At 36.1% G+C, this 288358-nt stretch overlaps 1 protein-coding gene and 1 long non-coding RNA gene across 4 annotated transcripts; both read left to right on the forward strand.

The window, feature by feature from the left end:
- Positions 1 to 9866: 9866 nt before the first annotated feature.
- Positions 9867 to 158195, forward strand: LOC134793518 (netrin receptor UNC5C-like). Of its 3 annotated transcripts, none has more exons than XM_063765102.1 (13): positions 9867 to 9891; positions 106181 to 106263; positions 120694 to 121263; positions 128173 to 128372; positions 134807 to 134885; positions 139798 to 139971; positions 140413 to 140463; positions 144438 to 144590; positions 153315 to 153452; positions 154316 to 154463; positions 154957 to 155078; positions 155409 to 155642; positions 156066 to 158195. In XM_063765102.1, exons 2-13 carry the CDS (start codon positions 106200 to 106202, stop codon positions 157232 to 157234), a joined length of 3102 nt encoding a protein of 1033 aa, XP_063621172.1. In that variant the 5' UTR covers positions 9867 to 9891; positions 106181 to 106199; the 3' UTR covers positions 157235 to 158195. The 3 variants fall into 3 exon arrangements, with proteins under 3 accessions (XP_063621172.1, XP_063621171.1, XP_063621174.1); XM_063765101.1 differs by lacking the exon at positions 9867 to 9891 and adding an exon at positions 86064 to 86365; XM_063765104.1 differs by lacking the exons at positions 9867 to 9891; positions 140413 to 140463 and adding an exon at positions 86064 to 86365.
- A 110137-nt stretch (positions 158196 to 268332) lies between these two features.
- LOC134793989 (uncharacterized) lies at positions 268333 to 270107 on the forward strand. The gene is made up of 3 exons (XR_010144610.1): positions 268333 to 268655; positions 269638 to 269731; positions 269811 to 270107. It is a non-coding gene; the product is annotated as an uncharacterized LOC134793989 (long non-coding RNA).
- Positions 270108 to 288358: the final 18251 nt, after the last annotated feature.

Raw genomic sequence — 288358 nt, forward strand, 5'->3', positions numbered from 1 at the left:
AGATAAGTCTGCAACGAGCTTGTTAGCACACGCAGTGCACGTCATATTTTCATAGAAGTTTGATGTTTAAAATAACACTTGCACTACGTGTGCTAACAAAATCGCAGACTTATCTTGGTCTAACTCTTTAACTATTGCGGATAGAAAAAAAAAACAAATTTTCCTTTATTTTCAGTTGTACGAGTATATCGTTACCCCGGGCATATCACACGGTACAATTTTGTGTAAAATAGCTAGTAATAAGGCCGAGGGATCAACAAGAAGAATTTAAAATTGTAATTTTAAACTAACTCACAATGCATCTCCCTCGTACTGACATTGGTGCAAGTGAGATGCACTGCATTTGAGTTGACGCGGTCGCTATCGTTTAAGGCCGCGTAAAACTCACCGTGAGGGTACTATTGAATAGATTTATAAAATCCGATAAGTACACCTATATATATATTCGCCGATATCGTATTTTACTTTGTAGATTGTTTTTTTAAAGTATCTCGAATTTCAGTATCTGGAAAAATTAAACCCGCTGCCGGAGAGAAAAACCGATAAATACAACAAAAATAAAACACAATACAAACCCAAACAATTATTCCAGTCTCCCCCACCCCACCATTTTCTGATTCCCTCAAAACACAGGCAACCCGAACGGATCAAATTATACCTTGTTTATAAGGGACGGGTTGACAATGCAAATAGCAGCTTTGTGTACAACCACGTCTTAATGTGTGTTTAATGTATTAATGAGTAAAGTCTTGGGACAGTAATTGTTCAAGGGTAATTCTCCGTGTTGGGGAAGCCTTATTTGTTGTTAGTTTATAGGAAAATGCTCAGCATTGGCGTTGTTTCTACACCTATAGCTATAAGGTAGAATCTCCAGAAAAGTTGGTAGGCTGGTATAAAAAAATAATTGTTAGAAAGTATCGAAGAGGATGAAGTCTTGTATAGAATATGTCTTTAACCTGCATATAATTTGTATTTTAGGTAATAAAATACTTAGTGGTTTTCTATATTTTTTATTATAACAAATAATTATGAACAAATATCAAGTAGGTAGGGGGAAGCGGGGCAGCTTGGTACACCTTTTTTTGAAATCGATTTTAGGCCCCAAAATGAACTCAAAATACATTTTTTTTGTACTTAATAGATGACAAATTTACTAAGGTATACAAAGTATATATTTTTTTGTTAAATTTATGGCTAGTAAAAGAGATATATGGATTTTAACAAAAAATGGGATTTGTTCAATTGTGCCCCACCTGCAGGGTACTTTGATACATTACATGGGACACTTTGATACATCATTTTGGGGTACTTTGGCACGTGAATCAAAGTGCCCCGTAAGTGTTTCAAACTGCCCCCCAGAGCACACTTTACAGATCAACTCAGTTAGCCTTCGAGCAACACGGAAGGGAGGCGGCATTCGCACTATTTCCCCTCTGCCGAGGTACAAGATTAGCGCGTCAATCTAATCTAGCGCGGGTAATAAAACTAGTTGCGCTTGGATTTTTCACTAGACCGAGTCCAGACGCGCGCGTGAACACTGCTGCACAAAAATGCCTGTTTGCTCGGTTTTTTGTTATAAAAAGAGGTCGGGGACATCAAATTTACAAAAAGAAAGTTGTACATTTCACATGTAATATTTTTTTTTACATATCATACGTTTAATTACATTCAAACACAATTATTATATTTTAGTCTCATGTAATTGTTGGATTTATCGATTTTGCTCGCTCAGTACAAATTGCGGATCAGTCGAGCGACAAATCCGACGTCTCATCTCTCAGAATACAATAACATACTTCAACGAAAATGTGTTAGTGTGCGTGTTGTGACACTTGTCACTCGTCTGTACACAAAAAGAGATCGAGGTTTGCAAGATTTGTCTTTGACGTGTGTCATTTTCTATGTATTTGTGTCGTCATTACAGATTGGATTTTGTATGTAAGTGTGTGAGAAGTGCGACTGTGTGCACCTTTCCCCCCGCGAAAAATGGCAGAAAGATTTGTACGGTGAGATATCGCTTGGGCCCCTCCCTTCCGATGTGTCGGAAGCCGGTGTTGCTCGAAGCAGTTAGCTGACCAGTAGTAAACTTATTAAAGATTATAAAACGTCTATTAAGTGCGGTGCTATTAGAACATACTACAGTTATTAAGCAGCAGTTGCACTAACAGTACAAAAAACAACTTTTAATGAAATCAGTGTCAGTTTTTGACAAAAAGCTACTTTGGTTGTTTTAACTTTTCTTTGTCAATTTTCTTTCTCTTTGTACCTACGTTCGCACTATTCATTAAACATATATTTAAAAAAAAATTCGCAACAAAAAACTGGCAGGGGCACTTAGATACACTAGAGGGGCACTTTGATATGTTCAAAACTGCCCCAATCTTTATTGTACCAAAGTACCCCAATGGTCAAATAAATTAAAAATAATTTATTAAAAATATACTATTAAGTATTACTTTGAAATAATAAGCTAACCCTATTACTGAATAAACGTACTAAGCGCTCATTATGATGTTCATCCGGTAAAGTCTAAAATTTCGCACCACTACTCGATAAAAAAATCATAATTTATTTACTATGAGACCGCGGAAACACGTTTTCACGCACCAAGCGGCAACGGCTGTCAGGAGAGATGTACCGAAGCTTGTACCTCACTCACACATACAAAGCTACGTTTTAGTGTTGCAGAAGGTGAACATAAGTTTTTAGTTAAGGAATTAGTGTGGGTGTTCAAAACTGCCCCTTGTGCCTATCTACCCCGCTTCCCCCTACTTGTTTATTCTCTTGATTCATTACGATATTACTTATATGGCCGTATATTTTTTGCCGTTTTATTTAGACGCATCCAGACAAACGACGAAAAATAAGTTTCGTCACGTTTCTTATTTTAAATAACCTTTGAAAGTAAGTAAGTAATTATTTAATCACGATTTTCCTTAAACAGGCAAGTTTTATTAATATGATAGACGGACGTCTGCTATACGTTACTACTGTGTGGTCACTTTCAAAGATTAACTGCCACAGAAACGACAGGTCATCGCTATTCACAAAAACAGACGGAATTATGTTTAAAGGACGCAGTTTTTTATACATGCATATAATAATGGCAATCGTATTATTTATAATGTAAATTGAGTGTATGAAGATATTTTCTTTAGTCTTAAATTTCTGAGGTTGGGTCCGAACTGAAGAAGCAAACATGAAAACGTAACGCGACACAACAGCACCAAAATTATCTCACACTGGCACTCATTTTATATAATCCCTTAAATTACTGTTCCAATTATAAACTTTTGGGTCATCGGTTGCATCAATCACCTAGTCGAAAGTTGTAGGAGATAATAACTTGATGACTATACCTGTTTGCAAACATATTTTGGCTCTCAGCTAGGATACAACACGACACCACATAAAAAAAACTAAAAACACTGGAATAGAGACTAGAGAATGCCATTTTTTTAAATAGGTATCTAAATAGTAATCACCCCAACAATTTTATTGGATTCTACATTGCAGTTACTCTTTGCTCTGATGCCGGTTTGTTTGAAGTCCCGGGCGGCGCGTGCGGACTACGAACATTCGTTATGAATTTAAAATTCTAAACCGAATGCATTTGATGTATCATAATAATACCCTTCATTTAAAATACTAATAATATTGAGATTTAGGTAATATATAATTAATATAAAACACACGAGATATTTATTATCTATAGAACATACCTTCAACATTTTACGAATAGAAAATAAATTGACATTCTACTTTTTATTCTTAACTAACGTCTGTTTATAAATAGAAACAAAAGAACACGTTTTTCCCATAAAACACGAGATCACTCCCCGTAAAGACGGTATCATTTAGAATGATTGCGGGGCTAATAGTCGATGACAATGGTAAATGCCCCTCGCACCCCATGCGGGTCACACTTGAGGTGACAGTGTTGCCTCATTTCGACTATTCTTTACTTCTTGTTTATTTATTTTAGAAAATAGAGCTACAACGATAAAGCAACACTAATCACGAAGGTCCTTTTCTTGTTCGTTATCTGTACACATTAATTAATGTTTACATCATCTTTTACCATCATCTGTATTAAGTGTGATCCTGTTTTTGAATATTTAGCATTAAGTGCCATCAAGTAAAGCTATGTGTTAAAAAAGTAAAATAAATCGCGGTTTGTTTTTGTGGATTTTCACCAAATACTTATTGGTTTTTTGATAGCTTATCAAAAAACCAATAAGTAGTTGACTATGAACTGAGATATGAAACCTAAAGTTATTATTATTTATATTATTTATTATGAGCCCATATTGTCCCACTGTTGGGCAAAGGCCTCTCTCTTATTCTTCCACGTATCCCTATCCGCAGAAGTCTACCACCAGTCTCTGTCAGAAGCGTCAAGCTCGTCCCGCCATCTCCGACGAGGTCTACCGTGACGCCTTACAATTTGTGGTACCCAACGGGTGGCTGTTTTGGCCCACAGGTCTTCTGGCATACGGCTGACGTGTCCTGCCCAATCCCATTTGAGCTTGGCGGCAGTTTCAGCCACATCAGTTATTCCAGTTTTGGAACGTAGTATTGTATTTTTAATGCGATCGGTTAATTTCACGCTCAGAATACTACGTTCCATGGCTCGCTGACAAACCTTGAGTTTGAATTTCTGAGCCTTTGTCAAAGACCAAGTCTGTGCTCCATAGGTAAGGATGGGGAGAATGCACATGTCCATGAGTTCTCTTTTAAGTGATATAGGTAGGTTTCCCTTCATGTGCTCCTTCATGGACCAAAAGCTCCTCCAGGCATTCTCGGTCCGTCTTGCGACTTCTTTGTCTTGCCGTGCCTGGAAGGAGACAATTTGGCCCAGGTATATATACTCATGGACTTATCCTACTTCTCTCCCGTCCACTTCTACTGATATTGGTGCACTATTGGTCATGAGCTTGGTCTTTGACATGTTCATTGATAATCCAACCTCAAGGCTTGCCCTGCTTAGGTCCTGCAGCATGACGCGGAGCTCCGTGGCTGTAGATGAGAACAGGACAATGTCATCGGCGAAACGCAGATTGGTTAACTGCTTTCCGCCGACGTCAATTCCTTTGTGTTCCCATCCTGCCGCCAGCTTCCTGAACACCTGTTCAAGGGTGCTGTTGAATAACTTGGGTGACAGGGGATCGCCTTGCTTGACGCCTTTGTTTATGTTGAAAGACGGTCCAGTAGACTGTAATTTGATACAGGCGGTGCTGGAGGTAAAGATGTTGCTGATAAGGTGTACATATGTGGAATCTATGCCTTGGTTCTGGAGTGCGGAAAATATGGATGTGTGGGTTATACTGTCAAAAGCTTTACTATAGTCTACAAAGGCCAAATAAAGAGGGATGCGAAATTCATGGTACTTTTCAATGATCTGGTGTTTTTCCCTTGCGTTCGTCGAATAAATTGTAAGAAAACAATGACGACATAATTAAATATTGTACACAAATTAAAATGCATATATAATTTTATGAAAAAAATAAAGCATGGTCCTGGCAACATTGTCGTATGCAGATTCAACATGCGTCTCATAACATGATCATTCATTTTATTAAGCCTTATCATTAACACAATAAAAGGCAATTACTGTCATTGTTATTTACAATTATGTTTTTTTATCAATACACGACCAGCTTGACACTTGATTGATTGATAGGATGGGGAAATATGCCCCAGTTTGTTGAACGTCTTAATGCTGATAATACCTTTGTTATTAATGAATAGTTCGGATAACATCTCTTTGGAAAGAATAAGAGGCAAAGGTAGTTGATGTTCAATGAATGTAATAAAGTAGGCTTAGCCTGGCATTATTTACTATTCCTGATAAATAAGTTAGATTTTATGATCACGAGTATAAAGAACAAGGTTTTCTCAGAAACAAGCAAAAACATTGTAACAATCGCATTTGGTCAATTAATCATATGTCGATATTGCGAACAAGGCTGGCAAATTCTTACTTATTCGATGACATGCATGCCATTCCTTATAAGTATATATTTTTCTGTTAATCCTGTCCAGTCTTGTGAGCAACTTTGTACTTACCTAAAAATTACCAAAAATATTTGCTCAAGAGGATTCATAATATAAATTAACTATATCTGCATTATCTGCAACCTAATATGCAGTTACCTAATAGGTAGTTACTTTATCGGTAAGTACCAACTTGCCAACTTACTTATCTAGACACTTCTTCTTCATACTTCATCAGACAGCTTTATATACGATGTGCCTGTTCTATCATAAATATAACGATCAATTACATGCCTTTCCTCTATCAACAAGGCATTACGAACACAAACTGATACAAGATAGCGGAATGCATCGTAAATCTCTCGCTCAATTATAAATGATATACAAACGTAGTTCCATAGTCTACGAGATGTTTAGAGCAATTGGATTGTCAGTGGATATCGACCGATGTTTATCAGGATTGGAGAATGGTACAATAAAACTAAGACTTACATTCAAGTGTTTGTTTAGACTACGTTGTATTTATTGGATCATTTAATTCTGAAGTGCTTGCAGACCAACTAACGAGTTACATAATGTAACACAAACGTGTAAATTCAAATGTTTCTAAAAGGTATTGGGGATTACGGAGACCAATACACACCACTTTCGCTTCATTTACTTTAAACTCCTTGAATATTTTTAAATAATTGGTATGTATTTACTTAATTACTTACCTACCACCACTAATAATATAACAGGCAAAGAAATGTGGACATCAGTACGACATAAGCGATGTATTAAAACAGCCTATGGTTAAGGGTCTCGCGGTTATTATAATTATTTGGGAACACGTTTGATGTAACTTAGCGTAGCCCATAAGTCAGTGGAAACCACATACTGTGACAGTATAATAATGCGTTAGATACATTTTTTGTCAGTTTACATTCGATAACGTGATTTCGCGGTCAGTAACTCCAACTAGTACCGAAACGTATTCAGTTTTTGTCCGCCCCGTTTCTAACGAGTGCTTACAAGTTTTTATGGTTAAATTTTTAGAGTCCCCCTATATTATTTGTGGTTCTTAGTACTGGTGGTTCAGTTCTGTAAGCAGTAGACCCCGATATCTCCTATGGCTCCTCCATTTAGAAAAAAAATCCAAAAATAATCTATAAAAAAGCCTTTAATTATCGAACCTGCTCACAATATTATTTATGATTCATTAATTCAAGAGAATCGATTGAAAAATGTGACCTGCAGAGGATCTGCTGAGGAGGATGAGGGGGACAGGAAGGATACGGAAGCATTTTGCCCAAACTGACACGTAGAACTCAAGTTTATCATACGAGCAATCTTTGATTATAATTAAAAACAGACTGTTTAGCGCTTTTGACCCTAAGTTTAGTTATTATAAGACTCGGCTACCACGAGTTGGCATTTGTCATTTACGTTAGCGACTGCGTAAACTCGATCGCAATCTCTCTCTATCGCACCAATGCATCAGAGCGAGAGAAATGATGAATGATTACTCAGTCGCTAACGTAAACGTCTAGTGTCAACTCGTGGTATGGCTACTTAAAACAATTACCTATTTGTTTGGCTTAGCCCTCAACTCACACTACTAATAGCTACGAGTATAAGGATTTGTGTGTTGTAGTATCTTTTAGATTTTCGTAACATTTTTTCTTTTAACTGAAATTTCCAGCCTTTCCAGTTAAAAATCGGTGACACTAAATGTCAAACTTTTAAAAATGTCCAACTTAGAGTAACAAAAGCGATAAGGGATACATAAATATTGATCTTCAATGACGGTTACAGAACACTGAGTTTTATTTGATTCACGCTTGACCACACTGTTTTTATCATTCTAATGATTTTTCCTGTAACATTACAAAGGGCTTTTTAGAAAGTAGCCATTTATTCACATTTATGGAACAGGTGTTTTTTTCTGAGACAAAAAATATAATTGAGTTTAGTAAGACCGATGCGCGATCTTATCAAAAATAATCATTCAATTGAATGCGGATTACGAAACTCAACATCTAGCCTCTTTTTCTAATGGAAATAATATTTTTTACCGAATAACTCATTTTTTACAAAGTCTACCGATCGGTAGCCAAATAATAATCTTTCCAGACCTCACGACTCGCTCTCTCAACTATCCGTGACATTTCTTTATAAATTACTCAACAAGTACGAATGGGAGTGCTGTATTAGCTACTTTAACCCTACTTTTAGCAACTGAAATGGCTTCCTACGGGAGTTCGCGACTCTTTGGAGAGCGGCGAAGCATTAAATAACGGGCGATAAAGACCGCCATTCAGGACTCAAAAGAATCGTTGGGCAAATAACGAATAAAATGAGCCTGCTGGATAAGGCTGCCATTCATTACGCAGCCAACTAAATTAGTTCTTTTGTGGCAAATGTCACAAAGGTACGGATCCTCTATTATTAGCTTTTTTATATCAGTAAATGAGTATTGGACATTAATATTGACACATAATACATTAATGGACAAAAGTACATACGAGTATAATTTTATAATGCAGAAAACGGACTACTACTAGATTTACTTAACAAAGAGAATACTGCTAATAAAGTACTCTCAAGATATTTTTCAGTTAGTTTTTTTCTGCATGTTCAGTATATCATCGCCATTACCATGTTTCCCGACGATAATATTGACACTTGTCATGAGCAGTAAACTGCATTTAAGTAACTTTTACAACCCCACTTATATATATTCGCAATGAATGCCCTTCTTTGTACATTTCAAGCGTCGGTGCCATTCAGTGGTAGCAAGTACCTTGTTTATTTACTCGTCTGAAGGCTGAGAGTCTGAGAGGTGTCTGAATAATGTTTGCAGTACATGGTATGTTTGGCTTGGATTTTTGGCAATGTTACTTGTAGCATGATATAGTGCAAATAAAATAATTGTTACCTCTGCATTTTAACTTTCTATAAGCCAAAATCCTTTATTTACTTACAATACTAAACGATCGGTAATACCGTACAGTATACCTTAAATTCAATGAAAAAGATATCTGCATTAATTAATATAAAATTATATTTCAGCATGAAGAATTGTAGAATTTTTTAGGCGGGCTATTTTCTTAATGTCAGTAATCTCAATCTCCAATCAGCGAACACTGAGAGACCATTAGTCTAAGTGCCTTATTTATCTACAAAGACATTAATTTGTAGTCAATAATGATTTTGTGATATTGGTTCCATATTATGATTATATTCTACCGGAGAAATTTAGCATATCCATGAGAGGACTATAACTTAATGCTTTCGTGTTTCCATTACGTTACAGTACTTAAATTCCAATTAAAGTGCTTTATCCTATAATCGTTAACTAGTTAACAGACCAATATGATTTCTGCAGCTAGGTGATTATTGCTGTAGTAAAATTTATATAGAGACATTATAAGCACGTGAGTATGTACTTAAATATTAGCCTGAATGCACGCTTGTTTGCCACCGACGTTGTCTCAAAATATAGTGGATTATTAAATGTGTAGGTATCTTTTTCAAGATTAGATCAAAGTTGTTGATTTCATGCACTGTACAGATATTTACAAAGCGTGAACCTGCCGAAGTGTGAATTCAAGTGTCCCATCAAAGGTTACGGACGATACCTGATTTCAATCTTAGTATAAGTATAGGGTTTATAACTCTAACTCCTTAAAGGCTCGCGCATGCGTTAGTGATGCAAAGTCGCCGTACTCACTACCTTTAGAAGATCAGTCGTCTTTCAACTGTTCCGCTCTGGGCACGTTCGCGATTCGAACCCAACTTGCAACTCGTACGTGACAAGTGTTGTGAAATTCTGTACATTGAAGTCGTATAAAGGTCATATTAACGTAGTGAGTGTGGTTAATAATTCGAGGATTAATTTGACTGGTGAATGTAAGTTTTTTGTCTTCTTCGCTATTAGAGTTTGTTGACTCTGATAATATTGGCAGCGATTCAATGTCCTTGACTTGGCAGATTGCAGGTTTGGGTCCCGGCTTGTAAACACACGGCTAATATGGCTTTGTTTTCACGACTGTTGTAACGATTCAAAATAAAATCGGTAATGTTACCTATGAGCTGCTTTTTGATGTTACTTTAAGTATGTATAGGTACATTTATGTATAAGTATTTATTATTTGTATGCTGGATTCTTTGCTTAACACGAAGATAAGGACCTACTTAAGTACCTACAACATGTTGGTTATTTTGGAGAACTTTAATGTTGATGACAGAAAAACTACAACTAAATTAAACTCTTCCCTAAACAATAGCTGGGTTCTTTGATACCTAAACAATTAAATATTTAATGCTCCCTTTATTTTAATTTACTCATCACTAAAACGCAGAATAGTGGTATAAAAGGAAATTACTGCCGTACAACCTTTATGTGACCAGTTTATCTTCACGCCATAAACATTTAGGTCGGTCTGGTCACACATTAACACCCAAGCCCTATGCGCATGAGGCATTGTTCTATGCTACGGTAATTAGGATTGGCATTTAAGTGTAATCGATATACTTAGTTACGATACTGTGATTACATCTCAAGTTTACATTGGTAGTATTTAAATACATAGGTACGAATCTTGTTTATTATTTTATATTTATGATTGAAAATTTTATTTACAGCAACAGAATCAAACAGTAGACAAAAAATAAAGAAGAAATATATTCTTAGGTACAAGGGCCCGTTTGCTAAGGGGGGAAGGGGTATTCAGACGTGGTAATTACCAGTAAAAATCATAAGTTGTTATAATATAAAATAGCTTAATATGATGATATTGAAATGGTATTTAGTAAAAAAAAGTAGGAAAACCTCAACATTACGTTGAAAAGCCGCGTGCGGCCGCCAGCGGCGGAACCCTGATATACCTAAATACTGCAATGCATACTTACTTATATTAATTTATGCATAATAGATGTCTATTAAATTAAAAAAACTATAATGCATTAAGTCGACCTGTTTATAAAGCGTATGACTGCAAGGTAAATTGCTTTTCACAAACATCCTGAAGGTTTAATTGTTTTATGTTGTGTACAGCAATATTTTTCTATTTAATTTACCGCCAGCTTCATAGCTTCTAGTAACAAATAATGTTTGTAGCTTGGGCCTTTTCTAATTGTCTTTGTAAAGCGTTGTGTAACAATAATGTCTGGAACTTTACTACAAGTTGTAAAACTTATAGTAAATTATGAAATAATACTCATAATTTATAAACGTTTTATTATGGTTATAAAGTTTGCAGTGAATAATGAAACACATTGTCATTGTATGCTTTCTAAAGACAATGCTTTAGTCATAGTAACATCCGTTTTGCAGTAAATACGTTTATGAAAATAGGTAGCTTACATACATCTATAGTAGGTAGATAGTTTAAGCAATATATGTATGTAAAGAAAGAGCGGTAACAGTTATCAGTTATCTTATCAAAACGCGAGTTATTTCATAGTCGACATCTAGCGTCAAGTAGCGGAATTTATCAATACTGCTAGTTGACAATAGATATCGCGGGAACGAAAACTCTAATGCTCAACTATTTTCGGCTAATAATAACCGGATTAACTAGTCTATTTTTAACTCCTGCTTATAATATTAGTTGTAAATTGTTTTAGTAGTACATTTTCCGTCAGTAGCGACACTTGTGACATCATCTGGAGTCAAGTAGGGGTACTGATATTTCCACTACTTGCCGTTAGATGTCGACTACGAAATAACTCGCGTTTGAGTAAGAAAACTGATGTATGGAGTTACCACTCTTTCTTCACTTATGGCTCTCTAAGGTTTAAGCAAACATTTATTTTGTTTTGCACGATTATTGCTTACACTCTATCAGATATTAAGTAATTCTTACAGCGGCGGTATCATGGTCGCAGTTTTATCACTTGTCATGTCACTTCACACTTACATACTTTCGCACTTACATACTTGTTAGAACGTGACAGGCATGATGACAGATGATAAAAAAACCGACCATCTTAGCCCTATAGAACTATTTACGAGTCGTCATCATAGGCCTTTTCGTCTATAGCAGACGATTTATGGTGTAACACCGGAGAAACACCGTTTTCGGTGGCTGAATAGACCGATGCGAGACCGACATGGTCTACCACAGGTCTGACAAGAGAAGTTTGCGGAGAGTGCGGAAACCGGTACTGAGACACTTTGTCGTCGTCTTTGCCTCTTGTCAGCGAGTGCGGCGAACCAGGTCTCATCACAAAACTCGCGACCCTCCACAACACGTTTGCGTCATTCCGTCCGCTGCGCTGCCGTCCGTCCGTATTTACGAGTAAGCTTTAATTAATTTAATTAGTGGCTTTAAATACATACTTAAAATCATAATCTGGTTTAAAAAAAAATCAGTTTGACAAAGACTTATTGACCAAAGGACGTTATTTATGTGATAGGTTCCCAGTTTTATTCCCGAGTTATGGATGTTTTTATTTTTTGTATCTGTTATATGTATACCTATGCCCTCGTCTATTAGGTACCTACAACACAAACTTTATTGATTTTACTCTACTTGATTAGGTCGATTTTTGTAAGATATCATATAGTTATCAATATTCCTAAAATGCATTAATATCTAACTATAAATAGGAACGAAGTTTTAAAAATAGGTTGGTACCTATTTTATTTCTAGATTATCTTAAAGGGTGACATTGGGGGCGTGTGTGTGAAATAATAATATTAATTTATTATTTCTCACACACGCATATTGATTTCAGTACGATTAAACCTTTAAACACTAAACCAAAAATATAATAGAACTCATAAACAGACATTTAGGCCGAGCCCTACTATATAAGAAGATTCATTGCTCTTGTTAAATTTGTTCAAAAGTTATGCGAAGACAAACAAAAAATATAGGCAGCGTTCCGTTATTTTTAGAGGTCGTTAGGGAAGTCGTTATATACGACCATTTATTGCACAACACGTTTTGTTTTGCTCTCCTACTTTAGTAAAACAATTTCACCCTATTTTTGTCCACTTTTGAATACCTATGCACTATTTATTATTGCCTACATTATAACCTAATCTGCATCTTAACATCGAAATGTTAAGGACCTACTAAAAAATAAAAATATTTTTTTACAAGCTTTTATTTAGTTTCACCTGACCGTTGTCTGTCTGTCTGTAATCAAATCTTGCAAGTTAAATTTGATCCACTTCCCGGTTTCCGATTGAGCTGAAATTTTGCATGCATGTATAAATCGGATGACAATGCAATATTATGGTACCATCGAGCTGATCTGATGATGGAGACAGGAGGTGGCCGTAGGAACTCTGTGATGAAACAACGCAACCTAATTGTGTTAGGGGTTTTTAGAATTATCTAGATGAGTATTAGTTGTCTGTCGTAAGAAAAGTACAGTCAGCGATAAAAGCTTGTACCAAAAATGAAATTTTCGCCTAAAACTTATTTATGTATTTGGATTTACAAACCATAACAAACAATTTGGCGAGCGTGTAACGTGTAACGGAACCCTCTTTTTAATACATAATCGGATCTGCCCAATTTTGTTGCATCATCTGACTATCATCACGTTTCTTGCGTACCTAGAAAAACTTTGCCCGCGGCAAATCAATGTATATCTTTCGCAACCTCGCTGACCACTTTAACCTATTGCTTAGCTTTGAACCATATGACGCATATGTAAGGTTTATTTTACAAAAGACTAGAAGAACAATGTATAGAGCTTTAACACTTTGTTATCAAAATGTGAGACAAAGGCACATAAATGAGCGGTTACCGATCTTGTTAATTGTTACATGAGGATATTGTACCTTAAAGTTATGTTGGACGCAAATTATAATCTTCAAAGCGTAATGACTTTGAAGTTTAGTATCCAAGAATATTATACGCGACTTAGGTAATAATATATTATCGTATTTCAATCATTGGCCGTGATATAGACACGTGTAATAAAGCACACGAAAAAAATATAATGGGCCTCTTAAATAAGAAGCAAACAGTACTAAGTCACTACCGGGATTCGAACCCAAAACGATCACTACCAAACAGGTTAACCCTTCGTATGCCTTTGTCAAAATTTGGCTACTGAATTAATAACCTTGAAATTGTATATTACCATCATTACCTACAGTCCAAATTGTGTGGTACGTATACTGACTGGACAAGGCATACTTGAAAGGTTAAGGCATTCTATTGTAGTATGGCTATATCATTTTGGGTCACAACACAACTGCATTGCATTGTCTAAAAATAGAAATGTTTTTTCTTTCATTTTGAAGCATTTTAAGCGGTTACTTGAAACCGCTAGTCCATGTAGCGAATAGAATAAAGTTAAAGCGGTCGGCTCGTTTGCACAAAAGAAACATCGTGTCGACTATTAACATGCAAGGCACATAGAGCATCGAACTCTGATCAATAAACGCAGTTCTAACTCCAGTTATATCAATACGAGGAAACTTAAAAAGCGTCCATGTTGCAAATGACCCGAAAATAATAATATTGTACATAGACAATATTTGTGCATTTCGTTGCTCGCTTTAGGCCCTAAATAAAAGAAAAAGGTTTCAAAACTCGGTTCTGTGGTGACAGCACATGATAGTGTGGTGGTAACACATGATTAGTATACATGCACAGTTAAAAGCACAACCCTTACTTTTTGTAGACGGCTATGTGTAAATATACGTGCGTCTTTATATACAGGGTGTTTGGTACATCCTTTACCAAATTGAAATGACGGGTAGGTAGTCATTTGCTGTCTTCTCATTCCTACATTTGTTTTGGCCTACCTGCCATTTTAAATTACTTAATTGGCAAACGATTTCAAGCACCACACACCCATAAACACATGAGATAGAGCTACATTCGAACTTTAAAATCTTCGCTTGCTTTAATATGTAGACATTTTCGAAGTGTAACATGCGCTTATCCATAGGTATAAAAATAGGAGCAAAATGCACTGCCAATAAGAAATCGAATAATTTTTTTTTTTAATTTGGTGTTCGAATACAGCTCTGTAGTCCTTGTTGCTCGGGGCAACCTCTAAACGGTCTAACGAGCCATTACGTCATATAGCAGTGCTATAAGAGCTAGTTCACGAGCTACGGCTAATTGTGGTTAAAGTAGGGCAATGCTTTGGAGCTGTTAATGGGCCAGAGGAAACTCTGATATCGGGCTATTAAACATAGTGCAAAACAACTTGAATTGTTATTATTATAAGTAACTATTGTTTTCGCGGTTTTATAATATCCTTATTATGTTAACAGATTGTTCACATCTCTCTCTTCCTTATCGTCACAGTCTTGTCATAGTGGTTGTAATTGTTGACACAGGTAGGTAGGTATAATGGGTGTAACCAACGTACGCAAACGTAATATATTACGTAGGTGTACCTATACGACCATAGGTACCTATATTTATAAACATTTATAAATGTGATAGCCTTATGCAGCAGCTGTAAAATTTAGGCAAAACATTTAACTTTATCTCCAATTACAATCTGGCCAATATTATTGAATGCAAGACCAATGTCAAATATCCAGCATAGCTTAAATGTCGTATTTTGAAATGAAAACCGAATTATAGAAATCACAGATAAAAATGTCTTATGATTTGCCTTCCTATTCCCAATATCTCGTCGGTATGATTTCCCTGGCTTATTTCTGAAGATTTTATTGTACCTAATATGAATCTTATTCAATGGTACCAGCGCCGCTTACATTTTCTATATAAGTTATGGTCACATACGAGTTTGCAAAACTCATTCCTTGTGATGTCTGAACTAATCCAATTTCGCTCCATATAAATAATTTATGCACGAGCTACTTCTGAACTTAAGCTATAAATGTTTGTCATATTTGAACTGTATGGAGAGGTAACAGATAGACAGACAGTACATTCGCATCTCTAATATTAGTGGGAAAAGGGATAGGAGGGACATTCACTCACGTGGTCCGTACCTTCTACACTTTAAATAACTCATAAAATTTGCATCTTTATGAAGATTGTTGGAAGACTGTATTATTTTCCGGTAGCCAATTACTATTAATGAGTCAGATGCCAAAGAATGCCCACCCAGAAGCTAAGCATTCATTTAAGCACAGCTAATTTGAATAACATTTGCAAATGACAGCATGTTAATAAAATTCTCTAATGCATATCAGTAGCTGTAACAATCGAGCGCATTGACCCCTAGACGTGAGTTTAATAACTATGCACAACGCAATCGAAACAACTATATATTAGCCATTGGAACCAAACGCATATCCAGCTACACAAGAGCCCTTAGCCGCCCCGTCATATCTCCCGTTAAAGGTAAGAACTGTCTTAATGAGAGGGGCGAGGAAGACCGGAAAGAACTGGCTAGTTAGAATACCCATGGAGGAATGGTCGATTTAACATTTCCGAACGACGATTCGTAGAAACTTATAGATTCGAGATGCGTTGGACTGCAAGTAATGTGGATTCTTGTGTTTCTAGAAATAAGAATGGTTAAGTTTTCTGTAACGATTTTTATTAGGTACTTATACATATTATTCATTATTCGGAGAATAGTGTTAAAAGCTTTAGCTAAGGATTATTTAGCAAAACAGGTGTAGGTATCATTTATAACAAAAAATTTGGTATCTATTTCATCTTCAAAAATTTTATGTAGTACCTACTTCCATCAGTAGCCTCGCTGGTGTCTCGATTAGTAGCTGTACTCAGTATTATTTTGATAACATGGCATGTAATCAATTTATTTTCATAACGATGACATAGTAATAAAAGTACGTAGGTAACTATAGTTCTACAAATAAAAGTCATCTTAATGCTCTTGCTCATTTTCATTGAAACATATTAATAAAATGATGAAAAAAAAATTGGATCTTGTAATTTCTGTGGTCTAGGCACAGTAGCGCCACGACATTATCTCACGCGCGAGACAGACTACCCATCTTTTACTAAATGCATTAATAAGAGAGTGACGGGCAGTCTAACTCACGGGCGAGATACTGTCGAGGCGCTCTTGTGCTAAACCTACTGCATATAGCTTAAGTCAAACGATAATTATGTATGATGATGGGGATGACGCTGTATTCTTATTATTCCTCATTAAGAACAGCAGTAGAATATTCACAAGACACAATTACAATGAGAAACAATTATGTATTAAGATAAATAATATAGACAGGAAGCAAACCTGCTCATAAAGCTGTCTAATGAAGTCACACTTAAAATGAGACAATCAAGCATCGTTGAAAAACACTACTTTACCAACAAAGCACTATTTAGTGCAAATTTAAGGACTTGATAAGAGAGTAACGGCTTGTTTGACACACACTGACGATAAAGGAGCCAGAGGTCGCCGATAAAATATGTACAAGTAGGTATCGTCCGGTGCCCTGGGTATTATTACATTTTACTTAACCTTTCGTATGCTTATACAATATGTTGGCTGTTCAAATCATGAACGTATTATTGACAAGCTTAAGTTAAAAGTAGGGATGCACTGATCAGTGCTAAAATGTACCAAGGGTTAATGTTACGTACTATAATCAATTTCAAATCATCTGTTAAGTACATTTAGAAGCTAGAATAGATTACAGACGTAATTAGTAGATCGAATAAAAAAACTATGGTAAAAGTTTAATATTGCGGAAACGAATCTCTAAGCTTACGGGTACAACCTACATAAAGTGACGTGGCGTGTTCTTATGTGGACATCTAAAATATTTTGAGTCACCTCTACCTACTAGTAATTAGCTAGTGTAGGTATTGATCTTAATTTTAATTTTTTTACACTTTCTACTTAACCCGTTAGTAGGTAGGTACTTAACATAATAACACTTTTATATGTCTTATCACTGGACCGTTTAACCTCAAACGTTATGTGAGAACGGTTTTTAAATGCACCGCATTCACATTTTTATCTCTAAAAGGTGAACATCCAGTGACTATAATTGCGATGAACACTTAAGCCAATTGATATGAGGCTTTCAGATGCATAATATACGTATTATAACTGCTTTTGTTAAACATTACGCAACAAAGGATCAAGTCTCTAGTGTCATGATCTTTAGGACAAAAACTCATGAATATAATTTGGATTTTAATTTCTGATGAACATAAAACCAAGCTAACATTATAATAATAGCACGGGAATAAGGATATTCCATTATATACGTGTTGATGACATTTCTGACGGAAATCGACTACAATACTCCTATTGCGAAATAGTTCATGTTTAACATTAGAACAAATTATTACAACATAATTTCTGATATGACTAATTCTCGTTCCAATTACGTCAACGACATAATTGTCTTTGACGTAATTATCTATTCAGGAATAATACATCATTGAAGAAATGGTAATTGTTATTCTATTTATCAGCATAGCAATATTTATGGATTTATGCTTTTACAATACGAACAAGGAATTAGAAGTAATAGCATAGAAAAGAGATAGTTAGGTGTAACGTCGATATGTGAACATGTGACACATAGTGCCGATAGGTGAGCAATTCCCAAAAAGTTTGTACATTTCGATCACATCTTAGATTTCTATAAAAATTGGTATGCTGGTAGAGTATACGAAGCTGAACAACTTCCACCACATTTCCCAAAATGTCCCAGAAAGTTTCTAAGAAATCGATCGAAATGTACAAACTTTTTGAGAATTGCTCAGGTACGGATAATATTTTCTTTGATTTTAATTATTGTAGTCTTTTTTGTGTATGAAAGGTTAAGTAGAATACTTAAATGATGACTGTGCAAGTGTTTTAAAACAACCGCTACCGCTATGCTGGGACAACAGACAGTACTGAAGATTGTAAAAGGGTAAAATCCAGGCGACCCTCATAAAAGCTATTATTACCTTTATGTTATTATTTATTATTTACAACCTTTGGCAAAATATTTGAGTTAAATGGATGTCATGTATTTAAGATAGGTATATCTGGAAGCTTCAAGCACGCTATCCCCTAAAGTTTCTAAACTATAAAGACTAAACAACCACTTTAAACTATAAACTCGCAATTCTGTATAAATCAATGCCATGAAACTTTGGACGTTTGACGTAGAACTGTTAACTGTAGTCATTATACTGTTAAATTGTCAACTGGCTGTCATGACTTGCGAACAACTGAAGTTTGGCCAACTAACTACAGCTTAGCGGGTCGTTAGTTGACTTGCGTCATACAATACACAAATCGAATGGGAACTTTGCTCAGAAAGTTACTAGTTAGTGTAGTGCTATCGATGTCTTTGTTTCATCAAAAAGCAGAATTTTACTTAACAAGTTTTTAGGTTTTACCGAGGTACAATAAAATGCGCTTTGAGAAAAGAGTGTCGGCGCGATTCGGGAAATGAATTAGAGATTCACTAAATATGAAATAGTAAAGATATGTGACGTTCCACGGCAAAAGGTACCATTGCCCCGGCTGAATATTTGGAGCGGCGTTAATAATAGCGTAGGCGCCAGCCGCCATAAAGAACCTTTTGCCGTCGAACGTCACATATCTTTACTATTTCATATCTAGTGAATCTCTAATTCATTTCCCGAATCGCGCCGTACGCAGATTTTTAAAAGGGTCTGCAACGTGCATTCAACACCCCTCGAGTTGCAGGCATCAGGCGCCGTATGCTTGTTTTACAACGACGTGATATAAAAAATACGTTATTTTTACTAGGTTTTGACAGGCTTTTGTCTGTAATCTGGGCACTCTTTTAAAAACTTCAAAACGATTTGTTTCTCAGTTTTTAGGGAAAGGCAGGGCAGTTACGATATAAATGTTTATATGTTAGAAATGTGGGTAATGTAACGATTTACTATAGGATCTCTCGTTAGTAAATTTATGTGGTTAGGCCAACTCTTTTTCTAGTACGTATACCAGCAGCAACCTCCTTTTTTCTAAATACCGATTTTGTTCACAAAGGCGTTTTTCCATAATTAGTTAAACGGCTAATTTAATTAGGCCACCGCACTGTTAAAGAAATTAATTTCGCTACAATCCCGGTCTAGTTGAAGGCACCAAGGGATCGCTAATCTGACAGTAACAAAGCCCAGCACTGGCCAGGCGGACTTATTAACGTGCCCCTGTCACTCCTCCGAGTAACTTTCAATTAGGACCCTGCCCCAGATTAGACGCCGCAAAGTATACGTTAATCTTGCAAACGACTATACATTGCCGGATCATTTGGGCGCCGGGCGCGTCAATGGCAATAAAAGGATTACTGAATGCGAGCATTGTAATGCTAACGCTAATTGGGAATTAGCGATTCCGTATGTAGAATATTTGCTATCCTAGAATTCAAAGAATAGGTTTCAGTTTTGTCCACTGGTAAAAACAATCACGGATTAAAGTTGACTGACGGAAAAATAGTTTGTTCATGTTAAGTCAGCAATTAGAATTAAATGCATACTAAATATTCATTTTTACCAATTCTGATATTCTTAACTGATTATGCACGTGTTTCAATTTACTTGGCCGTACCTGTTGCTTCTGACATGTTCTGAGTAAAAGTAAATTCAACAGCTCGCTTCAGGAGACGAGACTGCTTGTCTAGTTTAGCATTCAAAACTGACCAAACACGTCAAACACGTTTCTACGAACCATCTTATCGAGTGAAGATCAAACAATCGATTCTTTAGCTCAGACCAATATTTGTGGACAAAAAATCGATTTAAAAGGAACCGGGTGACGAGGATGTGATTTGAATAAATATCGACTACAGTTACTCGGAATAGATTGTTGACTTTTATCCAGGAATGAGCTGTCAGGCTTTTATTTGGTAACTGGAATTATCAACGATAGTTTTTATGTTTATTGAAAAAAGTCTGCAACACAAATATCTGTTCCATGCTAATATATACCCATGTGTACCCGTTGTTTTTTGTTTTAAATTAATTATTGACTATTGTATATGTATCACTAATTATTACATTGTAAATGCCTATCGACGATATTCAGTTAAAAAATCGTCACACATTCCTATATTTGCCATTATGGCTCGTAAACCTTTTAATTGCTTTTTCACCACACCAGCTCAGAAAGGCTTACTTTGCACTTCAAAAACTGATAGCAAAGTTGCATTTTATTCACATGTGAGGCAAAGTAATCAAATGCAAATTTTGAGTTGTTTTCTTATGTTTGCTGGTAGAATTGACTTTTAAATGATGATTTTGGATGATAAATATTTAAAAACATTTATTTGGATTTGATTTGGTTTGATTTTGTTTGATATTTTACATTAAATATTTGCTTCGGTTTGGTGTGGTGAAAAATGTTGTGTTTCACTCGGAGGCAAATTTTGTTTAACCCTCGTGCTTTGAAACCCTCGCAACGCTCAAGATTCCATTTTCGAACCACTCGCTACGCTCGTGGTTCAACTTTGGGATCTTTCGCTTGCTCGGGTATCAATATTAGCACGAGCGGTTAAACAACAACTTTGCCCCCTTGTAAAACAAATAACTATTATATAGACGAATAAAAAACCACAATGCATGATAAGTATTTGCCAAAAGTTTATTAGGTACCAATTATGTTGTGCAATATATCAAGATTGAGAAGATTATTAACGCAAGAAGGAATAACGGAAAAGTTTCTCCATAGCTACCTATGCAAGATTGATCTCCACTGGCTAATTCGTTAAGTACAGCTGAGAAAGTAAGATTAGGATCGGCACTTTATTTATTAACCTTAATAATTTAAAAGGTGTTGTTTTAGATATTATCTTTATCTTGATAAAGCTTATAGTTCTATCCCCACTAATGCTTTTAAAAATGTGTTAAGTAACCAAAGAGTAGGTGAAATAATATACATTCAATATCTTTATAGATAGGTTATCAGTCGTAAACCAACCACAAGAAAATGATACTGAGATGAATACCTTCAACACAGCACATCCTAAACCACAGGTCTCAAGTACTTCGGTTTCCGTGTCTATTTTGATTAGAGCCACGTACATTATATTATCTGACAACCGATTTAGTAACCCATTTTCTAACAGAGCTCAACATTGCTACTCGGATCTCCACAACATGGCATGAGCGAGTCCTTTAGATTATTCTGATAATATATTATTCGGTCTCTAATGCATGATGTGGAGAAACATATAATTTTATGCCGAATGAATGGTACGTATGAGATGGTTGAACGCTATGAAGAGATCGGTTGGCGGCAGTTGGCACCATGCTGTCCAATGGCTTATTTATGACCGCACAAAATGGAGACAAATAACATTTGGTCACAATTTTCAGCAATGTGGGAACGTCAAAGAAGAACTTTTGAACGTAGCATTTTTCATTGAAGAAATGTCACTTTTGACACTGACAAATCCGTATCATATCGGAAACAGATCGAATAACTAATTATCGAATGGGCCTGTAAATCTTCTTTTAAATGTCAAAATTTTTTAATGACATTTCTTTGATAAAACATGAACTAAAATAAACTATTTCTATACAATCTTTAGACACATAATCTTTACTCAGGCAACAGGTGTAACCTATATTCACACCCATTCTGCTGTCATATCTCAGCTCACACAAACCATTTAACTACAACGCGAAACAAATGCTTAGCACCATTTTTTAAATAAACTTATCATGACCTAAATTGATCCCATTTTCACATTTTAGTAGGCAGTTAAAAATATTGTTACTTTGAGTTGATGACCGATTTATATAGGGGAGACCGAGGTGAGTCGTGACAGAGGAGAGTTGTGACATCGTTGATTTTTTGGAATCTATTAACTAAAAACAAGGTTGCAATAGCGCGCGTTTGTTAGTTCAAGTTACGAGCTAACAAACGCACAGTGATGCGAGCGGGTGGATTTCATCACCAAAAATTTCACCATACAAAAAAATATTTGTTTTTAATGTTTAATTTAACACGATTCTAGCTGGGTAAAGTAATAGGGGGCTGTATATTGAGGATATTTATGGTATTTATACAATCATTTGTGGCTTATATTTGAAGTTATCGCTTTCGGAAAATAAAAACGCAAGATGGTGATGACAATCATGGTATGGTAATGACTCTTTTATAGACGGTAATGACACTGCATGTACGGTAATGACGATTTGGGAACTAATTTATATATGTATTAAAAACGTATTAAAAAACAAAAACTTTTTTTAATTGTAAGGCTTTAGAACTTTAATAAACATTACAAATAACATGTTTTTGAACATAAGACTAGCTACATAAATTATTTTTAGAAAATTATAAAAAATACATTTTATTCATATAAACAAATATATAACAAGTATTTTTATTGTATAATTTTAAATAATTTATATTCCGAAATAGGCAATTTATGTATTCATTTATTTTTTTGGGTTTTTTCAATGTTAAATCATATTAACAATATTGTACTCTTATTATCAGTTTAAACCCGCATCTTCTTTTATCTACTGCATAATTTGGTATTTATATCATATTATAAAATTGCTGGCTTACCAGTGAGCTTAATTTTTATGGTATATTACTTTTTTTTTGATAATTTGATTCATTGCATAAGTTTGTATTTTTGTTGTTTTATAAATTAACTTTAATATATGTTGCTTGTTTAAATACTTTGTTTTAACACGACTAACATGCAATTACAGACTCTAAGTTGCACGATTTACATTATTAGATAATAAAAAATAAACATTTGTATGTTCTAAGTTCTAAGTGACCTAAATTTTGCCTACTTCAGTCAAAATGTTATTTAAAACTAACCATCCTCTTGTGTGAAAAAAATAGTCATATCTTCTTCTACATTTATTCTACATTTATAAGGTAGACATTATATAGTGTTAGAAGACATAGAGAACGTTTTTCAAACATACAGCTTAATTTCATAATGAATTATAGCAAAATAACTAGAAAAGTTTCTGAGAACCGTCATCACCATACACATGAAATCATCACCGGTCGTCATTTTTTCCCGGTGATGATGGGTATGGTGTTGACGATTTGAGAGTTTCTTGTTTTTATTTCTAGAATAGGAATAATAGTAGTTAATGTCTATGCTACACAATAAACTTCATGTAGTTTGCCATTCATTTCAATAATTATTTCTAATATATCATTTGTAACTTTTTTAAACCAAAGCATAACGGTGATGATGCTCTGTTGTGACAAACTACGTTTTACAAATTTGTTCGTAATATTTGTCACGATTCAATGATGTGACTTTATAGTGAAATCATTTTTGGCATTCTATATTAAAGTGAAAAATAGGGCAAGGACCTTTAGCGGTATTTCGTTGTTCATACACGGAGATAAGCTCACATTGACATTACCATGACGGTGTTGACGAATATTCGTGACAAAATTTTAAATATTTTTAAATGTACTTTCTCGGTGAAGGAATTATTGCATATTTTCCCATGTGTTAAACAACAACATGGAAAAGATATAAGTAAAAGAAAAATCGCAATCGTACGATAGGTATGCTATAATTTTCACTGCAAACAATAAGGTTCAGATTTTTCCGGTAGACGGTGATGATTTTAGACACATAAAACATTTTATATAAAAAAAACTATTAAGTTATTGGAGATGGTAATTGAAGGAACATGAAGATAATAGTTCTTAAAAACATATAAAAAAGTTGCAACTCGCACAACCTACTAGTTTTTTTTATAAAGACCGAACCATAAGTTTTCGCAGGATTTTGAAATCCACCCGAGCTCGCTAACAGTCATTTTATTCCAAAAAATCGACAATGTACAAGATATAAAAGGTGGTCACTAATAATAGTGTAGTGAACGAAGCAAGTTGTTGTATGGAGACCCATGCATTAATTCCTCAGTCGATGAAATTTTGCTCGGCCAAGTGCGAGTCTGACTCGCGTTTCTAGGGTTCCGTACATAATTCCGACTCACGCTTGACTGCACATTTCTAATAGGTTTTCCTGTCATCTATAGGTAAAGAACTATTTAGTGTATTTTTTTCAAAATTTTAGACCCAGTAGTTTGAGATACAGGGTAGAATGGTCATTTTTTGGTTATTTGTATTTTCTTAAATAACTTCGAACCTATGTATTTTTAAATTATAAAAAAATATGTCCATCTTTGGGTTACTAATTTACATATGTGTACCAAATTTCAACTTAATTGGTCCAGTAATTTCCGAGAAAATAGGCTGTGACAAACAGATAGACAGACGCACGAGTGATCCTATAAGGCGGCGGTCGGCAACCTGCGGCCCGCGGGCCGCATGCGGCTCGTGAAACTGTCACTTGCGGCCTGTGAGCCTCTCTGGCTATGTAATATTGAGAAACGACAATGTCTGATAAAGTCATAAATATTAACAAAGTGCGGCCCGCGTCAACCTACTCATCGTTAACTACGCTACTAAAACTACGCAAAAAAAAGGTTGCCGACCGCTGCTATAAGGGTTCCGTTTTTTCGTTTTGAGGCACGGAACACAAAAACACTCCTAAGTTAGGTGTTTATACGTAAAAATACAAATCTGTTTACATATTTAACCGAGTAATTCCTACGTCCAAATTTTTTTGCCAAATAAGTTATTGGTATTTCTGATGATATTTTTTTTGATATTTCATATATTGTTGCAATAAGTTACATGAATATTTCCGGTGAAGACGAAAGTTTGAACGGAGCATTTTTCCGTAAAAATATTAACGATTTAAGACTTCAGGTATTTACTTAAATACTATTATTATTATTCTTTGGATATTTATACAATACTTTTTATTAATTGATACTTTATCATATTGTAATTTTTTTTCTGGCAGAGGAATTACTGCGGGGTCCACTACCTTTATTTACTACACTATAATATCAATACGGTGGTGACAGTGTATAGTTGAATTATCGAGAAGATGGAATTGCATTTGTAGTGGTTGTATGCTGATAGTACAAGAAAATAGAAAATTCAAATATAGAATGCCTGTAAACAAACAATACTACTACATATGCAATTCCACGCTCTCGATGATTCAACTATACTAAATATGTGTAACAAAATATAATGTACTGCAAGTACCTTACATTACCTATATTATCAATTAAAATATGGCACTGTTCTATCTAACTATGCCTTGCACTCAGATAAGGTCTAATAGCTAGCTATATTGTCTGTCTGTAATTTAAATCCTCCTAAACACCAGTGTATACTTATATTTAGTAATATGTTTATGTATTGTAGTCCTTATATCTAACTGAATTATTTGTCAAATGCAAATGTTTCTGGTGTGCTACTGAACTTTTGATATCATATTAAAATATCCACGATTGTTCTTCCGCTCACGGCTGCGATCAAAGTCGCAGGTGCGGCATGTTTATGCCTTTTTTTATATCTCCTGCGAACCGTACTGAAATAATAAATCGTACTCTATGTTTCACTTGCCCGTATTCTTTTGAAATGTTTACAGAGATATCAACTTTATTTTTATGACGATACGATACTTTTTTTAAAGATTTATATTAAGTTTGATACGGGGTTGCTAAATTTATTTTCTGAAATATTGGTAAAGACGAATGAAATATCAACGGATATTCATGGAGGATTTTAAAAACATTAAAAGCCAATGGCCTGGCAATGATAAACGCGAGTTTTTCAAACCTTAAGTCTGGAGGATGATAGATGTATTTTTCAAGAGCAGTCGCGTCTCGGAAAATAGATATTATTTTCTTAGTGCCTACCGATTACTGGTTCTTGAATTTTGATAGAAAATTACTTTTTCACCTCAGCAGCTCGAACAAGGGTACTTTACATCTTAAAAACAGTGAGCAAAATGCGATTTTGCTCACTGAGTGAGACAAAATGACATTCAAGTGACTTTTATAGTCAAATGTCATTTCAACATGCGGGGTCTAATACAAGTTCGAAATACTTGGGTTCTATTATGTCTGTCCCTTTCACACTGTTAGCAAAAAGAAACAGACAAAAATAGTAGATTGTACAACAGGGGCATAAAGTGACCCATTGTTACCCGAGGCAATTTTTTGGTCCAAAATAGTAGACGTGGGTAAAAATGGACATTTATGCCCTTGTTGTACACTCTGCTTTTCACTTCGATTGCGAGGAAAATATACAAAAAATCAAATATTTTAGGTTATTTTAACGTATTTATTCAAGACTAAAGAAAACTGTTCTTGGGCCGGTCGGAGGCGCGGGGCACGCCGATCGGGAGAGCGCCGGTCGGGGGCGCGCCGGCAGGGCTGGCAGTTTGTATGGCAGAATTTGGACTTTATTGCTAAGTCAATAAGGGTCGTAATAGATGATTTTACTTTATGCTCTAGAGCATACAATGCGATTTTATGTCGTCTACGCACGACATAAAATTAAATTAAATTAAATTAAATTAAATTAAATTAAATTAAATTAAATTAAATTAAATTAAATTAAATTAAATTAAATTAAATTAAATTAAATTAAATTAAATTAAATTAAATTAAATTAAATTAAATTAAATTAAATTAAATTAAATTAAATTAAATTAAATTAAATTAAATTAAATTAAATTAAATTAAATTAAATTAAATTAAATTAAATTAAATTAAATTAAATTAAATTAAATTAAATTAAATTAAATTAAATTAAATTAAATTAAATTAAATTAAATTAAATTAAATTAAATTAAATTAAATTAAATTAAATTAAATTAAATTAAATTAAATTAAATTAAATTAAATTAAATTAAATTAAATTAAATTAAATTAAATTAAATTAAATTAAATTAAATTAAATTAAATTAAATTAAATTAAATTAAATTAAATTAAATTAAATTAAATTAAATTAAATTAAATTAAATTAAATTAAATTAAATTAAATTAAATTAAATTAAATTAAATTAAATTAAATTAAATTAAATTAAATTAAATTAAATTAAATTAAATTAAATTAAATTAAATTAAATTAAATTAAATTAAATTAAATTAAATTAAATTAAATTAAATTAAATTAAATTAAATTAAATTAAATTAAATTAAATTAAATTAAATTAAATTAAATTAAATTAAATTAAATTAAATTAAATTAAATTAAATTAAATTAAATTAAATTAAATTAAATTAAATTAAATTAAATTAAATTAAATTAAATTAAATGTATTGTTCAAAGACAACAATGGCCCAAAATGGTTAGTAACAATTATGATTAAAAACTAAGTGTTAGTGGAACAAAATTATAAAGCGACAAACACACACAGACAGCAATAACAATAATAAGTTATCATCACCTAGTAGCGGTTAAGACACGTTCAAAATGCCGCGTTATGGGTGAGTCGTATCGGCCCGCTACAGTAGCCAGGATGGGGTTGGAGCTGGCCCGTATTCTGCAGAGCAACGAGGCAGTTCTCTTGCGTATTATGGCATAGTAGTCATCCGTGCGAGCTTGTGCAAACATGCCCGATGCGCTGCAGAAACGGGACAGCCCCAACAACATCCTGAAGCCATTATTATATTGGACGCGCAGGGAACTGACAGTCTTCTGCGTATAACTAGTCCAGAGGCTGCACGTGTAGAAAACCTGGCAATAGGCTTTAAATAACGTTATTTTTACCTGTTGGCTACACCGTGCAAACCTCCTTATTAGCATGTTGCATCGGACTGCCAGTGCCCTGCGCTCCCTTTCTATATCTAATTGGTCTTTAAGGTCGTCGGTGACATAGTGTCCAAGATACTTAAATGTATTCACGCGCTTAAGTTCGTTATTATGTAGTTTTATGGCAGGTACACTTTCCGGTAGCTTGCCTCCGACGGCCTTAAATACCATATATTCGCTTTTCTTAGCGTTATACAGTAAGCCATGTTTACTTACGTATTCCTCGCATATGCTTAGTAGTTTTCTCAACGCCCTGACCGTCGGACCGAGCAGCACCATGTCGTCCGCGTAGCTGATATTGTTGACACTAACATCATCAACTCTGCATCCTACTGTAGCGCTGCTCAATCCCTCGATCAGGTCGTTAACGTACAGGTTGAAGAGCTTGGGGGAGGTTATACCCCCCTGCCTCACCCCACACTCCAACCTGTACGACTGAGAAAACCTACCAGCCCATCTGACGCTATTGCTCTGGTTAAGGTACCAATATTGAAATATTCGGAGTAGTTCCGCCGGTACTTTTTGCTCCCTTAACTTATTCCAAAGGACATCGTACGACACAAGGTCAAATGCCCTGGATAAATCCAGGAAACAGGCGTATATAGGTGTCTGACGCTCAGTGTAATACTGTACCGTGTGTTTTAAACTTAAGATTGCACTTTCTGTGGATAGACCCGGGCGAAACCCGAACTGCGCATAGTGTAAGTTTAAATGCTTCCCAAGTTGTGCGTCCAGTAGGCTATCCAGTACCTTAGCCAGCACAGCAGCAAGCGAGATGGGCCGATAGTTGGACTTACTAGAAACATCGCCAGTTTTATCTTTGAGAATAGGCACAACAATGGTCTTCATTAGGTCATGGGGTAGGTATGAGTGAGACATGCACAAAGAATAAAATTTAGCCAGAACTGCATAAAGCTGTTTGCCCGCAAACTGCAAGTGTTCTATACTGAGCCCGTCGTGACCCGGTGACTTTCCTCTGGTCATTTTTGTGATCACATGATTGACCTGTTCAGAGGTAAAACGAACAAGGTCCGACTCACGACAGGCCCCGTCATCAACCCTTTGCTGCGCTGGGCCTAATGGAGATTCTATTTATAAAGGTGCACTTTTTGAGCATGAGAAGTGAAAAAGTTCAAACGACATTCAACGGTATATTGACGGTTTATAATAGACCCCCGAAAAACGTCAAAACGCATCGTTCCAAACCACGTACGAGTATGAATTCGTAATAATTAATTAATAAAAATAAAGTTTAAGATTTGATAAAAACTGATAAAAATACTATATTTTAGGTATTTTATTGTACAATTAAAATAATGAACTCAAAAAATACACAGATTATCACGCAAAATTAATTATTTTACTTTTAAGAATTTCTACTATAGTTGACAAATAGTACGTATCCGCAATTTGGACCGTATCTTACAAAAAAATTTTTTTACAAAAAAAGTTGTAGATTGAAGTGTTGTTCGTTGTTTCCATATTATTTTGCTGAAATTTATTATTACTTTTTGTTTTTGTGTTCGATTGCGGTTATTAAACTTAATTGTTTGTATATCTTAAGAAAACATGACTGCATAGGTATTAAGTGATGAAGAAGGATTACATTTTTCAAGTTGTCTAATAGGTATGTTCTCACTGCCCCGGTGAAAAATGTTGTGTACTACACGAGATCAAAGTTATTTACATCTCGTGCGCTTTTGAGTCCCTTACTACGCTCAAGATTCTAAATTAGATTCACTTGCTACGCTCGTGAATCTATTATAGAATCTTTCGCTTGCTCGGGACTCAAAATAAGTTTTCGAAGAAATATCAAACTTTGATCTCTTGTTGTACAAATAACTATTACACAGTTGCACGAGGTGTCGTTGTACAGTTTTTGTTGTACAGTTTTCTGTATGAAATAATGAGAAATGGTAAATTTTATTGCTATATATGCTCAAAATACTCTGCACACAATGCCTATTCATAGAATTAAATGTTAGCTACATAGGTAGGTACTTATATTCATTTAGATTTTTTTGCGTAACTATTGAGTAGGTACTTAATAGGGGATATTACTGCAATGTCCTGCCGCCAGAGTGCAGCACTACCGACTCAGTAAATTCATAGACTAACTTATACATACTGTGCCTTAAACTGTCTTTTGACAAATTTTCACAGACAATAAAATATGACATTGATGCATCAAGGCGGTTTGTTAACAAGGGCCTACCGGTAAACGCGAAAATCGTAATTTAGTTATCTGCCTCTTTATCGCTCGAATATGCAAGAGTGATAGAGAGATTAGATAACGAAATTTCGATTTTCTTGTTTCGCGGTAGGCCATGTGTCAATGTGGTTTGTTTACTGTATGTGCCACAAAGGTGCCACCTATGCAGAGTTTTGCCTAATATTCCCTATTAAATAATTTGCGGCTTCATCTGCATAATTAAAATTCAAGATACAAATAACATACGTAATTATGAAAAAGAAAATATAGACATGATGGAAACATACTTATTTATTAATAACTAGCGACCCTCCCCGGCTTCGCACGGGTTAACAAATTACACACCTAAACCTTCCTCAGGAATCACTCCAATGATATGTGAAAACCGCATGAAAAATCCGTTTAGTAGTTTTTGAGTTTATCGCGTACAAACATACAAACACACAAATAGACAGACGCGGCGGGGTGTAGTGATATGAGTAAGCTCGCGTGACGTGTTGGTATAGGCAGAATTAAACATTATTGGCACACCTCAGTAACAGATTACCATTTAAGGAAAACAATTGATTAAAGATAGATGCAGACCACAAGTGATCTCTTCCAGGCAACCTTTGGGTTAAGTACCTACGTGGCGTACGTGAGTTTTGAACCCACAACGCAAAAAGTGTACGTGTGTGTGCGTGTGTGTGTCTGTATGTATGTGGGTGTATGTGTGTGTGGGTGTGTGTTGTGTGTATGTGTGTGTGTGTGTGTGTGTGTTGTGTTGTGTGTATGTGTGTGTGCGCGCGCGTGCGTGCGTGCGTGCGTGCGTGCGTGCGTGCGTGGGTGCGCGCGTGCGTACGTGCGTGGGTGCGCGCGTGCGTACGTGCGTGTGTGTGTGTGGGTGTGTAATAAACATATACGACCGCAACTGTACCTAGCCAAGTTATTTTGTTATAGCCAAAAAAATCCCAGGGTAATCAACTAGCTCTATCCAGCCACGGGGGAGCAATCAACCAATTACAAAAGTTTACGAGAGGATTTAGCCCATTAGCCCATTGGAGGAAATTAACAATTGCCGGCTAAATAAGTCGACGGCTTAATTCCGTCATGTCAGTTATCGTTTGACGACGTTAAGGGTAGGACAGTCAATCACGGTAAGAGATTATTTATTGTATAGGTACATTTAAGACAATCGGCCCGATTCGAACTTTAAGATACGGCTAGAAACGATATGGATTAGATATGTCAGTGTCAAAAGTGACGTTTCTTCAAACAAAAACGTCAGTTTTGATACTGATATATCTAATCCATATCGTTTCTAGCCGTAATATTTGACGTATCGTAAAGTTCTAATCGGGCGGAATTTCTCTAAATATTTTTAGGTAGGTACCTACCTAGAGTGCTATATTTTATAAGCGAAAAGATATATACATCCATCATATCAGCCCTTTATCGCCCACTACTAGCATAGGCCTCTCTTCTAGTACGCCACTTGTCCCGGTCCTGAGCTAATCTCATCCAGAAGTGACCCACAATTTTGCGGATGTCATCCACCCAACGACACACCTACGAGATAGATACACCTTAATAAAAGAAAACAGCAACACCAGCAGAGGTAACAACAGGTCTTATCGCTAAAAAGCAATCTCTTCTAGATAACCTTTAAGTGGTCATTATCGTAATAGCAACGTAAAAAGGACGCGTCACGTTGGAGCACATTTCGATCCATTAGAGAAAAAGTATGATGATTGAACAGAGGGAAAGATAAGTTGTCTAAATTATTTTTAATTTGTGAAAATGGTGTTGTAGCTATACTCGTGCGCCTCTTGATGTATTGTAGTTCATTTTTTTAGCATTAGAAAGAAGGTAAGCGATCTTGACATGTCTTTTAATTGATAAACGCTTTTTAAAAATCAGTAACTATTATTACTTCTGAAAGCAAAATAATATAAATGATTGGATTAGATTCATAATTGTTACATATTTGCCGTGACTTATTTTTAAAACGTGTTTTTCAATTAAAAGACACATCAAGATTGTTTACCTTTTTTCTAATGCTAAAAAAACGAACTATAGCAATCCACACTCTACTTGGTGTAAGCCAGAATCTCGTTTTTATTGTTACTATGGCAAGGTACAAAGTAACACAGGAATCGAATTCCTTGACCGTAGGATTGACTTCGCCTTAAGCTTATTCATTCAATTTGGGCTCTCACTGTACAGCTGAAACCTGATTGGCCCACGGCATAATGTTTCATTAATTCAAATTATAATGTAAATAAATTCTTACATACGTTTAAGAATATGAAACATGATAACGGGCCTTGTTCTTTTGATCAACAAAAATTCTAAAGGCAATTAGGATTTATTTATTCAAAAATGAGATTATGTAGGTACTTACCTGTTTCCTCGATTGTCAAAAACAAGTTAATTAATCAGCGGATGTGAGCGAGCTTTCAGTGTGAACGGGTTTAATGTGCACTTATCAATGCATTCAATATAAAATTCTAGGATAACATCATAAGAAAAACATGGACTTGAGCTTGAGCTCACGCCTCGCTGCAAAATTGCAAAATTGCAGATTTGCTAGGTTTGAACCTAGCAAATCTGCAATTTTAAAATACATATTACTGAAACCAAGCAAACATATTCAAATAACTTCGATGTTACTGTTATTGCTGATGGAAATATGGACTTAATTAATATTAAACGTCAAAATGGAAGCGTCTTTGACATAAACTTCAAGATTGTATGATCCTCTAGTGCCTTTTATAAAGCCGCAACCTTGTATTATAATCTTACACACAAGATTCTTGTATTTTAATATTCAAGTAGGTAATGTACTGGTAAAAGCTAACCCCTTTCGACCTTTGGAAATCAAATCAGTGTAATATATGATTTAAACTGCTTTGCATTTCTAAAAGACTGTTGGTTAACTGTACACTCACGGGCAAAGTAACAGAATCACTTCACATGCTTGGCTTATCAATTCAATATAATTTCCTTATTTTCACACCATCTTTCACAAATACCTACACTAAAATTTTATTTCTTTGAGGTTTGACGATTGAAAAATCCATTTTTTAAGAAAGCACAAAATAAATAGTACTACTAAGCGTTTTTTGTTTATTCTTAGAAAACAAGGAATTTTTTCGGTCGCTAAGTCGGAAAAAAAAACATATTTCAGTATTTTTTTGATAGAATTTATCAGCTTTAATTTCATAATATTTTCTTCAGGATGGCGTGAACAATTTAAAAGTTGTTGAGTGGAGTAGGATAATATGTGAAGTGATTCCGTTCCTTTGCTCATGAGTGTATGTTCCCACTGTAGCTATATTTACATTTACAAAATCCTTCCATTTATATAGTACTTACGACCTCTTTCTACTTATAAAATATAAATTTCTTATTACATATCTTGAGACAGGATTATAGTAAGTTGTGATATTTATAACAAAATATTCTTGGGCAAATTAATTGAGAAAATTTAAAGATGATTTTTCCTACAATTCTACTCTCTAAAATTTTGCAGCATTCTAAAATAGAATGCTTGATTAATACAAATATTCATAATTTTACAACGATACGAGTACTTATACAATATTTTCTTTGCTTTGAATACACCAAAACATACGTAATTTGAAATCCTATACGGAAAAAGTCAACTTGTCAAACAAAGCTGCAAAGGGCGAGTTTGGCAAACATGGCGTCTGACCGTTGCATTTTGAGATTATTTGCCGAGTTGCATTGATCACGGTTCTGACAAATATTGACACAGGAGACTACGTCCTAAAAGTACCACCACTCCAGCAGATTTCATCCACCGGCCGGTCTTGCATAACCCGCTATTTTACTTTTAGACTCATTACGATTTGCATCCGTATCAGACGGTAAATAGGGTTCAAATTAGTACGATTTCTATAAACGTCATTGCTAATACAATCGGCATCACATATTCAGCGATTCGTAAGGTCACAGTCATTTATTATGCATACAGCGGACTCGAACAGGGTCGAAATCAATCCAGGAACATTCGGCATAATACAGCAGGCAAAAACTGCTACAGCCCTGTTTGTTATTCTTTTGAACTTGTTTCGATGATTGGGTATGTAATTTATTTGTGTCTGATTGAATCCGGGAAAGGCTTTTTACCTTTCCTTTATTCAAAAAACATCACAACATGTTTTCAAATTGTTATTTTGTTTATACATTGCATCAACCTAAAGATGAACGAATAGATATTCTTCTTTTCACATTATCTGAACACGCACTCTCAACATCCTGACAATAGAAGCGTGTTCAGATACTACTTGTGAGCGCCTTAGCCGCTCCGATATATCTGATGGCGACTGTACCTAATTTATATAATTATACATCTAAAAAAATGTTCACTATGACTTGTTTCTTCAATTTGTTATTATAGAATTTAAACCACAATACTGCATCAGTTTGTTCAGTTCCTTAATTACGAAATTTGCTGATACGATCTGTCAATCGTAAGCGGCTTAGAATATCGTTAGCCAAAAAATAACATGTCCGCTGTCCAATCAACAGAAACTCACCCTAAAGATGTCCCCTGTTCCTATCTTATTTTGGCAGCATGTCGAATTGCTCCCTTCCAATCCGGATATATAATGTACTGTGTACTTATTCGTGTATAGATTGGTACGTCTATACACAGTTATAGGATGGAAATATAGTATCTGGACAGAATGCTAGGTTGTTATTTCATTTGTTTATGGGCAGACGAGTATTGGGCTCTTCCCTCCCAGTTTTAGTACAACCTCGAGATTTTAACAAATATGTGTAGTCAGAGATCTCATTAATTCTAATTCGTTTGAGAAGGTAGCTCGCTTGCGGGTAGTTTTCGATTGAAATCAGAGCCCCAAGGTGATTAGTCGCTTCGCTAACTACAAATGACATCGATAATAATCTCGATAACGCCGACTACGCTGATGTTCGCTTGTATGTAATTAGAAAATTGAATCTATATAGTAGATTGTTAACCAAGGGTTGAAAGGCACCCATTTCTGTCAAGGTAGTTTGGCGCTCGAACGCAGTGAGAGCGCCAATAGTCCGAGACAGAAACGGTGCCTTTCACCCGAGTTAAACACTCTACTTTTCATATCGAATGCGAGGAAACCAAACAAGACAAGGCAATTTCGCAAAATCAGTAATTGAAGTACATAACAGACCTACGGCCATGATTTTTTCCTTAGGACTTACTTGCAATCGGAGACTTTACATGCGTGAAGATTAATCACCCCTAGCGAAAATCATTTAGATTGCAATATTTACGAAAACACACATTTTTTAACAAACTACAACAATTTTAAAATAATTTGTTCATTATAGTATGAAAATGAGCGGGATTGCCTCGTACTTTTTTAATTTTATACTTTTTCGTTCTAAAAGCCGCAACAGACTACCGGATCGCACCGCGACCATGGTGCGCCGCATCACGTAATAATATAATAAAAGTATTTTTAATATTAAATAACAATTTAATTAATAAAAAAAAAAAAAAAAAAAAAAAACCGCTCTGACAATGAGAGACGTCTCGTAAATCTTATTTGCTATAATTATATTTTTATACGTTTTTATTGTTAAATCTATTGTGTATTTTGCCATCAAATGAACCCTTGACCTGGCTAAATATGTGGAAACGTAAAATATCGACTATAATACGTGTGACTCAAATTCCATACACACGCCACGGATACCTATGACATTTGTTTGACAAAACGGTCAACACAAGATTACGGCAAAACGATAAATAACGTGTCAAAAGAATGATTACGAGAAGTCAAAGACGAGCAGCGGAGTTGACCAACAACGCACGACCACCACCCCCGCCCGCTCCGCCCAGTTCCTCGTCCACAACGTCGTCAGGCGACGAGTTCGCAACGGCGCCTGACACAGACGGGTCCAGTGACGAGAGCGGGCCGCCGCCACCGCCGCCACGACCACCTGCGCGACGAGGGCGGCCACCGCTGCCGGCACGCTTGGGGCCTGCGGGACATCCTGCCCCGCCCACGGCTCCCGCTGCCGGTGGTATAGTGCGACGCATGAGATGGACTCGAAACATGAACGAGAATGTCATGCGCGCCTATTATGGGGCTGCAGAGGGGGGAACACAGCTATCCGCCTATCGTTCGAGAATACTGCCTCTGTTTCAGGCTCTTGAACCTACCATCAACGTGTCGGAGCAGCGATTATCGGATCAGGTGCGCGTCATTCAGCGGCTAAAACGCTTGGATGACGCGACACTTGATCGGCTTCGCCAGGAGGCTCTCTCTGCTCGCGCGGACTCCACCTCGGTGCGAGATCTGCCCGCCACGTCGCCGACTCCGGTGCCCGCACCCGACCTGGCACCGGGGGCGCCGCGGGTTGATTTCTATACCGACGAGGGGGACTTCGCGAGTCAGAATGTGAATACAACTGCTAATGAGCAACTGAGGAGGACTTTGGAAGAGGCGATTACGCAGTATCGCGTCACAACCAACTCTAGGCCCCGATTACCACGTCTGCCTATGAATAGACGCAATCTAGCGCTAATGGGAGCCCTAAACGCTTTACTAGAACCACATTTGCGGACTAGTAAAGATTTAGATGATACGCACTCGATCATGTACTGCGGAGCCATCGCGGCGTGCCGTGTTGCTCGCGTCAAGTTCCCGGACACTGAACGTGCACCTAGGACCGTCGGAGGTGTCCCTGCATGGCAAGCGCGGATCGAGCGACGTATCGGCTCGTTTAGGACTCTCATCGCAAAACTAATCTGCTTCAGGGGGGGCAACAATCGCCCCCGAGTAATGCGCTTTGTGAACCAGGCGTTCGCGGGGACGGATATCAGGCCCCGCGACTACATGGCCAATGTCACAGAGCGCATCGACTTTCTAAAGCAGAAAGTCTATGCATGGGCAAACCGTATTCGCCGCTACAGAGAGCGTGTGGATCGATTTCAGCAGAATCGCCTTTTTCAAAGTGACCAAAGGAAGGTGTACCGAAAGTGGGAGGAAGCCAACCTTCGTGCGCCCGACACGCAGCCGCCGGATGCTACTGCCATGACCGACTTCTGGCGTAGCATCTGGTCGGTGCCTGTCGGACACACCGAGGGGGGTTGGATGAGTGTTGTCGAGCGTGAGTGCGAGTCCATCGAACCTATGGGGGCAGTCACCATCAGCCCCGATGACGTCAGTTGTGCCATCCGCACGGCCCAGAACTGGAAAAGTCCTGGGCCGGATGGATTGCACAACTTCTGGCTAAAGTGGTTCCGATGCTCTCACTCGCGCTTGGCAGTACAATTTCAACAAGCCCTCGAGCTTGGTTCTCTCCCACCTTCCTTAACAACTGGTGTCACCTTCCTGCTCTATAAGTCCGGTAGTACCACGGAAGCGAAGAACTACAGACCCATCACATGCTTGCCTACACTCTACAAGCTCCTTACATCCATTTTGAGAGCAAAAATCAACGCGCACATTGTCGCAAACAATATTCTGGCTTCCGCTCAAAATGGATGTAGGGTTGGGTCCCGTGGTACTAAAGAGCTCCTCCTCATAGACATGACCATTTGCCAACAAATCCGGCGGAACAAGCGTGCCCTCTCAGCCGCTTGGATTGACTACAAGAAGGCCTATGATTCGGTGCCTCATTCATGGTTGGGGAGGGTCTTAGAGTTGTATAAAGTTGATGCAGCTTTGAGAGCCTTCCTAAGCGCGTGTATGAGACAGTGGACCACAGTCCTTCGTCAACCAGGAGGCGGGGGTGACCGCTCTGGCCCGCAGGATTTTATAAGGATTGAGCGAGGAATCTTTCAGGGCGACAGTCTGAGTCCCCTGTGGTTCTGCCTAGCTTTGAATCCCCTCAGCACCCTGCTGAAGGATTTGGGACTAGGTTGCCGGCTTCGGAGAGAGGGTGAAGTCATTTCTCACCTTCTGTACATGGATGACCTCAAATTATTTGCACCAAATAGCCAAGACTTGTTGGAGCTACTGAAAACCACCGAAGTCTTCAGTAGTGCCATCCACATGGAGTTTGGTGTCGATAAATGTGCGGTTATGCATGTACAGCGGGGGAGGGTTGTAAATTCAACAAATTTACAACTTTCTGAGACAATGTCTTTCAGATCTATCTCTGAATCAGAAACCTATAAATACCTTGGTATGTCACAGTCGTTGGGTATTGAGGACGAGGGTATTAGACGGTCGGTGAAGGAGCGCTTTTTCAGTCGGCTCACAAAAGTCCTTAACAGTCTTTTGTCAGGAGGCAACAAAGTGCGCGCCTTCAACGCCTGGGTAATGCCCCTACTCACATACTCCTTTGGCATACTAAGGTGGACTCAGACCGAGCTGGACGCCCTGGATCGGAGGGTCCGATCACTGCTCACCGCACATCGCATGCTACACCCACGCTCGTCAGTTATGAGATTGTACATCCCACGGAAGTGTGGAGGCCGAGGCTTCCTAAACGCCAAGGATCTCCACAACCACGAGGTGTACAATCTCAGGAACTATTTCCTTAACAACGAGTGTGGGATGCATCGTGATGTGGTGGCAGTAGATAGGAACCTCACGCCGCTTTCCTTGGCAAACGAGAACTGGCGCAAACCTGTGGTACTAAGTACTGCGGATCGCAAGGCGGCATGGGAGAGTAAGGTGCTACACGGGCGGTTCTACAAGGCCCTCACGGGACCCGATGTGGACCTGCTCGCGTCGGTGAACTGGTTACGATTCGGGGACCTCTTCGGAGAAACCGAGGGTTTTGCCTGTGCAATTGCGGACGAAGTGATGATGACGAACAACTATCGGAAATATATCCTGAAGGACGGTACGGTCGACATCTGTCGGGCATGCCGCCGTCCCGGAGAGTCACTCAGGCATATAATTTCCGGTTGTTCTCATCTTGCTAACGGCGAGTACTTGCACAGACATAATCTCGTAGCCAGGATTATTCACCAGCAACTTGCTCTTCTATATGACCTTGTGGACCGCGAAGTACCGTACTACAAGTACTTACCTGCGCCTGTTCTCGAGAATGGTCGTGCCACGCTCTATTGGGATCGATCTATCATCACTGACAGGACTATTGTAGCCAATAAGCCTGATATTGTGATAATAGATCGATCGCAACGTCGGGCCGTGCTCGTTGACATCACCATCCCCCATGATGAGAATCTCGTGAAGGCCGAGAAGGACAAGTCCAGTAAGTACCTAGACTTGGCTCACGAGATAACCGCCATGTGGGATGTTGATTCGACGATCATTGTCCCGATAGTCGTTTCAGTAAACGGTCTAATAGCGAAGAGTCTCGACCAACACCTTGAGAGACTCTCGCTAGGTGGTTGGATCAAGGGTCAGATGCAGAAGGCGGTGATCTTGGACACGGCGCGGATAGTCCGCCGGTTCCTCTCTCTGCAGCCCTGACCACCGGTAGCTTGGGCCTTGCCCCGCTGCTGGCGGCACCCTAGGTTAGGTTTTTTATAATGTGTTTATATTAATTTTTATGGTTTTGTAAGTGTTTTTATATTTTACTTTTATATTCATATTATAAAATAACCTAACTTAAGATGAGAAATGAATAAAGAGAATAATTAATAATATAAGAATTTTTTATCTTGTATTTTATTTTAATGAATATAGTTCTAAATAACTTTAAAAACCAATTTAATATCGTACAAACGTTTAACTGTGGCTGTATAAGATTCTGACTTTGCTCATTTACGCAAGCGTAAGGTTTAAAAAAATATTTTTGGTGTATTCCTTTTGGTTCCCGCCTTATGAAATCGAGTAAATAGAATTCAACGAAAGAAATCAAGAATAATTTGTTTTTAACAAATTGCTTACATCATTTTTTATAAAATAAGGATCAACGTGGGATTTGTAAAATTAAAGAATTACCAATTGTTCCAGACGAGGAAATAAAGACACTATTTTTCCATTTTGTTTCCACCCAGTTGTTCATGGGACGGGGACGCAGAGGAGTACACCACTTTTCTGCGCTAGAGCATAAACGTATCACTTTCTGCGCACCTTTTAGAACAACAACGACCCACTTTCAGAGCATGAGATATGAAAAATAAATTTATAAGTAGTCTATAATAAATTTATAAATTTATTTATAGAATCCTGATTAGTCCTTTTTAGTATGAAAAATATCTTCGTTTTGTTACCTTGTACCGTGTGTTGTTCGTTTTAATTATTACTGGGAGTTATTTTGAAGTAAAAAACGAAATAAATAGATATTCTTTATTTTTTAAAGTACCTGTTCTAATAATAAACCAAAGTGCGTTGATCTCCGAAATTCGTATACCTACACATAAATGATTATATAGGGACGGACTATAAAAAAACAGCCATTACAAGGTAAAATTTAGTGGTCATTCGTTCGAACTACACTCTAAGCCTAGGATACTGCAATTCCGACATCACAGACCACACTGCAAGTCCAACTACATTCTTGCCTCTATACCATTTCGAAACCCAACTATATTGTTTCGTACTCAACTGATAAGGTTGTACCTAACCTACAGATCACTTAATCACTAGGTAGAGCTATCACATTTATTAAACTACTAGAGGGTAGACCCCTCAACCTGTGTTCAACCTGTGTTTGTGTGAGCTATTGAGATGTCATGGGCTATTGTAAAAATGTACGACTATGGCAACACAATCGTACTACGTGCATCATAGTATTTGCTTTATCTGAGGGTGATTATGAGTATTCCTTTATAAAATTATCATCCGCTTGCCCTTGTCCAATTCACTTGGGGCGGCGCAGCATATCTTTTTCTTCCATGCCTCTCCGTCGCCCGTCATGTCATCATTAATTTCTTCGTTTATATAATATAATTCATAAAAAGGAATCTATCATAGTCTAATAAAACATGGTCTTCCATTCCCAGACTGACACGGGGCTACGTCACAACAACATGGCCGCTATATATAGCGCTATCGCATATTATCATATAGCGCTGTCGCATGATGACGTAAGCCCGTGTCAGTTAGGTGACCTAGAAAAGACGGGAATGGAGTACCAGGCGGAGTATATTATTATACCATGGAATCTATGAATGGTGGTCTATGACCTAAGCACTAGCCGCATTAGGTATCTGCTCATGTACCTTTACTACGCTATTCGCTTGTTGGAATCTATATTTACGAACTATTGCTCGGCTTAATGTACATTGCCACGTCTGTAAAATAATACCGATACGTGAACGTTTAAAAGCGCTAATGGACTTCCAATGCTAGTTACAGTGAATTCTAGCGTAATCGCGTACGGAGCTTTATGTACATAAAGTAGTAGTAAGTAGTAGTAGTAAAATACTTTATTGTACAAAAAGAAACATAAAACATGAAAGAACACACATCATTAGTACAAAGGCGAACTTATCCCTTTCAGGGATCTCTTCCAGTTAACCCTTGAGCAGTTGAGGGAAAATTGGAGAACGGTAGACATAAAAGCTGTACTAAACGGCATAAAGATAAAATATTTAATATCCTACAAGATAGGTAAACCTATATCCTACTATAATTATGTACCTATATACAAAGTATGGGATATGAAATATAACAAATATGTAAACAACTATATATATTTAAAATATATAATACATATAATACATTGTATATGATACAATACATATATACTAAAACTACCTAACCGCATACATCTTTTAGATTTCAAGTTCCGTCAGAAAGCCATAACTTTTTTAAATTCGCCTTTAGCGATGCGACCGATTGACACTTACGAAGAGAAGACGGTAAGGAATTCCATAATTTGACAGAGTACACAGTAAAAGACTTGTCATAGGATCGGTGTTTGTGTGGCGGGATAGCCAGAGAGAGATCTGCACTGGAACGGAGCCGGTGCCCGCTGCCGTCTGCTAAAAATTTAAACCTCTCCGAGAGATAAGGGGGAGAAGAGGGAGAGAAAAGGACGTTAAATAGAAGGGAAAGTACATGAATGTCTCTACATAAAGCTCCGGTACAAGTACTTATTGCATGTGTTAAAGTGCAATACCTACTTTGTTGCACATACGAGGTTTTTATGACTCATATTGTGTTACGAATAAAGGTGATAATTACATTTAAAGTTTTCACGTCATGATTTAAAATAAAGGTTTTAGATCTTAATATTAAGTTGTGGACAAATTGTGAATTTCCCAGGAAAAGGTTTGCAGAAAGAAAAGTGTTCAAGTTATGAATTGATTGCCCATAAGTTGTGTTATTGTACCACTGGCGAAGAGATTATTACATTTTGCCTGGCAACGAAGCATTCATAAATAAAAACAATATATGATTGAACCGTGTGTTCATTAATGCTAAAATTTGTAGTAATCGGTGAATTCAAATTTCCCTACGCTACCTTACCTTAAAAACTATACATAAAATGTGGTGCTGGTGGCAGATGGATATAATGGTAATGATGTACCAAAACTTATCTTACCCCCTTTAAGTAAACCTCTGGGCAAGCAAACGCTTGAAGCAAATTCAGTTACCTATTCCAAGTGCATGTAAAATAGTATGCAAATTAGTACATAAGTTATGCTAATTTATTGGTCAGCTATTTGCACACTTTTATTGCCTTGCCTGACCCTTAAGGTTAATGGAGTTTGAGTCACAAATTTAAAGGGTTCCCCGTATTTAAATAAGTCACCGATGAGCCGATTTAAGTATTACTTAGGATTTAAATTGGTTCAATAAATAGTAAATCTTTCATTTTATTATGAATTTCTATGTAAACAAAAAAGGCACATCTCTTTGAGCGCATATTTGTTTACTATAATAACGTTAAGGCGGTAAGTAAATTGTGAGGTTAAAAGCGGTTTAAATCCAATTGGCTACTTTCCTACTAGTCAAATTAGCTTATTTTTTAGAACTGTCATAACTATTTGCTAATATGGAATTTATATGAAAACGTGTATAGTGACGTCATGGTCAACTCATATACTTTTTATATTTCAATCCGATTTATTAAATAGAAATTGTTGTTATAAATAACTGCTATCTATGTTTATCTAGTGTTTTATTTCGTGCAAAATGTGAAATAATTTATTTTAAGTAGAGGAAAGTACCTCATAAAATATAATTAATAAATTTTTAGAAAATATAATATTTGGAAATAAACGAACACAGCAACGGATTATTTTCATATCCAGTGATCTTATATAACATAGGTACTTATATTATGCAAGAACAGAAATATGTACCTAAAAGTAGGTCCATGAATTAGTACAAAAAAACTCACCAACTTATATAATATAAAAACAAATAATCCAGAAAACAAATAACCTTTCTAACTATACAACTGACCTTTCACCCACTCAACCAACATATCTGACAAACACATTCATCAAATGGAACCACCATTAACAAGCAGTATTGATGCAAATGTCGTGTCAAAGCGTTGTACAAAACGGTCAAATGTTTGACTAAACTTGCCCGTTATACAAGTGTCGCATTGGATACTATATCATACCGCTTAAACAGGCTATTTTCAACCTTATTGAATACACTTTAAGATGGACAGTTAATACATTGTCGAATTCTGTCGTCGACTTTGAACGTGTTCCTTCGTAAATTATTTAAAGACTTGAAAGTTTGTCCGTTAAATAGTTTAGTCGAACTGTTTATCCAGCTAAGTTGCTAATTTGTATTGTTTGTATGTGAAAGCCTTTTGTTTAAACAATGGTAATAAAGTGTAGTGTAATGTTAGGTCTTTTGAATCATTGAAATTGAGCTTGAGTACTGCAGATAAATGCATCTTTGACGAAAATATAACAAAAAAAATCTGATCAAAGATAATGAGGTCCCTGTTTTTTTCTGCACAACACAACACGTTTTCTAATAAAATAGGTACTTTAAGAGTGACACAATTACCGTCCCATTAGTATTTATTTGTTGTAGTAAGAGAGAGAGTTAGAATATTTTAACTGCAGTAAGACGTACCTAAAATAACAATTATTAGGCTGTGAAGCAATATGCAAACAGTTTTTATTTTTACTTTACCATCAGATTTGTTATGACTGCCGTTACTTTAAAAAGGTAAGTCACAAGGGGAAGCGTATTTAAATAACCATGAGAGTAACATCAATTGTTTCGGTAAATCATTAATCATTAAAGAACACTACGTTTATACCTGTATTATTTAGGTATTGTTAATTTTGTCCTTAGGCTTAAAAAAGGATTTTTTTTCATAAGGTTATTTGTGCAAATTAGTAACATATCGCTAAATGTAAAGGTACAGTACAGTCAACCATTTTGAATCTTAGGCCACTAATGCCACTTTAGAACCTTGTCGCTTTAACTATTAGATACATGACATACATCACTCAATAAGATCTGTCGTAAAAGATAAACAAATTGATTCATTATGACATGGTTCTCTATAGTAGCATAGGAATCAATTTGGTTAACTGTGCCTACTTAATACTATCACAAGAGTAAACTGAATCATATTACATACATGCAGCTTCAGATAAACGTCTATAATATACCTGTATCAATTCATTTTTTTATGCAATTGGGCAAAATTAACACGCCACTGCTTTTGACTTGTTACTCACAAGCAGCTGAAATCTTTTGTTATGGCGATTTTCATTGTTAGAGCGATTCAATGAGCGGGGTTTTTTTAATCGATCCATTTTTAAGTGTCGAATGCATTGAATGATTTATACTTCATGAGTGAATGGGTTTTATTCACTCTCCGATTGAACGATTTTAGACTACGTGTGTATTAGGCGCTTGTTCGTGTCAAAATGTTTGAAAGATTGATTTATGAGGCCACAAATCAAAAGAAATTATTGCGTGTAGCCACAGGCGAGAAGGGATTTTAACTGAACCCAGAGGAAACAGAGGCGACAATTGTATGATTGTAAAATAATTAAGGTTCAAAGGAATAAACCGCAAACTTGATTACATAAATGGAGCAAATGGTAGGACCTTTTGCTTCAATTATCTATACTAAATATAAGTATGCAATATACCTATACATTCTAACCACTAGACTGCATCAATGGTTGTCATTTATCATTACATTGCCCACTTTTTAGGGTTCCGTACCCGAAGGGTAAAAACGGGACCCTATTACTAAGACTCCATTGTCCGTCTGTCCGTCTGTCTGTCACCAGGCTGTATCTCATGAACCGTCTGTATCTCAAGACAGTTGAAATTTTCACAGATGATGTATGTCTGTTGCCGCTATAAAAACAAATAGGTACTAAAAAGTACGGAACCCTCGCTGGGCGAGTCCGACTCACACTTGTCCGGTTTTTAATGAACCCAAGTAAAAACACATGCCTAACGAATTTACCGATGTATGAAGCTGCTTTAAAAAGCTTGCATTGCACCTGACGCCTCCTATAAATATGTCATACAAACAATGCAATTAAAATTAATGGCTCGCCGGGAACAAGTGCAGTTCATATCACTCTCCCGAGGGATAGGATTAATTATTGAGCATTTTATTAAAAATAATCCCCAGAAAGCCGTAACTCTGATAATTGGTGCACTATTTTATGTATAATTGATTAATTGAGCATTTCCAAACCTCATAATAATGAAGGATATTCAACTACGAGTATAAGATAAATATAACAATGCGGATGGCTACATTGGCTACTTCACATAGGTACTTTGATATTTGTTTTGTTTGATGTATACGTGAAAAGTGATAGATAGGTGACGTAAACACAGTATTCATTTCGTGATGATGCATAAGCTTACTCAAAATACATGATTTCATAAGTTTCCTGGTTTATCAATTTCTAGTACGAAACACTAATAAAACGTATACTTAATTAAGTTTTTAAAGCACGAGGCCTATACTTTGGCAAAACGGCTAGTCAAAGTCAGTCACAAGGGACAAAAGAGCTTCCTCCCTCAACGCATAGGTATAGTATAGCGATCGGCTTTCTCTAAAACAGGCCACAAGGGTGAGGGGGAGAGGGTTATTATAATTATAAATTATTTATAATAAAATAAATTATATTTTTTAACTTAGTTCAGTTTATATCTACTCGAAAAACTAATCTAATTTAATGGTATATAAATTATATAGGTATTTAACATGTTCTTTTTTGTTTCAGAGTTCCACAAACTTAAAGTAAATCACCAAGGTAAATTCAGAATTAAGCGAACTAATATTTCTTATGGCAGTCTCACACTTCGAAGCTGGCACGTATTAAACATTTGTCATAGGTGGACATGACAGTGAACGAACATACAACCTGCGCACACGTGACTTAGGTTAGAAATTTAGAATGGTTAGATTACATTGCGCGAGTATTTAGGTTGAACCGCTGGTGGCCTAGTGGTAAGAGCGTGCGACTTTCAATCTGGAGGTCGCGGGTTTAAACCTCGCTTCTTGCCAATGAGTTTTTCGTAACTTATGTACGAAATATCAATTGTACCAGTTGCTTTTCGGTGAAGGAAAATATCGTAAGGAAACTGGAGTAATCCCAATAAAGCCTAGTTTCCCCTATGGGTTGGAAGGTCAGATAGCAGACGCGTTTGTAAAAACTAGTGCCTACGTCAAATCATGGGATTAGTTGTCAAGCAGACCCCAGGCTCCCATGAGCCGTGGCAAAATGCCGGGATAACGCGAGGAAGAAGAAAAAATATATAGGTTGATAAAGGCAACTTGTAATTTTTTTAATAAGTATTTATAATAAAAAATAGTTTTAAACAAAACAACTAGGTCTTGGAGAGAATACATGTTTAACTAAGTTTTAGGGGTTAGTGTTTGGGGATCCGAACTTCTCTCTTGAAAGTGTTTAGCTAACACAATTGCGTATTTCAGGTATTTTTTCCCTCGCTGTTGTTTTACTGTTCATACAATTTAAAAGTACATATGTTCAAGTTGTTATGCAAGACTTACTTGCTGCATAGCAAGTATCCGTTACTCTCGTAACACAATACAATTTCATAAAAAACCGGAACCTTCGTCATAAAACATTCCTATCTAAAAAGAAACGTCTTAAACAGCTTAATTCGAACAATTCCATGCAAGTAAAGGCGTATTCACACCAATCGTGTCTATTAACGCTGTACTAATCGATTCGACCCGACTATTGTCTGACATCGGATCGCTCAACCGTTTTATTTTATTGTACGAGCCCGCACTTTCACCCTGACCCTACTATTTAATCCTAAACACTTACCACCTTACAAATGCATTCGGTTGCACCGTATTATACTTGTAATATGATTCAACTTCGTAAAGCTTAAAAAAGCTGTTTAAAGAGGAGGTAATATAGACAATTTTAATTTGTCAGCTTTGATCGCTTTTATTCCCAAGCGATATGGAATAATTTACAAAAATTATGTGGTCTTAGGGGTTTGTGGTCATATGTGTATTGTTTACTATGAACTATTTTAGTGGGACTGATTATGTCATGTTTGTTAATTTAGAAAATGGAGCCGTCGTTTAAATTATGTGTTATTGATTTTGTTTTGTTCCCATGGAAAAAAAGGCCTTAGTTATAATATAACAAGTCATTAACTTTGTTTAATGGCCGTTGTTTAAATATTTATGACGGCAATTACTAGGATAATATCACGTAAGTATATTGAATTCCTACTTATCTGGTACGCACCTGAACTACGATGTAGGTTAGGACTTAGATATTATAAAGTCAAAGAATACCTATCATTAGATAGGATAGTACGTAAATTGCAAACTGTTTAAAATTTGCATTTACGTCTTACCGAAAATCAATCTTCAAAAACTAAAAGTTGCGTAAAATATGTTTATAATACAAAATGCATAAAAAATCTAACGACCATTATATGCGCCCAGAAGAAAACACCGGCTGTCATAAAAATCAAGAGGTCATTAAAATGATTAAAACCAAGACCCCCACGACGACACAACTAGCTCGCTACTCCGCTGACCACGAAAACGACAGTAACTTTGTATAAGCATCATTACACCTACAGCTTTTTTCCGTTGGGGTTTAGTATGATTACGCTTCGTGCAGGAGGGTAATGATTTTTATTTCAATGAAGCTGCCGCGTCATAGCGAAAAAAGAAAAAAATCCGCCAATAATAAAATTATCGGGGAACCGCCGGGCTATTAAATGCAGGTTGCCCGTGAAATATACGGACAGGCAAGCGTTGAAGATATGGCTACGAGCTTCGTGTGAAACGCTCGACCGGTATTATATATTTTTCACGGTGTTTCTATAAAATTACTTGGGAAACTACAGGTTCTAATCCAGAACATATCTCGACAATTTGGGTAACATACAGAAAAAAATTGCCTCTTTACTCTGGAGCCTAATTCCTGGTTAAAATTTTATCGCCCAAAATTTAAATGAACAAAAAATACATTCCTATTACACCTCACCCAATTATGTGTATACCCATGCACTGAGGCATCTGAAATCTTCGAATGTGATGTGATTTTTTTTTGTCAGCCTATATGTGTGTCCCATCGCTGGGCAAATGCCTCCCCTCTCCCCTCTCCGTATTCCATGGCAAAATACGCCAGCAAAAATGTTTGTTTTTGTAGACATAGTACTTAGGTACTTTTATCTAATAATAAATATTATTGTTTACTAGTTTATTTACAATACAGACTGCCACTAAGCTTACTAGTATTCCCGGCGCTTCCGATATCCGCTGCGTCTTATTGTTGTAACTTCGCCCTTAGCGATAGACCGCACGATATTTATGTTTACTTTATGCAGGATCCCGGAATATTCCAGGGAATTTGCAGCTTAATTCATTTAGCGGCTCAAAAACTAAGCCTCAAGCGTTAAGGCTAGCAAACGTTGAACCTACTTCTTAAATTATATTAGTAAGTGGCGCTAAACTCGATATACCTATCAGGCACGTGGTTTATTTTCAATATTGCAAAATTGTCTCAAATTATTTTAAATATTTGAATACTGTCTCAAATTAGTTTAAATATTTGAAAACTGTATCAAAAAGGTAGCAATATTTTTGAAGCTAACGTAACAATATTACGGAAAGCAAGGACTAATATTATAGACCTAAAATATTTTGGTATAACAACGATTGTTAGTCGCGTTTGTAAAAAATTTGGGTGGAAAATTTTAACAATTAGATTTCTTTACTTTTGTTTTTCCTCTGCCATTTGGTTCAGTCACCATCACTATCACTACACCTTATAAAACAAAGTCCCCCGCCGCGTCTGTCTGTTTGTGTATTTGTATGTTCCCTATAAACTCAAAAACTACTGAACGGATTTTCATGCGGTTTTCACCTAACAATAGACAGGCCTATTCGGATTTCGAGATAATCACAAGATCTTGAGACGATTTAGAGATCAACTAAATCTACATTAGATATCGACTAGATGTGACTTGGATATCTAAGTCATAACTTGTCGAAATCGTTCAAGAGGACCTCCAGAATCGCGGAAACGTCAAATTTGACATATCTATCTTACAAATATCTTTAAATTATCCGTATCGTAACTTGTTGAAGTCTAGTAGAAATTTATTTATTATTTATTTATAATTAAAACCCTCATTTAAGGTTCAACCTACGAAAACGTTAATTTTATTCACACGGGCAGCAGCACACACTGCCCCTTAATTCATTTAGTTCAAAAACTAAGCTCCATATAAGGCTCTCGAGGAGCGCGTATTAATTTGCATGTGTTAGTAGGGTGAATATTTGCGTACGGTATTCGTTTACTATGAATGCTGATCCTATAACGCATATTTTTTGCGTTAAGATTAAAATCATTTTATGAGGATAATTAATCTTTTATTTAACATTTAAACCAGTAGGTATATCTGAGACTATCTTCACCTACCTACAAACATTATTTTAAATAAGTTCCATTGGATCTATGATTAAGCACAAAACACTAAAGGGATATGGTATTTTATTATAGGCACGTAGAATCCGCTTACAATGACATCGAAGGGAAGTGACAAACACGTCATACTAAGCGGATGTCATATAAAGCATCGTTGAAAAAAATCTTATTTTTATAATTTTTCCAAATTAATCTCAAATTCCTGTGTGAGAGATGAGGTTTGTTAATCTTGTACCAATTATCAAGTTTCACCGAGAATCAAAGCTAAAACAACTTAAACGCCAGGCACGCACCAAACGTCCTCGCAGAGAAATACGCGGGGACGGCCACGAAAACCACCGTATGCTGCGAATGTGTCAGAATAACCGGACATCATTTCATAAAAATAGGATTTATAGGTCATAGTAAGCGATTTCTTACTATAAGTGAAGTCATCTTATCCGAAATTGTGACAAAGAATTTTATATGAAAACCGAACTTCGCACAGTAATTGCGTCATAGTAAGCGGTTGGTCAGTATAAGCGGAGTCATAATAAACGGATTCTACCCTACATATCTACCATCTACCTCATGTCATATAGTTTTTTGCATAGATACCACAGTTTTTGGGGTATGTAGCTAGAAGTCTATAAGTAAATGAATCTAAATAAATGTCAGTAGGCAATAAAGGAAAATGTCTTGTTGTTTTTCTACTTTTAAATATTTTAGCCGTTATTCGTTCAATGCTCAAGCAAACGGGACCAACTGGTTGGTACAGTTCGTACTGCAATAAGCGGAAACACTTCGAGGTAATGGCAATCTTCAATGTCAGGAGGAATGTTATTTGTACACAAATGGTTTTAATATTCTGTGAAGATTACAGTACGGTCAACATCAAATGTATTTGTGCACTTTTTTAGAACAACCATTGCTTTTATTTGTGATTACCATACATCGGATTCTAGGGGGCAAATTGTATGACGGATAGAGATCCCGTCATACAATTTGCCCCCTAGAATCCGATGTATGGTGGTTACCTATAGTATAAAGAAATTGCCAAATATACAGGCTAAATGGGACTTACAAAAAACCAAATCGTTTGTATTGAATTATATATTGGCTTATTCTGTGGCAATTGACAACCTGTAAAGTTCGATAACGTTGTGAAATGTGGTACAATAAAATGAAGATTATTATTGGTTTTTATTAATAACATTAAAAGTAGTTGAAATTATGGCAAAAAGTGGGAATAAAACTAACACTACACCGCCGTATAAGTACACGGTAACAAAACTTAAAAAAAAATTACTTGATTTGAACATGATAAATATGAGCAGATAATAATATCATGTCATATCCTCGCACGCGACACCCCACTTTTTACAGACGACCAAACAATGGTAACTCCCAGGCTATCGGATTACTTAGTTTTTAACGACACCCCCACCGCCCACTGGTCCAATCGACAAATGAAAAGTCGCCTTCAATTAATTAGTGGGACCCTTGCGGCGACTGAGCGTGAGAACGGTGTGGCAAGTTAAAGGAATCTAGAGTTTTATTAAATTGTACTTTACTGTCGATATTGTGCTAAAATATGAATATATTTTGTCAAACAACATATTGGCAGGTTCATTCTACGGTGTCAACAACCAACGCCAAAGCCAATACAAGTTGGTAGAGTTAGACCAAGAAAAGTCTTCAGAGATACCCCACGCAGTGCAAGTGTTATAAACGTCATTAATTCTTAACTTCTATATAATTATGACGTATAAAAGACACTTGCACTGCGTGGGCTCTCAAAATCGTTGCAGGCTTTTCTTGGTCTAACTTTACGTAAATACGTACCAACTTGTATTGGCTATGGAACTGCCAAGCTCAGATGAAACTAAAGGGGCCCACTGAAAATTTTTGTTCTAACTGACAGGCCGATATCGTCCGGCGGTCTGTTAGTCAGTGGTCGGCTTAACATGTAGGTAAAACTAACTATACTTAGTCTCAAAACACCGGGGTCACCGTAATACCTTCCCAAAGGTAAACAACATAAGGCATGGGGTATGGGACTTACCATTACATAAGTATTTGCTGTTTTAACAAGATTACTCGCTACCTTCTTTAGACGTGCACCAATAATCAATACTACCCTCGGCTACTTTATAATGAGTTCATTAGGAGTTCTTTCGATAACGCTGAGTAGGAAATTCGGACCATTCGGCTTAATTTCAAAGTATTCCAGTTATGTCGTACAACTCACATTTTCATCAAATAAATGAGCTGGATCGGTTTTATTTATTGTGTGAAGTGATATTTATATCGCAAATTGTGACACCGCCACGTCACGACTTTGGTCCGCATGATCGTAGGTTGGTAAGTCTCCTTATACTATTAATTATTAGGATTACTAATGCAATAGTATCTTAGAAAAGCTCATCAGCCGAAAGACACTTTGAACTTTCGTTCCTTGTGTTGAGTATTTTTCTCATATCTATCAATTTTATATTCATAACACTTACCCACAGACCTACACACATTCATTCCTGTGTTAAAAATAAACCCAATTTTAAACCGTGGTCTCAAGTGAAACCATATGAACACATCAACTCTTCAAATCCACACCAATTACTCTCATTCACACATTTAGGCAGCTTGTTAGACGGCACACGGCGTGACAGACGCGAGACGTGACAATTTCCCAGCGTCACGTCGTCGCCGGGGTGTGTCAATTATTTGCGAGGGTATTTTATCTGTGACACTCCGTTTTCATTTTTGTTTTTGACGTCTTGAAGGGTGGTTTGAATATGGATTTTGAAGTGTGTATTTTTGTGTGAGAATAATGATGACTGTGATGTTGCGCGCCGTATCATTTGTGAGTAAATTTTTATTTCCAAAGGATTACTTACGTCTTCGTACTGTAGAAGTATAATTATAATGCTACCTTTTTTTCCTTTAATATAATAATTTACAAAAGTATCTGCTTGATAAAAAAATGTTTAAAATGTTCGAGTGATCAAAAATCGACTGGCCTTGCTGGGGTAAATTAAATGTTATCGATTTATTATAATCATAATACTTTTATTTTACGTTTAGTTACTATTACCTACATCTTTAGGCAATATACATCAAGCTGCAGCGGAATCTACACAATTGTATACCGTTTTTCAACTGAATTTCGTTTAATAAAATACTTACTATTAGAAGTATTTGAACAAATTAAATTAAAATTCAGAAAATATTTTTAATTTGTTTTATTCAAGTAGATTCCAGCCTGGGGCACTGGAGGCCTAGGTCACTTTTTCTTAGTATGTGACATTTATTTCAGTTTATAATAAAATACTTAACTATATTTTTATATAATTTATGTAATATGAAATATCTGCGCGTTTGGTACACATTGTTTTTTTCCAATTCACGTGGTAATTTTAAAATAGACTAGATAGACATAAACATGCAAATATAATCATACTATTCATAAATCATAATATAAGTCTTTCAATACTTATGTAAATATTTTGTATTCCTGCGCAATTGTGTCAATAATAGCATGTAGCTACCAGACATACTTTACGAGTTCTATGAAGTAAGTAGGTACTTACATTTCATGTAAGTAGTGATTTAAAAAACTCAATCACTATTGGCAACACACAGTGTTCCGGCCATTGTAAGTGCACATGACAGGTGTCGGCTTTGGCACACCTAACATTCAATCACCTTTTTCTGATAATTTTGTTCAAATCGTGGCAAGCATGAAATGACCATACTTCTAAAATTTCAAGTTCAATAAGATTTGTATCTTTTTGATTCTACTTGAATCGTAACACCTAATCCGGCAATTGTTTGTATTAGATGTGCGCAATTTATGACCAAGCTTGCGTATAAGTGCATGCTCAAAAATATTTTTTTTTCTTTTGTGTATTAAAGAACTACCTAAGTGCATAATAATTGGGACAACTGAACCAACCAATGAATCCTTCAGATATTCATGAATCTGTACATACAACGCTTATATAATATAATATCATGACTCATGACGCTCTATTTATTCTTATTAAACCTAAACCTAAGAGTTAAATAGACTAATATCAATTAGGTAGGCATGTCAAGGAAAATTGACGATTTGTTTCAGATATTGTCCGACTTAGTTAAACCGGGCTTCAAACGTTAAATGATAATTTCCATTACCACAAAGCGAAGGAGACAGGCCAGATTTGTAGGGCTTAGAGTTTCAAACCCATCTCCAAACCAAATGCCCCCGTCGACAGTAGACTTTGTCACGCGTCACGTGTCACGCTGACGAACGTGACGCAGCAATTGTGACGTGCGTGACGTGCAACTTGGCCGCTTTGCGGTTATTGAATTGTTTAAGGGTATGATACTGTGGCAATTTGCATCGCATTTTGATGATAAGCAGATTATTGTTTGGTAAATTTGTTGACAAATGAATATGAAACATAGACGTTTCGTTTATTTTTTTGTAAAGTTTAAGCAAAGGGTTTAAATGAATGAAAAAGTTTAGTGCGGGCTTTTTAATTGTTTGTGATTCCACCTAGATAGTAATATGTAATAAATCTATTTACCTTACCAATGCAAATCTATATGCCGTAGGTATTTTTGAAGTACGGAAACAGTATGTTCCTTAATAGGATGCCTAATGGCTGCCGTAGTCTGTGGGCGTCTCCATATCTGAATAATAAATACGTGTAATATTAGTGGATTTACACTATTTTTATGAAAGTTTTACTACATACATGAATCCTTTAAAAAAAACAGTAAGTACCTACTACTCTGGGAGAAATATAATTTTGAGGACAATAATAGAAAATTCTTATCCCTTTAAAAAATCCCAAACTGAGTAATATTCATATTCATAAACGTGTTATGTTATAAACCTATATACTATTATAATCATAATTTAGCCATAACATTTTGTAACATGTTTAACCTTAATAAATCCTTGTTTTAATTAAAATTCTTTCACGGAAACCTGGCAACGTTGCGAGTATAATATCACACATTTTATGTAGGTCAGCAATGTCATAGTAACGGAATATCAGATTTATTTACATATATACGATTATACATTTATGAAATAACTTTTGCTTTACTATTAATTTAAAAAAAACTAATAATACGTTTATTGTAAATTTTTTTGCACGCAACTTTATAAATATAAAGAATAGATTTCCGATTTGTATGATTTTATATACCATCAACCTTTAGTATAAATAAATTATTTTTGTTAAAAAAAAACCGATTTATGTCCAAATGATTAATTATACGCAAGAAATGAACTGTCACCGATGTAGTTACATAACAAATAAATAAATTACCTATGACACACATACATTAGACAATATCCATTCATCACGCTAAACCAGGGACACAGCTGGATAAAAACGCTAAATCTAGATAGTAAAGGTGTCCGTAGAAAAACATCGTAAGCAACGCAGATGATTGGGGCTTATACGCCATTTTAAGCTTAGAGGGCGGAATGAGTCAGACGTACAAAACAAACGGTTACAGGGGCACGACTAATTTGCATATGGGAAACGGTCATATGACGATATATTTATTCGTATGTATATACCTGAGTATATGTTTAAATACGGTTGACCATCAATGAATCTACGGATTCATAGTTAGGTTAGGTTAGGTTAGTCTTATCTTACCACCAAAACCCGTTATAAATAAAATCAGTTTAACTAAATTCCTTATTCAAAACAAGGGTTAACACTTTTTTTTTAATGAATTTAGTACCTTGCTTACAGTTATAATTAGTCTTATACCTACCTTACCTATTGTTTTCTTGTTAAGGCTAATGCCTGTGACACTATATATATATTTTCTCTACACTGTGTTTAGATTTTACTTAATAAACATGAAGAACCTCCCCACTTTACTAGATAGACACTTGCTTATCTACTGCGCAAAAAAAAGTTTGATCGATATTTGGCTCACATAATTTTAGAAGCTTATCGGCCAACACTGCCACTGTGATAGTATGGACAGATAATTTGAATTCAGTCGGCAGGACATCTGGCATGGGCTTGAAAATGCCAGAGAATGGTAGCAGTGGCAATATTTACGCTACAAATGAATCCTACTCTCAAATTTGTCCATTCAAAATAAAATAAATAATCATGATTTAGTAAAGTGTTATTTTATGCATTTTTGTTAGTTTGGGACCTATATCATTATTTCTGGGCGTCCTCCGAATCATTCCTGATGTAAAAGTATTGTCGTGTTCCATGGTCAAGCGTGGGCCCAATTATTGTCACGAGGGTGATTGAATGAATAAATGCTAAAAACTATTAAAATTAAAAGTCTGGCAGAATTTGGGCTAAAATCGGCCATGAATGAAGTTCAACTTTAGGTGCGTCACTTCAAAATTTGAACACAATGCTAATTTAAAACTGTACGTTGAATAATAATGGAACAAAACGATGTATGAACAAATAAATTTAATGACCCTTAGAATTTTGAGATGACACAGATGTTTTAAAAACAAAACATTTATTTAGGTTAGTGGTGCCAAATGTAGGTAATTATGTATGTGAAAACGTGTGCTTACTGTAAACTTTCTGCCATATCGCTGTGATTTTGAAATTCTGTTTTTTGGAATCTAAAGGCTATTAACACGAGGTTAGTTAACAAAAAGGCTTAAATTGTGGTATGTATTATAATTTTTTTTCATGGAGCAAATTTTATGTGACAGTTTTGAAATGTTGATGGTTACATAAATTTACACACGGTTTGCTTGATAAAAAATCGAATTATAAAAACACGAGTCCGCCTAGACTTACTTCTCTATAATTATTAAAAATAAAATTGTCTCCAATATTTATTTCGTACCTGTACCTATGCACTTTGGAATACTTAAAATATAATATTTTCTTTAAAAATCCCTTCTAATATTACACAAATTGTAATCAAAATTTGCACATGGTCTGAAGCGTACAAAAGGGTGGAAACATTCAGACCCCAATCATATTTGGAGCATGATCTCAAAGACAAACAATGCGTACTTTCACACATACCCATAATTACTTAGAAGTATAGCAATCCAAAGGCAATTCGTTATACCAGAGTCAAAATCATCAGGGGGAAGGATAAAAGCAACACTTCATATTTGTTATTACGAACGCCGCGCGGGAGGGTTCCATTCATATTCAAATCACTTTCAAATCTACAACTATTATTATCCCAAACGCATTGTGTAGGTCCTTTGGGACCTATATCATTATTTCTGGGCGTCCTCCGAATCATTCCTGATGTAAAAGTATTGTCGTGTTCCATGGTCGAGCGTGGGCCAAATTATTGTCACGAGGGTGATTCCAAAACGCTTTATATCAATTTACTACGTATTTACTGTCATTATTGACACATGTTTTACGGTTTTCCTATTATCTGCTCTTAAATGGTTTACAGAAAAAACTAATAGGAGTTTTATCGACGATAAATTATTAAGCCAAATCTTTAAGTCCGTGGTCGTCCATTAGTAATAAAACATAGAAGAAGTCATCGGTCCCTTTGGGGTATAATTTATATGCCGGTAAATGTTTTTATGTACCATTAAAGTTCGATTCGTCTATCGGATTGTCTAATGTAAATGGCGCCTGAATTCCGGGCGGATGTCCTCGCACGTAAAATTTGGTCCCGAACAAACATAGTTCGCCCGTTTTTGTTTTTTAAATAAGCAAACTCTGTTTTGTCGGGATTAACTTCGGTAGTAGTAAAATATTGACTCAACTCATCGGTTACATTCGTCGCTGTTATTGGAGCAGTTTCGGAATATATCATCCGTTTATGGTTGCCCTCTGTTTTATAACAATCCCTTTATAGTAGTTCTTGGAATTTAATATTTGGGTAACAATTAAGTTAATAAAGAGCTGACTTTTTATAACTATGTACTCATCTACCTACCTACGCTTAATTATAACAACTTGCAAACTTTTTTACAGAATGATTTAAGCATGGTTAGCATAATACATAAAATAACGACTAATACTGTATTTATAATGTAACTATGTATATTCTGATATCTACATTTGCGAGTAACTCGGAGTAATTACTTCATAATCTCAACCTTCCGGGGTTATTCAATTTAATGCTAATCATCCTTGTTTCGCTAATAATCTTTAATCTAACCTATACAAAGACAATCAGATCTTTACAAGATAAAGCGAAAGTCGGGCCACACCTTCTCAGTACGACAGAAATTAATTATGTATGCGATGCATGTGATTTAATAGGCGCTTGCATTATACCTAAGCCATGGTATGGTTGTGTAAAAGGCCATGATGCTATATTAAAAACTCGTATCAAGTATCGTTTCCGCTGATGGTGTTAGAATGATAAATTCCGGATATGACAATACCATACCCATTGTTTTAGAGCTGACAATGCTAGCAGACGGACAAAAAATGGGAGGGAATAAATCTAAATCGTATTTGAGACAGAAAGTGGTCCAACGGCTGTGAGACGAGGAATGTATCGACTATTGATGCGGCTCTAAAAGGTTCTTATTACACCATCGGTAATATAAATAAGACATTTTGAATTCCTCATTATCATTAACATTCTTATTGTATAAAGAAATAATACTTTGTTTTGATGTTCTTTTTGTTATATGGAAGCAAGAAAATAAATAGGTGCCTATAACATTACATACCTATTGTAATGTTAAATTTTTAAGGTTAATAATTACCTATTCATTCAATCTAACTAACCAAAGGTATTTTGAAAGTAGATATGATATACATATCTACATTTCTTTAGTCAACATTACATTGCTCTGAGTTAGGGCCGATTTATATAATGTACGAACTAATTTTTATCACTAATCAATTTAGTAATAAAAATGAGTTCGTAGATTTGCTACTAAAAGCAAGTAGCGAATGTAAATATTATAAACTAGCACTTAACACTAATCAGTGTGTAAATCGGCTTTACGACAACTTTCATGGCCAAGTCAAATACTTACGAAATTTCTGAGATTTACACTCGGTAAGTATTAAAATTTACAGAAACTTGATAACCCTAGGTTTGTTTGTTCAGAATATTAATTTGAATTTCGAAGTTTCGTGTGGTCGTTGAAAATATTGAATTAGCGTTAAAATGGCCACTTCGCTGGACAAGTGTTTGGTTACTGCAAAATTTATTAGCGGTTTATTGCATGGCATTAGGTTATTTAGGTTCGCTATTTTGTCCATCATAAATTTTGTATATTATCACATTATGCGGACAACTCTAATCATAAATCTACAGCATATTTAACTTTCAGAAATGCATTACACATGTAGGTATTCTTTTTCGTTTACAATTCAATTGAGATTTCTTGTTTGAACTTAGATACTTTTTCATTTTAATGCTATATGGTTATGGTAGTCACAGCAATATTTTTACAATCGCTATGAAAATTCAATTTCCCTGTTTAAATAACAACTTTACTCCATCCGAACTCACTATCATTTCATTTTTGCTTTTTAATTAAATTTGCATATCGGCGTCCATTTTCGCACCACGTGCCTTATCAAAGGAAGCGTCACTTTTGACGCTATCGCTGAAAGCCATCAGTGCAAATGTGTCCAATTAGCCTGCAGCTAAATCGGGCCTCTGTATTTTTGGGGGAAATCGGGCATGTGTTAAACGAAAGTAACATGTAATGGAAATATTTAAGAATACATAAATACCTGATGTTAAGTGTTGGCGCAATTAATTAAGTTAGTAATATGGAGCTACCGGTTTGAATTTCAAGAAGACCAGATATTTGTATTTATATTACAAATGATATAGGTACTTACTCAAGAGTAACATTTGGGACCGACTATGTCCCTATTGATTACCTTATGTTTTATTACTTAGTTAATAGAGTCTGTGCGGAAAGAGAAGAGTCGTGAAATGTATGGGGCCCAATACATTCCACGACTCTTCTCTTTCCGAACAGACTCTATAAGTTTAAGTAGGTAATGTCGGTGTAAGTAATACATAGTTTTTACTATTACGTTTAGATAAAACAAAACGGTGCACCAACAAATTACGTAAATCCAAACAAAATTGAACCTAAAATTTCTCAAGGGAAACACCTTTATCCCCCCGACACCGTTACCCGGCCTAATCAAACATGTCTCATACACACCGCACTTTATGAGGTAATAACTTCCGGACAAACCGACCTCCAACACCTCACACGTGCAAATGAGCGTGCTATCTCACTTTGGAGAAATAAAGAAAAGAGATGTAAAATTGGAATGGAACTCTCGTTTTATTAAAAGGTGTGTGCAGTGCAAAATCGAGCCTGACCTACCGTTTTAAAGTGAGGGCTATAAATTGTTAGAAATTCAAAGACAACAGGTCCCGGGTTCGAATTGTGTACAAATAATGTCCCGCAAAACTAAATTTTAACAATTTAATATTTTCTATGTATTTATGTAAATATTGATATTTAGACGTAGATAGGGGAGCGGGGGTTTGTTGTAACAGTTTTAGGAAAAAGGCCTGTATTGCCTAAAATATGTATAATTTTATGATTCTGAGTATGAGGGTTTGTAAAGTATTTATCTAAGCACTAATTCCGATTACAAAATAATTTTAAATGATTACGCATCTTTTACACCAGACAGTTTTTGAAAAACTGGGAGTTGTTACAACTTACACACTAATTGAAATAGTAAATTGAAAGAGCTACGTATTTGTATAAAGTTATGTACTCACTGAGTATAATTGCATGAATTCTATAGTAATTTAAATTGTATTTTTCTTAATTACTCGTAATGCATGTTAATTATAAGATGTAATAAAGTTTTGAAAAGATGTGTCCCACCGAGTTTGTTGCCGGTCCCATATTGGGATACCCTCCTCCAATTGAGGGGGGATTTAAATCTTCTCGGGGCAGAGGTGTACGGTTGGAGCCGGTAAAGGTTTATTTGACGTTCATAAGCGCATTGTAATATGCCTACTTGAATGAACTATTTTTTATCTTTTTATCTTATCTTTATCATTGGGGCTTGTTGTAACAATTTTAGGAAAAAGGCCTGTATTGTCTAAAATATGTATAATTTTATGATTCTGAGTATGAGGGTTTCTAATCTAAGCACTAATTCCGATTACAAAATAATTTTAAATGTTTACGCATCTTTTACACAAGAGTCAAAAGACACTTTTTGCTACAACTTACCCCGTAATTTTTTTTCAATACCAGTACGGTTACCATCAGTTTGTCACTGACATAAACGCCGTCGAGAACGTAATTTACTTTCTATACGTCCCGTTTGCACTAATATGCGAGTGCTAGCGGGATGGATAGAAAGTAAATTACTTTCTCGACGGCGTTTATGTCAGTGACAAACTGATGGTAACCGTACTGGTCGAAAGTCGAAACAGAGCTCGTATGCACATCCACTCGCTTCGATGTCTGGCGGGGCAATGGCGGTGTTTACGTTATTCCTCGAGTTATAAGAAAGTCATTCAGCAAAGTCAAAATTGAGCGTTACCACTTACTTACCCCTGTTACATTAAACCCCCGGCTCCCCTATTCAATTTTTTTACATTAAATGTTTTGTGCTTCTCTAGTTCCTACACAAGTATTATTAGTATCCAGTTGTTATTTAGAACAAGGTTAGTGCTCATACAGTGGCAAGTTTTCATAGTTGGTGCAGCTCGGGAAAGTTAGCAGTTATGTACAATATTCGTATTTGCACGTATTAGTTTATGTTTTGTTGGATTTTTCCGTAATCTAGTTCTCTTTTAGAACTACTAAGCGGAATTAAGCATTAATATTTAGATAAGTGCAGCTTTCTTCTTTCCAGTGACTAAATGAATGATAAACCCACATTATGAAAAGGAAAAACTTTTGATAGAGGCAAACACATATTTACTATATTTACATTAGCAGGAATATACGCTAGTATAGTTCACACAATAAATTAGCTACGGTCGGTAGTAAGTACGTAAACACTGGACTTAAACTTTATACCGCTATAACGAAGAAACGTGACATAACCAAACCAAACTTGCTGCTGGATTATAAATAATTTTATTTTTAATCGTTTGTTCAAAGTATCATTTTCTTCTTTACCTAATACCTAATATTTCCACAAATTGTGGATTATCTTCGCCCCCCAATAAACAAACAATTAGTAACTAGTACTCATCAATCACAAACATTTAAGAAATATTCCTGTCTCATTTCTCAATCAAACGCCACTCAACCATGTCTGACCCGCAGCCATACATGGTTGTAGACGCAACAACGAAGGTTGTAAAAAGAAACAATGACGCCCGTGAGATAGGACAAAGGCGAACACAAAAAGTTACGTCGGCGCCCATAGAGAGATGGGATGATAACGAAATTATAAGCGAGCTAACGTAGTCAAAGCGATACGCAGTAATTTATATTAGATTCTGAGATCGGGAATTCGTTTTTAATGCTTTTCAGTTGTTCGAAACGTAGGAATAAGTTAAGCTCAATAAAACCCGTACGTACCCGTATTTACTTATTAAGTACATAATAGTATGACATAAAAAGATTTAGATTACGGTACGAGTAATTAATAACTTAATTGTATTGTATGTTATATTGATTCTTGTATTTATTGTAGTGAGTTAAGTCGAGTCGGAATTAGTTAGTTTTTATTTTATAAAATTTTGATTGACTAGGTATAGGCAGGCACTTCTTATTTTTGACCAAGCTTATTCAACTATGTGGTGAGTTTGGGGTATCAATGCTATCATTTTTTTTAATAGAATAGAATAGAAACTCATTTAATCAAGTAGGATTTTACAAAATCTTTTTCATCGTCAAAGTACATTATAAATAAATTATAATTTGTTATAAATATTTATTTCCTTACCAATGTACTGTTTTACTCATACCTACTGTGACGCGAGCCCTACGTATGAGCGTGCACGAAGTTTGATTAAGTACACACACTTATAGTTTTAATAACAGCGATGAGAGTCTAGATAATAACTTAACTTGTAAAACTTTGCTCATTACGATAAGTCGAGAAATGTTTTTCACGTCGCCAGACAACTAAAATAAGAAAACGTACCTTTACAAATCGAATATCAGAAATTAGGTATAGGTATATTTTGATATCGTACAACAGGTTGATTTCCCTGATGTATATCAATATTATCAATCCACATACTTTAGAAGAGGGTTATTTATCTTCATACGAAATGAAAAGAAGCATACTTACATAAAATAATTAACATAAATTATAGTTATGATGAAAGACAACATATTAACAAATATTTAAAATAAATTATAATGTTCAAAAAATAAGGGTAAATAATTGTAAGGGTCAAAAAATTCGCGTTACTTAGAACAACAATTTGAAAACTACACGTGTTTTGGGCCTCTTTGTGTTCCCTGAAAATGCAAAGTAACTGTCAAGTAATAATTCTGATTTAAGATCGCCCCAATTTGGCAGTGCCCATAAAAACTCACCAGTATAACGATGAAGGTTAAAAAGTGCCCTTTGGCTGAATTCCTGAATTTGAAAGTATAATATGAAACTGTTGGTCGGTCTGGTCGGCGTGCACAAAATTCTAAATCGGGCTAATGAAAGTGTGGACGTCTGTGTAGGGTTTCGTTTAAATTGGTTTTTCGTGGTAAAATAAAAAAAAACGAAATCAATTAGCCATTTGTCTTCTCGACATACTTAGGTATATTATTTTATAATAAACAAAAGTTGAGAAGAATTCCGTTTATTTAGAAATAATTTTGGAATTCTTGTTAAATAATTTAAGTCATCTTTGGTAATATGAGCCTAAAAACCACTTCTATTTATTAAAACTAAACTTCGGAGAATCTAATAACGAAGCCAATCTAAGGTCTGGTAAGCCAATACTTTCATTGGAGTTAAGTTCGAAATTTTGTTTTTCAGCTTTCGTGTATTTTTACTTAATGATACAAGGAATAGTTTAGGAATAACTTATACGAGCACTTGTATAATACAAATAACTCTTCCTAATCTTAGGGGTTTCCCAATTGCATTTTAAAGGACCCCTGGGTCTGTATTTGGCAACCAAATTCAAAAAACTGAAGCATGAAGATACTGATTCTTACAAAAGCGACTACCATCAGATCTTACAATCCATTGGGGAAAGAAAAGTTTTCTTTAACCGGACATAAGCAAAGTCTGATAAATAGGTATGTACATTAAATTATATTTTCTGTACGAATACGAATAACTGATTGTATATTTAAGTACCTATAAAAAATATAGGTGGTTCAATATTTTTATTCGGCAAATAGTGTAGGTATTTAATGTTAGCATCAACTTTAATCATATTACCATCCATATTCAAACTGAACACAGAACCCGAGGACTAACCAGCGCTTTTTCAAAGGAATGTACAGATCAGTCATCAAATACCGAGCGGCAGGTACGGGGCAAAACGATAAAAATGTGCTGCCATCATAAATATTCATTTCTCCAGGATCAGGGGTAACTGGTAGAAATATGGGGTTTGTCAAAGCGCGGCGTAATCATAATTTTTATGTGTCTTCTATTTCGGGAATTAACGGGAGGATGCTGTAATGCTATGTGAATCATTTTTGTACGGTGTAAAATAAAATTAATAGCAAGGCTGTATTTTTATTAAACCTTATGTTAAATTACCGCAATCAAATTGTTATACTCAGGAGATGTAGTAAGCTAAACTTCCTGAAGCCTGTTAGTTTGGAAAATGAAATAAATGCAATTTAAAATCGATTACAATAAATCCTGCAAATTATGCATTTAATTTTATATTAGGTGCTTAGAATATGTAATGAACTTATGCTTAAAATGTCAAAATCTAAGAAACTAGCAGTATTATAACCAAATACGAGTAGGTATCCTAACTATATCGAATATCACTTACCTACATACAGGGTTCTAAAAATTGTGTGAATGAAAATCTATTATTAAGATTATAATTTAACATGATACCTTTTATTCAAATACTATTAATTATTTCGACTTTACAAGTCCCTATTATAATTATCTCCGACTTAAGCCAAAAAATCTCGTTTGTGGGCTCTTAATCCTTTTTATCCCCAAATTTTAATCTGATGAAGATTTTGTTTTGGTTAAGTTTCGATCTTTAATAATTTTAATTGAGTTTAATATAATATTTATTATTAATATTTACTGAAACTTTTAAAGTTTAAAAATCCTATAGAGTTATCCGAAGCTATGATTAAAATATAATATATTTATAAATATAAATATATTTGTTGAAGTTACTATTTATAACTGTTATAAAACTTATACAAATATAAAAGACAAACTTTAAGCTGCTGCAGACTTCACAACAAACTATATTTGGGGTCACAAAAACAAGGCATGTTTTTTTAATCTCCCTTTACGTGGGTCGCGGCTTTTTTTTTATTTTTAGGGACATTGATTGATTGAACCTTATGGCAGAACTATGAGAAACATAGGGATTGTTTTTTGTCCTTGTTTTTGTGTTTGGTTTCGAAATCCCGAAGTTTATTGCATCTTCATTTAGATATTATTTGTTGCCTTTCAACAGTCGTGGGTTTGGTATTGTCAAATAATTATTGGTTTCAATAACTAAAAAAATGTTAATTAAGTTTGTTTGTCTTATTAAATATCTAAGCCAGCTTGTATTAAGTAATTCATATAATATTTCACCTTAATTAGGCTCTAGCTAAAACTAGGCATTTATATGTCGGTCGCTTTAATTAGTAAGTTTCATTTGACAATTTAAATAATACGCGCAATTTCCACTTAATCCGTTATTGATAGATCTTGAGACCGTTGACATATAATGACTGTCTTGTATAAATTACTTTATAATATGCATGCATATGAAGTAAATTACTTCATATGCGTGCATATGCATATGTGAAAAAAGGGGTCCCTTTGTTTGACATAATTATTGAAAGTCATAATGTAATGATTGTCAGATTATCATTAGTCATAATTCTGAAACCGTACAGTAGGGTTATCCTATAGATAAGTTACCTTAGGTTAGGTTTATTTTATGGCAATCCAGAAAAGTTACGCGTTTTAATAAAAATCAAATTATGTGGATAAACAATACATTATGACTTAAAACTTTATGGGAAACAATAGAGGCCCGAATAAAAACACAATTATGCATAAACATCATCAAACATCAAACATCAACATTTATTCAGCAAATAGGCCACAAGGGCACTTTCACACGTCATCATTGAATTTACATACAAGGAAAAATAATAACATCAACAATTTTATAAAATAAAACTAACAATTCAATCTAACGTATTACAATTACTAAGAGATGTATATGGTCTCTTAATGTCGAATTACATAAAAAATACAGATACTAAACACAAAAAAAAAATCTATAATATTTAGAGGTGTAAATGTCTCTAGGTGTCAGAACTATAAGATTATATAGTTTATCAAGTTATCCTTAGGTCATAGGGTCTCCAAGAGTCAATATCCTGTATAATTAATACATTCATTAAGAGAAAAGAAACATACGAGAGCAGAATGAGGCGTCTCACTGTAATTAATTAATAAAAATAAAGTTACTAAGTATAATAGCTTGTGTTAGCTTAAACAGACCAGTCTCCACAAACAGCACCCGTTCACGAGTATGACGCGTATCTCAGCCATCGCCTCCCTCAACCTTCATTCGGGAAAGTGGCGACCCGATCAACGACGCCACCGTAAGCAAAGACTTTTAAGCGAGCATGACATGTTCAAGCTACCGGCCTATAATAATATTAAAATAGTAATAACATGTAGCTGTAAGACACGGCATTTTGTGCTCGTATGTTACATAAAAAGACAGTATAGCTTCACATAATTACTAGCCTAAGTTGACTTAGAGATGTAAAGGTCTCTAAGTGTCAGAAACATTAAAATATAGGTGTGTACAATCAAAAATAAAAATAAAATATATAAATAAATACTTAGAGATGTATAAGGTCTCCAAGTGTCCAAAACTAAAATTAAATTAAACAATTTAATCAAGCGAGAACATCATTGTCTCATGTGTCAATTCTACTGGACACTAGCATATTTAATTCACAATGTAAAAAAAAAAACAATATTTATTTAGCTCTTATTATACTAATGAAATCAAGCTACCTGCTTAAAGGCATCTCTATCGTTTATAAAATTATTTACAGTGTAGTACGCCTTACTTAACAAGGAGCGCTTAATGTGCGACTTAAATTTGTGAAGTGGTAAATTCACTACATCAGTGGGGACTTTGTTATAAAAACGTGTACAGTTCCCGACGAAAGACGTACTATATAATAGAATGTATCAATTTTTCCCCAAACTTAAAATGGTTATCTCAATGAATTACCGTTAGTGTACAATACGAGTGTACACAGAGCGAAAACCGGTTATACATCTGAAATCGACTTGATTGTTAAAAATACAATATAAATTAATTATAAGCTGCTTAACTACATGTTAATATTGAAAATTGTTTTAATCACGAATTAATGTGTCAAGACCGTTTAGATTTCAATACTGGATTAAGAAAAACCAATTTGAATGTAAATGATACTTAATGACGAGACTGCTAGCACTTTTGAAGTCATGAGAAAGCTGTTAATTAAGTTGTTTCCCAAGCTCTGCACTTCATGAGTGGGAAGGTATCTACTATTTTATTACTTAGCCTTCACTAACAATACATTTTACTACTTACAAACCTACATGGTTTCATAAATAAATGATGGATTACGAAAACAAAGGCGAGGAATTATTAAAATTACTGCCGTCGCTTATTTAATTAAAACAATTCCTATAAATTACTAGAAGAAACGCGTAATTGCTCAGATGCTCACCCTAATATATATTTGCTTCATTTAGACTTAAAACATAAAATATGATAATAATTTATGTACACATTAATCTTTATTATCTGCAGACTAGCGTTTTCATTATGTTTGCAAGTCAATTTTACTGACAAATATGCACACATACGATATTCCTAAAGTGTCCCTCATAAAGGACAAGCTAAAGCTGTCCTTAACAAATGGGGGTAAGAGATAACAAACCGGCTAAAATAAAAATGGCGTTACGTGACACGAGTCAAGGAAGTGTCCCTCAGGGCACAAGTACACCCTTTTCCACGAAATAGGGCACTCACTCAAGATACGCTTGGATGCTTACTTTAAATATGTTCACGATTGCAATTTTAGTTTTGGCGGCCAGAGGTAGAGAATCTTTTTTTATTCACATGTTTAGGCTTCCGCAGCCGTGGAGGTGAGGAGGAGGAACTGAATCATCATTCGCTTGCCCTTATCCCATTCATTTGGGGTCGGCGCAGCATGTCTTTTTCTTCCATACCTCTCTCTCGCCCGTCATCTCATCATTCACTTGCGTTCGTTTCATATCATCTCACACAGTCCATCCACCTTTTCCTCGGTTTTCCTCTCCCGTTAATTCCCTCCACATTCATTCGTAATACCACAGTATAAGAACAGTAGTGAATCTTCATAGAAATGTGCCGCTGCCGGCTTGAATGTGTGCGTGCGCGCCGGGCGCCGTGTACGCACGCGCTGCCACGCACACATTAGCATAATATACGGGGGAATACGGTGGCGGCAGTGTGGGCCGTACCGCGACTGTGATCGCGCGCATTCGAGTACGCTACCCGCCCGCTCGCATTTGTCTGCTCTGACGGTACGCCTTAATTTTTTTGATCATGACTATGAACAGAGGCAATAGTATGTAAGGTACTAGATTGAAAAGCTTGATTATATCACTATTGTATACAATACTTTTTCTACGAATCAACAAAAATAATACTTTTCTCAAAAATGGACGGCAAAGTCGACTTTGCCGTTTAAAAAATAGGTTGCGAAGCGCGTAGTTTATGGTCAGTCAAAAATTAAAAAGTTAAAAACATTGCAGTCTCGATTTTGGGACTGCAATGTTGCATACAAATTCCATTATTTGTCGAGTTTCAAACTTTTTAAAAGTTGAAATGGCCATATCAATTGAAGGCACAGGCCCATTAAACAGCCAAACAGATGATTAGTACCGCGACTATTTAGCTGTCTCAAATAGGTTGGCGTATTTTCGGCAGAAAAATACACTTCTATTTTTTTATTAAAAAAATAAAAAGGCGGCAAAGCTAATTTTTTCAATTGTTTCTACTTTTTTCTGTGAAAATATATACGTAAGAAAGTTGCTTTTGTAAAATATTTCTATGATATTTATATTTCTTGCACCATTTTTGAGAAAAGCACTATATATGACTCGGCTGGAAGGCTACTTGCTGGCTTCGGATTCAATTAAACGGACTTCCAAGGTCGTCCGTTTAAAACGAATCCTCAGCCTGCAAGTAGCTACTTCCGAGCCTCGACAATAATGTACTATTAAACTAGTAGAATCATACAAACAAACCATACCAAAAGTATACAGCTAAGATACGGGAGCAGCCGCGATACCTTCATAATACTGGTACGCGCCCCGGCCGCTGCGAGCCGGCGGGCTGGTCAACGACACCTTCTCGTAACTCATGAGGCCCTGGTACTTGCTCCGCGCTAAATTCAATTTTTAGACAGTTGTTTTCTCGATTTTGGCCACCGTAGCCTATGGAGACTAACAAGCAACACTAAGTAGTTTTCGTAGTCTATGGATGTTGCTATATTAAGGGTGTCACATGCGCGTTTCTGATTTATGAACCAATTGTTTCTACTATACAACCTAAAATAAATAATTAATTTGAGCTATGGTTTTGTTTCGTCCTCTTGACCGCGGCGAGCTGTGATTGGTCATTTTCATTATAGTTGACTAAACTGTATCGAAATTAATATTATAGTTGAGTTGGGAGCCCGTACATTAAAAATACCCATTTGCAGTTTGGTATAAGAAATCTTAATTCAAAAATTACAGTCGTACAGTAGAAAAAAAATATAGTGTCTCAATAACGACTCCTCAAACCCGGACTTGTCATTCTTCATAATACCTACTTGCCCATGCTTCCCTACCTTTTTACTATTAAAGTTGTACGTAAGGATGAGAATTTACTTTAACCGCTAACAATAAAGCGTTCCGAACATGCAGAAACCGGAGGAATATTTTTCTGTATCGAATTTATATTTTTTTTAATAACTGCCATTTCCTAATGTTAATATTTAAAAAGCGTTTTATTTATACTTCATTTATGAATTGATAGAACATTTCATTATATTATAATAAATAGAAACGTAGTGCTACTCATAATACGCAAATAATATTTAACTAAAAATAAAAGTGACAACCCTACGCGCCAACGCAAGAGTAGGCAAATAACTTGCCGAGCGGCCTTAGATTCACTACTGTTCTTAGTGTACTGTGGTAATACCCTTCTCGGAGGAGGAACTCAATATAGGTTCGTTATGTCCAGACCTCGGATTCTAGCGGGCATATTTTGTTGAAAGGTAGGGACTAATTCCTATATCGATGAATTACATTAACGATATTTTTCCCTACTAGTAGGAGTGATCGCTCCAGATTTTGTTTGTGAAAATATAATTTTATTGAAAATATTAACATGAAATAAAATAATAAATAAATTCCCTTCTTCTTTATTTTAAAGAGACTTTTGAAACTTCACTCGTCATGTTTTTTAAACGTAGCGATCATATAAAATATACATTGAGTAAACTTTATAAATTTACTCATATCATCGACCCCGAAATAATTCTCACGAAATAATACACAGTTACAAACGAAGCTTGGAGCGGTCACTACTGTCACTAGTATTAGGCAAAAGTATCAATAATTGAATTTATTTATCGATAAAGGAACTCTCAAATTATTCAAGTCAAGGTCTGGTAACGTCCACCTTTACTGTCTGTCTGTCCGTATACAGGGACGTTAGTCATAGGCTACATTTTTTTTAATGAATGTTATCCAAACTTTATTAAAACAGAAGTAAAAATAAATATTTCGGACATCTTATGAAAGTAATGAACATGAATATCATATATCATAATAATAATATGATAAAAACAAAAATACCGCATTCGCTAATATCTAAAGGCATTCCGTACATGCCCGCGAATTCGATAAGCCATTGAAAGATGACTCAGTATGACTAATGAAGTTGTATCGAGGTAGACGCGACGGAAATTGTAATGGGTGAGAATGGCTATCGACATCCTATAAATGTTTTTTCGTACTATCCAGTATTGTGTGCTAATTCCTTAAGTGCCTAATAAAATCCGACATTGTCAGTAATTGTGTAAATGACTAGAATGGAGAAAATATTTCTTTGTAATCTCTACAATTAAGCTCTTTTGAATCCTGAATATTAACTCGTCTTTAAAAGTATTGTAAAAAAGTGAATTTAGATTTAAGCTAATTATTAAGTGAATAAATTTTTTGTTATATAGATAGGTACCTATAATTATAAAGATGACGCCTATACCTAACTATACCTAAACCACTTTAACAAGCACTAGGTAGGTAGGTGTTTACCTACCTATTTTTTTATTTATTGTGACTAATGTAATTCACTCAGATAGTTTATTTACCTGTTGCCTGAGTTTGGTTACTATGAGTAATATAGAGCCTGTAATAGTTATTTGTTTTACAAGGGGGCAAAGTTGTTGTTTAACCGCTCGTGCTAATATTGATACCCGAGCAAGCGAAAGATTCCAAAATTGAACCACGAGCGTAGCGAGTGGTTCGAAAAATGGAATCTTGAGCGTTGCGAGGGTTTCAAAGCACGAGGGTTAAACAAAATTTGCCCCCGAGTGAAACACAAAACTTTTCACCACACCAACCCGAAGCAAATATTAAATGTAAAATATCAAACAAAATCAAACCAAATCAAATCCAAATGAATGTTATTAAATATTTATCATCCAAAATCATCATTTAAAAGTTTCACTAGGCTCTACTAACACCGACGTGAAAGGACACGCTCCCAAATGAATATAGAAATGTTTTTTGCATTTTTCATCACATTTACGCCCCAAAAATGTTTTCGACCACTGCTGTCCCGTTTGACGTTTTTCTTTGTTGCATTGAATTAATAGAATTCTGAGGCATGTCTTTTTTTATCAATTTTATTGATTTGTTTTGTTTTTGGAAATTAAATCAGATAAATTATGTTTTTTAAGCATTCAATATGTATGTTTAAAGATTAATATACTGCATAGTATAATACCTATAAAATTAGGTTTTAATTCGTGTAATTTCATGATCAAATCACAACGAAGATAAGAATGATAATAATTATGTTTACTGTGTGGAATAAACACAGTTTTAACAGTCAACAAATACCTAACCAAATTATTAAGCTTAAGGTATTTTGCAATCGATACAATTCGCAAAAATGCAAATAAGCAAAAACAGTGTTCATTGAATCGACATAAAATCACAAAATAATGAACTTGTAATTAAATATGGTCAATAATCACCACGTACCGCAAAATTAATACGACATCATGAGTTTGAATTACCCCATTACTTAGCTTGATAACGATGATCGTCACAAAGTATGTGTTGGTACTTATTTTGTTGGTGATAGGGTTTAAATTCCCTCTAAATGTTTAAGTAAACGTGACCTCAAGAAAAGTTAAATGAGTTAAGTAAATGTTGAAATCGTTTCTTACGAAGATACTGATCGCGATTATCGCTTATAAATAAGGTGATAAAAATCCAAGATTTCGTTTTATAACATATAATAACAGTTATGCAACTGCTACATGCTTTTATACGGTAATTTTCTAGTGAATTTTTTGAATAAAATCTGATCATCGTGTCTGTCACCATGGACTGTAGGCTAATAATTGTGAACACAACATTTTTACAACTGACCAAGATCTTGATAACTTATACAAGTCCAAAAAAATAATTTAATATTTTACTTATGCTGTCTAGCCATAATAAAAATTTTACAATCAGAAGTCATGGTGATATGACGATGTCATATGAAAAATACCAAAAGCTTTTTGTACATATTGATTGTACAATTTCTATTGGATGAAATCAAAGTTTCAAGCGGTTGAACTAAACCTTGCTGCCTACAGCGATTTGACATTTCACTTTCATCTGATGATTGTATGAAATCGTACTAATTGAAATATTAGAAGTCATAGACGTACCAAGCGCCAGCCTATACGAGAGATCGAAAGGCCAACTAATCATAATTAGTTTATCTGAGAATTTTTTAAATAATCACGTTGCGTTTTCCTCATTATAAGCTGGATAAATTCTTCAGCTGTACCTGCTTTAATCATAATTATAATTGTATTTTTTTTTTTTTTTTTTTAAATATCATACATGATCAGGGTTACTCTTTTTTTCCATTTTCCTTATTTCGTAGGTATATACCAATCCTATGGCCGACGTATAGATCTGCAAGGATGGAAAACAGCTTTATCTCTATACAATACCAGGTATACTCGTAGTTCAGAAAAGGCCTAAGTTTATTCAGTACCCCAATTCACGTGAGTCGTAAGTAGATTAAGAATGGAGATGTAATTAACCGTTGCGTTGATTACGCCGCGTGCTTCGAGTCCGCCTATTTTACGATAATGCTTACCGTGTTACCCGTTCCTATTTACATAATTATAAGAGCAGTATACATTGTATTTTATTTCTCACGTACATTGTAATAAAAAGCAGTTTAATAAACTACACAATAAATATACCGTAATGTAACTAAATACACATTAAATAAATTAAATTATGTCTAAACTATGAGATGATTAGACTTGGAAGTACATAGGTACATTGAAATTGTAATACATATTTTATTTTGAAATGAAATATTTTGGTTGAGAATAAAATGTTTTAATATTTAGCTAATTAGTAGAGTGTAATTTTGTCTAGTTATAAGTCTTCTAGAAATCGAGTTTCGCTCAAAGCGGATATAATCGACGCTCAAGTCAAGGATATATTTGGTATCAATGCATTCAGTATGATGTCCTGAACACAAATATATGAGATGACAAGCGCAAAAATGGTGGGGGTAGTAACTGTGACGTCATAAAGTCGGCAGTAAACAGAAAACTTTGTGTTTCTTTTAAACATAAGTACCTAATGGGGTATCAAATGAACGGGCTTTGTGAGTAGATTACGAATATATAACATACTATAACATTTACACTACTTGGTCTAACAAATTGCTCACAGCAGGTACCTACTGTTAGTAACAAACACTGTATTTTTTTCCCTCCACGTATATTGATCAGCAAATGACAAGTACTATATTGTGTAAATATCAAGATCCAAAATCGAAAACAAGTAGGTAAATATTGTATCAAAGGTTAGAAGTTTCAGCACTACACATATTCCGTGCTCCAATAGTATTTTCAAGAACACTCTCGTAAATAAAATATCATCTAATCACAAATTCAAATTTCGAAGTCTGAAATCTGGATGAGCTTGATCGGTAAAGTAGTGCTCGCGCCCGAGGCGGAGTGTCGTGGGCTACCGGTGCGGTCAGCTCACGATCTGTCTACGGCCCCAGGCCGGCGTGCAATTTGCATCGGACCACGCCCAGCGGCTTCCACACTACATTATTCTGCATTGTTCCTTCCAGCGCCGCTTATCTTTGTAATTTTTAATACCATTTTGGTAGTTTTATGAATTGAGTAGGTAATATAATATAGATAACAGACTAATCTAACTAACTTTGCATGCTTACATAAACTACGTCATGCTAAGTTACCATATTTAGAAAACATAGAAATGTAAAATGCCTTACGCTGCGCCTCGTTGAAACGAGTTTCTAAGACGAAGTTCGGCGTTGCAAGCCATTCCATACCTACCTGCCTTCCATAACACGGAGAGGAATAATTGACGGAATCACTAATGCCCGACGCGGCGAGGAAGAATATAATAATGTATATAGTACTGCAAAACTTAGTTAAGAGGGACTTGGATGTGAGAAACCTCCATAGCTGGGACTCGTGGTGAGACTGGTGAGGTTTCGACACTTTAGCACTGAATTAAGTACTTAGGTACCTCTGTTAGTGAAACCAAACAAACATCCATATCTAGAGGTTAGGAGAAGTTCTTTCAAGTTGGTCGTCATAATTATGTACCTCTATAAATGAGATAGCGAGTGTATTTTGCCTCCTGAACTGGCACTACATATATTTTAAAGAATACTTATGCTCAATTATTGTTTTCTATGAATTTTATAGTACGGCGTCAATAACTAAAGAAACGTTTATTAGGTATTTATTATTATTGGGGTGTTGTGGGCCTTCGAGTACCGAGTCGACCAAGCAGTGATATATTGTGACGGCCCTTTAAAGAAACGTTATAAAGTATGGTCGCATTAATTAGAATCGCATTATCGTCTAAGACTCTAAATTCTCTCTTTATAACATGAACAGATGACATGACATTAGCAAGTTTATACAGATATTGTCTCGCGACGATCTTACGAGCATATTATCTACAAACACGAAGCCTCGAATCTCCTTTTATGAAATGTTCTTGTTCCCGACTCAGGCTGTTGTAAGCCTATATATTCAAACACGACCCGCCACAGTCAAATAACATCAAGGTCGTGCTCAAGCTTCGCCCAACAATTATAACAGACTCGAACAGGAACATGAGAATCGTAAGCGCAAAGACAAATTACTTCGTGAGCCACGCCAACGGTAGCTCACGACGTAACTACATCTTCCTATATCCGCGCCCATCTCGGTATATCTCGTTTATAATTCAAGCTTCTGTATCGAAGCTCGGGAGATTTTATTAGGTACAATAAAACCGCAGCCGCGTGCCACTCGCGATCCCCGAGGAAAACCTCTTATTTAGAGTAACTATTTGTTTGTAAGTAAAAGGATAATGTATCGGTGTGTTGCAAGACCTGTTCTAGTTTTAAAAGATCTAGTCTGTCTGTCTATATCGGTCTGCGGTTGAAAACTAAAGGAGGTTGTTTATTACCCCGTAATAACTAGCATTGAAAAGTACGCTACACTAATACATACTCAACCGCAACTTGATTTCGAAAAAAAACATTTTGCGGTTGTTTTAAAATACACTCTATATAGGTATACAACTACTTATAATGGTGTCTAAATAGTATATTAGAAATAATATATTTATTTAGGTCTAATGAAATCTACTAAAGCGTCAACGATTTGAGCACGACCTTCTCACCATCTCCAACTATTAGCATGAAATTATTGAATAAGAAATAAGTTTTTAGATCTCAAATTTCTTATTTCACCGTCAATTGAAAATATGATATTAGAAATCGAGCAAAAACTAAGGAAAGTGGAAAAGCTGAACCGTTACAAGTGATTTCTTGGTAACAATGGGATGAGGTGGGAATGTGGAGCAAAAACCGCGGTTATCTTATTGGAAAGATCGTCACGTAGTGTATGAGACATTTGGTTTGGAGATTTGAACTATGAGAAATTACGGATTGCTTACAAACTAAATAACTACACTTTTGGGGTCGGCACAGCATGTGACTTTCTTTCATAGTTGTCTGCCGCCCATTAGAAAGAAAAAGAAATAAAGAAAGAAAATACATTCATTTACTACTTATCGTCATCTCCATCTATGTACTTGCCATCGTTTTTACTTATGAAAATTACATAGTAAGAAACAAAAAAAAATTACATAGTTGAATTATCTCGAACAATTATTTTTTTAAGCGCTAACCTATCAACTGATAAAAACCTTATGAAAACAACTAAACCGGAGTTAACGAAGTGAACCGGGATTAATTTTCTCAGTGTTTGAGTTGGACGGTCTAGCCGCGGGTGCTAGCCGATATAACTTGCCATGTTCTAACTCAGGGGTTGCTCGTTTTAGGTGAATTCATTACATCGATAAATTTTACTATATCCGGAATCCGGACCTATAAAGTTGCAGAAACCCCGACTAAGCATATTACGAAATGTTTACAGTGTGTTGATAGGGCAAGGGTTAAATAAATTATGTATTCAATTGCAAGAATAATATAGTAAGATTTCATATACCTATTGCATTTCACAGTATCACATATTCGTAAAATTTGTAAGTGTGTATCGATTTTAGATAAACTCTTAAGAAAGTTAGTGAAGATAATTTTATAGAAAAACACCTAGCAAAAAAGAGGTTATGCATTTTTCTTGAATAAATATTAATAATCAAGTTTGCTTTGTTATAGTTTTCTTTAACCCTTATCAATTTGAAAAAAAAATAGAAATGTAGATTATTCTCTATCTTCTGAGTAGGTACGTAGATGCTCTGAAATCACAACCTTAGCATGAGCTCCAATCCAACTTAGGAATATTTTAATCAATGAAATCATACCAATTATCATAGGTACAAACAAACACAAATAAACCTGATATCGCTCCTAAAATATTTGCATTTCCTTTGGCGGCTGTCTGGGAATTGGAGCTAGCTAAATTTAGTACTGAAATGTAGGACACTGGCTGGCAATAGACGCTGGCTGTAATTATAATTTACAATCGCAAATGTAAATTAACAAGACATATATTGGTGATTTATTATTACCTTTTAGATACTTGTAGTTATTCTGGCATGTTTCTAGAAAAAAATCTTTAAACTTAACTTATTTTTTTAATTTAACTTTTAAACCAAGGTTGTATTTTAAAATATGTTACGAAAAATGTATTACGATCTTTCCGTTACCATCGATTCCAATCAATAATGTAATTATGTATTATAATTATTTAAATGTGTAATTTGATTGAGTGATTACTGTGTGATATTACTGTATCAATTTGGCAAAATTGATCATCATAACATCATCATCATCATCATTGATTGTTGTTTTTTTTATCAAATGATTGTTCATAAAAAATATTTTCATTTATTTTTCCTGAATAATTCCCGCAGAGACTATTTATTCCAATAAGGTGTAATTGACAAGTGCTTTAATATTTAAGTTATTAAGTTTTACCAATATTTTTAGTGTTTGGATTAAAAACTGACAAAAAGTCCATAAAGCTCGTAGAACGTGAGCGTGCACCGTGCACCGACAATACAACGGATGGACGGACGGACGGCGGCGGAATAACAATGCAGTCGCAATCAGTGCTGTTACGTTCCTCGGATTAATTAGCTTGCTGAACAAAATTAAACTGCTTTAAAGAATCACAGAAGAAAATTAAATAAATCATGCAGAACATGGAACTGGTATTGGAGTATTTAAATTAGAATACATTAATTTGATAGTTACTAAAGGTAGACATTAAATCTACATAACTGAGTAGGTCAACAGTTCAACACTGATCAACACTGACAGAGCTCCAAAAATGATCTGTTTTGGATTTCGGGAACAAAATAAAACAAATGTTAAAGCTAATTAAATATGTGAGTGACCGAAGTATGAAAATTGATTTTCACTTGATTTAATATTTTTTTATTATTTGATTTTAGTTTAAGTGTAAATTAAATAAAGTTACAAAATAACAGTCGAATCAATAACCCACTGCTTATTTTAAATAATACTGTTTACAAAATTTTCAAATTACAAAAACAAAAATTTTACGTAAGATAAGAATTACAAATGAAAACTTTATTTAGTGTAGAAATTATACATTCTGATTACTAAAAATACTAACTTAATTGTTCCTACTAACCGAAACCTTTCAAAATCAGGCTATACTTCGGCTTCTACACCTCAACACATAACACCATAATCTAAATGAACGAAACCGGGGAAAGTAAAGACGGACCGCCGTAATTATCTGAATACTTCTCTCGAAATGGAGGATGTTTAAAATGAGGTGATTTGCAAAAACTCTTAGGGATTGGCAAAAAACAAGATTCTGAGTGAGAGAGATAAATTTCCTTGGAGATTGCGATCGGACGCATATGGTAAGCAGTTGGGGCCGGGCCGGTTGTTAAAATTTACAGTAGCATAACGAAAAAATGGGCGGTGTTTTATTATTTTGAAAGGGTTGGGATCAGATTTTATTAGATACCAAAAATTTGCTAGGTAGAGTCTGTTCGGAAAGAAAATAGTCGTGGAACGTATTCGGCCCTATACATTCCACGACTCTTCACTTTCCGCACAGACTCACTCAACCTATTGAAACAACAAACTTGAAATTCAAATTTTGAAATGCTTGTAATTGTGTAACAAAAATACTGAAGTGATTGTTATTAACAAAATGATAAATAACGTTTTTGTTTTGGCCGCGTAACGTCATTAGAGTTACCTCGTCTGTTCATAAGTCTTGAGACGAATGTAAACTCAAATAGTTCGATAATTGAAATGTTATACGATTTCATTAATATTTTTATTTAAAAACTACACTATAATTAATTAAACTAAATTGAGCTTATTTAAAAGGGCCTTCTATCTTTTTTTTATTATAGTCATTTAATATGTTGGCATTTAAGGGGTTCCGGCACGATCCCGAAAATGGTATGTTTACTGGCGGGAAAGTACTCGTATGAAAGTAATATGAAATTATCAAATTATACACCGACATATTGAGAAATGCTTCGACTATTATGCTGAATAAGCAATATTTAATTACCTTGCTTGTATTGTGGTGGGGAAGATATTTTCATAAGAAGGTAGTATTTCCTCTACGTGTTGGATCTATATCCCCAAGCAAGCCTATCAAAACACCGTGATTTCTAGGCCCGTGAAATCCAATGAGGTACAAATAATATGACACATTTCGAAAATTTTTTTTTTTTTTTTTTTTTTTTTTTTTTTTTTATTTAACATACACACAACCATCTTTACAGGCTATCCTAATTCGACAGTATGGAATTTTAACACAAAAGAAACTAAACAACATAGGTACATTGTTAAAAATTACAGTAACACAATACATATAACATGGCCTTTGTGAATTCGTTCAAAGAACAAAAAAACAAATCTAACTCGATCGCTACTCGATTAAGGGTCCGAATTGCGCGCGTAAAGGGGGCCTGGCGAAGGAGTTGCGTTCGAGCGCGCGGCTCGGCCAGCAGGCTCGGCCGCCGCCGCCGCCACACATACCGGTCTGGTACGTTCAAACGCACCTCTGCCAGGACTCCAGGATTGCACAACTTCCCTCGTACCAACTTAAATATATATGAAGCTAGCCCCAGTTCCCTTCTAACTTCAAGTTTATTGTATCCTACCATTCCTAACACGAACAATGTAGGATACATTAATGGATAAAAAGGGTATACTCCGTATAATTTTAAATATATAAACCTAATAAATTTATTTTGAATTCTTAAGCTTAACGAAAGCTTAATTTAATCGACTTTCGTTACTTTTATGAAGTTTTGCGTCGTCTCAAAACTTATGAACAGGTAATAGGTACAGGGAACACCCAAATATTCCGAAATATGTTTTTCCGACTTTCATAACCTCGATTTTCATAATCACGATATTTTATACGTCCGAAATATCGAAATCACGACTTTGAAAACCACGAAAGAAGAAAATCACGACTGCGCTATTTCCGAATACTTAAAATCCGACTGTCATATGAACGAAAGCTTAAAGTTCCGATTTTTAAAAAATCCGATTTTTTTTCCGAATTTGTCTATTCCGAAAAATCATTGACCGATCGGAAATAAAATAATTCGGAATTCAGAAATTCGATCTTTTGTAAACTCGGAATAATGAAATTCGTAATTTTCAAAAGGGAAGTAATTAAATGGTCACCCGTTTTTAAAATTGATCTGCAAAAAAATGCATTTAAATCATTTGGACATGCTAGAACTGCTACCTTTACAGAAACCAACTGCTACTAGAAAAGTGGGTTAGGATAGAACTGCAACCTTCACAGAAGCCAACTGCTACTAGAAAAGTGGCTTAGGTTAGAGCTGCGACCTTTACGGAAACCAACTGCTACTAGAAAAGTGGGTTAAGTTAGGTTAGAACTGCGACCCTCACAGAAACCAACTCCTACTAGAAAAATGGGTTAGGTTAGGTTAGAACTGCGACCTTCACAGAAACCAACTGCTACCAGAAAAGTGGGTTAGGTTAGGTTAGAACTGCGTCCTTTACAGAAACCAACTGCTACTAGAAAAGTGGGTTAGGTTAGGTTAGAACTGCGACCTTTACAGAAACCAACTGCTACTAGCGAAGTGGGTTAGGTTAGGTTAGAACTGCGACCTTCACAGAAACCAACTGCTACTAGAAAAGTGGGTTAGGTTAGAACTGCGATCTTTACAGAAACCAACTTCTACTAGAAAAGTGGGTTAGGTGAGGTTAGACCTGCGACCTTCACAGAAACCAACTGCTACTAGAAAAGTGGGTTAGGTTAGGTTAGAACTGCGACCTTTACAGAAACCAACTGCTATTAGAAAAGTGGGTTAGGTTAGAACTGCAACCTTCACAGAAGCCAACTGCTACTAGAAAAGTGGCTTAAGTTAGAACTGCGACCTTTACGGAAACCAACTGCTACTAGAAAAGTGGGTTAAGTTAGGTTAGAACTGAACTGCGACCTTCACAGAAACCAACTCCTACTAGAAAAATGGGTTAGGTTAGGTTAAAACTGCGACCTTCACAGAAACCAACTGATACCAGAAAAGTGGGTTAGGTTAGGTTAGAACTGCGACCTTTACAGAAACCAACTGCCACTAGAAAAGTGGGTTAGGTTAGGTTAGAACTGTGACCTTTACAGAAGCCAACTGCTACTAGAAATGTGGGTTAGGTCAGAACTGCGACCTTCACAGAAACCAACTGCTACTAGAAAAGTGGGTTAGGTTAGGTTAGAACTGCGACCTTTACAGAAATCAACTGCTACTAGAAAAGTAGGTGTAGGTTAGGTTAGAACTGCGACCCTCCCTCCCCTAGAAACTTACTGCTTACAGAAAAGTAGAACTGCGACCCCTACAGTAAATAACTGTTTTAAAAAAAGTAGGTTTAGGTTACGTTAGAACTGCTACCCCCCGTAGAAACGTAGGTACCTTTAATTAGTAACAACAAATTCGGAATATCGTTATTCGGAATTTAAAAAATAGGAATCACGTCAAATCGGAATTCAAAATTTCGGAATTATGACAATTCGGAATTCGTGATATCAAAAATCGTAAATGTTAAATTCGGTGTTTCTCTCTATCGGAATTGTTATATTCGGAATTATGTGGTTCGGAATTTAAAAAATCGTCGGTTTTACTATTCGGAAATATAAAACTTCGTGATTTTATATTTCCGAATAAAAATCGGAATAATAAAATTCGATATTTTAAAATTCGGCATAAAATATTTCGGAATTATGTAGTGTACCCAATAGGTACAATAGTGGATCTTGTTACAAGTATGTTTTTCGAATTTTCAGCTTGCATATACTTATTGTTAGGCAATAAAAAAAAATTGACTTGTTATGATGGAAATTCCTTTAAGCATTCATTGCCAGCATCCCGCTAGGCGGGTTCTCTGTTCTTACGGCTCGATTCGGAAAATGAATTAGATTTCTACTAGACTTCAACAAGTTACGATACGGATAATTTAAAGATATTTGTAAGATAGATATGTCAAATTTGACGTTTCCGCGATTCTGGAGGTCCTCTTGAACGATTTCGACTAGTTATGACTTAGATATCCAAGCAGTGTTGGCCGAAAGTTAATGCGAATTGAAAATGCTGGCCATTAACCATTATAAATTGAATCGTAAACTGTAATCGTCCGTTACGGTTTAAGGTTCAAATTATAATGGTTAATGTCGAACATTTTCAATTCGCATTAACTTTCGGCCAACACTGTATCCAAGTCACATCTAGTCGATATCTAATGTAGATCTAGTTGATCTCTAAATCGTCTCAAGATGTGATTATCTCGAAATCTGAATAGGCCTGTTAGTCGCTTTTCGCTACATATGGGTTTTCCCGTGTTATCAGCTACGCTCGTAGCGCGTAGCTTGCACTGGCATTGAATATGTTAATTGTTAGGTAACTTCTTCTTCTTCTTCTTCTTAGTCGTTATACTCTTTGCAGAGTGTCGTGGACCGTGGTCAACTGCTGACATAAGGCACAGATGTTGCTTGCCGTACGATTTCTCGCCATTTTCCGCGGTTGGAGGTTATTCTGGCAAATGCGTTCAGGGGTCTTTCCATTGCAGATTGAATTTGGTCAGTCCATCGCATAGGTGGCCTTTTTCGCGATCTTGTTCCTTGTTAGGTAACTGTTACATGGGTAATAAAAAATAATTACACTGTCGGCAATATAAAACGACAAATGTTGACAAATCCATATCAAGCTTATTACGTTCCACGCCTTCAATTGGGCAATTATAACTTATGAAGTATTAAAAACTTGCCTCTTTAGATATAACCAGGTCCTTTAAGAAATTAACGCTCTATTAAATCAATAAAATCTTCCATCAATTTTTTTTCCGTTTACGATCTAGTAAAATATGGATGACTTTTTTAAAGGCCAGTATAGAAAAACACTCGTTTCATTACTAATTTATGTCATTTGGTGACATAAAATAGTAATGAAACGGGTACACACAGAACTATATATACTACATGACCTTCAACCAGGTAATCAAGCGATAAACTTAAACTTAAACTTAAACTGCTGCTTATAGAAAAAGCATTCTACAGCATTGACGAATTTATAAATATTCGATGAGGTCGTTGACTACTGCACCATAATTAAAATTGTATTAATGTTAAACGTAATAAGTAAATTAACGTTTTTGTTTAAAAAAATGTTATGTAATAATTAATTTAATTAAAGAACATATTATATGTGTGTACCTACTAACATATATTTTTTGTAAATATGTATAAAATGTGACCTGTAAAATCTGCTTTTACCAATAAAGATCTGTATTCTGTATTCTGTATTCTGTATGAAAAAGTAAAAACTAAGTAAAAATTTTATTCAGCCATGAGATCCTCAAAAAACAAAATGTCGAAAGAAGGTTAAGTGTCAAACACTTTTTAAAGAAGCACAAGAAAATAACCTAGTATTAACACCTGCTTAGCCCGTCACACGTATACTTATCTGCTCCCCCACACAATATATCAAACTTTTTAAAGCACTTTACACATCTTATAGAGCTGCTTCAGTCTGACGCAAACTCCAAGGAAGAGTAATGAACGCGAGTCCATTACTCATTACAGCGCGTGACTTGCTTGTGTGGCGTAGCTTTTATTTTAGTGCACTACTGTTTCAAATGATTTATCTTTTGTAACTTTATAGTAATCACTTGTAAGAATATTAAATTTATGTTATCATTCTGAAATGATTGTGAATATAATTGCAATTATTTTTTTTACTGTGAAAGTGAAAATAGTAAAATGTCTTTACACACAATAGATTCCATAACGATTGCATCATTTTGTGGAATTCGTGTACCATCACGTCCATCCATACCACACTGAAGACATACGGCACTATGGGATATTAATATTTTATCAATTTAATGAAACTTTTATTTATCGCAAGCTGTTAAAAATTAAAACGACGGGAAGTAAAAGTGGCTGTGAAGTGGATATTAACTGTGTGAGTTCCATTACAACCATCTGGCATTCATCGAGTTTTAATAAATGTCTTCGAAACCTCGTCTACAAATTTTTACAGTTTCTCTTGTATGCTTATTTGGATTAGTTACCACTAAGTACGTTTTTCTTATAAAGAGAGAGGCACATAATAACAATTAGAGTTGTCGCCAAATTGACACCAATTTTTATTTTATCCCTATGAATGGACTGACTCCGATAGAAACGCTGATTGGAGTTATATTCAATGAAAATATGTATAACAGCAACATCTACAGAGATAATTATCGCCAGCTAACTCAGTGAATGGAATCCCGATACGCGCCTATTGTCAAAATCGGTAACAAGACACCCTTTTAACGTTAAGTAGGTATCTTTGATGCATTATACAGATTGGAGCATTTCCCAAGAATACTTGAGAATCACAATAAGGTTATTTGTATGCTTGTTAACGGTACGCCTCCCAAACAGCTGTATAGGGCAGATCAGGGTTTCACATAAAAACGATATCCACCATAATGTTTCTCGTATTACCCCAGAGTGAGAGAAATCTTCAGCTCAGATAAACGATAAGGTAATAACAGAAGCTGATCCGATCTTTTGTGCTCTTTTGTTAAACGCGCAACACAATGCAGTTGTAAATTTTTGGGTTCTTAACTCCACAATTCCCGCCATTAATCTATGAGTCCGTTGGAAGTCGAGGCGGGTCGGCTTTTGTGTACCTGCCCTTGCAGCCCCTGACATGTGCGACGGGACAAAAACCCAGTCTTGTGCAATATTGTCCGCCCCGAGATCCCGAGATGATGTGGAAATAATGCGGAAGAATATAAAACGCAATATTCCGCCCGCGGAACGAAGCTCGCATTTCATCCAATTTCAAACGTCTCAGACGAGATTTTAATCTAAAAATCTCTTTCCAAGTTAGTTCCATCAATCCGGCCTGTCTTTAACTTTATTGTGGTTATTTTTAAAGATGTCACCCGCAATCTTGGTTTCAGTTTTTTCTGGCACGTCGTTTTGGCCCTTGACATGCTTTAACACTTAACGTGCGCTTTTTCTGTGCTTCGTTCATGTAGCCATATGCGTCATTAAAATCTTCTATGACTCCAAAAAGATCAAAAGTTATCTCGGTCCGAAGTGGTTCTCCCTACGCCCCGGTGTCCTGTCGCCCCTCCCGCTCCGTTCCCTGTTCCCCTTTGGTTGGAGGCGGTTGCCGATTCAGTCGTGCCGCGACTTTGGTGCGCGTCGGGCGTCGAGCTTATCAGCACGTTCCTGACGTAACCGCAAATTTGTGAAAATAGTTTTCGTTAGTGTCATTTGCATACGTGAAGTGAAAACTTGTTTTCAATTTCGTAGCCGTGCGGTGTGGATACGATTCTAGTATTCGCGTATTATTTTACTGGACTGTATTTAGTGGAAGTGACAGATTAATTTGTTTTGATAATTGTGTTGTGAACTCTGGATTTTGACTCTATGTTTTGAGTGGATCTGGGTTAATTTTTACCACTATTTTTGGTACGTATTTAATTAAATACATTCTGCGGAAATAATTTACTTAACTAAAGTTGCATTTTATATTAGGGAGAGGATATAGAGTACTTACCTAGGCTAAAAACACATTTTAATAATATTTTTTAGAAATAAGTATTATTAACCAAAAGCTTACCTATTATTTTGGTTTAACTATATTAGAGAACTGATAATAATAGCTAAGTATAGTCTATTTACGGTAAATCCTTGTTCGAGAAATCTGGAGTTTGTAACATTGTATTTAATATATACCTATGTACTTTTATGTAATAACCAGACATCGTAAATTTTATAGCATTTTTGGTGCAGCGGAGTGGCGTTAACGGAATTGATATAGATAATTCCAACTGAAATAGTAAATTAAGGTTAATATTAACGTAATTAACGCTAATTAATCATTAGGGTTGAAATTGTTTATACCAATTCCGTTAACACCACTCCGCTGCACCGAAAATGCTATAAAATTTACGATGTCTGGTAAATAACCTAAGACGAGCTTCTTCGTAGACCAATTATAGTTTAGTCTTTACAATAGTCCTAACCAATGGTATTCCTAAGTTCTAATTCAATTTGATTAGTTTTACGATTTTACAGTGACAACACAAGTACTGTTCATTCACAAAAATCTATTTGAGTAAAGGGGCCCACTGATTAACAGTCCGCCGGACGGTAACGGCCTGTCAGTTAGAACAAAATTTTGACAGTTCCGAACAACTGACAGGCCGATACCGTCCGGCGGACTGTTAATCAGTGGGCCCCTTAAGAGTCACCAGCAAGTTCGGCCGAATTTTACCTTCCATGGGACGGAGTTTCGGGGCCCGATTCGTATTTTGAAATAGACATCAATTAGACATCACCAAAATACGATAACGATATGTTTAAGATCTAACCTATCAAATTTGACATTTGCGCGATTCTGGAGATACACTTGAACGATTTCCACGGGATATGACTTAGAGATCCAATTCACATCTAATAGATATCTTACTCTATCTAACGTAAAGGTGACATTGGTTGCCCGAATTGCGCTGCAAAAGAGAACTAGTTGATATCTAAACTATAACGTATCTAGAATGGATCTAGTACGTGTCGTCTCTTGTGAATATCTTGAAGTTCGAATACGGCAGTGGCGCCGCGATTCGGGAAATGAATTGCAGATTCACTAGATATGAAATAGTAAAAAGATATGTGACATTCCACGGCAAAAGGTAGGTACCTTATGGCGGCTGGCGCCGCGATTCGGGAAATGAATTGGAGATTCACTAGATATGAAATAGTAAAGATATGTGACGTTCCACGGCAAAAGGTACCTTATGGCGGCTGGAGCTTACGTCGCATAGCGCCGCATTAATATTGGAGCGCTAATAATAGCGTAAGCGCCAACCGCCATAGGGTACCTTTTCCCGTGGGACGTCACATATCTTTACCATATCGTATCTAGTTAATCTCTAATTCATTTCCCGAATCGCGCCGATACGCGGTTTTGTGATGCTTGTGAACCTACCGATTCTTTAACATGACTGGCTTGTAATATATTGATTTCTTCCAGTTATTTTTATCAGGATGCACATAAACTCGGTTATCTATAAGTTTTGGGTGTTCTTTCTTTGCCTGTAACCGCGATGCATTTCTCCCGATAAAAGAGATTTATGACTCGTTACAGCTGTCACTGTGATATCATGGAGTCACGGAGTTATCATGTTTGGAGACAATACGTTTCTGGCCGGGTTCTGTACTTGTAGGTACCTACCTACGTTTATTGAGCAATAAAATATCTACACGAAACAATAGTCTAGTTTTATATTTCAATAGTTGTGTAATGAATGAATTTAATATGCTTATTAGATAGGCAGTTTATTATATTAGATTCAGACTGTTTATTTCGAAATACTCACAGGAAATGCTTAGTAGACCAATAGTGGGACCGGATTTTTGCACTAAAAGTTTTGATAATTCTAAAGATGAAAAAGTGATACTTATCTGACATGGGACATATTTTTAAGCATATTTGTAAAATATGACGAAAAGTTAGAACGAGCGTTAGATATAAATTAGGTATTTATATATTTTTAGTAATGATTTTTTAATATTGAATTAAAGTGCAATGTTTAAGTTCCATCGTTTAAAATATGTATGACGCTTTATAATGTAAAATTATTAGAAAATTTTTTAACGTGCTTCTTATTCAAACTACAAATTAGCTTATTATTTTGTCGATATTGAATTAAAGTTTAATAAATCCACAACAACATATCTAAATTCTTAAGTTAATAGGCAAGCTAAAAATTTAGAAGAATAAGATATATGCTTTAGAATTAATATGCGTTTTTTGTCCTATAATATCTAATATTGAATTAGAGTCTGTAAAAATAAGTCTATTACTATAAAATAATATACGCAGCCATATTATGGAAAATAAGAAATTTCGGTGTGTAGCTTGCATTGTAATAGTAAAATATATTTAAAAAGGCGCGAAATTCATACATACGCCGCGCTGGTCCGTCAGTGTCGCCGGCGCGGCGCCCGAGAGCCAATAATAGCCTACCTATACCTCGCCCCTCGCCTCGCCCCACCTCCCGCTCACAGCACTGTCTGTCTTTTCTTATCATTCATTTGTTTGTTTACTGTGGACATATATAAATTAGATGCGGACATTACGTGAAATTAAAGGGGTCCCTTTGTTTCTCATAAAGTTTTAAGTCATAATGTATTGTTTGTCATATAAGAACCTTCGGGCTCTCGAATTAAGGTTTATTTTTGAATGGCCTTAGTAGCAGTGTGATAGCGTTGACTCGGCTCGGAGAGTTGGCGAATTGGCGATTCATTCGCCGAGTTAGCGGATCGGATACCAAGTTATCAGTTAGTTTAGTGGCCGAGTTGATTAGGAAGAACATTTGAATTTCGAAATTGTAATAAAAATGTACATGATATTCACAACTATTTTTTACCATAGTTTGTCAAAGGACTGTCTCATTTCAACATAGAGAGAATCATCATACTATCTTTGACTTACACTAGTACTAGTACCCAAAAGAAAAGGATGAATATAGTTTTTTGTTTTTATTTACTGACAAATTGGTTTGACCGACTATACCTATTTCTGGTTCCTATTGTCATGTCCTGTCCTATTCAACGTCAATATCATATTATGTATATTATAAACCAACTGCTCAATATTACACGTATACATATTGAATATACAATAAGGTAAGTCACCTCACCTTATTGTATATTCCGTGTCGGCCGTATATGCCTATATACGGCCCACCTTAAATTAAAATGGTTTTTTTTTTAATAAACAGGATATTAAGTATGGAAACTCACTCAAATAGGTATCTTATTTATTGAAGTTTCTTCATTATACCAAAATAGTTATAAAAATATTACGATACTCTTGGAAAATATACCTTTTATAAAAGTCCTATTGTGGGCCTTATTGAACACTAGCAGGGTATTACTTAATCCCGCAAAAAATAATCATTTTGACAGTAGACAATAACAGATTTTATTGTTTTTAACTTAAGAGTTATACATATACAAATAACAATATTTGGTACTTCACAACAAGAGTATATTTATAATAAGTTAAAAATAATTCTTTTGGGCCTTATTAACTAAAGATATAAAAATTGTCTAGTTTACGCGAAAATAGTAGGTAACTAAAGTCACTAAACATAAATCTTTATTATTATTATGTTTTAACATCTGGGGGCACGGCAGTGCCCCCGCCAAGACGAGCAAAGCGCAAGGGCACTATCTACCTTTTCTCGAAGCGCTTCGTCGTTTTTTGGAACCCTCATAACTTGGGGTTGGATTATACTAGATAAACAAAGTTCTCGGACTTATTAAGTATATCAATTGCATAGCTCTTATACTTTAGATTTTATTCATATCTAAAAACTTCGATTTCGTCACTGACTCACTCACTTGATGATTATCAATACCTTTAGGGTACTTCCTGAAGTCCTCTAAGAAGCTGAAATTTGATATGTAAGATAGTTTTAGTACACAAACAACAAACAAATTCAAAAACTTGAATTTTTTAATCCCTAAGGGGATGATGAGGGGGTTTAATCTTGTATGGGGAATCAATAATCGCTGAACCGATTTAGTTGAAATTTGGTATGTAGATAGGTATTGTTATGGGGAAGGATATAGAATAGATTTCAACCTCAAAGTTTACCCTTACGGGGTGAAGGCAGATTTCAACCCCAAAGTTTACCCTTACGGGGTGAAGGGTTTATATGGGGAATCAGTAAGAAGTACATTGTGTAACAGATGCCCCCAGATACTTATTTCAGGTTTTTTAATAGTAAATCACCCCCAACCCTTTAAATTAGGGGATGGAAGATTGTTATAAGCAACTTACAAAAAGAAGTGAAATCCCACCAAAAACATTTTGATGTAAAATGTTGCCCAGACGAAACCATAAGGATCGCACTGTCAAAAAGTTATCAGATCTCTTGCCAAGCTTCTAACAAATCTACAAGCCCTAACTTCACTAGCTCTACACCTTAGTCAAAGTATGTGGCTCGGCCGTTTCGTTTCTACAAGAACTATTGTATGTATAATAAAAAAACCGCCCGAGTGCAAGTCGGACTCGCGTTCCAAGGGTTCCGTACATTACACAATTTTTAACAATATGTTTTTTTAGTGAAAAGTGAGTAAAATGTCTTTTAAAAACCCGTAGGGATCGGATCAAAAACTAAGTACTTAAGTCCGACTCACGCCACAGATTATACAATAGTTCTTACGAACAGATACTTATCTCTCAAACAAAACGCAAATACCTACCGTTTTGATACCTACACAAAAATACAACGCGCCGCTCCCCGCACCGCGCGCACCGGCACAACGCTAGGGTTGCTGACGCTTAGAAATGATAAATAAATACCCACTTAAACAGAGGAGTGAAATAAAAGGAAAGCTAAATCTTAAATTATACCTAATATTCCGATTATGCTTTAGTGTTTGCGAAATAGTCATTTTAAAAGGTCATATGTCCCTGCAGTAACCGCAGTGTTTACGCCGTTTTATAAACCGCGCAATAATCCCAGCAAGAATTAGTTTTAAAACTTCGTGTAATTTAAAACCAGATAGAGATTAATGTTACATAGTAAAGAAAAATAATAGAAACCCCATGAATAAAGGTAATTAATTATAAGTTAACCAGAGCAAAAATGAGTAGGCACTTTCCGGTGTAAACTTACTGTCGTTAAAATAAACATTTACCAAAATAAATTAAAAATTTACTACCTATTTCAAATAGATAGATATCTAAATCTATACATTTGTCACACATATTAAACATTACATGTTTAATTAAAGAAATTCAATAGTAGGTAGGTACCTACTACCCGCGCGATTCGAACTGTAAGATATCGCGCCGTTAGACATTCACTAGATATGAAATAGTAAAGATATGTGACGTTCCACGGCAAAAGGTACCTTATGGCGGCTGGCGCTTACGCTTATTATTATCGCCACTCCAATATTCAGTCGGGGCAATGGTACCTTTTGCCGTGGAACGTCACATATCTTTACTATTTCTTATCTAGTGCATCTCTAATTCATTTCCCGAATCCCGCCGTACGTGTAACTATCGTAAAAATTGACAGTGCGGCGCGCGGTGACGTGCGTACGTGAGCGCGTGTGGCAACCAACTGGCTTGCTTTTCTACCGTGAACGGGAGCAGATTCGTAGGTATTAATCCGAGCTCGCGCAGAGAGTTCCATAGGCCTGCTCACGCTTAGCTCCACATTTCTAATAGGTTTTCCTGTCATCTATAGGTAAAGAGATAATATGTGTATTTTTTTCATAATGAAAAGACCCAGTAGTTTCGGAGATAAGGGTAATGTTAATTTTTTGCCTGTTTTCTTAAATAACTTCTAAACTATTTATTTTAAAATTATGAAAAAAAAATATTTGAGATTCTAATTCTAAAATGAGCCCCTTCATTTGATATATAACAAAGATATAGTTTTTTTTCTTCTATTTATCATTCATCTCAAAAGTGACCCCTTTATTTAAATTTATATTACATATTTACTTTACATGTATGTCTTTGGGTTATAGACAAATTTCAACTTATTAGTCCAGTAGTTTCGGAGCAAATAGGCTGTGACAGACGGACAGCCAGACACACGAGTGATCCTATAAGGGTTCATATTTATTCCTTTTGAGGTACGGAACCCTAAAAATAATGATTATAATAAGTTTTTCACCTTATGCCCATGTGGCGGTAGCAAAACAGCCAAGCCACATATTTTGACTAAGGTGTAGAGTTAGTGAAGGGGCTTGTAGAGTTTGAAGCTTGGCTCGACAAGAGATCTGATAACTTTTTAACAGTGCGAGTCTTAGGCTTATGGTTTCGTCTTAGCAACATTTTACATGAAAATGTTTTTGGTGGGATAATTTTTTACAGTATAAATATTTATTCGTAACAGTTAGTATTATCTTTTAACATGATTTTTACTGTACATCTGGGCCCTATTTCACCAACGTGACAGGTGCGACATTTGTCGACATCACTGTTACTGACGTCACAGGCCTTTATAGGCTACGGTAACCGCTTACCATCAGACGAGCGGTGTGGTTGTTTGCCACCAACCAGTGTTGGGCGTAATTAATTACTCGTGTAATTTAATTACTAATTTAATTACATGTAATTAAAATGTTTGTAATTTAATTACATGTAATTATTTTTTCTGTGTAATTTGCAATTGTGATTACATTAATTAGTAATTAAATTACTCAATTACTTTTCATTTACCTTTTTAATAATATGCAAATATGAACAAATTTACTTGTAGTAATTATAAAGAAAAACTTTTATGAATTCCATTATACGCTGGATAACGTTATAACATATTTTTTATCCCTGGAATCATACCTTTACAGGGTACTATGTGACAAACCACGTTGAATATGGCGGTCGGCGCTTACGTCGCGTAGCACCGCATTAGTATTGGGGCGCCGGTAATAATGACGTAAGCGCCGACCTAAGGTGCCTTTCGGGTTGGACTGTAGCAAAGGGGGGGCTGGGACTTGGACAATTGTCACAAGAAATACGACAATACCTGTTTTTTGCCGATATAATAAAGTTTTTTTTTTAATAATACAATGATAGTGACAAACAGAAATAAGGCCCGTCCGATGGTAAGCTATAACCGTAGCCCATGGATGCCTGTGACGTCAGCAACAATGAGACTTGTCGAATTGTCGCACCTGTCACGTTGGTGAAATAGGGCCCTGGTGCTACATTACGACACCGGTGCTATAATAAGCACATTAAAACACTCCCTTTGGCCGTGTTTTAAAATTCGTCATTCGTTGCAAAATTTCTATTTTTCGCACTTCTATCGTAAATAACTACCTATGTATTAATAAAAAAAGTTACCTCTATAAGTAAGTAGTTACTGCCTTTAAAAAGTTTAAGTGTCTAAATTTTATTAGACTTTTTGATTCTTTAAAACGTCTTTAGGTCAATAAAGCAAGTGAAAAATTATTAGAGTTAGACCAAGAAAAGTCTGCAGCGATTTGGACAGCCCACGCAGTGAAGGTGTTATTTATAAGTCATAATTTCATAGAAGTTTCTTCAAATCGGCCTTATTAATGAGAGATTAAAAATATTCAAAATTATCTTAAAATATTTAAATCTATTATTTCATCTCATACGTTCAATAAGGCCCGGGACTGGACCTTTTTACCTGCACTGACAGTGGATCTTCTTAGCAACAAGTACAAATTCAGAATAATAGGGAGCAACTGCTATTTTTGAATGCTGGGCCTTGTTACCCGCCGGGCCTCATATGCCTGCACCTCACCTACCTTATTTATTTGTTTTACAAGGGGAAAATTTGTTGATTAATCGTGCTAATATTGATACCCAAACAAGCGAAACATTCTAAAATTGAACCACAAGCGTAGCGAGTGGTTCGTAAAGTTGAACCTCGAGCGTAGTGAAGGTTTCAAGGGACGAGGGTTAAATAAAATTTTCACTACATCAGCTCGTAAAGGCCCTCTTGATTGTTCGAAACGGATAAGAAGAGTGGCATTTAATTTGATGCAAATTTTGAGTTGTTTCCGTACTACTCGTAAAGCTCAGTTGGTTGGTAAAATTGACTTTAAAATGATAAATATTGAATAACGTTAGTTTGAAATTGATTTAAATGATAAATTAAATATTATCGGAGATATATATATCGAATATCGCTCTTAAACAAAAAATATATGTCGCTAGTCATTTATAACCTAAAAGCGCCAAATTACACAAAATTATATTGAAATGACACCTGTCTATTGAATTTGAAGAATACTTTAACAAGGGTGGTTATCTGTATGACAATGCACCTAAAATAATTTTCAAATGTATCTATTATTTCTATACTTAACACGATAACGAATTCTACGTAAACCAAACCACGGGCAATCCCTAGTACATATAGAAATAAATAAGTGTAGGTAAGTTTCCATTAGTGTACCTACTATTAACAATATAACTATTTACCATTGATAATAATTTTATAAACGTTTTGCGTATTTTTTACGGGCACCGCGCTAATCGCTAGCCCGCCACCAGTCGATCGCTGCCTCCTGCCACGGCGCACAGCGCGGCGCGCGAAAACGCCGCGCGTTTGAAATGTAACTCAATATAAGCGCGGAATGCATACTTACGTATCAGTATTTAGTGTCGCCGTGATTTTATATTTCTAATATTTTGTGTGGGAACTAAGATCTTTATTATGACCGTGTAATATTAACTCTACAAACTTTAATTCAATATTGGCTATACTGCTTAACCAGAAATCAATATCTAGACAAGCACATTGTCTATATTTCTAACTTTTTACAAGTATACTAAGTTGATAGATAATATCGTAATTTTACAATATCAGCTACTTTAATTCTTTATTGACAAAGTAATTCGTGTTTTTACGTTCACCAGAAAGCAGCTGTTCCAGATTTCTAAAAACCGAATATTGTGAATAAATTAAAGTGTTATTGAACATGGTACAGTTTTTTGTAACTTTAATTTTATATTTACATAGTTATTTAGCAAAATTGAAATATTTAAATATGGCCGAACGCTCCACCTATAATTTTCTAATATTTTACATAAATGTTATTTAACATGCATGCAATAACATATCAAAAAAGAAAAAACTTTAATGTTATCAAAACCCATTTTTGTTCCACCGCTGGTCTATAGGTATTTATCTAGATTCTAAACTGCAAAACGTAATTCAAGACCAAAAAAAGTAAGACAATGTTGTCAAAATAACGATGACTTATACAAGGATTAAGTACTTATTTATTTTATATTATTTATAGGTATCTAATTCAAAAAGTAACGTGAATATAGTAAACCTCTCTAACACATCGTTACCTACCGACCTAAAAGAAGCTAGGAAGGTTCCAGCGTCGGCAGCCTGATGGTAGTTAAGCCCCATAAAGCAATCGTTCTACTTGCATTTTTAAAATACTGGTCATATTGGTGTAGTAGTGGACTAATATTTTATGCTGACTACAGACTGCTGACTACCTAGGTATTTTAATTGTCCCGTAAAGCTAGACTTCCGAGCAAAGCGGCTCTGTCGCAACGGCCGCAGCGTCAGAGCCGCTGCGTCAGTGTCGCAGCGCTAACTGACGCAGATTCGCTTCAGGCTTATTACATTTTTGTTCAAACAAAAAAAAACAAGGAAAAACGACACTCAAACTATGAAAGGAACCCCTTTATATTTAGCCTTAAAAAGTTTTACGACTGGCGCAATGGTCTAGGCGGCACCAATTGTTATGGCGGAGACGAAATCTGATAAAAACACAACGACACAAAAATGCATAAATGTCTTAAGCGCCATACTTAATTCTGGTGACACGAAACCTGGCGCAAACGATAAAGATGAACCGGTGATCATAATGATGTAGATTATTCAGATTAACCTAAATGGTCGATTGCGACATTTCTCTTTTCTACCATCAACAATTACTATGTTCCCTCCGAAATAGGTTAATGTCATCTCCTATTACAGTATTTTGTCACGTGTCGATGACTAGAGCGATAAGGATTCTAACCAATTTAACTTTTGTAACCTCTGTCTCTTTGACGTGAGATCGTAGATAAGTTTTCTGTCAAATTTTAATTGGTGTACCACCACATCCTATAGGGTTTCAAAAACCTATTAATTATTTTACGTGTAGGTAAGTACTTTTTTTACACCTCAACTCGTACAATATTTTTTGTAGGTACTTAATATGTTTTCTTATGATCACTATCATTATTAGCTGTACATCAACCTGACCTTCAAATATAATACTTATTACTTTCGAGTCGTGAATAGACATGGACAACTCAAAGAATATTTTTGAAATCCTTTTCCAATATCGCCTTGAGCATAATGATCAATAATAATTCTTTCATTGGCTATTAATGTTACACCTTTATTAACACAAAAACCAACATGACCGGGCCAAAAAATTACTTACAAAGTTTCTTAATTAGTGTGCTATTATGTCCAATTTAGGATTTCTATGGGAAATGAAATGTCAGTCTGTCTGTTAAGCTTCTGCGCGTCATCGTCACGGTTGATGCGATATTGTTTTTTTGCGGTTCTGCCTTTCCTTTTAGATCTGTTAACATTTCTTGTGTAGTTTTTTTGTGAGCAAATTCCCGGATTAAATATTTTTATTAAACCGTTAATGGTCTCACGGTAAAATGGTTATTTGTTTAGCAAAGAATAATTTCAATTAAACCGTCATCTGATCTTCTTCTTCCTCGCCGTGTCCCGGCATTTTGCCACGGCTCCTGAGAGCCTGGGGTCAGCTTGACAACTAATCCCATGATTTGACGTAGGTACTAGTTTTTACGAAAGCGTCTGCTATCTGCCCTTCCAACCCAGAGGGGAAACTAGGTATTATTGGGATTCGTCCGATTTCCTCACGATGTTTTCCTTCACCTCGAAAAGCGACTGGCAAATATCAAATGATATTTCGTACATAAGTTCCGAAAAACTCATTGGCACGAACCGGGGTTTGAACCCGCGACCTCCGGATTGAAAGTCGCACGCTCCTACCGCTAGGCCACCAGCGCTTTTTTCCAATTATTTCATCGCAATTAAACCGTCATAATGTTTCCAATATAAATCTCGTTTTTAAAAACCACTCATATATATTACCTGAGATATCGTCACGAGCACGTGAAAGATATTAGGAAAATAGTAAATACAAATTATCACTTACTCAGAAACCTGAAAGGCTTCACAGGGTTGCAAGTTTCGCGACCGCACCCCCGGAATGCCGTTAATATTAGTTATAAGCTTGTTTCACATAAATTCTGAGTCCCTAAGGTATTTAACACAATTCATTTATCGCTATAAATTTCCCAATACCTGGCTTAATTACTATAACAGTCGGTCAAGGTTATACCGAGCCCTAACCATTAACTAGCAGATCGCTATAAGCCAGATAAAACGGTTTTCATGACATATACGACCTTAACTATAATTGGAATGCAGTAGAGAGCATTATATTGTGCGTTAGTACCTTGGTAATAAAGCTGCTTTTAGTTTTACGTGTAAGTACGGATCACGCGTGGAAAAAGTTACAATAGCCCTTTATGCTAGTTGGCCAAGGTTTAGTGTTAATCAATATGTGTATTAAGTACATTGAATTGATATTACCTTACATTTGAATTGATATAACAGGTTGCTTAAAAATGTACACATGAAGGGCAGAAGAGCAATTAAAATGCCATTATACGGAAGAAAACAGTAAAATATAAATATGTGGCAAATAAGTTTATAGAAGTCCAATCTAATATAACCGTTTGATAGGAGAATTTTCACTCTGCATAAATTAGAAAAGCAAACAAGTTGGCATAGGATCAGTTATAACACTTATAACTGACGAAGCTGCAGAAAGCAGAATGCTGGACGAGGCGCATGCGTATTCGATTACAAGTCTTAAGATGTTACTGTCAACTGTCAAGGTGTGGCAGAATGCAAGATACAACGAGTTTGCATTTATGTTTAATCTGCATAGGCTTATGGATAATACTTTTATATACTAATCGTACTTACTTAGGTCTGTGGTTTTTTTTACACTGGCATGGGCTCAGGACTCTGTACTTATATTCTTGATTACAATTGATTTCCACTGAACTAAAAATTAGGGTTGGCAGCGATAAGACCGCCTGTTGCTACCTTTAGATATTTAAATTGTCAATCTGTTATTGACTTTTTCTTTTGTGGTGCAATAAAGTGTATTTACTTACTTACTTAACTAAAACAATCTCAAATTTATTCATTATGATAACACGATAAGTTCTGCACAATCACAAAAAAGATAATATTATTATTACTAGAATGATCCTATTCTGTTCCACTGCTGGGCAAAGGCCTGTCCTTCTTTTTCCAATTTATATGTAAATGAATGCCTTGCAAGTACATATGATATATATAACCGTTTATGCTTATGAATCACGAAACCCGAAAAGGCGATCTCAATTATGCTTAATCTTAAATTACGTTAATCACCCAAGTTTAAGAACAAAATAAACACCGAAGTCTAACAATGAAGTCAAACAGTACATTCGATCAAGAGAAAACATTAGAGTTTGCAAAACGAATTAGCTGCTTGTTTAATAATCATTAACGTCATAAATTCGGTGTAAACACGAAATTTATGGAGTTATTTTACAATTAAGATTGCAAACAAGGGTTTTTATTTGTGAATGTTTTGGTATGTGATATAGGTATATCTAGATATGTAGGAAGTGTACAAGCGTGCCTACTAAAAACATACTAAAAATAAATGAAAATATCTGTAGGCCATTGGGCATTTAAATTGCTGTTTTATTTTTTTTGAGAAGTTGTTGTACATGGTCTACGCCTTGATAAACAGAAGCACTACCACCAGTTTTAACATTGACATATTCACTCACGTTTAAGTAACTTACTTTCTATGCATCTCGCTCGTACTCGCATATTAGTGCAAGCGAGATGTATAGAAAGTAATTTACGTAGACGCGAGTTAATCTGTCAATGTCAAAACTGGTGGTAGCCGTACAGGTCAAACTATGAAACATAAACTTCCCAAGTCTCAAATATCTTGAACTTGCAGTGCGGTGAGGAAATTAAGAAAAGCCAATTAGGGGGAGATTGAAAGCATCAGAAATATGATTAAATTATATCAATTCGTTCTACGGAATCATAGCTTCGATTTATAGTCGATAAAGGCTACAAAACAACTAAGATTAAGTATAATTCAAATTCTAAAACCTGATTATTAACGGTCAGGAGTGGAACCCCATCTTTTTTTTTAAACCAACATTCATTAAAAATATAAAAGATCTCGTATTTAATTTACATTACTCGGTATCTGATAGAATACTATGTATGTTTCACAGCAACTTAATATGTTTTTTGAAGTTGTGAAGCCGTCTCAGCGGAGTCCAGCTGCAATCTAGATGCGTTGCATCAGGCGAAGACAAAAGCGGCTGGAATTTATCTGCTTGCTATCGCGCCGTCGCCGATCGTAAGTCTGCGGGACGCCTTATTGTGCCTTACGGGACATGGAAGTTGAGGGAGCAGCCCTAGTCAAATTTAAAGTATCACATAGGTACACGATACTCGTATTTCCCATAAAAGTGCAGTTGAGCGTGAATGTGTTTGATGTGTTACAAAGTATTCATCAGTGTATTGCGCAAGATTTAATACAGAAATCAGCATGGTGATTGATGACGTGTTTTTTGTACAGTGGATATTATAATTATTATGAAACATCCTTGTCATCGTAAAGAATATGCTTTTAAATAGGAACGATTATATGCATCGCTGTACTTAATAACGATTGGGTGAACAACATAAGAAAGACCTTTTTTTTTTCTTAACCAAAATCCTCATTTCAAGTGGAAGAATTCTCATATAAATTAAAATAGTACCTAATTTATCTTTAGTACCTAAGATAGTTATTTAAGTTTATTTTAAGTTAACCTTAGCTATAAGTTTTAAAGTGTAAAATGTACTTACTAACAAAATATGGACTGTTTGTCTGAAATAAATGCATTTTATTTTATTTTATTATTATTTATTTAAAATGGGAATAACTGAGAAAGGTCGGCTAAAGTTTTAGTATGTTTTTTTTATCATTATAATGATTGATAATTTTACTTTCTGCATAATTTTAAATGTTTTTTTCCTTTAAACGTTATGCTTGGTAACTCAACAGTCGGTTTACATACGGTAAAAAAAAGGAAACAATTTTTAATGAATATATTATTCAAAAGTTTTAAGCGTCGCGTCGTAAGGACATTTTACTAACCTTTATACGTATGATGTGCCAAATTCCAGCGTAGTTTTCCCTTAACGTGTGTATCTTTTAATCAATAAACCTCCACTGCTCCTGTATGCCGTGGCTGGTTACTTACAGCCACGAAGCTTTGTTTTATCTGAGATAAGGCAGCTTCCGCTCTTATCGGAGCTCTTACAAAGCTCCGTTGTTTAATGATCACTCATGTTACATCGACGTAAGTGATTGCATCGCTTTTGCGAGCTTTTACACGTTATTTCACGGTAATTGGAAAATATATTTAAAAGATGGCAACAAAATCAAATATAACGCTATTAATCGTAGCAACAAGAGAATGTAATAATATATAACATGCTATATAAGCATGTTATATATTATTACATTCTCTTGTTCGTTTTTTTTAGCATTAGAAATAGGGTAAACAATCTTGATGTGTCTTTTAATTAAAAAAACACATTTTAAAAATAAGTTACGGCAAATATGTAACAATTATGAATCTAATACGATCATTTATATTCTTCTGCTTTCATAAGTAATAGTTTTTGATTTTTAAAAACCGTTTTTCAATTAAAAGACATGTCAAGATCGCTTACCTTCTTTCAAGTTCTTTCTAATGCTAAAAAAAACGTACTATAGTATCGAGCGTGACACTAAAACGACAGAACGATATTTAACACTCAAAAAGAATATGACCGGTTATAGTACATTGCGATACACGTACGAAAAATAGGAAATTCGCAACGAGTTGCGAATTATCTTTTCGCACGTGTATCGTACAACATTTTACAGTACATATGACCCTTTAAATTTTTGACATAAGCACGTATTGTCCTTAATCCTGCCCTAGGGCAGTAAAGTAGCACCATATACTGTACTGTAAATAGATATGAGCGCCGCGCCGGCGCGCCGCCGCCGCCGACAAAATTTACGCGCCGCCGCCGCCGACGCTGCGCTATCGGCGTGGCATCGGCGTGACCTTGTTAGATACTACTACTTTCAGAATCAGATAATATCATATTTTATCTAGTTTAGATCTTTAACGGCCAGTCTGAATAGCTTATAGCTTATAGACATTCAAAAGGTATTTTAGGTCCTTATAATTATTTTCTGTTTGGTAACCGCGCTAGTGTTAGGGCAACGAAATGACTAATTTTGCCAGCTGGCTAGTTCATCCGTCATTCACCGCGAATTTAACCATTGCAAGTATGGTAGAATGTCTTTAAAAGGTGTAAAAGGGGGTTAATTTCAGATATTAAGCGTTTTCACGCCCAAGGGTCCGGCCGTTGGCTTTGCACGGAAGGCATCGGAAACGGAATCGGGTCTCATTTAAGCTTGGTCATTGTTCAAATTTCAAGCTTTGCTCTCTCGCAGCCCAATCTTTGGCCTCGCATCGCTCGCATAGAAGTAAGCCGCTATCTGAAACTCCAAGTTTTCGGCCCTGTTTGGAGCCTAACTTTCGGCCTCGCCAAGAATGAATGCTTGGTCATTGGTTCTTCTCCGATCTTAGCTCCACTGCAGCACGGCCTTTGGCCTCGCACGAATGCACCTGCAGGAAAGCAGGCTTTAACAATATGGCCTCGGTCTTTATCGGCCTTCGGACTTGCTTACACTGGACCAATTCCAAGCTCTGCTCTCTTGCAGCTTGGCCTTCGGCCTCGCACAGAAGCGCGCCGTAATCGGCACTCCGCGCATTCGGCCGTCAGCCAAGCTCACACTTGGCGTTCGATTCTAAGCTGTATGCTTACCTGCAGCTCAGCCTCTGGCCTCGCATGGGAAGGCGTCGGAATCAGGTATTCGGTATTAGGTGGAGCTCGGCCTTGAGCCTCACTTTTTGACATAAACTGGTTTGTTGGGTCGATATTGGTTAATAACGGAGCTGGATTTTCCTCACTTCGGCTCTTTGGACTGTCGACCAGACGTTTTCCCTGATACAGTCAATCCGCTACTTTTTACTTAGCACAAAAGATAAGAGCCTCGCAAAGATCTTCCGGCCAGGGTCTCGCCAAGATTAAGACCGCCTCTGATGCCGCTCGATACCGTTTATACTATATAAAACTTTTTTCATACCTTTATTCAATAAAGGGTATAGCAGGCTAAGGAACGAGAAGTGGCCCCTGCGATGAATATCGGATTTTTATAATGTAATTTGTTGGCTATCTTATAATATAGAAACACCTTAACTTTCAACCCCTTATATTGAACCGTCACCGAGATAATGTCAAAAACGTCATTTTATGGACACATTTTTCAAAGTCGTTTTACTCCTGAACTATATAAGGTAGAGCAATCAAAACAGATCATAGCTACAAAGAATGAGTGGGAGTATAACTCAGATTTTTTTAAATATTTAATTCCCTGTTAAAATAATGATTAAAAGGTCTGAGATTTTTTTGACAGCTCTTTTCAACAAGTATTTGTAAAGGTACACCTATGGAAAAAATCACATAAACTGCAAATAGTATTAGCTACTACCATGCGAAAAATGAATTCAATATAATTAGTGCAACCACTTAAAAAAAAAATGTCAACGAAAGCGTTTAACTATCAAATGAGTCTTGCATATTGCAGCAACAGCCATGCATCAAGTTCAAAATAAACACTCTCTGTTGCTAGGCAACGAAATTAAACCTCATTAAAACAGAAAATCTCCTTCAGAATGAAAGACGCCTTTGATAGCTAAACGCTTTCGTTGACATTTCATTTTTTTTAAGTATGTTGCACCTAGGGCATGCTCCCGGGAATTCCCGGTTCTCAAATTCCCAGGAATTCCCGGGAATTATATAGTGTCAAAAGAACCGGTACTAAAGACCCAGTACCGGTACTTCCCGGTTCTCATCATATGACTATTTATTCCCATTTCAATAGTAGTAGTAATTTTTAGTACTTTAGCTTAAATAACATTTAATAATGGTGATATGAAATGGGGGACCCAAATAACCCGACAAACTAACCTAGTAAAGTAGGCAATCCAATATTTTCAATCGATATTAATACGGATAATTGTAAATTGACAAAAATTCACCCAGTTTTATATTTCAATTTTGTTTTTATCTGAAACATCGCTCAGTAAGGTAAACATACTGGTACTCGACGCGGTCCCAGTACATATATGTCATCTTGAAACTTAAGTCATTGTCAATAGAAATGACACCAAGGTGTTATCGATTGGGTATTAGCATGTCGAGCACTAGTACGTTTACCTTACTTTTATGCCGGTAACATAAATTTCGTAAAATAAGTTGGAACGCCAATTAAAGTGTTTTTTTTTTAAATAAAATTAGTAATTTATTAATACTTCCGCAATTATTTATATGAAAATAAGTCATTTATAATGATTGTACGCTAACACAAACAATTTCTTACAAATTATCATAATATGCCTTGAGAACCGGGAAGAACCGGGAATCCCGGTTCCGGTTCCGGCCATGCCCAGAACCGGGAAATGAAATTCTTGGTACCGGGACCGGTACTGCATGCCCTAGTTGCACCAATTATATTGAATTCATTTTTCGCATGGTAGTAGCTAATACTATTTGCAGTTTATGTGATTTTTTCCATAGGTGTACCTTTACAAATACTGTTGAAAAGAGCTGTCAAAAAAATCTCTGACCTTTTAATCATTATATTTTCAGGGAATTAAATATTTAAAAAAAATCTGAGTTATACTCCTACTCATTCTTTGTAGCTATGATTTGGTTTGATTGCTCTACTTTATATAGTTCAGGAGAAAAACGACTTTGAAAAATGTGTCCATAAAATGACATTTTTGACATTATCTCGGTGACGGTTCAAGATAGGGGGCTGAAAGTTAAGGTATTTCTATATTATAAGATAGCCAACAAATGACATTATAAAAATCCGATATTCGTCACAGGGGCCACTTCTCCTTCCTTAGCCTGCTAGACCCTTTTGCTTGAAATTGTAAAATGCACTTATTTTATAACTTTCTTACAGCAAAAACATGTAATTTCGGTAAAATATTGGTTTGAATTCTTTTTTCATTAATCAAAGGTGTTTCAAGGCCACGCCGCCGATTCGGCGCCGCCGCCGACCGATTTTGACCGGCGCGCCGCCGCCGGCTACATGCCTATCGGCGCTCATATCTAACTGTAAATTATATTTACAGTCATGTGATAAATATTCAGTGATAATAAAAAGTTGAAATCTAAAAACTAACGAATACGCGTTATTTATTCTTAAAAGAAACTATCTTTAACTTAAAACAGACGTAATATCACACCTTTTTCGAAACATAAACACCATTTTGTTATTTCGTAATATAGAAAACAACAAATCTTGAAATGCATTAAAAGTTCCTAAACTAATTAGCGTTTAACTCCTTTCAGAATTCCCACTAAAACTAATGCCACGTCCTACAAAGAGCCTTGAACAAACCCATTTCGAATGCATTAAAACGCGTTTAAAACGACCGTCCTATTTTATTTAGTTTTTGCCTCAAACCCATTTATAACCCGTACCCTAAAGACGTATTAGTTACGGTCCCATGCCATACAAGCTCCATATGAAATGCCGTTAAAGTCCCAACACCGTTTGACAAAAGAACAGACGTATCATATCAGTAATGGAAATTCAAAGTGGTTTTAGGGTTAAGCTCATTGAAAACTTATTTTAGCTCAGAATGTATAGAGTAATTCCAGGATAGATGCCCCACTTTTTGAAATATATCTCAATAATCCATCATTTAATAGTAATGTGTCCTATACGTATTATGATAACTATGGTCCTTAACCTATAATTTTACTGTAGGTACTTGTTTTTATATAAGTCGTACAGATTTTGTATAAATCGTGTTTTTGTTTACCTCTTAAAATGGGATAGATGCCTACCGTGGGGGATAGAGGTAGTGCCATAGTTTATACAGAACAGTAAAGGTATTCCATATTTAAAAGCTACTAACAAAAGAGTGGAGGCATTCGTGCGGGCATGCTATCTCTCCATTCATTCGAGAACCATTTCCGAACTGGCGAATTGGAATAAAAAAAATACGGAAGACTGAGTAGTGGTGTGTAAACTGGTGATAAATTTTCTTTGGATTGTCGTTAAGGAGGTAAAAAAAACACAAATATACTCGTATTGCAGTTCGCGCATTAGATCCTTAGGTAACTCAACAATTTGTTAGGTATGCTCAGCGGTGTCAAATAAAAGATAGCCATTGTCAACCATAAAACCTTTCGCGAACTTCTGTGTAAAGCGGTAGACCTAAATTTATTTGAAGAGTTTTACTGCTCGAATCTATTTAAATCTATCTATTATCGTTTATCTTGCAATGCGTCTCCGTTTTAAATAATACAAAAACTCAACTCGTGCTTTATTAAAGCTTACGACGACATTCCGAAACTAATCTACACTTGCTTCAACAAAACCTAACGGCCACTTCTACACATTAAACACACAAATATCAAATATTGGTCGTCCAACCCTTGATCAAATATTGGTCAGCTTTCCCGTGCTCAAACAGAGTTATTGTTTTAGGTGATGCGCGCGCGGTGAGATGGCGTGGAGGGGGTTACTCCTCGTGCTATGGGTGGTCGGCGTCGCGGCTGACGGGAAACATGGTAAGTTTTTTTTCTTCTATATATTGCAACTCTATTAAGCAAAGCGGCTTAGGCCAACAGCGAAAACAGAGCGCGTTTGGACAACCTAAAAAAGAAAAATCTTGAAACCGCTAGCGCGCTTTGTGAAGTTCGGAAATGTTTGGTTTTCCGCTACATACTCGTTTCGCAGTTTTTAATGTTAGTACTTCACGTGGTCTACGAGGAGTATTCAATTGACAAAACTGAAATTGTGACGTAACATATTTTCAAATACTTATAGAATACATATATCAATAATTAATAAAGCAAATTAAGATTACGAGTCTGGACTTATTTTTGGGGTCGACTACACCTGCGCTAATTTAAAGCCGGTCGTGTGTCTTGAGTCAAAACGACCTAAAGTGTCGTTAAATGTTAAAAATAACTTAAGTGGTCTTAAGATCGATAAAAAAAGTCTTTAGAGCGTGCGAAAAAAAACCCTAAAGAATATAGACTTGGCACCTAATCTTGAATCAGATATCAACAAAAAGCTGTCGTCGGCTTTCAAACTGTTAGGGGGCCTCCGATAAAAAGGTTAAGTATGCATTTGGTAGGTAGCTGAGGTTCCGTCAGTAGATGACATGTTTGTTCCGTTATGCCACTCGTATGAAGTGGATAGGTACCTAAGGGTCATTAGAGATGCTCATAAGTTTGATTGCCTACTAGTCTGTTCGGAAAGAGAAGAGTCGTAAAATGTATTGGGCCCCATACATTCGACGACTCTTCTCTTTCCGCACAGACTCTATAAATCGATAGGTTATAAACGATAACTTTTTGTTTTTCTCCGTTGCGCCATTAACATTTTTGTGGGTTTATGGAACGCGTTTTCTTATTGACATGTTGCTATATTTTTACTCTTATGACCAATAATAGAAAAGTGCTATTTATGTCAAAACGATAAATATCCACTAAAAATAATTTTGCAATAATTACAAACAATATAGGCTGACTTTTTCTGAGCGTACTTGTTAATAAATATCCAGTAGTCGATTTTAGACGGTTATTTTGTGGAACCCTAACGACATTGGAAAGGGCGATACAAGCACGAAGCAAAAAACCTTTCGTCACGAAAAGGGCTTCAACACGACGCCATCGCAATCAGAACGTCGCGGTAAAAAATCTATTAACGTAACTGTTTAGTACGTGTACGGCCGAGAGAAATATACGGACGTTTGTAAAAAAGCACCTCTTTATCATTTATATAATGAGTTGTAATGGTACCTTTACTACCTTTACGTTTACTCCGTATACATGACGTTTTTTATTAGAATTTTATAAAAACTCAGAATGTTATGTAAGCAAAGTTTTGTTCTAAGTTGCATCCGATTTATAAGTAACTAATTATTAAAAAACATTGTGCTTTTAACTTATTATTGGGCGCGTCGCCAGTTCGGCTATCCATCGTATACGATTTGATTAGTAAAGTTTTAAATATGCACAGGGGCCATTTCGTGACACTTTATTTTACACTATGTTTTTTCTATGTATGTCTATTGTCTGCGTGTTTACAAATAAAACTATTCTATTCTATTCTATTCTATTCACAGCGTCCTGGAGACGTATCCAATCGTTAATAGAAAACACCAGTGGATACTTAAATAATGTATGGAAATAGTAACGTGATTTTTCGTAGCCCCGTTACATTTTTCAATTTCGTTTGGCAATGTACGATTGGCATCTTGGCTAGGCTCCTTGATATGTTTGCAGAAAGTTCTTACTAATTTATACTTACATTCATAAACATTAGATAGATATCGCTGGCCCAATATTACAGGGTTCTATGTTTCACTTTTATCGAACTGCAATTTGAACATTTGTCATAGTGACATTAAGTCGAATTTCAACAATCTTGAAAATGTAACATAGAACCCTGTAAGTAATATTGGGCCAGCGATATGTTATGCCATGTAGCTGGGTCTCGATAAGGATACATTCCATCAGCACTTGTTGTAAATTTTCTTTTAAAGACATTGGGTAGATCGGCGAGATTAATACCTAATGGAGTATATTTTTAAGCAAAAGGTTTTAATGATACACTAACCTAAAAAATAATAACCATTCGTTGCACAAATTACCATTAAATTTATTAAACATTTCGCACAGTATTCTCATACTGACCGCAAAAAGAGGTAACATTATAAATTCATAATAAACAACGACGTCGTAAAGGGACTTTACCTTAACAAAAATGTCCTGCTGTTTATACATTACATTAACAAGGTGCAAAAAGCCCAGTTCTAAAATTACTGCCTTTGAGTTCCCGACAAATTCTCACCCCAGGAAAAACACAAAGACGGACTCGCCTACAAAAACACGTAACTCGATATAACCACGTTAACTTTGCTGTTGGAACACATCACAAGAATCCTATATGGTGTTTTAACTGAACTGTTCTCCAGAGTCTGATATTGAATGAACATCAAATGACACTTAGATCGTTTCACACATAAGTCACTGCAGAGGATTCTGATAACTGACAACGACGAGTTTAAATTTTAAGAATGAATACCGTTCACTGTAGAATAGCTTTTGTAGGGCATATGAGTCCTTATGGAAGTCACGTACGGGATTTGCCCACCTGAATATTTAAGTTGGTGGTCGTACAAGTTTCCTATGTCTCCAATTGCAGTTCGATTTGTGCATTAGATAAGGTTTGCACTTGTCGTTTTTTTAGTCGCGTAGTTGCTTAACGTGTATTAGATGTATTCCGCTATTTCTTTATATTTATTGAATGACAGCTAAATATCCGGTTTAAAAATTTCTTGAACTTCACTGTTTAGATATCAGCAGCAAAGAGGTATGCATCTATGTACCTACATATAATTATGTATACCTACCCACTTTATGAATGAATACCATTCAAAAGTGGATAAGCAGTTTTGCAAGTGCAAAACTGGGTGGCCCAACCCAAGTGGGTGTACAAGTAGATAGACCGTTTTAACCGCAACCCCTGGTTTTTATACTCAGGAGATATTAAAACAACTGTAATTATGTACTAAAATAAATGCTATAAACATGTTTTTTTCATATCCAGTAAGCAATGTACCTAATAAATACCTACCTAATATTCAGTTCGCACTGCAATAAGTGTAATCTCACTATCTTACTGGTGTAATTAAATTTATAATATATTCACACTTAACACTTGCGCTACTGAGTTGATTAACGTTTACATTTCATCACATAGGTACTTTGTACTGTGAATTAAGGAGTAAAAACAAAGGAAAGTTTATCTACTAAGACAATGCATTCTCCCTAAACGTGCAACACGAAAGACACAGCATGATACTATTTTAATATTATAAATAACGTTAACTTTTACGTACGTATGATAAATTTGTAAAACTGCTGATTTAACCCCTTACTGCATATAATAAAAAATATTTGTTGAAATTTGAACTTTAATAGCTGTCAATAGAGTTAAATATCATATCGGCCATATATGGCTTCGTATGCGGTAAGGGGTGATCTTGATTCGTGTTCATAATACAAATAATGAATATCATCCCCCGGATTTCTAGGATGAAATGGGTATAAGTACGATACTACAGATTGGAAGACAGGCCCTTAACGTTAATTAAAAGCTAAAAACATACTCGTACGGTGCGGCTAGCTATTTCAACATAAATTGCACCTTAAAATAACTATTATCATATAACTGTAGGACTGTAGGTACGTACACAGATTATTATAAGTACCTACTTAATCTACATTCGTCAGACTAGTTCGATTTCGATCCCAGTCTCGAGCAGCATTGGTTTAAGAAATTTTATTTATTTATGTATAAGAACGTTAATCTCGTATTTCAAAATACTGCATTTGAAAGGCTCTCGCCAGAACCCACCACACCAATTTAATTAGAGCTCCTCTTATTCATTTTTTGCTTCTCAAACTCAAGTTTTGCCGGTAGCTTCAATCTTTTAAAGTGGCTAGTTACTTCATTAGCCGGGTATGCATCGACCGCAACGGCTAACATGATAACAACTTCCGTTTCCTGGATTTACGCAGGGTATTTACGATAATCCAATTTAACATATTTCTTTGGTAATACATCTATTATGGAAGCTTTTTGGTGAATTATTTACCTCTTGCCGTCTATTTTTTTTTTCGATGTCTAAGCAAATATCAGTTTTGGGATTAAAAGCTATTAGCTTAGGTACATACGGGTGGTTAGAGTAGAATAACTTTTGCTTTTTCTTTAATTTGGGACTCATTCGAGGATAAATGTTTTAAAGGTTGATAATATGCCAGAATTAACCTAAGATATTCCTAAAATCAAACATTTGAGTACTACAAACCGCTTACCTACAGTTCTGTGTTCTGTGACCACGATAGTTAAGTACATCTCCCATGAATACCGCCGTTCGGTTGGTGTCAATCCGTACATTGCTGCACGATTTTGCTGACCACTTCAATCTGAAGACCGCGGGTACTTCTCTTCATACTTCATTAGCTTTCTTTTTGACGGTAATCCTAACAGAGACGTTGTTAGAGATCAAAGATATTGTACATTGATTGAGTATGATGCGTAAAATCTAAGACAATTTCGTGCTTCAAATTTGACAGGTGCAAACGAGATGGCGCTGTACAGTTCCATACATTTTGCGGTAACTCTGTCAAAAGTTGACGTTTGACAATTCAGTGACCGCAAAACACATGGCGCAGTACAGTTCCATCTGTTTTGGATGTCAGACTAAGGGGCACGTTTTTTTATTAGACTTTACCTCTCTATTACAATTGTAATTCTCTTTGGTAGAGATAGAGCAATTATTTGTTCCATTGAAAGTTAGAAAATTTTTATTTACAAGTTCTAATGCAGCTAAATGTTTTTCACGCCACTGTCCGGAAATGTGGCAATAGATGGTCTAAAACCAAGCTGGAAAGTAGGCTAGCTGTAGCACCTGAACCACCACTACTACAATGTTTCATTGTTATCATCATCTGTCATTGGTGACGATTCGCTACAGCAATGAGTATCATTTAAAACATAAAAATCAATAAAAGGTCTTTTTTGGCGCAACCTTTTCCTTCAAAAATAAAATTAGGTTATTTATAGGACCAATTTCTTGTTTACAAAAAAAAGAAGTGTCAAAACCATTCAGTTCATTTTTTTTTTAACAATTATCCATTCAGTTCCCGCTAAAGGCGTTTTTTACTTTTGTAGCTGTTTGTGTTTTTTATTTAGCAAAAACGCTTCTAAGTTTAGAGTCAGTTTGAAGCAAATAACAGAAAAACGCCTCTTAGAAGTGATAAAAAAAGTAAAAAAGGCGGGATCAAAAAATACTTACTGAATTGGATAGTTTAAATTGAGTTTGACTAAAAAATACAAGAAACACGTATCTACGCTCGCTATAAAAATGAGTTCTTCTAGTGAAGGAAATGATATTCTTTGGCTGACGCCTACCGAAATTCAAGAGACAGCACAGGCAGTGGCTAGTACCTAATTTGCTACCAGAAAAATCGCGGGTTAGTACTTATAGTTATGCAAATGTTTTCTTATTTCCTCGCAGTAGTCGTGAAAAGCACTATGTAATGCCTCGGCCGGAAACGCTAAAGATGGACTCGTATTATTTGAGGGCCTCCACTAACGTGTCGGCCCTCAAACGCACTCGTCCATCTTTTAGCGGTTTTCCGTCCTCTCCTACAATGTACCATTGTTTTTTTAAATTGCCTAACAACGTTAAACGAGACAATAGACAAACAAACAGAGTTAGATACAAATAATTGGCCTTAAAAGCGTACAAGTTTTTCCCATTAAGTACGCAACTCAACCAAATTATTCAACATCTAAATCAGCTTATGTCTAAATATAAACAAAGAACAAGTATTAAGCCCATCTAATCCACCGAATCGACACGTTTGAGAGCAACATCCAAAACTAACATAAAATATCCTTAAATAAACACCTTAATGCGCCATAAACTGTCGTAAGAGCTTTTAATCGTCCACCCACTGTCGGGTCTAAGCCCGTATGCCCTTTCATATCACGCACCATGTTAGTAAAATAAAACTCTAATAAGGTATCAACAGTGAAAACCATGTTGACGATGGAATACTTTCCATATATCGTCACTACTTAAAAAAATCTCGTGTCTCGCACTGCTACTCAAAGTTAAAATGCAGTAACTCTGTATGCATCCCGTACATCGTTACCACTTTTTTCTTTTGATTGATAGTACAAAATACGTGTTTTTTTTTTTCAAAGTAGTCACGATATGTAGGTATTAAGAGGGGACTAATGCAAAATTGTAGTTTTTATATTGCATTTTACACGTTGTAAATAAGAGCAAATGCCACGGATAAAATCACTCGGAAACAAGACTATATTTGCGAGAGCAGTCTAAGCAAATCGTTACAATGTTAAGGGCACTGATTACCAGTTCGCCGGACGATAGCGCAAAATTTGACAGTTCCGAACAACTGACAGGCTGATATCGTCCGGCGAACTGGTAATCTGTGGGCCCCTTTAAAGTTGGCTCGATAGAAAATAATCACGAAAACATCTAATGTCTAATTTTCATTTATTTTGAATTGTATATCGTTACAGAAGAGAACGTTCGAATAAAAAATACAAAATATAGACAATAGTAATTAAAAACAACACAACAACTTTGAATTATTACGAGACAAGATTGATACATCAAATGAGATTAATGACCTTTTGTCTACCTCAATTTGGCCCGCACTATAGCTTTTAACTCCCCAAGTTAAGTGCATTTACTAGTAAGTGCATCAAGCAGTCTGAATGCACTGAACGTTTTATTGCATCTTCGTTGAACAGATTTATCAGAAATGTGTTTGTGATTTATTTATAACACATTTCGAAAGGTATGAGAGTGCAAATTTTTAGATAACACCTTTTTTGTTGTAAGACACATTTTAATATATTATAATGGGATCAGCGTAATATGTATATAACAGAATGTACTAAAATTGGAAATCAAACTACTAACAGCATGAACCACTTTACGTGCCCGTCGGTCGACTACCAAACTTATCAATTTACGAAGCACATCCGATGAATCATCCTAAAACTTGGCCTGCGCTCTGCCGTGCAAAACCTCTTATGAAACTTCGAGTTTGAAACAGATGCGTCGATGCTCGATATCTGGTCAGTCAGTTCGGTTATCGAAATAAAATCGATCTTATACTATTATAGATAGAGTTGTATTTTCTATGTTCAAATTCAATTGAACTCGACTGTACTTTTTATCATTGAACGGTTACGGGTCACTTAGTGGGTGCATATGTTTTAGTGCACTGATAAGGAAGTGATGTAAGCGTATTACATGTGTTTGAATAAGTGTGTTTTTATTATGACTATTATTCACAATGTTCTTCCTTGTGCTGTTGTTTTTATCATATTCAATAATCAGATTGAAACTGTCACTTACATATTGATTATCATAATGGTACATGAGTATTATATTCTACATTTGTAGCAAACAGTTACATGCTTAATATAAGTAAATAATACTGTAGTGATGTCGTCCAAAGAAGCGATATTTTTAATGGGTTAATCAACTTCTTGTCATCTGTTCCTACGGTTAATTTTACTGGGTCACCGTTTGAAATCATGCATTTACTGGCGAATTCACCAACCAAGAATCTCTTTAATTATAAACATACTACTAAGTAGGTATATTGCTTACATGCCTTAAACAACTTTTTTATATTTACTCTATACACATTAAACCTGGACGAGTCCAATAATTTGTCCTTTAAAAAGCGTTTAACATTACTTTGTACTCCATGGCTCGTAACTTCTCCAGCAAAAACGACTACAATCCTAGCCCCGTCGTAAAGGACATTGATTAAGCACTATCTAGTACAACTGCACTAAATAGAATCGATTGGATTAATTATTCCAATGGCCGCCAGAATGACAGCGGTCCCTTTTTAAGCTAAGTACGGGATGATGCTAATTCAAGTTTGTTTTTAGAAGTAGTGATGTTACGTTTTAAAGTATCGACCCCCTTAATCAGAATTGAAAGATCCCTTAGTTGTAATCGAAATAATATGTATAGTACAGCCTGCTGACTCAGCCTGTCTCAACAAAGTAGGCTTTATTTCCGGAAAAAAACCCTCTCAGTTACAACAAATTAATTTAGTAGGTATACAATAGTCATATAGTAATATAGTTATATCGTAGTAGTCAAAGTACTTTTAAGTTCTGGTTCGTTTGAATCTACTTTTAATTAAGAAAATCAATGAACCAGAAAAAAATACACCTATTATGAATAAATAATATTGAATAAAATAGTAGACATTAATAATAAATTAATATGCTCTTCCTTGTCTACATAACTCGTGAAAGTATCGATATTTATCACAGTACTACTCATTAGTAGAATTCGGCCATTCATCAGACGAAACATACTTCACCTCTGTCGTGGCGATAAGGAATTTCTCCATTTACATTAATTTTCTTCAGCGTGTGGTATTTTAAACTAAGAAAATATTTTAGTTTAGAATCATTCAACTGTTTTTGTCGACGGAAATACCGATGTTTTCATTGGACGAAATATAGCCTGTTGACTATTTAGCTGTTGTGATTGTTTGGACAAATGATGTAAGTGATTTGTTATGATTGGTTAATATTGTAAATATTGTAATGTTACGCTCAATGGGTGTAACAATTATTAATATAAATATCAACAACAGAACATAGTGTTGAACCTCCTCTCGCGCATGAGAGGAGGCCTGTGCCCAGCAGTGGGACGTATATAGGCTGAACTATTATATTATTATTAACATAGTGTTTAAATAATCAACGACATAGCTAATTGTTTTCTAAACTCTGATCACCTAATTTATGCTGATGACACGAAAATATACAAATCTGTTACTTCGGAAGCGGATTGCCATGCATTGCAAGAAGACCTAGATCGTTTTTCCCAATATTGTTCAAATAATAATCTTTTCCTTAACCCCGACAAATGTTTTGTTATCAGCTTCAATCGTAAGCAAGACCCTATAATATATAATTATAAATTATCCCATTCAAATATTTCAAGAGTTTCCTTCATTAGAGATTTAGGAGTTACATTAGACTCGCAATTAAATTTTAATACCCACATAGATAACATTTGTAAGCGGGCATATAAAAATTTGGGCATGTTGCTTCGGGTAGGGCAGCCTTTTAAGCGACCTAGAACTTATAAGTTATTGTTTTTCTGTTTTGTCCGTAGCGTCCTCGAGTTCGGTAGTGTTATATGGTCACCGCAGTATCAGGTACATATTGATCGACTGGAGCGGATTCAAAACATTTTCATAAAATCTCTTAGTTATAGGACAGGTTTTCACTTCAATGACACCTCGACGGCTGCGAAGTACTTCAATATCCCTTCCCTCAGTAATCGTAGGATGTATTTGGATGTTATGTTTTTCTACAAAATTTGTAAAAATGCAATCCAATGCCCTAATCTTTTACAAAAAGTGCTTTTTAGTGTTCCGCACCGCCCCTTACGTTCTAGGCCCCTTTTTCACGTTACTTTTGCTCGCAAGAAATATGCGCAGCATACGTTTTTCAGACGAGTGCCCAACTATTGTAATAGACATCTAGGCAGGATTGATCCCTTTCACAAATCACTTACTACACTTAAAATCATGTTAAAGGAAAAAATATTATTGCTGTAACTACCTACTCTCTGAGATTTTATTTTGATAGCTATTGTCCCTTGATTTTTATCTATTTTTCTGTACTACGCTTCCTATTTTCAGAATTCTATATTTCTTTTTTTGACCCTCGCTGTAATTATTATTATTATTCCGACTTTTTGCTGTAAGTATTAATGAGTTATTCTTGCTTCTTGTTGTATGTATCCTACCTTGGGCTTATGCTTGTACCTATTGTATACCAATTTTCAGTTACATGTATATTTTATGAACCTCCAGGTCTTTTTAGTATTAAAATTTATGTGCGTATTACGCACCTCTAACATATGTATCTTATATGACTGTATGTGTTCTGAATAAATAAAAAAAAAAAAAAAAAAAAATAAGAGTAAGGTTTCTATCATTGTTCTACTGTGTCAAAATTTAAAATGACACAATATGGAAACGTAGGTACTCTACGAATAAAGAGACTTAGCCTTCATACGGAAATAGTACCTCCTATGTTTGTCTGGGAATGCAATTTCTGTCTCTCTTACTCCGCGATGCCGTTTAGAAATGGATGGAGAATAAATTTGCCGAGTAAGCAACTTGGAATTTCATTAAGTTAAAATTAATAATTATTATTCATTGATATTGAAAGCCAAAGGCAGAGGTAAAGTGCGATGCATGGGTATAGAAGATGTCGATGAATGCAAATAAAGAGGTTTCATTGTTATCAGATTTGATTTTATACAATTTGACAAACGAATTTACGTAAGCGAGAGCCGTTTTCAGGTTTCCGAACTTGAAGGGTGACAAACAAAATCCTATTACTAAGCCTCCGAAGTCCGTCTGTCTGTCAGTCTGCCAGCAAGCTGTATTATGGTAACATTTCATTTCTAACCGCAGCTGCACTACCGGTACTGAACGCGTCGCTGTCATTGTCAATTTCCATAGTAAAATTTACAGTAATGCAGCTGCGGTTAGAAATGGAATGTTACCCTTATTGTCATTGTCGGCGCGACCTAAGATTATACGCCGCGACCTACATATTTGCCACTTTGACCCTTTAAGTATTTATGACGTTAAGGCTATACGTATAAGGCGCAATATATAACTGTCAAATATGTGATCTTAGAAAATTTCCACTAAAATGAGTCGCTGCCGTGAACTTGTTGCTTTTTAGTTAATATGTGTCGCTTTTGTGACAATGTTTTACCGGTACCCATACATTTAAACCCATCCTGCACCATTCTATTAGTATGTACTACCTACATATGCAGAACACTCAACTACTTACAATTTACAAAAGAGTCGTGACATCGGTAGACACGTTTTGGCGTACTGTACGTAACTATTCAACCAAAGAACATAGCTTAAACGTAAGAGACTGACACACACACTGACTGGACACTGGAGGCTTTGGTAATTTTTCCCTTCATATATGACATTTATTTCGGTTTACGTAAGAAACTTATCTGTACTTACTGCGTTTAAAATCTAGCGACATTGAACATTTCCTTTATTTAGTGGCTGTTTGTTAAATTACGCACAAGCTCCTTGGTCTCAGCTGGTGGTCTAATCTGTGGTTTATCCTCAACCTAGAATGAAGCGGTTAGAGGCGATTGGCGGTTTTATATACCTACTTACTTAAATTTTCGATTAGGTACGAAATCCCAAATTGAAAGTCATGTTGATGTGATTTTATTTATTTTAATATTTGGTACCTTCATGTCAGTAGTTTTAAAAACATGAAATAGTTAAAACGAATAAAGATTTGTTCTTACCACATTTAGAAACTTTCAGTAAGAGTATCAATATCAATGTCAATAACTAAGTTCATATACTAAAATTCAGATAAACGAATTAAAACCAAATAATTGCGGCTTGGCCAGTTTAACGCGCGAACGCAACCGCATTTCAATTAAATTACAGCTGCAGGTAGTGGTATTTATTATTGTCATTATGTGGCATCCAATTCAATAAAATATTTATTTATCTCAACTGTCCAAACAGATAATTAAAAGAAGTAGGTACATAAGTACTACAAAACATTGGGAACAATAAAAACGAGTACATTTTATAAATAATCAAAACGTGTTCGGTGTAATTTTCTATAACAGCCAAATTTGATTATTACAAAATTAAATTTCATTTATCATAGGACGCTTTACGGAGTTTTCGGTTTTTATGAAGCTAATCCGCGATATAGGATAGGAAAATATTTTTTTATAAATATTTGGCTATTTAATTAAATAAAAATGTATTTACCCAGATATATTGTCCATTGCTTGCATATTGACGTAAATACTAGTATCTGTCCAAATATACTAACAACTTTAACCGTGTGACTTTTCAAGCGTACAAAAACAAAAAACTACCTTTGTTTATCGGTCGTGACGACCGAAGCGTGATTGATACCGCGCCGAAAAAGGCCTCTAACGAAGCGTGTGCGCATGCACTCATTACGGGAACACGACCTGAATTACGAAACAACGATACTGGTGTTAATTGAAGAAACTTTGGTACTCTTGCTCGGAATTCAGTTTGAATGAGCTTTGGAAGATGTTCTAGTTTTTTCAAGAGCATGTTTAGGAATGTACTCATTACTGTTGTATATTGTGTATTGGTACGGTTATTGGTTCAAAGTTTTAAACGTAACCGCTTTAGTTATATTGTCGTTGCAATCAAATAGGTACATGTGTTTTATATATTATTTCTGTTTTGCACTGGTTCTTTACGAGTAGGTACATTATGCGTTATTCTGTCTAGAAGTATTACAATCGAAAGTCATGTCACACAAATAGAACTACAATAGCTTATAAAGGTACTTAAAATATTCACCTGTATTGAATTAAATTGAATAGACCAATGCTCGAACCAGGACATTGACATTTTGCTCATTAAAATTAATGAAATAATGTTCAAATGTAATTTAAGTAACACCTCGTAGTAAATCAGTGAATACCTCATTACTTACAAAACATGATGCATGATTAATCCTTAGGCGCCAGCATATAGAAGCTGACTTATACGATTAAGTACCTATTGGCTTCTTCGAACAGGTGATCTGGCTTCCAGTTAGTGTAGCTATTACACTAAGTAGCCGAGGGCCCTGCCGGCTACTATTCTCGGTTGCCAATAAAGTAAGCCCTTTTAAGGGCCCTAAATAGCCCGAATAGCCTGATAAAGTCTTAAATAAATAAATAAATAAATAAATAAATATTATAGGGACATTCTTACACAAATTGACTAAGTCCCACGGTAAGCTCAAGAAAGCTTGTGTTGTGGGTACTCAGACAACGATATATATAATATATAAATACTTAAATACATAGAAACAACCATGACTCAGGAACAAATATCTGTATCATCATACAAATAAATGCCCTTACCAGGATTCGAACCCGGGACCATCGGCTTCATAGGCAGGGTCACTACCCACTAGGCCAGACCGGTCGTCAAGTCTTGCCTCTACTAACTTTTCTCTTGAGTTTCTCCCTATCAAGTTTATTATCAGCGACTTCCATCAAAATATTTCTAATTTCAATTTATTAAATTTAAAATTAAACTTGTTGGGTCCCAAAATCATTGGGACAGCGGGCTTGAATCAATCAACAGCGAGCCCTTTATTTTGAATCAGAGTCAGCATTAATTAAAAATTTGTGATAACGCCCCGTTAGAATCGGAGGCGAGAAGCGATCAGACCTGTTGGTAATCAAAAGTTAAAACCAATTTAAGTTGACGTGCCGGTTGCACAATCAAGTGATTTTACAAACTTTTTTTAAGTCTTTACAAATGTTTTCGAAAACTTTTAATTACAATTTACAGTTTAAGAATGTTTTACGAGTTTTAATAACATGTTGTATAATACCGTTTTATACAGGTATAAAACAGAAATATTATAATTGAGTATTAGTCAGTAGTTACATAGGCTGAGTCGAGAGGTAATATCAGAAGTTCCTAATGATTCTGAGTTTATTATCAGTTGTCTTGTCAAAGAAACGTGAAGCGGGCCAGATTCGCAAAACGCCATGAAATTTTAAAATAGGAAGCTAAAAATTAATCTCATTAAAAATAAAGGAAAATCCGAAAAGGAAACAGCCCCACTAAAACGGAAATAGAAATAAGCCGAACGGAAGTGAAACTAATTAAGTTATCCACACTTTGCGTTATTTTCGTCTACAAACAGACGTACAAATGTCAACGGAAAGTAACATACACTGATGTGCTGATAGCGATTTCTAAGCGAAATACTCAGGGAAATAACTTCACGTCAATTAAATTGAAGCCCAAGCTTGTAAGGCTTAAGATTCAAATCTTGTTGGCGCGTGACCGCTTTGTAAAGTAGGGTGTATAGTATCCAAATATCTACGTTTCGCATGTAAATAGAAGTGAGCTGTGACACCAGGTGCGTAGAAATCGATGCCGCAAGGGAGCGTGTTATTATGACAGTTGCCGTTTATATAGCTGACGTTGATTATAAATTAGAAACTGTAATTAGAACGCTATTAACTATTTGATACGGTTTCCCTGTGATCATTTGTCATCAGTTTCAGTTTAATTTTGCTTCATAATTAAATATTCGAGGACTCATAATTTCACGTGTGAATTTTTGTATTTATTTTAACTTTTTTTAGGGAAAATATATCAACATGCAATCAATGGCTACTTTTAAGTTTTAAATATTTACTATCTTACGCAATACTCAAAACTAAACATGATTTAGACTTATGATGCTCCGGGCTAAAGGGTTTAGTTTAGGTAAAAGTTGAGTCTAACACAAAATTATAATCAAGAACTCTCTTGTTCCAGATGCTTCCAGCACGCCGAAGCCAGATGAAACTACATCCGCGCCAACGCCACCCATTCCTCTACGCCCCGAATACGCCCATCCGGCTGGAGTCGAAGCATTAGACCCCTATAACTCAGAAAAGAATCACCCACCTCCACACCACAAAGACTACTTAGAAGAAGACTACGATGGCGAACCATATAAAGAGGACGATCACGACAAACGTGAAGAAGACGAATTACCTAGTTTGTCAGGAGACCATTTACTGCAAAGCTCCACTGATGATCTCCCGATGTTCCTACTAGAACCTTCACATTCATTCGTTGTCAGAAATAAACCAGCTACTTTAAGATGTCGAGCAGCGAATGCCCTCCAAGTATATTTTAAGTGCAATGAAGTTCGGTCGGTTGCTAGCACGCAATTCGAGTTTGTGGATCCGCAAACTGGAGTCAGAATTGTCGAGGCAGAATGCAATGTAACAAGAGATCAGTTGGAAGAGTATTTCGGTGATGATCGTTTTATTTGTACGTGCTATGCATGGAGTAGCCGCGGGGATATCAAGAGTCAGCCTGCCGTTGTAGAATTGGCATGTAAGTATTTGCAAATAACATTTACCTGAGCATATTTGACCCGCCTGTTCTGCCCCAGGTCTGTTAAACTTATCTGCTGGTTGTGCTACGCTCGTACCGCTACACTGATGTAGCCGATAAAATTATTTACCGGTATGAGTTAAGGGACCAGATTTTCGTTTTCCTGAGACATTTCACGTTTGGTGTCTCAAGACACCAAACGTGTATTCCTTCTTTCCTTCCCGTTATATTAACACTAAATAAAAGATTCGTCAATTAATCTCCAACGATAGTCACATTGATACGTTTACAACGACAATAAACACGTCGATGCAATCATAACGCAGCTTCTATATCCGGCCATGGCGCAACGTTTCATCAAAACTCATAATTTGAGAGTTTCCGCGACGCTTTTAGAACTAACCCGGTCAACGTTTGAACCCCGGTTCAGTAACGAAGTAGAAGATACTTTTTAACTTTCGTATTTGTAGGAGATGTTTTACTAAAATGACAAGCTGTCCCCATAGTACCTTGGATAAAACACGAATTTTATTTGCATGTAATTAATTTATTATAACTTTATGATGAAATAACTACCTAATAACATTTTACAGGGCCATACGGGGATTGGTAATTCACTGTATTTCAAATCTCAAGAATCTTCTAAAACAAAGGCCCCTTAGAAGCTAATAAAATCAATTTACCAACCAGCAATAAAACAAAAAGAATTAGGTAATATCCGTAATAATCAATTTGTATACCAATCATGGAAATCTGTTTGAAATTCTACATCAAACTGTTGCTACATGACAAATTTCTTTGAGAGTCTCTCTTTGAATTCTGACTTACAAATCTTACAATATAATATTAAAAAATGTTCTACAATGGAAATAGGATCAGTAGGTCTTCCACTGTCATGTCACGAGAATACCTATTATTAATGAAGGAAAACTACATCAAATTAGTGTATGTCGTAAACTAGTCTGTGTTTTCATATATAAAGTAATATACAATTTTAAAAAGCAAATAGGTATTAACTGGCTGGTAACTCTGCAAAGAGAAAATATGGCAGTATTAAATTTTATTACTTTATAACTAACATAGCCGGTAACATGATACGAAGTAGGTAAAGGTGATTCAAGGAAATATGACCTAAGCTTCTAGCGCAAATTAAACGATAAGCACGAAGTAAGTTTCTACTCAGCATCTCTCAACAACCATTCGTACTTTGACACCAATTACCTACATAGATCCTGGGAACTTTAAAAGCTGCTATAAACTTCCAATTCTTCGCTTAGAGATAGATTAGTAGAAAAAATGATCTAATGACATGATATTAATTCCGTTCATAATATACCGGATATATGCCCATGTAATTTTGCAGCTCGCTGTACATGGCTTTTACATCTAATTCATACATACATACAATGACATACATACATACATATAATCACGCCTATTTCCCGGAGGGGTAGGCAAAGACCATCTAATTCATACTCCATCAATTTGACCCCCGTGAATGAATATACCTAAGCGTACCTTCTGCAATCGTTTATCTGTGAACACCTTCAAAATTTCTGTTCTACAAAGACGTATGGCACCATTTATATTATTGTTCATAACTTCCATTAAGGCAGCCTCGATTTAATTCAATGCCCGGAGGTAAATCTTCTGTGCATATTAAATAAACGTCGGGTGCGCAGTTTGTTGGATTTATTGCTTCTTGGGCAACGCGAGCCACAGATGGAGGTAGAACCATCACTATAACATCAATGCGATGATCGAGGCTCAGAAAAAAAACAATTCTGGATCAATGTAACTTTTTAGTTAGAAAGCTCTTATGAACACTACATAAATAATTCATTTTTTTTTAAATTCTTTATGTACTTAATTGTTAGAGTACATAATGGTACAAAAGCTTTGTGTGAATAATTATTACGATAACAAAATTTACCTATAGGTACCTATACACGTAAAAGGCACATGTCACTTTCGCGTTCTATAGGTACTTAGGTATTAAAGTAAAAGGTACCATTTCAATACCAATACCGCCTGATTATTTTTGAAGTAACATAGCTACACGAAAAACAGCCTTTAAAAATTAGAATGAAGTTTTAATCTATTTCTGACATGATTGTTATACCGAATTGATGTAGCTGGCTTGATACCTATGTGTAAAATCTTATTTTATTTGCTCTTTACACGATTAGAGCACGTTATTTGATCAGTTGGACTCCATTTGAGACCCTAATAGGATTGGGCAATAAGCCCAGATCAATACCTATTCTACCGGTAACTTATGCAAAGTAATATCGGCGTAACATTGCTAAAGAGACATGAATCTTAATATGAGAGTATGAAGGTTCACAACTGTGAACCACACGATCCGCAATCACACGGGTTATCTGGACCCGGTATTGGACATTGTCAAGTAGAAAGTAGGTAGTCCATTTGCAAAGCTATAAACCAGCTAAAGAACCAAATATCAAATGTGAGTTGCGAAATTTTACTACGAGATTATATATCACAATTGAAATGACAGTAAAGGTAATATAATTGAATTATAGGACAGGACTTATTGAGTATTACAGATACTATTGAATCAGTTCTATTTATAGTCAAAATCAGGGGTTACTCTTAAACTGAATTTCACTGGAACGTGCCTTTTGATGGAAATTACTGTATTGTAGTATGTGTACCTTTCTGTTAGCTGACATGATTGACGTTGCTACCGCAGCCACCTCAATGCCTTAGGACTTTCCGGTAATAATATGCGGTTGAGAGTAACCAATTAGAATTAACTACTTGTAACTATGTATTAGTTATATACTTACTTATATACTATGTTTTAAATGAAGTTGACTATCTAGATTATGCGATTTCAAAAATACAGAGGATTTTCCAAGTGATTACAGTAAGAGATATTTATTATTCAAAAAGAAAGCAAAACTGTCAGGTTCATAAACATTCCTTTGAAAGGCGTTAAGTTAAACAAAACTGGAAGCAAACATCTAGTTCCACTCATAAACGCCTAAATATAAACAGAAACGTTCACACTGCTCCAATTGCGAGAGAGTTCAAAACAATACCGCCGGTAAAATTACTTTATACAATGGCAATTTCTCTTTATTAATTAAGAGCAAACTCGACATAATTAATTGGTAACATACGAGTATTATGTGATATATGTAGTCTCAAACATGAAAGCGATCTTCAATACAGAAAAGTATTTACAACTCCTTTATGTGATGTTGTGTATGTATAACAATATGGATCTTAAAACTTGAAACCTACTTTAATGGAACAACGTAAATTTAATATGTTTGATAAGCCAGTATGTTTTTGAAGTTCAAGTAGCAGGCTTACTTGGCAATAATGAATATGCTCTCATCATTGGCCTGTAACATCAATAAGATGATGGTTTAGATGGTTTGGATGATGGGATAAAGGTATATGCTCTAAATAATAATAAAATCAACTAATTCACTTGACTAACACCCAACACCAACGCATGTACTGACTTTAATACAGGAGCTCTAAATCCTCAACTTGACAGTTTTAATTGTTCCCCCGCTTAAAATACACTCTCTAGCGACATTGCTATAAATGATAATACAATACGTGTTCTAAGTGACGCTTCTATGTCTCCTGTCTAAGATTTACGGCAATGTACGTAATGCATTACCTTTTTAATGGCTGAGTAAACGTGTTTAAATTTAAATTCGTTTAAGGAGTTAGTTAATAGTGGGCCTAATGTGGAGCTATTTAAGCAACAGCTGTTTGACTACTATTCATTTCTATTTAGTTTTCTAAATGACTGTTGTGATCTCGAAGATTTACCAATCCGGTTGTACCTAATTTTATTTTAGTTCTGATTGGAACGTTTTTAAATTTAAAGGTAAACCGATTCCGAAATGGACATAAATAACTCTGTTTTTTCTTTGTTTTGTGTTTTAGTTCCAGTCACTCATCAGAATCTCGACTGTCAACGTTATAATTTAAAATTAACCTGCGTACTATCTACACAATAAATCTACTTTATTGTAACCTTTTCTAGAGCTTCTAAGTCCTTTGTTCCAGAATTTTGTGGAGGAAATGGAACGTAGTCCGAAATTTACGGCGCATGAACTCACATGTTCAGACAAACTTATATTTGCTGTTGGGAACAGCGCCACATCTGACAAATCTCATGTAATTAGTATGTGGAGAAGCTTCTTACAATTTTAAAGACCGGTAAATTTAAGTTTGGTTTAACCTTACACTTATCATTTACGGCTATCACCGGATGGCTTAAAATTTAAAGGGAGGTAGAATTTATTTCAGAGTTCGTATAATATTATAAAAATAAATTATGGGCATATAGGTGATTTTTTTTTATAATAGACAAATATTACACCTTTATTTTGTGTTTGTAATGTCATTCAGATTAAGTAAATGTTGTCAAACTAATGAAAAGATGCTAATAGGAATTTATCATGAATATCATGATCGCGCAACAAAGATCATGCAATATTAACAATATTTCAGATTTAGTATACGTTCCTACGATGCAACTATTTAGTCTTCCATATAAAGTGCCACTTCACACTTTATTGTTAATTTAACAATATAGTTTTAAGCTACCGTACCTCAACACTGTAGCCCAATCCCGTGTAAAAGGACTTATAAGGTCAAGAAACGTAACTACACATACGTCTCTTTACACAACAGAAATAAATAGCCGCGCAAGCTTAGTACTCGAGCGAGTAATGGAGCGTGTTCGCTCTAGATTTATGGTCCGCTCCACAGTTCGCAGTATTCGTTTTGCAGCCGGCATTAGTTCTTATGAAACCGAGAGTGTCGTGATTTGTTATTGTAAGTTCCTGTGATATATTGGAGGAGTTTTGATTGAGAGTGTCGACATACCTTTACTGGAGAAAAATTGTTGTTAAAACATAGACGTTTGATACCTTCTGCCCGATTCGAACTTTAAGATACGCCAATTAATAGATCTAGAGACGATATGGATTAGATGTGTCAGTGTCATAAGTGACGTTTTTGTTTGAAGGAACGTCACATTTGACACTGACATATCTAATCCATATCGTTTCTAGATCTATCATTTGACGTATCTTAAAGTTCTAATCGGGCCACTTGTCTCAAAATGGGTTTGACCAAGATGGTCACATTCATTTCATGCCTCAATGGCAACATTGTGACCACTTTTGAATTGTCGTTGAATTGTTTAATGAAAGACAATTATCGCCGACGGCGGGAACGAAGTAATCGACCGGCTTGTTACGCTTTTTATTAAGATTGATGTGAGAAGATATTCGGGGACGGCTCAATTTAGGGGACTAAGCGAAAATAATATACACAAAACTAACTAAGATACTTTGTAGCTTTGTAGTTATGGTAAATATCATGTATGAGCTACCTTTATACATATTTAAAAGTATTGATATACTTATTGATGTTTTAAATTTATGCAAAAAGATATAGCAAATAAGTATTAAAGCCATATAACGATGGCAAAACTTAACATGACCCAGACAAATGTTTTGTTTTCGTTTAATTATACAAGACTATAATTTTATTGTCAGGAAGTATTAGACTAGTAGTCACTATACTACACGGCCTCAACTTACCCTAAAAACGTTAACAGAAAACTCAAATATTTATCATGCCTATAAAATTAGAGATCCCTGGGTAGCTGAATAAAATAGGCACGTTCATTTTCATTCTTGCAAGGAGAGATTCCAGAGTATTTTATGTACCTATTAAAGACCAGTCTATAAAACCCAGCTACAATAGGTCGTACAAACGACCCATAGAGTGTTTCCTAGTATCGACGTGAAACTGATACGAATTTACTACAGTAAAGATCACTAAATAGTATACAATTTCCACCTTAATCATTGACGTGGACATTAGTTTACGACCGTTACTGTGCATAGTAAAGAAACCGGATTACACGAACCACCACTGTCGAGAACCTAAATACATATTTGTTTGTACATAAGGTCAGATTCATGAATTTGATAGTCGGTCTATTAAAGTCTTAAAGTAGCCTAACTCAAATATAGACAGTATCACGGCAATACAGGTTAGAGTAAAGGAGTAAACGTCGAATAACATTCATGGGTGTTATGGGTTCCTTCTCATTATCTTTATAGTTTAGTCCAAACCCTTATGTTGCATAACAAAACTTGTCAGTCCTTAAACAATTATCACATTACATTGACCAGTCGACGCGTGCGTGATAAATTGTAATTGACATGGGTTTTGTTTGTATGAGCTCATTCATTTTTTGTATGAAGTTCGCATGCGGGTGTTACGCAACAATGGAATGTCGAATTAAAGAGATATGGGAATTCGATGCCATTATATTGTCCCGTTTAAGCCTTAATTTAACCACAAAAATGTTTAACTGAAATCAGTTTCATTCTGTATTTTGTATTTCTCTCAACTGATTCAGTTGTAACAAACAATATACATACCTACCTAACTCATGATTAAAACATATTTATTTGAGAATGCGATAGGTATTCAAAATTGATTCCTAGTACGTATCGTGGCATACCTACTATAACGTATTCCTATAATTAGTTCTTGTAAATTAAACATTCAAAATATTTTATTTATTTACTGGTATTAGGTATTGAAACAATTGAAACAAAACACAATAACAAATATAGCTAAATGTTGATTTAAACATATAATAAACTTGGCCGAATATGTTCCCTAAACAAACGTGTGTGTGATAATATTTGAGGCTGACAAACATTAAATTTCCAAACATTCACAGTAATATTTATCATTGGCATTCATCCATTATAGTTTGTCTATAGCAAATAAGTACAATAGTTAATAGAAAGTCGACACATGTCACAAATAAGTAGTATAAACGGCAATATTTAGACTCAAATAAACGCATTTTTTCTTTTACAGATCTCAAGAAAGTGTTTACGATGTCCCCAACACCAGCCTCGGTAGAAGCAGGTTCCACAGTGTCCCTCCGCTGCGCTCCTCCACAAGCCGCGCCCACCCCGCGGGTGTCATGGCTAAAGCACGGGGCACCTCTTCAGCAAGATCACAACGTACTGATTTCTGCTGAGGGGAACCTGGTGATATCAAGGGCCACATTACAAGTAAGTCAAATACAAATTTGGTTCGTTAAAGCATAGTTGGATGACTTGTCAATAATATTGTAGGTACTGTACACTAGCGACCCGCCCGGCTTCGCACGGGTTACACTAAACCTTCATCCTCAAGAATCACTCTATTGATAGGTGAACAGCGCATGAAAATCCGTTCAGTAGTTTTTGAGTTTATATCGCGAAGATACATACACACAAACAGACAGACGCGGCGGGGGACTTGTTTTATAAGGTGTTAATTTGGTTATAAAGGCTGAACCCCAATCGGTGATAATTGTAAGCTGCAGATATAATTGACCCCCCTGCAAACAAGTTTCTATGAAGGTTATCTCTTCAGCTTACTGTACATGATAAACTCTCAGATTAAGTAACTATTTTTAAGTAACGAAACAACAATGGCATAGCCAAGATTATTACGCGTTCAAATTTTTTTAACGGTCCATTAAATGATTGATAAAGCTACTTACCTCTTAATCTTGATAGAACTTTATCTTCCCGCGTAACTGTATAGACCGTTACCTATTTTGACCTTTAGTTTAAATGCGCACTTAAAAATAACTTTGCACTCTTTACAATGATTGTAGGGGATAGGAGCCTAAGGCGGGTACCCCGCATTAAACGGGTAGGCCTTTGTTTTGTTGCGGAATTAAGTGCGAATGTCAAAGTAATGATTATATGAACACTCCTGAGTTTTTAAGAGTCAAGTTAAGATCGGGCACCAAAGTTATGATAATTATAATGTAACTAGAGTGCTACTTAAATATATGTGACGTTCCACGGCAAAAGGTACCTTACGGCGGCTGGCGCTTACGTCGCATAGCGCCGCAATAATATTGGAGCGACGTTAATAATAGCGTAAGCGCCAACCGCCATAAGGTACCTTTACCCGTGGGTCGTCCCATATTATCTTTTTGTGCTAATAAACATTTCTTATTCTTATTCTTAAATAAAGAAAGTGATTAATTGTTAAAACTACGACATACGAAAAAAACCAGAACACAGATTGACCATAATGTGTCCTCCCTTAATTTGCTCAAAACTGATAAAATATTTATGATGTGATTATTTGAATAAATAATTATTTAATTAAATATAAGTTAAAAATCATTTTCTTATGACAGTTACACAACTAAAGTCTCAGAATTATTATTTTTAGGATTCCGTACCTCAAAAGGAAAAAACGGAACCCTTATAGGATCACTCGTGCGTCTGTCTGTCTGTCCGTGTGTCACAGCCCATTTTCTCCTAAAGTAGATAGATAAATACACGATGATTTTTAATCGGTGATCAGGAACCAATTTTTCTAATTCAGTCAGCGATGGCGATCACATTTAACTATGAAACCAACCGCGCAATCGCGAAAAAAAAATTAACTCTCTCATAGAAAATATCAACATCGGACCAACCCAAATGTATGAAACAGGCAAATTTTTTTTGTGATTTCGAGATTGGTCCCATAGTTAAATGTGATCGCCATCGATGACTGAATTAGAAAAATCGGTTCCTGATCACCGATTACATTTCTTGGTGTAGATAGATAGAATACTCTTTATTGGCACACCTCAGTAAAAAGATACAAAAGAAAAGAACAATTGATTAAATGTAGAGGCAGACAACAGGCGGTCTTATCGCTAAAGAGCGATCTCTTCCAGACAACCTAAAGTACTGGACCAATTAAGTTGAAATTTGGTACACATATGTAAATTCGTGTCCCAAAGACGGACATCTTAAGTAAACAAATTAATTTTAAACATGGAGGCCACTTTTGGGGGGTAAATGAGAAAATTAAAAAATAATGTTTTTTAAACAATATCGTGTTACATATCAAATGAAAGAGGTCATTTTGAGATTCTATTTTATTTTTTTTTGTAATTTTAAATTAAATAGTTTAGAAGTTATTTAAGAAAATAGACAAAAAATGACCACCCCCCCCCCCCCTTTATCTCCGAAACTACTTGGTCTAGAATTTTGAAAAAATATACTAAATAGTTATTTACCTATAGATGACAGGAAAACCTATAAGAAATACGCAGTCAAGCGTGAGTCGGACTAATTACTTAGTTTTTGATCCGACCCCTACGGGTTTTTTAAAGGCAATTCACTCGCGTTTCACATATAAAAATACATTATTATAAATTGGGTAATGTACGGAATCCTTGCAATGCGAGTCCGACTCGCACTTGGCCGGTTTTTTTTTAATTTAAAACATAATATTAGGCCTTTGCCCAGCAGTGGGACACTCAAATAGACAAGGAAAAAAAAATAGATACTACTTGGTAACAAAGGTACAAACCTATAAGAAAATAATTTACGTATTGTTCCATGTTATTAATATTTTTTAGTAAAATACAAGGATACTCGGTCGAAATGATAAATGTAAGGATAAATAACAATAGTTCCGCTTGTCAGGCATTTCGTGCACAATCCGCATAAAATTCCGCTGACAGACAACCGTGAGTAACATTTTTATTGAATACAAAAGTTTCGAGCGCGCCATTTTTATTGTTCACTAGTTTGGCAAAATTCAAATTGTAGAAATAAAACTGTGCTGTTAACTCGTTCCGTGAAATATTTTCAGAATACGGGTCATTATTGGAATATAAAGTAGAAATCGTTTATTTCGAATGTAAAATCGCTGTGCTGTGTGTGCCTAATTAGTTAAACGTGTAATAAATTCTTATATAGAGCTCAATTAGCCTTATCCAACACCAATTAGGTTAGTACCTACTTTTTAAAGTTATTGACGATATCCGGAGCATATCGTCAATAACTTTAAAAAGTAGGTACCTGTACCTGAAATTACGAGTAGATTAGTTTTACGAAATCAATTTCCTGTTATAAAAATGTAGTACTAATTTGTCGTAAGCAATAAGAATTTTATACCTACACCTCTCATTAAATGCTGATTTTACTATTAAGACTGGCGGCCCGATTCGAACTTTAAGATACGTCAATTAATAGATCTAGAGACGATATGGATTAATTAGATCTTTTGACACTGACACATCTGATCCATATCGTTGAAATATTCCTGTTGTTCATATTTTTTGCCCACAGCAAAAATTCCTAGTTTGTTTAGACCTACCTCTTTGGCAGCATTGGTCATATATGAGATCATACTCTCTTAAAGTTTTGTTACAGTAATGTAGGTTCGATTCAAATTGAGATGACGCAATTCTGTGTTGTTTTGGTACTATGTCGGGCAGATTTGGTTCATAGAATGTAATGTTTATATATTCCTGTTTTAACTTACTCGGTATTATTAAGTTCGCTTCCGTTAGACCTATAATAATAAACGGTTAGTAGTTTCTAAGCCAACTTAATATTTTACTTCTATTACTTTGTTATTTGATGTACCTACAGTATATTTTAAATGAAGAAGAATGAAGAGTCAGCGTCTAATGGTTTATGCGCCAGGGTTTATTTTCATAAAAAAGTTTATGAATAAGTGCAAAATGAGGTTCGCGTTCTCTTTATCAATTTTATCATACAAAATAACCGTTTACACGTTTTTACCATTACGCATTAAGTAGCAGAAAAAGCAAATATCAAACTTTCGTCATACCGCTCTTTAAAAAAAACTTTATAGTCATTAAAACGTTTATAGCCTATAAATAATTATCGTTACAGCTTATTAAAACCGCAAATATAAAAGTCGTATAACTTACACGTGTTTTATTTAGGTCATGAAAATGCTACACTTTTAAAATTGAACCTTCGCGTGTAATTAATAAAGTTGTATTTATTTTAATATTGACACGTGACAAGTTTCCTGTGGCGAAGCATGTGACTTGCCCCTTGATGGTTGGAGCTACAATATGTTTACTATTTAGATGCCATGCGTTAATGTTTAGTCGTGCATTTTTATACGACCCTACATGTACTATTTTCAGTTGTATGCATTAGTGTTTTATGGTAAAAGGTATTGGGTGAACCAAGGCCCTGATTGAACTTATTTTTACTTGTTTAGCACAAAGTTATAGTTGATAGCAACATGTATATTAAAATCTTGCTTTTAGTAGCAACAATCAAGATAACAAACGTGTTGCTTTCGTCTCCAAAAACATTGTTCCTTGTCATTAATTTTAACACGCTAAAACTTAGCTTACATTAGGTAAATTTATTTCACTCTGTCTTTAATCAATTGTTTGATTCTGAGATTGTATCTTATATTGAGGAGTGCAAAATGATTATTACAGTCATGTCTTGTAAAGTGTCGCGATAAATATATGTATTTATTTGATTATAAATATTGTACTTACGTTAAATTTCAACCCTTCCTGGTGTTTGATTCAGTTGTATCCACTTCTTAAGGTAATTTCGTCTTACTTCCATATTGTAATAGAATAGAGGTAGACCAATGAACTCTTCGAGGATAAAACGTACGAAATTGAGGGCTCATTAGACAGGACAGGTGCTATTTCAGTCAGCAATAATTGTTGTTACGGTAGAAAGTCCTGACAAAATTTTATTTTGTATCGTAACAACATTGTGTTATGGTATTATTCCGTGAATTTATCTTGATTAGCGTAAATTCCTTAAACCAAGCATAGGTTCAACTACAACAATCATCAACAAATTATCTCACTACATGCTTTACGGCTTTATAATTCAGCAAAGCAATTCACTAACGAGATAATGCCGCAGTGTTGCAACGTAATCACATAGCTTAGCTGCAGCATGAATAAAATATCCCACCACTTTCATCAGGGCTTTGAAAGACAACACCGCGCAGAGGAACGCAACAAAACGGCAGACGGAGACTTGTGTTGCAATTAATAAATGTCCGTGCCGCTCGACTAATTAGTTGGACTCACTTTGAAATAAACATGAAATAAACAGAGGGTAAACAAATAAAGTGCGAGCTGGTGACGATTGTTAACGCTAAGTCGGAGTTGGTTAATGTTGCCCCGGTTGGGATTGATAGCAGAGTCCATTGCGAGTGAAGATGATTGTCAGTTGCAATAAATACTCGACGATGATAAATTTTACAAGCTGTTCATGAATAATTGCTGATTTTTTAAATTTTGTTGTTATTTAAAACGCTTTTCTTGCTAAGCAGGTGTTAAATATGATTATTAAATGCAAATTTCTCAATAAGACACTTTTAATGATGTTATATTAACTAACCTAACGAAAGAGCTCAATGAAGTATTATTTTCATAAAAAAATCATTGTTATTGCAAAGGAATTAGACTTTAAAATAAAGACCAAATGAAGAGTGACGCTTGCAAATACGACCAATGAAGATTGACTGCCAATTACTTTGCATGAAAACGATAAACGTGTTTAATGCTCTGAATTATGTTAACTGTTGCCATAAATTCATATGACAGATTTATACCATAATTTCCACAAAGAATTATTGTGTAGAAATTACACGTGGCTAAATATAACTTTCGCAACGTTCACTTTCAGTTAATATTTATTATTACATGACTACTTATATGAAGAGCAGCTTGCAGTTTTCAGCAAGAACATTTAGAAGTTAATAATAAGTGTACAACTGTACAGTTATCTGCAAAAATAACTGACCCCCCTACATAGAATTTATTTGCAGAGAGGTCACCGGTTCAACTATCTTTGCAGCTGACTGTACCTACCTAGTCGTTACATGTGTAGTAAAAGTTTAAGTGATAATTGTGATATTTAACTTAATAGTCTTCCAAGAATTACTTGTTTGAACACGGTGGTCGTAAATAACAGTTTTACTAGCGTGCCTAAAGGTAGTAAAGGTCCAATAGCTTTGCTTTGAGATTTTACAGTAAGTGAAGGCAATTTTACCCCTAATAGTTACAAATATAAAATAAACAAAAAGCTTCCAAATGCTAATACTCGTAGCGCATCATCTCTAAACATAAATGTCGTTTCATATCCAAAATATCCGCCTAAACACTAACCAGAACCACCCACGAACGACAGCACCGCAAATAATTCATTCCATCTCCGGTTTCCGTTGAACCGGCTTGCTAATTAGCAAACGCGTGCAGACATGGATAAATTGCAGGCGATGTCGCATTGTACGTAACGTTATATGAGTACGCAAAGGTGTCGGAAGTGCTCTTCTTAATTAATAAGTACACCGCTTACTTACTAAACCTCATCTGTGGATTTTGTGTTGCTGTGTAATTTGAACTCTATACTTAATTCGAAAAGGTTAATTTCACCATAATGATTCGTTAGCCAAATATAAGGTTCAGCATGCTGGAATGCTTGTCCTTTGTAATTTTAACACAGGTTTTGTCAGTTTCTGCTAAAAGGATTTTGCGCACTGAATTTCTGTTTCAACATTTGTTCCTTGTAATTTTATGCGCATTGTTCTCTGTTTCAATTTTTCACTGAATATTTATTTGAATACATGTTAGTTCCTATTTACATCCATGCATATTTTAATAAGCTTACTAAATTAGCTTTATTGTCAACAGGACATGGCGAACTACAGCTGCGTGGCCGAAAATATCGCGGGAAAAAGAATTTCGGAACCAGCACTCCTAACCGTCTACGGTAAGATTTTTTTTACTTCCCTTGACACTCAAACTAAGCCCACATGGTGACACTTCAGTGCCCCATTCATTAAATTCAGACGTCGAAATAGTAGCACATGTGAATGAGTGTAAGTGGCCACAAGAATAACAGTTGTTGGCAATATAATATGACGTCTTTGTTTTGATAATAGGCGTTAATATATTAGTGAAGAATTGAATAGCGTTGGGTGTTTTCTTATTAACCGTTAGATGAGAAGTACATATTCTGATAAAATGTGTGTTAAGGGAAATTCTTAGTAATAGGGTTACAAACTCATAGGATGTTTTAATGTTTACTCCTTCCTACAGATTAAATTGAACCCTGCAAAGGATCAGCAAAACATAAAACAAAATTCAATTCGTATCCACCGACATATCAAAGGATTAATAACAAAATTGCCCGCTAATTTTCCAACGATTTAATACGCTTTACCTAACAAGACATCGAACACGTTCTACACCTCACATAATTCATCAGACAACCATTTCCGATGGAGTTTAACGCTCATTTCACCCTCCTTGTACGTAATAACTATCTTTACTTCAGCGAGATCAAAAGGGCATGCGCCGTACAATTATTGCACTGATGCTTGCGCTGGCGCATGGGAGAGTCATTAGGGACGCGCCCACGCCATCTCGGAAATATGGCGCCTGCCTAACTGATTGCAATCAGCACCTCTGACTTTACACGTCCGAATCCTTGTTTTATATCATTAAGGCTAAAATTATTGGTCGTGTGCTGTTTTGTGTGGTAATAACAGATATATCGTGCAACGTTGTAACGTCCCATCGCACCATCAAGACTAACATGCAAGATGCAAGTACAGAAATAAAGCAATTTCTTTATTATGCCTCATAATTAGTGTATCAGCGTCGCAGCGTATTTCATGTTTTATTTTCATTAAATGAAGAAATAATATATGTACATATTTCCCAAATTGTTTCGTTGACTAAGATGTGTAGACTAAGAGTTTACAAACTTATTGTACGAACGATACCTTCACGAATTAATATGTATTAGGAATTTAGCTAGTTTCACCATTACTCGACCATGATCAATAGCACTTCAGCTTCTAAATCCTATTGCGGTTTCGTCCTAGCTTAGGCATCCTTCGGAATCCGGTGGACTATAAACTGAACCTCAATTTCTCCGTGCAAACTTACGTATAACTTCGAAACATACATATATTTAAGATACTAATTGGAATAGTTATTCCCGCTATTCGGGAACAATTACGTTTATTAGAGGGACAGAGCTCCCTTTGTTACGTCTGTACTAACGTGTGAATTGGGCAATACACATTGTCGCGTAACATAGGTAGGTACCTATTGTGTATGTGTGCCGATGCCCTGAGGATTGTTATTTCCCTCGGTATGGAATCCGCAACTTTGTATGTCCTAATACAATTCTACTATTTGTTCCTACGTGTCGTGTCACTGTTTAAGGAGTACAATCTATGTTTTAATTATTTGCTCGTGTTACAGGCCACACCCGGTATATGCATTCGTGTAGCCTCAACTCTTTATAATTTATTTGCCCAAATTATTATGATAACACTTACCCTTATTTGCTTATTACTAACACTATTAGCTGGGTACTAAAATCCATTTATGTATGAATTCGACAGTAGGTATTAGGTAACCCTCTTCATAACCAATAGAACATAGAAACTCTTTAAACCATTACCAAAAAAAACTACATGTATTGTTTTTTCTCATTTAAACCTGGAAGGAATTCCCAAAAACCAATTCCACCGCTATTGCCTTACATATTACCTTTTATTACTGGTGGGCGTGCTGAACAATACTTACTTCACACTATTATTTAATAGTGGCCATGCGTGTTAGCGGTGTCACGCTATTGTAGGAATTATCTTCTATCTCCAAGATAGCATTCCTCCGAAGATGCTTCTTTGTGTTCAAGTGATAACTTAAAAACTTTAATGACGCGAGGAAATTTCTAATTCGGTACCGTTACTTTATTAACATGATGAAAATTGTTATTGTCAAAGCTTGCATCTTCTTTTATGTGAGTATTATAAGTGATAGCTCAATAGAGCCGTCTTGGGTAACTAAAAAAATGCTTACAAGTACTTAAGTACTAAGTGCTACTTAGGACGGTGCGCTTTTTAGGGTTCCGTACCCAAAGGGTAAAACGGGACCCTATTACTAAGACTCCGCTGTCCGTCCGTCCGTCACACGACAGTTGAAATTTTCACAGATAATGTATTTCTGTTGCCGCTATAACAACAAATACTAAAAAGTACGGAACCCTCGGTGGTCGAGTCCGACTCGCACTTGTCCGGTTTTTTAGTATGGGATTGGGTATCTGTACTAGTATTGTATGATCTGTGCTTGGGCAATGTATGTATGGTGTTTTTGTGGACCCTAAACTTAGACAGATATATCATGACGAGGAATTTTCTAACGAATTAGTTTTGGAGTTGTATGTACATTGAGAAGCTGCTATTCCCACTAATTTCAATTCACATGTTCATAAGTCATAACTCAAAACAACCGCCCATAATTACTAGCCTTTCCTAACTTAATTTAAACTTGTAGACAGCAGATTAATATTAACAGTACTTTAATAAGTTAATAACGGCGCCGAATTCTCTAAGGGCAATCAATTTTTATTGGGAATCCAACGCCAGAATGATTAACCACGGGTGGTCTGAAACAATTTGGATGAAAGCTGTTTCGATAAAATGCTAACCAAAGCAAATTAGGGAATTTTACTGATACGCCATTAAACTAAGTTTAGGGGAAATAAATAACCCATATGTTAACAGCAGGAGTTCATTACTTTACAAATATTAAGTATCTTAATTTTTTCATTGTTTACAAAATATTCCTAATATGTAATACTAAAGCAATAAATTATAAAATTACCTTTATTTAGTAATAAAATACAATAGAATATAATTTTCGCAACTAGCAATTTAACTTGCTATTGGTGAAGGATGGAGAATCAGTAGTAAAAAAAACAAGCTTCAATTGTCAATATTTTTGCATTTCAAATTTGAACCACATTCTTGTACCTCCATTACCAACATTGCAAAAAAGGGTTGCCGTGGAACTTGTATTCGGGACAATTTAGGTAACATATGGCGACGAATACCGTTAAACGAATGAGCGTAATGACGCTTCATTATAGTGAGTTTAGTGATGCATTTGTCGCTTCAAGAATAATGGCGTGAAGCACTTAGTGGGAGTAACAAAGAGTGTCGCATATTAAGTGAGAGCATGGGCGAAAATATGGAGATATTATTTTGATGCATTCTTGAACCGTTCTTTTTAAAATACGTACTTTAACCAGTAAGTAGTATCTAAAGCAGTTACATCCTTTTTTATTTTCGTATTTGCAAATAGTATGCCTATTTATTTGTATTCACAATCTAATCTATAGAATATAAGAGCCTCGGTAGAGAGTACCATTTTGTACCATTTGGAGTTGAAACTCTAGGTCCATGGGGTCCCAGCGCGCATAAGTTGTTCGCAGAAATCGCGAAGCGTCTGGTTGACGTAACTGGTGACCGAAGAGCTGGCGGCTACCTCTCACAACGTATCAGCATTGCGATACAGCGAGGAAATGCCGCCAGCATCCTTGGTACAATGCCTCAAGGGCCTATTTTAGATTTAAGCTAGTTATTAATTTAGTTTAGTAGTACCACTGTATATATATTTTTATGATAGAAAGATACGAATAAAAAATGTTATTAAAAAAATCTATAGAATAATTTAATTTTGATACCTAGCTGAACAACACTTTATTTTTGAAGCTTTATTATAAATAAAATTATAAACAAATTAAAACTAGTATCAGTGCCGTTATCATAAAACCATAGCTTATACTTTACTTGTATTACTGGGCCGGGAAGTTTGATCCTGACATAGTCTCCGATGTATTTATTATGCCTTTGCACTTCATCGGACACCTGATAAACATTTATTTTGTTAGTAATAACAGTTGTACTTTATATATTTTAACCTGATTATCCAACAAAGACAAACTATTTACTGAAGTGACCCTCCCAATTAGCGAACAGCCGCGGTGGTCAACATCACCTATTCTCGAAATGAGGTTCTAGGAAGGCTGTCGCGGTCAGTTAGCCTACGACACGCAAACTCGCGTGCCCCAACCAGCATGCAACCGATTTGCGGAATGAGATACCCGAGAATGGCTAGTTTTTCGTATTAGAATCGCTTTGGATTTTTTGGAGGGAAATCGCCCATTAAAAGGTTTCGCCTCGCATTGATGGAGATCAGATAGAAAAAGCTTCCGCGACTGATTAATGGTTGTAGAGCAAAAAAAAGGAGTTCATTGTGATGATATATTTCGCTGGGAATTATTATCCTTAACAGAAAAAAAATATAATCGCTTATTTCATTTGTTATTTAAATTTGGAAGTATAACGGTTATTTTCACGACTGGGTTTGTTTTAAGAAAGAATCTGTCGAACAGATTTAATTTTATATTGAGAAACGTAACTTCCTAGATGATTATAATGTAGGTTCGCAATTTTCACTTAATTAATATGAGCATAGCAGAACACCACATCTGGCATGCATAGTTGCTTATCATCCATCCATCCATCTATTAACACATCTAGGCGAGACCCAAGCAAATTGTGATGATGGATTAAAAAAAACATTAGTTACTTATTATGAATGTGTTCTGCAACGATTCAATACTAAAACGTTCAAACCTTGGGGATACGGTTGTTCTTAAAAGGAACACATTGTAACCTTTTACTAAATAGACCGTCGCGATTGTCTTAAAAAAATTCTTCGGTGGGCACAGATCTTTCTTCCCGCTACATACGATACGTGGACAAAAAAATGGTAACAGTGTTGTTTTAATGAGATCTAACCAAAGCTTTTTTCTACAGTGAACGGTGGTTGGAGTCCCTGGGGCCCCTGGACCCAGTGCCGCTGCAACGGGCGCGCCGCCGGCGGCCAGCGCCGAACCCGCAGTTGCACGGAACCACACCCCCTGAATGGGGGCGCGCCATGCCAAGGACAAGCAGTGCAGAGGACGCCGGACTGCGTATCATGTCCAAGCGGTAAGTAGACTACGCCAATATGTGTCTCTAGTCGATATCTAGAAAATGAGGATTAAGTATTAATGCTGCAACAAGTTAATGGATCTTTAACTCAAAACCTAAAGAAGATTACAATATTTTAACTTATAGTTTTATAATGACCCAATAGTGTCTGATATGACTTAATGTATGACGTTTTTACTAGCTTGTACCAATACAAACCTTAAATAAGTATTAAATTTAACTCATTCATTTAGTTACTGTCAAAGTTGCTTTAAATTCGGCTTGAGTGACAGGCTTCCACTACTACCGTAAACTTAATTAAAGCAGGTTTACGTTAGTCCCAGGTAAGCTCAAGCTCAAGGTAAATTAAACTCCAACCACACTTAGACGACTAAAGTTGTTAAATCACCTGAAATGCTACAATTACCAAATTTAATGTGTTTAATGCTGCCAATGAAGATGGATATATGGATCTGCAAGCGTATGATAACTCACAACAATTATTGATCGGTAAGTACCTAAGTCGATAAACTAGAGTTCAAAAACGTGCGTGCCATGACCCTGACAGTTTAACTTTCCACTTTTATAGCCCCGCTTAAATTAAAACACCAGTTAAACATAGACGCATCGAACAATAAAACAAAGGGCGCGTGCCTAAATCCTTTCATTACGAATCATAACGACCATTTTAGTCATATCTTGGATCTAAAACCTTTTATTTCTACAACACATAAAGTCGAGTACTCAGTCCGGTCACATCAAAGGCTTAGTACTTCATAGCAGTTATATGAGGGCGACGAATTTTACCGCGTTTCTGACAAGTCGCATGCGGTAGTGTAGATTGACATGATGTTTTGAGGATGTTGGCAATATGGAGTCTTATGAGTCATAGTTCGCTCGTTTGATTATTCATGCTTTTATTATTTGAGTTGGTTAAATGTGTAACGGAAATGTCGAACACGAGTTGTAAGGATCCAATCAATTGAAAGACCCCTTTATATGATTCGATTAATAAATGAATAACTTATCATGTTCTTTTTACTTTCTACTGATCAAACTGAAATAAACATGATTAATTAATAAAGGAGACTTAGTAATATCCGGATTCTTTTGTTTATAAATAAACTCAACCTTGTGTAACGAACTAATAAAATAGAACAACCGGGTAGACAATAAAATCCAATCAAGAGATGTTAAACTCCAACTCAGGATTATTGTTCAGTTAATTGGTTACACATGTCTGTTCCTCTTTGGCGGTCTTCACTGTAACCGTTTCAGTCTAACCATTTTATTAATGCACTTCACTTCAAAGAGTTGAATAATTATGATGAGCTGGATTTTTATTAAAGAATTTTATTTACCTACTCATATGGATGAGAGTTGTTCTTGTTAAGGAAAGGAGTTTTCCATGCAACGTTTTACTTTTATAAAATTGATTATATGAGGAAACTTTTCCCATGCGAATTTTGATGCTTTTTAAATAGTACAGATTTTTTTAATAAATTGCATTAAATTATGTGCATAAGACACTGAAGAAAGTGACCGACGCAAAACTATTGTGGAGTATGTACCTATATTATTATCGACTTTTATTTTCTTGAGATGAAACCCAATATCAGTATTATTGTTACCTGCAAGTAATTCGTGTCAAAAACACTTGTGAGAGATATGCAAATACGGGCTTCCTAAAAGATAATATACTGGATTATATACGAGTAAATTTGTAACGTACTCTCATATATGAGGCGGCCCAGATGCGATTTGCAGATATTAAGGTACCATTACAATTTTTCATACGTTTTTATCCTCGCACATCTGCCACATTGTTTTAAATTTCCTCTCTGAAAGCATATGAAGCGATATTACATAATTTACCCGTTTTATCTCGTGAACGTCTCCAAAACGACTTCCTACAAAATGCTTTCTTAAAATTCGTATGGACCCGTCAGTGGGACGCAATTACATACAATTTATTAACTTACTTCGAGCCATAAAAAGTTGTTAAAGTAAAAAATACGTTTTACAAAATGTGAAAGTCCTTCGCGTTGTTCCTCTAACGAACCTCGACTGATTTATGTGTGTGCGCATTAATTAATAAGAAATGTTACACACTGTTGTAGTTTAATATGCGTATGGTTCCACCCACACACGCAGGGAGTGAATAATTGGCGGGAGGAAGTCATGAGACTTAGCGGTTAGTGGTAATAGTGGTATAAATAATGCCAGGTATTTTAGGGAGCTATTTTTGAGGTTAGTGATTACTTTCGACATATACGTCCGGTCTGACATTTAGATGTTTTTTATGTCGTGTAGTTTTAAGTTCAATGAAGTCATGGAAGAGGTAAAAATGTAAAAGTTTTTTTAAGTAACGAAATAGTTACATCCGTCAACGAGAACAGCTCAACAGTAGGTACCTATTTAGAAAACGTACATTTTGTCCCAAGACCTGAGCTAATAATAACACTTTCTTTAATATAAAGAAAGAAATAGCTACATCCTTTGATTCACATACTGTGAACAATATTTTAATTTTTACCAAGATTTAAAAAACATAAATAGAGAAACAAAAAAGATATGAAAGCATTTAAGCTAACCTATTTGGGTACAAGTAATCAACACAGTCATACCTAACCTCATGCTTAAGAATAAGAATAAGAATAATATTTATTTGAAATAACCTTGTTGACAATATAAATATATATCCTGTGGCCCCACACTAGGCTATGCCTGTGACGTGGCAGACGGGTTTTCAATTTGTAAGCAAAAGGTTAAGAAGAAACTAATCTAATAAACTAATAATTAAGGAAATTATGAAATTCAAAGAAAGAAAAAAGGAATGAAAATATGGTGCGTGTATATATGTGTGTGTGTGTGCGTGTGTGTGTGTGCGAGTGTGTGTAAGGCGTAAGGCTACAGAGATGGTTATCATGTGAGGGATTAGGTGATGACCTTCAACAGCATCTCAGTTCGAATAAAGTTAAGATCTTTCAACCAGTTCTTAATTATGAATTTTGCTTCAAGAGGAGACTTTTCAGATATGTTGCATGCCTTTACTAGTGAATTGTAAATATACCGATGCAGGAAGTTAGGAAAACGCCTCGCGAATGTGGTTTTTACGATGGGCGTAGGAATTCTAAACACTCGATTATGGATTAGGGTAATATATTCTTCAGAGTATAGTTTTTTGATGCACGTGAGTTGCAACTCGTAGGATCAATAATACATAAACATAACATGTACCTAATTTATACCTAATTGATGGTCGTCGTCTATGTCAAACTCTTGTTCCAGTCGTGGTTTGGTCATCCTCACGCCACCCACGAGAACCGATTGGCGCTAATCTCTAAAATTTTTAGACCAAACACTAACCCAGTATAAGCACCAGCGCTATTATTTCTTTTGAAAAAAAAAATACAAGTGATTTATGCCCGACTCGTATGTAAGGGCAGTTACGGCGGGCTGATGTATTTTAATTTCAATTTATAGAGTCGATTGGCCGTGGGTATACGCTCTGAATTATTAGATATCCTATTAATAACGGCAAACGATGCGGTAATTGCTGCAATGCTGGCGGATCAATACTGAATCTTATTTCTATTGTTGTAAGAATGAAAATGGAAAAAATGGAACCGTTTGTATTTGTAAAGCTTACTGTTTTGAGATGAAATCTACAAGATTTGCCTTTAAATGTGTTCGTCTGTTCGGACGATAAAACGTAGGCGATTGTTTATGGTTGATAGGTTTGTGACAATTGGTGAATAGTCGACTGTATAAAAGATAATTGATTTAACGATTTCCCGCTCTTTAAGAGTGACACGTTAAACAAATTAAAAAGTAAAATAGAAATAACGAACTGTTAACTAATCAAATAGCGATAATACCTCTTCTCGCGTCCCGGCATTTTGCCATGCATGGCTCATTTTAGGAACCTCATCCCAAGAATTGACATACCTAAGCAATAGTTTTTTACTAGAGCAACTGTCATCTGAATTTCCAGCCAAAAGTCCGTAACCAACATGCCAATTGTTTACGCTCTATAGCGAACGAAATGCAACTGTCACTATCGCACTAATATGGAAGAGTGATAGAGAGACACAAAGCGTTTCGTTATCGTAGCGCAGCGGTTGTCAAACTGTTTTGGTGACAAATTAACTGTGTACCAGAGATATAGAGAGCTGGTTATTTATTTGTTTTCTCTTTTGCTCGTGGAGCCCCCACAAAGGCTTTGCTTTGGCTGGTAGCGCAAGCGATTGTCACCTTGGCTAGGCACCCAGACGGGAAAGAAGGGTAAAATTATTGGGGTTAGTCCGGTTCCCTCACGATGTCTTCCTTCACCGGTAAATATAAAAATATAAAATAACAAACAAGATATAGTATAGTTATAGTATAGTATAGTATATAGTTAGGTATAGTATAGTGTAGTAGTTTTGTATAGGAAACAAGTCACCAATATAGTAGATAGCTAATTTTAATATTTCCCACAGCGGGTCGCTGGGGCCCTTGGTCGGAGTGGTCGGTGTGTGGCACGGACTGCCAGCAGACGCGCCGCCGAGCGTGCGTCGGGGACACGCCTTGTTTGAACAGCGCGCACGTGCAGCACGCTGACTGCGTGGGAGACTACTGCGGAGTGCATGAGAGTAAGTAGTAGAAGTTTATAAGGTTGAATTTTCGAGCAACGCCGGCTTCCGACATGTCGGTAGGTAGGAGCCCAATAAGATATCGATCTTACCGTACAAATCATTCTGCCATTTATGCGGGGGGAAACGAGCATATAGTCGCACTTTTCACTCACTACATACAAAGTCCAAACTGTAATGACGATACAAATACATAGAAAATGACACAAGTCAAAGACAAATCTTGCAAACCTCGATCTCTTTTTGTGTACGAATGAGTCACTACACGCATCACCATAGGTACAGTTGTACCTATGTATGCTTCGGCAGAGGGGAAATAGTACGAATGCCGTCTTTCTTCCCGGTTTTGCTCGAAGGGTTGAATCCAACTCCCAACGGTCCAACACCCACTAATGTTTTGGACTAATATCCAAATCAAATGTCAAATCATATGAGTGTCCAAAACACACTAATATGGGGCCCTGGATGGAGTAAGTTCATCTTCGGGTCGAGTACCTACTGTATCTCGTTTGTTTGAGTAAGTAGGGTACGTGTGCGGTGTGCACTGTCCGAATTGCTGCCGCCACGCATGCGTCGGGGACATTCCTCGTTCAAGCGCGCAATCGCAGCGTGCAGAAGTTTGTGACTACTGGTATAATTACAGGAGTATATTATAAAGGAGTAGTGCGATGTTAAAGAGTAGTGCGGTAATACAAGAACAGAACAGTCGGATCGCTAGATATCTAACTAGTCGCAGTAGTTGGCGTGCAACACGAATTGCAGACAGACTGTCGAATTATGAACCTTTTCTTTTTTCGACTAACAATATTGTTTTAAGCGAGTCCAAAAGAGTATGAAGATAAAAGAGTCAATAACCTAGAACTTTATTAGTATAATTTGTGTGAATATAATTGTAATTTTGCGATAAAACATACCTAAGTGAAACAATTATACAAGACTGTTAAACCTTACGATAAGATATACCTACACCACCTACATACACTGTTACACCGTAATAAAATCATAAAATACCTACACTGTTCGTAAAAGCATATATAATGTAAACATTCAACACACCTGTCACATTAAAAGGAAGAAAGCCATAAGAAAAGTAATTTAAATTATAACGATAAAGGATGACATCTTAAAAGGGCGTAATATTAAAAAGTATACAGTAATTTATTATCTCGAAGAAAATAAATATAAATCAACCACAAAATCATATAAAAATACCAACACCTAAATAATTAAAAAGCTGGACATTTTTATGTCACAGATATATATACAAAACATTTATAAATAATGGCGGAGTCAACTGCCAAAATATTTTATCATCGCATTAAGACAAAAAAAATGACATAATATATGGTGTTAAGAATTACAACTTTTACGATTTCGGATGCTAGGACATTACGAAACTATTCCACAAGGGGCATCTTAATTAAGCCATTTCTATGAAATGCACCAGAGTTCCAACAACCAGATGCCATGCAACTAAAAATATACTTCCTTTTCCGCGCGAGATCATAACTATGAAATGTTACACGGACTGCTCGCTTTATAACAGGCTATCGGTTCTACCTGTAACCTACCAGTGTAAGATGACCTGCCCACCCTTCTTCCGATTCAAACGATCTTATATTCTTAGCCTCAGGTATAAAGAGAAGAACGGACCAGAGTAAATTGGCCGCGTTAAAAGATTCGAGAGATACTAAAATCGGGTAGCCATGACCATCTGGGTCGTATCATATCGACTATATATAGACGAGGGACTAAAATTTTATGGTGGCCTTACGGAATGTTGACTTACAATTTCGAGTCTTAAAAGGTTGTTCTATAGCGTAATGGCTTAGTTATTCCTTTCCAAATTTTCTGTGAGCGCTTCGGTGGTTATTCTGGAATGTTTAGTTGCCGTGCCCTTCGATTAAAATATTTTGTGATTATGTTTATAATGCTTAGACAAATCTTTTTTTCGGTATATTCACAGCCCTAATATCGGTGTATTACTTTATATTTTGACATCCTAAATCCCAATAGGTAATGCTATTTTTGTTAACAGTTAATATGTCCAAAACACAAGTAAAGAAGCAAAACCAAAACATTCATAAAATTAGACATAAAAATAATGACTTTGATTTTATTTTCTGTCAACCAATAATCGAGGAAAAGATTAAAACACATTTAAAGGCATTACCATAATTGCGAAAGCTGCAGTTCCCCCGGCAATCGCGATCCAATACCCAAATGGAAAATGATCAATCCTTATTTTGTTTATAATAGCAATAAATCATTTTCGTGGTCCCCGTTGACTCGATTTCAATTTCCTATGTCTGTTTATCGAGCATTTGATAAATAGCCCCAGGCAGCTTTGCCAGTTGTTTGGTTTGCTCAACAATTTCTTTCTCGTACCACGTTCGGTTTCACGCTAAATAAATCTGCAATCTCTGACATATTTGCTTATAAATTGGCTTTGGTTATCTCTTGTTTTAGATTGATTATTATTTATTGGGATCATCGCTCAGGGAATTGCGTCGAGGGCTGATTTTTCGTAACTTTTTGCGCGGGTGTGTGCGTGAGATTGGTGATGATTACCAATAGCCCAGTAAATACGGTTGAGAAAAACATTAAATTGTAATTGTTAAGTTTTTTAATATATTATTCTAATGATATATTAAAATATCATATATGCAGGAATAATACAAACATTCTACCCGGAACGAAGTATGTAATAGGAAAAAAAAATTAACATTTATTTTTTGCCTAAAATCAGTAAACAATACTATCGAAGAGATTATTTACATGTAAAACTAATAAATCCACAAACGTGCGACGCAAGTGAAACATGTCTTAATTTGCTAAGAAAGTAATAGAAATAAGTATATTTTGTTTAGATGCTGATTAATAAATTACCTATAAAATATGTTTTCATAAAAATTCTACATCTCTCAGCTCTCTAGCGATAAGACCGCCTGTTGTCTGCCTCTATCTTTAATCGATTGTTTTTCTTTAAGCTATATCTTTTACTGAGGTGTGCCAATAAAGAGTATTCTATCTATCTATCTACATTAAACATTTGAAATAGGTCTATAGATCCACAGGTACTTGTACCAGAAAGCTGGACTTCCGGTCCGTAAAATGACTGGAATACAATGAAGTTAAATAAATGTCAAGGTTATTTTCTGATCATGACTGCAGCAGCATTACTGATGCAGCGTTACAGGAGCACGAAGCTGGCGTTGTCAATCTGGTAAATAAAATAAATGTACATAAGTGCCAGATTAGTCGTTGTAGTTAATCACGCAAGTACGAGTAAGTATAGCAACGCAATCTATCAAGGAAATTAACAAAACATATGACGTTGCCCCAGCAACGCCGTAACAATAACGCTGCTACGGTAGAAATTCGAATGTAACAGTTAAATGAACATTTGACTGCACTTTTATGACGACTTGAAAGAACTCATAAAAGTCTACCGCTGAAAGTATGCGGGTTAAAGCTACTTAAGTAAACATGCTTATGGCATTCCATTTATAGCAACGTAATTTCCCGATCACAAAACAGAACACGTACTCCTTATCGGCCTGAAAATTCCTCAAACCATCAAACCCAAAACCATTACTTAGAACTGATTCAAGCCTCGCAGAGAATGTGGACCATCAGTAAATTACCCACATGAAAGGTGAGACTTGAATGCGGGGAACGCGAGGACCATTCATTCGTACCGCCGTACTTCATTAGCCTAATTGCTGGCGTATAAAGGGGAAATGGTTGAATTTTATAGCAGCTTTTCATCTTTTGTTGCCTAAACATTGGAGTGTTAATTCAACGCTAAGGCGAAGCGAATTACGTTGGGGAAGTGTTGGAGTGTCTGTTAAGGAAATAGGGTTAGTTTTTGTTTGTACCTCTTTGAGTAAAGAATGCTTTTATTGTACAGAGTCTAGGTGGATCATTGGAACTCTGAATTTTGTAATTAATAGTTTTGATGTAGGTAATACTTGACTATGACTAATAAGTTCTTAGAAATCTGACTTAAATAATAATACTTAATATTGTTAAAAGCCATCTAATTTTAACCCAAACATGTAAAAGATAAATTAAGGCAAATTTTTCAGTTTTATCATCAGTTTTATGACAGAAAAAAAACCGCGAATGTGCCTTTCGGCAGTTTCGACATTAAATATTATACTTTTCAGATGAATGCTAACCAGCAGTTCAATGTTAAATACGTATTTTTCCTAAAACAGGTAAGTACCCAGATCGAACCTAAAAGTACATAATTACTTAATAATGATTAAAAATAAAACTTAATTACGTACCTATTGAACTTTTAGACCATAGTTGTCGTATTGGACAATACCTAGTTGGGTGGTGTTACGATATACCAAAGAAACGCTACCTGCACTACGTACCTATATTTTAAGTAACTAAACGCCTTTAACAATTAACATTCGTCCCGAACAAAACGATAATAAATTCGAACAATGGAAATAACATAAGAGTTATTGCTAATTTAGATCCATTGCTGATACGGAGATAATTGACGTACATGGCTCGGCCGGCCGTATCTAGGGCACACTTAGTTAAGCTTCGGTTACAGTCATAACTTGCTGTAATAGAAGAAAGATTAATTGAACTGAATTTATGAAAGCTTTTGTAACAAGAAACTACACTGGGTTTTATGTCTTTAATATTTCTTGAATGTATAACGGATTAAACGCACAATTCTGTTGATAACGGTCGTTGATTCGTAGTTAGTTTATTATTTAGTCAAATGCATAGTACTGTTTTTGTATTATGTTACAAAACAACAAAAAAATTATCATAATAATTGAAAATTATTTTTGCAACGATTTATAGGTACGGCGCAAGTATAATTTGATATTCAATCAATCTGAACCATAAACAACTCCTAAGTCCCATACGGTTTAATGCCAAGCAAAGTTTGAAATGTGATAAATCATCCGCTACTTCATTGCGAACGTCAGTCCCTAAACCGCGTAAAACGTTGCGGAATTAATTTACGATTCGTTCAAACGCTTATCGGATTAACGTCGAAATTTGTACGCAGTGTAAACATTTGTCAGTGCCAGCCGTACATTCGGAACTGCAGTGAGATTGCAGATACAAAATCCAATCGAAATTTACAAACCCTTGTCGCTTTACCCATAACGCGGCAGGAGGCCTTGCAGAATTAAATACGTTGACGAAAACAAGTACGCAAACGCAGCTCTAAAGGCTTAGGTACTAAAGGTGATAGCGGCGTGGTGCGTTCGAAGGGGCGTCGGGATGCAAGTCGAGCTCGCCCGCTGCGTTCTCTCGACGAGATCACAACAAATCATTCACGGGGCCCACCTCCGGTAATGATAGCTACATACTCACATATTGGTTTTGGTATGATCGATACAAGAATCTGACTTTCGTCGCGACTATTCATGTGGAAAAATAATGAACTAACATGACGTGTTGATGTAATGACACGATGTTTTGGTTTGAGGCTGCTGACGTGACGAGTCCAAAATAAAAGGATGAGAAGGGGGAACATTAAAGCCTGTTGTGATTCATTAAAATCTTTGATGGACATTCGATTCGATTTAAATCCTCTTGCAAATAAGATTTTGCTATACCATACCATAGGCCTATAGGCTTCCTATAGATACCTATACTATACCATCCATAAGTTGTAACAATTTTAAATACTTTGTTATGTTTTGGAATGATTAATATAACCACTTCTGTGTCCTCATTTAAATTAAAAAGCGAAATAACGGCCGTAACATAATTGGCTATTTTAATCCTATCGCCCTTCCATATCAAAATAATCAACTTATCACCTTTTTAACATCAAATAGCATTTTAAAATTGTTCAAATTATAACGAACTGCAAACGCCCTACACAGCCAGGTGCAAAAAGTTCCCCTTTGCAACTTCGCTTAGTTTGTTCTTTATGTAACCAGTCAAGTGGTACCTTTCAAAGGCTTTGAATTACAGTCTGTTGGAACTTGTCTGCACGGAGTTGAATAGTTGCGCAGTTTTGATATGTTTCTGTTCAAGAATGCAGACAAAAGAATGTACCTACTGTTTAGACGCCGCTTTCCTTTTTAAAACACATCAACAATGGTGCAATACGGCTTATTTTCACAATAGGTATCGCTTTTTTTTCAATCCGAACTCTTTCTCTGTGAAAATAATGATACATATTAAACATGGGTATTTTATACAATATGTATGTTTGAAGAAACTATGCATTGTGAGTACCATAAAAAAACAAGCCAAGCTAAAACAGAAAATGCAAAAGTTCAATACTCTCAACAAGTGCATACGACCAATATGTTCCAAGGTAAAGAGAAGCTATGCTCATAAAATTAGCAAGTGCCTATAAAAAGCAACTATGTGGAACACACCGTCGCCTCGTTTTTAATTACTCTGGCAACATTCGAGATCGTTATCGAGTTATCGAGCGATGGCTTTATTCTGACTTCCTTGTATTTATAGTCCAAGCAATTAGCACCCCTTTTGCCTTGACCGTAGAATATAAAATTTGAAGTAGCAAGGGCCAGGGATATAAGATCTTATGAAATGAGCAACTAATATCGCGGCAATGTTGGAGATAATTCTTTAGGGTAAAAGTTTAAAACTCATTTATATCAGGGATCTTCAGAAAGTATTTATTTGGCCTTATTTTTAAAACCGCAAAATGCTTCACTCTTTCCTTCCAAAGAGTAGCTTATTGAAATAAAACGGTAATTATAATTTTACAAAAATAGTCGACGTAGCTCGGAAAGCGGCCAAGCTAAAGTGGGACTGGGCTGGTCATGTCTGCCGAATGCCGAGTGAGCTGTGGGCCAAGATCGCCACAGAGTGGCAGCCCAGCTCAAAACGAGGAATTGGCAGACCACGTCGGCGATGGCGAGACGAGTTAGACTCCTTTTTAAGGGAATGGCCAGAGACTGCACAGGATCGGGAAGACTGGAAAAAGTGGGGGGAGGCCTTTGCCCAGCAGTGGGACATTATAGGCTCCCAATAATAATAATAATAATAAGCTATAAGCTCCAGGGGTGGAAGTGAAATATGCATAAGACGCGAGTTGGCACAGTGGCTGTTAACAGCCACTGGGTAGAAAGCGGCGCACACCTCTCGACACCCCTGAGCCGCTCACACCGGTGTTGCCCTTGAGCCATCCTAGATGTCGCTTTTTGTGGGGGCCCATCTTGTGAGGGCGAGTCACCGTCTGCCGGAAATAAAATTGCATACCGTTTTATTAGGCAGGCGTCCGGTTTTTTTACCCCATAGCTCAGTACTTAGTCCATCGCTTTCACCCAATAACCTAGTTCATTTTAGATTCCATCAACTCTCAATAGCCCTTACACCCTGGCGGGTGCTGCCTCTGCGTGCGTCCCATAACACGGGCAAGGGCAGCATCCGCTCGGTGTACCCCTTACATTTCATTAAAGTGTCAAAAGGGCCTCTACGTGTTGGCTTCGGCTCCGCGCATGCCTCCCAAAGGTCCGGAACACCATTGTTCCGTGATGGGAAAGACATACAAATAATAATAATAATAATTTTGCGTGTTAGGGACCCTTTGACGCTTCTATTAACTGTCATTGTCTCCCACGTGTCCAAAAAACACTTCATAAAAAGCATCCCTTCATTTTAAAAGTCTTGTCCTTTCACGGCAGCAAATTACACAAAAAATACTCGTTAAAACGAACTGCCGCGAGCCCAATCGTAAACTTGGAGACGCGATGACATAAATAATATTAAGGCATGCTGCCAGAAACTTGTACGGTTCCATTCCGACGCTTGAAAACAAATTTACATCTACAAACACGAAAATTATCTTTCCTTCCACATCGTCAACATTTATATTGACACTCCAAAACTTTACTTGCACTTCTATATTTGTCAAACTAGGATCAAGCAGGTGATTATTGTGGTTTTCAAGAAACCTTTATACAGGTTGACTAAAAAATAAGTGCATTCCCGTTGCCGGGGAGGTTTTGGGATTATACTGAGCAACTTTTACAATAGGACCAACCCCGAAATCCCGAAAAATATTGGCTGTTTCATACATTTTGGCTGGTCCATTTTCTATGGGACGGTAATTTTTTTTCGCGATTTCGGTGTTGGTCCCAAGGTAAAAGTTGCTCAGTATAATCCCAAAACCTCCCTGGCAACGGGAATGCACTTATTTTTTGGCCACCGTGTATACCTTTTTTTAAATCATCAACATCATGGTTCCCTCACTTAATAAAAGTTTGCGAGACAGAAAATGGGAGCTAAAACTTACTTTGTAATTTATTACGCTTTGTTTGGATGTTGAAAGCGTCTTCAAATGGCCGAGGGAAACGTCGGTGGTTGTGAAATGAGCTGTAAATCAAAACGCTGGAATAGGATAAAGGCTAATGTTTTGAGTGAGTCGTAGCAACAATAATATTGAGTTGTTTACATCATTAACAGAGTGCTGCCGCGCTATTTAGTGAATGTTTACCTTTTTAGAAACATGTTTTCAGAAATTTCTTATTTGAATATACTTCTACTTATTAGACTGCCGATTCGTATATACAGCTCGAAAGTAGCTCTTTTATGAAAACACCAAACTTTTTCGATTATCATTTAAAGTGTTGGTGTTTTATAGTGTTTGTAAAATCTGCATATAAAAAGAACCAAGCCGCTAACACGTCCATTCCCGACATTCTTGGCACCCGTCCTTTTATTTCCCCTGCTAATCTTCCGTTTTGTCCCCAGTTGCGGCGCACAGCGACGTGCCGCTGTACATCGGCATTGCAGTGGCCGTGGTCGTGTTCTTGGCCGGCGCGGCTGTGGTCTACAAACTGCTGCAGAAGAAAACGAGAGACCATTCACTGTATACTATGACTAGGACAGGTGAGGGTTTATATTTATTGTTCTTGTTTCAATTATACCCGGCTATAACTCTGTCAGTGTTGAAATGTGGTCCAGTTGAAAACAAAGGTGTAATTCATTTGTATGGAAATTTTCAGCTAGTATCGTAATTTATTACATTGTTCACTTATGCTACACATTTCAAATTATTGCCACTTATTGGTACATATTTTACATGTAAATACTTTTATGTGGATCTACATTTGGTCTTAAGTCCACATTTGGTTACGCGTTAGTGCCATCAAGCCCATGTGAACCTATGTTTTTTCATCCAATTCCAATACTTCACCAGCGTGTTTTGGAATATACTTAAGTAGCTCAAGTAAACAAAAACAAGTTACATTAATACCGCAGAACATCATTATTGACAAGAGCCTACTTCATAATGAATCAATTTACAAATAAGTATCCGCTGTACGTAGTGAGTTTACTTTTTGGACTTTAATGCAGTGTTCTATTTTTAAAACATCATAAATAAAAGCGACCATGTTTATGCACTCATGAATAGCATTCTTTATTATTAGTATCGGATTCGTAAGCAAAAAAACATGAGAGGAATATTGAATGCCTATAAATATTTACCTCAGGCGGTAATGGCATAAAATGTTCATTGCACTAAGTCATGGTGAGAAGTAGAGGTGACGCATAAAAATTAACGTTGCACCTTACCAACGTAACTTTAAGTCGAAAAGTGAATAAAGTTGTGCCTATAAAACTTCCTGCCATAGCAATAAATAGGTAGGTAGGTACCTATTTATTGCTATGTATCAACAAAATTCTTACAATACATAATCGTTTGTGAAAAGCATCCTTGTCATTAATGTAATGATTTCTTCACCGAACAGATTTCCAACCGGAAATGTATCCAACAGTGGAGAAACAATCCCTGTCCCTGGCCCCCGACCTGATGCAGCACCGGCCTCCTAGATACGAGCACCCCCAGGCCGACACGAGGGCCGAACACCATTACGATGTCCCACATCTCACTAACAGGTAAACCTTAGTTCTAATTAGAAACTTATCACAGTTTTCTTTAGCTCCTATGTTTATTTATTTATTTAAACTTTATTGCACAAAAGAAAACTTATCGTACAAAAGGCGGACTTAATGCCAAAATCATTCTCTACCAGTCAACCTTAAGGCAAAGCAGTTATGTTCAATTTAGTCTTCGACCAACTTTCTTAACATTATTTTAAAATAATGTTTTAGAGCTTGGGAAGCGGATTATACTTGATATTTGATTTTATTAATCTTATAAACGGGCGTATTATTAAAAATCAATACATTAAAAATTTTACAAAGTTACAGCGAGCTGCAAAATTTCATGGATACATTATAAATGGGATTAAATAATTCAGCATGTGGTCATGCATTTATGCAGCTCGGTGTATACTAGAAAATGAAGATACTGAAACATATACAGGACAGGAATAGAATATATTACACAAAAAAAAACAGTTTCACAACTTGCATGTAACTTCTACAGCTACGCTTCTCCAGTCGATCACCAGATAACTCCGTGCGCGTCCTCCAAGGGTCAGAGCGAAGACTACGATAGCAAACCTTACAGCGAATCAGAGCATTCCGTTTCCAGTTGTTTTACTAGTTGTAAGTATCCTGAACCAAATAGCGGACTTATATCAAGTTTAATTAAAACATAAGAATAAAAGCTTTGAATTGCAAGAAAATTATCGTTGAACTGTACTGTATCTAAGTTACCGAATAGTCCATTCTTAACATTCACCTCGAAAAGATATTCATCCAAGAAAGAAAAGTAGTGTGCTTCCCTTATAAAATACCCTGAATGTCTCCTGCCTTGCAAAACTGCACATTCCAGTACTACAAAATTTAAAGAGCTGTATTTTCATCATAACAGCATCGCCTTAAACTAAAAGGCACTCTCTAAAATTCCTGCCTTATATTTAAATTTCTTTCTAGCGGGGTCTATGTACGATGCAGCGAACGAATCAGTGACGTTACAACTAGCGGAACTCGTGTCAAACTCGCCTACCTCACAATCGTTGTCCGTGTCGAGTTCTGGATCGAGATTGGCCCTGCCAGCCGCCGGAGTAGCGCTGTCGGTTCCTGAGAATGCCCTTAGTAGGGGCCGCAGGGAGCAAATGTATGTGGCTGTCGTGAGGGACGATAGATACAGGCCGAGACTCGGTAAAGGTGAGTACGGATATTGCATTTATTTTAGCGAAAAGATCTGAAAAATTGTATGAAAAGTCAATATAGTTTAACGTCTTCATCTTGCGTGGTTATTGTGACGTTACTTTGTAATATAATGTTCATTCCAATAGTGTACTTGCCTAATAACATGTAAGACATTTGTTGATTTTTGATAGTTACAAGAAATTTGCCGTGCGTTGCGCATTTTGATTTCACATCTTGTAACAAAAAAACAATTGGTATTTTATAAATAAATTCAGTGCCTGAAGCATAGTTTAAATAACACTCTTATACTGAAGACAGCACATTAAAATTCACCATCTCGTTCTAAAACCCAATATTAGAACAGGAGGCGTAGAAAATACTGTAATTATTGTTAGTGTCTATCCTATTCGTAGTCTCACAGTTAATTCTGCCCCGCAGGTATCACGCAACTGAGTCCAGTAGTTAAGTGCGGACCTCCGCGGCTGCAATTAAACAAGCCGGTCGTCCTTCAGATTCCGCACTGCGCTAGCCTCAAGCACGGCTTCTGGAACCTCGCCCTCTATGCCATAGACCACAACAACAAGACAGACAACGCCCAACCTCAATGGAAGAAAGTCGTTGGTCTCGGACAGGAGACCATAAACACCCCAGTGTTCACGCAACTTGACAACGAGAAGATATACTTAGTGACAGACATGCTGTCAACTTTCGTGTTAGTAGGAGAAAGTTTTAATGGCAAGGCAGTCAAAGCTTTACAGTTAGCTGTTTATGCTCCCGCAGCGCCTAATGAAAGTTGTTCGGAGTATAGTATAAGATTGTACGTATTTGAGGACACTCCTTGTGCACCATACTATTGTCAGGAGCAAGAGAAGAAGTTAGGAGGTGTACTTCTTGAAAGAACTAAGACACTTCTATTCCAAGATGGCGGCTCCAACCTTTGTTTAAATTTAGAACACGTTAGTCCTGGCTGGAAAGCCAAACCAGGTATAGGCTATCAAGAAATACCATTCAACCATGTCTGGAGTTCTAATTACAACGCCCTACACTGCAGTTTTGTACTAGAAAGAACTCACGATTGCGACTCTATAGACTTTAGCATTTCTGCATGTCAAAGAACCAACCCATCTTATAAACAAACATTCCGAATAGCTCTTGACGACATGAGAAGTCGGTCGCCGCGCGGTCGTTCGCCCCGCGCTGAATCGCAGCGTAGTTTCAACATAACTGAAAATCTTTTAGAGGCTCGTATGTGTAGAAGCGAGGACGGTGATGCTAAAAGAAACGTCACAGTTAGCGAGGCGGGAGTTAACGAATGCTCTAGCGAAGGCCCGTTCAAATTGAGCGCGAGGGTCAAGCGCCAACTATGTGCTATACTAGACCCACCAAACGCTCGTGGCAACGACTGGCGGGCCTTAGCCGCAAGGCTCGGGGTAGATCGTTACACGACGTGGTTCGCCACGAAGAGTTCTCCGACGGAGACAATTTTGGAGCTATGGGAATGTCGAGAGAGGGGTCCAGGAGCGACAGCCGCTCTTGCCGCTGCCTTGCGACAGATGGAACGACACGACGCCGCCGATTTGCTACAAGGGAGACCCTCCTGGTTATGAATTCATTAAAGGAAAGTATTGGTGTAAACTTGAGTGACAAAGACATTTAGGGAACTTATTACAGAAGCAGTGCTGGTTATAAATGGTGTTCTTTGTAGTGTCTGTGCTAAAGCTCGTTTAGAAGGTATCGTACGTTTGTATACTGTGTTGTACATTAGAATGAACAAGAGGATTTATATGGATGACATGTTGGTAATTTACTGAGTAGTTTAAATGTTATGTTAGTGGAAATAGTCTTGGCCTTGGCCTAAGTTTGTAAATCGTGGTAGTATATTTTGTATAGACCATTATTACGCTGTAAGATAAGCGAGGAAAATAAATTATATTAATATAGTAGCAATAATAGTGCCTACGAAATCTTTTAAAGAAACACTGCCAACCTCAGATTGGCATTTGTTATTTTTTACTCTTAAGTGTTTGGTGTTTATTGTATTGGAAAATTATTTATGGCCAAGTTTGTTTACTTTGCTTTTTGTTTTAGACGCTTGAGTATTCAAAATGTGCCAAATCTCAGATGCCACAGCACTTTGGCAGTTTTAAACTTAACGCAACTTATCAGAGCTTACTGTTGTTGAATAAAAATAGCTTAGCGTCCTATTAAATACTACAAAGACTTAAGCAGATTGCATTTACTACTTAAAATTGTATCTCACTGTACTTTATACTTCGAATCATAAGGCTAATGAAGTCATTCGTCACTGTAAAATGAACTTAAGAGCTATTAGCTTTCGGTCTACTTTATAATGGAAAATTTTAGATCATCCCTTTCTGTATATAAGTAATAGATTGTACATACTTCATGTATCGCGATCATACGGTAGTGAAATAACCATGGTTTTGTAAATTGGATACATGCCGCAAGTAGACTATATTATTATATTTTTGTTAAAGTGATGACTATTAAAATAAATGGATCTGTGATACTTAAAATAATATGAAATAAATTATGTTTAACTGTGCACTTTATTCGGTTTATTTTACAATGGCATTCCTTTCATCCCTGGTCAGTAGGTACCTATATAATAAAATTAGACCAAGTATTATAAATATTGAACTTAAAGTACCTAATTAAGTATTTAAAACAAATTGACGTTTATTTAAAAAAATATACTAAATGTTATAATCTAAGAATTGGCCTTCATGTATCGTTTGTAGGGTTCCGTACCCGAAGGGTAAAAACGGGACCCTATTACTAAGACTCCTCTGTCCGTATGTCTGTCTGTCACCAGGCCGTATCGCATAAACAGTTGAAATTGTCACAGATGATGTATTTCTGTTGCCGCTATAACAACAAATACTAAAAACAGAATAAAATAAATATTTAAGTGGGGCTCCCAATACAACAAACGTGTTATTTTTGCCGTTTTTTGCGTAATGGTACGGAACCATTCAAGCGTTTTTTACATAAATTTTGCGCAATGATTGCACGATAGCGATGCCACAACGAACACGATTTGTTAGTTCAAATATTAGGTAGGCCTCACTAAGGCATCCCAACAATAGCCTAGAAATAATAATAGCCGGAGAGAACTTGCTTTCAAGAAATGTATAAAATATACAGAAACCTAGTTCCCAACAAAGGCATTCTAGTTCAAATTATTTAAAATAAAAGAATATTTCACTATTACTCAATAGCAATTCCAGCAACCTGACAGGCGAGAAACGCGTTAAATAAATTACTTTTCAACAATAAGGTTGGATAGATGTAAATAAGGTAAAGTTTTTGTGTCGGTTGAAATGTGAGCAGGTGCAAGCACGCTTTATGACGGGCTGATGCTTCACACGTCACGGTGTTCCCGGGTGCGTGGGCGGAGTGACGGCGAGAAAAGTAAGCCAAACGAGAATTTGACGTAAGTATTATAATATAGTAAGTATTGTAGTATTATAATATTATAAGAATCATATTAGTCGGCACATATTTAGAAATGTATGATTTGAAGACCGGTCACTGTGGCACTCTTTGGGGGAGGCCTATGTCCAGCAGTGGACGTCCTCTGGCTGATATGATGATGATGAATTTGAATAATACTGGACTTGTTACAAGCGGATAAAAACAATTGGTACCTATCACATAAGACGCTCGTACCTGATTTTTCAGAAGTTTTCTACTAAGCACCACTTGCACCCTTCACTAACCCGGGGTTAACCGGTTAAACCTGGAGTCACCATGGTTACTAGTACAATTTGACACTGGGTTAACGGTTTACCCGCATGGTGCAAGTGGGCCTAAACGATTACATTTTTAATAAGAATCATGAAGATTAATTACTAGGACACAAAATACAAAATGTTATTGCTTACAACACCGAACGCAAACACTCATAATACTTATATTGGTAGTAAAATATGACTTTTAATTACATTCTAGACCCAATTTAGTAGTAGAGGAGCGGCAACCACTCGCTACCGCTTCCGCTAACATTGGCTCCACCCTCAGCCACTACATTTCTGGCATACATTTAAATACATTATAACGCCATTTCTAGAGCTAGAAGGGCTATAAATAGACAGGTGCAGTAATAAAATAAAAAATTAACCAACCGCTACTGTCAGCTTTTTGGGACCCAAATTATGTGTATTAATGACCAATGGTTTTTTGTTAAAAAATATCCAAGTACCTATATTGAATTTCCATTTAGGAATGGGTTGTTGCAATAGTAAGGATGGCGTTACGAACTCAGCGTTTTGCTTAGATGATACAAATACAATTATACACATGTTCGATATTGTATTGCTAAGATCTTGTTATTTGTACCTAATAATTTGCTGTTTAATAGCAGTTTCTCGCGCCACATCAAATATAATATCCATAGCTACTTGCCAAACATAAAAAATAATATGCTGCCTACTCCTATGAATAAGTATGATGTTAGAAACGCCATTGGCCGGCTCACATCTAAACATTCCAAAGCCTATAGTTAATTAATATCATCATTCGTTTTTCGCTGTCTGAAACACAGGGAATCCTAGTTCAGGCATTTGTAAACCACTTGTCTCTATATAAATTCTTAGTCTTTAAGAACAACCACTGTACTATACTTTTCTCAATAAATTATTTGTAGTTTTAGTGTTCCGTACAAAACTTAGTTCACGGAACACTTATGGGATAACTTCGGTCTTGAAAATTAGTTAAATGCGTTTTTTTATAAGCAATTACGCCAAAAATCTTTCTAAACTACTTAAAAAACTTATATGGAATTATGACGTTTATTTTGGATGTTCACACTTTCACAATCTTGTAATAATTTAAGATCAATTTCGTACAATCCAGGTCCTAAAACCTACCCCATTGTAATATCCATCAAAACTGCTTAAAACTAAATTTAAAATTTAAGTACATAAGTAACTATTCATGTGTAGGTAAGTATCTACTTCTAAGGACGCATTTCCTGAGTGCCGGGAACCCGCTCGGTGGGTTCTCCATTCGTAATAGGGCTTTCCGCTAAAAAAAGGGAAAACGCTGGAATCGGCTATGAGCGTAGCGCTACGAAAACATTGGCAGTGAATGTGTTAAAGATTTTTTTTATGATTAGTCTCAAAGTATAAAATAGATAAGTGTAGAGCTTATTAATTCTATTACTGAACTTTATACCTACTGTAGGTTTTGTTTTAAACCTAAAATTCTCTTACTTTTCTTCTTGCACCATTTATATTACATCTCTGTTTAGCCCTATGGTTGACTGGTAGAGAATTCCTTTAGGCATTAAGTCCGCCATTTGTACATTTTATTTGTATTTTGTGCAATAAAGTTTAAATAAAGAAATAATTCTACTATTATGCATTCCACACTTTGCACTAATGGCACTTTACACTTCGACTGGCTAGAAGGCAAACTATAACTATAAATATTATTATTGTGTTTATAAGTGCTAATGCTAACAACGCTCAACGTAAAACCACGCCTTAAGCAATACTATTTTATTCTAAAAGAGCGTATGTGTATAGAAATTCTGGAAGACTTACGCTCATTTAAGAAACTGATGTTATAATAGTAAAACTAAAAGTCGTTTTCCGGGATTATACTCAACTTTCCTAATAAATATTAGCGTTACCAATTAGTAATAATATTTATCGTTAATAATTTTATTTATATGTGAAATAGGATAGCACAGAATGCTACGTTTTAATGCGGATAATCTGTAAGTAGGTATTATAGTTTTATTATTATTTGTGCTAAGTGAATAGTTTCATTTATTTCATTAGTCCAACTTAACATTTTCGCAAAAATATTTCATGAGATTTGACATTAATTATTGGGTACTCATATGAAAGTAGGGGAGCCGGGGCCTTAATGTAACAGGGGTAAGTAGTAACGCTCAATTTTGACGGTGAATCAAATCATTTTTTTTTGCTGAATGACTTTCTTATAACTCGAGGAATAACGTAAACACCGCCATTGCCCCGCCAGACATCGAAGCGAGTGGATGTGCGTACGAGCTCTGTTTCGACCAGGTATTGAAAAAAAATTACGGGGTAAGTTGTAACAACTCAACTAGAATCATAAAATTATACATATTTTAGACAATACAGGCCTTTTTCCTAAAACTGTTACAACAAGCCCCCGCTCCCCTAACTTATTGGTTTGTAGTGGAATGTTATGGTTTTTGTTTTTATACATAGGTATATAATTATAATTATCTTACGAATATTATTCATGTGAAAGTTTGTATGTTTGGATATTTGTTTATCTTTCACGCATGTTGAAAGAATTTCAATGAAATTTGGTAGGTAGAGTCAGCAAACTTCTATGCATAACTTTCGTGCAGCATACAGTCAGCGTAATAGTAAATAACCTTGAAATTTACTAAGAAAACTTTTCATCTCAGATCGCTTAAGTAAATAATATACCTAATGTGCAATATGATTGCAATCTAGTACGAGAGTATTAAGGGGGGGGCGGGTGTCGGATAGTTTAATGATTTATACGTAGAAAAAGTCGCATACCTTTCAACATTTCAGCCTATATACGTCCCACTGCTGGCCTCCTCTCATGCGCGAGAGGGCTTGGGCTATAGTCCCCACGCTAGCCCAATGCGGATTGGGGACTTCAGATACACCTTTGAATTTCTTCGCAGATGTATGCAGGTTTCCTCACGATGTTTTCCTTCACCGAAAAGCTAGTGGTAAATATCAAATGATATTTCGTACATATTAAGTTCCGAAAAACTCATTGGTACGAGCCAGGATCTGAACCCGCGACCTCCGGATTGAAAGTCGGACGTCATATCCACTCGGCTAGCACCGCTCTCACCATCTACCTATGTAGGAGCTATTCAAAAACTATTTGTAAAAAATGACTCATAATAAGTAGGTATATTATTTACTTATCTGTGTATAAAATATGTTTTATAAAACAACATTAGGTATATTTTTAATGATGTCACCGATTCACTATTTCATTTACATCTTAACATAGGTAATTGTAAGGAATGTTGTTATAGAATTTTTTTTTGTAAGTACAAGTACCTGCCTAAAGTTTTTTCTTAATCTTTAGCCTACGAATTGCGAATCCGGCTGCCACGTCACAGGCATTTCCTAGTGTGGGGCCACAGGATATTGATATTTGTTAACAAGGTTTTTTCTTTCAAATAAATTATATATAATTAAGAAGGTATAGTAAACCCGTATATTACATCGCAAACCGCACCCCTTAAACTTACCCTCAACTATTCACTGGCTTCTTAAAGACGCCCCACAACTGAAAGACGAGGGTAGAATTTACGTCACCTGATACTTATACTAGGTATGAATACTTTATACTGGATTTTCTAATTCTTTTAGCATTGCTGCATCAACACCAATATTATACCTACTGTTTTATTTGTTGCCGAATAGAAAACGGAGAAGCTTTTTGTACATACCTATTATACCTTAACCCATTAGCGCCTAAAGCATGACCAGTAATATTATGATCATTGTCAAGAGGGCGCTGTTATTCTCATGTATAGGGTGACAGTTCAGTATAGTATGAAAAAATTAGTTCCAGTGAAATTCCGCAACATGGCGCGTGACCATATACCTATTCCTAGTCAAGCTATAGGTACACCCATTTTTGGGAACCCACTATTTTTCTAATACTGTTAGGTAGACTTACAGTAGAACATCGAATCAAACTCCGTAACCCAGGTGTACCCAAGTAGGTACAATGGGCGCTAATGGGTAACAATGGCTAAAATGTTTCAAAAATATGTCGAGAATGGATAGTTGAATGTATAAAGCTATGTAGTTTTATTAAGTTATACAAAATCCTTGTTGTTTTAGAACTATCAAGTATTAATACTCACTTTTCACCTAGAGGGTCCGAAATGTCGGTAATCAATCGAAAAGGGCGAACAACAAAAGGGTTTGGAAGGGTGCCAATCCATCAACGCAGGTCACTGTCCTGTGTCCTTTCACCGAGGGTTTTGGCGTATATTAATTTTAGTATCGAATGCCATAGGTCATAAGATACTTCGTAGGGTGCGATAAGGTTTCGTAAGTAACAAGTATAATATTTCATGTTGTCGATATTAAATTTTTGATAAATAGACACGTGCGAGGTCAAATGTCACAGGTCGTGAGGAAATCACTTTAAGGTTAATTCCTAAGTCTATCTACGATTTAATTAAATTTACATACGTCCCTACTTAAAATGGTAAATATGAGTTTAATGTATAAGTTATCAGTCATCTGGAAAGCAAGCTAAGAAGATAGACTTTATCTGTACCATAATTATATTATATACTACACAACTACTACATTCCAGCTATACATGCTTTTATATTTTGTACATTCTTGCTCATTGCCTGTTTTGAAATTTGTATTGAGTAATTAAAGTATATTAAGCCGAAATTGAGTCAAAACAGTTTTTCAAGAAGAGACACCTTTTCGCATCATCATTACCTATACCCACAGAATAAATGTTATTTAATGATATGGTGTTAATACAATATCGGCATCTGTTATTGTCTCTTAGGATTGATATATAAAAATGTTGGTTAAATGGATTCGTTACGTGACACTAACGGCTACTTTCTGGTCTGTAGTAACATCACTATACTTGACAGCACTTATGCTATCTCTATGTTTATACATTGTAAATTAATATACTAAACTAAAAAAGAAACCCGCAAGTATCTTTAAGATTCTGTGAGTTACGATTGCTGTATATTGTTAATTTTCTGGTCACCTCTACCGTAACAAAGGGCTGAAATTCTAGACTCAATATCTCGCAACTCAAGTAAACCCACGCGTGTTGAAGCCTAATTGTGGGCAAATCCTTGAAACAACTCATCCGAATGGCGTAAGGGCAGTTTAATGGCAAAGACAAACTGTCGCGAGGTGGCTCGGGTCAGAGCAAGAACGATATTATCAAATGTCGCGCCGGTGGCCGGTCGTGACTTACCTTACGCGTCAGTGAGGCGTAAGCAACGGACTGGTAGATGATTTCCTGAACAAAGCGGTTGCATAGATGTAGGTGGTGTTTAATTTGTGTTTCTCTGTGTCCGTAAAACTTGCCTGTACTTCGCTCTATGTGCGCAAGTACGGCTCAGGGGGCCGATTTTTGAATTTCGATCGTTCGATTTCATCACTCGAAAATCAGTGGAAAACGGCGAAATGCTAATTTTTGAAATACGAGCGATAGAAATTGGGAATCTAGTGGTATTGACCACTCGTTTTTAATTCTATTAGTAGAATTAAAATGCCTAGTAGTGGAGATATTATTCAACGAAATACACGAAATCGAGCGGTCGAATTTCAAAAATCGGCCCCCTGATCATTTCATGTTTTTTGGAATGAAGATAACATGACATAAAGATTATACCAATACGGAGAAGTGAATAGGCATGGCACAGACAGACAGTATTTTTTGCTTGCGTAAGCTTCTACGAGTATCATATTACTGTTACCATTTATATCGACCGTTGCGCGTTGCTTATTTTATAGGTCTGCCACTATTTAAATAAGCTGTCTATAGCTGATCATAATAACTTCTTACCCACCGCTTTGCCTCAATGAACCCGTACGTATAGTCTAGCGATAGAAAAATGATATTTAGAAAATGAAATAAGTATTACACTCATTTTATTAAAGAAACTTGATATTTATTTCACTGTAGGTATTCCTTTATGAATCAGAAGAAATCCTTGACGACGATATTACACTTAGCTTTTCTCGTTTCAATAGACAATAGAGTTTGACCATGAAAAGTCTGCAACGATTTTGATAGCACGCGCAGTGCGTTTAGAGCGCGGCCACACTGCGCGCTCGCCTCGCTTTCAACTCGCTCGCAAATCGCTAGTGTGGCCGCGCACATAAAATGCGTGCGCTATCAAAATCGTTGAAGACTTTTCTTGGTCTAACTCTAATAAAACGCGCTGTCACATTTCCAGTATTTGACAGTTTTATGTAGTAAATGAGGTCTTGAAAATGTTTTTGCACGCTTGCTTCTTCTTCCTTAAGCCAAATTTCAAATCGCACTGGACAAAGGAGTGGGCGAAGCGGGAATGATGCGAATGGCTGTACAATTGTTTAATTTAAGGATTATCTTGAGTCAATGGTCGGGCCTTAATGAGGACGATCCCGATCTCGGGGTCATTTGGTTCTTATAAATCATCAACAGTTATCTGAAAAGCTTCTGGCTGAACACAATATGACGGTTAGATGGCGCGATAGAGAATGAAAGAGTTCAAGTTTGATTTAGAGTCAAACCAAGAAAAGTTTGCAGCGGATTTGATATACCCCACGCAGTGCTAGTGTTATTTTAAACGTCAAACTTCTATGAAATTATGACGTATAAATAACACTTGCCCTGCGTGGGCTATCAAATCCGCTGCAGACTTTTCTTGGTCCGACTCTATAAATGTAGGTATAGCTGGTCAAACCAATTTGTCAGTAAATAGGAACAAACAAAACTATACCCATCCTTTTCTTTTGGGTGCTAGTACTAGTGTAAGACAAATATACTATGATTCTCTCTATCTATGTTTGAAATTAGACAGTCCTTTGACACACTATAATATATATCACTGGTGACCGAAGAGCTGGCAGCTTTCTCGCTCAACGTATTAGCTTCGCAATACAGCGGGGAAATGCTGCCAGCGTCCTCGGCACTACGCCAAAGGGGCCCAATTTCTTAGATGTATTTTAATTTTACTTTGTATGTATTCGTTTTTAGATAAGTTAGTTTATTTTTCTTTTTAATGTATCTACCTATAACTCGATTAAACATAATGTTTATATTGTACCTAAATGGTCTGTAGAGTCTATTTCTTACATAAGATACAAAAAACGGTAAATATTTATCGTAAATTGTAATATATTCATACTAGTTCGAATGAACGCGCATCCTAAACCGTTCAATCTGAGCAATGTATTACAAAACCGCGACACCGTCAAGTCAACTAGAGCGTTCCAACATCCTAATTTATAATCCAATGTCAACGTCTCCTTGTTCCTTTTATGCCATATTTCGTTCAAACTGCAAATAGCAATGCGCATAAGTTATGTGTCGGAGCGGAGTCTGTGAAATTGCATCGCGGAGTTGCGAGCAAAAAGGTGTCCGTGATATTAAGTTCTAAGGGCAGTACATTGCTTAGGATTGCACTGTATAAATTATATAATGGTGTAAGATGTACCTCAACACAGTACAGTTTTGGAACTTAGCTTTTATAAATGTATGCGCGCAAATAAAAGTTTTTTTTAATACCTACAGTGATTATTAGAGTGACATATATTATTATTAATTATGTATTAGTAAACTAACAAACAGGAACACAATATTACGTTAAGTAACCGCTCATTTCCATTCCACTTCTTAAATAAACATTCTACGCTAAATCAAAACGTCCATCCCTCGTCTAAACCCTTTTTTGTCCCTAATCTTGTGTACCTTTATAGATAAAATACCACGTTCAATCTATTCTCTTGTAATTTATCAAAGTACAGATCTAATCAGATGTATAGATAAGAGGCCACCAACGAAGCCTTCTAGCGTTTATTGCTACGATTTCTTTGTATTGAATGTGCTTGCGCCTACTAATAAAGATTTGGAAAACCATATTCTTATCTTATACTATTATATCTTATACTAATCACTTTAGATTCAGAAAAAAAATACAAAGCGAGCGAGCGTAGCGAAAATTACAGCGAAAAATTACTTACTATATAAAATAGTAAGCATAGACAATAGGTAATAATGAGAACGTTTTCTTTATTCCCATTAAATATGCCATTAAATTTCAAGATAAAGTGCGCTCGCCGCTAAGCGCCACTTGCACCATCCCACTAACCGTTCTCTAAAATCGTTAACTCTGTGTTACATTGTATACAGGTAACCATGGTAACTCCAGGTTTAACCGGATAACTCCGGGCTCCGGGTTAGTGGGATGGTGCAAGTGACGCTAAGAAACGAATAAAAAGGCCAATTTCATTATGCGTAGAAATTAAGCTGATTACTTCTATCATTACACTACTCGTAATAGGTACGAGTATATCAAATTATTTGTATATCGCCATTCGAGCCACGTTTTCCCGTAACGAGGATATCATATTAACTGGAGCGCGAACAAACCTAGTTAGTGTAAGTTATTTAGTGATATCAAAGGGTATTTTTATCTTCTTGGTCAAAAACATTTGCTAGCAACAGTACGGATCTATGGATATGATGGTTGTTCTTGTCTACGTGACAGCGTGATAAAACGTTGTCCGTCACATCCGCGGTGTTAAACAGTGACAGTTATTTTATCACGTGGATAAAACTATCCATAATACGCCGACAGGGCCCGAACATGTCATGCCGTTCATAAAAATTACGTCACGCTAAGTATGTAGAGTATAAATCAAATTAGTATAATAACCGTTATCAATACAAAAAGTGTAACGGACTTTTATCTAATGGACGCTCAAATAAATACCAGGTGGTATAAATTCTGTTTCGTACTTAATTTATTAAGTTTAGTAATATTTAATAAACAGAAAAATACGTCGCAACGTAATTAAATAATTGTTTAATTTACGATTTACATGTCAACTATTTATTTTTCTGCGCGTCAATAGATAAGTTTACTCATTTGTACTGTTATAATTGATAACTTATAAAACAACTTCTTGTATGTGAAAACACGTAACGTTTGCGTCAACGGCATGATGTATACGGGCCCTGCTTATAATATAATGCAGTAATTCCAGCAGTCTATATTTGTAGGCCAAAAAATTACAAATGTTAATACACGACTTAATTATTAACGTTACATGAATTTATAACAATGTAGTGTCAACTACACTGGTAATTTAAATGTATATAGCTAATTGAGTGGGATTCTTTCTTTATTTATCGACCCTATCTGTTGTCACTCCATTGCGGTATATATTATTGCTCGAACCTTTTACTAATTCCTCATTATGCGTTAAACCCATCAGCATAAAATATATGAAATCTGTTCAGTGACAAAATGACATGAAAACGGTACACACAGGAACCAGCCGAAGGGATACCACTTCATCACACAAACTATTTTTAATATAAAGATATTAAGTTAGGTTAGTCAATTATAACTGTTGGTCATAAATTTCAATTTACTTGGTTTTTTTTAAACTTTATTGCAGAGTAATAAATATATAGTGACAAACGGCGGACTTAGTGCTACACGGCATTCTCTACCAGTCAACTTTTAGTTGTTATTAACTATATCCGCCTTATGGTGTCGGGATTCTATTTGGTTCCTAATAATAATATTTTATGCCCGTGACACTCTTATTGCAAAACGCTTTATCGCGTAAGCTAATACGATTAAACAATTATAATCTAAAAATGTAAGATTAGTACTAAGTTAATTGTAATGTAATTCTATATAAAAATAAACAGTTAATTATTTTTTTTAGTGAAATACTCTTTATAAACAAACCCCGTTTGTATGGCAGCCTGTACAGGTCAAGTTTATTTTAAAAGGACTGCTCCGATAATTTTGGTTTTATTATGACGAGGGTCGTTGATTTGTGGCGCCATCTCGCGGACCGACACTGAGATATATCCTGGAAACGATTGGTTGTATAGATTAGGGTAAGTAATTTGACTCTGAGAAATCAGTAGTTTTTGGTTTCTTGCTTTTTAATAGTAGTAAGGTATTTGTTAAAAGGGTTGGAGCTTTTTGTATAACTTATTAACGACGATTGCTAGATATATTGATGTATTATCTAGGATTTTCATCTGTTTACATAATTATGCTTTGGTTTGATGAAATTCTATAGAAAGTATTATGCGGGTATCTACATGTCTATTACCATAATGCCGACATGATTGTTAATTTTTGATCTGAATTTCAGTTACAGAATTCGAGCCTTTCTTACTTTATATGTCATATCCAAAGCAAATATGTAGCATCCAAAGTATTCAAATAGTTCGATACACCATATTTTTTTAAGGCGTACCGAACTATTTGAATACTTTGGATGCCACCTACTATACGATGCTGACTGTACCTATGTGAAAATATGCTGTTTCTGTTCTATTTATTACTTTTTTAATACTTCTCATAGGTTGTATGATGAAAGGCTTGGAAAAAGGTATCAAAATCGTTAACTTTTGTAATTTCCACAGAAAATATGCCGGTTTTCCCGAACGTTTTTGCCTTATAAATAAATGTGAATATCAAATTTATATAGTGTTTTCTTTTTAGTCAACTACATACTAACTAAACTGACTTTAGTTATGTTTTTCACCTGTAACACCTTACATAATATTTTAATTATAAATATAATTCACTGAGGCAAGTATAGGTAAGTATTCTCAGAGCCTGCAATACTTTTAATAAGAAAGTCGATGTCCTTATTAGCCGGTCGTAAGTCCATCTTAAGCTACAGCTCGCTGACTCACTGTGATCCGTTTAGCAGATAGCGATATCGACTCAGAGCGGGCCATTTCCGAGTTAATATACCTAAATGCTAGATCGTTATGGCTAGAATTGGCCCTACAAATAATATCTAACTAATACCTTTAAACGAGCAATTTTTGTTTATTCGTATATATATTTCGGGGATCTCGGAAACGGCTCTAACTATTTCGATGAAATTTGCTATATGGGAGTTTTCGGGGGCGATAAATCGATCTAGCTAGGTCTTATCTATGGGAAAACGCGCATTTTTGAGTTTTTATATGTTCAAAGTTCGGTCTTCCAGATATCTATCTTTAACAGCAACAGCAAATATAACATGCCTTTGAAAATGTGATTGTAAGAAGTAGCTGTTTTGAAAATCTACATAATATTTTAACATTGTAACAGATAAAGTTAAATGAATGAGGAAGGGAGAGAAAAAAGGTTTGATTTATAATATTATCTTCCATATGCAAAGTTCTACTCCAACAAATGTTAAATATAAAATATTGACATGCTAAATGACACTAAGCAGGATTTTATCGACACTTGTTTGACAGAGAAATAAACTATGTATTACAACCAAGCAACTGGTCCAACAACAAGCAGGTACTAGTTGTTATCCCTCCGAATAGGTACTTAATGTTTATATCTTTTAATCCAAACGTGTCATTACCATTTCCCATAAATAAATGGTGCAATAAAAATGGAACGTATAATTAAAACTAGATTTATGTTAATCGAAGACGTTATTGCCGTAATAAATAATATCGTATCGCCTCAAATTGTATTGTTGGGATAAATTGGACGACGATGTATAAAATTTTATTGTTTTTCGCTTAATGGAGTTGTTCGGTGGCAATAAAGGGTAATTAAAAATAGTTTGGTAGATTCCAAAAATCTCGTCTCAACCTTTTGATGGCGTAATTAAAATAAAATATTTTTTTTGCATTTACAACTAGGGAACTATGCTAATTACTTAACTCGGTAAATAAGGTACATTGTTTTTAGTAGGTACTGTCGCCATCAGATATATCGGAGCGGTCAAGGCGCTCACAAATATCTGAACACGCCTTCGTTGCCAGGGCGTTAGAGTGAATACTGTGAACACCTTTGCCGCTCCGATATATCTGATGGCTACTGTACTAGGTAAAAGTTATTTTGTAAAAACGTAAATTGTAAAATACAAACTTTTATCGCTGACTGTACTTTTCGTTCCACAAGCAACTAATACTCATCGAGACTAATATAACAACCCCAAACACAATTGGCTACTTTTCCTACTAGTCAAATCAGCTTCTTTTTTAGAACTGTCAAAACGATTTGCTAATCACGGTCAACTCACCTACTTTTTATATTTCAATCCGATTTATTAAATAGAAATTGTGGTTCAAAATAACTGCTATCTATGTTTTTCTAATAATTATCTGGTGTTTTGTTCCGTGCACAGTGTGAAATAATTTCTTTTAAGTAGAAGAAGGTACCCAATTAGGGTACGTTGTTTTATCACAGTGTGACGTGTTATCACGAGTAATATTCGTAAGACATATTAACATTACTATGTATAATTTCACGATTGAACTAGTATTTTGTAAAAATTCGCAACAAGTCGCAAAAGCATACCGATCGCAGTGCATGAATAAAAAAACCCTACGAAACAATTTTTCTGTAAAAAAAAAGATATGTAGTTGTAGCGAGGTTTTATGTCAATAGGGCAATAAATGACTGACTACTAATTACCATTTTAAATAATTAAAAAATCCCTCGTATTGCGCAACATATATGATACTTATAGCTGATGCAGCAAAACACATGTATTCCTCATATACACTGTAGATATTTATTTTCTCTCATTTGGTTTAAAGTTTCACTTATTCAAATTGTGACATTATTTTTAGTTGCGGGTGGTACCGACATGTTTCGTTTCAACAGTGTCACTTTTCTCAATAAACATCGTTATTTCGGATATGGACTTACTTGGCAACACCATAACAGTCTTAAACATGTATTAAATTGCAAATTAAGTTTAAAGAGATCTTGATATTTCGTTACCAAACAGACCTTAATCGTATGTCGTGCAAGTTTTAAATGACGTTGTTAGTAGACATTGATTTCCTGTAATAAAGTTAAGAATATATTTTTAAAAGGTTGTTAATTAAGCAAGTATTTTTATTAGCTTGCTAACTTGTTGATCGTTAGTACCTAACTACCTAGGTACCTACTACAAAGCTGCAATTTGGCTGCGAAGCTATCAGTGCTGCGAAGATACCTACTCCTTTTTGTTCCTTTATGTCTAAGTATAGTAGGTATCTATAAAAAGGCCCGTTTCAAATATTGTAACAGACGGGCACCCACGGAACCTTATAATAAGCATGGCTCGAAAATCTCGAAAAGCCTTTTACTTAAGGCCTTGTTGGTTCTCTTACTCTCACTGGGCGTACACGTGAGCGAGATGGCTGTGTGATGTGCGTGCCCGGTAACGCGGATATCATGTTATGAATTATAATTTTTTGTAGGTTTTAGTAATCAATGAGTACGATAAGTAATAAAATTACACATTTCTAAAAGCAAGTTTTGCAAAATTGTTACAATTTAAAGTGCATTATAGACATTAACTCACATTTATAGACCTATCGCGAATTTATTTTATTACCTTTATTTACCGACGTTTCAATAATCATGGACGTTTCGTGAGTTATTATGTGTTCAAAACGCGAATGTTTTAAATATTACATTATAGACATGTTCATGATTTTTTTTCTATCGAGCGAAAGTCAAGAATACAGGTTAAATCTATGAAGTTACAAGAGAAAGGACTCAAGTTAAAGGCTAATTAATTTTTTTGGCACCCGTATTGTGATCTAAAAACGCGATACGATTTTTCAAAAACTCCGCTGACTGAACCTACTGGACTTTAACAAAGAGAAACTTTTTTCTTGAGTTCAAAACTTTACTTGTGTGTTTTAAAGATAAATAAACGCATTAAAAAGTAATCAATAATTTGAAATCACTAAAGAACGTATTAACCAACTCAATAGCCTCGAAGACATGCAAAGCCGTAGGCGGCATCTGGCTTTCTAAGGGGCCATAAAGGTAATAAAGGCCTTAATACGCCGCAAATAAAATGTTGACAGAACACAATCGAGAAATAAGGCGATTGCGTTGAAAATCTCCGCTTGAGATAAGTGGATAAGATATTGGAAATAGCATAGTGATGTCACCAGTGGTTCAATCGTGGCCATTCAACGTTAACCACTATTAACGCTAAATAGTTTATAGATTTACAATTATCTGATGATTTAATGTTCTGATCGCGACTGTAATATGATACCGACAACAACGCTTTATAATTAACAGCAAGGAGTTGAGAGTGACATCGCCCGCGTCTACTCTGCAGCTGTAACGTGGTAAATTGTACTTTACATTAAAACTTGTGTAAAACTTGTTAAGTAGTTGACAACACGTAACATTTGTCTGTCACAATGTCTTTCTAAGAAGTTTCAAGTCGCTCACTTAAAAAAAATTGTACTCGTTACAAATTTTTAGCCCCCTTTTAAACAATTACGGGATATACCTATTTTTTTACGCTGAAATTAATTTTCTTGTTTTCTTATAAAGCATTTTTATGCGAATTTTTAAGTCCCTCACTTAAAACCCTTTGTGATTAAAACCCTTCGGGCATATTTTTTTGTATTTTAGAGTTTAAAGTTTCAGTTTCAACTTCCTATCTTAAAAAAAGTCTTATTCCACATTCAAATTTTTCATCTCCTTTTTAACCACCTTAGGAACCCCTAATTTTTCATAATCCCTTCTTAGTAGTTGTAGTTTCTTTAGTTATAAGACTTATAAGTAAGCAACTACTTACATAAAATATAAGTAAGCTATCGTAAAAATACAGCTTTTTAGTTCAAACGGTTTGGTTTGTGCTGAGCGTTGATTTAAGTTGAGTCATTTACATTCATGTAGGTACATATATAGATAAAAAGACACTCTGTATGTTTTAAATAAGTTGTGAAGTTACGTTATTTACCTCAAGTAAGGTATTTATAATGAATAATGTAATATATTCATAATATTCAATACATTTACTTTTATCTTATATTTTGATCTGGAATTAAGTATTACTTAACACAAATGCGCGGGGCACATAACCAGTAGGTAATTTATAGTCATAAAAAGATAGACCAGGCTCCAATTTCACCACGGTGACAGGTGCGACAATTGTAAAACATCACTGTTGCTGACGTCACAGGCATCCATGGGCTACGGTTACCGCTTACCATCGGGCGGGCCGTATTCCTGTTTGCCACCATCATTGTTTTATTAAAAAAAACTTTATTATATCGGAAAAAAACAGATATTTCTCTTGCTAAGTTTATGACAATTGTCACAAGAAACACTACAATTGTCACGAAATTCCGACATATAACTCATTACCTGTCAAGAATTACCTACAATTCTTCTAAATCTTGACAATTGTCAGACTCCCCAAAAGAAATATCTGTTTTTTTCCGATATAATAAAGTTTTTTTAAATAATACAATGATGGTGGCATACAGGAATACGGCCCGCACGATGGTAAGTGGTAACCGTAGCCCATGGATGCCTGTGACGTCAGCAACAGTGATTTTACAATTGTCGCACCTGTCACCGTGGTGAAATTGGGGCCAGGTATTTATTCGCGTATGTTTATAATCCTACACGACTACTGTGAAGTGTATATATGTGACACTTTATTTAGGCAATAAAAAGTCGTTATTGCCAAACCCTCATTAATTTGTGTATGTAGTGTATGAATTAATACCTTTTCACAAAAGGTAGCAAGATAAATATTGTAACTAGGTTCGATGTGAATATTTTGATTTCCTTTACATTACCTATTTAATGTATGTGCTTAAACTGTTTAGCGTTACAGAAAACAATATAAGCTATAAAAGCGCCAAAGGCAACCAAAGTAAAGTAACTAAGGCAGAGTCAAAATAAAAGTAATTTACGACCACTATCCGACTCTTTAACAAAGTACATTTATAAAGTCCGTAAGGGCAATCGTACGCGTGTGGAAGCCTTTATCGCGAATAAAATGTGCGTTTAAAGCGTTTAATGAGCGTGTTTGGTGCGATGACGCGGCGATACCGTGTGGCGGCGCCCTAATGGCTCGTGTTAAGAGGGCTTCCGTCTAATGTTCAGTGTTCATTATACACGGCTAGGTAAGGATCGAGGATGAAGCCGCAATATGTTGTAAAAAAGTTAGAAAAAGTTAACAAGTTTACATGTGCCATTCTCAATGAAAAGGGTACTTATTGTCGGTTGTCAATAAGGCGCTATTTCCATATAGCTTCAATTTGAAATCAACCTTATCGACAACCGACAATTTGGTACCTTTTGGTTGAAAACGTCACATATAGACCCCCGACAGCCCCAACATCACCATCAATTTAGATATATTGTGTAGTACCGACCTACATAGTGTATAGGTAATACTCGTAGAAAGATTCTGTAGTCACTTTGAATCTCATATTGTAAGCAACGCCGGCAGTGTCACTAAAGTTATTTACGAGTATAACTGGCAACATAATAATATCATACTGGTGGTAAACTTTCGTCCTAAATAACTTACACTCGTACTGTATTACGTAGGTTCCTATACTCCTCCTAGTTATATGAAGTGTTACTTTCAACGGACAGCCTCTTTATCGATATATGCGAAGTTAGCCCACGCAGAGAAACCCAATATTCTGCAGTCGATACGTTTATTTGCGATATGGAGAAAGATGACGAAGGTAATTTTTCGGCTAAAATTATTTAAATAATCAACTGGAAAATGTTTATAAAAAATGCACTCGTAAAGGGGCCCACTGATTACCAGTCCGCCGGATGGTATCGGCCTGTCAGTTGTTCGGAACTGTCAAAATTTTGTTCTAACTGACAGGCCGATACCGTCCGGTGGACTGTTAATCAATGAGCCCCTTAAGAAATGTTGAAGTATGTTCATTCAGTCTACAAACCAGTAGTAAGTAAAATATCAAAAGTACAAAGGAAAATATCATCTATAAGTTTATGAACATATTTCTATCGTTAAAAATCCAAATTAATGACGTCGCCATACAAAAATATCCACTCGATATTCCAAACCACGACGGCCGGGTCCAGAAAATTAATTAATATTTTAATTAATAATTGATGGAACTTGGGAAACGCATGAGAGACATTTTAATAGGCTGCCTATTGGAAACCTGTTGAGGGAATGGCGCGTAAAATATTTTCAGGGAATCGAATAATTCAATAGAATAACTTGAAAATCGATTACCGTTGTATCAAAATTACAGTTGCAAAGTGGTAGGTAATCACTACATCTTATAAAACAAAGTCCCCCGCCGCGTCTGTCTGTTTGTGTGTTTGTTCGCGATAAACTCGAAAACTACTGAACGGATTTTCATGCGGTTTTCACCTATCAAAAGAGTGATTCTTGAGGAAGGTTTAGGCGTATAATTTGTGAACCCGTGCCGTGCGAAGCCGGGCGGGTTGCTAGTACAAAATATTATCATATAATCTATTACTCTTGTATGTAAATCAACAGTAGAAAATGATACAAAATGTTAATAGGTACGAGACTTTCGACTAATTTTATACACAACTTAAAAATGGGGGAAAATCTACTTGTGGCTACAAAGGAGTTTTGTAGGGCTCAGATATACGGGCGAATATTCTATTTATTATATAATGAAAAGGTTTGATAATAAAGGTTTAACGTCACCCATTAGTTATATTTTTCTTTTATTATTAGGTAGGTGTAGGTATGATTTTTCAACATTGAAATTACAGCATGACATGACACAATCAGCCGACATCTCAATCTCTGGACTAAATAAAAGTCAGACGATAAATCACAGCCCTGTAATTACTTGCCGGGGTTCATTAATAATGCATAACTCGATCAAACGTGTGTCGGCGCTGAGAGGCGTTCACACAGGTAATAAACTTATATTTGATGTTGTAACACGCATTATGGCTGAAAGGCATATTGAGGTGTGGGATGGGTCCCAAACCGCAAATGAAGACTGTCATGTTGAATTATCTCCTTAATGATGTTTGATAAAACGATCGTAATTACAGATAAAGCACCCTCGCCTTTATAAGCACGTGTGTGCATGAAGGCAGTTGTTTTGTAAACGTTGTAAGCGCATCAATTCAATAATCATTTATTTCAAATAACAAAGATTCACAATCCATAACACGTTCTCTGCAATCGGTATTTGCAGTGCTATTCATCAATCTACATTATTTTTTTCCGGTAGTAATTAGGTCATATTGAAAATTAGTACCTATAACCTCTAGACATATGTATGTAACATTTCGTTTACAATTCCTTGTCTGTACTCTTTTTGACAATGCGTACTGCTTTACGATAGGATCACTCTGAAAATTACACACGGCCCATTTCTCCTCAGGCACTTCTTGTACCTATAAAAATTTGAACCCTCAGTGGTTTCTTATGGTGTTTGTGTGAGGTATTTATACTATATTCAGTTTCAGTGTACAATTTCAACATACTCACACTTAACACCATGGATCTTTAATAATATACAAATAGTGTGCAATTTCATCCACTAAGAATCTTTACTGAAAACTACACGGCGCATTTCTCCTCATGCACTTTTTGTACCTATAAAAATTTGGACCCTCAGTGGTTTTTATGGCGTTTGTGAGGTATCTTTATTCAGTTTCATTGTCCTATTTCATCATACTCACACTAACACCATGGTTCTTTAATACATAGTTATTATACAAATAGTGCGCGTTTTCATCCACTAATCCTGTAAAAAAACACAAAAACCCTGAATTTTCAAGAACATTATCTGTTGAAAAATTTGTTAATTCCGTGAGGCTAATATTAAGTCAGTAAACACACTCCTTTAGGTACGTATTAAGCCCATACGTGTATGTTCTGCGTCTTATGTTATTCTCTAAATTAAAACCACCTTCGTACGCATAATTGACTCAATAAATACTCACCTTTACTACGGTTACAAGAACTTTTCTCGAATAAGTATAGAGTATGGCGTATATGATTTGTACCCATTTGAAAATAGACTAAAATGAGACTACTACTAAAGTGACATTTCTTTTAGGATTATTTATTTTATAGAAATAACATTAACGTGACATTGCTAGTTTAGAATTTAGGTAAACTGTCGTGAGTTATACTAACATTAAATTAATTTTACGGGTTAACTCATGTATTTTTAGTCACTCCCGCGACATGTTTCCAAGAACCTAGCGGCGCGATTCGGGAAATGAATTAGAGATTAACTAGATACGATATAATAAGGATATCCGCCATAAGGTACCTTTTGCCGTGGAACGTCACATACCTTTACTATTGCATATCTAGTGAATCTCTAATTCATTTCCCGATTCGCGGCGCCAGCTGCCATAAGGTGCCTTTTGCCGTGGAACGTCACATATCTTTACTATATCGTATCTAGTTAATCTCTAATTCATTTCCCGAATCGAGCCGTAAGTTTCCATTTTCAAGCACTTACAGTCACTTACGCCCAAGCGCCGCGTACTGTCGCTCGCTGCGCAGCGCTCGCTCCAAAGTCGCCCAAACATGTCGCGCGAGGTACTGCTAGTTTAATTACATTACTTAATAATTTGCAATGAAGATACATTTTTATTCTTTAATATCAGCTTTACACTGAAATACCTGTGCACTCGAATCTGTAATTGAAAAATATTTTTCTGTAATAATTAAAATGAAATGGGAGTTAAGTCTTTAACATGAAAATTCATCCAACCGATAAAATACCAATATTTTTTTCGGCAAATTCGGCTATCGATAAATGAGGTAAAATCATGTAGCGGAATACTTCTTGGAATTATTTCCCCAGGTACCTATCTGATAATGATAACTCAGCAAACGACAAAGCTATTATAAAAATCTTACTCGACAGAAACTCTCCCGAATCTCACTCGCTTTGAATTGAGTAAATTTTATCCGGTCAAACGAACGGGACAAAAGGTTCGAAAATTGATTCGCATTTAAAATGTAAATTCGGTTAACTTTTGAACACGGAGCCTTCGTGATGTTCGTTCGTCCTTTTTTATTTGCAAGAAAACAATAGAGACGCAAGTTGTTGATTTTATCTAATAAGTCGCGATTCAATGCGGGTTTTTGTTATTATGCTCGTACAATTTCGTAATACGTGACTTGGAATATATTAACTTTTATTGTTTGGGTTTTATACGCGGAAAATTAATGTTTGCTATGTTCGAACAATTTAATCTTAATAATTGTAGTATTAAATTGATATTGTGTTATTGACGGTATTGTATTATTAAAGCAAAATTTAAATAGTCAGTTTATACATTAAAATAAAATTGCATTTGTTTTTTTATAATCCGTTGTTCAAAAAATAAAAATTAAACCCATCTATAGGTAACCCAATATCACAACAATTACATTTAAAAAGGCTTACGTTGCTTGTATTATGTTGGGAACTTTACACACCTACCATGAATTCGAACTAAGTATAGAAAAAAATAGGCCTTCGTAGAAAAAAAAGTAAAAAAAAGTAAAAATTATTTATTAACCAAGAAGAATTTCTTAAATACAGTGTGCAAATTAAAATTAAATAATTAATATGTAAAAAAGCACATTTGGTATGTAACTTCTGAGAGACTTATTGTCCAGCATTCTAAATATACGAGTTTCTGTTTAAGTAGTAAATAGTACTAAACAGAACCTATCCTTTAGCACCGGACTAATCACAGAACTTTACATTTCTAACTTCCAGATTTTTTCTGAAAAAGGTAATAATATACGTCCTTTTTAAACAACTAGCAAACAAAAATTGACCTCATTTAGCAGAATAGATTGTCGGGACGCGAAAATGAATGTTTTGACCTGCGTATTCATGTTCATTAGTTACATTGTGATGCTCGAACGCGTGCACTTTTTGTTTCGATGCATAAATTTTCGAGCTCTCCAAACTGCAACGTGATTCGCAAACAAAATGGAAATGTATTGACATTGTAATCAAAACTCGTAGGTACCACTCAATTTTGCGCTAAAAGTTGTCCTGGGTCCAACTACATGACAATTTTGAAATATCTAACGCACGTACTTTTTTATACGTTCTTTATTAAATTCCATGTCAGTGGCAAATAAACGTTAAATACGACGCGCTAGGTGGTAAGCGAATACCACAACCAGTAAAGCTTGCATTTTTTCTACCATACGCGTATTGCCGTCTATTTACTAGTATTGTACCTATTTTTTTTGTATTCACAGCTTTAAGGGATATAAATATTTTTATTATTATTAAAACCTACAAGTTTAATTGTATCTTTGTATGTGGTACTCCTTATCTAAGATGTTACGTTTAAAGACATTTTTTTACAAAGGGCTATTTTTTGCATGTCTTTGTGCGTCGAACTGCATTACTGCATTCTAAAAAGTAGGCTTAGTCACAGGCTAGACGTAGTGTATAAAGGATTCAGGGTTATAACGTTAAATATGTTAAAAACATTAAAAATGTAAAGATATGACAGCTCATTTACAAAAGCCTTTGACATTATACAGAAGCTCACTCCTTCCACAGTGGGAGTAATCCCCTAAATATTGAAGCCACTAAATCTGGAAAACTTCACCCTCCTCATATTTCCGTATTGCCGCAACGTGGATCCGTTTACACTTATCTACTTCTCTGATTAATTAGATGTTTTATTTAAGTAGGTCTATGTAGTGTATTGTTAAATATTGTGTATATTGTTTTTACGGTTAATCATTTAATAAATTTATTAGATACTTGTCCATATTTCTTTCTTTATTAATAAAAAAAATGTTCTTGTTGCAAAACTCAATTTACACAAACTGTAAAGTAGATTTACTCAAACAATAGACAATATGATAAAACAAGTTCAAACAATAATAAAATTTCAATACTTAAATAAATAGTTTTATTATTATAAACATACTTACATAAAACCCCACAGTAAGCTCAAGAAGGCTTGTGTTGTGGGTACTCAGATAACGATTTATATAAGTAATATACAAATACATAGAAAACAACCAAGACTCAGGAACATATCTGTGCTCATCACACAAATAAATGTCCGTACCGGGATTCTATAACCCAGGACTGTTGGCTTCATAGGCAGGGTCACTAGGTAGGTACTATATCTATAGTCTAGACTGGTCGTCAAATTTATCATGCATAAATGCAAACCAAATATCTTAGGGTTGCTCTGCGGGTTTGCTTTTGCCATCACGAAACCACTTCTGATCCCAGTTAGCTGGTAGCAGCAAACACAGTCGATCGTGTCGTATCCGCAACGTATTGTAAAAACCGTTTATAGGTACTCACATTTGCATAAAGCCGTCCTCTCAACGCTGGCCCTCTTATTAAATTTCTCATGACCTCTCGCAGGCTTCTGCGGTTAAAATACGACCGCAAACTTTATTTTCATTTACTGTGGATTTTAAGTGAACCAGTTATGGTCGACGTAATAACCTGTAGTTTTCAGTAGTTTTAACACGTTTAGTCCGACAATATTTTGAAATACATCATTTTCATTCTATTTTCGCTTTCTTATTCCCTTCTTTTACTTAATTCCATATTATTTAGCTTTTAAGTCGGTACTATTTAATAAAAATACCACATGGCACAAATTATTTTCCTACGCGCTGCTATTAAAATTCTACCTGCTTAAAATATAACTTTTTCTTACTGATCTGTATAAAACTTGTGAATATCACAATTAAAAACAAAAATAACACAATCGCTGTGCCGATCTTTACACCTACAATGATAATTTGAATATACCTACCCACTTAATTACATAATTACTACAACAAACTACGATCTTTAGTTCACCAATTGGCAACTTATCTTACCTACAAGAGTAATATAAAATTGAATAACCCTTAAAACTGGAATGAAAACTCGTAAGCTTACATCAACATTGAAGCTTATTTCGGAGTCAAGACCAGAGGTCAGGGCCGCAGGTAGGCCCGGGATTATGGGGACTTGACAATGTTCTACTTAATTGTAGACCTTTTGTCCTGACTATGTATCCCCATTGCTCGTTATTACAGAACCAGTGTAAATGTGATCTCGAGATCCATAAGAATTGTATTTAAGCGGAAAGCGCGCATTATTTAGGTACTATTTCAACGGTTAGCTCGCCTGCAATTGGTAACCGGTAAGGATAACACCAATACAGGGATCCTCAAGGACCCGGATTAGGCTACGGGCTCTAGTAAGGTTTATATTGAATTTGGTTTTTACTACGGATCCTTAAACGTAAAATCAACTCAGTTTTTGGTATTAATAGTTAACGGTGAAAATATATGTAAATAAAAATTAAACCATTTTTTTCTTCATCTATCCTATTCAAATTCATCAAATTTATTAAATCTGTGAAAGTTCTCGGAAAATAGCTGATATAATTTTATTTGTTTTTGTTTATTAAACGGAATCACAACACCAGTAAAAGATAAAATTAAAATGCAGATCATTAACTCTCTTTTTATTTTAAAGTATTTTTCTCAAACATGCAATGAAATGTCGTCACTCCGGGCGTTATATCAGGCTTCGAAGTATCACGTTTAGGGCGGAGCAACTCCAGAGAACTGTAAAGGAATTTCATACAAAATTTAAGGCCTAGGCCGGGAAGTAATTTTTTTTTTATTTCCATTTCACAGATATGTGTGACACACCATCGTGGCATTCAGCCATTAAAGCGATAACACACTATCGCACCGCTTTAAAAAAAAAACTATAGGCAGTTTATGCTTTATGGTTTATGGTACGGTTTTTTTTTTTTAATCTTTATAGGGATGTATCTCCTAAACCGTGCGTCGCAGCGCAAAAATAATAAAATGTTCGTTCCTCCGTAAGAAACCCTTAATTAATATTTAAAAAAAAACACAAAAACGAAAAAAAAATAACAAAAAAAAAACTTTATAATGCTGTATCTCCTAAACCGTACGTCGTAGCGCAAAAATAATCAAATTTTCGTTCCCCTTTAGGAAACCCCTTAATAACATTTAAAAAAAACACAAAAAAAAGAAAAAAAAGAAAAAAAAAAGCAAAAAAAATATTTATAGGGCTGTATCTCCTAAACCATGCGTCGTAGCGCAAAAATAATAAAATGTTCGTTCCTCTGCAAGAAACCCTTAATTAATATTTAAAAAAAAGCACAAAAAAGAAAAAAAAATAACAAAAAATCTTTATAATGCTGTATCTCCTAAACCATACGTTGTAGCGCAAAAATAATCAAATTTTTGTTCCCCTTTCGGAAACCCCTTAATAACATTTAAAAAAAGACAAAAAAAAAAGAAAAAAAAAGCAAAAAAAAATATTTATAGGGCTGTATCTCCTAAACCATGCGTCGTAGCGCAAAAATAATAAAATGTTCGTTTCTCTGTAAGAAACCCTTAATTAATATAAAAAAAATAAAAAAAAAAACAAAGAAGAAAAAAAAAACTTTATAATGCTGTATCTCCTAAACCGTACGTCGTAGCGCAAAAATAATCAAATTTTCGTTCCCCTTTCAAAGACCCCTTAATGTTTAAAAAAACACAAGAAAAAAAATTATAGGGCTGTATCTCCTAAACCATGCGTCGTAGCGCAAAAATAATAAAATGTTCGTTCCTCTGTAAGAAACCCCTAATTAATATTTAAAAGAAAAACAAAAAAAAGATAAAAAACTAAAAATACTTTATAATGCTCTTAAGCCGTGCGTCGTAGCGCAAAAATAATAATATTTTCGTTCCCCTTATGAACCCCACGCACTGAATAACCTATCACATTAGGACATGGAACAATCATCATCATCAATTTTTATTATTATTTCATTGCATGTTTAAGAAAAGCACTATACATACCTCGGCGTGAAAAGGGGTTGTCGGCCTCATAACTATGCGGCCTCACTACGTTCGGCCGTCTATATGCATTCGGCCGGCAACCCCTTACTTCCCAGCCTCTGTAGTAATGTACTATTACATGTTGTAAAATATAACTGAAATGAACTTTCACAAGCAGATGGCGTCTTCGGAACAATAGAATTCCAATAAATTCCAGTTTTCCTGAAACAATATTTTCTTGAACGTTGCTTTGTTATTATTTATTTAAAATCCAGGGAGAATTTCTACGATCTAAAGAACTTTAATTCCATTTACACCGAATTCGTAGCTATGAAGGTACTACCTACCTATTCGCCGATCGTCGGGTGAGAATACGTTTGTGCCATACGCCACTTACATGGTTTGCAGGAGAGCGAAAACAAGCAAAAAAAAATATTTTTCGGAAAGTTTTACATTTAGGGAATATTGAACGTATTTATCATTTAGGCACATATGTTTACTATTTATAGTACCAAACAAATATTGTGAATCCAGTGGTAATCATGAAATAAAAGCATTTTTATTATTGCCATATCCGTTTTCGATGAGTAAATGTTAAACGTATGATATGACACAAAAGTTGTGGATATGTCACAATTTTGTGATAATTTTCTGTTAACAGAGTGTAATTATCCTATAGTAAAATGCGGATATGGCACAACATTTTTCAAAAATAGTTTATTTCATAAACCGATTAGTGTCAATTATAGCTATTTTTTTTGTTATTTTAGGAATCACTAAATAACGATTTTCTCCAAAATGGATATGGCACAAACGTATTCTCAGCCGACGCGATAGTACTGATACTTCTAACACAAGTTGGGGTGGTACACGGAATTCTGCACTTTATTGTTAAGTAGTTAAGGCCAAGTTTACGAATCATATGTAAACATTAGCGTGAAGGTTTAACACACTATCTATTGTAGCATAGCTTCTTATATTTTAGAACGATGAAAATCTTGCGGTCTACTTTTGTGTATTACAAAAAATGTTATGTATCATTATGCATAATATGTATTTATTAGGTACGTACTATATTTTTTCATACAATAGATAAGTGAACGGAAACGAAACAATTCCTTTCCTTATTTGTACATACATATTGGCTCATAAAAAAGTACATGTATGACTTTTATCCCGTATTAGGGGAATAGTTAAATATACAGGGTGATTCAGGAGACGTGAGCAGGACTAACACTGCGCATTTCGTAAATTATAAGCAACTGTTTCGTATCAGTATTAGTGATGTTAACGTTAATTTTTTAGTCTGTTGAAAAAAAAGTTATTAATTTATTTACGACATGCATGGTCACCCTAAAATTAGAATACTAAACTACCGATAGTCTGTGTAAAATTGAATGTCATCACGGTCTGGTTACTTTTGAAAACTCGTATACCACTCAAGTTTGACAGTTTATTTTCTTCGTAATCAAAATGCTGTCATTACGGTTAAAGAGGATTTATGTTTATTTATTATGTCTTGTAGGGTGACCATGATTGCAGATAATGAAATTTGCCCTCACCAAAAAGTTAAAAAATAGGAAAAAGTGTGGTTGTTTCAACTAAATACGACGGTGATCGATCAATTATCAGTTACTGAGTGTGCAGGCTTAGTCCTGCTCACGTCTCATGAATCACCCTGTATTATCGCATTGTATCTACTGAACGAGGTTTGCAAGTTACAGCTGTATGAAAGACGTACGTAACTATTCTTGCTCCCTCTAAGTCGGATGCCGAACGGCGCTTTTGTGATAAAATTAATTGCATTTCCCCCTATGCACCGTGCACGCACACATATTGGTTTTGTCTGTCCTGAAATGGAAGGCTTTTTGGTTTTATTTTTAACATTGACAGGCATCGGAAAACCCCTACCTGAAAACCTAAACACTTTTTTTATAATATCGATAGATTGTTAAATATTGTCTAATTACCTACTGACAGTGATAGTATATGTATATCAGTTTGGAGTTGAAATATTGCGAGTATTACTAGATTTTTTTTATGTAAAATATGTAATTATCTACTATCACTGTTGATGGTGACTGTACCTGCTACTAGTTAGTGGCGATGACGTAACTAACATGATTTAATATTGTGTAAGATTATCCAATATTTATTTATTTAAAAGCAAGTTTATTCTTATTGTGTATTTACTACATAGGGGCTGTCCATAAATTACGTCATCGATTTTTGGCGATTTTTGACCCCCCCCCCCCCCCCCTATAATCATCCAAAAATCATGCACCAAATGACCCCATTTCCTCCTACTTCATGCTACCGTCATCCGATGTCCAGACCCCCCCCCCCCTAATTTGAAATGACGTAATTTATGAATAGCCCCATAGTAAAATATCGAGATAAGTGAACAATTGTATGACATCAATGAAAGATAGTTGATAAAGTCTGTACAAGCCCTCGAAAACTCCTAACAATGGTATTTTTCCGAGGAGCATTCTATTGCGGAAGTTCCATCTATTTGCCGTTATCCTGTAACTAACAGTTAGCGGGATTAGAGTCGGAGCTAATAAAACTATTGTGTCCTATGATTGCTATTTGAGAGCGGATTCAATTGGAAACGCCTGCAGCTACTGGAAATGCTTTTCAACCGTAACGCGTACACCTTGTTTTTGAACACTAAATTTATCAGTGGTGCAATAATTCAGGCAATATCAGGATACATAATAATTCTAACCTGGCTTTACACAAAGTACAAATGTGCAGCAATGATCAATTATAATTTGGTACCAGCATTAATCAATTAAGAACTGTATATGTTACGTTTAGGTAAAAGGTGACATATAAATATTTCTAGGTCGTTTCAGGCATATAACTCTAAAAGTTCAAATAAATTGTGTCTACCATTGTTTAACATTGGTGCATGATTAATTTCTGAACAACTATATCTCGCTGTTTTGGTATCTCTGTACAGGCATTGCGAACTACTACTAATATCCAATATTAAACATTCATAACGCCGCAATCGTTTAGACTATAAATATGACATATTTAGATTAGCATGTGTTCTCTACCTTCATACATTTGCCATTCCGATATCCTTATCACACAGAGGTAAAGCTTATTTTTATATAAACCGAGACTACAAGAATTCGTTCGGAATAGTAGCAGATGTTGTAATAGACCCCATATTTGGAGGGCACTCGAGAATTGATTACGACGTAAGCTGGTAAGCGGATTTCTTTTTAATAGTTTTCCTTTTAAGCCCGAGGGATACTTGAAGATTCATTTTTAGATGCTGCGGTGATTTTGTGTGTTTAGTTGTAAAAAAAATATTATTGTGTAATTCTCTATTCATTTATCAATCATATTTTTCTTAAATTACACCCACTGCTTACTCGTATTCATACAATTTTAGAAAAAGTAGATAGATGTATAAAAAGTGATATTTTTGATGTTTTTGCTAGCTTGTATGTAGGTTCTGAGAAGTGATAAATGTGATACATTATTTGCCAGTTTTAAATTTATTTTAGCATTTAATTGCTGTAACAAGTAATCAGACTATTGCTGAAATAAGAATTTTGAATAGCGATACTTAAATCTAGACTTAAAGTAAATCAACTTCTTGTGAGCAGTATTTTATTTCAACAATTGGTAAAGGATCTGATATACTGTTGAGTGGCAATATAAATGTTTACAATAAACCTTTTTTGTTCTATTATAGCACAGTTGATAATTGTGATCACTAAAACTCGTTGCCATGTGTTACTATCAACTTGCTTAATGCGGCAATAATGTCCGTGTCAATAATGTACAGATCTTACAAACCGCATTTTGACGGGTTCGAGTGTTTCACCGGATGTTACATTACTACTAAACCACAATGTAAACACACGCGCGTACCTCTGTTACAACACTATATCCGCTTATAATCACCATTCGTTTACCATTACTTGATATCAAAGATATATGTTACATATTAGGAGAAATTTGTACCTACATACTTACTTTATGTTATCAGGTTTCTGGCATGGTCTAATAAAACATGGTCTTCCATTCCCAGAGTGACACGGGCCTACGTCACAATAACATTGCCACTTTATTTCAACATAACATGTTACATGGGTACATTATACCTATGGTTAATAAGTTAAAATATTTCTTTATAATTGTATAATTTTCATTTATATGTATTTTAGCTTAAATTTTACAATAACACGTCATTTTTAATTACTCGTTAGCAATATCTTCCGATTCACGAAAGAAATTTCAGACTTTCGGGTAATTCTGTTTATACTACTGGCAACACAGGATAGCGCTGTGCACATTTGACAATTCGGATCTAGATAACTTCATGCCCTGACCGTCATCCTTGTCGAACGCGTGTTAATTGTTATTTCCTTCTCGCTCAGTGTCAGCAGTCGCAGTGTTTTCCAAACTTTTCACGTCGTAAGCTTGGTAATTAATGTGTAACTGTGAATTAGTTTTTTAAACGTTTGTCTTGTATAGATAAATAAAGTTTAATTTAATACATTAGATTTGTTTTATTTTACTATGTTTCTACATGAATAACTTAAAATTAATGCCGTTAAAATAATTTTCACCGTTGGTTAAAATTCTCCCACATTTCAAAGTTTGAGAACCTGTAAACAGCATGATGACGTAGGCGCGTGTCAGTTAGGTCATACGCGAATCTCGGAATGGAGTACCAGGCGGAGTATATTATTATCCCTTCGGGTGGCAGCACCTCCGGTTGAACGGTAGGAGAAATGGCGCGGCCATTTTTTTAAATATGCCTCTAAGTGGCAGAGGCCGCGAGAAGGTTCGGTCATAACAAGCCCGTAATTGGCAGAGACCGTCTCGCGGCATCTGTGCGACGCTGCATTTCGCGCCTAAAATAAAACTGTTAAAACTACGCCTTGCTTGCTCACTCTTGCAAGATGCATTCGTCAATAAACAAGGATGGTATTCCCTAACGGTCGAATTCCCGCGTAAAACAAAGTTTGTTAGAAAAGACGTGATGTTCCTGCCCACCTCACCCATTACGCGCCGACTGTCGTCGAGCCGCGAACATTCAAACGCACTGATAAAAAGGAATACGCACTGATAAAAAGTGAAATAAACTGTGTGAATCGTGTTAAATGTATTGGTTTGTCATAAAGACTGCTTTTTCTACAATCAATTGTTTTATTTCGTAATTATACGTATTTTTACATGAAAGTAGATAAAAATTAGTAATATGAGATTAGAACAAGTCTAGCATAATTCACATAAATAGAATAGAATTCATTGGTATACAGTCAAGTAACCAATTTTATGCTGAATTCAGTGATATATAGTTTGTATATATCATTCATAGATTTTTTTGGGAAACGGTCATATTTCTAACACGCGCCAAATTCGCGATGATCACCCGTTGAGGCCCCGCCACTTGACGTATATTTTTCCAAAATGGCTGCGCCACTCAACCGGCTTGTTATGTCTGTCCGTCTCGCGGCCTCCGCCACTTACCGTAGAGACCTCGAGGAGGACAATGCCACTCGAAGGGTTATACCATGGTTTCTGGTTTCTTTTTGACGACCGGTCTGGCCTAGTGGGTAGTGACCCTGCCTATGAAGCTGATGGTTCCGGGTTCGAATCCCGGTAAGGGCATTTATTTATGTGATGACACAGATATTTGTTCCTGAGTCATGGTTGTTTTATATGTTTTAAATTTTTATTTATTTATGAAGTATTGACATATATATTAAATATATCGTTGTCTGAGTACCCACAACACAAGCCTTCTTGAGCTTACCGTGGGACTGAGTCAATTTGTGTAATAATGTCCTATAATATTTATTTATTTTATTCTGGATATAAATTACCTATATACATAAAGTATTGTAAAGGATATGTCTCATTTTGAGTGACATTTTGTTGACAATGTGACATAAAACAACCACTAATTTAATCTGATCGCACATGTGAAGTGATCTTGATTCTCCATTAAGCCTAAAGGTTAACTGATGGAGAATATATTTTTGTTAGCTTATTTTTTTCTGTCCACAATTTTTTTAATTATATAATAACATGACACCTTTCATTATGCCTGTATATTTACTGCCGTAACCACGACACCTGATAAAAGAAGACAGGACTTTATTCAACAGTACAAGCTACTCCAAGGCAGAAAAAATATTTAATATGTACTGGCAAAAAAGGTTACCTAAGATATCATTTCATTTGGTTATCTAGAGTACAAATATGTTTTCTACCTCCAGTCCAATTCTATCATTTCATAAAGTGCGGTTATCAGGTATAAAGGAAATGGCAATATTTACTTTTTGGTGGAATGTATAAACATGCCCCGTTTATTGACCAACAAGATTGTGTATCGAGGATACGCAAATAGTCGAATTGCGATCGACTTGCGGTGTAAGTACTTCTTTAAAATGACATGAAACTTATGATGTCCAGATATGGATACATCTAGCATCTAACAGATATACATAAGGTAGTAGAACAGTATAAAATGTGACGGCATGTGACACAATTGGCGATATCACTAGCTAACTCTATAACATCATAATAAATATCCGTACACGGCAGGAAAAAGTTGATAAATGGCAGGAAAAAATTTAAGAAACTTGAACTTTATGTAATTTTATTTTAAGTTCAAATTTCTTCAATAAAATATCTCGAGTTATCACTTCTTCCCGCCGTGTACAGTCAATGGTAAAAATATGGGTGTAGACAACTTACTCAAAAATATGTCCCATAGTTCTTAATTCACTGACATAAGAGTTATGGGACATATTTTTGAAATGATTTGTACACCCATATTTTTACCGTTGACTGTACATGGTCCCATCTCAGAAACGGATGTAGCACGGACGCCAATTCGCCACGCGCTATGAAGAGCAGGCACCTTGCCGTATTCGTTAAGAAATTAAGCATTTATGGAACAAAGTTCGCTTTATCATATTTTTAGTCCTTTGTTCCGCTTTTGTTATTGTTAAATAAAATGTTCGCGCTGCTTGATTCGTTTGGGCATAAAAAAGGATTCTCATTTAGAGTTTAAAAGTATAATCTGCCTTGCCTGCATTATGTATTTCAATTGAATTAAATACGGTTAACCCTCATATAATGATGTGTTTAGGTATATCTTACAAAAACATACCTACTCACAAGTAAATCTTTGCTCAGTTAGGTCAAAATGTAAAATACAAACAAAAGTAAGATAGTACCTATTTTAAAACTTTAAAAAATGTGTCACGTGTCCCGAAAAGCCAAGACAGTTGACGCGTGTACCGGGCATCCCTTTTAGAATTCAGGATTGAAAATATTTTACAAACTCCTGTCTGAACTTTGGCTACCGAAAAACCAAGTTCTATGACCAGTCGTCACAATCTCTATCAGTTTTATTTTAAGACTGGTTTTCGCTTGATCGAATACAAAATTAAACTTAGATAAACAAAGTTTTGGTGAACAGTTTCTTTTGCCGTACGACGTTGAAATACGGATTAATTTCGTGTAAATTAGAAGTAAAGTATCGTGTTAAGTCGAGGGTAGTGTTTATAAATAAATCCGATATTCAGTTGTTTATATTTTGTTATTTTTACTCGTGTTTGATGTGACACGTGAAATTGTTTTGTTTGAATTGGAAAATAAATTGTGTTTTAAAATATTCATTTATTTTTATAGTTTGAATAATATGTTTAATACAATTAACTACTTACAGACTGTTACAGACATAACGGTAATGTGTAGAAGTAGGAATAACGTAGGTACATTTATTTTTTCCAACCTTGATAAGTTTTATAATATAATAATTTCTAATAAACTAATGTCATATATGTAATAAATATTAGACAATATTATTTGAATAAGTATAACATGATTGCTTTAGAGGTAACAGGTGCTGTTTGACATAAAGTAGGTAGGTACAGCTCCTACATTAGTAAGTAAGTACACTACCAAGTACCAATATAAGCAACATCTACCTTGAGCTTTTTACGCTGAGCGATACGTGAAAATCTACGAGACGAAATGTTGTGAAGGGAGACGTATGGAACGTTTTTCTTTTCTGCCATGTGGTAATCGTCCATTTCAGCGTAATATAGTACCTAGTTATATATCTTTAAAAACACACAGATGAAATGTTTAACAAAAATAATTGATTTGTTGCCACTCGCAATTTGATCTCGTAAATTTTCACATACTTACCTATCGTTTTCATCTTTCGCTGGGTATAATTTCGCAATTATAATAATATATGTTGTAACATAGGAAATATTTGTTTGTACACCTGTACAAACAGTGTGTAGTCTTGGTGAGTCCGTGAAATATTGTTACAATAGTAATTACTGGCAATGTAACCCATTTCTCACAAGCAATAAAGATTATGATTATGATTATGCAATCATGTAAAGGCTAGGCGCTTTTTTTCGACACTAATGTCTAAAATATGCTCGTAACTCCAACCCGAGTTAGGTCAAGACAATTAAAGATTTTATTTTATGTTTACTATTTAAATTAAAATACTAACTAATACCTACAAACATGTCATACTTGAAAGAAAAAGTGACTTAAGGTCTATTTAGGGCAGACGTACTTATTATTAAGTTCCGCGAACATCAAATGGCACCACTGCGGCTTGCAACGCATTCACCCCCCGTACAACCCGCACTTTAAAGGTATTTCCTGTAATCCCGCAAATCCCAATTAATTCCTTTAAGTGACGTCCGTTTAATCCGACCTGACGTGTTTAATGCGAACTTAATTAACTTTTATTAATGAGCTCGGCTAAGTTACGAATTAAAGGAATTAATTCGGTCTAAAATTAACTGAGGCTGTGGGTATCTTGCCTAGAAATGTTTAATTAGTGTCCCGCTAAGTAATACTAAGAGACATTTTTTGTGGAATACTTGGATGGAGATGGATTGGAAATGGAGCCTCGAGGCGCGTTTTTCTTCATACCCACTGAATAACTAAGATGACAACAATGAATAGAGTTAGACCAAGATAAGTCTGCAGCAATTTTGATAACCCAGACTGTGAAGTTTTATTTATACGTCATAATTTCATAGAAGTTTGACGTTTCTAGACACGCGGCAGCATGTCAAGCCAAGTTCAAGCAAAGGAACTGGCTAGCCAGCGCCGAGTGTAATATTACACGAACCACTTGGTGCCACTTTTGACCCTTCTATAACTCAAAACATCTTTAACGTAAACACATAAAACTACGTGTGTTTAATTATATCCATAAGGACATCTAGAAGCCCAAATTTCATGAAGCTAGCTCAAACGGTTATAAAGATATGAAGGTCAAAAAGTCGTAAATTTTAAGACTGACTGACTGACTTATAGTACCTAACCTAAAAAATCTAAAAATAAAATAAAGTTAAAAAATAGGGGGGGTCCCCATACAAAAAAAAACATTTTTTATTGGGACTGACATATAAGTACCTAAACCTAACCTACTTCCAGATGACCTAGAAGGATGAAATTTGGAATCCAGCTCGGTTATTGTGTGTAAGCGTAGGAAAAAATCTAAAAATAAAAAAAAGTTTAATAATAGGGGGGGTCCCCATACAATTTTTTTATTTTATTTTGACTGACATATAGTACCTAAACCTAACCTACTTCCAGATGACCTAGAAGGATGAAATTTGGAATCCAGCTCGGTAATTGTGTGTGAGCGTAGGAAAAAATCTAAAAATAAAAAAAAAGTTAAAAAATAGGGGGGGTCCCCATACAAAAAAATATTTTTTTATTGCAGCGTTGGAACCGTTACAAGCAGATATTTGAAACTACCCCAATATATGTATTATTATATTTGCTATATAGAAATAAAGTTAACTCAAAAAATGAGTGCTGTCCCCATACAAAAAACTTGTAATACGCTCTAAACAACCGGCCAACGGTGTGTCGTCGGCGACGCGCGGCACCACATAATTATACAAAGAACAGAAGTAAAAACCATACAGCGGAAACACAAGAAAAAACATTAAATCTCAATACCTGCCTATTTTTCTTTACAAAAAGTATTGATATCCCACCAAAAACATAAATGTAAAAAAGGAGAGCCAAGTTCAATACAAAAATTATGCTTGGCTGTGGGGTTCGCCGCAAAAAGAATGGAGATATAAATGAGTGCCAAGTTCTATGCAAAATCCAAATATGTATTTATAGGAACAAAATAACATTATAAACAAGTATTAAACTCTATTTCTTTGCTTTATTGGATACCTATAACAATTGCTGTTATTTAAAAAAATGTGAGATCTTAAAGTAGGTTAGATTTGGCTTGGCAAGATTTTATCTTGAATAACTTTATAAAATGATTGATGTAATGAAAACTGGCCAAGTCAAATCTAACCTCTACTTTAAGATCTCACATTTAACGCGATTGTTATGCCATTTAGGGTCCTAGCTAAATTGGTTGTTAAATTGTTCTAAATTGTTGTGTCTAAATTGTTCAATACTTAAGCTATGGAATGTCCAAGTTAGCTAGAACCCTAAATGGTGACTGTATCTATGTTTAATTTTTTAGGCATATTGTAAAAATATTTTCTATGCATTATTTTTTAAGTACATAGAGAGTGCCTGTAAGATACATAAATGTTAAAATAAGATAGCAAAATTTACATATATAATTGCTCAGTCTGCCGTAGTCGTGAAGCCTCTTTCAATACGTTGAGCATAAAAAACTTAATTCACATAATATTCTTGGCGCATTTCCAAGAGTTAATTCCAATGGAAAAAATCGGGATACACATTACAGTCAAAGAGAAACGACGTGACGGGTAGGTACATACTCGTAACGTATTTATTTCAATGGTATGTACTTACTGTAAAATATGTACTGTCACAACTGGAAACAGCGAAGTCACTTTAACTGAAATACGAGAACTGACAAGACCAGAAAGCTATCGACGAGACACGACAACCAAATAATCTTGTGCTCATAATGTTGATAATATATGTATCTAAATAACGGTTGACAACCTGAACTCATTATACATGAGTTCGTTTTACAGTCTAAGGTTTCGTACGTATTAACGTAACATTCGCCTCTAGCGCCATACCTACTAAAATTGTAATACTTAATATAGTCACGAGCAATGAAAATCACTTTGCATCGAAATTCTGTACAACATTAACTGTATAAGTCTGTCTTACTTCAGATAAAAATAGAAGGAACCGAAAATTGTTTTGCGATGCCGACCGGCTTACCTATTTTGGGACGCCTAGCCAATTATCTTGTGACCATTTAATCGCCCAATATAATCATAATTAAATGATGCTAACGTGCGTGACCACACCGTCACACTAGTTTTTAATTACTTAATCTAGGTTGTTTTTAAGTGCCGATATTTCAAACAAAATTAAAGTCGAAAAACCCAAACGGCTCACAACTAGATACTGCATAAAACGGGGACATACGACTTAGTCATAAATTAAAGGAAAAGCCATAGGAAAAAGGATACCTAATGCCGGTTTTTTTCTCTCTTGGTAAACTAGGTTACAATTTTCTACCATAAAAGCAGTGATTCCTCTCTGCCATAATAACGTTATGGCCATACATACTGGCACGCTTTGACTGTGACACGCATTGTTAGCAAAGTTGCTGGCTTCGGAATCCGCTACAAGCGCGAGTTCAGCGGAAATTCTTTGTTATTTTTATACCAGCAATTTTCACGTAGGCCGGAAACGTGGAAATGACAAGCGGAAACAGATTTGTTTGTGTTGTAATTTCTAGAAATATTCAAAACTCTCTTGCCTCTTAGTGAGATACTAAGGATATATTTAGTTTGGGGGAGCCACATAACGTCTGCAATAAGGAATTGGATTAGATTGGCACAAGACCAAGAAATAAATGTTCTTTTGTTTTGCACTTCCATGGTATAAGGATAGAAATCTCTTTGCAACTTTAAAACGAAGGAGTTGTCTTAATACCCATAAAAAAGTGAAATTATAATACAATTACGCGGTTATGAACTTAATTTTTTTGTTCATTTGTTGGTGGCTTTGTAGTGAAAGCTGACTGGTTGGCTTATGGGCTTTTATATACATCGGAGAGAATCTCACTTGGCATATTTATTAGCTGTAGAAAATGTATGTGCACAGAAACTAAAATAACATAGTACTAGGTGCTGTGACTCAGAGCTACTGTGTATCGCGAGAATATCTTGAGGGTGCGTGCACTTTGTCGTTCGACGGGATATAAGCTAGAGTTCTTGTTATATTTCCTATGACACAAGATATTTAATAGGATAACAAGCTTAGAATTGTGCGAAATATAAAACTAAGTGCATTAATAAACGACTACAGCGTTCACGGTATAAATGCTGGTAACATAACCATGTACCTATATTTATATTACTACCGCAGTTTGGCAATAATTACCTATGTATTAGTTCAGATCAGATTTAGGCTACATTCTATCAGCTTAGCATTTTTATATCAATGACTTTTTGAAAGGCGTTATATTTTATTTAAGGGGCTCACAGATTACCAGTTCACCGGACGATATCAGCCTGTCAATTGTTCGGGGCTGTCAAATTTTGCGTTTAAATTGTCCGTTAAACGCGAAATTTGCCTGTCGGCTGATATCGTCCGGCGAACTGGTAATCAGCATCAAGGATAAAATTGGATACTCCACGAGGTAATTTACTAAGGTTTAGATTTACCTAAGTCATTCAGTATACACGCAATACAGATTTTGTATCTTACAATACCAGGCCTATCCTATATACAAGGAACCCTAATGGAAACCCACCTCTACTATCGTATTTGGTAGCCGCAGTAAACAAACGCAACACTGCGCGCGCGCCGAGATAAGGGAGAATAAATCTGTGATCGGACTTACATTTTACATTTGATAGAGGTACAAACGTGGGTTTAAAATAGGTATTATACCTACGGTTATGGTTAAAATAAGTATGAAATGCAAGCTTCAAAGCAAGATAAAGATAAAGATAAAGATAAAAATCAGTTTATTCAAGTAGGATCTGTTGGATCGCTTTTGCATCGTCAATGTCTACATTTTATGTTAAACATGCACAGTTACAATAAATTAAATTAAAAGGAATGTCAAGAAAATCGCAAATAAGAATAAATACATTACAATTTGGAAATGATGAAAGGAAAGTACCTACTTAGTACTAAACTAAAAATTAAAACATGCAAAAGTGCGATTACCTAATGGTAGTTATGTCATTGTGTATTTACAATATTTTAATTTCATGCAACATCAAAATATATACAAATTATAAATTATACCTACCTAAGTACCTAGTTGTATAATGGCAAGCATTTTGCAAACATAAATGCATACCGAAATAAAATCTGGTCATGTCATTTCCACAGTTTCCACGTATAATTCGGTAACAAGTAAACAAACTATTCCACGATCAGGCACTCTGATAGATATTTATACCTACTCGTACACCACAGAATAAATAATAGTACTATTTAGGTATAGACGGTTCACTCTCTAACAAAACGTGTCTATTACGACAAATATGACCGCAAGGTGGCGCAAGCGCGAGCAGGGGGCCGATTTTAGAAATTCGTGCGCTCGATTTCGTCACTCGAAAATCGGCGGAAAACTGTGAAATGCTAATTTTTGAAATACGAGCGATAGTAATTGGGAATCGAGTGGTATTGACCACTCGTTTTCAATTCTATTACTAGAATTTAAATGCCGGGTACTGGAGATATTATTGAACGAAATACACGAAATCGAGCGGTCGGAATTCAAAAATCGGCCCCCTGGCGTCCTTTCTGTAGCGGTGCGTGGCAACTACTACAGCTAGACCAAAATTGGTGTGGCGGCTCGATTCGGGAAATGAATTAGAGATTAACTAGATACGATATAGTAAAGATATGTGACGTTCCACGGCATGAGGTACCTTATGGCGGCTGGCACCGCGATTCGGGAAATGAATTTATAGAGATTCACTGGATATGAAATAGTAAAGATATGTGATGTTCCACGACAAAAGGTACCTTATGGCGGCTGGCGCTTACGTCGCATAGCGCCGCAATAATATTGGAGCGGCGTTAATAATAGCGTAAGCGCCAACCGCCATAAGGTACCTTTACCCATGGGACGTCACATATCTTTACTATATCGTATCTAGTTAATCTCTAATTCATTTCCCGAATCGCGCCGTGGGTCGCATGTACCTACTTGTAGCGACGCGACGAAATCGCCTTTAACCACTAACTAGCTAATTGATTAAGTAGGTGTAACATTAAAATTTATTTGTTAATGCTACATTACTTAAACCGGACGCCTAATTATCACAAACCAAACGTTAACCAACCAGGCGAAGCCGCAGTATCCGCAGTATCTAGCTCGACACGAGTGTTAATCCAAAACCCTATTAGTTTTACCGCTCACCGAGTCACCGCTATCACGGTTCATGCTTGACTGACCGCACGTCATTCGATTTTGCCTCTATGCCGACAGAAAATATTTTATTGTCATATTTTGGCTCGTGGCTAAGATAAACTGAGATATAGTGACAGGGAACTGTTACTATGTTTTAAAGCAACGAGAATGGTGAGGCAAAAAAGTAGGAAATGCATAGGTTTTTTGTTCTTAATATTTATTCTTGATATGAGTAATATTTATTTTGGGTACCTTATTCTCTACCTACGCTCCGATAGATATGATGAACTGCTTGTATCATTATTTTTGGAAATGTAGATATTACCTTCATAAATTCAATGCCGTAAAATGGGGTGAGTTGTGACAAATCCGAAGTTCAAACCTCAATAAAAGTTTATTTTTATAAGTGCCACGTTTGATTTATATACTTGAAAAGTGTTCCGGTAGTATGAACATCAGTTTTTCAATGAGATATTGTCGTTTTATTTCATCGATTCAACGATAAACACAAAATAGACGGACAATGGACTATTAGGATGACGACAATTGTCTAGACCAGCGGTCGGCAACCTGCGGCCCGCGGGCCGCATGCGGCTCGCGAAACTGTCACTTGCGGCCCGAGAGGCGCCTTGGCTATTTTGTATGTAATAGTGACAAACGAAAATGTCTCATAAAGTCATAAATATTAACAAAGTACGGCCCGCGTACCCTCCGTTAACTACTATTGGCCCTTGGCTGCTAAAAGGTGCCGACCGCTGGTCTAGACAATTTAGTACAAATTCTCAAACAGCAGATCTGATTCAGCATAATAGCTGAAATACATCCACTGTTCGGCCTCGCCAAACGATCTCCATTGACCAGTCATACATAGCCCTCATCCAACAGCTCCCTGCGATCTTAACTTCCTTTGTTGCGTTTCCAGTAGGAGATCACCACTCAAGCGCATTTTTCTCAATGGCTGCGAAAAATGTATCCAGCCACTTTGACGATCTTCTGCGATCACTCTTTTTTTTAATTCCATCACGCAAGAGAATTCCGAGCATAACTAGCTCCATTGAACTTTGAGTATCTTTGAGCATTCTTATTACTTAAAAGACCCACGTGCCGTTACTAGTTAGACTAACTAGTTTCTAAATCTTATCTGCCAAATAAATGCAATACAATATACTAATAAAAGACACCTTTTAACTATCGATAGCAAAATCTTGCCCATTTACTATTAACGGCGACCGTATTTTACCGGGTAACTCCATTATCGGCGCGTCACTGCAAATGGATTATACGTGTCCGGGTTATCCGGGTAATGAATCCGGTTATAGCCTAAAATAACTGGAATCAGATTGTATTTTTAGACAGTAGGTAGGTAAATCAAAAATCAATGATAATATATAATCCATACTATCCATACTAATATTATAAATGCGAAAGTGTATCTGTCTATCTGATGTCTGTCTGTTACCTCTTCACGCTTAAACCGCTGAACGAATTTAGTTTAAATTTGGCACAGAGATAGTTTGAGTCCCGTCCCGGGGAAGGACATAGAATAGTTCTTATGTCGGAAGTCGTCCCTAAAAAGGGTGATAACGACTGGAGATGAGAAAATTTAAAATATGAATTGCCTGTTAATTGGTGTAATCAATCAAGCATATTATGCTCAAAATTATTATCATTAGATTTTATCCAGGCGGTATACTTAACTCTAACTGCTGGAACTAATTCCACGCAGACGAAGTCGCGGGCAAAAGCTAGTATATGATAATCGTGGAACACGTGAAAATTACACACTTTTCGCTTTAGACTGGTAAAATTTTTGTAACCGAAAGAATTTAATAATTTTGAACACAAATCCGCGTTTCAAGGTATTTCGAGGCCGGAAATATTGGCAACAACTTGCGTGTTCCGAACACGGTGCCGGAAATAAGCCGCACAAATCCGGTCGTCACGTTGCAACGCGCCGTTTTGTCTGATACACGGTCGGGAAACGTTGCGAAACAAAAAGTAAATTGAATAAAGTTAAAAAAAAACTATTCTTAACTTTTATATTTATTACGCCCATAAGAGATAAATAGGTACTAACACCGGCAAAATTTCTAAGTAGGTAGATAACTTCTTATCTAGACGAGATTTTATTATTGACATAATTATATTATTGACATACAATCGAAATTCATTTAAATTTTGCTTTTATTAGATCGTATCAAAACCACTTTTATATATTTTATAAAATGTGTCCGATGAAACGGGTAACCGTATGCCCTGTTTAGTTCTCAACACTCGCTCGGCCTAGTCCAATAACACGGAAAATTCGGGCAGCTGCGCGGCGCGTGCCCAGTGCGTGTAACCACTTAGTTCCACCACGTTCTACAAAGCTCACGAGAGTCTCATACTGTTTTAGATTCTGAGGGCGCGTTCACACTAGGTTATCTGTCGCCTTCGGTCGTCGAGCATAATTATTGCGTACAGACTTCTTTCTTTTCCATTTCTAATAGCTGCCGCCGCGCCGTAAACAATGTGGCGTAATCTGGCTGTCAAAATATTAGAGATTTAGAATCGTACCACAACAACAACGTGGTGATCAGAGGCTTTTAGCAAGGCTGCCTCATTGACACCTCGTATTGGGTTATATTATTGTCTTTCATGGCTTTAGCTTAACAACGTGTACTTAAGGTATATAGCGACAACCCAATCATAATAGTTGTCAGTTTGTGAGTCAATAAATAAATTAAAATAGAAGGTTCAGAATATTAGGATGGTGTCAAGCATTTAGATTATTTATGTTAATTTTGGTTAAAGTGTTCAAAGCCGTTTCTTCTGGATAATGAACATTACAAGCAGTTCAGGCAGTTATTATTAAGTGTCACGGACATAAACGATTCCTGAGATTTATTTCTAAAGCTTTCTCTTGTATTCTAATGGTGTTGTTTATTTAGTCTTTTGTTCTAATATTTCAACGAGTTCCTACGTATTCATATTCTCAATAGTCAAGTTCCTGTTTGACTTGGTCATCGTACAAAAGCTGCGGAAAGCGTGTCAAATCGTAGTGGCTATTTATGCAGCGTCTAACATTCCATCGTTGACAAAATTGATTGACCATTCATAAGCCTTATTACAACGAAATAAGGTCCTCCAATCGTGAGTTAAGTGTTTTGCTGAATTTAAGTACTTAGGGAAAACAGACTTCAATTTACTAATACAATACTAAACGTCCATCATAACCTTTCATGATTTAACGAAGCTAGCTGAATATACTTATTAGTGCCTGTCTAGGCTCAAAAGATCCTAAAGGTGTTAATGTAATGTTGTAAAATTCTTAAAAAGTCTTATGCTAGTTAATGGGTTACAAATATTTGATTACTTATTTGAAGTTGTATAGAAATATTTTGCTTTCTTTGTCTAGAAATATGTATGTGAACTTTATTTTATACATACATGTGTACATAACTTTAGGCATTTTTGGTACCGGTTACGGTAACATACACCATCAAAAACATAAATGTAAAAAAGGAGAGCCAAGTTCAATACAAAAAGTATGCTTGGCTGTGGGGTTCGCCGCAAAAAGAATGGAGATCTAAATGAGTGCCAAGTTCTATGCAAAATCCAAATATGTATTTATAAGAACAAAATAACATTATAAACAAGTATTAAACTCTATTTCTTTGCTTTATTGGATACCTATAACAATTGCTGTTATTTAAAAAAAATGTGAGATCTTAAAGCAGGTTAGATTTGACTTGGCCAGTTTTCATTACATCAGTCATTTTATAAAGTTATTCAACATATATACCTATATATATAAATATTGTAATTCTGATAAAAACTAGCCAAGCCAAATCTAACCTACTTTAAGATCTCACATTTTTTTTAAATAACAGCAATTGTTATAGGTATCCAATAAAGCAAAGAAATAGAGTTTAATACTTGTTTATAATGTTATTTTGTTCTTATAAATACATATTTGGATTTTGCATAGAACTTGGCACTCATTTAGATCTCCATTCTTTTTGCGGCGAACCCCACAGCCAAGCATACTTTTTGTATTGAACTTGGCTCTCCTTTTTTACATTTATGTTTTTGATGGGATATCAATACTTTTTGTAAAGAAAACAAGGCAGGTATTGAGATTTAATATTTTTTCTTGTGTTTCCGCCGCATGTTTTTTCACTTCTGTTCTTTGTATTAATTATGTGGTGCCGCGCGCCGCCAACGACACACCGTTGGCCGGTCGTTTAGCGCGTATTACAAGTTTTTTGTATGGGGACACCACTTATTTTTTGACTTAACTTTATTTTTATATTTCTTTTATATAGCAAATATAATAATACATATATTGGGATAGTTTCAAATATCTGCTTGTAACGGTTCCAACGCTACAATTAAAAAATATTTTTTTGTATGGGGACCCCCCCTATTTTTTACCTTTTTTTATTTTTAGATTTTTTCCTACGCTTACACACAATTACCGAGCTGGATTCCAAATTTCATCCTTCTAGGTCATCTGGAAGTAGGTTAGGTTTAGGTACTATATGTCAGTCACAATAAATAAAAAAATTGTATGGGGACCCCCCCCTATTTATTAACTTTTTTTTATTTTTAGATTTTTTCCTACGCTTACACACAATAACCGACCTGGATTCCAAATTTCATCCTTCTAGGTCATCTGGAAGTAGGTTAGGTTTAGGTACTTATATGTCAGTCACAATAAAAAATGTTTTTTTTTTGTATGGGGACCCCCCCTATTTTTTAACTTTTTTTATTTTTCGATTTTTTCCTACGCTTTCACACAATAACTGAGCTGGATTCCAAATTTCATCCTTCTAGGTCATCTGGAAGTAGGTAAGGTTTAGGTACTATAAGTCAGTCAGTCAGTCTTAAAATTTACGACTTTTTGACCTTCATATCTTTATAACCGTTTGAGCTAGCTTCATGAAATTTGGGCTTCTGGATGTTCTTATGGATATAATTAAACACACGTAGTTTTATGTGTTTACGTTAAAGAGGTTTTGAGTTATAGAAGGGTCAAAAGTGGCACCAAGTGGTTCGTGTAATAATACACTCGGCGCTGGCTAGCCAGTTGCTTTGCTTGAACTTGGCTTGACACGCTACCGCGTGTCTAGATTTATTATTTTCAAAAGAAATCAGAGAAACGAACCTTGGGCACTGATCTTTGTTATTTTAGTGAGCCGTGGACTATAAAATCACTACCATGCAGGTATAAACCAACCGACCCGCTAAATTTTAACCAAATCGCTACCGCTTATGATTTTGTACCATTCGTCAGAGCGTGACGCTGATTGGCTGGGGCGTCGCTACAACATAAGTTTGCTGCTATCAAATGACGTCAGTATAGCGTAGCGTATTATCACTAGAACTAGAACTGAGTGAGTGAGACAACGCTAAACGCATGACAGTTGACAGCGGCAAAGTTATAGCGAACGGGTTGTATAAAGTATTTATTCATTCATTGAATCTCATGTATGTACTTTTATACTGTTACTGGTTTAGGCACGAAGAACGTTTGTGGTTATAGTATAATGACAATCATTTAATTCATCGTTGAGAAAGAAGCAGGATGAACATAAATGTAATAAAACAATAAATAACTAAATCGGTATTCGTAAGCGGTGCCTATGTTTATCTGTTGTTCAGGAGCGCTTTTATGTAGATTTACTTCTCTTCTGTGTATAATTATGTGGTGCCGCGCGCCGCCGCCGCCGACGACAGCGACACACCGTTGGCCGGTTGTTTAGCGCGTATTACAAGTTTTTTGTTGACTTTATTTTATTTTTATATTTCTGTTATACAGGGTGGAAAGGCACGACGATCCTTTCCGGAAATGGGAGATAGTTTAGCCTAAGCTCTATATTTTCTCCATAGAAACTATGTTAATATGGGCAACCGTTTCTAAATTATGACCTTTTAAACATCCACGCAAAAAACTACTTTGTTCTAACCCTAACAGGTGACAGGGTCAATGAACTTACTTGTAAACAATCAGTATTCGACAGGAAATTATGCTAATTTGTTGCCATCTAACCATTTTTAGGTCTGCTTACAGCACAGTAAGAATCATTGCAGGATTTTCGCTTTCTTAGTGGTTCCACTTGTTCAATACTTGAATGAAATAGTTATGTTATTCCTTAATATTAATAATACTAACCACAACATTGTTTACAACGACAGTTCAAATGGTGACATTGACAACCACTCAAAAGTACGCAATCGTCTTATAAATATCTCTGGTTTCCTTGACTGATAAAAAGGTTTTAGTTTCTTAACACGTTTCACAAAATTATTTTCGAATAATTGGAAACTATTTAAAATAATAAAAAATTACATGTAGGTTGTGTTAGTTGCACCAAATGAACTTGCAAAAATGAAATACTAAGAATAAATCAAGAATAAATACTTCTTCAATGCCAAACTAACAAACCTTCTTGCGTGGTAGGAAATAGACAAGACGTCTGATGTTTGAAATTAAATTTTCATTGAACTATACTTATTGAATGTCATATTCTTCAAATAAAAATGTTAGATGCTCGTGGCTATTTAAATTTGTGGGGCTGTGTAAAAGATATGGTGTACCAAACCAAACGGAATGTGAAACTGCGGACGAAATGAGACAAAGGCTAATTGGTGCTTTCTGCGGAGGATAAATGACGAAGAGCATACACTATATCGCATGTGCATCGACATACTCGGGTACGGGCTGCGGCGGCGTTGTAATACACGGAGGTACATTTGAACACCGTATGTGAAAAGAAGATAGTATTAAATATTGGAAAAAAGTAATTATCTGAGAAAGTAATAAAATTGTTTGTAATATTTTTGCATGCATTTGATTTATTTGACATTTATGCGTCATTCATACATCATTGCGATACTGTCAACGATCGGAAAAAAATGTAAAGTCCCGAGCTTTCCCGACGGAGATCCTTAATCTAGCCGTCATGTGCACATGCTATAGGGTTATCACCACAGTTAAAAAGTAGTATTTTTGCAATTTTTATTTTTTACTCAATTAACGATTCTTACCATTACCAATAGTCTCTGTATCACTTAAACGACCTAATACTTCCGGGAAGGATCGTCGTGCCTTTCCACCCTGTATAGCAAATATAATAATACATATATTGGGATAGTTTCAAAGATCTGCTTGTAACGGTTCCAACGCTACAATTAAATTATTTTTTTTGTATGGGGACCCCCCCTATTTTATAACTTTTTTTAAATTTTAGATTTTTTCCTACGCTTACACATAATTGCCGAGCTGGATTCCAAATTTCATCCTTCTAGGTCATCTGGAAGTAGGTTAGGTTTAGGTACTTATATGTCAGTCACAATAAAAAATGGTTTTTTTGTATGGGGGCCCCCCCTATTTTTTAACTTTTTTTTATTTTTAGATTTTTTCCTACGCTTACACACAATAACCGAGCTGGATTCCAAATTTCATCCTTCTAGGTCATCTGGAAGTAGGTTAGGTTTAGGTACTATAAGTCAGTCAGTCAGTCCCAAAATTTACGACTTTTTGACCTTCATATCTTTATAACCGTTTGAGCTAGCTTCATGAAATTTAGGCTTCTAGATGTCCTTATGGATATAATTAAACACACGTAGTTTTATGTGTTTACGTTAAATATGTTTTGAGTTATAGAAGGGTCAAAAGTGGCACCAAGTGGTTCGTGTAAAGATACACTCGGCGCTGGCTAGCCATTCCTTTGCTTGAACTTGGCTTGACACGCTGCCGCGTGTCTAGATCATACATCAGGTACGTTACATATGTTTGTTTCATGACTCGCGCCTGTTGTGAGTTGAACCACTTTCCTGATTGCTACACGAATATTCAAACTGCGACCGCGCCTAAGTAATAGTTCTAGAATAGCGGAGTGGCTACACGGCCAGCATAAAATATACAAGGAGTGTGCTTTATCTAGAATACTACAGTACCTGCCCTAAAGCCATATTCTGAATTTACACCGCCAATGTAGTACAATTCAGGTTGTACAAAAACACGTCGAATTTTTACATAAATGCATGAATACGTAGTTACACTATAGAGCGTACGAGCATAATTATATTATTTCAATACGTGTTCAATAACATCTTCAAACTTCAAAGGCACATTTGAGAATAAGGTGGATATAAAAAAAACGATAAATTTTAACTCAATTTGTTTCGCACGCGTGTTTGCAAACGCGACACGCTAAATAATGTTGAAATAGGTACATATCTGATTATTTTATAACAGTCATGTTTCATGCTTCTGAATACTCTCCTTGATTTACGGATGCAATGAGAATGTACCTTCAAAAATTCTGACCCATTCATTTTAAAATGGCAAATAACTTTCAAAGTGCTCGCTTTACTTTAATATAAGTGATTTGGATATCATAAAAGTCAAGTTTGTTTCACAGGAAATTATAATAAAAGTTTCATTTTAATAAAGTATCCAACGCCATTCAAAAATCAATAAAACTGCTATAAAATTCAAAAGTAAGTTGTTTGTTTAGTTTATGCACATAATAATATGAACTTGCTTAAACACTTACTGACTGCCTACACGGGTTTTTTTCATTTAAATTTCGGTACCAAAGACATTTTTTCGATATGTTTATCTTATTCTTGAAATTCATCTGTTACAGTAGTACCTACCTATAAAAATAAAATATGTAGCTAAAAAAAAATATGTTGCATTTAGGTATACCTAATATGTTGTAAATTCGTCTAGAGTTTCTAGGCAATTTCTTGGCAGGTAATAACCTACAAGATTACATTTTTATCTACCTATTTTTAGGTAGGAATCGGATATAATTTCATGACTTTCGTTTCAAAAACATCAAACTGACTCTGTTGATTTCAATCATCGAAAAAAAATATGTGAAAAAAAGTTGGAAGTACTCATAAAAGAAGTGCCTATATAGTCACAGGTTACCGAGGTTACAACATAGTTCATTGACGCCAAACAATAGCATCTGTCGCTAGCATTACATTTTTTATTATCTTTTTTTAAACTTTATACGGTTTCTGCAATCGATATGTGAGTGTTGCCAGTGTCGAGTTACCTACCGGTTAGCGAGGAAAATATTTGACACTGGTCACAGGTGGTGCCGTGACGAATTGGAAAAAACCGGGCAAGTGCGAGTCGGACTAGCGCACGAAGGGTTCCGTACCATAATGCAAAAAAACGGCAAAAAAAATCGGTCACTCATCCAAGTACTGACCCCGCCCGACGTTCCTTAACTTCGGTCAAAAATCACGTTTGTTGTATGGGAGCCCCACTTAAATCTTTATTTTATTCTGTTTTTAGTATTTGTTGTTATAGCGGCAACAGAAATACATCATCTGTGAAAATTTCAACTGTCTATTAGCTATCACGGTTCGTGAGATACAGCCTGGTGACAGACGGACGGACGGACGGACGGACGGACAGCGGAGTCTTAGTAATAGGGTCCCGTTTTACCCTTTGGGTACGGAACCCTAAAAAAATTGTAGGTACTGAAATGAATATGCGAGTACAGAGGATAAATTGAAGCGGTATATTTACTATAAGCGGAAGCGGTTTTAGATCCTTAAAATGTTATAAAATTGGATCACAATTTGAAATGTTTACAGTAAGTACAACTTAGGGAATGCTCCCGGTACTGAGCTACTATAGCGAGAACCGGGAATTCCCGGTTCCGGTATTTGTATAGAAAACCAGTACCGGGAGCATTCCCTACTCTCATTAAGTAGATGCAAAAATACCTCTCCCTAAACCTAGTTTGATAATCTTCCATCAAAAACTACTGTGGAGTGTAGACTGTAGCTTTTCGTGATGTTGGGGTTCGTTGGGAGAAGCGTAGAAATCCGCCGCTGGAACGCGCTGGCCGCTGTGCTGTCTCGAAGTCCGCTATACCTCCATTTACCGGTATATGTGTTGTGTGAAATGAAAACACATATATTTGATTTATTCACTTGGAGAGTGTTCAGGCTGGTATGAGTGAAGCTCTCTTGATGTCTCTGATATCTCTGAATAAGCCACGAAACGGCTCTGCCTTATATAGTAAAACACAAGGCCGTTTGGTACCTTCTTCAACTAGTGGGTGTATCATGCAGAGTCAGTAATGTATATTTTTGCCAATCTCGTTAATTATAAGCACGTATGAAAGGAGCACGAATCCTAGACTTATAAATAGGTACAATATTAAGCACGTATGAAAGGAGCATGAATCCTAGACTTATAACTAGATATAAAACATTCCACGCAATTCATTTGACATAATATACGAGCACAAAGTAAAACATGATATACAAAAGTAAAAATAGCAACCTAAACGTAGAGACTAATTAAACACATACATGAACCCTAATAGCTATTTACGACAGTCTCCCCCACGTGTGTCAACACCGTCTTCATGCGCGGAGTAAATGGGGATAAGTCTAGAAACTGGGCGGCGGACGTCACCTGCGCGTGTGCGAACAATGGCCACTCTCACATGACCATCTGGGCCAGGAAATAGCTGGGCGATTACGCCTCTGGGCCACGTTCCTCGTGGCATGGAGCTATCCGCAATGATGACTACGTCACCTTCATGCAGTTTTCTCACGTTTTGGTGAGCACCGGGCCTGGGGAGGAGGCTGGGTCGGTATTCCCGCTGCCAGCGCCTCCAAAATTGGTCGGCTAGCGTTTGCGCTGTTTTCCACGAAGAGAGCGACATAATTGCGTCTGTGAAGACACCCAGTGGCGACATGGCACTTGATCGACCGATTAGAAAGTGATTCGGTGTCAGGGCTTCGATGTCTAAATCTGGATTCACTGGTGTCAGCGGTCTGGAATTGACTATGTGCTCTGATTCTAGCAGTAAAGTATGTAGAACTTCTTCGTGGGGTGCTCTTTCTTTTAACTCGTTGATGACGATCGCGTGGTTGCCGTGACTGTAGAGTGCATGAAAATGCTGTACTAATAACTTGACGAAATCTTCTTTTGCATGTAAAACAGGCATGTGCGTGTTTTTATCGATTCTAGCATTTAGTACGAGGATTCCGTTTTTGTCAAGTTGTACAGCGATTTTGTATAGCGGAGATTTCTTCAGGAGTGGCCGCCCAGTTTCCAGAAGCTTGATTTCTTCCGGAAATGCAGCATGTTGACTCCTTCGGATTAGCAATATCTCTGCTAAATCTAAATGCCCCTTATTTATCTCTATGTCTGTTTTCTTAGCGAACAATGCGGCTTTGAAAACCTCGGCGGCAACCAGAATACTAGCGGTGGCGCGAACTAATCGTACGTTATTAATAATGAACGATCGCCACGCGGGTGCGAGTGAGACGGGTATAGGCGAGTCCCAATCGATCCCTGTCCACCAAACGAAACGTAACGTATCGCGATCTTGCTCAATTATTTCGATCTGTAAAGACTCTAACAGGTCGGGGCCAGCCAACAGCGCGCTGTTAAACGAACGTCTGTAAGCTGTGGCTGCCGTGTCCCAAACTAATCGCGTTTTCCCGCTTTGCGGCTGAAAAGTTGGGAAGTGCGCCAGAGGCCACGTCCGGGGTGCCTCGGGGGGCGGCGGCGAGTCCATTTTCTCCGCGTAACCTTTGTTGAGCAAGTTGTTCATATGCTTTGCATATTCGGCTTTAAGTTTCGCATCGCGGTCTAGCTTTCGTTCTAGACTGTACAGCCGTTTCAATGCTTGCGCTCGGTTATCGGGGAGTTTCTCGTCATCTGACCGCCAAAGTAAGCCCGAGCGATACCTTTGCTCCCCCGGTATCTTCTCGCAGGTGGCTTCTAACAAATCTAGCGCACGTTGGCCGGGGTCGGCCCGAGGTACCTTCTGCGAAACGCCTAATGAGTCTGTCTCAGAATGTCGTTTCGCAAGTTGTAAGGCCTCGTCTTCCGCGGTATTAGGCTTTACGTGCCCAACAAATTGTACCGCAGGTGCGATGCTGTCCGCAGTTTCGTGTATCGTCAAAGCCATTGCCGCGCCTTCGTCCAATAGCGCGAGGGTTTGGACGGTACCTAACGGTTCCGACACCTCTTCAGGAATGACTTTGAGACACGTCTGCGGCAGCCTAACATTGAGTACTGCAGGTGCCGCCGGGACACTATTACCGTTCGCGGATGCGGCCGCGCTTAATCCGTGTAATAGTTTATTATGTCCGGCTTCGCACTGACTCATGCCACACGCGACATATTTACATTTAAAACGCGCACGGTGACTCGCGCCTAAACATCTATAGCACAATCTAGTACCCTTCACCAAGTCCCATCGCTCAGATATAGTCGCGGCTAGAAATTTCGAACACTCGCTAACTTTGTGTTCTTTGCCGTTCTTACATATGGCGCACGCATCGCGCGAGACAGAGACAGACGATATCTCCCGCTGGGGCTTAGCTCCGGTTGACGCTGGCTTTTTTAAATTACCATCGCGGCGCTTTACTTGAGCTATAGTTGATTTACTAGTACGCGATCTATTTCCCGTATCACGTGTGTATGATTCGCAGGAATCTGACTCCGAATCCGAACTATAGTCGCGAAGGGACGCGGGGGCGCGGGACCTAGCGAGAGCGTGGCTCGATCGACTGGGCTCGCGCACAGAGGAAACCGCGTTTCGTTCATTTCGCGATCTATCATACGTATCACGGTAGAACGCGGGGTCGCGAGACCTAGAGAGAGCTTGGCTCGATCTTCTGGGTTCGCGCGCAGAGGAAACCGCGCTCACTGCATTCCGTGATCCGTTAGACGTATCACGCGTGTACGTTTCGTGGCAATCTGACTCCGAATCAGAACTAACGTCGCGAGAGTACGCGGGGGCGCCGGACCCAGCGAGAGCGTTGCTCAATCGACTGGGTTCGCGCACAGCGTTTACCGCGTTTCGCGATCTGTTAGACGTATCACGCGTGTACGTTTCGTGGTAATCTGACTCCGAATCCGAACTAACGTCGCGAGAGTACGCGGGGGCGCCGGACCCAGCGAGAGCGTTGCTCAATCGACTGGGTTCGCGCACAGCGTTTACCGCGTTTCGCGATCTATTAGACGTATCACGGTAGAACGCGGGGGGACGAGACCCAGAGAGAGCTTGGCTCGATCTTCTCGGTTCGTGCACAAAGGAAACCGCATTCACTGCATTCCGTGATCGGTTAGACGGCTTATATCGGTTTATGCGCTTGGCCGCAGTACTAACTTCGTTAAGAAACTCGGAAATTGCTACTAACCCGGGTGATTCTACGTTAGACTGCCTGTATTTGGCCCATTCATAGCGCACTATCAGATTTAATTTATCCACGATTTTATTCACGAGCTCAGGCGCGTGCAAGTATTTCTCTTGACGCAAGGATCTAATGGTGGCGACGGCATTCGCTACATGCGCGGCGAATGAGGCTATATTCGAATTGTCTTCGGATAAACGCGGCATGCGTTTAATATTATGAATTTCCGTAAGAACAATCTCCTCAGGGTCGCCGAACTGCCGTTCCAGCGCTTCCATTATCTCGTACGGATCCTGAACCGTGTACATTATTGATTTTACGGCCGTCCGAGCTTCGCCCTTAAGTGCGCGCCTAATCCGACTGACGTTATTGACGGCACTAAACATGGGCGACGTATCTTCGAACTCTGCCCTAAATGATATCCACTCGGTGATATCTCCGCCGAATGCAGGTAATTCCGGCGGTTTATGGTACATTGGCGCGTAGGTACCGTGCGGTACCTCTAAAACGCGCGGGGGCGGTCTGCTAGCCCGGTCGGCGGCGGCACGCGGCGGCGGCTGCGCGGTCTTTTTCGGCGGCGGGAATTTAACGTTTTCTTTTGCGACCTCGTGCTGTAACCTAGCTTGTCGTTCTACCCAACTTCTAGTACGTTCTTCGACGGTCGCGTCACTGCTGCCGACAGACTGCGCCTTCAGTGGCGCAACCTGCGGCCGCAAATTTGCAGTGACGGACCCTTTCTTAGAAGCTTCGACGGTCGCGTCACTGCCGCCGCGAGACTGCGCCTTCAATTGCGCAATCTGCAGCCGTAAATTGGCAGTGTCGGACTCGGTCTTAGCAACGACTAGACGGGCTTTATGAACCTCGAGCTCGGCCATTAGCACGGACAATTCATTGTCGCGTTCCCTAACCGATTTGCGATTCTTTAATTCGCGATTAGACGGCGCCCGCGACGGCGGCGGCGGCGCATCGGCGTCTTTATTCACTAGCGTATTCGACCTACTACGATTTACTACGGTGGCGTCTAACATCTCCGAGTGTACCGACTCGGTTCCACCGGTAGCATTCGGGCTGCCACTGGTGCCATTGCTCCACGTATTAGTCTCGTTGGACGTAGTCTTACCAGACGAGGGGGTAGGGGTATCCATGTTCGGTGCGGGCGCAGGTGGGCCCTTGGTGCGTGGTCGTAGGCTCCTTGCTTCCTTTTCGGACATCTTTCTGGCTGGAACCACTTCACTTAACACACGCGGGGGTCCCTAACTTGACCTGCCTATGCCTATGACTGACCGTTGCCGTGCGCAACGTCAGTGCCCTAAGCGTGGATCCCTCGTGGCACTGAATCTCCCGCAATGGCAAAGTGCTATGCCTAGAACGTTCGAAAGCAGTGTGTGGGCATCAACCATGTGACACTTGCAACGAAAGTTGCCAGGACACGTGAGCGGAGGTGGTCCTACGACGCTGCACGGTCCGTCCGGCAAGCCGGTAAATGGGTTACGGAAAAGGTATAGGGTTTGGGTCTAAACCGAAGCGAACTTCTAGGCTCAGCGCGTCCTTTATTCTTTCTTGCCGTCTGAGTCAAGCAACGTTCGCTTAAAACTCAGCGCGTACTTGTTTCTTTCTTGCTGTCTGAGTTAAGCAATGTCGCTTGAAACTCAGCGCGTACGTTTTTCTATCTTGATGTCTGAGTTAAGCTATGTCGCTTGAAACTCAGCGCGTACGTTTTTCTATCTTCATCCGGTTCGAAGGACCAAACTGTGGAGTGTAGACTGTAGCTTTTCGTGATGTGGGGGTTCGTTGGGAGAAGCGTGGAAATCCGCCGCTGGAACGCGCTGGCCGCTGTGCTGTCTCGAAGTCCGCTATACCTCCATTTACCGGTATATGTGTTGTGTGAAATGAAAACACATATATTTGATTTATTCACTTGGAGAGTGTTCAGGCTGGTATGAGTGAAGCTCTCTTGATGTCTCTGATATCTCTGAATAAGCCTTTTTTTTTTTTTTTTTTTTGGTTTATGATACGGAGTTTAGAGAAAAGCCTCTATCATATCCATGGATTGACGCCGGGATGTCCCGGAGGGACATCCCGGGGAAAGAAAAGAGTTGCCTGAGTCCTGAAGGGACTCGGGTCTTTACCTCGTTAGGTTAGTCTGTTAGTCTGTTTGTTATTAAGAGTGTAATTATGTTGTCTGTCTGTTTGCCAGGAAGGGAAGAGCGATTAGCATCTATTGTTAAAAGAGCCATTATTTTGAAGTGATGTTGTGAACGGCTTCACGGGTTGATGTAGTAATCAGCGTTTAAGTGTTGGCCAGAGCGGCAGCCGCCGCGGCCAGATCGCGGGCAGTGACGACACCTGTGAGTACTCTGAAAGATGGAATTGCACCCACTCTCGGATTTGATTTAAGTTTGTGTGAGATGAAGTTAAGGTTTTGTAACACTAGTGTCATGTCGGCGTCTGTGATGTTAGTTAGGTCTATTTTGAAGAGGGCATGCGGTGGGTAAGTCTCTCTGGGGGGGGGGGTCATTTTTCTGTCGCGTCGTAATGTCGTCATCAGGGTCTGTCAGTACATGTCTCGGTCTGCGTTTACCCCTTTTGGGGTTCGGTCTGGGGATATAGTCAACGATATAATTTACGAGAGGATTAGGGTGGTGAGGAGCGCGGTCAAAGTATTTTCGTGAGGCCATCTGAAAGAAGTTATTTATTGATTGTAGACCTAGGTCGCGGTGGAGGTCGATGTTCCTCACGAACCAAGGGGCGTCGACCGCCCTCCTCAAGAATCTGTTTTGGAGCTTTTGGAATGAGTCTAGTTTGTTTTTGGAAGAGTGTGCGAAGACCACGCTTGCGTAGGAGAGAACAGGACGTATGCAAGTTTTATATAGTGTGATTTTGCCCCTGATTGACATTTTACTTTTCTGGTTTATTAGCAAATGTAATCTACCCATAATGAAGGCCGCCCTGTCCCTCACTATTTTAATGTGGCGATGAAAGTTGAGGCGACTGTCTAAGGTGACCCCCAAGTACTTTGCGTTTTCACTCCAATCTATGTTTTTGTTAAACAGTTTTATTTTGGAGTAGTTGTTCTGAACGTAATTTAGTCCTCCATCTTTCCTAGTGAACAGAATGGCTATGCTTTTGTCAGGATTAACCTCTATGCGCCATCGGTTAAACCAGTCCCCGAGGGCGTCTGCGGCACGCTGGAGGAGCGAGACAAGTAATTGAGGGGAGCGTGATGAGGCGTAGAACGCTGTGTCGTCAGCAAATAAGGCGTAATTGACCCCCGGGATTTTGGGCATGTCATTAACGTAGAGGGAGAACAGCGTGGGAGCCAGAACTGACCCCTGCGGCACTCCAGCCCTGACGGGATGAAGGGACGAAAGAGACCCCTCCACTTTGTAGCCAAAGCTTCTGCCAGTCAGAAAGTTAGAAATGATGAAGATGAGACGAGATGGCACACCTAGGCTGTTAAGCTTGCTGAGCAAGCCGGTGTGCCAGACCTTATCAAAAGCTTTGGCTACGTCCAGAAACACTGCTCCTGTTGGGACGGGCCTCCCCCGCTCCGTGAACCCGACAAGAATGTGTTCTGTTATTCTGTGAACCTGATGAATGCAGGAGTGTTCAGCTCTGAAACCGAACTGCTCCCCCTGAATGATGCCTTCCGAGTTGATGAATTCCTGTAGTCTGTTGAGGACACAGCGTTCGTAGATTTTACCCATAATGTTCAGCAAGCTGATTGGCCTATAGCTGCTGGGCAAGTTACTGGGTTTCCCTTGTTTAGGGATGCCTATGACCGTTGCCACTTTCCACATTGCAGGAAAGTGGGATTTTTCTAAGGCTGCGTTGAAAATTCTGAGTAAAACCTCGACTATGGTATCTGGGAGTAGTCTGTATAATCGATTGGGGATCCCATCAGGTCCTGGTGCCTTTTTTGGCTTAAGTTTTCTAATTATTAATTTTAACTCAGTTAGGGAGATTTGTCTGAGTGGGGGGCCCTGAGGTTCTTCACTCAGCAGTTCCTCAATCTCCTCTTCCACTAGGGGGATATGATCGGGGTCGTCGGGTTCTCTGCCAGGAGTGCATTGGTCTTCCAGACTCGTGGCTAGGCACTCGGCCTTTTCAATGTCGGTGAAGGCTGGTGAGGGGGAGTCAGGTCTGACAAGTGGAGGCATTGATACCACTGTGTCCGCTTTAAGAGATCTGGCTAAGCGCCAATAAGCTTGGTGTCCTGGCCTGATCTCCTCCAGCAGGCTACACCACTTGTCCTCCCTGTAGGTCTTTAGTTTTTCCCTGATTTGCCTTTGAAGCCTATTTAATTTGTTTTTGTTTTCCCTGGAGGGAAAGCTGTCGAATTCTTTTAGGGCTATGTTTTTTATGTTGATGAGATTCCTAATTTCGGGGGGAAGTTGCCAACGTTTATCATCATCATCAGGAACCTCCCTAGAGCAGTTAAGCATAATTTCTTGAAAGCCTTTTGTTAGCATAGTTACTTCATTGTCAATCGCCTCTTTCGTTGGTGTGATTGGATTTGCTATATTTAGGAGAGGACAGTCGTTCTTCGCCAACTCCTCCCCCACGTTTACCCAGTTAACCACTTTCTTCGTGGCATCTGGATCCGTCGGAGGTGGGCCTAGTCGAAGGACGACTGGCCTGTGGTCTGAGTCCAGTAGATGTGCCACCTCCACCGAGCGCATCCTGAGGGATACGCCCTTTAGAAGTGCCACATCCAGGACATCTGGGAGGTACTCGTCCTGTGCAGGATAGTGGGTAGGTTCTAATGGCGAGATTATGTCGATAGGTGGAGTAGAATTTTGTAGATATCGGTGTAACAGCCTGCCGTTGCCATTATTCAGTCTGCAGTTCCACTGGACGTGCTTGGCATTGAGGTCGCCGGCCACTATGACCGACTCGTCCATGCCAAACACGGCCTCTAGGTCCTGCAGTCTGAGGATTTTGGAGCCAGGCTGGTACACCGAAACTATCGTAATTGGGGTGTGGCCTGTGAGGGCTATTTTGCAAGCCGAGACTTCCATATTTAAAAGAGGGGGGGAAGCGACCGTAGAGCAATGTAATTCTTTCTTATAGTATATCAGAGTTCCGCCCTTTAAGTTGCCTAAACGGTCGTTCCTGACTATTTTGTAATTTGCTATTCTGGGGTTCCTGTGACTAGGCTTGAGAAAAGTTTCTTGTACAAGCAGAATGTCTATTTTGAGTTCTCTCATAGCCTCAGCTAGCTCCTCTTTTTTCCCTTGAATTCCATTTATATTGAAAAAGCCAATATTTAGTGACTTGGGTTTCACTCGACTAGTGGGCGTATAATCCATTATTGTTAGAGCATAGGTATTTAATATTTGACAGTAGGTTTGCGTGTTGAGCCATTGCTAGTAATTGTTGAGCAGTAGAGCTAGCGTTTCTTATTTTTGAGGCTAGAAGGCAGACTTCTTCGATATCGAGGGTGTTGGCGATGTCCATCACTAGTTGGAGGTCTGCCTCCGGGTTCCCACTAGGCTGAGGGATGTGCGAGGGGTGCGATTTTTGTGAGGGATGTTGGGTTGACCTACTACTTCTGGGATTGAAGGAGGTCTGGTTTTGCTCGCTCTGCCGTGGAGGAGGGGGCAGAGGTTCTTTTTGTCTATGATGTTGCGTAGGTAAGTGATGTTGAGGAGGTTTGGGTGGTTGAGTGGGAGGTTTCTCATAGTTTTGAGTGGGTTTTGTTTGATGGTGGGGGTGGGGGGGGGGCCGCGAGTTCCTTCCCCAAGGGTTTCCTTGTTGGGAGGCCTTTGCTGTTGGTTTGGTTTGTTGGGATTGGATCAGAGGTTGGGCCTGAGAGGGAGGGGGGTTTTGGTGTCTCTGTAAAGCTGGAAAGGGGTTTCTTATTCCGTCTCCTTCGTTCGCAGATTGAGAGAGGTCAAAAACTGGTTGGGTAGGTGGTGGTGTTGGGTTTTGATTATGGCGGGGGTTCAATTTAGTGTTACCTCTCCTGCGGCGAGGATTTAAGTTTTTGAGAGGGGGGGCTGCCGGGCAAATCGACGCGTTCGCCGAGTGATCACCGCCGCACAAAACGCAGGTTGTGACGAAGTTGCCAGTGCTGGGGTCTTTTTGTCTGTCGCAATTGGAGGTGAGGTGGTTTCCCGGACATTTGACACATCTGGGAGTCCTTTTACAGTACTTAGCCGTGTGACCGTACCTTTGGCACCTTTGGCATTGAGCCACTCTCCTGCTTTTGTGAGGGGGTTCTATTTTTAGGCCACTAAGGCCGCAAACATGCTGAATGTCGAAGACCTTTTTGCCCTTTAGTGTTCTATCTAGAACTACAAGGACAGCGTTAAAGGGTTCGCGCTTGTCCTTGGGGCCTTTGGTCATACGGGTCACCTCTAGGATTGGTAGGTTTTGGCTGAGTAGGTCTTCTTTAATATCTGCGGGGTCAATGGCCACTGGGAGGCCAAGGATGACCACCCTTAGCTTTTTTTGTTTCCCCGTGGGGTAGGTGTTGTACCCGGTTTGAAGTAGTTTCGTCCAGCCCCTGAACTGGTCAGGGGTCTGGGTTTCTAGGTATAGGACTGATTCATTAGTATATTTGCATATACCCGGGTGCGCTCGAAGGAATCCAATGTTCCTTCTATCGGCTTCCTTCGAGACGGCCGGCCATCTGTTTGGGTCTTCAATGACTATGAAGGGGGGGGGCCTCTTTTTTCTATCGGGTTTGCCCTCGGTGGCCGTCTCCTCCTCGTCGGAGTAATCGTCGATGTCATCATCGTCGTCGTCGTCGTAAACCAGATCCATCTCCTGGGAGTCTGGGTTTTGGGTGAGAGTGGGGGTGGGGGTGGGGGTGGGGATGGGGTTGGGCTTTATGGGGGAGTGGTTTGGCTGGGAACTAGGCAGTTTGCCTTGCGGAAGATGTGCGAATCGATTTGGAGAAAATGGTATTGAGTGTTGGGGTAGGTGGGAGGGAGGGGGGGTCGTGGTGGGTGAAAGCTTTTTCCTCCTATTTCTCTTAGGTTTGACCTGTTCGTAATCGTCTTCAGATTGTAGCGAAGTGTATTCAATGTCAGAGCCGCTGTCTGTATTGCTTAACTGGTCTTTGGTATGTCTTTTTGTGTTGACGTTTGTTATAATTCTAAATATTTCTTCTGTTTGAGGGGAACGCGATCTCGATCGGGGGGTGTGCCCTTCGTCGTGGGGGGGGGAATTCACTCTGTAAGGGTGTGGTCTAGAGGACGCGCTACCGCGGCTCGGCGTGAGTGAGTGCGAGCGTGCGCGGTGGCCGCCGCGGGAACGCGCCTCAATGTCGCGTCGTCTGTATTCCGGGTTTGGTTTGTTTACTGTCGTAATTTGAGAGTTTGTAATTTGAGTGGGTGCAATCCTACCTTTATTTTTATTGACTGGTGTGACGTCACTGGCGCTGTCCTCTGGTTCCAGGGCCTGCTGCCCCTGCAGGGGCATTGAGGGCTGATGGGGGGCCGCCGCTGGGGCTCCGGTGCGATGAGCGGCGTTGGTTTCAGCCGCTAGGTTTGCCTTGTATTCGAGCCATTGCTCGTGTAGATGTGGACAGTAAAACTCCACGAAGCCGTCCATAACTTCTGTTTTTGTTGCCATCTTGCTTACTCGCTCTCCCCCCAGTACCCTGTACGGGGGGGGATGGGGTGATGGGGGGGAAAGGGGGACGCACTGAATTTTCTATGATTTTAATTAATAAGCACTTATTTTGGTAGCACTCAGCACTGCAATCGGCTCTAATTTTGAGTCACTGTCTCGTTTATAGTATGTGTACAACACAAAAACACTGTAATCCAGCACGCGGAGCCAGGCTCAACGCGGCAATGATGCGACACTGAAAATCCAGCACGCGGAGACAGGCTCGACGCGGCGATGATACGATAACTAAAGCCAGCACGCGGAGCCAGGCTCAACGCGGCGGCGAAACGTTCGGCACTTGGAATGTACGAGCGAGCACGCGTGCGCGCGGCACGGCGGTCGGAGCGGGAATCTCTGAATAAGCCACGAAACGCTTTTCTTTTTTCTCTGAATAAGCCACGAAACGGCTCTGCCTTATATAGTAAAACACAAGGCCGTTTGGTACCTTCTTCAACTAGTGGGTGTATCATGCAGAGTCAGTAATGTATATTTTTGCCAATCTCGTTAATTATAAGCACGTATGAAAGGAGCACGAATCCTAGACTTATAAATAGGTACAATATTAAGCACGTATGAAAGGAGCATGAATCCTAGACTTATAACTAGATATAAAACATTCCACGCAATTCATTTGACATAATATACGAGCACAAAGTAAAACATGATATACAAAAGTAAAAATAGCAACCTAAACGTAGAGACTAATTAAACACATACATGAACCCTAATAGCTATTTACGACAACTACATTTGTAATTACTATATTTAAAAAATATTAATAAATCATAAAAACTTTACAATTACATATAAGTTTCTGGTGCCTTTACAAGGAGTGCCTTAAGAATTTTTTGCCAAATCGCTATTCACTTATCGCTTTTACAGAAAATGTACGTTTTTACGAGAAGATTATTCTTTGGAAAGCTATCATGTTACCTTGGCGTAATTTTCACGAATGAAATTGATACTCTATTTGCTTATTTGTTTACGATGTATATTTTTACAAAAATATTTCCACATATTTTGTTGGTAATATATTCTTGCTATTCTTGATCTGATTAAAAGTCCTCCCACAACTTTACCATTAATTAATACATTCCCTGCGTAGATATTCCATTGAATTCTTACCTGCAATTAATAACACCCTTGCTATAAAACGAGTAACAAAAAGATTGGATCCCGCAACGAGCCGGGCAGTTAAAAGGTTAAAAGATTAAAAAGGGTTTAACCGGTTTAAATCAATGATAGGGATGTGTAACAATGCAGGCTGACCACGGTCGCCGTAACGTTTATTGGAAAAGTTTGTGTACATTGTGTGGCGCGAGTTAAGAAAGAATGCCCGATACTACACGAGAAGGTTTATCACTAGGTCCAACAATCCAACAATACGAGTATTCATATTCATATTCAACAACATTCCAACAGTAGTCGAGCTAAAGCTAAGGCATGAAAAACAGTAAGACGCTTTTTTGTGGTTTCTTAATTTCGCATAATTTCTATAATTTTTCCTTTCACGTCACTCGCAGGGAACCAGCCTCAGGTCGCAACGTACCTACTTATTGGAAATTAAATAAGACAACTAGCCACCACTTAAAAGGAGACACTATTGTCTAGAGCATAACCTTATTTATTCGGTTGACAGCAGTCGCCGTGACGGAAGTCGGCCGTGGAGTTATTATTATTATTATTTATTCGGTGGTACCTACAATGAGATTTGTTGGATACAATCATGCTTTAATTTATACCTCTCGCTTCGAAAGATGGTCCCTATGACAGTTAATTTTATATGGAGTAGCTGTCATGTAAAATGTTTGTAAAAAAATATTGGAAGTTTAGCGCATACATTTAGAATAAAAATACGTACAATAGTTATTTGTACAACAAGAGATCAAAGTTTGATATTTCTTCGAGTGCTTATTTTGAGTCCCGTGCAAGCGAAAGATTCTATCTAATTTAGAATCTTGAGCGTAGTAAGGGACTCAAAAGCGCACGAGATGTAAATAACTTTGATCTCGTGTAGTACCTACACAAAAATTTTCACGGGAGCAGTGAGAACATACATATTAGAAAACTTGAAAAATGTAATCCTTCTTGATCACTTAATCCTATACACTCATGTTTTCTTAAGATATACAAACAATTAAGTTTAATTACCGCAATCGAACACAAAAACAAAACGTAATAATAAATTTCAGTAAAATAATATGGAAATAACGAACATCAACTGAAACTTCAATCGACAACTTTTTTTTGTAAAAAAAATATTGTAAGATACAGTCCGAATTGCGGATACGAGTATATTTGTCAACTATAGTAGAAATTCTTAAAAGTAAAATAATTAATTTTGCGTGATAATCTGTGTATTATTTGAGTTCATTATTTTCATTGTACAATAAAATACCTAAAATATAGTATTTTTATCAGTTTTTATCAAATCTTAAACATTATTTTTATTAATTAATTATTAAGAATTCATACTCGTACGTGGTTTGGAACGATGCGTTCTGAAGTTTTTCGGGGGTCTAATATAAACCGTCAGTATACCGTTGAATGTCGTTTGAACTTTTTTTTGTCTATTTCTTTTTGCTAACAGCGTGAAAGAGACAGAGATAATAGAACCCAAGTATTTCGAACTTGTATTAGACCCCGCATGTTGAAATGACATTTGACTATAAAGGTCACTTGAATGTAATTTTGTCTCACTCAGTGAGCAAAATCGCATTTTGCTCACTGTTTTTAAGAAGCAAAATACCCCTGTTCGTGCTGCTGACGTGAAAAACATATTTCTTCAATTATTTTTAAATTAAACCCAACGAAAACAACTTGAAGAAACTTTCATCATCACTTGAAGTAACTTTCATTGGGACCATCATTCGACGCGAGAGGTATAGTAACACAATATAAATTGAAACATCTAATGATATTAATTTATGGAATTAAAATCATCACAATGGTAAGAAGACAACACTCAATATATTAATAATGTTAATCTGAAATCCACCTATGTTGCAAAACCACTCACATGATTGATATTTTCAGTGACCTCTATTATTATGATAAAATAAGGGTGACAGCGTGCAACTAGAGTTGCATAAAGCATGTGAGTGGTTATAGGGTCGCACTTATTACAAAACTCTTAAAACAGCGATACAATTATTCCGTTCTCAAGTACATTACATAGATATTCGGAACGAGCAAATTTTGTAGGTAAGCATAAAAACATCCCGCTACCTTCCATACCTTGTGCCCCGGAGACACGCGAGGAATGTCCTAAGTCCGCATATATTTGTACCTACCTGCCCACTTGTGCAATTTAAACTTATTGTTCAACCGCTAATCGTTTACATACCTCTCGCTTTGTGTTACCGCTACCTTTTGGCCAAGACACGGGTATTTGGATTCCGGCTGTTAGTTCATCGTAAACGAATTTGATCGTTTAACGATGTGTCAAATATTACCAATCCCTGTAAGGTGGGTAAGAGAAACATACTTTTCTTGGGCCACCGGTATACGGAGAAACCGTATCAGAAAAAATCCTTTTACGTAAGTATTTTTAAGAAAATGTTATTAATGCATTAGCTTTATTTTTAGTATTATCATTTAATTTCTGTTTATTTTCCCTACAAGTGTACCTCTTGCCGCACGTAACCTTATGTATTGTAGTTTCTATACTTTTTTTTTATTATACTTACATATAGGGTAAAATATTTAAGAGACTGTGTTCAGAAGAAGATTATGTATATTTTTTAAGACTTATGGATTTTCATAGCCACTAAGTGGATGCCGTCGAAAAAGCGTGGGCGAGGCAGGCCCAGGCAGACATGGCGATGGACGACTTTGACGCCTTCTTTATCTAACAACTAGCCGGAAGAAGCGCTAAATCGGGAGTTATGGAGAACCAGGGGAGAGGCCTTTGCCCAGCAGTGGGACACTCAAATAGGCTAACAAAAAAAAAGGATTTTCAAATAATTATGCTATATTAACAACGTGTACTTACCTGAACTGAAGTAGAATTTTGGTTTGCCGCCCGAAGGGATATGTGAAGTAGGAGGCATTCCATTCTTTTTTTAATAGAAATAGTAAATAATTATTTACCTATTTGGCGTAAAAAAAAATTCGTAACGATCAACTCGTAAACACACACTGCTCCATACTCCAGAGACTTGCATCACAAAATCTCCCCGTGCTTAATGAAACGTTTTACACTTCACTTTAAATTTAACGTTATGCTAATGCACGGTGTTACACAGTTCCTTAGTTGGAAAACTTCCAAATGGTTCTCAAAGGGATGTTATTTTTAGAACGATATTAAACAGATTAAACTTTGTTTGGTTCTTAATATTTTTTGTGTGAATTTGTGCAATAACACTTTATTTGATTAAGATAGAATGGTTAGATGACGATACCTATTTATATATTTTTATTGACATATTTCCATATTATACATTATTTTTTGATTCGAGAGATAAAATAATTATAAGATAAGTTGTATCACGATTTAACCATTAAACTTAAAAATACATTCTGTACACATTATTTGTCACAGGATTTTAAAAAAAAGTTGGAGCATTCGTCACATTTATAAATGTGCAGTCCACCTTTTATCATTTAGGATCTAAAATACTCATTCTCAATAAATAAATAGTTAAATTGGATCATTTGTGTATCGTTCGCCTTAATAAACCCATTTTAGCAAGAACTTTTGGAATCAATTAAAAATTAATTAAATGCTCTTGTTAGCCTAGTTTAGCTCATCGAGTATTCTTGGCACACGGCGTGCCTACGTCCCGAAGGCTATTAACTATAATCGAAGTAATACCGTAGAGAAAATTATTGATACACTTCTTTTTAGCGACAACAATACACGTCTGAAATATGTTGTCAATACTAAAACCAAATTGAGAACATTCACGATTCTCACGATCCCACGTTCAAACTGATAAACAAGACCAAGTGCGGGTAGTTAGAGAAACTCGCACGGCTAGAAGATGTTGATGTCTACTTAAGGCAGTCTTCTCCGAGACCACGGGGACAACGCTGTCCTCGAAACGCCGGAGGTAAATCTTAAAACTTAAATACGCGATTAAGTCCCATTGTACAATAAAATTGAAAACGTTTTTATTAAGTAATGTGATTTATTCATGGAAATTTCGCCAGCTTAATACTGTTTTACTTTTTTTTTTCATTAAATTTATCATGTGGTATATTTTAATAGACTTGAAAGCTTTGCAGTGCATTTCGGTTGGGACATTATTGTGCAAGGTATGAATTATATTCTTAAACTGACACAATTCTATTGGGTCAGCGCACGATTTCAGTACCACAGTCACACTACATTTTACGCAACAAAAGGTTGAAAGCGCACTCCAAAACATTCACGAAACTCGTTGTAAGATTGTAAAATACCCTAATAAATCAAACAAAAACCCGAAAAACACACTCTAACTCTACTTCCTACATATTTGTCATCAGAATAGCGCGACTGTACACTTGGGGACAACAAAACTGCTATTCTGGCACGTAATGGCGTCGCTAGTCCGAGTAATGGAGCGAGCGAGCGCTGGGCGTGTGTTTTACAGCTGCGATTCCGTGTGTTCACACTTTATATTGGCGCAGGGTGTACGTAGATTATGTTGATAGTGTTATGGTTTATTTTGGTATTTTATTATTATTAAATGTCCATCTTAGTGTTAATTCGCAATATAAATAAAATTGGAGCATTAAATGGATAGATACACGTTGCAAAATCAACTTTTGGCAAGGAGCATCGCCGAGCAGCGAAAAGTTATCTTCACAACCTTCACAAATATTTCCAGTGATGACTGAAGAGAAAGATTCCTATTACTTACGTAGACCATATGTCATGCGAAAACCTTATTTCTAAACATCAATGTACTAAAAAAGTTATATTAACAATAGCATATTACAGAGAAGACAACGAAAGTCAGGTTACACGAGATTATTTTTATTATCAACACAAGTACATATTTCAAATTCATAAATCTTTCAACAGAGGCGTTATTTTATTAACTTCAAACAACACTCAAGGCATGCCATCCCATGGCACCATAGGTGGTGGTAGCACGACGAAAAGCCTTTTATTTCGCAAGAATGCGCTGAGCTCGCGGGGACAAAATGTGCTCAGTGCACGCTACAATACCTCCATATAAGAACACTAAAAGATTAAAACGCACAGACTAAAATACATTCTCATAAGGAGTGCAGCAAACTTGTAGATTCCAAAACGCTCTCAAAGGAAATTTCTTCCTTTACTAAAGGCAGTATGAGGATTTTGTTAAGAAAACACTCGAAATTTCTTAACGCGTGCTTGTTTTATACGCGACGTGATCCTGGAGTGTAACACAGCTTTGCTTTTAGTTAATAATCTTACGAAAGTTATGTTTGGCATAGATGCCGTGTAAAATTTGCGAAATATGGTGCTGTAACGTAATTCGTTTTAGGCACTGACAGGCTGCCAAACTTGGAAGAAAAACGACGAGTACATACATATAAGTAACTGAAAACAAATTTGCATGACGATATTCTAAATGTATTAAAAATTTGTATAAATCATGCACTGCCTCCCCAATTCCAAATAGAAGGTAGAACGAAAATATACCTCCTGTGAAAATAAAAACTGTTAAAATTTATCAGGAACATAATTTTGCCTTGTCGCGTTGCACCTACCAATTACTAAACAGCCAATGTCGGCAATTTGAATAGCGGGCGAGGCAAATTTTAGGTCAGTTTTGTAGAAAAATGGGAAACTATTTTAGCTACAATTTATTTTCAGCTTTAATTTAACTTCGCGTTTTGATTTTTATAAATTTTACTGTATTTGGTTTTCATACCTTTTCATATATTTTTTATAGGATTTTAATTTTCAAATATAGAGATTGTAACTGTGTCTGATTGTACCTCCCTAACCTCTTAATTGAAAATAAACAGATTAAATTATTTTTTTTTAAAGAATAGTTTACTGTAAGTACAGAACACTAATTTTAATAATCTATCCATTAACATGCAGCTACTCGGATAATTGCAACTAGTTAACATCACTTAATTCAAATGATTCGAGACGAAACTCATGAAGTGCTTTAAGATCAAAATTAAATTTCTAACAATTTCGAACTGCAAAAGGCTTTGAGAGGAACAAAAGCGTTCTCGCATCAATCACTCCAGCACCATTGTGTGAGGCGTCTGTACTGAACTTTCCAAGCCCTTTGAAAGTAATAAATCGATGTTACCGAGAAATTGTAACTTCATCTGGAAGATTTCCAAGCATGAACGATTTTTTGAAGTATCTAATTAGTTTTTAGTTTAGCTGTTGATTGAAATTGAAATAAAGTTTTAAGTTTAATAAGCTTGGCTCTCTTATTTTCATCTTACTTTTAATCGTTATTGCCTTTTACCCTTCGGTATAAAGTAAAATAAGGTATATTTGGGAAATTCTGACTACGTCTGACAACGACGTCGGCTGATTTCGAATCTGACCCGTAATCCCATCATTATAAGAGTCCATTGGAATTGGACATTCTGAACTTTTCGGAATCAGTCGAATACAGCTTATATAGATTATGTCAGATCAACTAGTTTTTTTGAGTAAGTAATTCTGTAAAATAAACTTCGAGATAACTTCATTTTATGAGTAACGGCCTGGTAATAATTTACCTGGCTTCAACCCCTAGTTAGGTATTAACGATCACCTTAAAATTAAAGCATAGCCCCATAGGAAGTGAGCGCATTTAGATAAGAGAAATGTTAATTTATTATTCACACGCCATTAAATTTGCCGTAACCGCTGCCGAGGTTCATGGAAGTGCATGGTAATGTCTTCCCAGAAGGTACCTATTCCGGAGTTATGGGTTTGCGGTATTGGTAACTTATAGTTCATAATGTAACGTATTATTTTCACTTTCATTATGTTAAGAATTTCATTACTTTGAATACGAATTATTAATTTTCTGTTTTCAACCGATTTTATTCAATATACGTAGAACAATTGATTGGTCCAAACGCTTGTCGTCTTTATAAAGATGTTTCTAAAAGCTTAAAAGAAATTATGTACAAGTTGTTTGGTGATATTTTCGGGAGCAAATTTATCGAGTGATCTATGTCTATAGTTTATAAGTGGTAAGTAGTCAAACTATTAAATGGTTACAGTATTGTATAATATCCCTAAAATACCATAAATTGGTAATACCTTGTATTAAACTCTGAACAAAATAGTTACCTAACTTTAGTCCAAAAATAATAAAAAATCTGCGACGAAATAATCCGAAAGGAAACGTTTTTATTCTTTACAAGAAAAATGTATTCGATTTCCAAAACAAAACCTTCTAATCTAAAACAACGGTGTGTTTTACCGGCTTGCGAGTTATCGGAGTGTTTTCCTTAAATTTAGGGTTCCGTACGTGCCCCGGCGGCGAGTTACGAGCCAAGTTCACGGGACCGTTTAAACACGGAGCTGTGACGTGGGACCCCGGACCCATAGGCGAGGGGGACACGATTCTCATAGTACGGACTCGTAAGCATGATATGTAGGTAAGTATTTTAGTAATTAACATGTACACCTTGCTAATGATAACAGTTAAGTATTGAAAATATCTATCTTCGAACCCACTGGAAAGTAACAATAGTACATTACATACCTAGGGCGGTGAATTCGTGAATGCTCCAGATCGCAGGTGTTTGTGGCCCGAACCGAAGGTGAGGGCCATAAATATGCGATCTGGGGCTTTACGAATTACCGCCCGTGGTTTCTCTAAAGTTTTATGTCTTGCCTTGGCCAGGGAGTGAGATTTTCTCCTCGCGTAGGGTGACGTAAAAAGACTAACAAGACAGTACAAAATAGCCAAGACTCAAGAACATAAGCCGATACTGCCGCCCTAACGCTCACAATGGAAACCCACTCAGGCCTATTCTTGTAATCGTGACATAATACTACAAACGTGTGTAAAGTCGCCTAACTTCTGCCGTTAGTTGTGATTTGTCGGCACCCGTTCCTTCTTAATTATTTGACCTGCTTGTTACTAGTCAGATCTCTATCGGAGGGCGAGTAATATGGAAATGGGGAAAATTCATGAGGTCGGCTTATCATACAGGGTATATTACCTAGCTACAATTTTCAAGGTCTTAGAATCGCTTATTATTTATAAGCTTAATAAGCAGAAATTACAAAGGTACTCGTAATTTGGCAAAATGTTTAAGTAGGTACCTAAAATTCACCTTAAGTGTATTCATGTTTAATATTGTTACAGTTTTAAAATAAGGTCTGGGGTGCATATTAAGTGAATAATAGGAATAGGAATGGTATGGACAAGTCTTCAACGTCTAACGTGCCACTCTCGTGACATAACTACCAAGCGATAAAAGCGCGACCAACCTTGTACCGTACCGCTAGAACGTACTTTTAAGGGGCCCACTGATTAACAGTTCGCCGGACGGAATGGGCCTGTCAGTTAGAACAAAAACCCACATCAATTATATTTCCATGCTTTTTAACCTAACCTTAAAAAACACCAAATAAATCATCTGCAAGATTCAGCACAAATTAAACCAACTTTCAATAAAGAGGCCGAAGGTTTAACAACTTATAAATTTCAAAGGGCGGGTATCCTGTAAAGGAAACAAAGTGGTCCATAAATTTGAAATAATTCCACCTTTAACTGTAGGGCCGACTAGTGTTGTGCTGGTGCTGGAACTGATTGTTTACGTATGTACCAATAATATACGAATTACACATAACACTTTAACCAAAGTACCTAATAGAAAAACTAGGTTTGTTAGAAAAACGGGTTTCATCTTATTAAATTGTACAACGGGACTTAATCTCGTATTTAACTTTTAAGGTTTTAATAATGTGTGAAAATCGTGAAAGTTAAATCAGTGGGTTTCATCTAAATATATAAACTCGTATATCCTGAACAATTTATAATTTTGGGAATAGTTTAATATATCAGGCTATGCTATAAGATATTCAGACCAAGTTAATACGCTTTCTACTAATACCTACACGAAAGCAGGCGATATTGGTTTTGATACTGGTAGAACGCAAAAAAAAATCTTCATACCTAAAGGTAATTTAATACATTTTCCATATAGGTACCTACCTATCTAAACTGAACTTACCTTTCCAAGCCCAGCCCTAGCCGAAACCGCGACCGCTTGATACGAATTCAGGTCAAACGTATATAAATTTAGTTGGCTTTGTCCATTTTAAGCACAGTTTTGTTTAGGAATTTTCTCCGAATACCTATTGTAGGCCTTGCGGTCTGTTTGATACGGTGCTTAAACTTTTTGTTTAGTCCCGGTAGATATTTGGTTTGGTTAGTAATAAAGGATATTGGAATACCGAAGCAATGGATGTAGCTATTGTTTACGCTACTCGGCGACTATAGAAAGTGACGTATACCTTTTTATCACGCTGTCACGTAGACAAGAACGATCTTCATATCCGTGCATGGTGGGTACCTCAATAATCAAAATTAAAGGTTTATGTTAGTCCATTTTTGTTAAGTATTCTGTCCTTGTTGTAATGACTGAGATAAAAATACTCACTTCAGCGGTTTTGAAGGGACAGTCTGTGATATTCTGATCAATGAATAATTTTAACTATTTATTTAAGAAAAGATAAAGATAAGATAAAGATAAAAAATAGTTTATTCAAGTAGGCATATTACAATGCGCTTATGAACGTCAAATAAAGTTATACCGGCTCCAACCGGCGCCTCTGCCTCGAGAAGATTTAAATCCCCCCTCAATTGGAGGAGGGTATCCCAATACGGGACCGGCAACAAACTCGGCGGGACACATCTTTTCAAAACATTATTACATCTTATAATTAACATGCATTACGAGTAAATAAGAAAAATATAATTTAAATTACTATAGAATTCATGCAATTATACTCAGTAAGTATATAACTTTATAGAAATATGATAAAAAAAAACATATATGTACATGAGAAAGGTGGCGAAGTCAATGGTTAATTCAGCAATGCCATAGGAAAATGATAGAAATAAAGTAAACATCTAACTAAATATTGTAATACGGTGGTTAATAGCTATGTACAGTGGCGCTCAAAAGTGCATGGAGATGTTTCAACCGTTATATTAAGGCATTACGGTCGACATCTATCCATGCAATTTTGAACGCCACTGTACCTATCAAATATCACAATAGAATGCGAAATAAATATGTTTCCATTTTAGGTACCCGAGTAAGTTTTAGGAAAGGAAAGTATTTTTTTTTAATCCTTGAACTTTAAACAGACAAACCTATTTTTATAGATTCCATTTGGATACTTGGTGAAATAAAATTATTAAGAAAGTAATTATTGTGGCATTCATTGTAGGATAAATATACCTACATAGGTACTCGTTAATATCCCTGTCCAGTAAATTTTCAAAACCCGTCAAATTTCTTTTCGCTATAAAATATAATCATTTTTCTGGTAAATCTCTGCCTAGAAAGGTAAGATTTAGCTTGTCATCAAGCAACGTTGCAGTTTCCAGTTACCCCTACCATGTAATTAAGTGTTTGAAAGAAGGAAATGTATATCTTACAGTAAAAAACCGTTTTAAGTGATAACGCGTTTTCCGTAGTTAAAACTAGTTTTCCGTAGGGCTTCGGTGAAAACTAATTTTGACTGGGATTTTTCAGTCAAAACTAGTTTACGCAAAGTGTTTTGTGTTTCACTCAGTAGCAAAATTTATTTAACCCTCGTGCCTTGAAACCCTCGCAAGGCTAAAGATTCCGCTTTTCGAACCACTCGCTTTTGGAATATTTCGCAGGTGTCAATATTAGCACGAGGAGTTAAACAACAGCTTTGCCCCCTTGTAAAACTAAATAACTATTCTGATCTTCCGTGAGTTTCAAGTGACATTCGTAGGAGTTCCATCGCTACGAGCACCGTAATCCCCCGCCAGCAAGCGGCGGCCGGGAACTCATTAACAGCCACATAAAAAGGTTTTATTACATAATATTTTTTATTCTGAAACGGTTAAACCTTCGAGCAACACGGAAGGGAGGCGGCATTCGCACTATTTCCCCTCTGCCGAGGTACAAGATTAGCGCGTCAATCTAATCTAGCGCGGATAATAAAACTAGTTGCACTTGGATTTTTCACTAGACCGAGTCCAGACGCGCGCGTGAACACTGCTGCACAAAAATGCCTGTTTGCTCGGTTTTTTGTTATAAAAAGAGGTCGGGGACATCAAATTTACAAAAAGAAAGTGTTACATTTCACATGTAATATTTTTTTTTACATATCATACGTTTAATTACATTCAAACACAATTATTATATTTTAGTCTCATGTAATTGTTGGATTTATCGATTTTGCTCGCTCAGTACAAATTGCGGATCGGTCGAGCGACAAATCCGACTTCTCATCTCTCAGAATACAATAACATACTTCAACGAAAATGTGTTAGTGTGCGTGTTGTGACACTTGTCACTCGTCCGTACACAAAAAGAGATCGAGGTTTGCAAGATTTGTCTTTGACGTGTGTCATTTTCTATGTATTTGTGTCGTCATTACAGATTGGATTTTGTATGTAAGTGTGTGAGAAGTGCGACTGTGTGCACCTTTCCCCCCGCGAAAAATGGCAGAAAGATTTGTACGGTGAGATATCGCTTGGGCCCCTCCCTTCCGATGTGTCGGAAGCCGGTGTTGCTCGAAGGGTTAAACATAGATCCCAAGCACCTCTGCAAATTTAAAAAAAGAGGTAGAAGCATTTGCGATTTTAATGTGCTAAGACAAGACAATATCATGTATTTTCTAAAATAATTTTAATTTGCATTTATAACTAGAATGTACCTACACTTTACATCGACGTACGTTTTCCACCAAATGTTGATAAAATGACTACGCACTTAAATAGTAGAACACAAGTTACAAGTAAAAACTAATTTTTCATTTTAAAATGAAAGAATTTAAATATACCTACGTACCGTATCTATGTCGCAGTACGATAGATAAAGCTGTTATATAGTTATAACCCTAGGGATATAATTATATGTCGTAACATAGTTATACGAAAGCGATTCATTACTATCTTATATAACTATATCCCTAGGGATATAACTATACCTCCGCCGCACCGCCGCACTCCTACCTACAATTATTTCACTAAACTTAATCCAGTAATATAACTATATCACTAAACTAAAGACGTATTATAGTTATATTCCTAGTAAGATAGTAATGAATCGCTTTCGTATAACTATGTTACGACATATAATTATATCCCTAGGGTTATAACTATATAACGGCTTTATCTATCGTACTGCGACATCTATACCAATCGTTTGTATTTAAATGTAAAACTTCAATATCTTAAAGTTTTTAAAAACTATAGGTTGACAAATTTCCTATAGAATCAGTAAAAGCTTTACACCAAGTCAATCCCCTCATTTACCAGAATAGGTTCCTCCACCAACAGCTTGTCCCTGTTCGAAAATCAAACGCGTAAAAAGGAATTACGTTTCTCAACGAGTTTAATCAAGGCAATTTAGGGACCCTAATTAATCCCTGTCTGTACGTTTGATTAAAAATTAATCGTTTTCTATGCTCGTCCAAACTCTGCCGGATTATCAAGCTCACTTGAAAAATATGGACGAAAAATGAAGATTAAAGCTGATGTCTACCGGGAAAGATTTCTACTAATTACGTACCTCTTACTGTGTTTTTTTTATTTGCGTTATTTTCTCATTTACCTCAGAGGAATATCAGATCGAAATATTGATCTATCTTCAAAGAATTTGTATCTAATGTGTAAATCATATCTTTGTGGAGGCTTATTTGTGTATTTTTTTTGAATCAATATAATGTTGTTTTTATTTACTTTGACCTGTCTCATTGTCTGTATGCAATTAAAGCTTGCAAGTAAAATTAGACCTACTTTCCATTATTTGATTGAGCTTAAACGTCACATACCTACTTAGTAAGTTGGGTGGCCATACAATATTATGGTGCCATTGAGCTGATCTGATGATGGAGACAGAAGGGGGTCATAGGAACTCTATTATAAAATAACGCCTAGCCTTTGTGTTTGGGTTTGTTAGAATTGTCTCAATGAGCATTAGTTGACTGAAGAATGAAAAGTACAGTCAGCGATAAAAGCGTGTATCAAAAATTATATTTCTTACAAAATCTTGTTCAGCACTACTCTATAACAACTTAAATCTTAAAAATAATAGGTATTATACAACTAAAGATGTAGGAATATTTTTAATGTTAACTTATACGAGTAAACTCTAGGATGCTACTCGCATTGTAATTCTTTCATTCTTTATTCCGGTTTTATACCGCGATCAAAATTTGATGGCCGGATTGTAAAGAAACATGCTACCATCAAACATTACGTACCTACATCATGTTAGTGAACAACTGCAGACTGGTGCAGACCAATTGGAACTTTAACCAAAGCTTCTAAGGTTGGAAATGAGTTTCATAATAATGTTGGCATGATATTTTCCTTCTCAAATAGTGTTAGCTTTAGTTTTATATAAAGTTCTAAAGAAAATACAAATTCCTATGTAATCAAAATGTTCCCACCTATTGTTTAGTACTATAAGTATACAACTATTCTCAAGAGAATGTAAAAGAGTCAATTTATATAGAAATCAAAAGTGACCCGGATTTATTACTTTTGTAAATTGTTAACCACGACTATGCTTTTTTAACTTTACAATAAACTGTATAAAATGTAGGTACCAATGTACTTAAAGAAATTAAAATTTGAATTTGAAGGGTACTAAACAGATAATGAAATTTTGGTTAACATGTTTAGAACGTACACTCATATCTACTTACTATTACTTACAACTCCGGGCTAAACTCTAGAGTAAATAGTTTACTATCATAACCGTAAGTTGTTTAGCAAAGCATGAATAAAACATGTACCATGCAAAATTCCTAGCATCACAAGTTCGCAGAATGTCGCAGTGTGAAGCCTGGGTATATTGTACAAGTTTACTAGGCATTAAAAGTTGTTGGCCTAGTTTCTACTGCATCTTGCTTCTTGCTACTCAATTCACAGCATTTTTCATCATGACCCGTGAGCTCGTGTCTAGAATAACATGAACTTAAAATCCATATCATCTCTACGTAATCGGAGATCACAGTTACACAGGCTCTTTGAGGCAATGGACTCCATAAGTGTTGTGAATAACTGTCCTCGGATGCGTTTTGTATGTGTGTAATTAATTATATGTACCTATCATGTTATCTAAGAGACATGCAGCTTGTATAAGTATTTAACTAATAAACTATGTACTTTATTTATATCAATGCTTTGTTGACGTTCAATCGTATATTAATTTATGAGATTAGTTGAGATTTTATTTATTACCGATAAGTTCAAAATTATTATTATGATGTACCATATAAAACAGAAGTTTGAAGTTTAAATTTAGTCATTTATTCAATGCTTATACTATGTGGTGACTGGTGGCATACTTAGGCATATATGGTCTTAAGGGGCCCACTGATTACCAGTTCGCCGGACGATATTAGCCTGTCAGTTAAACGCAAAATTTGACAGGTCCGAACAACTGACAGGCTGGTATCGTCCGGCGAACTGTTGATCAGTGGGCCCTTTTATGTGCTGCGTCTAGTGGTTGAGGCGGTCTGTGGTTGCAGATAATAATCTGTTGTCTTTGTTAGTTTACACAGTCACAATTAAACTTCCGAGCCGTATTTTTTGTGCTGATAACTATAGTGACTAAAATTACTGACTGAATAACTAATAAACCTAGGCAGTAGGCACTTTGTGGTTTAGGTACCTGAGTTTTGAATTTAATCTCTATCTGTAACTGTGAATCTTAGGTAAGTATTTTATTAATAATATTTACCTAAATGTCAACTTTAAACCAGCTTCACAAACTAGGAAGAAGCAGTAAAACTATATCATCTAAACTGTTAATTATTCTTTAATAAATTCCTCACAACGTGATTAAATTACGAGCATAGGCCAAGCCTTCATTCTCTTTAATATTAACATTATATTAACAGGCTAAAATATAATAGCGACCCTCACCCTTAAGAAATAACTCACTAAGGAGCTTACCAAAAAGGACGGCAATTTACGAGAAATCTTATAAAGTAACACGAAAACTAATTTGTAAGGACGTACATACAACGAAATAAGGCTACGGCACTAAAACTTGAGAACACGTGTACCTATGAACACCTGGGCTAACATAGCGGTGCTGTTGTAAAGTTAAATTAGAATGTTTATGACGCAGGTTTTAAGGTCTGTATTTCAGTGGCGTAGGTTGGGGAAAAACGCAAACGTAAAGTTGTTGAAGATGCTACGTAAGTCTTGAGACTGTGACACACCGTTAAGGAGATAATATTACAAGGACAATTTTGACAAATTTAGATAAAGCAGATACTTTTCCAGATTAGATAAGATTTATTATTCCAGATTATAGATATTTACTTTTCCAGATTATAGATTTTCGTACATTGATCCGCCTGTTGCTATCTCTATTGCACGCGCATAATTAGACGTCAAAAAATTTAAATATAAAAAATTGTGATTAGTGAGCATCTAAAAGAAGAATTTGATGCATGTTTGCTTTGAGTTTCTATGCGCTCGCCACTCACTCTTTGCCTAGTATTATTTCTTCTTAGAAACCCCTTTTTGAATTGCATTGCCATTGTGATTAGAACATGGATGTTACTAAGTGACGTATTTTGAAATTTCTCTCAGTGTTTCCGTATAGTTTAATTTAGATTAGTTATTTTCCAATAGAAGAGTTAAAATCAGTGACGATCCCATCTTTTAAGAATCTCTATTGTTTCCCATAAAGTTTTAAGTCATAATGTATTGTTTGTCCGCATTTTCGTTAGTCATAATTTGTTTTTTCTCCGAAAAGCATAACTTTTCGGGATTGCCATAAAACAAACCTAACCTAACCTATCTAAAGGATAACCTGTCCCTATAAATCCCTGTAAATCCTGAAAAGTAAACGGTTTCAGAATTATGACTAATGATAATCTTACATAATGACTTTCAATAATTATGTCATTTATGTCAAACAAAAGGATTCGGTGTTTTAAAGCTACCCATCCTCTGAGCTTATATGTGGTGCACGGTACGCCTAATTTGGGTTTACGAGGCCAACTAAGGGCGAACCAAGCAACGCCCGGGCCATGCGGGAAACGACCATGAAAGAGTAAACAGTTTTGTTTATGTCTAAAATGGCGGGTAGCCTAGTATGTAGTTCCAGGAAACGTAGGGTTTATGAACAAGTAGGTACTTTTTTGTACGGTAAAGTTATAGGCTAGAGATAAAACTCTCACGCCCGACGTATAGAATTAGATTATTAAAAAATCAAGATCCAAAAGCGAAGATCACTTCTAAATACAATTGCTTTAAAAAGGATGCTGGTTTTTTTACTAGACTTATATCGACCGGGATATGAACCGTGATTAGTCTAGTGAAATTAACCGTGAATTATTCAAAACTGTTACTGTTTTTTTTTTTAAGTAATAAATGTAACCTGCATATACATAAGAGAAATAATGTATTTCCTTTATTTTTCGCAGTCGTTGTGATGAAAATGTTCATTGGCGATTATTTAAACGAACATACATTTTAAGATCTTAAAAATTTTTTGTGTATAAATAATGTCTAGTATAGGTATAATAGTGATATCTGATAAACACCACACTACAGTGACAAAACAACCTTTACTTTAGCCTTCGTTTACGTAGAAGTCGTTAAATTACTACTAAACTATTATTACGAGTACGTAGGTATAATAATACAAAATTATCCAATTCTATGTTGACCTCCCAATGTGTCTTTCTCCAGGTAAATGCTCTAGTTAGCGGTCGCAGGCGATACCGCCGCCGCGGGAAATTACAACCGCGCTCGTTTCCTGCCTTTGCCGTGTGACTAAAGAGAATAATGTGTGAAAAAACAATGTCGTCTTTTAATTGCATGTCTTAACTAAAGACTGTGCTGGAAATACTGAATTATATATTTTATGATTACCTAAGCGGTTTACATAAAAATGAAGTTACATTTGTAGGGGCTTTCAAAAACAAAACAAAAACTATCTTACTCTTTGTTTTTTAATAATCAATATATTTTCATATAGCTTTAGTTCCTATATCCCTAATACATTTGAATATTAATTATCCTCTAAATTTGATGTTGAATAGATAAACAATACTTAATAGAGTAAGAATCGAACTTTCATTGCTCAAAAACAAACGTTATTCAAATATTTCAGCTCTGAATCTTTAAGTTTATACTTCGTTAAGTCAAGGTTTCAAAATTAAGTAAGTACAAAGTTATTCAATCAAAACTCTTACCTAAGCGAAAAAGCTCAAAACTAAATTTTTTGCACTCAAACCTCAAGTTAAGAAATGACTTTTAGTTTTCATATCTCTTGTAAGTTAAACTTTTAGTAATAAAGAACGTTTACTTTCCTTATTAATTAAAGTTTTAAGTGTTTGATGAATACTTAAATAACTAAAATCATATTTAGGTACTTAGTCTGGCGAAGCAAAACTGTTTTATAACTTTAAAATGTTTGCTTATAAGTTAATAAAAAAGAATAGTTATGGAGAAACATACCAGTAGGGCTAAGATGGCCTTTTTATCATCTACCACCATGCCTATCACGTTCTAACAAGTATGAAAGTGCGAAAGTGACGCATGACATGACAGGTGATAAAAACGTAACCGTGATATCCGTGCAGATTTGGGGCTATAGCAGATAGTATTTTTTTTAAATTGAATAATAGATAAACGATACACGGTTCGAAAGATCGTTCGTTGTTTTGCTGCAAGTTCGAAAGCTACATTACTTACTTAAATAGAAACACATAATTTACCTAATTATCTATGTTAAATGTAACATGCTTGATAAAAGAATAATTATCGGAGATCAGATTCTCATGAACTATAGTATATTAATACATAGTAATATAGTTAGTATGTATGTATATGTATAGTGTATATAACTTCAAACATACCTGCTGTAACACGCTGCATAGTTGTAATAATTTATATAATTCAATTATCATTACCAAATAAGTATGTATTTTGACAAACGTAATACTCACTAGCCCTGTTCTATTATACTGCATTTAACACAAAAATAAACAAAACAATTTAGAAACACAATTGATATATAAAAACGATTAATTTATCTCAGAAGACAGCGTGTTCACCCTACACGTCGGCGCGTCCTGGGAAAATGACAGTGACAAGCCTTGTCACCCTCGCGTAGCTTGATGAATTGCGGACAGAGCGGGTTACGAGAAGTAATTCTTAATATATATCTAATATATATAGGACAATAAAACCTATAGTATATAAGCATGTAAGTGAGCCATAATTCATAAGTCCGCAACTAAATTATAAAAAAATTATAAACGAAGAAAACAATAATTTTCAATACAATATTTTTTATTGTTGACTAAAATACGAATACAAATATGAAGGATTTTAAAGTATCTTTGAGAGCGTATTTATTTATAATTAAATATGTAACTAATTTACATACAACAACAGAAGTCTTCTCTTCAAGACAACAGAAGTCTTCTCTTCAAGACACGAAAATGGAATATTTTATTTTATTGAACTCTAATATTTAAATTAAGGGCATTACGGCTCGATTCGGGAAATGAATTAGAGATTAATTAAATTATTAATACATTTGTAGCTGCCTTATTGTCGACAGTAGTTCACACAAATTACAACTTGGGTAGTGAAGCAATAAGGTTTAATATGCATTTTCTCGTATTGATAACATTTTAATAAGACACGAAAAACCACTTTATCTATTTTGTTTCAGCTTTTCTTTAGTAGTTATTTAATTACTTAATATTAGTCTAAAGGCGCGATTCGGGAAATGAATTAGAGATTAAGTAGATACGATATAGTAAAGATATGTGACCTTCCACGGCAAAAGGTACCTTATGGCGGCTGGCGTCGCGATTCGTCGCAATAATGTTGGAGCGGCGATAATAATAGCGTAAGCGCCAACCGCCATAAGGTACCTTTACCCGTGGGACGTCATATATCTTTACTAAGTATATCGTATCTAGTTAATCTCTGATTCATTTCCCGAATCGCGCCGTTAGACTAATATTAAGTAATTAAATAACTACTAAAGAAAAGCTGAAACAAAATAGATAGAGTGGTTTTTCGTGTCTTACTAAAATGTTATCAATACGAGAAAACGCATATTAAACCTTATTGCTTCACTACCAAAGTTGTAACTTGTGTGAACTACTGTCGACAATAAGGCAGCTAAAAGTTTATTCTACTTGAGTCGCGCTACTTTGTCCCTTGTCATTTCTCAACGTCTCATTTAAAATAAGTCTTGTGCAATTACAAGACGCTAAGTTCTCTATTAACATGCAAATTGGTTGCAACAGAAATTCTGAAATATTTCACGAAATAAGGGCTTTGAAGTTAATTAACATAGCGAGATGTAGTTACATAATATCCTCTATGATTTTTTTAATGAAATCATTGTTTTTTGATATTACTGAGAAATAAGCGATGTAACTTTGAAACCATATAGAAGAATTTCAAATACCTATTACATTTCTGGAGTTCCCTAAAATACAGTTTCTAATAAAGATTAATCATTTTTGACATTTGAACAACAATGAAAATAAATAACACGAGTAGCTTTACTGAAATGCTTTTTAACTGCTTTTTCCAGTGCCCAATACACTTATTATTTTTTTTATTATTTTTATTATTTTATTTACATGGAGAACCAACAGCTATAACTATGCTAATAACAACATCAATAGTGACACAGAGCCAATTATAGGATCTCACATATAGCAACATGTTAATATTTAACATTAAGTTAAATAGCACGCACAATGTTACATGGGCACATGCAATAATAAATTGGCAACATTATGTATTAAATAGTAAAACTAATTACTTAATTTGGATCAACTTACACAATCAATAATTCAATGTAGTCGTTGGATCATTGACTGTACCTAACAATATATATCTTTACATATGAGTAGCAAACAGCAACTGCAGTTATTATGACTAATTAATTAAGTTATGGTAAGTATGACTTAAAAACTAGATCTTAGATAATATAATATCTATATACCTAAACTATAACTACTTCGAGTTCGGGCATACATACCACCTGTCAGTCTTTTCACTTAAAGCAGCTTGTCACCAATTTACGTCTCACAGAAGGAATGGAACAGTTGAATATGTCAATATCTAGCTCTCTTGTCACATTATTTAAGCAACGACTGGCTCGAATCATAAAACTATTTTGCCTATATTTGGATGAAACACATTTAACTGAAAGAGGGGGAAAATAACGTTTGGACCGAGTAGGCGTATTAAATGAAAGCTTGTGTAGCAGTTGGGGGCAATCCAGATTACCACAAGTGATATTGAGAATGAAGGTGATGTCAGCTATTTCACGACGCTTATGTAACGGTATCAAATGGTGTTTTTTACAGATATTATAGTAGTAAGTTGAGTTATAAGGGCATTTAAGTTTAAAACTAAGAAATTTTAGAAACTTTTTTTGAACGCGTTCAATTCTATCAATGTAGGTTTTATAGCAGGGATTCCAAATTTGAGAAGCGTATTCCAGTTTACTTCTGACTAAGGAGCAATAGAGAACTTTCAGCGTCTTAGCTTGAGTAAAATGGATAGAGTTGCGCATTAGGAACCCCAATGATTTTAGGGCACTACTTACAATGTACTCAATATGGATATCGAAAAGAAGTTTTGAGTCATGTGTTACACCCAAGTCTCTCATGAATCCAACCTTATTCAATACTTGGTCTCTAAGCGTATAAGTAGTATGAATCTGGTTACGCTGACGTGTGAAAGTCAATGAGAAGCATTTAGATGGATTTAAGTCAAGCTTATTAGCTTTACAATATTCGTCAAGCCGCACCAGATCTGACTGGATAAGTAAAGAATCATAAGTTGATTTTATTTTTCTGAAAATTTTCATATCATCTGCGAAGCATAGGAGTTTGGAGTGCATAAAGCAGTCGCTGATGTCGTTAACAAATATATTGAACAGCAACGGTCCGAGTAGCGACCCCTGAGGGACTCCGCTCGGTACCGTTACCCATCCAGACATATAATTGTTATTACCAAACTAGTTTTGAGACTTAAGTTCTGTATCTTCTAGCTGTTATAGAAAAATATTTTCAGGTTATAATAAATCAAATGATAATATTAGATTTATTTTATCAGTTTTTAGTAAATTAATGGCATTTGTATGGCAATTCACATTAACATGTCAATGACTGTATTTCCGTTTTTCATATCATAACTCTGCCTTAACTAAAACTAAACATGGCCTTAATACCCGCTTTAGGCTACTGTCTTCTATATTTAATATCTAATAACACAACACCGCTTTTCTCTTACAGTTTAACTATTGAGGTATAATGTTTCACTTTCCTCCCTCATTAAAACTCGGTATAATTAATATCGCTCATTTGTACATTCAAAGCAAGTCTTCATTTCAACCAGGTAAGCGATAACATCGCTTAGATCGTTTCGCTTTTCTAAATGACGACTTCTAATTACATCTCTATTATTGTCGGGTTTCGTTGCTGCATTTAATATTGTTTGTGCTGGTGTGATAAGTTGTGTGACAAGTCACAGGCGATAATGTAATCGAACCAATTATTAAAAAAATGATTCAGGATTTGTTTTTTTTTTATGATATAGGAGACTAACGAGCACACGGATCACCTGGTGGTAAGCGATTACCGCCGTGCCACCAAAAGGGTTTCAAGTGCGTTGTAGGCCTTTAAGATGGGAGTACGCTCTTTTTTTGAAGGTTGTATCGGTCCGGAAATACCGCAGGCGACAGTTTACCTTTATGCTACGTTAAATGAAATGTAATTTTAAAGTTTAACCTATAACTATATATCCTTTTCTGTGAAATTAGTATTTTTATAGTTTGTATAGTTAAATATTAAACTGTATTGACTTGTTAATCGAATCTAGATATTAATTTGTAAATTTGTAAAGCGACCATGAATTGTATTAATGCCATACGACTAAATAAATCGTAAATAACTGTAACTAAAAGAAATGTAAAAAAAACTGATTAGCACGCTAATATCATTTCACTGTCATTGAAATTAGAATAAAAACAAATACATTTTATTATAATATTACATACTAACATGGAAAATTGTATACCTTAAAACAAAATGGTGTCACAGCGATTTTCTATAATAACGTCAAACTCGTAGGTATCTCTCAATTTTAATACATATGTACCTACTTACGCTTGACTTTAAGTTTGTTTTAGATACGTAAGTAAATCTCGCACATAACTACATTACATACATATACTTATACCCGAATTTCGGTGTTCATACACTTTCATAAAAATTCAAAATGTGAATGATTTGTATCACTCCACATGTACCCTTTTAACTTGCGCCACTCTTTAAATGCCATTTAATTTAACGCGGGTTTCAAGCGCTGCTAATAAATCCATCCTACTTGATAATATTGTCGGGTTTTGTACGTGAAATTAATTCGAAATCTTTCCTGTAAATGTCAGTTAATTAAGTCTCGTGCGTGTTCATCGAGATTGTTCGCCGTGTTGTGTGTTATTAAACTTTATAATTAATTTTAATAAATTTTTCACACTAATGGTAATTATACTAAAAATGGTTGGAAGATATACCATTACATAATTACGTAAAATCAATATCGAGACATATTATTTAGATGTTTTATAAGGTATGATAATATTGAAAATTAATAATGTACACCTGAAACTATAAATATGTAATATCATGTCTTTACAGCAAAATTATATTTATTCGAGGCATTTAGCCGGTAACACTTTACACAGAAGTATGAAATACGAAAACACGCAACATTTGCATCAAAACACCCCATCCACTTTTATAGCCGTGAAGCAAGATAACCAAAATGGTTAACCGCTTTTTTTACCTATTTCCTTGTTCATAACTCAAGAGTTGAATGTTTTCGTTTTGAATTATTGTGGAAACGCTAATAATGTTAATATTCTTTGACCGTTGATAACTGCTGATTATTGGTTGATTGCTGGTTATTAACAAATCAAAAAAAGACTTAATATATAATTAATATTGCGCTCGAGTTTGATTCGGTTCTATAAACCGATTCGGTCCTATAATTTACTAGATACTTGTTTTATATATTTTAATACATATTTTAAGTAGATATAGTAATGTGTTTAAAATATCAAAACCTACTTGTATGCTAATACGAAAGTTTTACCACCAGATAATGAAAATGAAAATGTATTAATAACATTAGGTTACAAGTCAAAGATTACATAAAATTTGAAATATTATTGTAGATATACTTATACGTATATTACACTTATTAATTATTAATACTTATGTCGTAGTATACATGTTTATTTATTACAATTAATGTTATTTAAGTACAAAAAAAATAAAAAATAAAATACATCAAATAAGAAAATAAGTACATCGTCAATTTTGCATGAAAGATATTCATCAATGTAATAAAACGGTGATTTTAGTAACCAATATATACCATGGATTGCAACAAATAAATGATTATGTTTTATTCTAATTCAACTTATGGCTAAACTAAGTAGTGGTACCACTTCATGTTCCGCATGGTGTGTCCCAACTAGACGAGAACAAAAACAAAGCCACCCGTGAGTTCACACCAGCCATTGCGAAAGAAAACTTGAACCGCGTACCTTTAGCGGATCACTTAACTGTAATTGCGATAGAAGGTATCAAGTTGAGTTTAACTAAAACGCCAGTAACTGCTTCGTCGCTAACTAACTTAGAGCTCAAGCGCTCGAGTGTTCTCTTAATAAAGCTGGTTAAGGAGAGCAGGCTGTCACACAAGTACGGCCATACAAATCGATGTGAACTATGCCTGTTAAAATTCCACTACTACCTAATTGAAGAGAGTCGCAAGTTGAAATCCGTTAAATTATTTTTAAGAACATGTCATCATATACCTATTTTTGTACATCTTTACATAGACGGTAGTGGGGAACGTACGTGAAATCGACTAAAATGTTGATGTTGGAACTCATTTTCCTAAACAAGATTTCTAAATTTCAATTATGTAATAATCCAGCCTATTTACGTTCTTGTGCTGGGTTTTGCTGAAATTGTGAAACAATTCACTCTTAAAAAGTACCAGAGTCGGTCTCCCGCCAAAATCTCCTTCACAATTCTCTAGTGTCGTATGTATACGGACATAAAAATCTTACAGTGATACATTAAAATTTGTAAATCAAAATAAATTATTTTAGTAAATAGTTGAAAGAGACATCGATGCTATTTAACTGATTGATAATTCAATAGTTAATCAAGAATGTTAACCTAATGGAACATTCTAATTTTTACCAATATATCTTTATTATTTATAGACGTAGGCACGTTCCTTTTGTGTGTCAGCCGGGCCTGAACCTGCACCGGCGGAGTCGCGAGCAAAAACAAGCGCATTGTGAGCACCTGCACTGCGCGATAATGGGGCTAATTCACAAGGCGGGAACTTTCAGACACTCGTTTCAGACCAAAAAAGGATTTAAAGACTATCATGTCTTACCCTTTAATTAAACTTTTAAGTTCATACTATTTACCTGCTCCTTTGTTGTATGTATACTTATTGATATACCCTTAATTAATAGGTAACTAAAGGCGAAAATTACATTAAACTTAGTGTTCTAAATATACAGTTATACATTTTTTAAAGGTAACACAGACATTACTTAGACGGAGGGCGTTGCTAAGCAGTAGTATTTAGTCTTTTGGCGGTATCTGGATACGAAACCCTAGAAAAGACGAACTCAGTTTGAAATCAGAATATTTACAAAATAAATGAATATTTTCCTGTTAATTTAATATTTCACAAACAAAACAAGTTCGCTCCACTTGTACCCTCTAATAATTAATCAACAACTGAAACAAAAACACGCCAATTGGGAACGCAGACAACGGTTTGTTCGTCGAACCGTTGCGGTCTGACTCGTGAAATTTTAACCAGCGAGCAGTTTTATTTACACTAGGAGCACGGTCGGGCACACGGGATGCGGGAGACAAGCGGAGCGTATCTCTTTTCGATTGATTTTGTTAGTGTATTGCGATTGGTAATATTTATAGTTTCATATTGGTGGTAAACATATATTTCAAAAGTGTTAATTTTAGTTTAACAGCTTTGAACAAAGAATAATTATATGTATATATTGTATGTGTCTAAGGAACAGTAATTACATAAAAGTAAATTAAATGTGAGAAGGTTTAGATAAATAAAGGAGAAAGTAGGTAATAATAAATATCACTCTACCTGTGTAGGATGTAGGATACATAAATACCTACTTTGCGGGTCTCCACTTACGAGACTTTTTAACACCTAGTAGCTGAACTTCAATCTTAGGTGATTCTCTCCTACTAATTTATCCATAATTTACAAATACGGAAACTTGTTGGTTATGTGCGTTAGATTGTTACACTATATAGTGCAAGAGTAATGCACATATTGTCATATTAAATGTCATCCACATTAATTTATTATACATGAAATACCTATACGTCGTATACTATTTATAAATATATATAATAAAAAAACCGGGCAAGTGCGAGTCAGACTCGCGCACGAAGGGTTCCGTACCATAATGCAAAAAACGGCAAAAAAAACGGTCTCCCATCCAATTACTGACCCCGCCCGACGTTGCTTAACTTCGGTCAAAAATCACGTTTGTTGTATGGGAGCCCCACTTAAATTTTTATTTTATTTTGTTTTTTGTATTTGTTGTTATAGCGGCAACAGAAATACATCATCTGTGAAAATTTCAACTGTCTAGCTATCACGGTTCGTGAGATACAGCCTAGTGACAGATGGACGGACGGACGGACAGCGGAGTCTTAGTAATAGGGTCCCGTTTTACCCTCTGGGTACGAAACCCTAAAAACAACCTGATGGTAAGTTACATTTTGTACATACAAATATTTCTTCAGCGCGACCAAACGACTCAATTAATTGCACCTATTTATCACACGAGTTTATTTAAATTCATAAAATTAAATTTCATAATAAATCTCGAAATAAATCAAAACTAGTCCACTCCACTATTGTCCGCCGTCACCGCACGCGTCAATTTGTTTTCCCACAAATTACACCGCCCGAGTAAAATAATCACCAACTGTATTGATCCCAATGCGACTGGTAGGTACGGCGCGTGACAGATCATTTAAATTTTGAATAATGTGCGTTGTTTTTAATAAAAATGGTAATTGAGATGCCACTGCGGTAAGTAATGAGTATTATTTGCGTTACATTCTGTGCTTTCGCCGCAATATGCTATTACGTACTTTTCCACTCGGCTGGCGTCTATACGCTTGTAATGAGAATGTCTCTGCATCCGGAATAAGTACAGCAAATACACATACAGAATACTTACTGACAATTGAGAGATCGGCTAACTTATTAAAAAACAGTTACAGTAAATCAGTACATTATTTAACATTATGTATCCTTAGGCCCACTTGCACCATCCCACTAACCCGGGGTTAAGCGGTTAAATCGGTAACCTAGTGTCAAATTGTATGGGTAACCATGGCAACTCCAGGTTTAACCGGTTAACCCCGGGTTAGTGGAATGGTGCAAGTGGGCCTTATAAGTAAAGCGACTGATATGGTTGTTTTGATGAAAATACTGCGATAATACGGTTTATATGGTGGTGCCTTTTGGTAGTGACAATTGCATTGCCTTTACATAAGCGAGAACCTCGTCGTTATAAGCAATGTAGAAGTCTATGATCGTTCATTTTAAAATAAATGTCTGATTGGGTGGCTGAAAATGAAAGTTGTTTTTTAAGTGACATGGTTCCAACTCTATTATACAGTATCCAATCCACGATTTCCATACCAAGTGGTAATCGTCGACCACTTAATGATAAAAAAGCAATGCACAAAAAATGGAAAAGCGGTTTCGTCGAAACGACAGATGAGACAAAATCAATAGCGCTCCATTGTTCAGAAATGTAGAAATTCGAATAAGTATTGTTTTAATGATCATGTTGCGGGACAAATGATCCACGGGTTTCCGGTTTCGGGATTTATTTTATTAATAATGTTGGTTATTGTGTGAAACGGTGTGTGGAGAACAATGGTTTGTAGAGTCAGCATTCGTTTGAGAGGTAGTAAGTATAATTAATAAAATAATACTAAGTACCTACGTACTCTATTTCTATATTAACTCGGTTGAAATTGTCTAAAGTAACCTAACTTAAAATTAAAATATATTTCCTACTATTGTTGGCTTAAATTATACCATACAACTAGAAATCTTTACCCACCCCTTTAATAATCATGTGTATCGATTATTTCCATTATTAAAGTCGTTTTGATTTATTAAAAGCATGACAAAGCATATAGGAATATTCAGGCTTTTCAAGCATAACAACCCAGTAGAAAGTAATATACACAATATACCTATAACAAAATTAATCTTAATATAAAATATTATTTATATACGTACCTACTGATGCGGACAGTCCTTGTACTACAATAGCATTGTGTTACAATGTATGTACCGAGCCGATATCCTCCGCAATGATATGATTAAATTTGCATTGTATTTTGCAATGTATTCCAGTTGCTTTCAAGCAGCCAACTGAAATTAAATATTAAGTAAATGCCTTTATTCATAGGCCTCACCCAAATATTCCACAATAATCGGTTATGCGCAGCGCTTATCCAACAGTTTTCTGGTATCATGGTCAGCCGCTTTTGTGAGGCGTCGTCTCTTGCTGCGCTCTCCTATTAGCCGTCATCACCCAAAAACAGAAACCGTTTTGGCCTTTTAGCAATTGCAGTACTGGATACCACGACACGATGCTAAAGTTTTCTATGATTTCTACTAAAAATGTGCCCCGCCTACTGCCATAAAGGTTTGTCAACATTTATTGGCTGTAAATACTTAAAACCAACAGCTTATGTTTGATACTGTCAGAAATATTTTCCGCTACTTCTAACTGCTTCCGACTTTCAAATACTAAAGGATTTGAGCGTCGCCTATATTGCCTGTGCCGATCGACTCGTTTCTACATAGGATTATGCCTGTACCTCGATGTCCCCAGGTACGCAAGAATTGCTTCCGGCATTTCATATTCCAATTCGAATATCTGGGATTAATATCCCTTTGAAGATCTCCGGGCAACTTTATACGTATCCGGATGTGATAAAGCTGATTTGAATAACTTTTACTCTGTGTTCGTTTTGTTAAGGTTATCAAGTAACAGGATGATCCTATGTTAAGTATCCATCCATCCATGGCACCAACTGAGATGGCTTTCTTTTTATAGTAGTAGATTGTTTCAGTTTTACCAAGCGCTGGTGGCCTAGTGGTAAGAGCATCCGACTTCATCCGGAGGTCGCAGGTTCAAACCCCGTCTCGTACCAATGAGTTTTTCGGAGCTTATGTACGAAATACCTATCATTTGATATTTACCAGTGGCTTTTCGGTGAAGGAAAACATCGTGAGGAAACCGGACTAATGCCAATAAGGCCTAGTTTCCCCTCTGGGTTGGAAGGTCAGATGGCAGTCGCTTTCGTAAAAACTAGTGCCTACGTCAATCTTGGGATTAGTTGTCAAGCGGACCCCAGGCTCCCATGAGCCGTGGCAAAATGCCGGGATAACGCGAGGAAGAAGGGAGTAAATTGTTTTATTTTATGTATTTTTTAATATTTAATAATAATAAACAACCAAATAAATCAAAACCTACCTTTCATATTGCGAAGACAGTAGGAAATCCCCATAAGAAATAATTACGTGAAATTTAGAGCCCTCCATACTCGACGTTATTGCTTGTTATTTATGTCCCGCAAACTTTCACCTGCGTTCTCCAATTCCCGTAATGGCGGCCGAACGTCACGGGATATGTGCGTTCCATTTTGAAAAAAAAACTTGAATAAACACTTGAGTTTTTGATACTGTTTATTTTATTTGTTCCGATTGAGTTTCGGTATAATTTATCTTAATGGGGTTTTGCTGCATTTAAGTCGACATCAATGTCTGGCGTTTTGACTTGAAGATAGAGTTAGACCAAGACTAGTCTGTAACGATTTTGATAGCACACGCAGTGCAAGTGTTATTTTAAACGTCAAACTTCGAACATTATAAAAGTAAATATGGCTGGTTCATATTAAATTTGTGGAAAGTATTTATAGGCGTATAGGCTTGCTTGTGCCACAAAGTGCCGCACACTGGTGGAATCCCGGATTTATTTTAGATTTATTTTCTTTTTTTTCATACATTTGTGCGCCCGGTGTAAAACTTGGAAGCCAATTAAGTAAGTACTCAATTTTACTAGAACCTTAAGCAAATACGCGGTGGCTAAAAAAGAACTGCATTCCTGTTGCCAGGGAGGTTTTGGGATTATACAGAGCAACTTTTACTATGGGACCATCCCCGAAATCGCGTAAAAAAATTTACCCAGGCCATAGAAAACAGACCAGCCAAAATGTATGAAACAGCCAAATTTTTTTTCCGCGATTTCGGGGTTGGTCCCGTAGTAAAAGTTGCTCTGTATAATCCCGAAACCTCCTTGGCAACGGGAATGCAGTTATTTTTCAGCCACCCTGTATATAAAATAAATGCTTGTTATTTTATTTTATTTATCTCAAATTCGTATCCCTTAATATCAACCCATTCAAAACAAAGCCATGCCTCTTCCGCGCATGGTTGTTTCTTGGTTGAACTTAAGAAAGAATACTCACAGAATCTTCTAGACGTTAATACGAATGTAACAAATGATCGGATCGTCTGGCGAGTGCTTTTAGATCTAGTGTTTCAGACGGAGAAATGCTTTTGCGTTAATCTGCAAAGAGCGTATGGTTCTATGATTTTTTAAGGGACTTATGCCCATTTGGAAATGTAGTGGGCATCTGTAAAAGTTATGGGGCGATAAGAATATGTGAGAATACGCGGTACTTTTGGCCTCGAGGTTAGAGTTGTTGAATTGCTTTTAGAGTTTAGTTCGTTCTTATAAAGTTTGTTTTTCGAAGGAATGAGATTAGGAAATAAGAAAATGTAACAAACAGGTTTTATGAAACCATCATAATAATTACTTTTGACTATTTTTAAACATTTTTGTAAGTACTATTTTTTTTGTTGGAAACTACTTTAGCATGTAACTGAAGTGACGTAGGCACAACAACAAAAAACAGCCGTAAACTCTCACGCCTCCAGACTTTCCATTTTCAATTACTAATACCTATTTAGTGCTGAACTGTTACACTGTACACACTCGTAAATAATGTAAATACAGATCAAGAGGAAACAAAACTGATCCATGGCAAACGGTCTAAGACTTTAATAGCTCTAAAAACTTCAACTTCTAAATTAATAAAACACAATTTGTACGCATTTAAAACCTATTTTATTTTTATTTGTGTATTTACCCAACGCGACACAAATAGGTGCTCAAAAACGAGCGGATAAATTTGCAATGGAGATTCATCACGGCGTCCATTACCTTAATGGAGCGGGCAGTACCTGCAACCGTATTCTGAGTATAATGGTAAAATCGTCACCAGAGTTATGTACAATTACTGTCTACAATTAAATTCGTGCTTTCCCCGCTTTAAGCAGTTCTTTACATTTTTTGTATGTTGTATGCGATTGAAAATAATAATAGAATTGATTAGGAATATTCAAGGAATTATTAGGTACTCCTATTCACTCCGGTTGACAGTACAACGAGATGCTAACATAAGATACTCGAATAGAATTATATTTTACGTAGAGCGTGCTACGCTTCTACGCCGTAGCGCTTGCAAATGTCGTAGAAGCACTACGAACTAGTAGATAGGTAGGAAAACTCTAACTACCAAAAATGATTTGATAATTATTATCTAGTAGTCAACTCGTAGAGATAAACTAGTAATGACAAGTCAATATTCCATAAGGTAAACATTTTGAAATTTGTTTGCATCTCTCTGGCACTTTCGATTTAATTAGAGGTTAGCCTTAATTGAAAATTGTTTGGGCTATGACCACAGTAGTAATGACGTTATAAAAATATTACATCAGTTATAATGGCTTTCCTTAAACTCAACCTAACAGTAGTATTTCACCGATCAAATATCATTAGTAGAGTTTGCGAGCTATCAGAATAAGGCTGTATCTAATGAAAGAACATGTGGAATCAATCAGATCCTTCCGAGAAGCGTTATTTCAATCAATACATAATTACTTCCCTGACGTCCCTCGGCCTACTAAGGGTATAGAATATACTATAATATAGGTAGTTATGTTTGGCCGTTGCCGCGACCAGATAGTTTTCTTTATGCCGTGTATCTATACTAATAGTTCTGAGTAACCTAATAATAATTTCGAACCTCACTACGGATTTTAAGACAAGTATAAAGTGTTAAGATTTCAGCAGTTTGTGTATTGGATGTATGTAATTGACTAGATATTTACATGTATAATGCGTGTACAAGTTCAATATCTTGGCTACATTAAGTGTAAAAATGATCATTCTGGGATTAACTTACCTTGGCCAAAATGTATGTATTCGTTAGGACTGTCATTGGTACGATTTAGCCGAAGAGTTGGTTAAATCTTACCATCAGCATTAAAATTGTATTCATAAAGCTTTTGCGTATTTATTGCTTAGGTACTTTAGATTCAAATACCAAATATTTCTTGCCAGAAACCGAAATACGACTACTTTTTATTTTTTAATTACTAGAGTGCCGTAATCACTGTACGATTAAAACTGTGACATACTGCAAATGGAAAATTGACTTTTACTTAATGCACTAAATTAAGCTTTCCACGTTAAAGCTGCAAAAATATTCACTTTCACTTTGAACACATTAACATGTTGCGCGTTAAGATAGAAAAATCATTTTTAGCACAGTAATAGCGTAAATCGTAGACGAACTAAAGTCACCGACATAGCCCACCGGATTAGCAAGCTGAAGTGGCAATGGGCAGGCCACATTGCACGCAGAGAAGATGGCCGATGGGGTCGAAAAGTGCTCGAGTGGAGACCACGGACTAGCAAGCGCAGCGTAGGACGTCCACCCACAAGATGGACAGACGATCTTGTTAAGGTCGCCGGAAGACGCTGGATGCCGGTCGCTTCCAACCGGCACGTATGGAGGTCCAAGGGGGAGGCCTATGTTCAGCAGTGGACGTCTTGTGGCTGAGATGATGATGATGATGATGAATAGCGTAAATAAAGATTTTGCATTTACATAAGTAAGTATATACATAGACTTATTTATCTACTTAAGCGCAAAATCAATGGACAATGCCTCACAATAAACCAGTAACAAATCCAACATTACAGGCAGCCCGACAAAGGCAGACTCCGTGAAACAGGATTAATCAATGAATGGTATGGCCGTATTAAATTTTCGATAACGTCTTCCGGAATTGCATTGGGTGCATCTGGCACATGCGAGGTATCTCGGCGCGGGCTTCTGATAAGGAGTGGATTTAAAGATTTGTGTCGCTGACGGGATTGGATAGCGTAATGGTATTTTGAAATTTTATATGAAAGTACCTGCTTTAAAAATCGACGATGAAATCTGGAGGCATATTTTCGCCAAGTTTCTCCAAACCGGTAACTAATATTTTCGATAGCTTTTGACGTTTTGGACATTTTTTATAGGACATTTTTTTTACACAAATTGACTGAGCCCCACGGTAAGCTCAAGAAGGCTTGTGTTGTGGGTACTCAGACAACGATATATATAATATATAAATACATAGAAAACAACCATGACTCAGGAACAAATATCTGTATCTTCATACAAATAAATACCCTTACCAGGATTCGAACCCGGGACCTATTTTGGAATGTGTCAATTAAAAATAAATTAAAGAAATAATTATGTCTAAGAAATGGATTATCTTAATAAAATATTAGAATATTCATAAATTGTTTTACAAAGAATCAGACAACTATTTTAAACTACGGGGATTTTTTTTAAGTACCTAGGAACAAAATGGCTTTACAATCTTTATTTACCAATTAGGTATTTATTTCATATTGTCAAAATAAACGTAGGTACGGCACATACGAGTAATATAAATGTATCTAGATTTACGTGTTTCAACGTATCTCAGGATAATCTGAAGGTATCGACTTATACATTGTTATTTTATGCACCCTCCTTTTATTTCGCGAATAAAACAACTTAAAGTAACTGAGATCCATAGTAAATCTTTTCCGACTTCGTACGCATTGTATTACAAAGTATGTTCACTGAAATCGGGCGTTATTTTCGTAAAATTTAGGAATTCTAGGGTCACGGATTTCTCTAAGTTACATTATTTTTAACTTATTCACGAAAATATAGGTAGAGTTAGACCAAGAAAAGTCTGCAGCGATTTTGATAGCACATGCAGTGCAAGTGTCATTTATACGTCTTAATTTCATAGAAGTTTGACGTTTAAAATAACACTTGCACTGCGTGTGCTATCAAAACCGTTGCAGATTTATCTCGGTCTGTCTTTATAATATGAGTAGTACGCTGCATGTATATTTATCACCGCTACAAAAACACTCGATGTTCAGGCCAATTCAAACGTACACTGACATTAAAATGACATCTAAATCATTCGTTATTGTGCATTTCGCCCGTACTTGTCCGTACATGTATTGGCGCGAATGAGAAGCTCGATAACTAAATGACATCATACCTATTGACATGGTACCAAATGTCCATATCAATAAATACCTACTACACGGTATTTACATAGGTGTTTATATATCTGCAGCATATTATAAATATGTTAATATGTTAGTCATCAATTTTCGTTGGTTAGAAGGCTATTGTATTGTATTGTATTGTAGTACGGGCAATTTTCCGCAACTCGACGTCCTGCGCCTATTTTGCGTGATAGGGGGTGGGCTAGTCCTGCCAGCCCAGCTCCTCGAGGAATCCCAACAAACCTTTGATGTTGAGTAGGACCTCGGGGAGGTCACTCGGAGATCCGAGATGTTTTGCCCTATATGAGGCCACTCCGCTGCATTCCAACACCACGTGAGAGGCTGTTTCATCCTTCTCCATGCATCCACGGCATAGGGGACTGTCCATGTTATGACACTGGTTGCCATACTCAGTCGAACCTTTCCTAGTTGAAGGCTAACAATTAGTCTGAATTTAACCTTATTAAATAAAAAAGGCAATGTTCAAAATGTTAAATATAATTGATCCTTATCATTAAACACAGCTTTAGAAGTTATACGCAGCCTGAGCCCGAGATCCTTTAACCAATATGTGCGAGAACTTATCAAATAACCAACCTCTAATTACTCCGTAAGAGTTTTGATCTTCTGCACGTGCTCACAAGAACCTCAGCTTAATCGGCCTCATAAAATCAATAACACATAGTATTGAACGATTATATGCCTTCAGTGATTTGTCATTAGCTCAAACACAATGGTATAGTACGGAATGCCAATATCCAGCCCATTGTATGGGGACCCTCCGGAAGTGAGGGGAGACAATAGCGATTATACTATATGTTATACCGTATATGTTAATATGTTGAAAGTAGGGGTTGGTTGCGTGGGTTTCGTTTGTGATACGCAAGTATTAGCTGTGGTATTGACAAGTTTTAAACCGACATATATTATACTGTGTGATATTTATTGGTGTCTAGCAAACTAGAATAATTCCCATGCAGTAGCAAAACGCAGCCATCGGGCTAGTATTCGGAGGCTTTTTCTAAAGCTCCAATAGCAGCGCTACACATATCTTGTATCGCGGCCAATCAGAGGCACCTATAGGTACTTAATTGAAATCATTTTGTACTGTTCAAATTATGCAAAATCACTCTCTCATCAGCCTCCATACAATAACCACCACTTCTGCATTTAACCGTTTCATCAATGGAAAGCTCTTGTAAACCAGTAATTTTTGGAAGATTATAATAATATCAGTTCACTAAGAATTGAAGCTTTTTATTTCAGTCGTCGAGATCCTGACCTGCACGGCGGCTACATAAAGTGGAAATTTAAATCAATATGTTAAAATGATAAAAAATACAAACTTCATAGGTGCGACGAATTTTACCTACATGGCATGCGCGTGCGTGCGCCCGCTCTATGCAGACGCGCCAACTGGCAGACACCCTAAGATTTTTTTTTAAACTAAGACAAATACGCATAAGAAGACATTCTACACTCTAGTGAAATCAGTAAGAGTCACTATAAATTTGCACACACCCGTTTTCATTCCCTTCAGTGAAGCGGCTAGATGTAAAAGATGAAACTTTTGTTTAGATATCAATGCAGTTCTTTCTAGCTTTGAAAACCGCATCTAAACTCTCTAGGGCCTGATGAAATTCTTAATTATTTCTTTAATCTTTACGTCATATCATTCTAAGGTGTTTTGTCATTACATTTCTTTTAAATTATTCAACCACCTTAGAAATACAAATAACCCGCCACACTATCTCATAAGTTCAAGTTTGATAAAAAAAAGCTACTTATTTCAATCATACCATACATTTAATATCATAAGTATCATGTACGAATATAATCTAGTAATCATTTTAACAAACAGACACTCAATCAAATTAAATGATCGTTAATCATCGTTGATCATTGCGGTATTCACTCGAATTGGTAAAAATTGGACATCATTAACTTGATTAAATAAAAAATGGACAACACTAATGTAGTTTGTTATAATAGAAGAACGTAATGGATGATAAATTGTTCGTGTTTATTACAAATGTAAGTACCGACGTTGGACTTTTTTTCTAATATTTTCAAAGTAAGATTAACGAGCTATAAGTAGGTAGCAACAATTACAAAATTTTACAATACATATTAAGCAACGGTAAAATCTAGATATAAATAGAACATACACATAATGAATAAACGTTACAAAAAAATACACTAGACAACATCAGCGGGTAGGGCTCAAGTTACCGGTGTTTAGGCTAAGCGTATGCTGAGACGCAGGCGACGCAGTTCACACAGCGCAGCGCACGGCAGATCTTGTAAAGTATGGAACGTCCTAGCGATGCAGCGTACGTAGCTAAAGGACATTTCACGTGATGTGTTGTTTTTCATCTATCTGACTTTTATCGAACCATCTGGGTAACTTGAGGTATTGGTTTTAATGTTGTACGTAGTAAAATAAAGTAGGTATGCACCACAAACCGAAAAATAGAGGTAAATACAGAAAATAATATAGGTATCGGGCGGTCAATCTATTTAAGAACAGCGTTCTAATTATTGTGTGAACGAAAAATGCAATAATAATAAAAAAGTTTAGTAAATTGTATGCAGTTAACAAACACTAATAATGAAACTAGGTAGGTATGTGTGTTTTTAGGGTTCCGTACGGAAAGGGTATAACGGGACCCTATTACTAAGACTCCGCTGTCCGTCCGTCCGTCCGTCCGTCTGTCACCAGGCTGTATCTCGTGATCTGTGATGAATTTCAGCTATCTAGACAGCTGAAATTTTCACAGATGATGTATTTCTGTTTCCGCTATACCAACAAATACTAAAAACAGAATAATATAAAGATTTAAGTGGGGCTCCCATACAACAAACGTGGTTTTTGACCGAAGTTAAGCAACGTCGGGCGGGGTCAGTACTTGTTTAATAATGGTGTCAAACCTTGAACACAAGCAATCATTTAGAATCAATCTTTTACTTACTGACAAACGGGATTTAAGTCAACATAACTTTCCCATAAACTTTTTATTAAGCATATGCTATTACGCCGTCATCTCGATGGAATAAACAAAGCTTCCTCCTTTTAGAAATTCTAGCCAAAACCCAAATGATCCAAAAGCATCAAAGCATCAAATATTCCGTCGTCAAAAATAAGGTCCCACCACACGAGGCCGTATAAGGAACGATGTAAATTGAAAATCTCTATATTTGAAGATCAAACGGCACTTGCCTTTTGTGAATGTTGTGGGCCGAACACAAAATATTTTCAACCTTATTTAGTAGAGTTAAGGTTAGAAATGGAACATTAGTAAAATTCTTACACAGTGTAATGGTATCGAAGGCATTCCGGTGGAGCAGTATGGCGGGGGCTTAACTCGGCCGATTTGGTAAAGGTTGTTAACGATGACATTTTCGATCTTATCCTATTTATTTAACAAGATGGCGTCTTAAATATTAAAGGCTAAAAAGAAATGCTTTCCGAGGCATATAATAATTTATTGCATTTGAGATATTTCCTTACCCATTAATGGCTTTGGCTGCGTAAGTATAATAAAAATAAATGTAACACCGACCTTTTAGTCCAATTTACTACACGCCACTATTTATTTGCCACTAAACGCACGTAGCAAGTAACAAATGTATGAGTATGAACTCGCAATAAACACTAATGAATATGTAGACAGTCCCTGATATGTGAAGGCCAGTTACACTTATTCCGTTATTACACTTACTCATATTGACCTTTTTTGTATTTGTATAGCCTCTTCTTCTGAACTTTGAACTGTTTGCTTGGATTGATTTTTAAATGAAGTCTCGTAGTTCAGTGTGCTTGTTGGCAAAGGCCTCCTCCAACTCTTTCCAGTATTTCCTCTGCCTGGCCAGTCTTGTCCAGAATGGTCCTACTAGTTATTATTTCATCCTCCCATCGTTTGAGTTGTGGGCCTCGTACTGACCTTACTATATCCTTTAAATATGTGATATATGAAGTAGGTACCTATATTAAACATGTATACGTTTCAAAACTGAATTGGGTGAAACAAGTACTGAAATGTCAAGCAAAATATAACAAAGCAAAGATTAGTTAATTGCGAGTAGAATAATCCCGTGCAAAACCTAATTCCACGTTCGTAAAAGCGCTTGAATAATAAAACGATATCACTGCTATTGACACACGGTTACACCATGTCCCGCGATCAATGTTCGCTAAAACAACATATCTGACACCTTATTTACCAATCAACATCCACTGAAGCTTGATTGAATGAACGTTAAACAAATATACGCTACACCCTACCCCTGAAATATTTTAACTACAGAATTTTCACATTATTTGTATTCAATGCTGATATTCAAAGCAGTGACACGCTGAGAGTCTTGATAACGCCGCAATGGATTCCGCGACTTGCGAGAAATGTTTAGTTAGAAATAGTATAGGTTGTTTAATACTGTAGTGATGTTTTTCCATAGTGCCGCCATTTCAGAAAGCTATTAAAGTTGCATAACTGTGCCCCGTTTGCATTGGATAGTAATTTAAAGTTGTGAAACTGAAAATGGAGTCAGAATGTCGTTGCGTCGCGTTGATCGAATCGCACGGTTGTTGTTAGATTTTTTTTGTTGGTGGTCGGCAGGGAGTTAGTAAAAAAGAGTTGGAAGTGGGAAATGCTAAATTCATGGCTGATAGGTATTCGTAGAAAGGTAACATACTCGTATAGCTTGAAAAATTGTGCATCGAACTACGTATCTTAATGTTGGGCCATTTTTTTTATTATTAAACAGGATGATGATGGAAAATACAAATAAATAAATAAAAAATTAGGAAAACAGATGTGATATCATTATGTTATAGAAATTTACAGCGTTTTTATATGTCCTATCGTTCCTATGAAACTTATTTTTGACTACTATGCCAAGGCATCTGTACAAGTACAATCACCTGCAATAATATGTTACTCTTCGAAGGCCGCAAAAATATGTGACACGCTCTTATGGCTCTACAAATAAGACCGTGTCAGATATTTTTGCGGCCTTCGTTGTGTAACATATTATTGCAGGTGACTGTACTGAATATCAAGTAATATAAAACATATGTATGTGAAATATCTCACTAAATACTAAGTATAATTATAATATGAAGCAACATGTAGAACAGATTATCCCAACGTGGTACTAAAGTGTAACAATTCAAGTCACCCGTATATTCTGTACCAAGTTTTAATCTCAACCGTGTCGAGGGGCAATAAATCCGCAGAGCGAATCCCGCCTGGCGGTTATTAGCATAAATTTACAGCAAGTGATCTATCTGTGGGGCGTACGCTGTGTATTCTGGTTTAAAGCCGTGTTAGCTAACATTTCTTAATAATATAATAATAAAAGTTTATTGTTATTCTTTATTTATATAATTATATTTCCACCTCACTCAAAGAATCGACTAATATGAATTAGGTGCACGTTACTTCATCGGTGTAGTGATATTGCAGTAATATTTCAAATTTGACTGTAATGACTATTCTTCTCACCTACATCTTTAATATAACAAAATTGTACATAATCTGGACTTAAAACATTAAGGTAAACTGTGCTTTTGAAACGCCAAGGGTTAAAAGGTATAAGGTAAAGGTAGGTGTAAGGTAGGTACTTACCTAGGTAGGTGATATATAATAAAGTTGGTACAGTTATTTAACTGGAAAATCTGACGTGAGAAAGCAATGTAACACTTGAATGGAGTAATAAACACTATTAAATACAGTGTTTTCTATTTTTCGTAGGTTCTGACGATGTAAAGAAGTGACTATTATTAGCTGGCTGGTTGACCAATACAAACCTCAGGTTGAAACTTTAATCGAAAAAAACTTGAAATTTTTACACAGAATTTTTTTTACAATATTTTATTATTTTGTTCCGACCCTTATTAAAAAACAGCTGTTCTAACAAACGGATTAAATTAAAAGGAAATAAAGAAAGAAAAAAGAAAGAAAACCTCTCGTGTTTAAAGACGGGTGAAGTGAGGTTTGGACAAAGCATGGCTCTAATGAGGGTAAACGAATAAAGTTTGTACTTTAATTTCCTAGCCCAGTCTGCTTTGTAGATTAAAGCATTGTAAAAAGTTAAAGACATGGTTTAACAGCATCAAGAAAACGCTAAGCTATGTAGCTATTAGATTAAGCATAACAAAATCCAAGCAAAATAAAGAAATACCTACAACATTAAGTTATAAATTTGCTTTTATTTTTTCTATAGCGTCGTTGTTTATTAAGTCATATAGGTAATTATGTTTATAAAACGTATATGGATGTATTGAGAAATTTTACCGACAACAATAATTGTAATTTATAGATCACCCATTATTATACATTGTTATCCAATCTACGTTCATCACAAATGAAGTTTATGATCCCGGGTAGGTGTTGTTGTAAGTGTGTGTAGTCTTAGCTGAAATGGAGTCTAGGCAACTAGGAGCAACAGGACAGCCATTCGCTGGTTATGTAAACCAGTCTACATAAGCCTTAACTTCTACAAACTAAATTTCGTCTCCATCCTACATAACCTATTTCCCCACTTCATTTTTCCTCTGAAACCTGGTTGGCAAGTTTTATTGCAACCTCCATGCGCCTGCCCGGGCGACTGTAACCTGATAAAAGGCAATCTCGCCGCGATTCTCGTCACGTGCACTGCTGAATTAGGGCATGTGGACTTCCCAAAGCTAAAGTAGAATATCTACGGACCTAGAATAGGTATTTGGATATATTTTCACTTGAATACCCATATACTTACCTAATCTATGCCGAAGTATGAAGTTCTAATAGTCTACGTATTTTTTGTTGAACATCTATACTTTTACACCAATTATTAACCAAAATGAGCATTGTATAGTCGATGACAAAAATATGTTTATATTTTTGCATCTTACTCCATTCTAATAAGACGAAAAATTATAAAATATTTATTTTTTTTGAACTTTATTGCACAAAAACAAGTAAAAAGTACAAAAGGCGGACTAAATGCCTTGAGGCATTCTCTACCTGTCAACCACTGGGCCAAACAAATATATCTTTGAAATCGTCTGTAAAAGAAACTACCTACTCAGACATTCCAATAATATGATCAACCTGCCGATATTTCCAAACTACGATGGTGGCAAACAAGCCGATGGACTGCGATGTCTGCGATGGTACTCGGATTCCGTAGTCTGTGAACTCTTACAACGACAAAAACGTCATGTGGACGTGGATAGATAGATTCGTTTTTACTGTCGACATCGACCACCTCCCATCATCATCATCAGCCTACTCTCGTCTACTGCTGGACATACCTCTCCTATTGCACACCATTGAGCACGATTTGCGGAAACTCTGATCCAGATCTTCCCAGCCGCCTTGCAGAGGTCATCGCTCCATCTAGTCTGAGGGCGTCACCATCTCCCGTTTATAGGTAAAGAAAAATATTTTATCTAAAAAATAAAAATATGTCGCCTTATGCACCGTTAAATTTGAGAAAAAAACTGGCTCAGCGGTACGAGTAGGTAGTTATTGGTTGGAATTAAACTAGCTCGTACAAAAAGCTAGCAGGGAAATCGTAAAAGGTTATTGTTATGAGGTTTCAGGCAATAGTGTGTACATTCTGGTTTTCGCTCTAGTATCTGAATATTCCAATTTAAGTAACGATCCCATTATTATGAGCGTACGTGGGACAACTTTCAGTAAAAAAGTGCAATGTATTGCAACTAAGATACTTTGCTGTTTTTTGTCTATTTTGATTATACGATATTCATTCATATTTAAGTCGATTATAATTTAAATCCTTATACTTAAAAACATCACAAACAAATGAGTATGTAAGTGGTATCGTCCCGCAGAATTTTAATTTCCAGAAAAATATTTTCCGTGCAATATGCCATGATCTTTTAAAACTCATGATGCAAATCCTAGATAAAATGAAAACCTTTTTAAAACATTCTTCGGCAAAATGGAAAGACACTGAAATGTGTACATTAAGAACATGACGTATGCCAGGTATATGCGTCTAGACCAGCGGTCGGCAACCTTTTAGCAGCCAAGGGCCACATAGTAGTTAACGGAGGTGACGCGGGCCGTACTTTGTTAATATTTATGACTTTATGAGACATTGTCGTTTGTCACTATTACATACAAAATAGCCAAGGCGCCTCTCGGGCCGCAAGTGACAGTTTCGCGAGCCGCATGCGGCCCGCGGGCCGCAGGTTGCCGACCGCAGGTCTAGACAGTTGAAATTTTCACATACGATGTATTTCTGTTGCTGCTGTAACAACAAATACTAAAAACAGAATAAAATAAATATTTACCAACAACAAACGTGTTTTTCTTGTAGTTGGTAGGTAGGTACACATTTGTAAGTCTTATAATTTTCTGGATCTTAGATTATACCGACAATTATTAGGTTCACAAACGAGATTATATTTGATTTGTAAATATTAGAAATTAATATTTTTCCCGACATTCAATATTGTTCACGAGACATAGCTTTACCATAATGTTTTGAACACAAACAAAGTTATTTATCTCACAGCGCGACTCGAAACTTAATCTAGACTTCAAACAAACTCGGCAAGATAAACATTCCGATATTGGAAACTGGAATAGTCCTATAAAAATATTGCGGTTATAGTTTTTTGAGGAAAATACAAAATAGGTCGTACTTCTACAGTTTCAGTCCCCCGCGGCGGGGCGGCGAGTTACGAAACCTATTTATAAACAGATCGGTGATAAAATGGATATGGCAAGTACGAAACCGCGAATGATTTGAATAGGTGTGTTAAGTACGTAACAACTTTTTATGGCATAAAACATAACCTACTAGGTGTTTGCTTGTAAGGTACAGTCAGCAAGCTATTATATATGCACAACATAAGTAAGAGTATATGATAGCTATGCAAGATCGGATTCGTAGTTTATATACCTATGTATGTAAATTACAATTATTTTCCATATTATCGATCAGTGTTCGTTTTTTTACAAGGTCAAGCCAGAGGATTTTTGTTTGTAAGTTCAACAATGCTCGATAAAAAAACAATGCCAGAAAGCATCCTCCACGAAATTAAAAGAATCTCAGTAATAAATTAGAATACGAAGCAAGTTTCCAGCTGCAGCGTCAGGTGGTGGCTGATAAAATATACAGCATAAACGCACACGCAAATAGCGGAGGAACTAAAAATACCTGTCAGCGACTCACTACACCAAGCTACAAGAGACAACTAGTTGACGGAATCAAACGGAGTCACGATCCTCAGCAATGAGGGACCGATTGAAGAGAGAAACGCACATTACACATTATAAATACATTAGTACCTCCTCCAGTCATTCGCTCCGCTACGATGTCTCACGTTTCCATTCCGGTTATCTGCCTCAGATTCCAAGCACATTTCGTTTCACTTTATTTTTATTCTAGTTTGTCCCGTGAGTTTTTTAACTCCCTTTTTATGGATTTTAATGAACTTTATCTAGCTTCCTGCGATGTTGATTGTTTATGAAAACGAGGAGTTTTCAGAGAAATACGAAAAAGTACCCGAAGGAAATCAGCGACTGGGCACGAACGATATTATTTTGCTGTAGGTATTGCACTTTTTGGCATTGCTTGTTTTTGAATTGAATTTAAGATAACTATATAAACGTTTCTAATGTTAATTTGCAGTACTTACCTACTGCATAAAATGGTATAATGCAACCTAATTAAGCACCTAATACAGACTAATTTCAAAATGGTAATTCTAAATACTTGATTCTGCTTCAGCTAATGACATGACTAATATTGTATTAAACTAAATCAGTTGTTAAATTGGCTGTATTTAATTATCGTTAAATTCTAACAAAACCAACTAAAGTCCCAAAGGATGGGTAGGTACCCTATATCATGCCCATCTGACATAGTCCAGCTCATTTCTCTAACAAATTTTTAAAAGTCCTATTCGAAAGAAAGCATAAAACTTGACATACATATGGCTCATGTTACTTGCCTAGTGGGTGCTTTTTAAGACGTCCTAATGAGGGGTCAATAGAATCGCCTTAACTGTACTTCAAACCCGAAAAAGAATTAAAACCCAAATCACCCGCTCCAATTCCAGAACTGTCGAGCAACAACGGCTCAATAAGTAAATCCTTTAACATGAAATCGAGTAAGCAAAAAAAACGGTAGCAACGGGAGCTATCTTGATTTATCTGACGTTAATGCCGCTTAAACCCTTAATCCACTTAGGGCGAAGGAAGACTGACGGGATATTTTTATTGTAAAAATATAGGACAGAAACGACTTTTTTATGTTGAAGAATGACGATAAATAATGTTAAAGGTTTATTGACCGTTACGGAAATAAGGAAATATTGTTATTTTGTATTAGCTGCTTACACTTTCTGGTATCTGTTGTTTTTCTAAGTTATATTGAGGTATAAAGTATACAGGGTGGAAAGATAAGTCGGGCCCTGGAGGGAAACTACCTTAAATCCTTAAGCTGGATCATTTTAATTAAAGGAGACATTCCTTTATTTTTAAAAAGAAACAAAACTGCATTCAAAGTATTTTTCTTTATTTCTTCAATTTGGCTTGTCTAAAAAAATCTTGAGTATTATATTTTATGGCTATTTTGTACGACAGACGAGTGTAAGACCTAATGTTTCTTGGAGAAATGTTATCATTAACATTAACTGTATCGACTAGTAGAATATAATTGCGAGTTTTTATTTTTTGGAATTTTTAGTCGGTTCGAGTCCTGGGCGAGGCCAGCGAGTTTTAGAAAATCTTTGAATGCAGTTTTTTTTTCTTTTCAAAAATAAAGGAATGTCTCCTTTAAGTAAAATGAGCCAGCTTAAGGATTTAAGGTAGTTTCCCTCCAGGGCCCGACTTATCTTTCCAACCTGTATATAAGGTATAAATTAGGGTACCTACTTGATATTTTGGTGGTAATGTTTACATTATTTTCTTAATTCCTTGCTAGCTGTCACTTTGTTAAGTAATTTAGTCCTAGTACAGTTGTGGATCACGAAAATAAGTTGACCATAATTCTTGCCTAAATAGTTCAAACCAGCTTTGGGATGACCTGCCAACATTCTTGAAGGACACACCTTGTAGTAAAGACCGTAAGAACAGGCTTTTAAAGGATCCCATTTATTCACATCCCTGTAGTAAGTAAGTAACTGTTTAGTTAATTATTTATAAAACAACCCCACGTATGATACAGTCTGGCAAACCAATCCCATCGAAAACAGACAAACGATAAATAATAAATGCGTTCATGTCAATCGCAGTACGGCATACAAGCACATGTTCGGTACACTGGTACAGTCACGCAAATTTTGAAATACACACAAATACCGTCAATTTTACATTGATTTAATTCCATATCAGATCTTAGACTACAACTCCTTACAAATTATATACCTACCTTAACCTTCCTCAAGAATCACTCTATTGACAGGTGAGAACCGCATCAAAAACTTTCCAGTAGTTTTTGAGTTTATCGCGAACAAACACACAAACAGACAGACGCGGCGGGGGAGAATTCATTTTGTCGTGATTGATATTTTGTAATGTTTTTTTATTTTTTTGTTCTTTTAATTAATTGAAGTGTTCGTTTTAGGTGTGTGTGTGTGTGTGTGTGTTTTACACACCGTATTAAACTATTTGAATTAAATGAATTGAATTTTACTGCAACGAGCTGACTATAATAATTTCTTACCAACCGCCTAAGGCCTTAAGTTATACAGTATACCTTTAGACCCTTATCACTCATCGGGAAATCTACCGTGCTAAGCAATGTAGGTACGATGTTAGGTAAGTAATATTTATTGAACAATTTTCTTGATCAATCACGATTTCGGGCCTTAACTTACGCATTCGACTGTACTAATAGGCCTGATAATTAGCAAATGGATTCGCACAAAGCGCCCGGCAGGTATTGATAACGGTTCACGAGAAGCGCGCAACTCAGATGTATTGGAGAAGGCAAGTGTTATGTCGCTCAGGAAAAGACTTATGCCACTTTATGCCTTTTGCTACTTATTTACGCCTTTCTTACCACCATACGCCGTAACTTCCCCGCTTACGATAAGGCCTTGGCCAAAAAATAATTACCACTTTATGTGTACGGGATGTACCACCCTAAAAATGTTTTTCTAAAAGCACCGAGTCAAGGTGCGGTTCGAAAAATAAATAGTCGGACAGGCACAAAAAATAAGGGTTTCTAATCGACTACAGAACCCAGTGATGACAGATATAATGTATAAAAAGTAAAGAGTCGCAATGGACTGTATGAGAAATGCTCGGCCAAGTCATATCCCATTCTAGCTCCATGTAAAGACTGCAGCAGCCTCCGCGCTTTTGTATACCGTCCCCGGCCACACAAGGTCATAACTGCCATGAAATCCTTACTGAGCTACGTCCTTTCATAGACGCACTACATCACACATGCCAATAACACGCGACACCTATTCATCTTGTATGAACCTGTCCGAATACGTGTGTATTTTCGCTTCAGTCTCCAAGACAAACATGTATTCAACACACGCCTAAGACAAAGACCATAATAACACTAGAGGAGATGTGCCATTCTTATAATATAAAATGTATTTGACAGGTCATATTACCTACATCTCACATATTCAGCACATACGACTTTCATGATTGTCCCAGAGATGTAAATTGACAGATTGATACACAGCTGCAAACTTTGCACTTTCACAGCTCGCTGTACCTGCACCAACGCTCTCATTTATTTATTCTTTGGCTCTCTTTACATGCTCATTTACTTGGGAAAAATTTAAATGTGTACATATTATATTATATATGTATACACATAGTAGGTACCTACTAGTTCATTGATTCTGGTTTGAAAATATTCAAATATGTACTTAGTAAGATTTATGTCATTGGTACAGTCGGCGTCAGCGTCGTGAGAGAGAAAGTGATTCAAAAGGGAGGTCACGACCCTCAATATTGAGGAATACGACGCAAGGAGGACAGTCAACGTCAAAGACATGGTTACACTTTTGCACCTATCCTATATAATAAGGCGAAAAGTGTAATATCTTTCACGTCGACTGTACAACAAATGTATATTATTAGGCTACAAATACTAGCCTGCTGATACTCTTAATTTATTACAAGTAAAAATGTTAGTTTTGTATTAATTACATATTTACAACCTGGTCTACCATAGATCCCTACATGTGGTGGCTTGAATTATTTCTAAGCTATCGATCATACCACAATGGCAATACCATATCAATTATTGACGAGGCAAGGCATTCAAACCCCGACTAGACATGCATCATTAAATTTACAAGGAACCTGTGTGTTATTGGAATATAAACCTTATCGCAACGCAAGTAGGCTCTTCAAATTAACTGATAGGTGCTGGATTGGTTTCGATTAGGGATATTAATTTCTTGACGTAACGTCGTAAGCAGTTGAGACTCTAATGCTCTATTCTATAGTTTTTGTAACAAATTGCTTGTCCTTATGACTATCATTTTAAATAAAGCGAAGTATCGTAGAAATGAAATCTCAGATCACAATACCTATACTTCACAGGCAATATTGTACCATCCAAACACAACCACCAAAACATTGGCATCACGAAAAAAATATCTGAAAACGGAGAGCTAAAATCCTAGATCGTCGTCGCATCAGTACACCCGCACAAACTTATCTTTAAAAAAAATCAAGCTGTATTAGACCTTCCGACAATACGATAAGAACTTTAAATGATCGAAGATAAAGTTGTGGACCTGTAACTCACAGAGCATGAATTATTGATGCTCCCACAATGGCGCCTGATATTAAACGATAAATAAACGAGGTGGCTCCATGCCGGAATTTATAATGCGTTTTTAAGACATCTAAAATGGCGGTAGAGGGTTTTTAAACTGACGAAAATGAATGGCGTCTTTAGTTGGACCAAGTTTTGTATTTGGTCGCGTCTACTTAATGTAAATCAGCACCATTTTTCCGTCTAAATACTTTAGTACCTACCATCAAAGTTTGTACAATAACATATTTGATTCAACTAACGGGCTTAATGCAAAATAGTCCTTCTCTTCGGTCATTATATCGGGTGGAAGAGAACGTAGGACTTTTTTGCAAATGGGGAATTGTTTAGGCCACGTACTTTTTTTCCACTGATTAATAAGTGTTAATATTTCTAACCGTTTCTGAGATACAGTTTGTTAAACATTAGTGCAAAAATCTGCATGTTTCAACCCTAGCAAGTAGATCCTAATTTAAAATGTAAATAAATAATTTTGAAGGGTTGTCACTGATATAAAAATATTACATTTTAATGATTTTGTGTTACTTTTTAATCCAGCTTTACGATTATAATTAACACTTAGATAACACTATCCTTTTAGCTCAGTCTTTAGAAATGTTCCAACCTGTATGAGAACTACGTTTAAATTAATCTAACATTCGGTATTGCGGAATCTTAATTTATTTTTGCTGGTTGTTTTGTATTAGAGTTAGCGATATGAGTCAAAGAGAAATAGTTAGTTACTTTATTTTACATCGTTTTTATAGCCAACATGAATTATTAATTACGAATTTTGAATATCAATTCATGAATTGGAATTATGTTATCCACCGTACTGTACACGTTGTTCGTGTCACTAGTTTTTGCTAAAGACAATGAAATAATTTTACAAATAAAACCTGAAACTTTAATTAGCACCATTAAGTCGTTGAAGAACTCGGGATATTTTCAAAAACTAGCTGATGAATTTGCGCTTAAAACTGCGGGAGAATTCATTAAACAACTCAAAAGGCAGAAAAAGAGGTACGTCTTTTAAGTCGTAATTATTACATTCTACATGTTGTCAAAATAAGTATACAATAAAAATAAAATATTATGGTACTATGATAAATACTAGAATATTAAAATATAAAACCACAAAAAATCAAATAAAATAAATACTTAGATACTTACCTACATAGAAAACATCCATAACTCAGGAACAAGTAGTTACCTATTTGTGATGATTGATGAACACACAAATAAATGCCTTTACCGGGATTTTCGTAGGCAGGATCACTACCGAATATGGAGTTATAAATAAAACAGATAAGAAGTCCACACTTGTGGTGATTCTTATAAACGTGGAAATAACATATAGTTATAAAAACAACCATGCAGCTTAAAGTACCTACGTATTTTACTACCGACGTCATTTGGGCCCTCGACTATAACTTACGGTTATAAAAGACGGAGCACTTAATACAGATTAATGCAGCCACGTGGTAGCTGCAGTGTATCTCACGTAGTGTTAAGTAATTAGACCTCGGTCTTGCACAAAGTGCTAGCTTTTCATATACGATCTAATGCTGCCTGATCTTGCTGATTTTCACAAGAAGCGAATACAACAAATATAAACATGACCGTATTCTGTAGCGGTATGATGCTCGCATTTTTATCACCTCTCATGTCATGTGTCACTTTCGCACTTACATATTTGTAAGAACTGGACATGCATGGTGACAAATGATAAAGAGCCGACCATCTTAGCCCTACTGGCCGCGTAGCCAAGATGCCGATCGCTTACGCTCCGTAGCGATCGAAACGCAACTGTCACTGTCGCACTAATTTGGAAGAGTGATAGAGAGACATAATGCTTTTCGTTGTCGAAGCGATAGCGATTGTAACCTTGGCTAGGCCGGCTGAACTACTTAACTTGTCTACTCAAGTCTCTCAATCTACATACTTTTAGCGACGTGTTAGGTAACCTGACACAATAATTAATACAATTCCTAAACATTTTTAGTTTTACAAGCACACAAGAACAATTGGATGAATTGCCCAAACGTCATAAACGTCCAACTTCAAACCAACTGCGTATGGCATCAATAGGTCAAGCGGTATAATAACTACTCAGTAAGTAATAATGAAACACTTTTTCTTTATCACCTGTGTTTACATAGTGAAAAATTTGTTTAGGAACCGCAGCCAATGATATCAGACGGCAAAGTATCCCACGAAGACGACGTTCAACGGAGAATTAAAAGTCCATCCAAACAAAAAGCCAGCGATAGAGCTTCTTCCGAAGAAAGAAGAAGTGAGCAAGTAATGTTGACTCTCATGGAAACGCCCCCTCCGGATGGAGATAACTTGGAAAATGAATCAGTCCTCACGGATGTGGAGGAAAAGAAGATTGAAAATCCATTGAGTATGAATAAGATTAATGGCAAGCATTTTAGGAGATATGATTTATTCTGGAAATAAAAATCTATATTAAAAAAAATACTATTATTGATTATAGAACGAGATCATTCAATTATTCAAATTCAAGTTTTTTTAAGATACTGAGAAAATACATTTATTTACATAAAAGATATACTAAAATAGGACCTTGAGACATTGTACCAAGGATGCTGGCGGCATTTCCTCGCTTTATCGCAATGCTGATACGTTGTGCGAGGAAACTGCCAGCTCTTCGGTCACCAGTTACGTCAACCAATTCAAGCTTAGACGAAACGGAAACAAAGTAACAAATTTTGCAACTTACAAAAATAATGTAGGTAGAACAAAAGTCATATAATAACATGGACCCAAAAAACTTGTTAACTTCCGTAACTAGCATAGCTTTGTCTAAGTAGTACATCCTGCTAATATGTTTGCTCCAGCTATCTGATTCAGTATAAGCCTGTAGCGCCCACTCTCGAGACACATGCACATTGCCTCATTAACTTTTATAGACTGCCGATGCAGGCGGGCGCGTCGTTGCATCTCGATCTCTCACACGGGAAAGAGAAAAATAGTTGTAAAGTGCTATTTATTGGTAATTCGCCCTAAACTACACAGGTTGTAACAAAAATAGTGGGGTTCCATTTAATACATTTAATTATTCGGTATCGTGTTCTGATTAGGAAAAAGTAGAAGAAAAAGGTTTTTTTTAGGATTTGTATTGGACGAGATTGGACGACCAACCCCATAGACGAGATTTTTTTACGCGTAAATTTTTTGTTTACTTTAAGTACAGTCAAGTGTAAATATGGGTGTAAACAACTTACTCAAAAATATGTCCCATAGTTCTTAATTCGCTGGCATAAGAGCTAAGGAACATATTTTTGAGTATGATTTGTGCACCCAAATTTGTACACTTGACTGTATGTTTAATGTATGTTTTTACACTATCATAGGATTGTAGCAAATACTTTAGAGTGACACGTAAATAATCAATCTATTTTTTTAAGTTTATCTACAACCTACGTGAAATCTAAATCAATTTAGAAGCTAAATTTTAAGGGACTTTCCCGAAATTTTGCCTTTAAATAAAATATTTCCAAAACAGAAGGTTTAATATTTCTGTACACATTATACACCTACATTTTAGGTACGGGAATACACTTATGCTCAAAATCGGTTTATTCCCGTGCCGTCATATTATAGTATAATGGTTACGTTACATTAGCACACACTATATCGAATTACGCCCCCCTAACGGCCAGCGCATTACGTTTTACGAGTGCTCCGATAGGCGAATCAAATTCCGAAAGTCTTTGTAGCTCCTTTATGACATTCTTATTTAATATGTCGCAGCGATCGCCTTTTGTTTTCTTATTATGTTTATTGGTTTGTTATATGACCGAATGGAATTGATCGAGTGGAAGTATGGCCGTCTGTTTACTGTTTAGTATGCAAAGTTATTCGTTATTTTGCTAGTTTATCTCGCAACGCATTTTTATGTGGCTAGTTCAAACGCTAACCATGCAAGAAAGCTTAATTTTATACATTTTAGTATTTAGAACCGCGTGCCATCAAATCAGTACTACACATAAACAATGGTTTATAATTATTACCTAAACTATTCCGTTACGCTATTGATTTTAAGTATTTTTACATACCTACCTTTTTAATTTGAAATCGCAATCAAAATATTGAGTATAACAGGGTTTTCAAATGTCTAGAGTAGGTAATGCCTAAAGGTACAACATAATCTTAAAATAAACGTTGAAGACATTACATTCATAAATTCATGAGTATATGTTTATTAAATTCTCAAAGACCTTTACAAATGGGAAGTTAACTTCTAAAATTACGAGGCAAGAATCCCGAAAATGATGACATCACATCACCCTTAAAATTAAACACGAAATATTTTTACGAGACACTTTTATTAAAACACCTCTTAACATTCGAATGACAAAATTAAATTCCAAATTTAATTTTATAACGCATTCATTGAGCATACCTCTCGAGGGAGCTAAGGCGTCTTATAAGGACGTCTTCAGAGAGTAACGACCGAAAAACATCTGTATTTTAAATCGTTTATTGTAAATTTTTATGCAATTTAACTGGTATGCATTAGACTCAAAGATCGAGCATGGATCTTAAAGAATTTTAATCTTAAAGTGGGATTGAGATTCTTTAACACTAGTATGATCATAAATAAATAGATGGGTAGGTATGATATTTATCTCAATAACCTGTGACTAGAAGCCGTACACACAGTCGCTAACATACGTAAAAGTCAAATGCCAACTCGTGGTAGCCGTGCTATTCGACTCGTTAGAGCGAGAGATGGACACGTAACGTGGCTACCATATTATGAAACATTTTCTTTTCTCATAATTTTACCATAAATAAGTGATGGTTACAACGCTTCGAGCAACACCGGCTTCCGACACATCGGAAGGGAGGGGCCCAAGCGATATCTCACCGTACAAATCTTTCTGCCATTTTTCGCGGGGGGAAAGGTGCACACAGTCGCACTTCTCACACACTTACATACAAAATCTAATCTGTAACGACGACACAAATACATAGAAAATGACACACGTCAAAGACAAATCTTGCAAACCTCGATCTCTTTTTGTGTACGGACGAGTGACAAGTGTCACAACACGCACACTAACACATTTTCGTTGAAGTATGTTATTGTATTCTGAGAGATGACAAGTCGGATTTGTCGCTCGACCGATCCGCAATTTGTACTGAGCGAGCAAAATCGATAAATCCAACAATTACATGAGACTAAAATATAATAATTGTGTTTGAATGTAATTAAACGTATGATATGTAAAAAAAAATATTACATGTGAAATGTAACACTTTCTTTTTGTAAATTTGATGTCCCCGATCTCTTTTTATAACAAAAAACCGAGCAAACAGGCATTTTTGTGCAGCAGTGTTCACGCGCGCGTCTGGACTCGGTCTAGTGAAAAATCCAAGTGCAACTAGTTTTATTACCCGCGCTAGATTAGATTGACGCGCTAATCTTGTACTTCGGCAGAGGGGAAATAGTGCGAATGCCGCCTCCCTTCCGTGTTGCTCGAAGTTACAACGTGTCGTTCTGACAAGCCAAATATAGACAGCTTGTACATTGCATCCAAACCTCAGAGACCAAAATCCTTTTTTTTATTCCGACCATGCCAAGCCCGCATAGTGTGACTAGCAGTCACATACCAGTTAAATCCTACGTGTAGACGAATTTTACGCCAAAAATCACTGGCCGCACTCGCTTAACTGTTGAAAAATGAAAAACAATTCCAATTTGGTACGTCAACCGTCGCTGGAACGTAAAATATCTTAACAGTAGGTCTACTCTATACTAAACTCTCCTTAAGCTGAATTGCGTATTGTAAGTAAAATTGAGCGTTTTTGGCTTCAAAGCAAAGAGAAGTCATTCTCGTAAAATTTAAGTTGTTAACATAATGACATTAAAACGGAAATTTATAAAGTAATACCTACCTATATTATAATATGAATAACATATTCATTTTAGTAGGTACCCCTGCCTATATATAGTGCCTACTCCAAAAGAAAATGTAATTTCGCTTGTACCATCGCCCACACGGTTAACTGTACATCTATCGACCTTATGCCCTTTGTAATAAGGTCCACCGATATACAGATAGGAGTGTTGCTGTTTGTAAGTACATCGAACAGCCAAAGAGAAGAACGTATGTAGGTATATAGAAAACAGCTGAAAAATTATTAAAATTATTAAAGGTACTACAATTTACAGCTTTGTTATTGTTGATCTTGTTAAGACGTAAGGTTACTAGGGGAGTAAATTACCATTTTAGGTTAAAATTGTATTTAGTTCTTCTGTATAACCTGTATTATATGTGCGCTGCGCCGTTTGAATTTGGAAGCGATGTGTGCGCGCCGAGGCGTCCGCGCGGCGGAGTCGGCAGCCAGGGGGACGAGTCGTAGGAATTTCCAAAATCGAATTTCGAAAGTTAGCCCACCATGTTTAATTTTTGTCGGCTGATATTTATTTGCTAAAAGCGAACACATATATATCAAAATAATGTTGATACATAATTGTAAAACATGCAATGTTTTTTTATTGATTGTATTTTGTAATTGAAATTAATTTTTAAATTTAAGCATTAATCATATTACATTAATTAAAGGCATGAAATTATTTAAGGTACCTATAGTTGATGCTACATGTATAAATACCGGCTTGTATGCGAAAATTTTTGAAGAATTTTCAATGGTCCCTATTGTCGTAGATTTTCTTAGAAACTAAACCTGGTAAGCACTTGCGCTTCGATTGATTAACAGATCACTACTATCCCATGAAAACCTATATTAATATCCTTAAAGTCTACTCGTAATCTAAACAAAATTCTCGTTTTTCTTTAACATTCAGGCAAATCATATTTTCATTTTATCACTTGTGAAAAAAAGTACTTTTCATATCTCATGCTCTGAAAGTGGGTCGTTGTTGTTCGAAAAGGTGCGCAGAAAGGCCAGAAAGTGATACGTTTATGCTCTAGCGCAGCAAAGTGGTGTACTACTCTGCGTCCCCGTCCCACGAACAACTATATAATAGTACATTTCGATGCTAGTGCGGAAGGTATGTCATTACTTCACGAGTACCGAGATATCTTGCCACGAGCCGCAGGCGAGTGGGAAGACTCGGGACGAGTGAAGAATGACATTTCCGCACGTGTATCGAACGACGTTTTTTAATACAGTTGCGAAAAAATAAGTAAAACATTGTTAATCGTACACTAAACAAAAGTGGTAACAGTGACAGCTCGCTTAGACGTCGTCTTTAAGTATATTATATCTATGGGCGTTTGGCAGCTATTCCGTTCCATTCAGACACCTTATTAAGAACGGAATTTTCAATATTCAATATTAAAAAATAAACGTGTTATAATGATGAAGAGGTAAGTATTAAAATATGAAATATGTATATTTTTCATATTCTTACATTAACAGTAGGTTTTTATGCTGATTACGACGTTTAAAGGAAACTAATATTAACACTCATCAATAAGTAGTCGTGAATTGGAACAAGTATAAATTAAAAAAAAATTGGAAAAGTAAAAAGCACTAGTTCGACATAACCAACTTTCCGCACGCTAAACAGCTACGTAAAGTAGCACTTTGTGAGCAACTGTGTTAAAAAATATTTTTTAAACCTTACACTTGCGTAAATGAGCAAAGGCAGAATCTTATACAGCCACAGTTAAACGTTTGTACGATATTAAATTGGTTTTTAAAGTTATTTAGCACTATATTCATGAAAATAAAATAAAATACAAGATAAAAAAATCTTATATTATTAATTCAATTGTAATTTAATATTTAAAATACTTTTATCATGTTATTACGTGGTGCGGAGCACCAAGGTCGCGGTGCGGTCCGGTAGTTTGTTGCGGCTTTTAGAACGAAAAAGTATAAAATTAAAAAGTAAGAGGCAATCCCGCTGATTTTCATACTATAATGAACAAATCATTTTAAAATTACTGCAGTTTGTTAAAAAATGTGTTTTCGTAAATATTGCAATGTAAATCATTTTCGCAAGGGGTTATTAATCTTCACACATGTAAAGTCTCCGATTGCAAGTAAGTCCTAAGGAAAAAAATCATGGCCGTAGGTCTATTATTGGGTACTTCAATTACTGATTTTGCGAAATTGCCTTGTCTTGTTTGGTTTCCTCGCATTCGATATGAAAAGTAGAGTGTTTAACTCGGGTGAAAGGCATCATTTCCGTCTCAGACTATTGGCGCTCTCACTGCGTTCGAGCGCCAAACTACCTCGACAAAAATGGGTGCCTTTCAACCCTTGGTTAACAATCTACTATTGTAAAGTAACTAAGATTTTTTTGTTTATTCAAACTCTTAACCAAATCTTTGTAACGATGTTGGGCGAGGAATTGAATATGCCACCTGAATGGCACTTTAAATGCGCAGTAAATCACACTAAAACAGTAGGTACATAAGCATTTTTATTACTGATACTAGGATAATAACATACGTACCTATACGTACTATACGTATGTTATTATCCTAATGTTAATATAAAATCGTTTTGAATTTATGCTATTTTGGTCAGTTCGAAATGAAACTTTGTCTTATAATTACATGCTTATTATATAAGAATAAGAATAATTTATTGAGAAAACCTTATTGCTAATATTACATTATGCGTGCACTTTTACAAATTAAGTACATTGTTATGTGCGCCTGAACCAGGAAAAAAATAATATAAATAATAATTTAAAGGATTAGTACATTACTACAGAGGCCGGGACGAAAGGGGTTGCCGGCCGAAGACATATAGACGGCCGAGCGAAGCGAGGCCGGATAGGTCTGAGCGCGGGCAACCCCATTTCCCGCCGAGGTATGTATAGTGCTTTTCTCAAACATGCAATGAAATAAATAAAATAAAAAATCCACGAAACCCAAGTTTTATTTATAGAAAAAACTAAAAGTAAACTACACCCAAAATATAACCAACACGTACCTATATCATTATCACGCGTATGTTTTACACGAGTCGTGTATTTTTACTACCCGTATATTTTCATGTATCTTTGATTTTTTCGCCTTGTATTCGTCTGACTGTCGTTTTCGTCACATAAGTTTACATAGTCTTTCATGTTGATATCATGTTTCACATACATCGTTGCTTTATGCATGGAGTAAATAAGTATAATTTCCACAGTGTTGACGAATTTGTAGTTACATTCATTTAAAATATGCCACAAAACTGTTTCTAATAAACTGTAAGCCATTTTTCTTAGTTTCTGAAATAATAAAATTGCCATAAGCAACCATATACATACTTCGTCTTTGACTTGGCGGCAGAGGCAGCAAGTTATTAAAATCAATTCTGCTTACGCTGCCAATTCCAACACCTACGATTACAATTAATATTAATTTCTATTATTTCGTCGGAACTCATATTAAAGTCAAAAAATCAACAACGCACCATAAATCCAATAAAACAGAATGAATATTTTTCAACTTTACCTCCATAACAATTTAAAAAATATAACTACGCGTGTTTGAGTAGACCTTTTTACCGCTAACGTTTAGATGAAATATTATAAATGTTTTTATTTGTGTAGTTAAATTTATAATTTAAAATTATAGAATGTATTATTTATTAAGTTCATGTTGATTTTAAACAAATAAAACTGCAAATTATAGCAAACATTGTTTTTTGGTTTTTTTTTATAGGCGTAGTGGCAGAGTGTCATTACGAACCATAAAGCAAATACTGCCTCTAGTTTTTTTTTATGGATGAATGCCACGATGCTGTGTCACAAATATCTGTGAAATGAAAATTAAAAAAGAGGACTTTGCCGGCCTAGGCCTGCAAGATGTGTATGAAATTCCATTAACGACCTTTTGTCCTAGCCGCACCTGAAACGTCATACTTCGCAGCCTATTATAAGGAACATAACATCAATATTTCATTGCATGTTTGAGAAAATTAACTTTAAAATATTATACTATTTTAGTAATGAAAGCAATTCCAGTTACAAAATTTTCAATATGTGTGATGTATATATTATATATATTTCTCTCAGAAAAGGTATTTTTGACGATATAGGTACTGTTCGGGAAACGTGTTGTTTGCACACGATGTATTACAGCGCCCGCTCGAGCGTCAAATTGCGCGCTCGTTGTTTGTAATAAACTCGATATTTCGCCGGAGTCATGCCGAGATTAAGCCTTCACTCTCCTGGAATACATGGTTAGCAAATTATGAATGCCATATCTTCAGTAAACAAGGTCGTTTCCATGAGCATATCATGTTGTAACAATATAGATATAGTTTATATATTTTGCAGCGAATACCAGTCGTTGAGACTATATTTTTACGTATTTATAGGACTCACGTTATGTGTTATTACGTACTACTGTACGTCTACCACCAGTTTTTACATTGACATAACGCTCACGTCTACGTAATTGACTTTCTGTACATCTCGCTTGCACTAATATGCGAGTACGAGCGAGATGCATAGAAAGTAAGTTACGTAAACGTGAGAGTATATGTCAATGTCAAAACTGATGGTAGACGTACTGGCGTCATACAGATATTTTGGGTTATCAACCGGTAATTTTATATTGCCTCCTAGCGTTACGGGTTAGGATCGCACTAGAAAATTTAAGATCACCGGGTACTCGAGAACAGACTAACTCGACAATTTTCAAAGAATGAATCCAATTATTATATTGAGCAGATGGGAATGTAGACGAACGAGGACACTTGCTAACTTCCGTGTTAGGAGGTCCTACGGAGCCTTATAACTTCTTTCCCCAGTCTATGCGCCACAACCGCGGCGCTGACTCCAGGTGGTACCATCTTGAGACCGAGATCGCGATTTATCTCAGAAATGGCAACGGGAGGTATGTGTGGAATGGATGGCGGCATTAACGTACGATAGCGAACATAGTACTCAGTACAGGCCTACCGCTATTGCGTTGAGTGTAAGAAGATTTGACGCTAATGGAATGCCTTTTGACAACGATGGTATTTTAGAGTACATAATTTACTTGTTTAATTTCTAACAATCCGGATCTAGCTGCAACATAGTATAATAAATAGTGGAATCGTTCTGCAGGAGACGAAAAATGTCTGTAAATTGTAACATTAATAGGAGAGTACGTCCATGTTGGTAGGGAAAGTAAATGAATTACTACCAACTCAGACGTACTCTCCTATTAACGTTACATTGGCGCCCAACGTGGGGCAATCTAAGTTCACAGTTTGTCTAAGTTACTTGGGAGAGAACTGTGTATTACTGAGTCATAAATGACATTAACATGTTATATTTGTTTAAATAAGTAATTTGTGATCACATAGATATCAATATTGATTTAAATACGGTACGCAAAACATACACGCGATCTCTATACGAAACAATTCCTACAGATGAAATTTTATTTTCAGCATTTCATCAGCACGTTATTTTCCTGTAACTTTCCTTTCACGTGACTGCAACAGTTACAAAGTACCTAAGTACGAATAAGCAGCTTCCTTTAAACCGCTTATCATTATAATGGGGGAGCATTGTGTACTTTGTAAAGTGCACTTTGGAACTGGTTAAGTATTAGGTAATCTATTGGCATAAAACTGAGTTTTGCGTTCAACGTTGCTCTTTCTGATTTACGGGTAAATTTGTGAAGTACCAAGAATGTTTTATTTATCTTTTGTATCTGCATTCATATTTGAATGAGACCGTTAGTGTCAAGTTTAAACAAATTTTTGAAGGAGAAATTCATCTTTTTTTCTTTTTCTTGTAAATAATCGGTATTTTTTTATTTATTTGAAAAGTGCAGTGGGCACATAAGTAAGAAACTGAAAGAAATTGCGCAAAACTATTAAATAATCATTATTTTATAAATGAGCAAATCATAAACAAAATATTTGAACACCTTTAAATTACTAATTATTAGACACTTATGTTCTATGTGATATCTGAAGTAGGTATTTGTATGTATCTAGGTGCCTAATCGTTACATACTCGCTAGCGCACATCAAACAAAATTCAAAATGGCGGAGCAAATACATCGACCCATCGAACCTCATTTGACCAATATTAGTTTGTTGGCCTGCAAACATTTACCTCCCGACTCATAACGGTTTCCAAACGTAATTACCGGCAACAAACCGATAGATTAAACTACACTTATCGTGTCATTGTCTAAACTTGTTTACTAAGTACAATATTACTTATCGTATTAGTTCGTAAGCCACTGGCAGAAAGTTTGAAGAATAATATGGAAATTAAAAAAAAAACATTTTAGGGTTGGTTATTTATTCCTAGTGGGATCTTCAAGAAAGACGAAGTTTTTTTTACATATTTCAAATTGATAAAGATGATGGTAGCATAGGGATTCGTAAAAAACGTTTAGTATTTGTTGTTATAGCGGCAACAGAAATACATCATCTGTGAAAATTTCAACTGTCTAACTATCACGGTTCATGAGATACAGCCTGGTGGCAGACAGACGGACAGTGGATTCTTAGTAATAGGGTCCCGTTTTTACCCTTCGGGTACGGAACCCTAAAAACGTATTACATAAACATTACGGGACAAAACGGTTAGCGCATTGAACCGATAACTCTCCGTTTTCAATAAGAAAATACCAGTACCTATTCAAGGGTTTGCTCGAAAATGTTTAACGGTTAATTTAATTATTTTCGAGCAATTTGCATAAAATACAAATTGTCACTATAACAAAAGGTTTTAACATAAGCGTATTAGAATAAAGAATCCTTAATGTGCAATTTAGAATCTTTAATTTCCCTCAGTCTTATCTTTAAAAAGGCCCCGGCTCCTAATTGCTTCACCTATAAAATAAAAGGAGAAAGCATCTGCATTTAAGTTGGAGGCTGACTATAAGCGGAGTACCTACTCCGCGGAGTACTACTACCTTGGTAGGAGTAGGTATTCGGGAGGTGTTAACTCGAAACAAAGAGTGATTGACTGGAAATGTAATGAAGAAACAAATGTGGGGGTTTTAAAATACTTATATAGCTATTAGTGCACCCGAAAAATTTCAAAAAGTGTTTCAATCATTTCCTGGTAGGTATTAGATTTTGGTCAGGAATAATTGTGTAAATACATATGGCTATAGTGCAACATTACCGATATTACCGTACCTGATATTGAGATGAGGCCTATTGCGTAACAAACTACAACTAATATTACAAGCGGAACTCCTTATTTAATAAGTGAAATTAGAAAAGGAGTTCCGCTTGTAATATTCGTTGTAGTTTGTTATGCAATACGCCCCTGGTAATTAATGAAAAATCCATTAAATTCAAAGACTTACATTGGTATGTCGCGAACAGTGGCGCCCCGCTTTCAAGTCTCTAGGTAATGATGCCTCGACAACACTCGCCCTAACGATCTTTATTATTATTTGGGACGAGCCCTTTCCTTGTTTAATTAATAAAAACTCCTTTTTTATTCTGCATTTAATTAATATATTTTATTACCCCTGGCTACATAATGACGTAACCTAAACTCGTGTATAATTGAAAATTTTGGTAAAATAAAAAGAAAATCAACGCTAAGGAGTATGATTTTTGATTGAAAAAGCAGATTACAAAATGATTAATGGTGTTTTAATGAAATGAAAATTTTCTTTTCATTATTCGAGCACCCGTTGCCAAGCAGTAAGACGTACAGCATCAAAGCCAGATGTATTGTCGTGGGTTCGAAGTGTTTGTTACATAAATATAACAACCATGCCGTACATTCAATAAATTTGGTATTTCAGAATCACAGAGGCCAATTCAGGGCGATTCGGGAAATGATTTAGAGGTTCATTAGATACGAAATAGTAAAGATATGTGACGGAAAAAGGTACCTTATGGCGGCTGGCGCTTACGCTATTATTAACGCCGCTCCAATATTCAGCCGGGGCAATAGTACCTTTTGCCGTGGAACGTCACATATCTTTACTATTTCATATCTAGTGAATATCTAATTAATTTCCCGAATCGCGCCGACAAGCTTTTCAGCATATCTTTTTGTCCCGGCCTTTTTAGTAGGTAATTTACTTATTGCTCGAGAAACGATTACATTGACTAATTAAATCAATATTATTACAAATCTAAGGCCTCTTTTAAAAACTTACTTTCCAATGTTTTTCATACCACATCACGCGACTCCTTCTTTAATGGTATTATGGTATTCAATTATTATCATACTGAAAAGTTTTACCATCAATGTTTCCTGCCCACTTTATTCATTCAGCCGATCGTTTCATCAAGGTCACAAAAAGGTAAAAAGCAATTTGATCCTACCCGACGACTAGACTATAGGCTCCTAAGACCATCCTTGCCTAAAACGTGAAGCTATAAAGACAAAACTACACCAGAAAAAATTGTTTCGTTAAAGTTTTGGCAACGGATCATTTTTAGGGTTCCGTACCCAAAGGGTAAAACGGGACCCTATTCCTAAGACTTCGCTGTCCGTCCGTCCGTCCGTCCTTCCGTCCGTCCGTCCGTCCGTCCGTCCGTCCGTCTATCTGTCACCAGGCTGTATCTCACGAACCGTGATAGCTAGACAGTTGAAATTTTCACAGATGATGTATTTCTGTTGCCGCTATAACAACAAATACTAAAAACAGAATAAAATAAAGATTTAAATGGGGCTCCCATATAACAAACGTGATTTTTGACCAAAGTTAAGCAACGTCGGGAGTGGTCAGTACTTGGATGGGTGACCGTTTTTTTTTGCTTTTTTTTTCGTTTTTTTTTTGCGTTATGGTACGGAACCCTTCGTGCGCGAGTCCGACTCGCACTTGCCCGGTTTTTTACATATAGTGACGTATTTAGGCTACTTATTTTATTAGTAGCCTAAATACGTAATAACCAGTTCACCATAGCAGCGTAAATTTATGGATGTCTCAATTCCATACAAAAACTTTTTTAGGAAAGCCAATTCACGGGTTGAATTAAATAATACATTCGAAATAGAGTAAGTAGGTAAATGCTAAAACGTTTACTAGTGAGTATATTTTTTTAAAGAACTAAGAAATTACTTAAATAAGAATGTCTTCGGCACATGGCGTCGTTCAAGATTGACAGCTGTAAGAAGGAGGTGCAGTAATGTTGGAAACTATCAAGGCCTGCCAAAATTCGTACCTCCGCGTTGGCATGCCCGGCGTTCGTGGAATAAGAGCCCGCGCGGCGTGCCCCGGATTCCGGCCCAACCCTTTAAATATAGCCGACTTGTTTAGGGCTAGGCTCTTATTTACGAGTGCGGATATATGTTTGGTGACGTTGGGATAGCTTCGAAATTGTCTTTTTTCTACCTAAAATGTTTGAGAGCTGCGAAAACGATGCTAGATAATGAGTATATATTCACTTAAATACGTGAACGCAATACCGTACCATGGACGAATTCTTGAAAATTTCTTGTTTTACTATAACTCCCCTTTGGAGATTCGTATATGCTTACAAAACCCTATTCTTTAAATATACCTATCTGCAATGGCCCATGTTTTACGCCGAACTGAATCAAGAAATTCATGAAGCTGAGCACTGAAGTCATCTTCTTCGTGTCGTTCCGGCTTTTGCTCATCGGGGCCTGGGGTTCTCTTGGCGACTAATCCCGGGAATTGGAGACTAATCCCGTTTTTACGAAAGCGACTGCCATCTGACCTTCCAACCCAGAGGTAAACTATACCTTATTGGGATTAGTCCGGTTTCCTCACGATGTTTTCCTTCACCGAAAAGCGGCTAGTAAATATCAAATGGTATTTCGCTTTGCGATGTCAACTTTATTAGCCAGTCTTCTCCGAGACCACGGGGACAACGCTGTCCTCGAAACGTAGGAGGTAAATCTTAAAACATAAATACGCGATTGTCCCATTGTACAATTTAATAATGTGTAGAAATCAAATCAAGTCACCCACTATGTAGTACATAGTATGTACACATAAGATTTGTAACAATAAGGTACCTTGCTTATCCAACAATTGATACCCTACAATCACCCTGATCATAGTGGTCATCCATGCGTCACAGCAGATATAATCCCTCCCGATATGCCCCACACGATATACGTAGAGCAGTCCCCAATTTGCAATATTCCGCCGAGGCCAACAGAGCGTCTCACTGCCAATTTTGCGTCGCGCACAGCCCCTACGGACGTCCTGCGACCGATGCATAGGAAGCACACACCGATAGACAAAGTATAATGGACGTACAGCCAGTATTCTCTGCAACGTCTTTGATTCTAGAACGGAACTGTTTTTAGAATTGTCCATGTCCATGCGTTTTTACGAACCTTATTTTTTAATGTTCTTTGATAGCTCTAAAGGACCGTACTATGTAGATACTCGTACGTATGATTTGTATCATTGACTTGCTTTTTCAATACTATAATGCATAGTGGGTAAATTATTCTTATTCTTAATATTACAATGGATTCAATAAAAACTAACAAGATTCATATCGGATACCGATATGTACAGTATTATTTAACTCATTAACGCTATTGCATAAAGGCTGAAAATTATATAGTAATATGCTTATTTAATTACGAGTTACATATTATAAATATTCGTCACTATTTTGCTGAAATGTACTGCTACGAATTACGGAGTGCTACGCAGCGTAGCACAAGGACTTAAATGCGTGGGCCGAGAGTTCGGGCAACATTTTACAGGTCTCATCGAATTTACATAGCTTAGATGTTCATTGTTCAATGCTCGTACAAGTTACAACGCTGGCCTACAAGTGGATTCTGTAAAGAAACCTGCAAAAGTATTGCAAACTGAGTAGCTACAACTTCCGGTCATTGTACACCGTACAGGGTAATGTCTCGCTCAATAATCTATACTTACCTAAACTAATAAGCTAAGTCTATCCAGTTTGTATTGTGCCGGGCATCGTACGCCGAGCTCTGGATTGCCTACTCAGTTATTGTCAGCGGCTGATCTTAGTACTAATAGGTACTCTGCAATGCGGACAATTGCATTACAGTATTTACATTTACATTTAAACCAGACAAGAGTTGCTTACTATTGGTATATTAACTAAGCAGATCACTAGAAGTTACAGATGAATATACGATGGAGAAGAGATCTTGCTTGCCCACCGTCACCACATCCGGTTCCGGTTGATATCAGTAAAACATCAGTGCTAAACAAGAGTAGTTCGCGAATGAAATATTCAAATTAAGTACTTCACTTGATCACTCTTTCATTCACTAGTTCTTAGAAAGTGACAAGGACGCCATGTTAAACCTTCGATTCATAAATTAATTTATTTGAGTGATTCATATTGAATGAAATTATCTATCAAATTCTTCTTTCAACTCAATATATCCGCGAATGAGAGAAATGAAACCAGTACTGTTGATATAGATGGTTGAGCTACTGAACTAAACTGAACAAGTGAACTAAAAGAGTGAAGTACCTACTTCACAGTGTACGAAAGATGCATATCAATCTTTTCCTTTCAGTGGCACATTATGCGCATGACTCAGTGCGTTGGACTCGTACGGGTATTGATATCAAATTGATATAATGCTTTACGTTTCTGAATACGACTCGTGTAGAGAAAAACCTTAATAAAAAAATATGTACAACAATCCCTCCAACAATAGGCTAATAGAAAACAGCCCATAAAAACAATGCATTTTAATCCATTGGTGCACAATGCAGTTGGAGCGCGGGTAATGAAACAAAAAGCCCCACTGCAACACAACTACGCCCACTACGAGCAATTTCATTCTGTAGAGATATAAAAAAATCTGGGTCAGGTAGGACGTGCTCCTAGTGTTGCTAGAGATAGCGGGGTTCATATACAGTTACTGGATAAGCCGTTATGATTTTATGATTAACAATGCTAGTGAATGAAATATTATGAAATTACTTTTTGGCAAAAATTTCATTTTTGGTACAAGCTTTTATCGCTGACTGTACTTTTCTTACGACAGACAACTAATACTCATCGAGACTATTCTAAAAACCCCTAACACAATTAGGTTGCGTTGTTTCATCACGGAGTTCCTATGGCCACCTCCTGTCTCCATCATCAGATCAGTTCGACAGTACCATATTATTGTATTGTCATCAGAACTACATACAGCTGCCAATTTTCATGACGCTACGATCCTTGGAAGATGGTTAAATTAGTTACCTTAGATTCCATTACATGTTAGTTACATACAGGTCGACCTAATAAAAGCTTGTTAAAAAAGATGAATGTAGATTCTATGTTTTGAAAATCACATGCAGTCATTTTCTAAATGTCGACCTTCACTGTGTACGCACTCCTCCAACCTTTTCCGCGTAATGTCGTTGCGCTTGTCAATATCTCTGTGATTTTTTTCATGTTTATGGAAAAGAAAACCTTAATTGTGTACCTATAGTTTTCAGTGTTTCATTTTTCAAAAAGAGCACATGTACAAGTTCGCCTTTGTACATTGTATACTTTCTTTTAATTGTATCTTAACCTGTCTTATGTACAATAAAGTGTTTACATACATACATACATACATGTCAGAATTTAGAAGTGCAGCGACGATATTCCGAAATTAATGCAAATCCTACACCTCGCAGTACTAAATAAAAAGCCTTTCATCCGAAAACAAGGTACAAATTAAAAACACGAAAATTTTGAACATGGGTTTTCCTTGGACGGTGGATAGTAAAAGTTGTTCAATAAATATGACCTACATAAAGTAAACGTACTAGTGCTCGACATGCTAATGCCCAATAGATGACACCTTGCTCTCACCTCTATTGACAATGACTGAAGTTTCAAGATGACATGTACTGGGACCGCGTCGAGCACCAGTACGTTTACCTTACATATTCACCTCGTATGGTCAGATATAAGAAAACCAGCCCGTATGAAGGCAGTTCTAGAGAAGCGTTATATCTGGGAACTGCAATTTGATGCGGGACCACGACCGCCTGCAGTTATGATGCCGCTCGAGCTCCGTACCCTACCGCTAGAGTATAACAGGGTGTTTTTTGCAGATACTACTAAAAAAACGATTACCTAGCCCAGCACGTGGTGCCTAAGCAATAGTTTTTTTTAGGTTCTTATGCCTAATCTTAAAGTTTAATTTGATTATGTAATACAAGAAAACACGCTGAAACGAATTATTTCCAAAACTAATGCCAGTTTTCCAATTTAACAGCTACAATGCAAATTTCATCGAAATCGGTGGACCCAATTTCAAACATACTGATTGATTGGGACACTACTTTACTACTTGTCTAAGCTAACAAAAAAAAACCGCAACGTTCTGTCTTTGTTCCCATAATTCAATACACATACTTACTATGTTTTGTAAAATATATCCAAATCACGGTCGTTTTCAAAAACTATTAAAGAAAACGTCTACTGTCACGATCGTTAATTCTTTCCAAGGTGTAACCCTCCCGAATTCAAATTCCACCTTTCCCCACAAAGGCTTGAGCTATACACATTCAGCCACAATTAAGAGGCTGAAGGGAATAAAAGGCATTGTGGCCAGTCTGAAAGGAGTGATATACAGCCTTCATCGAACAGCGGGGTTCAACTTATAAATAAAATATGGCGGTTGGATTTGGGACGGTCTTTATATTAAATTCGCGTAAGATTTAGTGGTGACGCGGTGGTTTTCGTGTTCGTATGATCTAGGGTTATGTTTACTAGGATATATTGCTCTCTGAAATATTATCTACGAGTGCTTTTGGTGCCTTGAAACGGGCTTCTGCATACTAAATGATGTTTATTTTAGGCGTCATGACTAGAGCTAGACTAGGGGGAGTTATAAGACTGAAGTTTCAGTGGCTTGTGGTAAGGCATATTGCTCGTAGATTTGATAGGCGTTGTTATGACCATTTTAACCTAAGATGCAGCGTTGGCCGGTCTTTAATGAGATGCAAAATAAAGCACGGGCATCGTACGATCGGCCGTTGTAGAAATTCTTCTTCTAGCATTAGACGTCATTTTCCTGATAATATGTATGAATGATGATGAATCAATCAAGTAGTTTCCTAATCATTAAATTATCAAGTATATATGTTACGTCATAACCTTTTAACGACACAATATCTTGATGTTTCTAATAAGAAAAGTACAAATGTTTTTTAAGAGTAAGTAAAAAGTTTCTAAAAGGCGCTAATAAATGGTTTCATCAATATTTTGACTTAACTATAGGAAAGTAACTTTATTCATCGAAATGAGCATGACGTAACATTTCCTTTACGCTTACTCATTAAAAGAGTTTTCAACATAATACCTATTCCTTCCAGACTTAAGTAATAATACCTACCTTATTTTCAATTTAAAACTCAATGAATTATATAACTTATTGTAAGAGAACAAGGTGTATATTCAAATGAGTTTTCAAATGAAGGTACGGAACTTAAGCTAAGCGCCGAAATTTATAATTTTATTCGCGTTCCTACCACCTTATTTCGAAGCATTAAAGGCTATTATGGTTTGAGGAAGTAACTTATTGACGTGAAACTTTTCGCATTAACTACGAGTAGGTACTGTAAACTGTCAAAAACAATTAAGGGGCCGTTACTTGCAAGTATCGGTTTGCTCATCCCAGTGACAGGCGGTCATTAGTTGCATTCACCAGTCAGTGGACGTTGGTTGCACTTAAGAGGGTAGGCCAAGAGTCAGCGTCATAAAATTTATTTAAATAATTATTTATTTAAATTGAATTTATATGTTGGAGATTAGTATTTAGGAATTTGTTCGAATCTGACCCTCTAGTACGTCATACAACGCGAGTGGACGCGTGCTGA

The sequence above is a fragment of the Cydia splendana genome, chromosome 9 (genome assembly GCF_910591565.1).
Source record: "Cydia splendana chromosome 9, ilCydSple1.2, whole genome shotgun sequence".
Classification (NCBI taxonomy): domain Eukaryota; kingdom Metazoa; phylum Arthropoda; class Insecta; order Lepidoptera; family Tortricidae; genus Cydia; species Cydia splendana.

Excerpts from the sequence above, each read along its gene's own strand:
- LOC134793518 (XM_063765102.1), top strand. The coding sequence starts at position 106,200 with ATGGCGTGGAGGGGGTTACTCCTCGTGCTATGGGTGGTCGGCGTCGCG. Across the intron at positions 134,886-139,797 it reads AGCACTCCTAACCGTCTACG|TGAACGGTGGTTGGAGTCCC; the intron begins GTAAGATTTTTT and ends TTTTTTCTACAG. Across the intron at positions 155,643-156,065 it reads CAGGCCGAGACTCGGTAAAG|GTATCACGCAACTGAGTCCA; the intron begins GTGAGTACGGAT and ends TCTGCCCCGCAG.